The sequence below is a fragment of the Haliotis rufescens genome, unplaced genomic scaffold, assembly GCF_023055435.1.
Source record: "Haliotis rufescens isolate VD_foot unplaced genomic scaffold, xgHalRufe1.0.p SCAF_10, whole genome shotgun sequence".
NCBI lineage: Eukaryota > Metazoa > Mollusca > Gastropoda > Lepetellida > Haliotidae > Haliotis > Haliotis rufescens.
Window position 1 is genome coordinate 3,829,264 of NW_025963780.1, and position 261,406 is coordinate 4,090,669.

The 261,406-nt window shown below is 40.5% G+C and overlaps 4 protein-coding genes and 50 non-coding genes across 67 annotated transcripts in view; 1 reads left to right on the forward strand and 53 right to left on the reverse strand.

Annotated features, from left to right (window-relative positions):
• LOC125371586 overlaps positions 1-159 on the reverse strand; it is a 7,863-nt gene extending 7,704 nt beyond the window's left edge. Inside the window, exon 1 of the mRNA XM_048386575.1 lies at positions 47-159. Within this exon, the coding sequence (XP_048242532.1) occupies positions 47-79 (33 nt within the window). The 5' untranslated portion in view covers positions 80-159. The remainder of the gene's footprint in view (positions 1-46) is intronic.
• A 7,064-nt stretch (positions 160-7,223) lies between these two features.
• Positions 7,224-136,440, reverse strand: LOC124121198. Of its 11 annotated transcripts, XM_046484197.2 has the most exons (23): positions 136,331-136,440; positions 115,912-116,135; positions 51,468-51,590; positions 40,841-40,868; positions 36,920-37,106; positions 35,085-35,139; positions 32,740-34,474; positions 30,099-30,266; positions 28,306-28,440; positions 27,755-27,884; positions 26,686-26,746; positions 25,723-25,836; positions 24,928-25,014; positions 23,614-23,832; positions 20,846-21,017; positions 19,371-19,531; positions 18,706-18,831; positions 17,502-17,610; positions 16,545-16,708; positions 15,930-16,055; positions 15,015-15,120; positions 11,389-13,130; positions 10,972-11,245 (listed from the first exon to the last, which is right to left on the reverse strand). In XM_046484197.2, the coding sequence occupies exons 2-23, from the start codon at positions 115,924-115,926 to the stop codon at positions 11,225-11,227; spliced, it is 5,784 nt and encodes a 1,927-aa protein (XP_046340153.1). In that variant the 5' UTR covers positions 115,927-116,135; positions 136,331-136,440; the 3' UTR covers positions 10,972-11,224. The 11 variants fall into 11 exon arrangements, with proteins under 11 accessions (XP_046340145.1, XP_046340144.1, XP_046340146.1 ...); XM_046484189.2 differs by having other exon boundaries at positions 7,224-13,130; positions 30,099-30,248; XM_046484188.2 differs by having other exon boundaries at positions 7,224-13,130; positions 23,629-23,832.
• Positions 136,441-137,837: 1,397 nt separating this feature from the next.
• Trnap-cgg lies at positions 137,838-137,909 on the reverse strand. Its single transcript has one exon. It is a non-coding gene; the product is annotated as a tRNA-Pro (tRNA).
• Positions 137,910-138,756: 847 nt separating this feature from the next.
• On the reverse strand, positions 138,757-138,828 carry Trnap-cgg. Its single transcript has one exon. It is a non-coding gene; the product is annotated as a tRNA-Pro (tRNA).
• A 582-nt stretch (positions 138,829-139,410) lies between these two features.
• Positions 139,411-139,482, reverse strand: Trnap-cgg. The gene has a single exon. It is a non-coding gene; the product is annotated as a tRNA-Pro (tRNA).
• Positions 139,483-143,059: 3,577 nt separating this feature from the next.
• Positions 143,060-143,131, reverse strand: Trnap-cgg. Its single transcript has one exon. It is a non-coding gene; the product is annotated as a tRNA-Pro (tRNA).
• Positions 143,132-143,975: 844 nt separating this feature from the next.
• On the reverse strand, positions 143,976-144,047 carry Trnap-cgg. The gene has a single exon. It is a non-coding gene; the product is annotated as a tRNA-Pro (tRNA).
• A 583-nt stretch (positions 144,048-144,630) lies between these two features.
• Trnap-cgg lies at positions 144,631-144,702 on the reverse strand. The gene has a single exon. It is a non-coding gene; the product is annotated as a tRNA-Pro (tRNA).
• Positions 144,703-146,037: 1,335 nt separating this feature from the next.
• Trnap-cgg lies at positions 146,038-146,110 on the reverse strand. The gene has a single exon. It is a non-coding gene; the product is annotated as a tRNA-Pro (tRNA).
• Positions 146,111-146,959: 849 nt separating this feature from the next.
• Positions 146,960-147,031, reverse strand: Trnap-cgg. The gene has a single exon. It is a non-coding gene; the product is annotated as a tRNA-Pro (tRNA).
• Positions 147,032-147,661: 630 nt separating this feature from the next.
• Trnap-cgg lies at positions 147,662-147,734 on the reverse strand. The gene has a single exon. It is a non-coding gene; the product is annotated as a tRNA-Pro (tRNA).
• An 849-nt stretch (positions 147,735-148,583) lies between these two features.
• On the reverse strand, positions 148,584-148,655 carry Trnap-cgg. The gene has a single exon. It is a non-coding gene; the product is annotated as a tRNA-Pro (tRNA).
• A 630-nt stretch (positions 148,656-149,285) lies between these two features.
• Trnap-cgg lies at positions 149,286-149,358 on the reverse strand. Its single transcript has one exon. It is a non-coding gene; the product is annotated as a tRNA-Pro (tRNA).
• Positions 149,359-150,207: 849 nt separating this feature from the next.
• Positions 150,208-150,279, reverse strand: Trnap-cgg. Its single transcript has one exon. It is a non-coding gene; the product is annotated as a tRNA-Pro (tRNA).
• Positions 150,280-150,909: 630 nt separating this feature from the next.
• Positions 150,910-150,982, reverse strand: Trnap-cgg. The gene has a single exon. It is a non-coding gene; the product is annotated as a tRNA-Pro (tRNA).
• An 848-nt stretch (positions 150,983-151,830) lies between these two features.
• On the reverse strand, positions 151,831-151,902 carry Trnap-cgg. The gene has a single exon. It is a non-coding gene; the product is annotated as a tRNA-Pro (tRNA).
• Positions 151,903-153,224: 1,322 nt separating this feature from the next.
• On the reverse strand, positions 153,225-153,296 carry Trnap-cgg. Its single transcript has one exon. It is a non-coding gene; the product is annotated as a tRNA-Pro (tRNA).
• Positions 153,297-153,879: 583 nt separating this feature from the next.
• Positions 153,880-153,951, reverse strand: Trnap-cgg. The gene has a single exon. It is a non-coding gene; the product is annotated as a tRNA-Pro (tRNA).
• A 630-nt stretch (positions 153,952-154,581) lies between these two features.
• Trnap-cgg lies at positions 154,582-154,653 on the reverse strand. Its single transcript has one exon. It is a non-coding gene; the product is annotated as a tRNA-Pro (tRNA).
• Positions 154,654-156,631: 1,978 nt separating this feature from the next.
• Trnap-cgg lies at positions 156,632-156,703 on the reverse strand. Its single transcript has one exon. It is a non-coding gene; the product is annotated as a tRNA-Pro (tRNA).
• Positions 156,704-158,026: 1,323 nt separating this feature from the next.
• On the reverse strand, positions 158,027-158,098 carry Trnap-cgg. Its single transcript has one exon. It is a non-coding gene; the product is annotated as a tRNA-Pro (tRNA).
• A 631-nt stretch (positions 158,099-158,729) lies between these two features.
• On the reverse strand, positions 158,730-158,801 carry Trnap-cgg. The gene has a single exon. It is a non-coding gene; the product is annotated as a tRNA-Pro (tRNA).
• Positions 158,802-159,432: 631 nt separating this feature from the next.
• Trnap-cgg lies at positions 159,433-159,504 on the reverse strand. The gene has a single exon. It is a non-coding gene; the product is annotated as a tRNA-Pro (tRNA).
• Positions 159,505-160,135: 631 nt separating this feature from the next.
• Positions 160,136-160,207, reverse strand: Trnap-cgg. The gene has a single exon. It is a non-coding gene; the product is annotated as a tRNA-Pro (tRNA).
• Positions 160,208-160,781: 574 nt separating this feature from the next.
• Positions 160,782-160,853, reverse strand: Trnap-cgg. The gene has a single exon. It is a non-coding gene; the product is annotated as a tRNA-Pro (tRNA).
• An 848-nt stretch (positions 160,854-161,701) lies between these two features.
• On the reverse strand, positions 161,702-161,773 carry Trnar-ccu. Its single transcript has one exon. It is a non-coding gene; the product is annotated as a tRNA-Pro (tRNA).
• A 630-nt stretch (positions 161,774-162,403) lies between these two features.
• Positions 162,404-162,475, reverse strand: Trnap-cgg. The gene has a single exon. It is a non-coding gene; the product is annotated as a tRNA-Pro (tRNA).
• A 630-nt stretch (positions 162,476-163,105) lies between these two features.
• On the reverse strand, positions 163,106-163,177 carry Trnap-cgg. The gene has a single exon. It is a non-coding gene; the product is annotated as a tRNA-Pro (tRNA).
• A 637-nt stretch (positions 163,178-163,814) lies between these two features.
• On the reverse strand, positions 163,815-163,886 carry Trnap-cgg. Its single transcript has one exon. It is a non-coding gene; the product is annotated as a tRNA-Pro (tRNA).
• A 629-nt stretch (positions 163,887-164,515) lies between these two features.
• On the reverse strand, positions 164,516-164,587 carry Trnap-cgg. Its single transcript has one exon. It is a non-coding gene; the product is annotated as a tRNA-Pro (tRNA).
• A 630-nt stretch (positions 164,588-165,217) lies between these two features.
• Positions 165,218-165,289, reverse strand: Trnap-cgg. The gene has a single exon. It is a non-coding gene; the product is annotated as a tRNA-Pro (tRNA).
• A 637-nt stretch (positions 165,290-165,926) lies between these two features.
• Trnap-cgg lies at positions 165,927-165,998 on the reverse strand. The gene has a single exon. It is a non-coding gene; the product is annotated as a tRNA-Pro (tRNA).
• Positions 165,999-166,633: 635 nt separating this feature from the next.
• On the reverse strand, positions 166,634-166,705 carry Trnap-cgg. The gene has a single exon. It is a non-coding gene; the product is annotated as a tRNA-Pro (tRNA).
• Positions 166,706-167,334: 629 nt separating this feature from the next.
• On the reverse strand, positions 167,335-167,406 carry Trnap-cgg. Its single transcript has one exon. It is a non-coding gene; the product is annotated as a tRNA-Pro (tRNA).
• Positions 167,407-168,035: 629 nt separating this feature from the next.
• Trnap-cgg lies at positions 168,036-168,107 on the reverse strand. Its single transcript has one exon. It is a non-coding gene; the product is annotated as a tRNA-Pro (tRNA).
• Positions 168,108-168,744: 637 nt separating this feature from the next.
• Positions 168,745-168,816, reverse strand: Trnap-cgg. The gene has a single exon. It is a non-coding gene; the product is annotated as a tRNA-Pro (tRNA).
• Positions 168,817-169,451: 635 nt separating this feature from the next.
• Trnap-cgg lies at positions 169,452-169,523 on the reverse strand. The gene has a single exon. It is a non-coding gene; the product is annotated as a tRNA-Pro (tRNA).
• A 629-nt stretch (positions 169,524-170,152) lies between these two features.
• On the reverse strand, positions 170,153-170,224 carry Trnap-cgg. Its single transcript has one exon. It is a non-coding gene; the product is annotated as a tRNA-Pro (tRNA).
• A 5,613-nt stretch (positions 170,225-175,837) lies between these two features.
• Trnap-cgg lies at positions 175,838-175,909 on the reverse strand. Its single transcript has one exon. It is a non-coding gene; the product is annotated as a tRNA-Pro (tRNA).
• A 637-nt stretch (positions 175,910-176,546) lies between these two features.
• On the reverse strand, positions 176,547-176,618 carry Trnap-cgg. Its single transcript has one exon. It is a non-coding gene; the product is annotated as a tRNA-Pro (tRNA).
• Positions 176,619-177,253: 635 nt separating this feature from the next.
• On the reverse strand, positions 177,254-177,325 carry Trnap-cgg. The gene has a single exon. It is a non-coding gene; the product is annotated as a tRNA-Pro (tRNA).
• Positions 177,326-177,954: 629 nt separating this feature from the next.
• Positions 177,955-178,026, reverse strand: Trnap-cgg. The gene has a single exon. It is a non-coding gene; the product is annotated as a tRNA-Pro (tRNA).
• Positions 178,027-178,655: 629 nt separating this feature from the next.
• On the reverse strand, positions 178,656-178,727 carry Trnap-cgg. The gene has a single exon. It is a non-coding gene; the product is annotated as a tRNA-Pro (tRNA).
• A 637-nt stretch (positions 178,728-179,364) lies between these two features.
• Positions 179,365-179,436, reverse strand: Trnap-cgg. The gene has a single exon. It is a non-coding gene; the product is annotated as a tRNA-Pro (tRNA).
• A 635-nt stretch (positions 179,437-180,071) lies between these two features.
• On the reverse strand, positions 180,072-180,143 carry Trnap-cgg. Its single transcript has one exon. It is a non-coding gene; the product is annotated as a tRNA-Pro (tRNA).
• Positions 180,144-180,772: 629 nt separating this feature from the next.
• On the reverse strand, positions 180,773-180,844 carry Trnap-cgg. The gene has a single exon. It is a non-coding gene; the product is annotated as a tRNA-Pro (tRNA).
• Positions 180,845-181,481: 637 nt separating this feature from the next.
• Trnap-cgg lies at positions 181,482-181,553 on the reverse strand. Its single transcript has one exon. It is a non-coding gene; the product is annotated as a tRNA-Pro (tRNA).
• A 635-nt stretch (positions 181,554-182,188) lies between these two features.
• Trnap-cgg lies at positions 182,189-182,260 on the reverse strand. Its single transcript has one exon. It is a non-coding gene; the product is annotated as a tRNA-Pro (tRNA).
• Positions 182,261-182,889: 629 nt separating this feature from the next.
• Positions 182,890-182,961, reverse strand: Trnap-cgg. Its single transcript has one exon. It is a non-coding gene; the product is annotated as a tRNA-Pro (tRNA).
• A 637-nt stretch (positions 182,962-183,598) lies between these two features.
• On the reverse strand, positions 183,599-183,670 carry Trnap-cgg. The gene has a single exon. It is a non-coding gene; the product is annotated as a tRNA-Pro (tRNA).
• A 629-nt stretch (positions 183,671-184,299) lies between these two features.
• On the reverse strand, positions 184,300-184,387 carry Trnap-cgg. Its single transcript is given in 2 exon segments — positions 184,300-184,335; positions 184,352-184,387. It is a non-coding gene; the product is annotated as a tRNA-Pro (tRNA).
• Positions 184,388-185,022: 635 nt separating this feature from the next.
• Positions 185,023-185,094, reverse strand: Trnap-cgg. Its single transcript has one exon. It is a non-coding gene; the product is annotated as a tRNA-Pro (tRNA).
• Positions 185,095-189,315: 4,221 nt separating this feature from the next.
• LOC124121197 lies at positions 189,316-222,583 on the forward strand. Of its 4 annotated transcripts, none has more exons than XM_046484184.2 (2): positions 189,316-189,596; positions 218,068-222,583. In XM_046484184.2, the coding sequence occupies exon 2, from the start codon at positions 218,095-218,097 to the stop codon at positions 219,454-219,456; it is 1,362 nt and encodes a 453-aa protein (XP_046340140.1). In that variant the 5' UTR covers positions 189,316-189,596; positions 218,068-218,094; the 3' UTR covers positions 219,457-222,583. The 4 variants fall into 4 exon arrangements, with proteins under 4 accessions (XP_046340140.1, XP_046340142.1, XP_048242561.1 ...); XM_046484186.2 differs by lacking the exon at positions 189,316-189,596 and adding an exon at positions 199,259-199,382; XM_048386604.1 differs by lacking the exon at positions 189,316-189,596 and adding an exon at positions 205,071-205,144.
• A 1,583-nt stretch (positions 222,584-224,166) lies between these two features.
• LOC124121203 (hemagglutinin/amebocyte aggregation factor-like) lies at positions 224,167-228,992 on the reverse strand. Its single transcript, XM_046484201.2, has 5 exons — positions 228,880-228,992; positions 227,925-228,126; positions 225,697-225,828; positions 225,252-225,375; positions 224,167-224,279 (listed from the first exon to the last, which is right to left on the reverse strand). Exons 1-5 carry the CDS (start codon positions 228,895-228,897, stop codon positions 224,201-224,203), a joined length of 555 nt encoding a protein of 184 aa, XP_046340157.1. The 5' UTR covers positions 228,898-228,992; the 3' UTR covers positions 224,167-224,200.
• Between the last annotated feature and the right edge of the window lie 32,414 nt (positions 228,993-261,406).

Sequence of the window (261,406 nt, forward strand, 5' to 3'; positions counted from 1 at the left end):
TTATGAATCTGTGTGATGTATGCCTCAATACGGGGGAAATACTCACCAACACAACACAGAGAGCCACAACCGTCTTCATGTTTACAGTGCTGGGTAGTGACAAACAGGTGATTCTTCACACCACACCTGACAGGTGTGACTTCTGATTGTGATAGTGCCTGTAACCTGGTTTTGGACATAGTTGTGATTATTTGCACGGTATTCTACTTCGGGACTAACGATCAATGGAAAGTTTAAAAACATTCTCTCGTTGGTTGGGTTTTGCCAAGCAATATCACATGCAAACATAATATGAGTGAGTGAGTGAGTGAGTGAGTGAGTGAGTGAGTGAGTGAGTGAGTGAGTGAGTGAGTGAGTGAGTGAGTGAGTGAGTGAGTGAGTGAGTGGGTGGGTGGGTGGGTGGGATGGTGGATGGGAGAGTGGATGGGAGGGTGGATGGGATGGTGAGTGAGTGAGTGAGTGAGTGAGTGAGTGAGTGAGTGAGTGAGTGAGTGGGTGGGTGGGTGGGAGAGTGGATGGGAGGGTGGATGGGATGGTGAGTGAGTGAGTGAGTGAGTGAGTGAGTGAGTGAGTGAGTGCGTGAGTGAAACACATACTTATGATAAAGTTTGAATCGTAAAGTCCACTATTTTTTATGGATATGGAAATGTTTTTTGGTAGTAGTAGTAGTAGTAGTAGTAGTAGTAGTAATAGTAGTAGTAGTAGTAGTAGTAGTAGTAGCAGTGGCGGTGGTGGAGGTGGTGGTGGTGGTGGTGGTGGTGGTGACATTATCTTATATCTTATATTCGAACCCCCGATTCTAGATTTCTGGCAGGTTATAGAGCATGTGTACTAGAACGTAAAGTATACAGAGTTTTATCCCATGCTAACACATGCATCTGGACAATATGTTTGTTCTTTCGAAACACATTTGTTTTGTTCACAACGTTACGTACCCATATTGAAAGACATGAACCTTAATCGATTATGTACTCGTAATGACACATTGTGTAACTATTCCATGTCAGTGACTGCCATCATGCCTTCATATCATATGACCAAGTCTGTGCGTCCCTTGTGGATAGTCTAAAGTACCTACTTAACTGGTAAGTGTCACGGTATATTACCGTCTAATCCCATGACGGTTTTCCTGTGGGATTAACGAACCGAAAATCAATATAACAAAATCGCTTAAGAATTGAACATCAGTTTGGATGGGTTCTTTGAAGTATGAACGATTTAAAAGCGCTGGTTAAACTGTGTGAACCTCCGAGCTTTATTTCTAAGACATTTGAAATGTTACAAGACCAGACAAAAATGCTTAATTAACTATATTGCTGAAGAATGCAGGGATTAAAAAGATAGTAGAAAAAGCTACTTGATTGTAAACACCGATCGAGAATTCGGGGAAACCCCGGAAAGTAGTTCACACGAACAATTTCACACAAAAATTGTTCACATCGTGTGAACTTTTTCTGTCCGTTCACAGGTGTGTGAACTCCAAATATCAGATCACGTGACTACCCATTCAGCCAATCAGCATGAAAGAAACAGTGTAAACTTCAAAGTATGAAATTATTTTCAGGTATTCATGTCTTACAAATTAGCCCCAATTGATGAAAATGTGGTTTTCTTATATGACCTGAATCGGATTACTTCTAGGTTCAAAGGATCCGTTGGAATTGGTGTTCAGCAACCCACGCTTGTCGTTAGAGACGACAAATGGGATAATGAGTGAGTTGGGTTTAACGCCGCTTTTAACATTATTCCAGTTATAACACGGCGTGTCAGCTTAATGTGGGAGGAAAGCCTGAAGTGATGCAGGTCTCAGACGTTTACCACTTCGGTGAAACCCACGAGCACGGGTATGGTGCTGACAAACCTAGAAACATAATCGGGGCGAACCGGGATTCGAAACCACAATCATAGGTTTCTGGCGTGCCCAAGGGACGCAACTCTGCACAGCGAATCGCGGCGTCTTAGACGAAGGGGCCACCCGTGCCCCCACTAATGGGATAGGGTGGTCAGGCTGGTTCATTTGGTCGAAGCATGTCATCGTGTGCCAATTATGTCAATTAGTGGAACGTCTGGTCCAGACCGCAATATTTACAGACCGCAATCATATAGCTGGAATATTGCTGAGTGCGCCGTTAAACATACAAACAATATTGTACACAATTGGATATGACCAATGGTGTCAACCCCTGGGATTACCAAACTCGTGGACCGCCTCCGTGGTCTAGTGGTAGAGCATCCGCCCAATGAGGTTTGCCCACTGTTGCACGCAACTAGTAATTATGTATATTATGTCTTTCTGTTGAGATTTCACTGCAGCTCCCTAATCGTCGCAAAATATTCGAATTATGAAGTGAGAACCAAAATAAAATATACCTCTCAGCTGATTATAACGTATGGTTGATTTTCAATTGAAAATATTTTAAGTTAATATTATGTCCAAAATATGAACTATAATGGCGCTTAGACAACACTCAAAGAATACTTTTACATTTAAAAATATATTTTGATATAAAACTTTTCAAAATTACAACAAAAATTCGCATGATCCACAAATTTTGATGACATCTTATCTTTGAAAATCTATTAAAACATATTTTTTTCGACACATGTTTACCACATTTCAAACAGGGTAGGGGTCATGTAGTCTCAAATCATTTTTTACCCCAGTCTCCAATGAACCAATTTACTTTTACACAAAATTACCCAGTCACAGATTAGTTTTTACGAAATGATGCAGCAATGACATAATCAATTTAAAACAGTTCTTTCAATGTTAAGTTCCATAAAGAAAAACTCGGTATACGTTTTTTGCCCCTTATTTTATTTTGACATCTACGTATGGACTATTGCTCACAGAATTTGCTTGTGAATATCAGAATTGATGGATGCCAATGCTTCATCAAAATACCAATTGTCAATCTGAACCAGGGCGATGGGATAGCTTGGTGGTTAAATCGTTCGCTCGTCACGCCGAAGATCTGGGTTCGATTCCGCACATAGGTACAATATGTGAAGCCCATTTCTGGTGTCCCCCGCCGTGATATTGCTGGAATATTGCTAAAAGGGGCGTAAATCCATACTGACTCATTCACTCAATCTGAACCATGTGTTTGTTTGTCATGTTTGAATCCTTACGTCAACATGAACGCTGAAGTTACTTGGCGTGATGAAAATGTTTATAACATCACGCTTCGCGTTAAGCCATTAAATGAGGCGGCCAGACCGTAGAATTCAATGTGAATTATCCATGTCACCAAAACAAATGGTCTCGTTGATTCAAAGGAAATACGTAGGTTGAGAATCGAATTCATTGTCTGTCTTGCTACTTTGGTGTAACCTAACGACTTAAATATTTTATATTGTTTTGCTTTACCTTATTGATTAAACTGTCAAAGCGACAGCACGTTGTTTTCCACTATTTTTTTTACGAAAGTGGTTTTAGCATATTTTTCCTGATAATAGACCCGGATATTATGGCACGGCGTTAATTGGATAGATGTTAATGTTTGTTTGTCTGTTTAACACCGAATTACTCGTGGCATATGACGGAGGCTTGTAAGTAATCAAGTCTGGACCAGTGGTTGATATTATGAGCAACGATCCACGTCGTCGGGTACGATGACACGCTATGAACCAAGTCACCGATCCTGACGACCCGATACTTTAAAGTCCTCTCAGGGGTTGTTGGGAACATGTTCTCATTGTAATCCGCATATAAAGTGCCTAGCCGCCCAGCTACATACAACTGTTCCGTGGCGTTATCGGAAATATAGATGACATGTCAATAAGCTTGCGTAAAAGGAAAGGTGACCCGTGAAAATCCCGGGTAGAATGGGTCTTCAGCAACCCATGCTTGCAGTAAAAGGCGACTATGCTAGGCGACTAACGGGATCGGCTGGTCAGGCTTGCTGACTTGGTTGATGCATGTCATCGTATCCCAATTGCGTGGATCGATGCTCATGATGTCAATCGCTGGATTGTCTGGTCCAGACTCGATTATTTACAGACCGCCGTCATATAGCTGGAATATTGCGGCGTGCGGCCTTAAACTACAAACAAACAAAAAGAAAGGTTTTAGATTGACGTCGGAAGAATCAAGAGTGTCTACTTGTGTCAGTTCCAGTACATGTAGTATAGAGTTCCAGAGCTTTCGACTGGCAACAGAGAAAGAGCGTTCAGTCGACTTTGTTTTGGTGTCTGGTACGACGAGTCGGTATTCTCGTGCTGAAATTAATGCTCTGGATGGTTGATATACTTGATATACGAGCAGTCAGCATTTAAAGCTGAATCTTGAATCTTGAAGCTGAATCCTCGCGGGGTTTTTGAACTGATGACATCTACTTGAGGACGTAGTCAATGTATTCGTTTTATAGTTTCTTAATGGAGACAAGTATGTTCGTGGTGTAAAGAAAGTATACATGTACTTCCATATATTCGTTAACATCACTTCTCTACACGGATTGAGGGTGGCCCAGTCGTCTAAGGCGCCGCTATTCGCTGTGCAGAGTTGCTTCCCTTGGGCACGCCAGAAACCTATGATTGTGGGTTCGAATCCCGGTTCGCAACGATTATGTTTCTAGGTTTGTCAGCACCATATCCGTGCTCGTGGCTTTCACCGAAGTGGTAAACGTCTGAGACCTGCATCACTTCTGGCTTTCCTCCCACATTAAGCTGACACGCCGTGATATAACTGGAATACTGTTAAAGGCGGCTTTAAACCCAACTCACTCACTCACTCATTAAAACTGCGGTACATAACAAGGTGACCCTTTAATAATTTACTTATACCGTCCTGAAACAATATTAAACAATGAGCTCAACAGTGCACTGTCGGTAAAAATGGGTGCTGGAGTAGATGAGGAATACCACAAGCACAAATCAGGAGTGCATAAAGTTTCAAAATGTTTTATGGTAGACATGAGAAGGGCATTTCCAAATTTGACGCATCAGTGACAACAATTATGTCCGATGCAATTTCCTTTTGTGACTTTACCATATGCTCCCGTGTGTTTTTCAGGTGAACAATTGACTTACCTTTGCTTGTGTTTGTGACCGGTACCACTGGTAGGGCAGGATACGCTCACCTTTTCGCTAACGCCTGGTAGCATCGATCGCTAGTTGATAGTGATTAATAAACCTTCTTTTCTTTTTTTTCTCTTTTTTTATTCTTTTTTTTTTTATTAATAAACCTATGTTCATGATAAAGTCGGAATCGTAGGCGATCCTCCTTATATGGAAAGGGTTTTGTCGCTTTTATTTGCAACCCTCGTATCCGAGGCGCTGATAAATCACAAAGCTTTTAAGAATCTGGTTTTCAAATTCATGAACGCTAGCAAGAGAAAGCTTACGCCCGTTCCTATGGTTATGTTTGAAACATAAAATGGTTGATAGATTTTGTTTCAGATTTATTTTTTCGATTTATAAGTATAGAATAACACACCACCCCTCAGAGGATTTTATAAGATTTAAACCCTCACCCCCGGGAGAAAACATCGAGGGTGACACCCTCGTTCTCACCCCCGGATTCGGATTTTAAATCTCTTATCCTACACATAAAGACAGTCACATCAGATCTGACACATATTTTACCTTTGTACAATATTTGTCTCACCGTAAAGACCAAGCAATTAAAACGCCCTTCCTTAATAATTTTGAGACATATGGACCAATTTACTTTGTAATGTAGACTGAATCGGAGAAATATAATCCCTGTGCATTTGGAATACATGATGATGCATGATTTAGCCACTTTGAACTGTAACTGACTATCCTTCTGATCCACTGGAGTTTTTGCGATGCATGAACATATTAGACTATATTAACTTATACCTCCATACTTAGGCGGAGATGATATTTCCTTTCATCTTATCGGGTTTTCCAGTCCAAACAAATATAAATCATTTCTGAAATGCCTGTATTATTTCGACTGGTGGGCTTGGTAGGATGAGAAAGGATTATTTAACTTTGGCAAAGAAGTGATTTGAGTATTTCATTGTGTCCTATTGGTGTCACAGTTCTTGTGGACCATACATTCATGTCCTTCTTTATCTTTTCAAGTTTTTTAGGTTCAACTATTTCGTCCAAATTTACATAAAATCTATGCCTGATAATTTAAGTCATTTCTGTGACCAATCGAAATTTCATTCAGTGTCCTCTTCTTTTACCCATTCAATACCAGTTTCGTTTTCTCCAAATCCAAAACAACTTCCAAGGCTGCAGTTCATTTGCATCTGATATGAACCAGTTTATACCCACATCGACTGTTACTTGTCGTGTGTATGGGCTAAACCACTAAATCTTGCACTTATTGTTTTCAAAGGTCGCTGTCCATTTGTGTGTGTGTGTGTGTGTGTGTGTGTGTGTGTGCGTGCGTGCGCGCGCTTGTACTAGTCCGGACTGATGCCGATTTACAGTGCTACCCACCACGTCGCAGTTTTAACATGAATACCCGACTCAGAAACAGTAACTGAGTCCGAGCCGCCCAGTCCTTGTTTTAGCCCCTTAATGCCGAGCGCCAGACAGTGTAACAACAAGTACCATCTTTTGACGTCTTTTGGTATGACATGGCCAGGGATAGAATTCCGGACCTGACAGTCATTTATACACTATGTTCCTTTATTACAGTGGAGTATTGACGATGTACCTTGGCATATTCATCAAATACGTATCACTCCTGGAGTCCCCTGGCAGGTACTGCCTGCCTCAAGCTTTGTAAAACATCCACACTCCTTCTCATTGAGCCCTCTGAACACAAACAACTCATGGGTGTCATCAAAGTACCGTATTCGATATAATAAAAATTAAAAATTGGGGGCCCTTATTAGAATATTATTTTGGTGAAAAACAACAGAGTTGAAAGATCTTAATTTTCGTGGTTTATGTTGACAGCCTTAAATGTTTATATACGACAGATATACTTTTCCTGAATTTAATTTCCCATGATTAAGGATGCATATAACACACATATTATGTCTGAATAAATAAGTCTTTTGCACATTGATCAATTGGAAGGGTGCTAATTGGGATTGTTCACGAGCCAATATATTAGTGCTTATTAGAGCGGGGCGCTTATTACGTCGAATACGGTAACATCAAAGACTTGCACCAGTTGGCACTTTGCTCCTGCATCCATCTGACACACCATGATGCAACTGCAATACTGTTTAAAGCAGTGTTACAACAAACTGACTCTCTGTTCTTGACACTCTACAAACAACACCACAAACTGATATTTACATGTAATTTATTACAGGCGTTTTATGAGCGTTCCGCAGTTGTTAACAAGATTAAAGCATCATTATACAGTAGGTTTACTTCATCAACACATCCACTGTTATTATATTTACATGTATGTTGCAAAAATATACACATAGAATGGAACAGGTTCAATGTAGATTGTATGCCCCAGTCTTTGTAATGTTCAGTCAAATCAATAGGGATAAGATGTCACCCTTGGTATAACCCTTGTTCCTTGTTTCTGAATGACAAAGGACATGTAAACTAACCCTTATAACCCTCCTGAATAACATACCATGAAGATACGGGGTAGAATAGGTCTTCAGCAACCCACGTTTGCCATAAAAGGCAACTAAGCTTGTCATAGAAGGCAACTAAGGGGATCGGGTGATCGACTCGCTGACTTGGTTGAAGCATGTCATCGGTCCGAATTGCATGGATCGATGCTCATGATCTCAATCACTGGATTGTCTGGTCCAGACTTGATTATTTACAGACCGCCGTCATATAGCTGGAATATTGCTGAGTGCGGCGTAAAACAACAAACAAACCAACTCAAGAATATAGCCCTTATGTGTCACTCCTTGCACTGATTAATGTGTTTCTATATTGTCAAAATGAACTGCCAAAATTAAAAACAAAATGATCCCAATAGATAATTAACATCATTTGGTCAACAATATACTTTTGGATGTACCCCCACCCTGTGTCTTTGGCATGGAGGACCAATACTGTTTGGCAGTGAAACCTGATGAAATTGTAAACATTACATTCTTTCTTTTATAATAATATACCCTAGATATGCAAAAAAAACCATTCAAATTGGCAGCTATTTTTTCAGTAATGTAATTGTTATTTAGTTAAAACTTATCAAACATATTACCTCTTTATAACTGGACATTCTGGTAACACAAGGGACAAATATTTTGCTGTGATTTGTTTTGTTAGAGACAGATAATTCTGTCACACCCCTACCCAAACCCCAAATAATATGGTTGGTTCTTAACTCTTGGGGTGAAATGTTTATTTGCATTGTTTTAACATCTATCACACAGAGAGTCCCTAGAATGGAAATCAGAATCAGCAGGAGGTCAACAGGAACTCACAGTTTACCACTTTGGATTGATTCAAGTTGGCAGCCAAAAGGAACAACAATTTTAAATGAAAACAGTGATTGTTAGTTTGGTTATGAAAAACACAAAAACAGAAATAACTTTAAAACAATGTATTTTTGCATGTAAAGATAGGCTCTTATGGAGACTAGTGTTATTACACCCCCCATATACATACCTCATATATTTTCATAAATATGAGAAAAAGTACATGTGTCCGCTGAAATGACTGAAAACGATAAAGACTGAGGCATGAAAGCTGCTAAATCACCTTGAATGTACTTCCGTCTGTTAAACCAGAATACTGCATAGTGTTACAATGTAGATCTTAAAGTTACTATTTCACAATGAGCAGAAATCTACACATCAGCAAAAAGAAAAACAAAATGAAAAAACTTACACAAAAAATAAATAATACTGAACAAGAGAGTAGAAGAATCGAATGTTTTCAGGGAACAAGTGATAAAAAAATAGGAAGACGCACTTTATAAAAGGCAAGAAGATACATATTCATTTAAGAATTATCAAAATGTCATCTTCACTCAATATGAAAATCATATTTCTGTTTAATAAGTATCAGTCTTATTATTAAGTCTTACTGTCAAACTGTTAACATTAACACTAAGAATACTTAATATCTGCATTTTATGCAGTATTCTGGGAGGTATTAAATTATTTAATGCTATTTATTGAGAAGAAAAACCACATGTATCCTTGAAACAGAACAAAGGTCTTAAAATGATGTAGTGTAAAACCAAAACTAGTTTATCTGCTATCAGTAGTTAATATCACAAAAATGAATCTGTTTGTCTTTGATTTTGGCATATGGTTCCCTCACACAAACATGCTTGTTGAGACTTAAATTCCTAAGTATATAGATCATTAAATCTTTAACAGCTCCTGATGATAATCAGTGGCTGCAAGTCTTAAGCTTCATTTGTATCTGTGGAATTTGATGATCATCAGTGTTAATACGTATGAAGACTCATTAATGAAAACCTGCCTTAAGCATGATACATTTTCGCACACCTCCAACATGAACAAACCAACGAAGGCCAGGTCAATTATATTTCTTGTTTTGTGGATTTTTTGGGTAAATGTGCCTCAATTCTCAAGGAACAATAAAAAAATCACAGGTTATATTAAGTAAAGTTTCTAAAATAAACTCATAAAGTGCAATTCTTAACAATGGGTACATATTTAACATAAAGAAAAATTGAGTGCATACTTTTATTTTTAAAAATTATATTTGCCAAAAGCAGTCTTATCCTCAAAACAAGAAACATTTTGTCCTGTTAATCTTCAAAGGGACCTAGACATGGTTCTAATTATTATCAAAACAGCCAATTTCTATTGTGAAGCTCTTAAGAATACCGGTAATATGATCAAGTCACCAAATCTCAATATCATCACAAATGTGGCAATGCAATACAAACTTTCCAAGTAGTTTTACTTATCAGTATCAACTTGTTATAACATATGAATCTCAACATAATATTTTCAAGATACTTGTCACCTATTTCTTAATCTAATAAGTATTACATTCTTAACAATTTAATCAGGAATATATATCTATTTCTACTTAACCTTCTTACAAAAATTCAATTCACACATTACAAATAACAGTCCACTATCTGAATGGAAAAGGGCAGCACTATATTATTTTTTTACTTTACAAATGTCCTATTTTCAATTTCACTTCATGTCATAAATAATAGGTAAATTGTCAAAAAAGTTTGCAAAAATAAAAAAGGTTTAAAAGTTAACGGAGACCAGCTCATAAAATCAATGTTTCACTAAAATTCTATACAAGTCCAAACATTCATGCATGAAAAAAACAGTCCATCGTCGATATTGCAAAATACCAATTTTGTCAACCTAGAACCTAATATTGCATCAAAAGTTCAGTTTCATGTTGGGTGAATTAAATGAAAACAAATATAGATACATAAAATAATACAAAGTTTTCAGAAAAAAACATACTTATATGGACAATAAAATATCACTTTCAAAGGATTTTCAAGATTAAGGATATCTCATTATTTAAGACATTTATTAGCACTTATAAATTGTAATACAGTAAGCAAATTAAGGGATATTTCCAAGTAAATATCAACCTTCACATATTTAGTAAGTTTATGAATATTAATAAGGCATATGAATATTCAAACTTGTCTGATAGATATGTATGGTTGGTAGTGTTAATTGTAAGACAGATTTAAGGAGTTGCTTTCATTAATTAAATTTTCTTATACTTTAATGCTAAAAATGTAACAAATGATTCAGCCTTTGAATTGAATTAAAAATCATGGGATCACATTCTAGTATCATTTTGTAAATTCAAAATATTAACCTCAACAACTCGACCACCACAACAATATTCATGGTAAACCTTGCAAATGGTAGAGAAGCATTCACCACAGATGAAAATGTACACAAATGGCAGTTTCCAATCAAATTCAATAAGCACTCCACGTTTGTACAGTCTGTAAACAAAAACAGAACCCATCAACATTGCAGTCCCAGTTTTAACTACTTCAGTTCTCTTACTAAATGCACAAACAAAATTGCAACTTGCACACTGGTTCGGTAACAACATTCTCACATTCTGCAACCATGGTAACATCTAATGTTTGGACTCCGATGTTAAATCTGGTGTACTTCCACGAAGTCTTTCGGACTGTATCCATGACAACAAGGACCTGTTCTCTGGTACTGCCGTTTCCTTGACAACTGGCTGCAACTGTTCCCAAGCAGACACTTTAGGTTCAGTTTCCGCCTCTTTTCCGCTTGTGACGGAAATCAAAGCCTTGAAATGCTCCAAGTCGTTTGTGCCTCCAACAGTGTGACGTCGCTTTGACCGTTTTGTGCGCTTCTTGTCACCGACTGGGGACTCGGATCTGCAAGCAGGTTTAGAAAACACAGCTGACTTTACAGCGTCTCTGCCACTGAAATATTTCTCTTCCCGGCTCAACTTGGCCAGTGTGGAATTAACTTCAGTCTTTTCTGACTTAGAGATAGGTCTAAAATCAGATTTACTCACAGGTTTCGTTTCCAGTTTCTTTGGTTGGGTCAACGTCGGCGGCGATGTCACCATCACTGTAGCACCCGTTTCATTCACAGGTTTTCCTGTGAACTTAAATGGAAAGGCTTTTAGTTCCTGAGTAGACTTTCGATTCTGCAACGACTGTGGACTCCCGGTAACAGGAAGAACTGTTGCAGTGGACTGAGGCTGCGTGACTTGACTCCCTCGCTCAAAGCGAGATGCAATACCGATTTTAGTTTCAGATTTCGAGGACCGGTGGAGACTTGGGTCCCGGAAAGGTCTGTCCCGAGAAAAATCCCCTATTCCAGGCACCCCATGTTGAGGGAGGACCACTGGAGTGTTCTTGTGGGGGACGACCTCCACAGTCTTCTCCACATCATTGTCCTTGTCCTCTACAGCGTCCTCCACATTACTAGCACTACTCACGTCCTCTGCCCTGTGTCCTCCTCTCCTGCTACCACTCAGTTTATACTTAGGATTCAAAAGAATTTGTAACTTCTGATCAAAGGTCGTAGTCAGACTTGTAAGCAGATCTGACCCATCTTCTGAATCAGACGATGCCCACGAACCACGATTGTCCTGTTTATCATACAAATCAATCAATGAGTCGAGTGACCCGTGTCGAACAGACCCCCCTCGACTCAGATTCCCATGAGGTCTCTTTTTCTCACCTTCATGCCTAGAATCTCTCCGCCCGTCCCTCTGACGATAGCTCGGCCCACGCACGTGAGACTGCGGTGGGTGGATGTGGCCGTGACTGTCTAATATATTCTCCAAGGAACCAGCTCGGGAGAAGCGAGGAGCCAGGGAGTCGAGGCTTCCCTGGGTTACCCGACCACCACTTCTTTCCCTGGACCTTCCCCGAGTGTTCCCGATACTGACAAAATACTTCCCCCCATGACCCCTGTCCTGCTGTGATTCCGGTCTCCGTAACTGGACCTTCCCATCTGAGGGACCTCCAGACTGGGAGGAGTCTGTGGAAGGATAATGTCTGTGACCTGCCCCAACAGATCCACGGCTGTCACTCCCGGAATACTCGGACACGGGCACATCCTGGAGTCGGTGTGAGTAGTCTGGTCTCCAGTTCAACAAATCTTCTACACTATGCGTCTCTTCCATCTCCATCTCTTTCTTCGTCTTCTGATACTCCTGCTCAATCCGCTGTTGCTCACGACGACATTTTTCCATGTCCCTCTGACGCTGTTCTTCTCGTTCACGAAGAGCGCGTGCCTCATACTCGATCCGTTTCAACCGATCAAGGGTATCTCGGCTCAAACTCCATGTACTGCTCATACCGTGCGACATCTCTAATTCATCGTTCCTATCAAGCAAAGACTCATCAGAGTAATGCCGGGAAAATGTACTCACATTGAAAGACTTTGATTGTGGTTTAAACTCAGACTTGCTATCCGTGCAGTCAAAGTCCAGCGAATCTGTCTCGTCAACAGTTGATTGTGGAAGTGACTTCATAGTCGAGGAGGATAGTTTACGATCAAGGAATTCCTCAGAAATACTGCGAGACGATGGAACGGAGCTGATCGTGGATTGTGACTTGCTCATCTTGGTGGCACTGCTTCCCTTCCGACTAATTTCAAGGTCGATATCACGCTCATTGAAGGACTCGTCAAAGTCGAGTGAGTCCATGCTCTTCTGGTTTTGTTTGCTGTGGAGTTTCTTGTGGGCAGCACTGATGATAGAGGAGACGATCTCGCGGGTGTTGATCACCGAATCAAGGTCCTCTGCAAACAATAACATAGCATCAATAACCTCATGGTCGATACCTCAATATTGAGCTTACCAGTTTCCTGATATTGAAATGAAAATATACATCCATTACAACATAGATATTTCTGTCATAAGATTAATCAATAGCTTATTATATTTTTAGATAGGTCACAGTCATATTTCAAGTTATCTTATAAACAGATCACAATCATATTTCAAGTATTCTTATAAACATATTTCCCCAAGCTTTATCTTAATCACAACACATAATTATGTCTTCACATGACACAAGGACATTCACAAGACGTCATCCTTCACAAGGACACAAGACGTCATACTTCACAAGGACACAACACGTCATCCTTCACAAGGTCACAACACGTCATACTTCACAAGGACACAAGACGTCATCCTTCACAAGGACACAACATGTCATCCTTCACAAGGGCACAACACGTCATCCTTCACAAGGACACAACACGTCATCCTTCACAAGGTCACAACACGTCATCCTTCACAAGGTCACAACACGTCATACTTCACAAGGTCACAACACGTCATCCTTCACAAGGACACAACATGTCATCCTTCACAAGGGCACAACACATCATCCTTCACAAGGACACAACACGTCATCCTTCACAAGGACACAACACGTCATCCTTCACAAGAACACAACATGTCATCCTTCACAAGATCACAACACGTCATCCTTCACAAGGACACAACACGTCATCCTTCACGAGGACACAACACGTCATATATATCCATTACAACATAGATATTTCTGTCATAAGATTAATCAATAGCTTGTTATATAATACCACAACACGTCAGCCTTCACAAGGACACAACATGTCATCCTTCATAAGGACACAACACGTCATCCTTCACAAGGACACAACACGTCATCCTTCACAAGGTCACAACACGTCATCCTTCACAAGGACACAACACGTCATCCTTCACAAGGACACAACGCATCATCCTTCACAAGGACAACAAGTCATCCTTCACAAGGACACAACACGTCATCCTTCACAAGGACACAACACGTCATCCTTCACAAGGACACAACACGTCATCCTTTACAAGGACACAACACGTCATCCTTCACAAGGACACAACATGTCATCCTTCACAAGATCACAACACGTCATCCTTCACAAGGACACAACACGTCATATATATCCATTACAACATAGATATTTCTGTCATAAGATTAATCAATAGCTTGTTATATAATACCACAACACGTCAGCCTTCACAAGGACACAACACGTCATCCTTCATAAGGACACAACACGTCATCCTTCACAAGGACACAACACGTCATCCTTCACAAGGTCACAACACGTCATCCTTCACAAGGTCACAACACGTCATCCTTCACAAGGACACAACACGTCATCCTTCACAAGGACACAACGCATCATCCTTCACAAGGACAACAAGTCATCCTTCACAAGGACACAACACGTCATCCTTCACAAGGACACAACACGTCATCCTTCACAAGGACACAACACGTCATCCTTCACAAGGACACAACACGTCATCCTTCACAAGGACACAACACGTCATCCTTTACAAGGACACAACACGTCATCCTTCACAAGGACACAACACGTCATCCTTTACAAGGACAGAACACGTCATCCTTCACAAGGACACAACACGTCATCCTTCACAAGGACACAACACGTCATCCTTCACAAGGACACAACACGTCATCCTTTACAAGGACAGAACACGTCATCCTTCACAAGGACACAACACGTCATCCTTCACAAGGACACAACACGTCATCCTTCACAAGGACACAACACTTCATCCTTCACAAGGACACAACACGTCATCCTTCACAAGGACACAAGACTTCATCCACATAAACTCACCGTCATCATCTCGCATGACTCGGACGTCGGAGGTGACCGGGGTTTCGCAGACCTCCTCGGAGGGGACAGTGTGGTCGTCCTCCCAAGAACTGAAGAACCAGTCAAACTGCCAGAAGAAAGGGGTATCAGAATATAACGCTGACATCTTGTCACAGACCAACACTCAAATCATGCTAAGAGAGCCTTACCAATTGCTTTGTAGGAAATGAATTTTTGAAAACTTTTTAACTTGTGAGAATATTCCCAAATCCATTCCCAATCTCTCTGAGCTTACTTTATCAGTAGCATATAAGAATAGCGTTGTAACATATCCAAAATATGAGGGGGAATGGATGGCACAGTTGTCATTGGCAACACTACTCAGTATGCAGAGTTGCATCCCTTGGGAATGCCAAAAACCTATGATCGTGGGTTCGAATCCTGGTTTGAATCCTGGTTCGCCCTGACTCCGTTTCTAGGTTTGTCAGCACCATCAAAACCCATGCTCATAGGTTTCACCAAAGTGGTCAACGTCTAACCTGCATCACTTCATGCTTTCCTCCCACATTAAGCTGACATGCTGTGATATAACTGGAATACTGTTCAAATCAGTGTAAAAACCCAACTCAGGGACTGAAAAAGTGAATACGTTTCCCCCCAAAATGGAAAATAATGATTTGTCCTCACATGAAATACTTGACCAAATTGTTTTTTTATCGGCACCTCCCTTCATAAAATGGGATACAATCACAATGTTTGGAAAATGTCTGTCCCCCAGAATATTGATCGGTGGGTCCCTCATGATGTTCGATATTGTTTGGTGAATAACACCACACAGCGTTGTCTAACTACTTTACAACATTCAGAAGTAAGTATCACAATCTTAAAAGGAAATTCCTCCCTTTGCCTTCAGGGGAGGTAACTCTTGGTACTCACATGAATGATGATGCTCTCAACGATGTGACACTGATCCGACATATCTGTAACCATGGAGATTGTGTCATCCTCGGATTTACGAATCAAGGTGGGACCAAACATTGTGGCAAGGTTTTTGGCATTCATCTGAAATAATAGTAATAATAACAATCATGAGCATCATCTACGTAATTGGGATATGATGACATGCATGAACCAAGTCAGTTGGTCTGACTACACGATCCTGTTAGTCCCTTCTTACAAGCACGGGTGGCATGGGGCAATCATCATCATCATCATCATCATCATCACCACCATCATCATCATCATCATCATCATCATCATCGTCATCATCATCGTCGTCATCATCATCACCACCATCATCATCGTCATCATCATCACCACCATCATCATCATCATCATCATAATCATCATCATCATCATCATCATCATCACCGTTGTTACCATCATCATCATCATAATCATCATCATCATGAGTGAGAAGGGTGTAATGCTGCTTTTAGCAATATTCCATGAAAAATTGTTTGTGATCAAAGCAAGAGGAATATATTCAATATACACTGTTGATTCTGTGGAACCCCCAGAGTGAGACATGTGACAACTACCAATCCCCACCTTGTTAATGTGTCCGTAGGCTGCCACCCGGTTCAGGTGCTCCGCCATCCTCTTAAATGTCTCGAAATGATGCTCTGGAAGAGTATGTAGCCGCCTCTTCAGCTTCAGCATCCGCTTCTCCGGGTCCGAAATACGATTAGCTTCGATGAAACTCCCATAACATTCTGTAAACAGCACAGAGACATTTAACACATAGGTACATCAAGAACTAGCACACAAGGGTTCAACAAATATGTCGGTTCACTCCGGTTGACTCTAAGAACCATTTTGTGTTCAACAGTCTTGGTTCATTACGTTTGTTCCAATAGTAAAATCAGTCAATCAAACTGAGTTATGCTAGCTTAAGTAGTGACCTGCAGTTATTGCAAAATTATGAATAATTCCACTTTGTCAAATTTCAAATAGAATCAAACTGTGAATCGTGGTCCTTGTCATAACTCCATTGTTAAAAGTTCATGAGTTAGGGAATCCCATTAGGGGAAGACACCATTGGTCATATCCAACTAGTCCACAGCTAAGTGGTTATGTAGAATATTGTTTGTTTGTTTGTTTGTTTGTAGTTCAACGCCACACTCAGCAATATTCCAGCTATATGACGGCAGTCTGTAAATTATCAAGTCTGGACTAGACAATCCAGTGACTGACATCATGAGCATCGATCAATGCAATTGGGATGCGATGACATGCATCAACCAAATCCAAGGCTGACCACCCACTCCTGATAGTTGCCTCTTAACAATAACTAGAATTAGGGATAAAACATCTGTCTTAATTTTTACTTGTCTTGGACTAACGGACTACTGTAGTAGCCGATCTCTATCCCTGCCCTAGATTCAAAAGACTGCAAAATTATCCTTGCGTACTTAACATTTTTTGGCTGCCTGTTGGCTTAAAGTGCTTAGGTTCCTGCACAAACAAAACACTGGAAGTAGCTTAACATGTTACATGGCAACTTACTGTTTGTGACGAGGGGTTCAGGTAACTTCCTGAAGAAGGCTTTCAGGAGTGAGCTGATCACGTTCACATCCAACCACTTCTCATTGTCGATGTTAACATTCTCAATTCCCTGCAATCCAAAATACAGTCATAAACGTAAGATTCTGTCCTCTGTTATAAATAGGAGCAGGATTATTGCACTTATATTGCAATGTGCATGCTGTGTGTGGCTACTTGTACTAGTCCGGACCTGTCGGTGTTTTATGCCGACCCACTGAGCTACGAACTCAGATAAAGCATATTGAATCCGAGCTGACCAATCCTTGCTTTAGCCCCTTAATGCTGTGTGCCAGGCAGAGTCCCAACAATTACCATCTTTTAACGTCTGTTGGTATGACGCGGGGAGTGAATCACCGACCTTCGCTCTCCGGGCAGATGCTCACTCCACCGTATCTCTAGGGATGAGCCTGGAGCCTTGATCATTTACCACCAACAAGACACTATCTACTACACCACGAACATGGTAGCAACTTTAAAAAGAATTAACTGTCACATGCTCAAATTGCAAATAAAAGATCTGCTCTTAACCTGTATTGTTAAAAGTATTGCTGCTGATAGTGAGTGAGGGAGTATTGTTTTACTCTGCTGGGAGATGGGAGACAAGTACGGATGCTAGAGATGAGAAGGGGATGAGTGTAGAATGTCGTGATTGTAAGAATAATTTATTACCCATAGAGTTAGAAATAACCATATTCATATAAATCGTATGTGCTCAAGTGCAAATATCACTTCTCGTGCACCAGTGCATTGTTTCCATCATCCTGACGGCATTGTTGACGTCATTCAGATCTTATTGTAAAGTAAGGTCAAAATGACATTACACTAGAAATGTCGTCAAAGCTGAAAATTGTTGACACCATTCGACAAATTGTGTTTTAATGGTGGTGATCACTGCATTTTCTGAAGGGGAGCTGAAAAGGATTAAGAAATAATGGCTACAAAAGAAATTATAAAACTCACAAGTGTGCCCTGATTTTACGAAATTTGGTAAGAATTCATGTATTGCCCTCGCGCGATCGGGAAATAAACGAATTCTGACACTCGTTTCGTAAAATCGTAATGACACATTCTCGTACAATAATCTCAATATTTGCTCTGGGATCTGTAAGAGAGACAGCATTCATGGTCTGAATCTGACAAGAAGGGCTGGTGTTTTCCACGCTACCTTGTTGAGCTCTTCCTGCATGTTCTGCACTGCCACTGAGTTGCCAGGTACGCGGTACACCCCAATGACCTCCAGACCTCGCGCCTCCACAATACGGGTACATAGCTCCACGATCAGGGGAACATACTGGAACAGGACGCATATCAGACAGTGAGTGAATGCTAGCAGTGAAATACAAGTCAGCTCTATAAAGCACTAACATTAATTGAATATTACAAGTTGGGAAATTCTTATTACCACTTGGGATTGTTCACTGACATTTCTTGCAATATCAGCCTCCGAACAGGTCTAACAAATCACTGAAGTCACAGAGAAAAAACTTTACAAACACATGTGAGGTTTTCACGCCTTATACATGCGAAAGAGCACTAGGCACTGGAATACTATTGTCCATACAACTGATTATGGAGAGTTGACCGTTTTGAGGACTTCTATTAAAAATCTGAAGATTTTTGTAGTGTGAAGACAGGTTTATGGCGATGGCGTAATAGAGGTCAGATATTCGCTGGAATTACATCTATACATAGGAATGAAAATGTTAACATGATTCTGTGCATAGAGGTCAACAGCATGGATAATAAGTAGAGGTTTTTTTTGCTACAACCATGGGCAGTTCTTCAATCTTAAGAGTCTCTTCATGTCATTACGCCTCTAAAAATACTAACCTCGTTGTGTGGTGACGGCATACACAGGTCAAGGGACACTCCGAAGGCTGCCGTCTTCATACATTCTTCATCCATTTCAGACAGGGCGGTGGAGCTATTGTTCTCATGGTGTTTCTTGAAGCTTGGCATAATGCGTTCCTTCCAACCCCGCGACTTGGAGTCTGAAATTCATATTGGATAATTTAGATATTGGCGCTCTCTGGGGGAGCACACACACAGAACCTCAGACACTGTATAATGCTACAAAGAAATTATGTGCCAAGTTTATTTCGGTATCATAAATATTATTCATAATAAAATAGACAGATAAACCGATCTGATAAACTTTGTGTCATGATCTGATAATTTAGACATTGGCACTCTCTGGGGGTGCATACACACAGAACCTCCCCTCGACAATCTCAGACACTGTATAATGCTACAAAGAAATTATGTGCCAAGTTTATTTCGGTATCATAAATATTATTCAAAATAAAATAGACATATAAACCGATCTAATAAACTTAGTGTCATGATCTGATAATGAGGTCGCCTGGCAGGAACTACTTTCAAGCTCCATACATCAATACAATGTCTGTTTGATCAATAAATTATTGTCTGACGTTATGAGTAAGTTTACATAGGGGTTTCCTCATATGTTGTGTTCCTGTAGACAAACATGACTGTAAAGCACTTGGCACTATATGATTGATAGGGCGGTTTACTCAAACACTGTATTCATACGCAGTACTTCATTGAGTAAAAAAAGCCAACATCTTAACCATGGATTATTTTAAGAAAGAAATCATAAAAAGAAATTATTACCCTCGTGTGTTTCTGCATCATAAATGTCAGTGGTTAGAAATATAAAATGTGTAGATTCGATAATACAATTCTTATTTCTAACATGTGATATCTAAAATCTGGAAAGACACTCAGCCAATTACAGTCAAGTCCTGTTAATCCGACATGGTTGGTTGCATATGATTATGTCAGATTAACGAGTATGCCGGATAAACGAAATTAAGTAGGTAGTACCAACGTTCGTCGGTCATAGTTCGCGAAAGGTTCTTCTGACGTGACCTGTAATGTGATGTCCTCGGCGATGGCGAGAACTTGTATCTGATTTTAATGAGATTGAGGTAATCTAAGCATGTGATTAATCCTGTTTTCTTTATTTAAAGCATTAATTGTTTATCTCTGCAGCTTTGTAATATGTAGCTACCAGCCGACTCATCTCGCATCAAAACACGGGCTGTGTACCCGCGGGCAGATGTCCACGGAGTACACTGATCACTGTCAGATTAACGAGACTTATTAATTAGTGATTTCGGTAATTCGTTACAAATTAGGAGTGTCGGAGTGCGAGATTGTCGGATTGACGGGTCTAAATAGCACTGATTAAATCAGTTCCCATCATTAGTGTCGGATAAAGTCAACTGTCGGATTAACGAGACTTGACTGTATCTCTATATTACGAATTACTCAGCACGCACCTTTCTCACTTCCTGTCTTCTTACGTTTGACACTGGGAGAAGCAGCCTTCTTGAGGGAGAGGGCACTGTGTTTCTTGCTAGGCTTGTGGGTTGCAGTGGGTGACGTCTTGACCGTCAGTTCTGCCTGGGAGGACTTGCGACGGATCAGGTCGGCGTTACCAATTCCTTCATCCTGGAGACAAAGTCAACATAATCCATAAAATCCCTGAATACTAACAAGTCAGTCTGGTTGCTAGGACACAGCAGCAGATCTGCTTTTCATGATCCTTTTCACTGTGCGACTCAACAAGGAACCTCTGTCAGGCAAAACAGTTCTCCTAGCAAGCTTGTCTCATGCCAGTCAAACACCACATTGTCAACTGCTACCATATTGAAATATTTTTAAAACCCAAGAAGAAAGTCAGGCAGGTGACCCATAAGTGTTGCCTGTTCATCTTCAAAGTCACCTGCCTGCATTCAGGCATCGTAAATATTGAAAAATCACGAAAACAAATTACTTCTTGATTCACTTGAAATACTACAAACTTTAGAATCTACAAGGAGTTATGATAAAATTGAATAGTAAGTAGTCTGTAATTATCTGCCAGACAGTCGGACAGGACGAAGACAATTTCATGCAGCCCGACAGAACAGTTACAGCCATGGGCAGGTAGTTATTTCGGACATTGGCTGCAACCTAGAATCTCATGCTATATTTGGTTGGTTGGTTGGTTGGTTTGATGTTTAACGCCGCACTCAGCAATATTCCAGCTATATGACGGCGGTCTGTAAATAATCGAGTCTGGACCAGACAATCCAGAGATTAATATCATGAGCATCGATCCACGCAATTGGGATTGATGACATGCATCAACCAAGTCAGCGAGCATTACCACCCGATCCCGTTAGTCGCCTTTTACGACAAGCATAGTCACCTTTTACGGGAAGCATGGGTTGCTGAAGACCTATTCTACCCCGGAATCTTCACGGGTTCATGCTATAGAACAAGCATGCAGTTACTGATGACGCTAAAAAGCCATGGGACAACAGATCCGTCTTCACTCATTACTGTGAGCGAATGAATGGAACTGAACGCTGCCTTGAATACTGTTTAAGTTATATCATTGCAAGTCAGCTTAAAAGTGGGATGGTTACCACTTTTTGTTTATTTGTGTGTGTGTTTGTTGTTTAATGCCGCACTCAGCAATATTCCAGCTATATGACGGCGGTCTGTAAATAATTGAGTTCTGCCCAGATCTTAACGGGTCTTACCACTTTTGGAAACAAATGAGTGAGTGAGTTGGGTTTAACACCGCTTTAACAGTATTCCTGTTATATCACTGCATGTCAGCCTAATGTGGGAGGAAAGCCCTAAGTGATGCAGGTATCAGACGTTTACCACTTCGGTGAAACCCACGAGCATGGGTATGGTGCTGACAAACCTAGAAACTTAATCAGGGCGAACCAGGATTTGAACCCACAATCATAGGTTTCTGGCCCAAGGGACACAACTCTGCACAGCGAATCATGGCGCTTAAGACGACTGGGCCACCCGTGCCCCCTTGAAACATATGAACACAGGTATGGTGCTGTCAAACCTAGAAACGTAATCAGGGCGATTCTGCAATTCAAACCCGTGATAATAGGTTCCCGGCATGCCAAAGGGATGCAACTCTGTATAGCGACTTGCAGCCCCCTAGACGTCTCCATTCTGGGTTTTTTTCAAGAAAACTCTCATCCCCATGCAGGGAACATACCTTTTCAAACTAATACTAAAACACGCTGCCTTTCTTCTCTAAGTGTTCCAGAGCCACTGTCTAAGAGGCAACAGTTTACATATTTCAGACTCAATGTTAACATACTTCCTGCACAATGAATCCCAACACTTTGTATGCTAATGGCCATGAAAGGCAAAAGACTTGTATTGATAGCTTTCAGAGAGAGTTCAAATTTTACATTGCATCGGCAATATTGCAACCATATCGTGATGAGAACAAGTTAATTATTATCAAACACATAATGATATCAAAAACTTTAACTTAAGTATCAGTTAAGGTAAATAAAAAACCAGATGAACATTAAAACAAATAAATTTTCAGTAGATTAGTATTAAATTAAACCCAAAATATAGACCACAAGCTTGATAGCTTTCAAACAATAAGCAATTTTTTAGTGCAACACTTGGTATCCTAATGGTATGGAAGGCAAAATGCAATATTAAAACCGTAAGCCAAATTTAAGAGCAACATGAAATTATTGATGCATAATTAGCTGGATTCAATATTGTGAGATGAAATTGGGTTTAACATCACGTCCAAGATTATTGCACTTATATAGCGATGTGCATGCAAGTGTGTGTGTGGCTGCTTGTACTAGTTCGAACTGATGCCGATTTATAGTACTAGCTCACTAGTTTAACATGAATACCCCACTCAGACACAGTATACTGACTCCGAGCCGACCAGTCCTTGTTTTAGCCCCTTAATGCTGAGCAACAGACAGGGTAACAACAAGTACCATCTTTTGACGTCTATTGGTATGACGCGACTGGGGTTTGAACCCTGGACCTTCCGCAATCCGGGCAGACGCTCTACCACTAGACCATGGAGGCGGTCGATTCAATATGGTAAAACCTCAATGCACAAAACAACGCAAATAAACCAAATGATTTCATTACGAGTAAAATAGCCAAAAGTCTCAAGCAGGCATGATTTGCAAAGCGGCATTATGCTTTATCAAGCATACAAGCAAGTTGAAGCAACACATCTACAACTTGATCAGTTTCTTACACGTCTCTTTCTTACATCACAATCTGGGTTGTTGTTGGTTTTGATTGCTTGTATCCAGAGCAACATGGTACCCTTATCATCGGCCTGGAATAGGTACTCGGATCCGTTGTACGTGACGAGCTGAAACACATGCTTCTTCCGCTTGGCGTACTCGTGTTTGATGTCGACAAGGCTGGACTTGATGGAAATCGGCTTCTCGTCATCAAAACTGAAGGTACTCTGTGGGTGAAACAAGTGTTGATAATACCGACAAGTCAACCCCTTAAGTGAGGCATTTAATACTGGGATAACTGGCATCGAAAAGAAAAAATTTAAATATCTACACCGTATTCGATGTAATTATATTCTGGAAAAACATATCTGTCGTACATAAACGTTTCAGGCTGTCAGCATAAACCACAAAATTTATCTTTCAACAAATAATATTCTAATAAGAGCCCCCTATTTCTTATTTTGAGAGCGTCCTGGGCGCTTATTACATCGAATACAGTATTATAAGTTGTTGCAGGATCACTCGGGGTACATGGGAGTTTATGCATCCCACGTTAAGTTTTAGAGCAAGAGTCAGAGGCGAGTGGTATAAGACCTAACGAGGGATGCATAAAACCCAATGTACCCCTCGTGATCCTGCAAGGAATTTATCTTACCGACATGATTTAAAATAACATTGTAAAAGATTTCAAACAAATTCAAAATTGATAGAAAACAGCTGTTCGATTGAGGCGAGGTTAGCTTGTGCTATGTCACGTGACTTTCATTGACTCGGAAAAAGGGTGCAGCTTTTTGTTTCGAAGCTTCGTAAAACAGATTTATTCTTCCTCTCAGAAAGCCACATGTAGCCTGTCTTGCTCGTGGGAGGGTATAAGCGATTAATTCACCTGCTGAGAAATTTATTTCCCTCCAAGGCCGGATACATAGTATTTTATCAAGATCACATGGACCAATCAGATCTCATTCTGTCATGATGGTACAATAATAATAAATATTATAAGCATGACTAATAAAGGTACTTTGGAAATTTCAGTATCGATATATAGACTAAAAAATATCATGATACATCGATATATTGATAAATAATATAATTAATTATTCTTAATGTGTAAGGATATAATTGCCAATAGACCAGTAATTTAATGATAAATATCAACAAGTCTGATCCATAAATAAACAAGAAACAAACAAACTTTTTGACTGGATTTATGTCAGAACGTTTATGTTTATATGGAAGGGCTGACATAACGAGCAACTTCCTATTTTTCACCTCTGTCACTGATTTACATATTTAACTCAGGTTACCATGGATACTGAACTCACTTGGCTCTCCCTCCTCTCCTTGAACAGGAACAAACAGTGACCTCGCAGTACGACCCAGGCCTCCTTCCACGATCGGTCACTTGATTTCTGAAAGTTGGAATAACACTAATTTAATAAAATATGTTGTAGGTGAGGTGAAATGGGGTTTAATGTAGCATCAAACCACCGACCTTGCACTCTCCAGGCAGACACTCCATCAACTGGACCTCAGAGACGGTTTCTTACAGAAACAACAACATTCCTTGACTAATGCTTCTCTCAAAAGCTATTATGAGCTGGGTTTAAAGCCGTTTTGAACAGTATTTCAGTGATATCCCAAAGTGTCATCCTGATGTGGGAGGAAAGCTCCAACTGATGAAAGACTTTTACCACTTCAGTGAAACCCATGAGGCCAGGTATGGTGCTGACAAACCAAGAAACATAATCAGGGTGAACTGGCATTCGAACCCAGGACCATAGGTTTCTAGCACACCTATGATACGCAAGTCTGTACAACGAATAGGATCCCCTTCGATAACCACCCCCAACTGCTACCAAAGCCCTCGAAGTAGCGACCATTTTGGTGGCCAAATGCGACTTAAATCTATGATTGGTGACCTAAATTTATCCCCTGCTCGACCTAGAGGTCAACATAACTTGCGACAAGATCTGTTTAAAATATCTGTTGGCTCCCAAAAACTTGGGTTTGGCTCCTAAGATATCCATGTTAGGAGCCGTTTGGCTCCCTAACAAAAAACAAACTTTGAGGGCTGTGCTAATCACTCTCAAAGTAAGGAATCGGCTCAATGAACCTACCTTTCCATCTGTGATGGTGGTTTTACATGTCAGCCATCCCTCCTTGACGATTTCCGGGAGCGGGGACTCTGGCATCTCAAGCTTTGGCTCCATTGCCTCGATGATACAGGGGGTCTGCAACATGGGAGGCATGACATCAGGGAGTGAGTGAGTGAGTGAGTTAGTGAGTGGGAGAGTGAGTGAGTGTGAGAGTGAGTGAGTGAGTGTGAGAGTGAGTGAGTGAGTGAGTGAGTGAGTGAGTGAGTGAGTGAGTGAGTGAGTGGGAGAGTGAGTGAGTGAGTGTGAGTGAGTGAGTGAGTGAGTGTGAGAGTGAGTGAGTGACTCAGTGTGAGAGTGAGTGAGTGGGTGGGGGGGTGGTTCGGTGAGTGAGTGAGTGAGTGAGGGAGGGAGAGTGAGTGAGTGAGTGTGTGAGAGTGAGTGAGTGTGAGAGTGAGTGAGTGAGTGGATGGGTGGGTGAGTGGTTCGGTGAGTGAGTGAGTGAGTGATGGGCTCTATCTTCTTCAGTTCTGTCACAATTTGTCTCAACTTTTTCATATTTGTAACCAAAGGAACACTTAATAATAGAGTTAACAGTGACAAATAGCGAAGCATGCTAGAAATATTATTCATTTGAGGTTAGTCATTGTAATGAAACCCAAAGAAATACCCTCATTTACATATTTTCTCAATAAACCCACCAATATTGATCATATCATAACACATATTGTTGAAATTTTGTACCATGGTTCACTGGTTATACCGTGCAGACCACAAAGACATAAAAGCCAAATATGTACATGATTACCATCTTGAAATGCAAAAGTGGAACCTTGCAGAAAAACACTTTCATGAGAATTCTGTGAAGTTTTATTTATATCCTGAGTCTCCCCTGTCAATATGATGTTATTGCTTTGTCTGTCATGACATTCAGGTGAAACTATCATCATTATCCCAGTGCTGACAAGCAAAGAATAAAATACCTACCTTTTCACCAAAGAAGTGCTTGATCTTGTTCAAGCTGGGTTTGTGTGGCGGAGTGACCAACCTGTGGAAACATTGAGAAGAGTTACTTCCCTTCCATCATACACAGCCTTTCATTAGGCTTAAGAAAATAAAAGAATTGGTTCTCAGGCAATGACTTTTGAAAATATAGTGCGGGCGTGTGTTTTTTTGTTGTTGCTTTTTCTGCATGTCCAAACTCGTATGTAACAAAATAAACAGTTGTGTACCATCAACCTGGGAAAGGGCCTTTCTACATAAACAAGCATACAAATGCCTATTGCTGCCATGACCATAACACGAGTTCCACAGCAAAGCAGTGCGCATGTAAAGGGAAGTAACTTTATGCTATATTGGATTGCATTGTTATTAGGATTTTTAATTATTATTTTTTTAAATGGAAATAAAAACAAAACGTGTGGCAGATTTAAAGACGATGCGGGCGGTGCCTGAGAACCAAAACTTATTTTTTATAGCCTTTTGAAGTGAGCACCACAGCAGGTAACTGTTTTCATTTGAAATATGACAAAATTAGACTTCTGGAGACAGTATATTGTAATCCAAAACTTAATCAAGACTTATATCAACTTCAGTTAAAAACTATGAACATTTCCAAATACTGCATTTCCATTGAGCCTTTAATAATTAAACAACAGGTATCAGTAACATATGTTATAACCATATTATAACAGTTAGAAATGCCACATCTACATCGAGGTAACTTCATGTATGTGGACCCAAGTGAAGACAGTGCCAGGATTTTGTTGCCATGGATACTCCACCTCAACATGAGGTTCTCGAGGCTTGAACCCAGAAGCCAGCTGGAGAGACACATGAATCTGCGACTTACTGTCCCTCGGGAATAGAAGCTGGTGGAGAGACACATGAATCTGCGACTTACTGTCCCTCGGGAATAGAAGCTGGTGGAGAGACACATGAATCTGCGACTTACTGTCCCTCGGGAATAGAAGCTGGTGGAGAGACACATGAATCTGCGACTTACTGTCCCTCGGGAATAGAAGCTGGTGGAGAGACACATGAATCTGCGACTTACTGTCCCTCGGGAATAGAAGCTGGTGGTGAGAAGGACTGCTCGTACGGCTGCTGGTTGGAGCGGTCTCTCGCAGTTGCCATCAGGTACGAAGTCCGCCTGTGGAGCTTTACCGCCTCCTCCTCAGGAGATACTGGAACAACATAGATTTTTGAAATGATGATTGATGATGATGTTGATGATGATGATGATGATGATATACGCCATAAGGGCAATGATATCAGTGAAATTATTTTCCGTAATTCTCATTAAAGTGCTAAGCATTAACACTTCTGTTCATGCTGTAGGCTAGTTTCATTTTTTGTGAAGCCCCCCTCTCACCCCCCACCCACCCAACAAAAAAAAGTACTTATATTCATGAGAGAAAGTCTTCAGATTCATTTTCTTTTGAATTGATAAACAGCTGCAGATTTCAATTATCCATAAAATATCAAATTTCATTTTCAACCACATTAGGTGATGCAAGGACATTTGTAAATCATTCAAGACACGACATAAAAAATATCTCTACAAGTTTTGTCAGGTGTCAAGAGGATGCTTTCCATACAGCCTACCTATGGTCTTGGACCTCATCTGTACTCCTGGCTCCGAGATGTTTGTATCCATGGAGCTTCCGAGGAACGTGGAGCCTGACGTGGAGCCAGCATCTATCCGGGACAGCAGCACCCCGCCGTCACTGGAGGACATGACTAAGGAGGGAGGACGGAAGGAGTGAGTGAGTGAGTGACTATCGTTTAATGCCTCATCAGCAAAAAAGTCGTGCAGCTATTTGCTCTAACCCGGATCTTCATGGGGGACTGGTCAGCGAGGACAACATGACATGTACTTCAAAGGGGGGCTGTGTTCCCTGACTGGACTCCTGTCTACTTTAACAATTAACCAGACAGTGGCCAATTTCTCATGGGGTGCGATTGAATGACACTAGGCATAACTTCTTTGATAGGCAATTTAGAAGAGTACTAAGTAAGGATAAGAATTTATGGATGAACAACTTCTTTATTACAATTACGAGCGATGTTTCGGTGTAGGTTCTAACACCGTTATCAAGCAAGTCATCAAAGAAGTTGTTCATCCATAAACTCTTATCCATACTTGACACAACAAAACTTAGATATGTTTATCCATTTGTGACCATATTAACCTAGTATGGCCCGATGACAACGTTCTGCATTATTGTAATTCAATCACATCAAAACTCCAGATGAGACTCAGTCTCATTGAAATCATATCTGCTACGCTGCTGATACCAGATACCAGCTTTCTAGAAGATTCAGCTTTATTTCTTTACCAACTTGATTTTACAAAAGAAAACCCACACAGAACCCAAATATTCCTTCACTGCTACTCCTTTTGGCCATAGATGCCATTGAGCTCAGAAACGACACGGCGTGAAACACATCCACAACAACATAATGTCACAGACTTAATTATCTCCATTTGGAACTGGTTCATCAACTTCATTTTTAAGATCTATACAAGTATCACATATGCTGGTCTGAATGCTTCTTGCACAGAATCTAGACGCCTCGTTGGGTACGGAGGTGTCCTCCGATCTCCACATGGCTCGGTATCTCATCAGCCTGAAGACTGATTTTAATGAGTCCACAGCAACACAAGGTGTGCAACACACAAACACATATATAGACACAAATAAATATAAATAAGTACAAGGAAAGCATGCTAATAAACACCAACCCAAATTAGACAATATATTAGTGGGGTTAACATTTAAGAAAAATGACATTCATAATATAGGCCAAAATAATGCAAACTTTGGAGAACAATATAGATGAATGATGACATGCAAATTTGAAAAAAAGAAATCATAGATTAATAAATTGACATTTGAATATGAATATTCATTGGCATTTAAGAACCACATGACCCTACCATGGAAGACTGGATAGTTCTCTGACTTTTTTCCAAAAATGTTGAACCCCGCAATATTTGGTAGAGTTGTCACGATATACTGTTAGCGATACTTCAGTCATGATATAAAATACATCGCAATTTTTTTATTATTTCATATCGTTTAAGTGTGAAATTTTGACTTGTTCCCCGTGTCCTGGCTGACAATAGGTCACCTCCTGCTTTCAACCAGTGTTCAGGACTTGATATTTTGGGCCTGTTCCAACAGTTTTACGGGTACTCCATCAGATTCAGCATCATGTTTTATAATCAAGGTGATGTTGGTCGTAGTAGTCATAGTCCTGGTTTTGCGAAATTTTGAAATACTTTTTTTTTAAGTCGATACAGAATTCAGGGTGGGCATATCGGGTAGCGTATCGTCGTGACAACCCTAATGTTTAGTGAGCGAGAGGAGGAGCGAGGCTCGTGGCAGACCAACCTGAAGGGACATTGCTATACGAGGAGAATAAACTGATGCTGCCAGCACTGGAACCTAGGCTAGTGGTCGAACCCAGGGGCTCGGGGAGACTCGACGGACTTTCCAGATTGTCCAGCGTGTCGTCGCCATCAACATCATCTTCGTCATCATCTGATGCATCATGGGAATCTGATGAAGGGGCGATGCATTTTGAATTTCAAAACAGCATTGGTCTTTCCCCCCGTGTTATATCCATGATGCATCTTGTGTTGATGCATTTGATTGGATGGATGGATGGATGGATGGATGGATGGATGGATGGATGGTTTGGTGAGGGGATGGTTTTGTGGGTGGGTGGTTTGGTGAGTGGATGGTTTGGTGAAAGGGTGGTTTGGTGAGTGGGTGGATGGATTGGAAAGTTGATGGGTGGACTGGTAAGAGAATGGATGGTTGGTGGATGGGTGGATGCATGGACGGAAGGATTAGTAATCAAGTGGTTGGTTTGGTGAGGGGGTGGTTCGGTGGGTGGATTGTTTGGTTGGTGGATGGTTTGGTGGGTGGATAGTTTGGTGAGGGGATGGTTTGGTGGGTGGATAGTTTGGTGAGGGGATGGTTTGGTGGGTGAATAGTTTGGTGAGGGGATGGTTTGGTGGGTGGATAGTTTGGTGAGGGGATGGTTTTGTGGGTGGGTGGTTTGGTGGGTGGGTGGTTTGATGAGTGGATGGTTTGATGAGTGGATTGATGGTTTGGTGGGTTGATGGTTTGGTGAGGGGATGGTTTTGTGGGTGAATAGTTTGGTGAGGGGATGGTTTGGTGGGTGGATGGTTTGGTGAGGGGATGGTTTTGAGGGTGGGTGGTTTGGTGAGGGGATGGTTTGTAGGGTGGGTGGTTTGGTGAGGGGATGGTTTGATGAGTGGGTGGTTTGGTGAGTGGTCGGATGATGGATGGGAGGCTGGATTGACAGATGAGCGAATTATCCCATTAGAAAAATGTGATCAAATTTGAAAACTTAATTTTGATATTACCGAAGGGCTTCAGAACTTGATTATCAACTTTTAAAATATGTCATCAAAGTTAAACAAAACCTAAGAGATGATTGAACTAGTGTTGGAATCTCAATGAGTGAGTGGAAATTCTATTACTACATAAAATGTGTCAAAAACAGAATGTTCGTGAACAGCAAAAAATTTAAAAGAAAACAAAACATTTTGGGGTGACATTGTACATTGCAATTCTGAAATCTATACAAATTCAATGAAATGATTAAACTTGAGGAGATTCTAAAAAAGTGAAGCATGCAAAATTATTATCACAGTCTATGAGGAAAATATACACCTTTACAAGTGAATTAATCTAGATATATATATAGAGAGAGACATTGATACAAATACAACTGAGTACATTCATCTATATTAAACCATCACCATTGACTATTTCTAAAGAAATGTATATGAGAGGAGAAGGGGGTGAAGGGGACATTTATAGGATAAACAGACAGAAAGTTCAGTGTTTCTTGCACTCATAGGATTGTATTAATGTTGCAAGTGATTTACCATCACACAATCAATAGACAGTAAAAGAGACATTGTCGATTTGTCCATTCAGATTGCTGATACAGTAGATCACCGTTTATAATGTTTGTTTTTTAAGGCCGCACTCAGCAATATTCCAGCTATATGACAGCGGGCTGTAAATAATCAAGTCTGGACCAGACAATCCAGTGATTGATATCATGAGCATCAATCCATGCAATTGGGATCGATGCCATGCATCAACTAAGTCAGCAAGCCTGACCACCCGATCCCATTAGTCGCCTTTTACGGCAAGCATGGGTTGCTGAAGACCTATTCTAACCTGGATCTTCACAGACCCCGTTTAAAATGCAATTAGTTTGTTCTGTCAATGCATGGGAAGAAAGCATTGGTCATATCCACAGCTTGTACAAGACTAGACGTTTATGTAAATAACTAGATGTGGGGAGAAAACTACTTGTCCCTCCTGATTTTGACTTCTCTCCGACTAGTGGTCGAGTCTAAACGTGGGTACGTCAGGGGTCATACTATGACCTTGGTAAAAGATCTTTTGTTTTTTTACCAACGCTAGATTCTACTGACAATGTCAACCGGTGTTTGAAAACCAGCCCGACATTTGACAGGCGTATTATAAACAGTGATATACAGCATCACAATCCACTACACAAGGTTTCTCTGGTAGCAATTTTATTAAAAAGTATAAACTTTTGAGAAGATTCGTCTTTAAGATGGCTTACACCTGGAATAAGTGACCACCTAGACCTTGACCTCATTGTATGGTCTTGACTTATTGTGTGGCCTTGACCTTATTGTGTTGCCTTGACCTTATGTGTGGCCTTGACCTATAGACTCAGACCTGGACCCAATTTTAGACCTGTCCAAATGGAATTGTAGAGGCAATTACAATCTGCTAGACAGAATGTGATCAAAATCAATATGGTTGCTTTGTCTAACTTCCCTTAAAAAGGCTATAGCTCTTAAGTACAGATTGCAGAAGCATTGATTAAATTACCTGATTCAAAACAATGCCAAATGTTTCACAGACCTTCTCCCCCAAAAAGGGCTACTCACAGAATAAACACAATATTAAGAAACACAGAGGAGCAATTAAAAAACATTTTAAAACTTACACCGACTGCGAGGGGCGTTCACAGCCGAGAGATACGACGTCTTCCGCACGGGACGACTTCCATGGATGTTCTCCTGCACGATGCGGGCCTGAGGGAAGGGCTCTTCCACTACTTCTTCCTCATGGTTGAAAGACTGTCTGGGCTTGGGGTCGTGGGTCAAGCTTGTGGTCATCTTGGGTGCCGGTTGATTCTCCTGGAAGACAGGCACAATCTCCACAATGGGAGACACTGGAGCACTAGAACTACCAGGAGAAACATATATCCGTATTGGCGCCGGCGCTTCCTGATAGCTCGCCAAAGTGGCGGGACGGTCGGGTTTATCGTTAGACATTTTGGGCGGGATATAACGTTCGGTTGAAATTTTCCGGACTTTAATGGCAGGCTGAACCTGAACAGAATTGCTAGGAACCTCAGGTTCTGGGGAATCTTGCTTTTGTTCAAAGACTGCGGCACGATTTGCAACACTTTCAAACTTCTTGAAAGTCGTCATTTTTTCAAGTTCAGTTTTACACCTATCAAACTTAATTCCTGGACTGTGGTTTTCATTTTTACCTAACTCAAACAGTTGTTTCCTATGCGAGACAATCTGTCTGGGAGTCTTCTTAATTTCTATCTGCGTTGTGACAGGGGATCGTGTCAAGGCAAATGTCGTCCCCGATCCCTTCCCCCCTCCATCAGTTCCATCACTCCCCATCGATCGGTCCCCAACTGGAATCCGGACCACAAACGTTCTCATTGGGCTTTCAGGATTGGCTTGATCATGGAATCGGTTGCTGTCCGTATGCCATGAGCGCTGCGTCTGGAACCGACTTAACCTTGAATCGATGTTATCAACACTGGAAGATTTGGTACCTTTCTCAAGCGGATTTGCCGACACAACAGGAACATAATGCCGAACTCCGCGAACATCTGTTTTATATTCAACGTCACTTCCACGTCTACCGGAAATCTGGCTGCGGTACGGCGACTGCGATGTTATGTTGGATGCTGGTGATGATAACGATGACGTTGTGTGGGAGCGTGATATGATAATGGACGTGGAATCTCCCGATTTTAAAACTTTCGAACCACTTGGTGAATATGGCGGTGGTTTCGAATCTATTCCTAATCTATCTTGTGAACGTAAAAGAGACTCCTTGGACTGCGAATTGTCTGATGTGTTATCAAACGACGGCTGTCTGTGTTCGTATCCTAATCTACGTGGACGTAACTCTGAACCCGAATCTCGGATATTTTCCTTAGAATATCGATTACTCCCCTTGTTTAAACCATCCATGCTGTTTGACTTGTTATCTCCCTGTTGGGGAGGAAAGTACAGTCCAAAGGAATATTTCTTCTGTGGAATTGAACACGACACACTGGAGCTCATGCTGACTCCGTCAAAACCATGGGGATTCCGATAATCAAAATCAGAATCCCGGAAAAACGCTTCTCTGTTGTAGCTGCTATCACTCCTCAAGGGTTCCTTGTAAGAAGACAACGCTGAACCGAAGGACGCAGAGGTTTTCAAGGGGTAAGGACCGAACTCTCTTGATCGATCTGTATAGTAGTCCTTGTTTCGGTGGTCCTTGACTGTGAAGGACAGTCGGGATTCCTGGCGGGGTTCGGGTGATAACACATTTTCGTTTGAAGCGTAAGCAGAGTGGACTCTTCGGATAGGGGCAGTAGCTTGGCGGTCGGAGTCTAGGGAACCATTACTTCCGCTTATGGAATCCTGAGCTTGTGGGTGGTAGGCCTGAAAACACAAATGCACTGAGTAAGTCCTGGTGTCAGGTGAAATGGGTCGCATTCAAGATTATTGCACTTATATCGAGACATGCAAGTTAGTGTCATGGAATAAATGGCAATCAAAGAGGACAAGCAGGAATTACTCAAATTTGGAGTGAGAGAGAGAGTAAGTTGGGTTAAAAATCACTTTTAAGGTATCATGGTGTCATCTTGATGTGGAAGGAAAACCTGAAATCTTGCAGGTGTTTATAACATTTTGAAGGATTTCAGACTGCTTTTCATAACATTATGACATTGTAATATGACAGGCTTTGATAAAGGGCATTTCTCTGTAGAAGGTAAGGCTTGGATAAAGGGCAATTACTCTGTAGAAGGTAAGGCTTGGATAAAGGGCAATTACTCTGTAGAAGGTAAGGCTTGGATAAAGGGCAATTACTCAAGAGGGTAAGGCTTGCTACCAAAGTATAGTGTTACTCTTAATACAGGATTTTCACCATCCCAAATCACACATGCTTGATAACCTCTATCTATCATAAATAAAGTATGCCAATGTTCATATTGTTCAAACCAGCTTCCATTCCATCACACTTCAGACAAACAGATGGAAGGACACTAACCAACTGTAGAATGTCTTCATCTTTGGGCACAACAAGAAGTTTCAAAGCTGCATCACTGAAAACAGAATATATCCAGTTGAATACTTTGCAACAAGGGGTGATGGGGAATAAAGTGTTTGCCTGTCCTGCTGCAGGCCAGACTTGGACTCCCTATATGGGTATATGGGTGAAGCCTATTTCTGAGGATTTCAGCAACCCATGCTTGCTGTAAAAGGCGACTATGCTTGTCATAAGAGGTGACTAACGGGATCTGGTGGTCAGGCTCGCTGACTTGGTTGTTGCATGTCATCAATCCCAATTGCGTGGATCGATGCTCATGTTATTAATCACTGGATTGTCTGGTCCAGGCTCAATTATTTACAGACCACCGTCATATAACTGGAATATTGCTGAGTGCGGTGTAAAACAACATACCCAAACCAAAACCTACTTCTGAGGTTTCTGACGATATTGCTAGAATACTGATCAAAGCGTTAAAAAACTCACTCTTTAGAATGAGAAAGAATGCCACAGCACAGACTTCATTTAGGCCTGCTTAGAGGCCGATATTCAGCCTCAAGTCATCCATTCCAAATTGGAATTAAACAATTCCCAATTTATGCTGTTATAGCTTTGTTGTAGTCTTGTATTTTACTGATAACAGGACCAATATAGAGGAAGATTAATGCCTAGTTTAATATTATGGAATGCAATGTTACAATTTAATGTTAAAATACCTGTCAATTTAGGAAAATAAAAATCCTAATTTGAAACAAACTAACGTCCAAGTTTTCCCAATTAGCTTGCCGAGAGCAGTTATAATCCTTGCACAGTCAGCAATATTTCAGCTGTATAGAAAGTGAAGGTTAAGTTTTGTTTGTTTGTTTGTTGTCTTTAACTCTGCACTCAGCAATAGTCCAGCTATATGACGGCTATCAAATGGACTCAGTTGGAGCAGAGGGGTATCTGCCCTGCTGAGTGAATGTTGCTTCAGGCCCCAGTCAGCAGTACTCAAACAATATCATGACAGGCTGCAAACAATCAAGACAGCTCCTTCCACACAAGTGGTTTATAACTGTTGACAATGTTTTTCATAATTGTTCTTTCTCAAATTTCTGATTTAATCTGATTTCTTTCCTGTTTGGGTGGACACAATATTTTCTCACTTGACAGCATTGGTTTCATTTTCATTCCTCAAAACACTCAATACACTCCCTGCAAACAATTGTACTGAGTGAGTATAGGATATTTAAATTTAACACTGTCGTCAGTTATATTACAGCCATACACAGCATATATACATAATCAAATCTGAGCGGGGCAAACCAGAGGTCGACGGCAAGAGCAACAACTCATCCTGTCAGAGCACAGTGACATACTATGGGACATACAGGACCTATTGTAACCCCTGTAATATTCAGAGGACCTATTGTAACCCCTGAAATCCTCACAGGACCTATTTGTAAACCCTGTAATGCTCACAGGACCTATTGTAACCCCTGAAATCCTCACAGGACCTATGGTAACCCCTGTAATCCTCACAGGACCTATTGTAACCCCTGAAATCCTCACAGGACCTATGGTAACCCCTGAAATCCCCACAGGACCTATTATAACCCCTGTAATCCTTACAGGACCTATTGTAACCCCTGTAATCCTCACAGGACCTATTGTAACCCCTGTAATCCTCACAGGACCTATTGTAACCCCTGAAATCCCCCCAGAGGACCTATTGTAGCCCCTGAAATCCTCAAGGGGCCTCATGCAAACGATAAGCATAGGTTACTCAGGACCAACTGTGCCCTGGACTTTCCCCAGGGCTTCTAATCACCTGCTGAGGATGGGATCAAGCCTACCTGGACTGTATAAGAGAGATGACTTGGGAGTAGGACTTCCCGGTAACAGATTCTCCGTTGACGGACACGATGCGGTCTCCTGTCTTGAGGCCAGCGACATGTGCGGGGCTTTCCTCCTTCACATTCTTCACAAAGATGGTGTCCATCGGCTCCAAGCTGGCCAGCTTGGTCCGCTTACTTCTCTTTTCTGAAACATGTTGAGCAAGTGAGTGAGGAGGGTTCTACACTGCTTTTAGCAACATTCAATGTTTCCCTTTACCAGTAAGTAAACCTTTTGAAAAATATAATATTAGACGCTGTTGTTTGCTTGTACTGGCATAAATATCGTTGAAATAAGTACCACCACAACATTGAGTAAGTGAGTTTTATCATGGCAGGTCAGCTTGATGTGAGGAAAGCACAAAGTAATGCAGGCCTTAGATATTTACATATTAAACACAGTGCTTGACATGGACCAAAATTTGTCAGTGGTCCAAAGGACCAGCACTAAAATAAATCTACTGGTCCTGTTGGATCTCTGCTTGACAGAGTGGTGCCTTATCACCGATTTCAAAATTAGAACAAACTTAAATTACTTTGTTCGTTCCTAAAAAAACACTCGAACACCGAACCATATTCTATCTCATTTTACTGGTCCTTTAGTAAATATGCTAGACTCGGACCAGCAGACCAGTGTTCATGTTGAGCACAGATATGGAGCGGACGAACCTTGAAACATAATCAGGTAGTATTTTGGATTCAAACCCACAATCAGAGGCATCTGACATGACTAAGGGATGTTACTCTGCTAGCGAATGTCCCCCCCCCCCCCCCTGCCCCCACCTGTAAAGTAACCCTAAAACAAGCAGTGGTTAATTCCACCTCTACTGACTTAGCTAAACTTGTCAGATTGACTTGACCTCGTGCTGTGTGTATTGGAGATACTGCGGTCAATAATACAGCCCTCTTAGTGGCGACCATTTTTGTGACCAAATGTGACTTAAATCTATGATTGGCAACCTTAATTGATTTACTTCATTAATCATCATTATAATTCTTGGTACATATTTTCTTTTACTACTTCAAATTAAGGAAGGTCCTGGGGTCCAATGGGGTTTGCCCCTCTGGTATTTGAATCCAGGGACCCCATAAATCTTCAGCTTTCGACATTAAGGCCATGACAAGGACCTTGTGACTTTCAGCCTCCATTTTAAACACTGTATTGGGATGTCATGACATTTAATAGAAAATTTTTGAAATTCGAATAAAAACCTTGAAACAACATGTAAAAGTGCGAATGTTTTTACGAGAGTCAGAAATATTACAGTGTCATCAAGATCGATAAATATGAGTCCACACCTGTCAAACCAATGGTTGACAGCATGAGCAATGACAGAAGCCTTTGAAATACAACCAAGAATGTCACACATCAAAACCATCCAATTCCAACCTTTGTAGACTAGTTGAGTCATAAAAGCAAAAGTATGAAATATCCTTCCATCATACACACATGTTGTCTATTCAACTAAATCTAAACAGGCACATACATGATTCTTTCAACATTATGAAGCATAAAACCAATATGCAGAAACCTTAACAATTACAACCAGGAAAACCACACACAAAAATCAACAAAAGTTCGTCAAATTCCTCAAATTCTCTCCACCATGTTTCAACATCTGTCCAGACATTGAGTCCAATAATGCAAACTCCTTGCACCACATGAACCATGAGGCACAGCAGTGATAGGCCATGCAACTGCCGTGTAAGGAGCTCCTGCCGGCAGGTGGAGTGGCTGTTTGGAGACGGTTGCGTGTGCACACACCAGAGCACGGGGAATGTCGGGCAAAACAAACACGCTCCCACTGCCAGGAATGTAGTGGCATCATGACAACATGTGTTCTTCAAGAACACTTTTTTGGGGTAAATGTAACATATGTCCTTGCTTCATCATGTACTTGATTACAGACAGTTAATGACTTACAGAATAACGTTATCGCAACTCGGGTTACAGATGATAAATAAACCAGGAAATAAGTCCAGCATCTTCATCTTCATATATTCCGAACATTAATGTATCTAATCTTCACATGATATTGACCTCATTTCGATAAATGTCTCAGCTGCAACAAATAAGTTGGCCTAAGAACTAGGCCACATATTTTTCAACGACCTACATTGAATTTTAAGCCAATATTTTGCAAACCAACCAATAAAAACCCAAAACCCAAATACCTCATATCAAGTTTTACTGCAAGTACTAATGCAAAAACAACTGTACACACTGGTTTCTGGATGTCAGAGTTTCCAAGAATGGCTATAAGCATACATAAGTCTCAAATCAATTATAACTTTTATTATTTCAAACCAAAACAATCAAAATTTTAAAAAATCAACTCCAAGAACAATCACACTGATTGACATACTCTTCCTTTCAAAACAATTATCTGTCTTTCCTGCTTCCGATAAAAATCAACTATTAGGAATCAAAATATCTCTAAATTTAAAATGTCATTCTGAGGGAAAATTCAATGACATTTACTGCACATTCAACACCATCTATCCAATTACGCACAATGAAAGTACGTCTTTCGATCCGTGAGTTACGTTTAATGACATTAGAAATAATGTTTAAACAGTGAACGATTGAGATATTTACATAACACAATGGTAACTCAATATCCTGGCAAAGCACGGACCAGGTCGCTCTGACATTGTTCTACGTTCAAGTATCTCATAGACCTGCATTCGGCTCTGACAACACAAATATGTTCCTCTCCGTTCCACAGCTGCAGGTAATGTTCTTGGGAACAGAGTGACTTTCATGGTTTCGTTTCATGCATGCACATATTGGCTGCCAAACGGTCTATGGCTGTACGTGTATTTCGGCTAACATTTCATATTTGATGTTAATTTATCATTTATACTCTGATGATAAGGCAGAAAGGGATTTATGAGGAGCATCATGTTTCCTCAACAGCCATCAGCAACATGATAATATTTGAGGATTGGATGACATATATATTAATTTGAATCAATGTTGGTTGAGCCTCGTAAAGATTTGGGGTAGAATAGGTCTTCAGCAACCCATGCTGGCCGTAAAAGGTGATTATGCTTGTCGTAAAAGGCGACTAACGGGATCGGGTGGTCAGGCTCGCTGACTTGGTTGATGCATGTCATCGTATCCCAATTTCGTGGATCGATGCTCATGACGTCAATCACATCATTGTCTGGTCCAGACTCGATTATTTACAGACCGCCGTCTGGAAATATTGCCGAGTGTGGCGTTGAACAACATACCCATCAACCTGTGTCGGTTGAATTAATATTTAATTAGATTCAAATTTCATCATACATACAATGTCTTTTTCAAAAATTGGTAAATGCTGGCAATGATTTCTGGGTGCTTAGGTATGGCTGTTTTTTCAAATCAGCAAACTGTCTGATAAAGTATTTACATAGAGGTGTCAGAGAAAGGTGTCACACAGGTGTCAAAGGTGTAGTAAAAGAATTGCCATATGTGTCATACAATTTGTTTGTTGCTTAACGCCGCACTCAGCAATATTCCAGCTATATGACAGCGGTCTGGAAATAATTGAGTATGAACCAGACAATCCAGTGATTGATATCATGAGAATCGACCGACGCAATTGGGATATGATGACATGCATCAACCAAGTCACCGAGGCTGACCCCCCGATCCCGTTAGTCGCATCTTACGACAAGCATAGTCCCCTCTTACGGCAAGCATGGGTTGCTGAAGACCTATTCTACCCCGGATCTTCATGGGTCAGGTGTAAGCTAAGTGGTTATCAAGTGTCACACAGCGACGACACAGGTGTCATAAAAAGGTGGCATGGGTGTCACATGTGACAAAGGTGTAGAGATGTGTCAGTTACAAAGAAAGATGTCATAGAGGTGTCACACGTGTGTCATACTCACCACTGCCATTGTGTTCCAAGTCCTCTCCCTGAAAATAAAATTCAAACATGAATGATCTGCATAACATTTCATTTCCCATAAAAACTGATAGTCATCAAATCTGATGCTGCGACTAAACACAATTCTACAAAGTCCTCCTTAACTTGTTTTGGTCAAATATGTTCCCCTTTCAGGAGATACTCAGGGCCCAAGTTGTCCAAATAATTCACTGTGGAGAGTTCTGGCACTTGATTTGCCAGTATCCACCAGTCCAGGTTTGAATCCTAAATTCAACTCTCTTATGATTCTTGGTCTGTAAGCACCATGTCTGTTGCCATCAGTTTCACTCCAGTGATAAGATCTATGACATGTGCCACCATGGGTTTTGACCAACTCTCAATTACCCATGCAAAAATCTCTCTATAACAAAACCCCAAGTGTGGCCATTACCTATGAAAAAGATGCGCAGGTTTCAAAAATTATAATACTGAGAATAAAGCATCTGCTCTCAGTAGGAGGGTCAAATACTTTTACTTGGATGTCCAATGCCCCCGACAACCTCGAGCTCTGTGTAACACTTCTATCACGAAGATCCAGGACTGATTTTCATCAGAGCAACATAAGTTTATCATACAATGTCAGAATGACAAAAAGAGGCCATCCCATTCAGATAAAACTTTTGACAACACAGCGCAAAGGATGTGTAGGTCCATTCATCATCAATAGAGGAAGTGACACAGCAATGACGGACACCGTGTGCCGTCTCCCCCCCCCCCCCCCCCCCACACGCACACACACCGACCTCCATCTCCAAACCCACACACTTATATATATATACGAACTAACATCATTCACGCTCTAGTTCAGTATATAATTCATGCTCTAATTCAGTCCATAAGTCATCACAATTCACTGATCTCACACTCTGACTCAACCGATGAACACATTAGCAGAACACTACTGAAGCACCTGTAGCAATAATGATCAAATGAAAGGTTTTTTCTCATAAAAAAGGCACAGAGTTGTGGGTGTAAGTCAGGAAAGATGGTTTAGATGACTACAACACACTGCTGGTAAACAGTTCACGGCAAGATGCAGGAATCTGAGGAGGCAGGGCTGTTGGAGGTGGGTTAGAGTAGGAGGGGGTTTAGAGTAGGAGGAGGGGGTTTAAAGTAGGAAGGGGTTATATTGGGTGTTGATGGTCATCCCAGCATGAAATTGGCTCCATTTTCAGCCACTATTTCTCTGATATGAACTCTGCAAGGTTTTTTCATCTTTTTTTTATATTTGCTGTTGTCTGAAGGACTTTACAGATGCATCAGGTATAGAGTTGGAGTATCCTGTGGAAGTATAGAGACGTTGGGTTTATTGGTGACCTAAAATTAAAACTTTTACATTTTAGGTTTTTAGTTTAAATATCTACTAATATTTTCACAAGTTGAGGAATGTTTGAGTCCATGAGTCCGTGAGTCCGTGAGTCCGTGAGCCTTTGAGTGAGTTAGATATAGATTCATCCAGGAAGGTTATACAATATGCACGAGCTTGTGATCATAATAATGCGGTGAGGTGAAATGGGGTTTAACGCTGCGTCTAAGATTACTGCACTTATATATATAGCGACGTGCATGCATGGCACTGTGTGTGTGGCTGCTAAATCAGTAAATGTACTAATCTGGACTAATGCTGATTTTACAGTGCTAGCCCACTGAGATACCATCATAGTTTAACATGAATACCCCATTCAGGCACAGGATACTGACTCCGAGCTGACCAATCCTTGCTTAAGGCCCTAGATGCCGGGTGCCAGGCAGGATAACAACAAGTACCATCTTTTGTCGTCTTTTTGTATGAAGAGACCAGGGATCGAACCAACGACCTTCCGCTCTCCGGACAAACGCTCTACCACTTGACACTCTACAGATCTTAGATATGTGCCACTTTGGTGAAACCACAGACATGATGCTGACAGCACAAGGATCATAATGGAGGCCAACTTTGGGATTGGAAACCGATGATGTCTGATCACAGGATCTTTGCACACCTAAGGGACGCAACTCTGCACAGCTAATTCCAACCCCTTCAACCCTCTAAACACACTTAAAAATGAATGGAGTTTACATAAACATTCTGGGAGGACAATTCGGAGAATTTTTTACATATATTCCAGCTATATGATGGGGGTCTGTAAATATCGAGTCTAGACAAGACAATCCAGTGATTTACATCATGAACATCGATCCACGCAATTGGGATCGATGACATGCATCAACTAAGTCAGCGAGCCTGACCACCCGATCCTGTTAGTTGCCTTTTAAGGTAAGCATGGGTCTCTCATTTCTAAAAGGTTGGATGAAAAAAAAATAACAAATAGAAAAAATTAATTTGCAAATAATAATCAATTCCACTTATCAACACTGTCTGATGTGAGAATACAGGTACGTGGGAACAGGCCTTAAACACTGTAGTAAACAGTCAACAACTCAAGTTGTGTAGGTTGGTAGTTTTTTCCTCCTCCAGTTCAGACTCATAAATCACCTGAGCAGTTGCCTGTCCCAGCTTATCTGTAAGAGTACTCCCACTTCTCTATCCGGGAGGCATACAGGCCTAAATACTGTCATAGCGATGAGGTGGGTGAAATGGGGTGAAATATCGACTTCAAGATTATTGTGTGTCATCTCCAATTTTAACACAAAACCACTCTCTCCTCTTCACAAAACCATACAACGGCCTCTCAAAGAGCAAGTCATCTGTCTGTGATGTCGGTTCCAAGGAACTTTTTTAAGAATTCCATAAAAATCATAAGCAATCCACCTCACATTCTCGGAACTATGTCATGGGTGCACAAAACTATCACGGACACTGTCTGATAAAAAAAACATCAAAACAGCATTTCCATCATCACCTCAAATTAACACCCGGCTGTTGAAAGCAGTAAACTTACTCCACACTGCATTCGGGTAACAATAAAAATGGCAAAAAAATAAACCTCACATTCTCGGAAATATTTAGAGGGTGCAATGAAAAGATCAACAACATTAGCCAACAGAACAGCATTGCATTTTCATCATCAAATCTAAACAACACACACCTGTTGAAAGCAGTAAACTTTTCAAACTTACTTTATGCCGTATCCACGTAAAGATTTGGCGAATCATGGTATAGACGCCAGGCGAAAGCGAAAGATAGGTCCTAAAGCAAAGGTACAGACTTACTAACTGACACACAAAGCAGTTCTCACGCTGCAGCAAAGGTGAGCCATGAGCCTCTTGCGCAAGTACAGACTCCTGGAATGCAGAATGGCGGACAAAACAAGGATATTCTGCCAAAATATTTTTCTATGGTGCTTCCTACAGTGATGTCGGTGGCATCGTATTCAGTCGTCTCAGAGGTGCATTGCTCTTCCCAGAGTGTTGATGGGAAAGTCATGTTTGATGAGTGTGTTTTCATGCCTTTCTTTGTACACTGTACAGTATTCAGTGACGGCAGCTTAAACTCACTGAACTTCTGTCTTTTGTAACAACAGAGCAATAACATTTCTTGTTTTCCACGTTTCCTTGACCAAGACATATAAAGATTCCATGTTGTTATGAATTAGTCAGTGTTTGACAGAAATTGTGATTTATTTACATCTTAAAATTAATTATAGGTTATTTTCCTATTATTATTTGAATTATCTTTTTTCCAGAAAAATGGCATTCTTCAAGGTCAGTTTTCGAGAAAAATGAATAAACAAATATTTTTTGTATTGAATTAGTACTTGCTTGAATAATGAAAAAATAAACCTTTTTAAAGTGGGAAATGTCAGTGAGTGAGTGAGGGACGGAGGGAGGAAGGTTTTACGCCGCTTTGAGCAATATTCCAGCAATATCACGGCGGGGGACACAACAAATGGGCTTCACACATTGAACCCATGTCAGGAATCGAACCGAGTCTTCAGCATGACGAGCGAACACTTTAACCACTAGGCTACCCGACCGCCCTGGAAATGTGAAGGAAATTGGACCATTAAACTTTTGACAGTACAATGTACTGTAGCCTGTCTCATGACCATACCATCAAAATACCTCTCAAACAGCAAAAAAACCCTGATGTCTGATTACCACCATTTCTTGGACTAAAGGTTCATTGATGGTTGAAATAATTATGAACAAAATACTCTGTCTTTGGACTGATGTTATGTTATGGGAGCTATGACCAACTTACTGATCAGATGATTTCGGGGAATAGACTCTAGAATTGGTAATTTGGTAAGAGAACTAACCTTACTTTTAGTCTCTGAAATGAATATATAATATCTAATTCGTTACACTGTCTTCTAATGAATAATAGAATTTTAGGAGCTCAGAAAATTTCTTCATGTTCAGAAACTGAAGAAAACTTGACTTGTATTTTAGACTTTCTTGGGTTGTTTTTTTAGAAATTATTTCATGATATCTATTATGGACCAAATGAGAACATACACCTCCAAACTACATTTCTATTCAACTGGCAAGACAAGAATACAATATACAACTTATATTAGTTGTAGGCTTGTCAGAAATATCAATAACATTGTCTCTATTTTTCAAACATCATGCCGAAAAACATAAGGCACATCATTGTTCATGTCAAGAGTCTTAAGAAAATTCTTCAATAAGCATAATCAACATTATTGTAAAGAAATATCACAATTCCTTCATTGTAAATAAAATGTACACTGACATGCACTAGTACGTGCATTCCTCTGCAATTAGGCCTGTAATAGTTACCTACAGGCACTGACGTCTGAGGAATGTGCTTGGGTGAAATATGTGCTGCAGTAGAATACTCATAACGTGTCCATCACAGGACATAGTTCTGTCTGACATTCTCCCCACATTCTCACAACGACATTCTTCTGACTGAACACCACATAATGTTAGCAGTGCAAATATACCAAGATCATGTATGATGACTTTAGCTTACTTGTGTTAAATTATTTGGGATTGCATTAACTAAGAGACAATTCATTTAATACCACAAGGACTATCGTTATTTCCAGAGCTTCAGATGAGCTGTGGATCGACATAAAATATGAAAAATAAATCACCATTACCCCATTAACATTGACTTGCTTGAATACAAATACACATGAAAAATATAAAAAGGACAATATTATAATAACACTGATCATAATTACCCTATGTTGCCTTTCACTTTGCAAAAAGACAAATTAAGAAAAAAAAAAAAAATTCAATTAAAACAACATTTTTGTATAAAAATAACATTCAAAATTTATGTTCATCCTTAAAACTTGGCAGCCATTGAGGTCATTCTATCCACATTCTGCCATGAGTTTGGAAAACATTTGATTTGAGTGGTCATCAGAGGTTTCAAATCACAATAACCTCCTTTGATTGAAACAGATGGTTTGAAGACCACATCACCACAGAAAATAAGGAAATGCATGTGCACTGTCTGAGAAAAGTAGATTCTGCGCAGTATCTAGTTCCCATGTGCGTCTCATATGTTAATTATCAAGCCTCTAACAGCAACAAACTTGACGTTTTTAATGTCTATAGTCTTGTCTGTATGACCGTGAGTACGAGTTTGATTACTCTGGGACTTAATAACAAGATTGTGTATCATTCATAAAGTCATATTACCCTTCTGAAGTGTGGCACCATCTGAACATATCTCCCACATTCTGCGAACACATATTAAATCTGGACGCTATTTGTGACTGACATCCAATGAATGTAGATTGCGCAACATGAGTTGTATGTATCACGCAATTGATAACTCTGACATTTGTCAATCACCTGTCAAAACATGCACAGTTGTCTGCTGGTCGGCAGGTCAAAGTGCATTTTGTCACCTTTACACATATTCTGATTCTCTTTCGTTGCCAAGTGTGTCTTTGAAACCGGTTGTTGTTGTTTTTGGTTTTTTTCATATTATTATTTACCAGATTTTATTAAAAGGATTTAAATCATGCTATCGTCAGAGGTTTAAACATATATTCAATAATGATGATGATGATGATGATGATGATGATGATGAACAGTGGCATATTTCGAACGAAATCACTTGCCAAAGGAGACCCCGAATCATCATCATCATCATCATCATCATCATCATCATCATCAAACAACACTTCTTTAGCATGTTAAGTATGCAAAGCATTTGCTAAACAAAACCTTATCCATGTTGTACATATCACCCCTAGGTCCCGGTACATTTCACTCGTACATTACGCTGGTGTTACATACAGTTTATCAAGTGTACATTGCATTCTCAGCAGGAATTCACAGACCCATAGGGCTCGGGGTCAACCACAACAGACTTCATCACTTCAAAGTACATGTATGAATGTTTTCTCCATTGTCAGCAATACTGTATCTTGTAGTGAGTGAGTGAGTGAAAAGATTTCTTGAACTGGTCAGTCAACAAATTTAGAACTTTAACCCATATTCTTTAATAGGTTCCTGGGGGTGCGGGTGGCCCAGTCGTCTAAGGCGCAGCGATTCGCTTTGCAGAGTTGCGTCCCTTGGGCACGCCAGAAACCTATGATTGTGGGTTTGAATCCAGGATCACCCCGATTATGTTTCTAGGTTTGTCAGCACCATACCCGTGCTCATGGGTTTCAGCGAAGTGGTAAACGTCTGATACCTGCACCACTTCGGGCTTTCCTCCCACATTAAGCTGACACACCGCGATATAACTGGAATAATGTTAAAAGCGGCGTTAAACCCGTCTCACTCACTCCCTCAATAGGTTCCTAAGTACTCCATGCGCATTTGTTTGTTACGAACTGCCACTCTCAGCAACATTCCAGCAATATGACTGAGGCAAGTAAATAATCAAATCTGGACCAGACAATCCAGTGACTGATATTATGAATGCCTTGAAGAGAACTTCAGCTTTATCCCAGCGTGTCCGAGCCTAACGTCGGAGAAAGACAGATGCAATTTACATTTACCACTTTGGTGAAATCCATGAACATGGATATTGTGTATATAGTATACATACAAACTCAGAAATGTAATAAGCGCCCAGGGCGCTCTCAAAATAAGAAAGAGGGGGCTCTTATTAGAATATTATTTTAGTGAAAAAGAGTTAAAAGATAAATTTTGTGGTCAATGCTGACAGCCTGAAATGTTTGTGTACGACAGATATATTTTTCCAGAATATAATTGCCCATAATTACGTGTGCATATAACACACGAGTGCATATTATACACGAATTAGTAAGTCTTGTGTACATTGATCAATCGGAAGGGGTGCTAATTAGGATTGTTCACTGGCCAATATATTAGCAAATATCACTGTGGGCACTTATTAGAGCGGGGTGCTTATTACGTCGAATACGGTAAGTACAAATCTGGGATTCGAACCCATGATCAAAAGTTTCAAGCCTAAGTAAAAAAACCTGCACATCGAAAGGAAGGCCACACACTCTCTGCAACAAAATTTACATCAATATGAAAATGACAGAAAATTGAACCAAATAGCTTGAAGAGATCTATACCTAAAAATAACCACTACAAAAACAAATCTTACTTAAACTAAACAAGTTAAATTAACACACAGCTTGTTAAAGCCTTTGCACAAAGATCCACAAGGGGTGTCAATCTAGTGTCGGCTAGTACAAGCAGACTCAGGTGGAACATAGCCAGTGCTTGTACAATTAACATTCACTTTTAATTGAAACCTGATATGGGAAGAAAGTAGTGTTTTCCAAATTTGAGGAACTCATGAAGATGTCTTCTGTTAGAAGCTTGGATTAAAATTAAATATTGATAATCAGTAACTAAATGAGGGCCTTGAGAGGAGCTGTGAATGTTTAACGTTTATGATTTAATTATCCAAATGAGCTCAGAACTTGTAAAACCAGTCTAAAATGGTTAAATATCTTTTCTTTTTTTTTGTCTTTCTTATTGACCTTTGATCATTTAGAAACTGTCTAACATATTCAGGCTCATCTATATCTATATCATCATCATCATCATCATCATCATCATCATCGTCACTTTCATAATCATCACACGCAGACACGTACCCACGCATGCACGCACAAATGATGACCATAACAATTCAAAAACCCATCACCATCTTCATCATCATCATGGTATTACTGGATGTCTAATAATGTAAACAATTTTCAAACTTTTTCAAGACGACATACCCAGGTTTACCCTTTAAATAATATTCCAAATACAAACACTCAAATTAGCAGCTGTACAAAAATACTGCAACATTTTCAACAAAATAAAAAGAATCAACACACATTCATGTCCTTAAAGTGCCAGAAATATGGACAGCCGAGCCAAAATAAGATTCCTCCTTCATATCCACCCCCACGATGCCCCCCAGGCATCCAACCATCACCTCCAGAAAATGTGCAAGCCTCCTATTAATAGCCATAATAAGATATTCTTGAAAGTCCCTCTCCCCCTTCAAAACCACCACCACCACCACCACACACAAACACATTTTTTTTCCCGTTTCTCATCCCACGCAAGTGAGACCCCAAACAAACAAGCACATTAAACAAGGGGCGCATGACAGCACGGGTCTTCTTCATGTTAGGTAAGACACTGGTTTAACCCTTTTGAACTTAACAGGAATTGAAGCTGCCCATGCCGAGAACAAACAGTGTCTGGTTGAACAGTGAACAAACTTCCAGGAATTTGAGTTGGTGAGGTTTGCGGACTTTACGACATCTTTGGGTTCCCACAAGAATGAGGGCTAGAATTTACCGCAGTTCCTTGACTAAAAGTAGTTCTCCATGACCTAATTATCTGAAGTAACATTGTGTGTGCAGTGTTCATTTCAAAACTCCCCATGGGGAATTTGACATACAAAATTCCTTGATGTCGCAAAGATAAATAGCAATGCACCCAAAGGGATTAACATAATGTTGTTTGTTTGTTTGTTTGCTGTTTAACGAAGTTTAAAGAAGTTGACATCCATAAACTATCTTCCTTAATACTATCTGATTAGGTAAAGCATAAATTATTAAGCATACAGTCACATTTCCAGAATATTAAAACCCAGCAGTCTGAAGTAGCAACTGTTGCGACTCCCTTGCTTTCATCCAGTCCAGGTTTCGTTATTCCAGGTGCACCTAATTACACCATCCCAGCCAGCACACAGACAGTGATGACAGGTAACACCACACCTCTTGATTAACATGCTCTGCCTGTGAGTCATGGGACATCCACCTATTACACAACCACCACGACAACTCCATCTGTTTCCTGCTCCCAGATGAGGACATGACAGTGTTGCGATGCTGCAGCGCTTATCTATCTACAGCGTTATTAGGGCAGATGGGGAGTCAGGTTGTTTGTTTGTTTGTCGTTTAACGCCACACTCAACAATATTCCAGCTATATGACGGCCGTCTGTAATAATCGAGTCTGGACAAGACAATCCAGTGATTGACATCATGAGCATCGATCCACACAATTGGGATACGATGACATGCATCAACTAAGTCAGCGAGCCTGACCACCCGATCCCGTTAGTCGCCTCTTACGACAAGCATAGTCGACTTTTACGGCAAGCATGGGTTGCTGAAGACCTATTCTACCCCGGAATCTTCACGGATGGGGGAGTCGAGCTGAGCGCACAGAGTCAAATCTTTGATGTACCGTTGATGACTGGGCCACCCGTGCCCCCTAAATACTAAAGTGCGAGGAAAACCCAGACAGGCCATAGATGTTCACCACTTGTGAAACTGCAGAGATGGGATTGACAACCCAATTTCTGATTGCTTCTTCAACCTGTGATAGAAACCCATAGCAACCTATTAGCTACGGACATCATTGGACGACCTGTGTCACACATGAACATCAAACGTTTCTGTCCCTGGCTGACCAGCACTGACCATGCATGAAGCGAACGCTTCCATTCAGTCTAGCTGCAATGAGGTCAAGCTTAAATATCAATTTCTCAAAGTCACGGTCTGGCTGTGAATGACCAAGACTTCAATGAAAGCAAAACCCCAAGTCATATATATCTGTCTTCAAAGACAAAATAAAAGATTACCATGAAACCCAAATCACAATCTAATTAAAATCAGACCTTAGTTCTCGCTACCGCTAAACAAAGATCTTAAAGACTTCCCATTAGGGGTCACGGCAGACCGACCTTTCATCCAACCAATCAGTGCGTCGCTTACCAGATTATGAAAGTGACAGTCGGAATGTGACTTCTAATCATACAACCTCGAAAACTTTAACATGGGGTATACCGAACGATAGTTACAGGTTAAACGACTGATTCCTTACAATCTAGACCATCTATTAGCCATTCCAGAATGTTTTTTGTTCAGGTTTCAAATTTTTAATCGGAATTTTTTAAAATATGTTTCAAAGCGAAGTCGCCAATTTGAAATTAGTGCCGTAAAGGACGAGAAAGCTGCCTTCTGATTGGTCATTCAATTGGTCGGTCAAAGTTCGCGCAAGGTCGGTCAGACGTGACCCGTAATGGGATGTCCTCAGAACTTTGTTCAGCGGAAGCGAGAACTAAGATCTGATTTTATTGAGATTGCCCAAATCAATGAATGAATCTGAGGTTGTTTCAATTCTAAATAAGTCAGCTCTACTTTACACTTTTAACATAAATAATGAACCAATACAAAACATCTGCACAAATATCCAGCAATGACTTGTTTGACATACCTGTGAACTGTCATCCGTTAGTTCCGGTGGGTATACAATAAAATGCCTCAGAGTAAATCCAAATCCTTGATCTGTTCTTGGTACCAGGACAGTTCTGGGGCCGGCCCAATCCAAGGCATCAAACTGCAAAACAATAAAACAGGTAACTAAAAATGACAAAATCGTGTCCACATTCATAAAAAATATCTGCTAAAAGCAGAGTCGATTTGTACAATTCCGACTATATCATGAGCAAGTGCCTAAATCACAATCAGACAATGATAATACCAGGTGTTCGTGAAAAGGTACAAGTACCATCTTTTAAAAAAAATTGGTATGGTGCGACTGAGGATCGAACCCCAGGCCTTCTGCTCTCCAGGCAGACGCTCAATCTACCACTGGACGACGGAGGCTGTCTCGATCATCAGGGACAATACAACCACCATTTTCTGATGCATTCTGCCAAAGTAAATGGTATGCTTTAAGCAAGTAGGAAATACTTGGGTTTTTTAATACTTTTCCTGTATTTGGGAAGGTCATATGTGGTGTTATTATTGAGAAAATTTAACTTGTGTCCATGTTTACAATTGAACCATCCCTTTTTCTGACGTTCACATTTGTTTCTACCAGCTACATGATGAACACCTGTTAATAATCAAATTCAGTTAGTGATATTACATATCCTCTGCCAAACCCAACCAGCATTAACGCTCCAAGGCTGTTTGTCTTATTCTCACAAACACCACCTGATCAACCACGTTAGTGACTATGGCGAGACACCATCAAAACAAGTGTCAGTTTCACAATGACTCACAATATAATAATGTGCCAGTGTCAACATGCACAAAGCGATCTCAGCGCTAAGACTGGTCGCGTCTTTGTAAAAGTACTACAATAGTCTTAGCGCTAAGACTGGTCGCGACTATGTAAAAGTACTGCAATAGTCTTAGCGCTAAGAATGGTCGTGTCTATATCAAAGTGCTGCAATAGTCTTAGCGCTAAGACTGGTCGGGTCTATGTAAAAGTACTGCAATAGTCTTAGTGCTCAGATGACTTTGTGCATGTGCACCAAGGTTACAGCTGACATGTTGAAAGTGAGTGAGTGATTTGAACAGTATTCCAGTTATTCATGGTGAGTCAAGTTGATGTGAAAGGACAGCCCGAAGTGATGCAGGTCCTTGACATTCACCACTGTAGTGAAACCCACCAGCACATAATCAGTGTGATTGTGGTATTCTAACCCAGGATGAAAGGTTTCACCTAAGTGACTCAACATTCGACATTGTCAATTGTAGAGCCAAATGTGACTGGGACACGTGTCTGTAGAAATCTCAATCTGACCTGTTGACATGAAGCATTGGACAGCCATATATGTTGATACCAATAACATGACACAGAAAATTGTCACATATTTGATCTCTGCCATCAAAATACTGTACTCCTCCACAACCTGCTGGAACAGTACGTCTCAGAGCCTTCGGGGATCGAACAGAATATCTGACAATATGATCCACTAGACTACTTAGGATCCTAATGACGACGTAGGTAAATGTCTAGTTTCATTCCTCAGTGATCCAAAAGAATATCACTTGTAGGGCTGGCTAAAAAGATCGATCATATGGAAAGCAGCTGATTTTATTGTACCTTAAATGTCCACAAAGTTTTCCATCCATAAATGTGTCACCACTCACCAGTGACGTGAAATATGTTTTGTTTCTGAGCTTTTTGCATATTTGATGAAAGTTACTTCTCCGATATTTATCGATGATTGATCGATTTTTAGTTAACGAATTTCAATCTCTAATATCTATATCAATAGCCAGCACAAATCATTTGAAAATATGTTCCACAAGACTACATACCAATGACTCAAATGACTTAATGCATCAACTTAATGCAGAAAAACGTCAGTGATTCAAAAGTGAGTGAGTGGGCGAGTATGGTTTCACGCCGCTTTTAGCAATATTCCAGCAATATCATGGCAGGGGACACCAGAAATGGGCTTCACACATTGTACCCATGTCGGGAATTGAACCCGGGTCTTCGGCGTGACGAGCGAACGCTTTAACCACTAGGCTACCCGACCGCCCGTGATTCAAAAGAATATCTTCTTTGAAAATGTTCTTTAAAGTTTCAACAGCTGCAGTCGTAGACTACAAACATAATCATAAATGTGATATTATTGTGCCATACGTAACAATATACCAGCAGAAATCATATACAACATACCACAGCAATAACAGCAAAGTACATCCCAGAGCCTTCAGGTATCCAAAAGTATATCTGACAATACGTTCCACGGGACTACTTACGACCTAAATGACTTAATGCATCAACATCATAAGTTAATAAATGTCCAGGTGGCTGTCAATATCGACTGATCAAGTGGTACATCAATGAGCTGTCACTCCAAGGTTCACAACATACCTTCAGAAAGCAATCAATCAAACCAGCCCCAGTTATTACAACCTTAACACATGTCTTCAGGAATGTAGCATCTATTTCATAATCACCCCTAAAATGAATTTTATCCACACAAGCCCAATACCCCAAGACTGCTCAAACAAATCTTCTCTTGCCATTAACTTGACAAGACGACAAGAAATTTGTCTCATTTCCCACAAAACACTCAGTTGACCACCAACGGCCTTTGAGTAGGCACAGCAACATTTGCATAGCTCTTGAATCAAACTAAACCTATTTGCTGGAGTTAGCATGATAGGAGTCACTGGGTACGTGACTACATCAGTTGTCGTAGACCGGAGAGGTAACGGTAGATGCAAAAAAATATATCAGCATAATAATAACAATGATAATCTCAAATATTATTGTCGCCTCCATGGTCTAGTGGTAGAACATCTGCCTGGAGAGTGGAAGGTCCTGTGTTCCGATCCCCAGCAGCGTTATATCAAAAGACGTTAAAAAATGGTACATATTGTTACCCTGCCTGGCGCTTGGCATTAAGGGGATTGATGATGATGTAGATGAGGATGATGCTTACTTATGATGACAATGATGCTGATGCTGCTACGATGATGATGGTAACAATGGTGATGACGGTAATGATGATGATGATGATGATGATGATGATGATGATGATGATAACAACATGATTTAGTCCAACATGACAGACTACAGAGTCTCTTGCAGGACGACAAGGACAACAAATTCTGCAACCCTACTAGTCAAAACTTAATCCATCTTTAAAACAGGAAATTAAGCCATGAAAGATTTCCTTAAAACACAGCTACAGGAAAAGGAAAATCAAGAGTTCATTTGTTTATGAAATACATTTTAATGAACTGGCTATATTTATCTTGAGACCACATCACAGGGATGATGATGCCCCAAATATTACAGAAGAAAAAGGTCAAGATGGTTTCTTTCATCAAAAGAGCTTTTTTAAGGAAATATAAAACGTAGCCTTAAAATAAACAGGCATTTCAAAAATAATGTCCCGTTATTATTACATAAAAAAAATAATTTATTTGATTTCTCAAGGTAGAATCATCTGGAGAATTTCACCAACACAAGTGAGTGAGTGAGTTGGGTTTAACGCCGCTTTTAACAGTATTCCAGTAATATCGCGGCGTGTCAGCTTAATGTGGGAGGAAAGCCCAAAGTGATGCAGGTCTCAGACATTTACCACTTCGGTGAAACCCAAGAGCATGGGTATGGTGCTGACAAACCTAGAAACATAAATGGGTCTTTCTGTACTGGGTGCTCCATCGTGATGCACTGAACGAGGCTTCAAGCACCCACACCCTTTCCTTGTTTATTTCACTAGGGCGGGTGTTAATTTCAACTAACATACACAAAAACACAAAAAAAACTTTCCACATTACTGAACCAATATGCCTAAACATGCACATCTGACGTTTTGTAACAACTTTCAGAATCAAGGCATGATTGACCTTGACCTTTTGAGACACGGTAGCCATTTATCAGTGACAGTTTTCATGTGGGAGAGGGGCCATAGATATCTTGTTTTAGTTTAAGAGCTAAATCCGTCCCTTCATGACAAGTGGCATGTCTTTATCATGTCCTTATCAGGATGAATCAAACTAGAAAAACAGAAACATTATCCCTTGAAGAACAGACGGATGACCACACAACATGCAGAGATGTACACAAGACATTAGGTCCACTCCCAACTTTCTAAACATGGTTCAAAGCTGTTGAAAAACTGTTGTAAAACTAGTTCTCATTACCTAACTTTTTAAAACATTTCTACCAAATCTGCCCAAATTATAAATTTTACTTTCAAGTTTGAAATGACATGTACTTCCACATGTAGCCATGTACTGTCCTGTTGGGGTGTTTTGTACAATAAAGTCCTTGATTCTTGATTCTAATAAATAATAAAATTTCAAATTTCCATTTCGGTTATTAAAATAAGTATCTACACCAACCATGCGAACGGTTCCTATCAATGGGTGAGGTCACATTTAAATTTTATTAATGTAAACATTTCAGCGCTAACAGAACTGAGACTCTTAAAAAAGTCACGTTTGTTTGAGACAAAAAACATAAAAAATATTTTGGCTACACTGAATAAACAGATTCCAAAGAAAATTCTGGTTTCTCCAGTCAGCCAGTGCTGATGGCCTTCATAGAAGGCTATTTATAGGGGCTGCCCAGTGGTCCAGTCAACCGATGCCCCTGTCTGTCATAGAGAGATACTGTATGTATACTGAGAGCCCAGTAGTCATGGTAGTCTGGCTGTGTGTCACTTCAGCGCTAAGCCGTATACAGTATAATACTTCACATGCAGTCATGAAGCTGTTCTCCTGTTGATATTCTTCTCAATTGTTCCGTCTCAAATAACGGATTTTATCTCATTTCCTTCTAGGTTTTATGTCCCTGCTGGCCAGGTTTTGTAGTTGTGCATCATCACTGCGGTATATGTACATTAAATTTAATCAAATGAATGATAAAAAATGTAAGGCTAGCAAGATTTCACCTGAAATCAGAAGTGTTTGAAATTTCAGGCATGGAAGTCTTGTGGTCCTTATTTACTATGTTATAACTTTTTATAGATGATCTGTTTGTCTACAGGTTTTGAATTTTTTAAATATCCCTGATTTTGTACAAATGCCATGCCATGACAGATTAACTATAGTAATATGAAAGGATTTGGCAGCCCTTAACTTCTTTTGAATAGTATATGATTCTTGCAATTTTTTAATTTAAACATGATATACTTACGAGGCTAATAACACTTATATCCGCACCCCTACCTTATCACCTTGAATATCACCTCCCAATTATCATATTTACACAGGTAGGGAAGCTCCAATTAGTCCATACCTATAACGAGCGATCCACACATGGTTTGACCTCATCACCTCACATAAATAACTCTGCAAAGAATAGCGAGGCTGCTATGTTCCTCGGCTGAGGTAATAATAACTCCACATGACAAACATTAACTTCCACTGACCTCTTCACATCATCAGGACGAAGAAGAAAACGGAACATTAATAAAATTGTAAATTATAAAGGTCAAAATAGTGATAGCCTTATCAGGAGGAAAAGAGACATGTAATATTGATGCCGATAAAAAAGCAACAATAAATCTGAGAACCAATGTAACATAACACAGCTATATTTTTTTGGTTTTTTAACGCTGCACTCAGCAATATTCCAGCCATAATGATGGCGGTCTGTAAATAATCAAGTCTGGACCAGACAAGCCAGTGATGGATATCATTAGCATCAATCTATGCAACTGGGATACAATGACATGCATCAACCTAGTCAGCGAGTCTGGCCACCCGATCCCCTTTGTCACCTCTTACAACAAGCATAGTTGCCTTTTACGGCAAGCATGGGTTGCTGAAGACCTATTCTACCCCGGATCTTCACGGGTCTATAGATGTTCAGCACAAAATGACACCACAAAATGACACCAATAAAAGACACCACAAAAAGACACCACAAAAAGACACCACATAATGACACCAATGTGATGTGAACTGTGATATTAAGAAAACAACATATGTCAAAAAAGGTCACATTCACAAAGACACTGAATGCTTATCGTTTGGATTAGCAAACAAGTTTTGCTTCACTTAAGCTCAAAATTGGAAATGTCAGTGAGATGAGATCTCTTGGCATGCAAAACTGTAAAAAGAAACTACTCACATCCCAGTAACCTTTCAGTGCTTGCCGCTTTCTGCACATTCTCATTACAGAGTGTGAAGGTAAACGTGAATATTTTAAGTGACACTGTATATTTCATGTGTGTCTCCAACCTGAACCCTCACCTCTGTGACTGTGTCACCCAGAAACAGTTTAAGGGGGGTATACAGTAATGTTCCACGGTCTGTTGCCCACTGTCAGATAAAGTCTTGATGGTGTAATTAGTGCCATGTGTAAATGGGACATCGTTTCACTCCTCAGTCCTTATTTCCTTTGCCATTTAATCAGATGTTTTCCTTCAAACCTTTGGAGGTCATCATGTCAGAGGAACCGGTGCCCAGTCATGTCATACCAGTGAGTGAGTGAGTGAGTTGGATTTAACGCCGCTTTTAACAGTTTTTCAGCAAATCACTGCGTGTCGGCTTAATGTGGGAGGAAAGCCCGAAGTGATGCAGGTCTCAGACGTTTACCACTTCGGTGAAACCCACGAGCACGGATATGGTGCTGACAAACCTAGAAACATAATCGGGGCGAACCGGGATTCGAACCCACAATCATAGGTTTCTGGCTTCTGGTTTCTGGTTTCCCAAGGGACGCAACTTTGCACAGCGAATTGCGGCGCCTTAGACGACTGGCCACTCGTGCCCCCCCATGTCATACCAAAAGAAGTTAAAAGAAGATACTTGTTGTTACCCTGCCTTGCCCTCAGCAGGATAAAACAAGGACTTTTCTTCTGGGAGTCAGTATACTGTGTCTGAGTGGGGAATCCACGTTATACAGGAGCATGATATCTCACGGGGCTAGCACAACAGTGCAATAATCTTGAACATGATGTTCTATTCCATTTCATGTCACGTCTAATTAGGTTAATTGTTAGGGACGTGTATACCCCATTTAGACACAGTATACTGACTCCTAGCAGACCAGTCCTTGTTTTAGCCCCGTAATGCCAAGCGCCAGACAGGGTTACATCAAGTACCATCTTTAAACGTCTTTTTGGTATGACACAGCCCAGGATCGAACCCCGGACCTTCCTCTCTCTAGGTGGTCACTCTACCACCAGACCACGGAGGCCGTCATTGAAACATGTTAAACTAGTTACTCATCCTACGGAAAACATTTCAGATCTGATTGACTCTTTTCAGGATATCAAAATATTCAGAACATCTACAGTTCAAGGTACAACAGTCCAAATAGAACAATTCAGGCCACAATCCTTCCTGAATGACCTTCATTGGAATATATCCTGTTTCACACAGATTTAATATGATTGTTAAACGAAACCCATTACTAATATCGTACATGAAGAAAAGGTCTTCAGCAACCCATCCTTGCCGTAAGAGGCGACTAACGGGATCGGGTGGACAGGCTCGTTGACTTGGTTGATGCATGTCATCATATCCCAATTGCATGGATCGATGCCCATGATGTCAATCACTGGATTGTCTGGTCCAAACTTGATTTTAACAGACCGCCGTCAAATAACTAGAGTGAGTGAGTGAATGAGTGAGTTGGGTTTAACGCTGCTTTTAACATTATTCCAGTTGTATCATGATGTGTCAGCTTTATGTTGGAGGAAAACTTTGTGAATGTGTGTCAAACGAAATTAACTTGGTGTATGTGTCAAACGAAATTAACTTGGTGTATGTGTCAAACGAAATTAACTTGGTGTATGTGTCAAACGAAATTAACTTGGTGTATGTGTCAAACGAAATTAACTTGGTGTATGTGTGTCACACGAAATTAACTTGGTGTGTCAAAGGAAATTAACTTGGAGTATGTGTGTCAAACGAAATTAACTTGGTGTATGTGTGTCAAACGGAATTAACTTGGTGTATGTGTGTCCAACGAAATTAACTTGGTGAATGTGTCAAACGGAATTAACTTGGTGTATGTGTGTCAAACGAAATTAACTTGGTGTATGTGTCAAACGAAAACGATGCCCGTGCCCCTGCACACAAGTGGCAATATAAACATGTCTCACTTTTCAGGTGGGTATGAATTCCAAGATTACTAAACAAGTCTTCCATACGTCTGACCTCGACATATACACAACAGAATAGCCACTAAAGTATGTCATCTACATGAAACACAAATCAAATACACAGCAAAGAAACTGACAACTTGTTGAAACATACCAGTCCTTCTAGGAGGCAAGCTCTTAAATACCAACAACCAGTGGAAAACAAATTAAACCTTTAATATTCAAACTACTTCGAAACTTAGAATCAAAAGAATTTCTTAACATAAATTTCATGCACAGAGTGAAATTGACAACTTTGTACATTGCTGTTTTTTATAAGTATAAACACCTCAAAGGGTATGACGCAGCGTTAGAAATTGGCACTAGTCCTGTAGTCCTTACCAAACTGCCCAATAGTAAAGGTATCCTAAGGACTAGTAGAAATTGGCCCATTTTAAGGCTTTTGCTATATGTTATCTTTATAAGGACTAGTGGGCAAAAACTGTTAGTTTCTAACCCTGATATTATTGACGTGGGCATTAAAAGAATGTCGTAACATAAATTTCTATCACAGAATTAAACAGTTCAAAAAGGGGCATATATACTGAACCCAAAAAGATAAGGGTCATGTGTATTTTGAGGGATATTTTTTGGCAGCGAAGACTCAATTTCATATAAAATATCCCCCTAAGTAGTCATGATTCCTAACATTTTCTGTTCAGTATTTTACTTTATGTGTCAAGTGAAGTCAACAAAGAACATACATGCATTTCAAAAGAGCATCTCAACAGAACAAAAAAGTGGCACAAAACTCACGTGTTGCGTGAACTAGACATATTTGTACGTATATGCCCCTGTCAATGTAAACTCTCCCCTTACTCTGTTGGGCACACACTCCCAGCTTAGTGGCTCACCCCATACACTGCTGTACAAACCTGGGCTAAATAGGCATTCATGGTTCCCACTGACCCGTGGCTAAGCTAACATTGTTTGCTGGCTCAGGGAGACACGTTGATCACCTGAAGGTGATATTCGTTGCACTTGTACCTGGCAAGTACTCTGCTCAAGATTGATTTTAACATGGAAGAAGTATTCTCAAGTTAACAGCAGTAGTAGTTGGTTGGTTGGTTGGTTGGTTGGTTGGTTGGTTAACGCCGCACTCAGCAATATTCCAGCTATATGACGGCGGTCTGTAAATTATCGAGTCTGGACCAGACAATCCAGTGATTAATATCATGAGCATCGATCCATGCATTTGGGATCGATGACATGCATCAACCAAGTCAGCGAGCCTGACCACCCAATCCTGTTAGTCGCCTTGTACGACAAGCATAGTCACCTTTTACGGCAAGCATGGATTGTTGAAGACCTATTCTACCCCGGAATCTTCACGTAGTAGTAGTTGTTGTTTTTGTTTGAATAGTATTTCAGTTATGTCACGACATCTTATCCTATAGTGGGAGGAATGTCCAAGGTCGTGAATGTTTATCATTGATTCAAACCTACAATCAGCTGATCCTGGCATGGTAAAGGTATGTAACTGCAAAGCAAATTATGGTGCTTTACGCCACAAGACCACTCACAACCCAACATCGTACAAAATCCTGCAACATGACCGTGGACTTTTTTCTTTTCCTCATCAACACACAAAGCAAGTCTAGCTCAAACTGAACCAAGTCTAGATTTGTTGATTCCACATATGAAAACAGCAGAGGAGGAAAGATTCTTTAGAAAAAAATACATTACAATTACTTCAAAGAAATGTTTTCATAGACAAAGTGTTCGTCTAGGCCAACAGCTCAATAACATCAGCAAGACATTAGGATAAGTCATGACATCTAATGCTACTAAATCTGTTGAAGCCTGTCCATAGATATATCTGACATTCCAGACATCTTGTTGTTCTGAAGCCAGTGAACCTCAAAGCTGCTCCAAACTGTCATTTTCTACAAGTCCGAGATATTGTTATCTGAAAAGAACTTTCAAAGCGTCAACTCTGCTCATAAGTCAGGTGGTTTTTTCTCTATGTCAACGTTTCTTATCTCAGAAAACAGCCAGGGGGGATTTTTCTCTGCTTCAGCTTCAGGAGGAACCCTCCACAAACTTGGCTGATCTCATCACCTCAATCCACATTTAATGTCCTGAAAAGACCATCTCCCAGTTCCAGTCCAATCCTTTACCGAGAGACACCCGATAACATGGCAGTATCTTGTTGTACACGTTCATGCTGCTATCTAAACACTTGCCTGACTTCAGCCACACAGGAGGACATCCATCCCCATGTTCTTGCCAAAACATTAACTTCCACAGTCTATCCATTGTCGACTGCCTTCCACCTTCACACTGCTTGATAACACAACCGTATCACTGTCATCACAAAATACATGCTGTACTATCATGACTGTCATTTCATATGCTACTTTCAAACCTTTCTTGTATATATCAATCAACATAGAACAATATTCTCCAGGCTCAGTTAAAACAAGAAATGCAGTTAGATCCTCTATCTGCCATAGATCTCCTGAAGCGAAGAAATGCAACAGCGAAGGCCAAGCTCTATTTCTGAAAGACAGTAGGCAGCTCGAACATATCTAACAACAATTTAGAAATCCTACCAATTTCCCAGAAAATGTTATAAATATGAAAACAGAAATCTGATCAATACTAAAATGCAAATAGACATATGCACCTACTCACACGACCCCTGAAGATCCGGGGTAGAATAGGTCTTCAGCAACCCATGCTTGTCGTAAAAGGCGACTAACCGGATTGGGTGGTCACACAAAAGACCCAAATGGGGACATGTCAGCTGAAATTGCTACAGCTGAAGGCGGCACCTCTTAAACACAGACAAGTGAAAACAGCAGAACTGAAATTAGCACTAGTCCTTGCCAAAATGCCCAATAGTTAAAGTAACATAAGGACTCAATCTCATTAAAATCAGATCTTAGTTCTCGCTACCACTAAACAAAGATCTGAAGACATCCCATTATGGGTCACGTCAGAACGACCTTTCATCCAACCAATCAGAGCGTCACTTACCAGATCATGAAAGTGACAGTCGGAATGTGATTTCTAATCATACAACCTCGAAAACATTAACATGGGATTTTCGGAACAATAGTTACGGGTTTAACGACTGAATCCATACAATCTAGACCATCTATTAACCATTCCAGAATGTTCTTTTGTTCAGGTTACAAATTTGTAATTGACAATTTGTCAAAATATGTTTCGAAGCATAGTCGTTAAATTGAAATTAGTGCCGTAAAGCACGAGAAAGCTGCCTTCTGATTGGTCATTCCATTGGTTGCGCAAGGTCGGTCCATGTTTCATGGCTTATTGGACATAAACTTCTAAACATAACTTCAACCCTTCCTGGTATATATCAACCCACAAGAGTGGTCTTCAGCAACCCATGAAATCATAAGAGGCGACTAACGGGATCAGTTGGTCAGGCTAGCTAACTTGGTTGATGCATGTCATCGTAACCCAATTAAGTAGATCGATGTTCATGATGTCAATCACTGAATTGTCTGGTCCAGAATCAATTGTATACATTTCCTATCCTAGTCTCAATCATTAACAGTGCAGTAACAGCTGGACTATTGCTGACTACACATAAAACAACTCAATGACAACTCACTTCTCCTTTTCCGACGTGCCAATCCTCAAGATTCAAACAAAGCCTTCCTCCGCTTCTTCCTTGAACAGGAACAACCTCGGGTTATCAGGTCTAACAGGCTAGACCAGTATTATCATCCCTGACATTTGATGTGATATACCATCTATCTACTATGATCGCCAGGTGCAGTGTTGCTATCAACGTGACGATCTGTCATCAGTTTGATATGTACGCAGGTAGCATGTCGACCAGTGACATCCAGTACACGCTGACCCACACAGCCTCGTACTCATAACACCGTTACAGATCTTGTCCATGCTGTCATATGTATGTCAAATATGATAAAAACTTTCTGGAATGAATAAATATTGTCCAATTCCAAACTTTTGTAATATGACGTAAATTCCACATTCTCATCAATTTATTCTTTTTCACAAGATCTTGTTGCAATTGATGTCATTCCAATCCGTATCGTACGGGTTATTTTCAAATTTTCAAAAAACTATTTCATCCTGAGTTTATATTACTTGACCGTAACACTGCTACAAGTGAACTTATCCCATCCTGAGTCTTCTGTTGCCTCCATGGTGTAGTGGATAGAGCCTTTGCCCGGAGAGCCGAAGTTTGTTAGTTCAATCCCTTACCACGTCACATCAAAATACGTAAAAGATGGTACTTGTTACTACCCTACCCGCTATGAGGACACAACAAGGACTGGTCAGCTTGGAGTCGGTATACTTTATCTGTGTGGGGTATTCATGTTAAACTGCGGCATGGTATTTCAGCAGGTCAGCACAAAAAAAACTGACATCTGTCTGGAGAAGCACAAGCACGAACAAGCACGCACAAGAACACACACGAATCACAATATAAATGCAATAATCTTAAATATGACTTTTGAACCCATTTCACCTTACGAGTCTCCTTGACACAACAAACTTGCCACAAATCCTCACTTTAAGTGCATTTCACTGTCTAATTACAGAAAATAACTGCATGCCAGTATAAGTAGCTGAGTGTTAGTCATCGTCATCTGAAGTGCAGGTCGCGGTGACATGCACATAGTTCCCTCAAGGTGTACAGTACACGGTAGGTGACATGCTCGAATCGTCTACACCATCAGCCCTCTATGTAATTACAACTCCATCACTCCGAGGCGATACCTTTACAAATCAGCCCAGGCTAGAACAGCTGGCAATTATTAGTCCTGCACCATCTTTAAGGTATACCTGCGTTTAATTTAATCAAAGTCACTTTAGACGATACACATAGGCTAGTCATGTCTACCAACATTATTATTTTTTAAATTAAGAAATTTATTAATGAGAGCGAGTGTGTTGGGTTTGACGTCACTTTTAATAGTTTTACAGTTACATCACGGCGTGTCAACTTAATGTGGGAGGTAAGCCTGAAGTGATGCAGGTCTCAGACATTTACCACTTCAGTGAAACCAACCGGCTTGTATTATTATGGTGCTGACAAACCTAGAAACATAATCGGGGTGAACCGGGATTTGAACCCACAATCATAGGTTTTGTGTGCCCAAGGGATGCAACTCTGCACAGCAAATCATGGCGTTTTAGACGACTGGGCCACCTGTGCCCCCAAATTTATTGATAAAAGGTTTCAAAGACTCCATTGCTTACACCAATACTAAGATAGGTTATTGAATGTGTCACGATTTCCAACTAATGAAACCATGATCAACACAAAAATAATTTGCATAGTTATTAGTGGTCTTTTGCTCATAAACTCAAGATATTATGCAAACTTATTTCTATGGAAATGAAACACTAATTACAAATGATGAAATAAATTATAATTATTTATATGTCTTTTGAGAGTCAGTTTCGTTTTCTAAAGTCACACTCATCCATATTCAAGTCATATGATCATGGTCCAAACATAATCAAGCCTGGTCCAGACAAACCTGTGGTTGATACACAATTATGACACACATCAACCAAATCACTGTTCTTTCAGTCTGTAAATAATCGGGTGGTCTAGAAATCCGGTCATTGACATCATGACCATCAATCTACGCAATTGGGATACAATGACATGCATCAACCAAGTCAGCAAGACTGACCACCCGATCCCGTTAGTTGCCTCTCACAACAAGCATAGTTGCTTCTTTTGGCCATTAAGCATTGGTTTCTGAAGACCTATCCTTACCAGTGCCCAGTTGCACAAAACGATCTTAGCGCTGGGACTATCATAAGTCTATCTTAAAGTATGGGAGTTAAGATCATCGTAGCGCTAAGATCACTTTGTGCAAGTGGGCCCAGATCTTCACGGGTCCCACGGTGCTTGACCATACAATCCTTAAAGTCACTACCAGGGGTAGAAACTAACATTTTTAGTCCACTAGTCCTTATAATGATAACATAAAGCCAAACCCTTATAAAATGCCAATTTCTACTAGTCCTTATGATACCTTAACTTTTGGGCAGTTTGGCAAGGACTACAGGACCCCGTTCCACAAAGTGATCTTAGCGCGACGATGATCGTAAGCCTATGTTTAAGTATGGTAGTTACGATCACCTTAGCGCTAAGTTCGCTTTGTGGAACGGGGCCCAGGACTACAGGCATAGTGCCAATTTCTAACGTTGACTACAAGCATATCATATATTGCGTTAGGTTTGGGTTGAATATTTCTGAAGTATTCTAAAAACACACACAGATGGCACTACCTTATAGTAACAAGAAAGGAATCTATGACACACACAAGAGCTCTGGTATCTACGTACAATCTAACAACAGCAATGTACAGGCTATTGGGGAGACCTGTACAAGGTACATGCGAGCCATGAGTCCCTCCACATGCTATACATCACACAGATAACGCCATATATCACGCTGAAATTCTTTGTTGTGATATTATAGGTCTATACATAGACGGTCGCAACATGTGATATACCCAGTCGTATTGGACCTCATGTGTAGAGTTATTTATTATACATCATAAAGATCTTCCTCCAAACACTATGATGTCATAACAATTGCCTTGTGTATAGACGTATTGCATAGGCGTATTGCATTTGGTCTTAGATGTAGGATTAGTGAACTGTTAACTTGTTTTCTTCTAACAGATTCATGTAACATCAACATTATCAACATGAACATCATCCTTATCAAAAGGAACGACTGCAAAAGACATTACTTTAACTTTGCTAAAAAATGTCATTAAAAAAACAAAAAAAGGTCGTTATCCATAAACAGTTTCACACCTTCACATTCTTCTAAATGCATATCATTACTTTTACATTTTATACATCTCATCTGAATTTTTCTTAAAACATGCTCCTTCACCAACCAAACTGTGACAACAGATGCAGATAAACCACACTATTTTCCATTTGGCCAAAAGCCAAATGCCTGAACCCACCTCTTGTATTTGCAGATCATATTCATAAGTACAATTTTTATAATGCTGTTAGGATCCATAATCATATCAGGTTCATTAAACTGTAATAAGGTGTGAATTCTCCTATATAGTAAACTGACTGTCAACATCGATAACTATATACCTCATGGGACAGCTGTTGGTGTATTGACAGATCCATAATATTGGACATACATCTATAGACAGACTACAAATAATAATGTAACGATGATGATGATCATGTGAGGTGAGGTGAGGTGAGGTGAGGTGAGGTGAAATTGGGCTTAACGTCACGTCCATTTTGTGTGTGCGTGTGCGCGTGCGTGTGTTTTCTTGTACGAGTCCGGACTAATGCCGATATATTTATAGGGCTAGCTCACTAAGATACATGCCGCAATTTAACATGGATACCCCACTCAGACACAGTATACTGACTCAGAGCCGACCAGTCCTTGTTTTAGCCCCTTAATGACGAGCGCCAGATAGGTTTTAGTATGACGCGGCTGGGGATCGAACCCAGGACCTTCCGTTCTCCGGGGGGACGCTCTACCAATAGACCATAGAGACGATGATGAATGATGATAATGACGATGATGGTGATGACGACGATGATGATGGTGATGATGCTAATGCTAATGCTAATAGGGCTGATAATGATCATGAAGATGGTCATACAAATAACACATCGTATTCATCAGAAGAAGATGAGAGAACAACATTGTTATTTTAGTTTCAACAAAATGTTAAAGTTCATTCCGTCAAGTTTACTTTTCAAATCTAGCCTACATATCTTCTGTGCAAGAAACCCTGGTTGGGCTGCAGAAAATCAATAAATGCATGGACTTTAAATGTCAACATGAAACGTAGTACTGTGCTATCTCAGGTTCTGCAGAGGGAATATACACGATAAACATATTTACCATATCCTCATATTAACAGTTCAACATTATACAGAGGAACGCCCCGAACACCCAATTTAGGACGTACAGCCACTAGATACTGGTAACAAATTAAACAACATTTTTTAATGTCCCTTCCTGTAAACTCATTAATCCAGACATAGTATATTGAAAGTAAACTGTTCAAATTCAAGGGGGTCTGCTAAAAGCATTTAGTGTGTGTGAGCAGTTTTTAACAGTTTTTCAGCAAATCACTGCGTGTCAGCTTGATGTAGGAGGAAAGCCCGAAGTGATGCAGGTCTTAGATGTTTACCACTTCGGTGAAACCCAGGAGCAGGGGTATGGTGCTGACAAACCAAGGATCTTAATACCAGCAAATCTGGGATTCGAACCCACTGTCACTGGATACAGGAAGCAGAGGGCAGCAACTCTGCATGGAAACTTTTTGCTGCCTAAGACTGAGCCAATGTTTTCAATATGAACTAATATTTGCCAAAATGTGATATGGATTAATGAAGGATTGTCAAAGCAATTCTATGTTTTTCTTGCCAAGAATCAAAGCTAAGGACTCAGTTGATGTTCATTTGACTAAAACATATGCACGTAAAAAAACATAATTATTCCTGTTTAGTGGGTTTCTATGTTCTGTTCACCTGACCAGTGTCCATATATTAGTGGTGGGATGATACATGGATGCATCGGTGGATCGCGATTTTTTACTGCTCGATACAAGTATCAATCACAGTGGCACACTAAGTAAAAAATATTCATACATACCATATTTTCTTGAGTATAGTGCGCACCCATGTATAATGCGCACCCCCCTCTCGCGGGTTCAATATTTTGGAAAAAAAGAAATTTGAATATTATGCGCAGAAAAAAATTACACCGTACCCCTTCAGCGAAGTCCGGCAAACGTCAGTACAAATTCGTAATTGGAGATAAAAAATCACCAGACATGTTGATTTACCGTTTAAATTGTATTATTTGTTCAGCTAGGCATTGTTTTATATCCAGGGATTAAGATTACCTTGTGTATTTTCTCGTAAACTAAGCCGGACACAGCAATCAGCTGTACACACGTTTACACACAAAAAAGTGCGCACTATGCTCAAGAAAATACGGTACCTTAATTGTTTTCTGTTATAACTGTTACACCAAACACTAATGAGTAGTAAAAATAATAGTGAAAAACGTAAATATGTTCATCCATTGCACCATACTTGACACTGCCAACTGTAAATTGCCTAATACTGCATCACGAATTACATATATAGAAATATATATTGCTGTCTAAAATGAAACAAATTACTTCTCTTGAAATGATAAAATTGATGATATCAATATACTGAATTCATGCGCGGATGTTTAATATGGTTGCTACCTAAAACATGGCTATTTTTTTTAGTTGCCTAACAACTCTATGAGACCTGCAATTCTGTTTACAGCGATGATGTTTATGGGAATGTTTACTGTTCAGTCAGTCAGCGTAAATTACATGAAATGCGTTGCAATAGCTATTTCAATACAGGCAGGCTGAGGCAACAGTGCAGCCACAGAGGGGGATGGATACCTCCACAAGTGATGTTCTATTCTTACTGCGTTGATGTACCAATATTTATCAACCTTTGCCTCAGTAAATCGGTCTACAGCAGTTTGACTCAGTGCCAACTTGCAACATCTGTTACAACAAATACTCCACCGCCGTACACAAACCCATTCAATTTCTAGTGGGCCAACATTTTTCAAGATGCTCAAGACGAAAATGGCATTCTAAAAAATGTTTATTTGGATGCAAGGCTATTATGAGTTTATACCATCCCTTCGGGAATTTCAAATTAAAAATTGGGTTGGGTTCAATTGAATTCCTGGTTTGAAACGCTTCTTAGATTCTAAACATAATATTGTCATTTCCTCCACAAGAAAGGTAACATAAATGGATGAAAATTATATGAAATCGTGACACCCAAATTTTACAGTCATAACATTTTGTAATTTTTTAATGTTTCACAAAAACTTGATATGATTATGCGGCTGTTATTATGACAACAGGGTGATGATACAACATAGGAAACAGCAAGATGGGGACTGTAAAATTCACATATCAACTCTTCCATTACTGCTACATTACCTCCCTAGCTCCCATATTAAAACGTATGCAATTTTTCTTCAGGCTACCACTGTGTCAATTTATAACAGTGAACACGTTCAAGTGACAGGTCAACACACAATATGACACACGGTCCAACACCTACCTCCTAAGCGTGGGAAACGCTGTGTCCTATTCACTATTCCTTTCCACAAAAACAATCTCCGCTACCGTCTCCCAACTGAACTTGAATACATATGATCATAAAAAAGCTCAAGGAAAAATAAATTACAGCCTGCTACATATTCAGTACCCCTGCTACTTACCACCACTGTAGCAGTCTAACAGCACATCTGTTTCATCAACAGCAGACGACACAAAACTGTATGCATCAAATTCACTGGCTATTCCATATCAAAATCTATAGTAAATCCACACAAGCCATCAATGGACACGTCTGTCGACAAAATCCACCACAGGGGCAGACGTAAACTTGCCGTCTGCTCGTTTCACGTCTGCTCTAGAGTTCACGTCTGCTCGAATGTAAATCCTCCACATGGGTAAAGACACACCAGCTTTCCTTCCGTCACACACGTCACAAGAGGCGATAGCAGGGTTGTGTCATCCCTTTCCTATCAGAGCGTCACAGGCTGCTTCACCGAGCTTGTGCATACATAATACTTGATGACCATGGCCACAGAATGTCTTGACCTCCTCCCCAGTTCACGTGGGTGGCAAACCGGGGCAGCTCAGATCCATTATCTAGTAGAAGTGATAAGCCAGGCTAGGAAATGCTTGTGGGCCATGGCGGTTGCCTAACAGTTTAATATACTTCCTTCATGTGTTCTAACATTTTTGTTGTGGTCTCAGCCCGGGTTGTAAAAGATAACCTAGCCACTTGATCTCATAGCAACAGGGGACATGAATTTGTGTTCATCTCAGTTGCTGGGATTCTGCATCAGGCAAATATATTCATACACAGACAACTACTGAACGTCCTGGTTAGAGGTGTCATGCCCTGTTAAAACGTGTGAAACCAGGGTATCAATTGCAGCCTGAAGCATCTTGCTGTGAAGGAATTATTCAAGCATTTTTTTATTGTTACTTGCTATCATTGCCTATGTAAGTTTTGCAAAGTAAACTTGAATATCTATTGCACATGTGTTAACATTTGGTTAACAAGTGTACATGTGTACATAAGATATATCGTTATCTTTCAATCATCAAAAATAAATAAAATCTTAGAGCATAAATTTATTAAATCAGATTTTGCATGTTATAACATCACTTTTCTGCAATCTTGCCAAACTACACCAAATCTCAGGGTACAAATTGTTTAAGCAGATTTTGCATGTAAAAATGTGGTTGCTTTTTCGCACTAACACCCGCCCCCAAACCTCTCCCCAAGAAAATATTCACCAAATTTCATTTTATTTATTTTAAATTTTTGTTAATATTATATAAATGGTGTACAATAAATTAGAATATTTCATCGCACGTCTAATTTCTGCATGCATATAACTCCATCAACATCGGGCACAAAAATCTCCAGAACAAAGTCAGGTATGCTGTCTGTATTACCTTCCTATCAATCATGCACGCAGCACGCAGCACGCAGCACGCAGCACGCGGTGTACATTTCAGTACCGTGTGTCTTATCTAATACATTTCAATCAATCAGTCAGTCCATATTTGTCTTGAAAATATTTGTGACAGTTTCATCTTTCCCTTCATCATTAGCAATGCACCTTCCAATTCAGTGAAAACAGTCCTATGTTTGCTGTTTTGAGATTTATTTACATGTTTCTCAAACCATTTGCCTCATTCTTTGGTCCAAGCTTGGCACATGTGAATAACTTGTTCAAAGTTTGCCTATTTTCTGAGAGAACGTTGTGACAACATCAACAGACAGCAGTTTATATGAGGTGAAGCAGCAGGTGAGGACAGATGTTCACATTCATTCCCTCCACCGGCTCCTACAAGTTAGCAGATACAACAGACTGTAGATCACATCCCTGAAAACTGGCAAAATACATAACATCGTAATTCATCATGTGAGTGAGGGGAAACAGGGCTTAACATTAGCACTCCACATTATTGCACTTAGATAGCTAGCTGTGTGCATGTGTGCGTGTGTGCGTGTGTGTGTGTGTGTGTGCCTTTGATTTTGTGAGTGTCTGTGTGTATGAGTTCCTGTGAGTGTGCCTTTGATTTTGTGAGTGTCTCTGTGTGAGTGTCTGTGTGTTTGTCTGAGTGTGTCTGTGATTTTGTGTGTGTTGTGAGTGTTGTGTGTGTTGTGAGTGTTGTGTGTGTCTGTGTGTCTGAGTGTGTGTCTGTGATTTTGTGAGTGTCTGAGTGTGTTGTTGTGTGTGTGTGTGTGCCTTTGATTTTGTGAGTGTCTGTGTGTATGAGTGTCTGTGAGTGTGTCTTTGATTTTGTGAGTGTCTCTCTGTGTGTCTGTGAGTGTTGTGAGTGTTGTGAGTGTTGTGTGTGTCTGTGTGTCTCAGTGTGTGTCTGTGATATTGTGAGTGTCTGAGTGTGTTGTTGTCTCTGTGTGTGTGTGTGTGTGTGTGAGCCTTTGATTTTGTGAGTGTCTATGTGTATGAGTGTCTGTGAGTGTGTCTTTGATTTTGAGAGTGTCTCTGTGTGTGTCTGTGTGTGTCTGTGAGTGTTGTGAGTGTTGTGTGTCTGTGCGTCTCAGTGTGTGTCTGTGATATTGTGAGTCTGAGTGTGTTGTTGTCTGTGTGTGTGTGTGTGTGTGTGTGCCTTTGATTTTGTGAGTGTCTGTGTGTATGAGTGTCTGTGAGTGTGTCTTTGATTTTGTGAGTGTCTCTGTGTGTGTGTCTGAGTGTCTGCAATTTTGTGAGTGTGTTGTTGTGTGTGTGTGTGTGTGTGTGTGTGTGTGTGTGTGTGTGTGTGTGTGTGTGTGTGTGTGTGTGTGTGTGTGTGTGTGCCTTTGATTTTGTGAGTGTCTGTGTGTATGAGTGTCTGTGAGTGTGTCTTTGATTTTGTGAGTGTCTCTGTGTGTGTGTCTGAGTGTCTGCAATTTTGTGAGTGTGTTGTTGTGTGTGTGTGTGTGTGTGTGTGTGTGTGTGTGTGTGTGTGTGTGTGTGTGTGTGTGTGTGTGTGTGTGTGTTGCTTTTACTAGTCCAGACTATACTATCAGAGTGCTAGTTAGCCCACTGAGATACCGTGCCTCAGTTTAACATGAATACCCATTTAGACACAATCTACAGAATCTGACCCAATCAGTCCTTGTTTTATCCCCTTAACACCCAGCACTAGGCAGGGAAGCAACAAGTACCATATTTAACATCTTTTGGTATGACCACGGACCTTCAGCTATCCAGGCCGACGCTCTATCCACTAGACCATGGAGATGGCCTGATTCATTGTGTAGACTAGGCAGCTATTATTAAATGCCGACAGTTACCATTCGTCTTTAGTCATTTTCTACTTCAAGATCTTATCATCCAAAACGAAATAACTTCTATCGTGAACATCATCACTCCTTAATCACTTGGGCAATTTGGAAGAAAGTTTTTTCTGCTTCATTTGACACAGTAATGATCTCAGATTAAAATGACTTTTGTGAAGGATGCGGGAAAGGAATCGTGACTATTTCATTTATAGTTTGCTGATGGGCCCATGAACTGATCAAATTTTACAAATGGTGAGAAGATGCTGGCAAGATCAAGTCAAAATGAGTGAGTGAGTGAGTGAGTGAGTGAGTGAGTGAGTGAGTGAGTGAGTGAGTGAGAACAAACTTCCCACACTGTACTCATGTGGGGAATCAAACTTCAGGCCGACAACCAGCTTTTCAACCTCTTCAACCACTAAAATTCAAGAAAATCTCAATTCAAATGTCTCAATTATGAAGAACAGGTCTCCTCTAACACAATTAAAGCTTCACCATTTCAGCAGAATCAGACCAGGTAACTCCTGCAGACCCTGTGGAGCTAGACGCCTGATAATCAGGCTTTTAGCAGGTTAGAACGGCCTCCAAACAACAAGCCTATCGCTTACACTCCAGATAAGAAGGCTCTGTGGGTTGTCATCCTGTTGGCACAGAGCTTCATCCACAGTTTGAAGCTTCTTCAACAGAATTCTCTGATTTTTCTAGCACCAATTCCTGACTTCATGCCAGCCTCCTCCATATCAGAGCTGTTGTAAACAGTGTCAGCTCCCTGGCAGGACCTGGAGGTCAGCATCCCACCTGCTGATAGATCAAGTCAGATGCACCAATCTGACATTTTGGTGGATTTGGCGAACCATATTTTGACAACCTTTGTGTTCAGGACCAATGATCTGTGGTATAGATGTTGCTCACAATATCATCACTGGATTGTCTGGCCAATCACTTCTTTACAGGCAGTCATCTTATTGCTAGAATACTGCTGAGTCCAGCACAACCCTTCAATCCAAACCCTACCAGGTTTCCCTGCTATTTCCACTCAAACCTAAACCTCCACCCCAACAAATGCCCCAAGGTTACTCTCAAATCACACACCTCCAATTAGCACCTGGCTTAAGGCTGGCAAATCAAAGTGGAAGGTAGGCAGCCACAAATTTGCCACTTAATCAGTGCCTCTTATCTGATTACCACTGAACCAGTTAACAATTATCACTCATCCAGAAACACAGGCACATACCTTGACTCTTAATTGAATAACCTTGAACTAATAAATTACAGCAACAAGTTCCACACAATAGCATTCTCGGCTCACCCATTTCCTTTACAGTTTGTCAGTCATTCCATCAAGCTGATAGTGCTCGACTGTTGCACGGCGCGAGATAAGACACGTCACAGAACACAGGATATGATTCCATTCTGTTTTACCTCCTGCACCAGGTGCAACCAAGTAAATTAATCAGGTTGCACCACCAAAATATTGGCTGCACTGGTTCATCTTAAATTGAAACACTGTATTTTCAGTTCTTTTGAATTTGAAATAAATTCAAAGAGAATATAAACTTGAGAATGTGCTCCAGTATTTTATGTTTGGTAAATCTGTATATGGCTTTTCATATCCAGTAAACAACCTTAAAAAGAAGTTTTAAAGTGTCTGACGTGATTGAGTGACTGTTCTACAGGTAATTAGGAGGAATTAGTTCTGCAAGTTCACTGCATTCAGACAACTTGTGTATTTCACTAATTTCATGACCTTTGGATTCCTGGAATCGAAAAGATTTGGCGCCAGTTCTACAAGAATTCATTTTTCCATTTTTATCATATATAACTGCTGCCGTGCACTTGCGGTGGAAATTTTACCTGCACTGGGTGCATCCTGGCCTTAAAAGTTACCTGCACTTGCAATGTTTTACCTGCACTGGTGCAGCTTGGATATAGCGAAACGGATCCCTGGAATATATTATTGCATCAGCACATTTTGAAATACATGTTTGGATAAAACTGCATGTTTTTTTAATTTTTGTTGTATGCTGAATAAGCAATATTCCAGTTAATGTATCAAACTAAACCTTTGCGACAGCCAGAAAAACAGTGGATGATATCATGAGCAACATCCAACATTATCAGGGTACAATGACTTGCAACCAGCCATGTCACTAAGTCTGACCACCTGACCAGATAGTCTCCTCTTATGACAAGCGTAATAGAGCACTGGTGATTTTTTCTTACCCAGATTATACCCCCCAAAAGGCAAGTAAATCTACAATACTTGAGTAAGTCTAGATTTCATCAGATTCTGAAAATGAAGAGCTCCCTTCAACTATGTGTATTATATATTAAAATACAACTTAACCAAACAAATTAAAAAAAAAATTAAATTCAGAGATTTTACAGCTTTTTTTCTTCAAAGCAATCTATATAAATGGAAAGAATATGCTGAAATATAGTAATTTTGATGTTGATGTAGATATTCTCAATCTCTGTTAGAGGTTTTGATATGCACATATATATGCATCACTTATCAGCAATAGATTACACAGTTCAAGTAAAGGGGACCTCAGGGGTCCTTGAGACTGGCTTCTCGAGTGTCTGAATCTAGGGACACCTTCCATAAGGCTATGACAGGACCCCCTGACTTTCCAGCCTAATTCAATTTAATTTCAACACAGGATTGGCTTCAAATGTTGCAAGAACTTGTGAATACATGACAGTCCAAGCTGCATGATGAAGACAATATCATTATAACCCAGACGCCTGTGAAGATCCGGGTTACAATTGGTCTTCAGCAACCCATACTTGCTGTAAGAGGCGACCAATGGGCTGGGTGCTCAAGCTTGCTGACTTGGTTGATTCATGTCATTTTATCCCATTGCGTAGATTGACGCTTGCAAAATCAATCACAGGACTGTCTGGATGAGACTTGATTATTTACAGACTGACGTCATATTGCTAGAATATTCCCGAGTGCAATGTTAAACAACAAACAAACAAACAAACAAACAAACAAATCATACCCCGAGTCATCCTTAACTCCTGTATTAGCCCTGAGAGAATATACACTGGTATATGGACAGACAATCAAACACTAAGACCCTTATTACCTTCGATATTTCAATTTTCCTGAGATATATGAACTGACTGTCTGGAAGTATTCATTCATTACAATGTTCATCCACATCTGACCACCAAATAACAAACTGTGGCACCTAACAAACAGGCATAGTTTGTAACAATCTGACACTTTTCTCACCACCCATTCACAATAGGTACATGGTCCCTCAAGGCTTTTCAGCAGGAGATGTGACAAGGGTGTAGTCTTCCCCTGTTGTTATTGTCACTCACCGCAGAAATAACAACAAGGTCCCTCTCCTTCAAGCAGAAAATGACCACAGTGTCAAATTACCCTAACATCCCATCAAAGGGTTGCTTTGTAAGGGACATAGCCCGGCAATATCTCTTCTATTATTGTCTGTATGTTATATATCGTATATCACATGGCTGACAAATCCAGCTCAGGGGTTAGCTGTCTATTCTTTTCAGGAAAATATATATTGCATGTTTTTTTCCCCATTGATATCATTTGAGCTTTACTTGAAATATGAACCTGTGACGAAGATAAAATGGTTTGCAGTTAAATCATTGCTTAACTTCGTAAACAAGCGCATAAATATTCAACATGATACAATTTTAACTTGAAAAAAATATATAAACATCCATGGAATAATGATATTGTGTGTTGTGCAAATCAGTTGCGTAATTAATCACAATTAATGATATGTTTGTTGGTTTTTTGGTTTTTTGGTTTAACGCCGCACCCAGCAATATTCCAGCTATATGACGGCGGTCTGTATATATCGAGTCTGGACCAGACAATATAGTGATTGACATCATGAGCATTGATCCACGAAATTGGGATACAATTACATGCATCAATCATGTCAACGAGTCAGACCACCCGATTAGTCGCCCATTACAGCAAGCATGGGATGCTGAAGACCTATTCTACCCCGGATCTTCACAGGTCACACAATTATGAAGAAGGTCTCCACAATATATTGCCAAATATTTTGACCAATGTAACACTTTAAATACCAGTGACAGGAGCTGACTGGGATATTATTATCAGCCATTGGTGAACATTTGGTTTGTTCTCAATGATCAGTCATCAAGTACAATCGGTTGTTAAATTACTCCATTTTTACAAGATTCTGAACTTTTAAAAAAAGTTTTTTCCTGAATTAAAACTTTATAGAATCTAATTCCAGAATTGAAAATACTTTATTGGATACGTTAATGTGCAGTTATTTACAGATTAAAGAACTGTTTGAACATTTTGAGTGAGTATATTTTGTGTCCCTTTTAGCAAGATTCCAGTAATATCAAAACAAAGGAAACTAAAAATGGATTTCAAACATTGTACACATGTGGGAAATTAAACCTAGCCCTTCAATGTGACAAGCCAAAACTAAATGAGTGAGTGAGTTGGGTTTAACGCCGCTTTTAACATTATTCCAGTTAAATCACGGCATGGCAGCTTAATGTGGGAGGAAAGCCCGAAGTGATGTAAGTCTCAGACGTTTACCACTTCGGTGAAACCCACGAGCACGGGTATGGTGCTGGCAAACCTAGAAACATAATCGGGGTGAACCGAGATTTGAACCCACAATCATAGGTTTCTGGCGTGCCCAAGGGACGCAACTCTGTACAGCGAAACGCGGCTTAGCCGACTGGGCCACCCGTGCCCCCCAAAACTAAATGAAACACAAGGCTATCCTACCGCCCCTTCTGTGAATGAGTATGGTTTTACGCCACTTGTAGCAAAATTCCAGCAATATTACAGTGGGGAACACCGGTAAAGGGCTTTACACATTGCACCCATGTGGGGAATTGAACCCAGGCTTTCGGCGTGACGACAAACACTCTAACCACTAGGCTACCCCACCGTTCCTCACACCTCAAAAAATGAAATTGCATTCATAAACTATGGAAATAATACCTCATCCTCAAGACAACACACCCATTACATGATTAAACCATCAGCTGGTACTGTCAAAACATGATCAAAGCCCTGAGATGCACTGATGTTTTTACCCAACACCAACTTTCCATCTGTTGAAAGTATACAAATATGTATACTGAATCCTTAATGCATGAATTCATGAATGCTGCATGAGGGAGTAGATGGGCGTTCAATGACTCAAGCAGTGCATCGTCTGTTTCCCACGCTTGAACACAATGTGGGTTACAACCAGGTGGACTCGGGTAGACGAGGAACAGGGTGTCGGCTTAAATCACAGGTTTTCCACGAGGAAGGACAATACTGTACACAAAACTTTCAACTTGGAGCATGTGCTTCACAGCTCTGTCGGCCAAGGTGGACTTGCAAGATCAATATCCTCAAGAAACTGCTGATAGTCGCATACAGCATGCTTTGCCCTTGGGATCATGAAGCATGCCTGTAGACTACCTTGTTTCTTGAATAAAAATTAATGTTAATGATTAAGTGAGTGAGTTGGGTTTAACACCGCTTTTAACAGTATTCCAGTTATATCACGCCGTGTCAGCTGTGGGAGAAAGCCCGAAGTGATGCATGTCTCAGACGTTCTACCACTTCGGTGAAACCCACGAGCACAGGTATGGTGCTGACAAACCTAAAACATAATCGGGGCGAAATTGGATTCGAACCACAATCATAGGTTTCTGGCATGCCCAAGGGACACAACTCTGCACAGCAAATCGTGGCACCTTAGACGACTGGGCCATCCGTGCCCCCGATAATGATTAAGAATCAGAAGAAATATCTTTCAATTGAGAAACAATATTTATGAGCATTTTAACCATCTTGATTCATATTGTGAGGAAGATAGTGACTGTTTTTATCAGCGTGTTGCAAGTCAGAGGTTGTGTTTTGGACTGACTTGCTATACAAACCAGAGCAGCCTTGTCCCCCTCTGTGGTAACACTGACAACCTTTGATATTGATCTGTTACACACGTAAAGACAGGAAAACTTTCTCCAAAACTGCATCCTCCTGTGATCACAAGACTGAGATTGGAGAGGTCTAAAACCATGTCCTAATTACACAGCTTATAAACTTGGGGCACGTAATTCGGTCAATTACAAAGCATATGTTTGATAGGTCTTTTTAAATGACACAAACCCTATTATTGGTCATATCTTCTAAGATTACAAATTGGGAGAATGTCAACATCTAACATGTAAAAATAGGTCTGTGTTTAGTACATGACTGTCATCTTCATCACTGCATTATCAGCATAAATGTTTCAGCACTGCCTCAGCTCCGACTTCATATCAATGTCTGGGTGGGTCACAGATGTCTCATTGGTTCCTGCATCTACAAACCGCTTTGAACACTATTTCAATCATAAGATGGCGTGTTGGCTTGACGAGCGAAGAGGGCCCAAAGTAAAGCACATATTTACCACTTTGTAGACTAACATCTAGTCTCTGAAATGAACATATCGTACAGAAAAAAACAGTTGTTCAGTTATCCTAATAAAAATATAATAAAAAGGAGCCCAATGACTCTCTTCATTTTCTGATACTGCAGTAATCTAGACTTGCCAAACATTATAGACTTGCATGGGCTGTATTTGATATATATGTTTCAGGGTCTGTAAGACAGACTAACCACTTTGGTAAAACCCATGATAGTCTTCTCAGTCCCTGAACATATCATATTCCTTCTGCCCTACCCTTTCTGTAATGCAAAACCTCTACATGAAGCAAGTCTAGATTTTCCTCACGGTTCTGAATCTCCCTGCTCACTGGGGCTCCTTTTGAATCGAGATGGATTTACTTGTTTCTATCAAAATCATAAATTTTCAGAGACTACCGTAAGCCGTTTATCTATACACATAACCAGCGGTAGAAACTAACAGTTTGTGTCCACTATAATGATAACAAAACCTCTAAAAATGGCAACTTTCTACTCATCCTTATAATACCTTTACTAATGGGCAGTTTGGCAAGGACTACAGGACCAGTGCCGATTTCTAACGCTGATAACCACAAGCTGAATAATCGAGGAACATAATCAAGGCAAATCTGGGATGAGAAACCACCATCGTAGGCGACGGCAATTTGCGGCGCCTTTGATGGCAGGGCTACCTGATCCACATTGTTATCATGCAGTATGACAATGGAAAATTTACAGAACGAGGACTTGATCAGTATTTGCCCCGTTTCGCAAACTCGATCTTAGAGCCATGACTAACGAAACTCCTGTCCTTCAACATGGACTTACAACAGTCATCGCACTACAATTGCTTTGTGAAACAGGCCCAGGTGTTCCTGCACATAGTGTATGTATGCATGTAACTAGGTCACACTATTAACATACAAATTCATCAGAGATAACTCCTACTGTCATTACATCTGCATATTTAGCCTTGTTTCATACGTGACGGATCAACACAAGTCGTACCCATCACAAACCCACAACAGTTATCCCATCACACTGCTTATGGAATGTGGAAAATGTTTGGAACCCCACTGTTACAGCACTAATTTTTAAACAGTAACAGCAGGCATAATGACTGCACTCCTGGCTTAACATATGATATTCAGATGATGTTTGTTTATTCTGGATCTGGATCCTGTCATAGTTTATACAGCATGTGCTTGTTTGTTGTTTAATGCTGCACTCAGCAATATTCAAGCTACGTAACAGCAGTCTGGAAATAATCAAGACCAGACAATCTAGTGATTGATATCATGAGCATCGATCTACGCAATTGGGATACGATGACATGAATCAACCAGGTCAGAGAGCCTGACCATCTGATCCAGTTTGTCACCTCTTACAACAAAAATAGTCGCCTTTTACAGCAAGGATGGGTTGCTGAAATCTAAAAATTACCAGTCCCCACTAATTTTTGTCAGTCCCAACTTTCAACAAATAAAAAAACGTATGAAAATTACCTCAACACCATGTTCAAAGCAATGATGTCATCTTTGCAGTAACTTAGTTAGATCTAGATGTCATGCACTCACACAAAGTCCAGTCACAAGTTTCTCCTTTTTAGAAATATTTTTACACTAATTCGCTCAAAATACATATTTAACCTCGTAGCAAGGCAAAATGTTCTTGCATTGAAACTGATAAGTGGAAACCCTGATGGTGACAGACAAGCTGACTTCGTTCAAAAAATATACTAATATGAATATCACAGATGTTTTGTTCAACAACAAAGATTTATAAGGTACTTTATTTGCCGGCCCACAGGGACTGGCAGTCACATGAATTACATCCAAGCCTAACATTACCAGTAAAAACTGGTAATTACCGGTAAACAGGAACACTGATCACACTGCCCTGTCTTATACCATAGCATGCAAGGGCAAGGGCACTTTTTCAATTTACAATATATTTTCCACAAGCAGTCAATGACGGTTCGATTGCACAGATGAGGTGAAACGTCACTACCCTTTAGTTGTGGATACAAGCTTCAGAAAGTGTTGCTCATGTCGCTCCACATCAAATACAGCATGATAATCCAAAATGATCAATGTAATTGTCCCCGTAATTATGTAATAACCTTGCCATGTAACTACGCCTGGGGGTAACACAACCTGGCTCAGCACAATCAGTAATTTGTTGTATGTGCAATTACTGTTATTGGGCGGGCTAGCAATCAACTAGCAGGTAGAGTAATGGCTTCACTGGGTTATGGCTAGCCTTGCTCCAAGTCTGTACTGAATGATGTATAGTAGGTCTATAAGCCTTATACATGTTATACATCTGATAGGCAAGTTTAGATAATCAGACAAAGAACATCGGTCTTATATAGGGAAAACTTGTTCTGATTATTTCTATAATCTATGAATGATTCAAACTAAACACCATTGCCTGAGAGACTGGTGCAAGTCTACGTTATGATGACTTTCTGTTGCCAACAAGTCATGAGACATGAATGTGTTTGACTCATGGACAGCCCTATCATGATTCTACCTAGACATCTGTACCTGTATCTATTAAGCTTATTAAGTTGTTTACCAATTAGAATGACTAATCTTAATTCATACCTTAATCGTGCGAAAGGAAAAAAATCATTTTCTCAACACTCAAGACTTTTTATAGGCATTTTGTTACTGTCATGGCTGGATGACTGTTGCAAATATTTGAACATGTAAGTTTTTGACAACTGTATCAGTTACAATCTTTCGTTATCAGTACCAAAATCCAATTACACTACTTGTTCCAGGTCAATATATCTTCAGTTTTATGAAAATGAAAGGCTTCTCAGGGCTCCTGTCTATTATATAAATATAATTAACGATAAGTGAACAACAATATATCAAAATATGTTAACTTCAGATAATAAATGTTACTCTACCCAAATACCTAGAATAGATATTGTCTCCATCAATGATTGATATAAATGATTTTACAATTGTTAAAACCTTTTTCAGGGTAGGACCACTTGCCTGTCAATACTGGCACCACAATGTATGTATGTATGTACATTAAGTATGGCTTAAAATGTTGAAAAGCTCGTATATCCCACCTGGACGTGTGATTCTGACATTTAGATGCACCTGCTTATCTGCACTTGCAGTCTTATCACAGTTTAACAGATCTGTGAAGGTGTGTGGAAACACTATCCCCGGAAAGACGTTTTTGTGCCATTGGCCACGTAAAATTTCACATGTTAAACCGACGAAAAAATATCTTGCAATTATTGAACGGAAACACTTCCCCTTCCTTACAAACAGCCGACAAATAATTTCATACATCATAAGGATTATCTCACCTACGGCAATACTTTTTCATTAAATGTGGGCAGAATTCTTTCTATGCATTACCTACAGGCTTGTATTTACTTCATTTGCTTGTAGAGTGCAGCGTTAAACAACAAACAAACAGCAACTGGCAAGATCCCAGCGGTCTGTAAATAATTGAGTCTGGGCCAGACGAACTAGTGACTGATATTATGAGCCACTGGGGTTCAATGATGAGCAATCAACCAAGTCCCCAAGTCCGACCATCTCAGCCATTTGGTCACCTCTTACAACATTGGATGCAGGGGACCTATTCTAACCTGCAATCCCCATTGGGTGTTCCATTTGAAGCTTGGATTACAAGCATGAAACAACAATGCAACAATATACTTTAAGTGACCTGGATTTGATACAACTTTGAACAGTACTTTCATTTTGCCATCACCAGGCATGTCAGCTTAACATGGGATGAAAGCCCAAACTGATGGGAGTGTATACCCTATATCACAATCTACAAAGCGACCCTGCCTGTATGGCGACCCCCTGTAAACATGGCAAAAGCGTTCAAAATCGATGCTTAAAATTAGATACCCTGTCTATACTACCATCTGTAATGAAGCACCTCACCAGCGCATAAATAATCCCTACATTTGGACAAAAATTTGTTTGTCTGCTGTTTCAAAATTAAAGTATTATGCCTAGAAAAAATAACATTGCCAGCATTAGAAATTGGCACTAGTCCTGTTGTCCGTCCTGAAGTCCTTACCGAACTGCCCAATAGTAAAGGTATCCTAAGGACTAGTAGAAATTGGCCCATTTTAAGGGTTTTGCTATGTTATCATTATAAGGACTAGTGGGCAAAAACTGTTAGTTTCTACCCCTGATTGCATACCTTCAGTGAATTCAGGTATATTTGAAATTTGAGGTAAAATATCACAAGACATGATGAGTTAAATTGTATTTCCTGTTCTGCGAGGCATTATTTTATGTCAGATTGAGATTACCCTGTGTAGTAACCCAGAAACAGCAGTCAGCTGTAGGCATATTTTCTCCCAATCTACCAGAGATTCGGTTAAAAATTACCCAATAATATAACTTTAAAGAATTTGGATGCAGTGACCGGAAGAGTTGTTTCTGAAACTATTTTATCAGGAATAACATATTCCAATATCGTGTTATTTTAGTTGCAGCTTTACTGTAGATATATTTACAAAAATAATAATAACCATAAGCGTAGCACTTTGTTACAGATGATCGCTATTGCCAGATATTATATTCTTATGGGAACAATTTGACCAGTCACCGTCAAGGCTCCCACACTCGCAATCGTGAAAACTTTATGTTGACACATACCCGGTAATAGTCAAACTGCAACAATTATGACTCTTAACGGGTCAAAGTACGGCATTTATGATATATGGATCCATTCTGTTAACTAAGGTGCGTTTCAAGGCTTCAATAGCGGTAATCTGACCGTGGTTGCTGTAAATAACAACAAGTTGTGCGATCTACCGATCACTCCACACACGATTTCACGAAATTAAGGTAAACAATATTGATAGAAATTTTGAATAAAATTAATCAAAACATGTTACAGTTCAGATATACAATGTACAGTTTTTATAACCAGACGGTGTAATTACATGAATAATTTTAGTACTTCAGTATGGCTTTGTTGACATGGTATTTCCGGTGTTACGTGCTCATGGTTGGTTGGTTGGTTGGTTGTTTAACGCACATGCTCATGGTAATGTCTTTGTGTTGGGGTAGGGAGGGAAACATCAAAACTCTTCTACCCTGTGTTTACGCGACCCGGGGCACTTGAAACCACACTAATAATAGGTACGAAAAACTTATCTTATACACGGCAATATACTTAGCTTAGCTTAATGAATCCCATCAGCACTGTCAAATGAAGAATCATAATTTAGACAAATTTCGGTTTCAAGCCCAAGAAGTAGGTAAATTGGCAACAAAGGGACACAACTCTACAAAGTGATTTGTGATCCATGTGACGAGGCCACCTCTGACCGCTTCTGCAGAAATATTCATTTCTATAGTTTTATTACAGCTGGTGACTAAGATGGTAAAAAAGCCTTCAGATTCCTAGGTTACAAAAATACTTTTTAGCCTTCACAAAGTTTTGGCAGTAGTATCAAGAATGTTTGTCTTAATGTTCCATCAATTCCCTCCATGTGTGTAATCTATCACTCCGTGTGTTTTGACGGGCATATCAGGAATTCATAGACTCATTTCAATCAAGCTACTATATTAATCTCCCATATAGCAACTTTGTATCAAGCTGAACCACATTTTCTGGGAAAATATTGATAAGCAGGATATTTACACAGCTAAACGTAAAGGCAAGCATCACATGCATCATTCATACAATGAAATATATCAGAATTATTTCAAATGAAAACTAGCTCCGAGATGAAGATGTGAAACTTTTTATGGATAACAGTTTGTCTCAATATACTGAGCTTCTCTCTTACAGCATGCTAAGAGACCAGGGACCCATTCCACAAAGACCACAAAGGTCCGTAGGCACAGTCAAATACTGCAAGAGCACACCTAGACCCAAAGAACTCTTTCAGGGACTATATGTCGACTATGTCAACCAACTGTTAAATGTCAAGCAAGGGCTTCTTGGTACAAGATGGTGCAAACAGTCCCACACACACACATCAACCTCCTATCCCCTACACCTCACCTAGATACAATCAATTACTATAGGAGCATAGCTAGGCTCTAAGACCCCCTTAAATTGGAACAATGTAATTTCCGGGATTAAAATCTTAAGTCTACCAACTCCTAATATCAAGCAAGGGCTTCTTGGTATAAACGGGTGCAAAACAGTGCCCCAACAAACACACTTCAACCTCCAAACCCCTCTCCCCTCCAAGATTCCATTCCCTGGTATCAAGCTATGTAGTTGACACCCTCCTCTGAGCACACTTGATTAGAGAGGACAAGGAGAGATATCAGCTGCTGATTGATGGTGTTGACAGGTCTGTCTATTGCAATCGGTCTAGACACACAGCCTCTCCGTAACATGTAGTCACTGAAATGTCACTTCAGAATCCTTGCAACACATGCCGGGGTATTTGTCAGTCATTTCCTTATCCAGAGAGTGAGTGAAATGAGATAGCACCTCTTTGAATAGTATGTCAGTAATCCATTGCATGTCACTGTAATCATAGCAGGAGGATAGCCGAAGTGATGAAAGCTGAAAACCCCTTGAGTGAGTGAGTGAGTGAGTGAGTGAGTGAGTGAGTGAGTGAGACGGGTTTAACGCCAGTTTTAACATTATTCCAGTTATATCGCAGCGTGTCAGCTTAATGTGGGAGGAAATCCAGAAGTGATGCAGGTCTCAGACGTTTACCACTTCCGTGAAACCCACGAGCATGGGTATGGTGCTGACAAACCTAGAAACATAATCGGGGCGAACCGGGATTCGAACCCAATGATAGGTTTCTGGCGTGCACAAGGGACGCAACTCTGCACAGCGAATCGCGGCGCCTTAGACCACTGGGCCACCCGTGCCCCCTGAAAATCCCATGAGAGGTGACCACATAGCTCAGGTGGCGAGGCGTGGAGACATGGTTGATTCTATATCATTGAACCCCAATGGCTCATAATATCAGTTGACCCATGAAGATTCGGGGTAGAATAGGTCTTCAGCAACCCATGCTTTCTGTAAAAGGCAACTAAGCTTGTCGTAAGCGGCGACCAATGGGATCGGGTGGTCAGGCTTGCTGACTTGGTTGATGCATGTCATCGATCCCTGGATTGATGCTCATGTGTCAATCACTGCATTGTCCGGTCCAGACTCGATTATTTACAGACCGCCGTCATATAGATGGAATATTGCTGAGTGGGGCGTTAAACAACAAACAAACAAACATAATATCAGTCACTAGTTCATCTGGTCCAAACCAGACCAGACTCGATTATTTACAGGCCGCTTGAATTTTGCTGTTTGTGTTTGTTGTTTGTTGTATTTTAGCAATATTCAAGCTACATGACAGCGGCCTGTAAATCATCAAGTTTGGACAAGACAAACCACCTTTCGATTAAGTAATCTTTACATTCAACATAGGTTGCTGGGACCTATTCTAATCAGAATCCCCCAAAGCATGGGTAAGTGCTGACAGACCAAGGATTATGATCAGTGTCAATGAGGGATTTGAAAATATGAACATCGGATCCTTGCAGAGCTAAGGTACATAACTCTTCACAGCAAACTGCTGGGCCTTTGAGGACCAGGACACTTATGCTCCGATTTAGTTAACCCAAGGAAGAATTTGGGAGTATTTACCATATTTACAGATTCAAATTGTAATGAAAGTTAAATCATCTTGTTTTTATCCTTACAGTTGCTTAGAAAACGCATTCAAAATGATTCTATTGCACACATGCTGTCATAATAATGGTCCCAGACATTGGGAAATGTGTCAGTTCATAAGAAACCTCACACACCATGGTGTCAGTATCTCTCTTCCCAGATAATTACACCAGATATGAAATGATGTTTATTTCATTTAAAAAATCAGCTTTAATCTTGAAAGAATTCAGTTACTTCATTCCGAGTATCAAAATAGACACACATTATCAGCAGCAGCACCTTTAGCATCTACAAGAAAAACAGGGACATTCAAAACACATATAATAACGAAGCAAAACCAAAAACACCTTGTCCATATCAGCTGAAAATGAAATGCGCAACTCTCCTCCCACTGAAATGTATGTCACATTTGACACTGGAATATCTATAAGATGTGTGATTAAACCATAAGAATGATCAAGTGTTGAAGTATATGTCAGTCACGTGTCATCTCGACCTGTCAAGAATTTCAACAATTCACCGAAAAACAATCTTTGATTAGCACAGGAAGCTTGCAAACCAAAACCATCAACATTTTTTCCAAGACAACAATTCCCAAGAAGACCAGTAGGGAACCTCCAGCCATTTCATGAGACCGTGTTTACTTGTGATTCCCCCTGTTCTGTGAAACCCGCCCTCACAAGGAGGCTCCCCAGCCTTGCTCCAAGTCTACTGAATGATAAGTCCATGGAACATAGTAGTTTCCTTCATGATAACAGGCAAGTCTTGATAACAGGCCTCAAAGTTGCAACTAAAACGGTCGCCAATGTGACCTAAATTTCAATTTCTCTACAGTCGAAAATTCAGAGGTAGCCAATTGACTACCTTGAAAATTATCTTGCGGCGACTAAATTCTATTGCTACACATATTTAGACTAAAAAATAAACATGTCAGCTACTAATTGTACTCGCAAGAAATTCCTTGTAAAGTCAAAAATGAACCGAAATACCTAAATATTAATGTAATTAGTATGTTATTTCAGTTGATAGTTTATTGGATAAGCAAGGATATACCTATATCATCTACTAACATAAATTGCATCATTGTTCTAGTCACAAATAACAAGACATAAGTACAGTTTCCACAAATATACAAAAATAGTTACTTGATCAAAGACAATTTCAAATACTTTTGGCTACCTACACTATTGGCTTGACTTCTTAATTTTACCACTGGCTACCTGGAAAAAAATACTTGTAGCCATATGGCTAATTGGTACAAATTTAAACTTTGAGGCCTGAATATGCAGACAGTTGTAAGTACGCCAGTCTCTCATAAGGACAACTTGAAATTATCATTTAAATTAATAATTTTGGCCTTAGAGACTTGTGCAAGCCTAAGGATGCTACTGTCTTATAGTAGAACGTTCCTGACAGACCAGCACTGGGTACCAGGCAACAACAAACTGCTGCTTGAAACCAGAGCTATGGGATCGGCTCCACAGCACAAAGGCTCTACTGTCTCGACTGTAAACAAGCTTGGTATCTGGTATACATGGGAGACATACAGCAGGTTATTGTCACAAGTCTCCGATTCCCAGACAAGTAACAGATGTTAGAACTGTTGGCTAAATGAAAGAAAAATGCTTTATTATGTCTTTGAGGCAAAGGCCATAACATAAAACTTGAGCTTCATGTAACTTTAGGCTTTGCAATTATTTAAGTGTAATTATAAGGTTGTCTGAATTTTAAATAAATGATTATTAATAAATGAAAAAAACCAAGCAGGGCATTACGTTGTTGTTGTCAGTTGGTTGTTGACAGCATGATACATGCTTCAGCTGTTTGTACACACTCACAAAAATATTTGAAGCTACAATCGAGGAAAACATCAACCAGTACGTTGATGGGGTTCAGTTGCCAACTGTAAACTCGTTTCATCAAACATTGGTTTGTAAACGGTAGTCGTTTCATCCTCCAAACAGCCATAAATTATATTGCTTGCACATTCCTTGGTCGACACCTATTTGTGAATAGGGGCAGGCCCATTCCCCTTATTAAATATGACGATTTGTTTTATTATTTTCAAATTCCATTTTTAATACAAAATGTACAAGGCTTTAACAACCCAAGGACTTCCCAGGAAAGAAGATAATTCTCCAGCAACCAATATGCTTATCGTGGAGGCAAGTAAATGGTCCAGTGGTCAGGCCAACATGGTTGATTGCATGTCATTGTATCCTAATTGTGTTGGTCAGTGCTCATGACATCAATCATTGGATTGCATGTCCCACACTCTATTTACAGACCGATATCATATAGCTGAAATACAGTTGAGCAAACAAACAAACGAACAAACAAACAAACAAACAAACAGTGCGGTCAACCAAGTCACCAAGTATTAGACCACCAGATCCATCAGTCGCCTCTTACAAGCATAGGACATAGTCTCACACAGAAAACCCCTGAGTTTCCAACTGAATTGACAATAGAGTTCAAGCAGCATTAAACCTAGACTAACATCTAGTCTCTGAAATGAACATATCGTACAGAAAAAAACAGTTGTTCAGTATCTTAATAAAAATATAATAAAAGGGAGCGCAGTGACTCTCTTCGTACTGCAGTAATCTAGACTTGCCAAACATTATAGACTTGCATGGGCTGTATTTGATATATATTTGTATCAGGGTCTGTAAGACAGACTAAAGCATAGGTTACATGGACATAGTCTCACCCAGAAAACCGCTGGGTTTCCAACTGAATCGACATTAATGATTCAAACATTCATACTCCTTGTGAATCCCATGGGATGCACGCAGCAAATTATATGCCTCCAATCCCAAAGTGTATGCACATATGTTGTGTCTTGTACAGATCTGAAGTCATATCCCCATTCAGTGCCATGCCCTTATCAAATGCGATCTGTTGCCACCAAACACACTTTTATTCTAAAGAATTATTGTAGGCTTGGTTATTTAACACTTGCTTATCAGTGAGACACATGTAGGCAAGGTGATTCTGAGGTCAAGCAAGACATTTTTTCAGTCATCGAAATCATTTTTAAACAGCTTGTCAAAAGCAGACATTTTACAGGCTAAGTGTGTGATGTCTACAGACTCCACTTGTGTCTGAACAACATATTGCAATTTGCAGTCATAAACATATATATCAACCTTTATGCAGCTTCAATAATACTAATAATAATACTAATACTAATACTAATATTAAATATAAATATATAAAATAATAATAATAATAATAATCTATAGGAATAATGTACATTATATGTATATTTACCCGTTATGTTTGTTATGATATTTACTCCAAAATGTTGCTTGTTTGTACCCTGCAATGTGGAATAAAACTCTTGATTCTTGAACATATTCCTATTACTTATATCCCTCTGTAAAAATTCAAAACATATTTACCATAAAACAAACAACCAACCAACAAATAGAAGCCACCAGTATACATTGAGTGGAATATCAAACCAGGATTCATGATTGTTCATGATTATATATTTTTTTAAGCTAAGGCTAAATATTATATATTTTTTTAATAAAACTATGAGCCTGAATTTGTTATTAAAGAAAACAACTTGCAACAATGTAATTTTTGTGGCAGGCAAAATTTCTTTTTCAACTGTCTGAAGCATAATTATTTTTTACAATAGTTATTGGGGACAATTTATTTTTGTCGATCCTGTTAGTCTCCTCTTACAACAGGGACGGTCGGGTAGCCTAGTGGTTAAAGTGTTTGCTCGTCACGCCGAAGACCCGGGTTGGAATCCTGACATGGGTACAATGTGTGAAGCCCATTTGTGGTGTCCCCCGCCATGATATTGCTGGAATATTGCTAAAAGCGGCGTAAAAACAAACTCCCTCACTCTTCTTACAACAAGCAACAGCAAACATGGGTTGCTGAAGATCTATTTTAACTTGGACCTTCACGAGTCATGTAAGAGTAATAATAATCAGAGTGGCATTAAACCTCATTACACTCCCCTATTTCACTCTTTTGATGCATTAGCTGACCATGCATTTCTTCGAGGATTTACGGTATGCGAAGTATTGCTACACTAGGAAACCAAAGGCATAAAAATCCTTTCCATTTGACTTCACAATCTGAAAAGGAGCCATCAGTGGGCAACAACATCCAAATTCGGTGACTAACAGCAGCAAGAATGTCCCTTTTGAGATCCCCACAATACTGGCAGTGTAGGAGGTACTTCACCGAGTCGGCCCACTTCACCAATAGGAAGTACAGTGGCAGCTGCTGGTGGACACTCATACAGCCTGAGAATGACATATTTGTACATGAGAGAGAGAGAGAGAGTGAGAGAGAGTGAGAGAGAGAGTGAGAGAGGGTGAGAGAGAAAGAGAGAGCGAGAGAGAGAGAGAGAGAAAGAGAAAGAGAAAAAGAGATCGAGGGATATAGGGAGAAAGAGAAACATCGAGAGACATCAAGAGAGAGAGAGAGACATCAAGAGAGAGAGAGAGACATCGAGAGACATCAAGAGAGAGAGACATCAAGAGAGAGAGAGAGAGACATCAAGAGAGAGAGAGAGACATCGAGAGACATCAAGAGAGAGAGAGACATCAAGAGAGAGAGAGAGACATCAAGAGAGAGAGAGAGACATCGAGAGACATCAAGAGAGAGAGAGACATCAAGAGAGAGAGAGAGACATCAAGAGAGAGAGAGAGACATCGAGAGACATCAAGAGAGAGAGAGACATCAAGAGAGAGAGAGAGACATCAAGAGAGAGAGAGACATCGAGAGACATCAAGAGAAAGAGAGACATCAAGAGAGAGAGAGAGACATCAAGAGAGAGAGAGAGACATCGAGAGACATCAAGAGAAAGAGAGACATCAAGAGAGAGAGAGAGACATCGAGAGAAAGAGAAAGAGAGACATCAAGAGAAGGAGAGAGAGATAGACATCGAGAGAGAGAGAGAGAGAAACAGGGAGAGAGATGAAATTAAATGAAATGAATTATAACTTTGATAAAATATTTTATTAATGAAGGCAAGGACAACTTATTTTGTTGGTTATGTCACACATGCAGAGTATGGTAGACTACAACAGGTTTCAAATGTCACAGTTTCAATATTTGATACACTGAATACCTCCTGTGTACGTCAAGGTTCATGTCAATCTTGCCCAAGAAATTCATGAATGCCATAGCAGTTCATTTCAACTCAATCACTCCCCAGACCTCAAAGTTTAAATTTTTACTTCTCGGAACAAGAATTGATCACAGTTGCACACTGAGTAAAAAATATTGATCTATACCTTAAATGTTTGCTTCAATAACAGTTACACAAAACACTAATTAGTAGTGAAAATTAGTAGTGAAAATTAGTTGTGAAAACGTAAATATTTTCATAAATTATGCCATACTTGACACTGACAACTGTAAATCATCAGTGTGCCAGGTATTTGGCCGTTCTGTCTATAAAAAAAATACGCACCACAGACAAGCACACATGCAAGTATCGTGATACGTTTCGAATCGTGAGCAAGGTCACATGATATGTATCAGATCGTCAGTTGGTACATCGTCCCAGCCATGGTCAGAGATCAGTAAACAACTCTGTAGCAGACCATTTTGCTGACTTGTTAAAAAACAAGTTAATTTCACCCCTGAAATATGCCGAGAAATCAACCACTTTGTGAAACAAAGACGACACATCTCTTCAAGCATCACACACGTCTGAGAACCTGACTTTACAAACACTGAAATCAAGCTCAGATATATTTGTTCTCTTAAACCCAAAAGCAAATACCAAACCAAGATTATATTTGTTCTATTTTAAGGACATTTTGCAGGAAAAATTCAACTTCAAAGTCAAGGTTGAGCTTCATATTTTTAATCCTCAGTGACCTTGAAACATCACAGGCAGTAAAAACAACCTTATTTACTTCCCCGTGTTCGACCCTTATCAAAACAGCAGTTTTCCTCATCTCTGCCAGGAGAATCCTTATTAGCCAAATTCTCCCTCCCACCTCTCTTCACTTGACCCTCAAGCCTCCCAATAAGACTGAAACACAACCCTTCGTGCACTTCTAATGACCATCCATGTACATGTCAGCGATATGTCAAAGATCAATCTGCCAATATGCTTGTTTAAGGCAGAGGAGCCTGTCAATCAAAAAGTGCATTTCAGCTTGAGGGTATGAAAATATCATAGAGGGTTCGGTTGCTTTCAGTTGCATTCTGCTTATCTGTCCCTTAATCCTTGCCCTAATCCTAATCTCCTGTAATCCTCTAATGTCCATTGTCTACCTTGTAAGCATGTTTCTGTCACTGGACATACATCAACGGTTCATGCCATCAGAAAATATATTACTTGACACTGTTCCAATTACTCAGACTTAGATAAAGAAACAGACATTTTTCCACATTTTCTAAAAAAAATCATTAGGTAAGAGCAATAATACCTACCCACAACTCAGAATTCCGGATCATCTGTCGTTCATGAATTAATGGGTTTTTTGGTTGTTTTTGTTTTTTCATTTTTATTGTTTCATGAATTAATGTTGATGCGCGGAAATAAGAGTTTAATTTCACCGGGGACAGATGATCTCAAGGTCAACAATACATTACAGCTACATCAAAGCAGTCTGAGTGATTCAGAAAGGACCATCAAGTGGTCACTGGTGTGAACTCCAACCCTTAAAAATAACAATAAAGTGAAAATCATTGTTTGTTTGTTTGCTGTTTAATGCCACACTCAGCAATATTCCAGCTATATGACGGCGGTCTGGAAATAATCGAGTCTGGACCAGACAATCCAGTGATTGACATCATGAGCATAGATCCACACAAATGGGACATAATGACATGCATCAACCAAGTCAGCAAACCTGAGCACCCAATCCCGTTAGGCGCCTCTTACAACCAATTCTAACCCCGATCTTCCGGGTGAACTAATATGTTGTTGCAACAACAGTAGGCCCAGCCCCACAAACAACAGTGTTGTTATAACGACAGTAGGCCCAGCCCAACAAACAGTGTTGTTATAACAACAGTAGGCCCAGCCCCACAATCAACAGTGTTGTGATAACGACAGTAGGCCCAGCCCCACAAACAACAGAGTGGTTATAACAACAGTAGGCCCAGCCCCACAAACAACAGAGTGGTTATAACAACAGTAGGCCCAGCCCCACAAACAACAGAGTGGTTATAACAACAGTAGGCCCAGCCCCACAAACAACAGAGTGGTTATAACAACAGTAGGCCCAGCCCCACAAACAACAGAGTGGTTATAACAACAGTAGGCCCAGCCCCACAAACAACAGAGTGGTTATAACAACAGTAGGCCAAGCCCCACAAACAACAGTGTTGTGACAACAGTAGGCCCAGCCCCACAAACAACAGTGTTGTGACAACAGTAGGCCCAGCCCCACAAACAACAGTGTTGTTATAACGACAGTAGGCCCAGCCCCACAAACAACAGTGTTGTTATAACGACAGTAGGCCAAGCCCCACAAACAACAGTGTTGCGACAACAGTAGGCCCAGCCCCACAAACAACAGTGTTGTTATAACGACAGTAGGCCCAGCCCCACAAACAACAGTGTTGTTGTAACGACAGTAGGCCCAGCCCAACAAACAAGTGTTGTTATAACGACAGTAGGCCCAGCCATACAAACAACAGTGTTGTTTTAACGACAGTAGGCCCAGCCCCACAAACAACAGTGTTGTTATAACGACAGTAAGCCCAGCCCCACAAACACAGATTTGATGCACAACTGTGCGAGTTTATAGAAACACGGGTCTGTTTGCTTCAGAAATATCTTCTAGAATTACACACAAACATCAACAAATGACAAAATATATAAACATCAAAACAATGAGGCAGCAAACAATGCATTTGTCTGCACAAAACGATCGACTAGAATGGTTTAAATTTCAAGTCCAAAAATAGCTACACTGTTGAATAATTTACTCTTTTCCAGGAACTAACCCTTATTTCCTATAAATGAACTATCAAAATTATCCAATCTGGGATAATTAAGTCTGACATATTTAAGTTATTTCAAATTTGAACACATTATACAAGAGTCATAAATGCATTAAAATCAAATTCATGTTCCATATGCATAAAATAAACAAAATTATGGGCAAAATTTCCAAGATGGATTCCATGACATTTCCGAGTCCATTTTCTAAAAATAAACAATCAGACTCTCACGAGAAAAAAGCCATCCAGGAATACACTTGTCTTCCAAACTGATTCCATATTGGAAGGTTCTACAGACTAGCACAATCACAAGACAATTAGAAATAGGAGCACCTACCTAGAATTTCCAGTGACCATGCTCCTTCACTAAAATCCATGCAAGTTAGCATTAGGCTAAAATACCGATCTTCAAGTGTCTTATTTAACTGGCAGTGTAGAAGAATGCCTAGTCATAATCACCCAAGCATTAACGCTGCAGTCGTCGTCAGCTCAGGGGCGGGTAATTCCGCTAGACCCGGTCGATACACGATGCCTTTCCCTCGTGTCAAATCTGCTCCTCTCATTTGCATGTCAAGCTACAGCAAGGACCATGAATCACTGAATCATTGAATCATAGGAACACAAAGCACAAAGACTGTCCCCAAATCCTTAGTAAACTTGCAGTTCAATTTAGCTCATCGTGCTGTGATTATGACAATGATTTGAATATTTTATGTATTTGTCAAAATGATTCTGAATTATTTAGATATGGATGCATGTGGAGGGTCACTGGAATGTGCTTCAAAATTTTGAAGAAATTAAAGAAATATCAAAGTGACATTTAATTAAGCTGCTACATCAACAATATGAACATGATAATCATTCTCTGCAAGATAAATCACAGCTTACATAAGTCAACAAACATGCTATTATAAGTTCTTTCACATATTATAATTTGTGTTAAAATTTCTTTTTCTTACCAATATATATAACCCTCACAGTAAGCTAAAAGATTATTTCAATAAAATAATTTACATACATAAAGTAAAATTGAATACCCAATATATTTCACACCAAACGAAAACTGACATTATCATGATTATACTACAAAATCTCCAAACTTTCAGCACACTGTATAGTTGTGCACGTCAAAAAATGTTAATTACTGTCATCAACGAGACATGCGGCAATTACTCCCATTCTGCAGCCCAAACAGCTGCCAGCCATTATGATAACAATACACAGATCAATTCTGCCATCAATTAAGTCTATGACCCCACTCAAGGTCAGGCAGGTTACAACTGGTGTTTACATCAGTTTCGTCACAAGTTACATGCTCGCCAGCACCAGATGTACTATTAGCGTGACAACTTCTACAGGCCATCGTTGAATATTAGACTGAGATCCACAACATTGTCTTGACAAGATTTTCTGAAAAGATCCTGATTTTATTTTCGTGAAATCATTTCATTACAGCTGAGAGTCCGGAAAAATATTTTAGCTAACTGGCTGGACTAACTATTTAGTCTACAATTTTATTTTTTTTAAACCGTCCTTTAGCACTGGTATATATAATAGCCAGGAGCCCAAGTCTCTCAGAAATCAAGACACATCAAATGACTTGTGACTTGCATCTTTTACACAGGATATTCTAAAAAGTTTTGTTTCAGGGTCAATATGAGGGAGTAGCGGTTGGGTAGCCTAGTGGTTTAAGCGTTCGCTCATCACGCCGAAGACCTGGGTTCAATTCCCGACATGGGTACAATGTGTGAAGCCCATTTCTGGTGTCCCCAGCTGTGATATTGATGGAATATTGCTAAAAGCAGCATAAAACCATACTTACAGATTCACTCACTCAATATGAAGGAACCACACTAACAGTCAATGGTCTGAAGTCCATGTCAAGTAAAATTTTGTTCAGTCTAGTAGGCTCAGCTAATAAAAGTCTATAATAACACAAAAAAGTATTACAAATGATGCTTAGGGCCAGGTTCAGGATAGTTGACTCTGAAGTATTTGGCACAGATTGTACTGGTCCAAATTTGTCCATCAGCCTATTTTTAGTAAATTTCAATTTGAATATATTAACCTTTACCAGCTAAGCTTTCAAAGACTAAAATAAATTTGAATAGCTGATTGGAATTAGTAGCTTGAAGTTATAACAGGTAAAGGTTTGGAAGCAACTTGTCCTTATCGGTGAGTGAGTGAGTTAATGCTTGTCACATTGGCAATATTTCAGCCATATTGTGACGAGTCTTGTCCTTGTTTATCTGGCACACCCCTGAATAAAAATAACATACCAGCATTCTAACTATAAATTTTTTCATCATTCAAAGGATTCCTTAAAAATGGACCAGATTGCTTCTGACGAGAATGGAACTTGTTTTCAAAGTTTGCCATCAGTCACTGTCTAATGAAGGAATGAGTGAGCTGCACACCGTATTCGCTGTATTTAGCATCCTGCTACACTAAGAGCCCTGAACTTCAAGGCCAATCTGTAAGTCATCTTTATCAGCTCCCCCAACAAAACTGAAAATAGACAGTCTATATTTCCTTGTGTATAGTAAGCAAAGGGGTACATAATTGCAATGTAGTGAGTGAGTGTCGTAAGAGGCGACTAACGGGATCAGGTGGTCAGGCTCGCAGACTTGGTTGATGTATGTCATCGATACCAATTGCCTGGATCGATGCTCATGATATCAATCACTGGACAGTCTGGTCAAGTTTCGATTATTTACAGACCACAGTCATATAACTGGAATATTGCTGAGTGCGGCGTAAAACAACCAATCAACCAACCAACCAGCTGATCAATGTTAAATGTGTAACCAATTCTCAACTCATCAGCACAATAGTGAGTGAGTGAGTGAGTGAGTATGGTTTTACGCCGCTTTTAGCAATATTCCAGCAATATCACGGCGGGGGACACCAGAAATGGGCTTCACACATTGTACCCATGTCGGGAATCGAACCCGGGTCTTCGGCGTGACGAGCGAACGCTTTAACCACTAGGCTACCCGACCGCCCCCATCAGCACAATAGCCCATATCACTTCTGTATGGCTAACAGCACTAAATGAAAGAGCAGTTGTATGGCCAACAGCATTAAAAGTAAATGTAATCAATTCTACCAAGGGCAACAGCTGGTCATTTATAAGATTGACTGCACTGGCATGTTTTTGTTTTTATGCTGCCCACACAGTCTAACGGCTGCCATTGTTCACTTAATTACTCTGGCCAGCGACCTTGTGATGCGACTGACCTCATATAACTGCCAGCATCCATACTTTTATCATATGGTAAACCCTAGCCTTGCTCCAAGGCTGTACCAAATGATAAGTCCATCGTGTTTAGTAATTCTATCCTTATAATAGGCAAGTCCAGATAAGTGGACGCCAGTCTCTTATAGGGACATCTTGTTCATATTATTTATATAATCTCAAAATTATGATTGAAACTAAAATGTTTGCATTCGAGACTTGTGAGAGTCTAGGTAAACCCCAAAAGTCGGACTCCAATAATAAACTTTAATTTGAAAGTACATAATTACTATGTGTACATCAATTATCTCGCTAATACATCCCCAAGGCCAAAACAGCGGTAGAAACTAACAGTTTTTATCTACTAGTCCTTATAATGATAACACATAGCGAAAGGGCAAATTTCAACTGGTCCTTATGATACCTTAACCATTGGGCAGTTTGGCAAGGACTATAGGACTTTTTCTAACGCTGCTAAACCTATGATCTTTGATTGGAATCTTCGTATGTTACAACAAAACCTGTACTCGATGTTTCATCAAATTTTGACCAACACAAGCCTCTGAAATGAAAATATTTTGTGTTGTAAAACTATTTTTTATTGTACAGCAGAAATGTATCTAGAGAACAGGATCGAGTGGTCGGGTGCGCGGACTTGGTTGACACGTCATTGTATCCCACTTGCGTAGGTCAATGCTCATGATGTCAATCACTGGATTGTCTGGTCCAGACTCGATTATTCACAGACCTCCGTCATATAGCTTATACATTGCTGAGTGCGGCATTAAACAACAAACAAAGTGTATCATAGGCTAGCCAAAGTTGTAAACTTCCATGACATGCATCACTTTAAATATCTGCTCATCAAGCTAACCGGGCTCCCCATGATAAAACGGTAGTGCTCTTCCCAGTGGTGTTCAACCCTGTCCAATCACCCACCAATCCCCGCTCACTCCACTCACTCCCCCCCTTTCCCTACCCTACCCTTATCAACCCCGCCCCACCCCCCACTTGATCACTTGATCACTTGCTCATTCACTCCCCACCCCCCTCCCTACCCTACCCTTATCAACCCCGCCCCACCCCCACTTGATCACTTGCTCATTCACTCCCCACCCCCCTCCCTACCCTACCCTTATCAACCCCGCCCCACCCCCACTTGATCACTTGCTCATTCACTCCCTAAACCCCCCTCACTCACTTGATCATAATTCACAGCCAAATGGAAACTGCACCAACAGCCCAATGACACACCCAATAAACCATACTTCATAGCTCCTTGATGTTATCAGCTACAGAGAATGTCTGAAGCAGATAATCCCGCATTTCATGCTGTATTGTGTAACACTCTACTGAAACCACTTCCTTTATACATGTCCCTATTTTTTCCTGGTATGTTATAGATATTATTCAGACATGCTAAATTACATCCTTTTTCAAATCTTATCTGACACAGAATCAAGATCCATGTTACTTCTCTAGTGTGATAAAAGTAACCAAACTCTTCTACACCTCCATTCGGTTCCTCTTTCAAAAGAAACGGTGCTGTTAGCAATGAAATGGACCTGTGGTATTGATCCCGAGGTGAAGACTGGGTAGAAGTGGAACCAGATTTGAAAACTTAGCCTTGGTTTCAAACTTTGCTCAGCTTATCAACATGATGCGTAATACCCAAGGAAACCGTTGTGGTAGACTTACATCTAGTCTCTGAAATGAATATATTGTACAGAAAAAAACAGTTGTTCAATTATCTTAATAAAAATATAATAAAAGTGAGCCCAGAGACTCTCTTCATTTTCAGATACTGCAGTAATCTAGACTTGCCAAACATTATAGACTTGCATGGGCTGTATTTGATATATATTTGTATCAGGGTCTGTAAGACAGACTAGCGTTGAGGCTGTACCACACACATCTGATGAGGAGTGGGATGATGCCCTGATGCCGCCTCCCAACATGGCACACAGTTCGCAACATAGCAACAAATATTTTTATAGTGATTTCCTTTTTCCAAAGCTTTTCCCGGATGGTTTGATTCGTTTCATTTGTTCTGCATACATTCTTACAATCTACGCTTAGGGCTTGGAAACTGGCACTGGTCTTACATCCCTAGGCAAGAGACTCAATATCCATGGAACTGGCAGAAATGGTTAGTTTGTTGGTTGCGTATCATAAAAAGGTTCTGTGTAAAAGTACCAATAATCTACCCAGGAATGTCTTACTTTCATTATTTACAACAGCCAATAATATTTTATGTTTGTTTGTTTGTTGTTTACCACCACACTCAACAATATCCCCACAATATGACGTCAGCGTGTAAATAATCAAGTCTGCACCAGACAATCCAGTGACTGACCTTGCGTGCAATGATGACACTCAGTCAACCAAGTCACCGAGTTGCTGGAGACTGATTCTAACCCAGAAACCCCATGGTGAAGCAACATGTTTGAGGTGGTCAGGCTCAGTGACTTGGTTGATTGCATGCCATAGTAAAGAGGCGTCAGAATATATCAATTATCTACCAAGGGTCATCTAACGTTCATATCTAATGTATCTCACAGAAGCTTTTGTTGAATGTGAGCAAAATATTTTGTCCACCTCTTCTAATCAACACTATATTAAACTTACATCGTGAGTGTCCCAAAAAATAAATACCGTATTCAACGTAATAAGCGCCCAGGGCACTCTCAAAATTAGAAATAGGGGGCTCTTATTAGAATATAATTTTGGTGAAAGAGTTGAAAGAGCGTAAATTTTGTGGTTTATGCCGACAGCCTGAAATGATACAAAAGAAAAGTCGGTGCGTATTATTCACAACACATATTTTTCCAGAATTTAAATGCCCATAATTAAGGGTGCATATAACACACGAGTGCGTATTATACACACATAAATAAGTCTTGTGTACATTGATCAATCGGAAGAGTGCTAATTTGGATTGTTCACTAGCCAGTATATTAGCAAATATCGCCATGGGTGCTTATTAGAGCGGGGTGCTTATTGCGTGGAAAACGGTATATAAATTCTGAAAAAATTTTTATCCCTGAATATATTAAAGTATCAACATATTACCATTAAGAATCATGTAAAGATCTCAGTACAAAACAACACTCTCAGGTAAGAGAAGATTCTCACTTACAGCATTCCAGATCTCGGCAACAACATTCCTTCACAATCCTCATCTTAACTTTCATTTCCCACTCATCGTGCTGATCAAGTCTTACAAATTCCTTTGAATAAAATTCTGAACTCAATAATGACCGAAAGGGAATATTTTTCAAGCCATTCCTACAAAATGTAAAGCTTCATTGTCTTTCAAGATCATTTAGATATAGAATTTCTGAATTTCCGCACCAATCATCACAGGAAGTAGTTATCTGTGTAAATACACAAAATTGTCTTTCCTGTTGTTAATTTGAGAAAATTGATAGCATTCTCAAACTGTCTCCTATAATTGCATATTATTGAAAACTGATCCTGAAATTAAGTCATTAGCAAACTCACCACAGTGAATGTATTAGAACTGACATGAAATACTAGGTGTTCTATAAACTTCATTTGATATTTTTCTCACTACTGAAAAACTTAAACACCTCTAAAAGATCATCAAATTACAGTCCTTTTATAGATATATTCCTGATTCTATCAACTTTTGAATGAACCTTGGTCACTACCTAATTGGGAAATATTTGAAAATCAGTCAATGTCCTTGAAAATTATCTGATATGACACAATGACATAACTCAATGCATTAACACAGAAAAATGCCTTGTGAATGTGTTCATAATTGCTGCGAATAACAGTGTTTCTTATCTATAAACATTTACAAGATACAGATCCCGGCATTCTTATCGTCATGGGATTGGTTGCACAAATTTTTCAAAGAAATTAACACCTTCACATGCAAACTTATGAATGAGACAATCCATATGTCTGATTCAACTGACATATTACAGTTTTCCCAGACTATTCCACAGATTCAGATTTTTGTGAAAAAACCTTAATTGAAAATCCAGACCATGGGAGTTGTTTTGCTTTGAGAATGTCAATAGTATCAAATAAATCTCACATCATTTCTTTCGTTTCAGATTGTTAAAACAGTTATCAGTGGATGGGGTGAAGAATAGGCTTTGTGAGGGCGATAATATGTGGTAAAGAAGATAGTATATGTACATCTGAGGCATCTAATTGAATGAGCAGGGACGTGATTCAACCGTGAAACCCGACTACCACCATCTTGAAAAGGGATGCTGGAGAATGGCTAATTTTTTTTAGATGGAGTTGCTGGAATTCCTCAGACATGTAGGCTTTCATGTCTTTGGGAAAGATACTCTTAAATAGATGTTTCGAGCTGGGAACAAGGAAATGTATGGAATAGACACCACCAGGAGGTGACATGAGGGTGCCGCAGAAAAAAACAGAACAGGGAGAAGAAACAAGATAATGAAAAACATGCAAGCAACATGAGGTCTTGCTAATTTTACAAATATCTGGCACCATCATGTGAGTTTTATGAAACAAGCTGTTTGAATGACATTTTTTTTTTTTCAGGACGATCAATAATGTTTGGGTTTTTCCTGTTTGAAGATCTGGTTTTGATATCAGTTGGTGATGTTGATGTCTGGATTTCGACAGAAGAGTTATCTTCCCTTGTCCGGATTTCGACAGTAGAGTTATCTTCCCATATCCGGCTTTTAAGTGAAGAGTTATCCCTTTTCTATTTTCTGAAATAGACCTAATGACCCAGACAATCCAAAAATAACCAAGTACTGATCCTGAGTCTTGTATTTCAAGGTGTACTGTTAGTGCTGTTTCCTTATTCATCCATATTTGACGGCTTTCACTTTCCAAACAAAGCGATCATGAAATCCAAGATTGATTTTCAAAACATAATTGTCGTGAATTTCGGGTAAAAAATAGGGTTGAGGTTTCGTCAAAGCTCAAGGGCTTACTGCAAAGAAAACGAGTTTTGGTTGTATGGATGCTGTCAGTTTTAACACGTTCAGCTGGTAAAAGCTTAAAATTAATTTCATGGTGCCAGCATAAAAGTGGCCTATAATATGCTCCCTGTCCCTGCATGCTCATCTATGGCCAAAGAATACCCATATAATAAAGAGGATGGTCTTGAGTGTTTACCATTTATCCATTTTATAACTTTGGTTGGTTGGTTGGTTGGTTGGTTGGTTGGTTGGTTGTTTAACGCCGCACTCAGCAATATTCCACCTATATGACGGCGATGGTAAATAATCAAGTCTTGACCAGACAATCCAGTGATTGACATCATGAGCATCGATCCATGTAATTGGGATATGATGACATGCATCAACCAAGTCAGCGAGCTTGACCACCCGATCCCGTTAGTCGCCTTTTACGACAAGCATAGTCACCTTTTACGGCAAGCATGGGTTGCTGAAGACCTATTTTACCCCGGAATCTTCACGGGTCCATTTTATAACTTTACGTTAATGAAAACATATGCAATGGTCATCTGAAGAAGGGCTAGCTTCAGTAGCCTGGCGCCTGTATCCTGTGTAGCTATGACATCATAGTGAGTGAGTTGGTTTACCTCGAAGAGTTCTAAGTTTGATTCCAGTGTCTCAGCTTGATGTTGGAAGGAAGCGCAAAGTGACGCAAGTGTTTGGACATTCACCACTTTGGTGAAACCCACAACCATGGGTATAGTACTGAGTAACTTAGAAACATGACTGGGGTGAAATGAGATCTGAGCCCATGATCATAGGATTCTGGTACCTATAAGGGAGGCAACTGCACAGCAACCTGGGACGTGTTAGACAAGGTTACCCATGTCCCTTCTAAGCATCATCATTGATTCACAGTGAATTGGCCCGAGTTTGGTCTCCTTCCAAGTTCTTACTCAAGATAAGAATTTGCAAACAGGTTGAAACATCAAATCTTTCCTAAAAATCATGAATAATATATTTTTTTTTAAATGCCAGAAAATTGCATATAACTTATATAAATGTCAGCCACATATTGTAAAACACCAAGGAAGCGTACAACTTCATGAATATTTAACCAACAATTTAAATAATTTACAAATAAATTACATAAAACAATCCAATATATGTCTTAAAGACCCACAACTGAATACAAATTTTCTCACTTGCGGCCTTTGATATACAAATGGCTTCTGGGCAAGAACAATGGACCATTAACGAACATGTTTTTTCACACTAAAGCTGTGTTGCTTGCCCTTTGACCTTGTCTGCTGAGCGGGCACTTATCAACTTTCCACACGACCAAACAAGATACGCTCCACAGTAAACATTTACTCATACCTTGGGAGGCTGTGTGGGGGGAGGTGGTCACCTTATGTCAACTGCCTAATTGCTTCATGTCTGGGCTGAAGTTGGTAAATTTGGCTGATTAAACCTGCATGATGAACTGTGTCCTTTTTCGCAAAAATGTCCAACATTTGCCTGTGAGATTTCTTGCATTACCCGTCATGTTTTAACTGGGACATTGTGTGCCTCATGTGTCAAGTTGTTGTGAGGGAATTCTTGCTCATTTAACATGTTTTTCTGGAGGAATTCTTACATCACGTAACAAGTTTTACTGAGGGAATTCTTGTATCATTTAACATGTTTTTCTGGAGGAATTCTTGCTCATTTAACAAGTTTTACTGAGGGAATTCTTGTATCATTTAACATGTTTTTCTGGAGGAAGTCTTGCATCATTTAACATGTTTTACTGAGGGAATTCTTGTATCATTTAACATGTTTTACTGAGGGAATTCTTGCATCATTTAACATGTTTTACTGAGGGAAGTCTTGCATCATTTAACATGTTTTACTGAGGGAATTCTTGTATTGGGCAGGCTGTCTTCCACTACAGCACTTTCATCACATTTAATGTTTTAAGGGAGGAATTCTTGCATCATTTGACATGTTTTACTGGGGGAAGTCTTGCATCATTGACATGTTTTATTGGAGGAAGTCTTGAATCATGTGACATGTTTTTCTGGAGGAAGTCTTGCCTCATTTGACATGTTTTACTGAGGATATAATTTAATGTGACATGTTATGTGACATGTTTGGTGGCAATTCATGGATCAATTTACATATATGGCCTTAGTTGGATCAAGTTACTTTCTTTGTAGAAGAAATACTTTCATCATAAAATGTATACACCATCACTAAAGCTTTCCCCAAATTCACTGAGGAATAAGTGGCATCACTAAACATTCATTTAAACCTTTCCATCCGGGAAGTGCCAAACACAAAAACAAAAGGTCTGACACAGAAATGCAACATGGCAAGGCAAACCAGGACTCCAGCCTATAACCCACACCTGTCCTCCATCAGAGGATTCGGCCTATCAGTGGTAACATTTTGAAATCATCAGGCCAGGAAAGAGAATCTGTTATAATGACTTCCTGGCCCCAGAAGGTCAGCAGCGGTCAAGGAAAACCTGGCCAGGTGCTATCTATCTATGTATATACATAGCCTACAGCCGGAGATGATGGACACAGATACCGGTCAGGTGGGCCACGCTGGTCTGTTCCACAAACAAAACTATCAAAAACATTCCATGCAGGTCTATAATAATTCTTCGGATCCAAACGATTCCATGTTTTTCTGTAATTATTTGACTAATTTAGATTTCTTTTCAGGCCCTGAAAACAAACAATTCCTTGCAAGTCTATAATAATTGGACAAGTCAAGACTTTGGTTCAGGTTCATATTTAGCCCTGTGGTCATACCATCTCTTGCTCTCAAGACAAGGGCTGGGACAATTGTTCTATTGAGTATCCACCACTTTTCGTGATCACAAGTTTGAGCCAAAAGGACATGTTCTATCGAGTATCCACCACTTTTCATGATCACAAGTTTGAGCCAAAAGGACATGTTCTATCGAGTATCCACCACTTTTCGTGATCACAAGTTTGAGCCAAAAGGACATGTTCTATCCAGTATCCACCACTCCTCGTGATCAGAAGATTTAGCCAAAAGGACATGTTCTATCCAGAAGCAACCACTCTTTGTCATCACAAGATTGAGCTGAAAAAACATTTTCCCCAAGAATCCCACAACACTTCGTCATCACAAGATAGAGCAAAAATGATAATTTGCTACCAAGAATCACACCCAGCTCAACATCAGCTTTCTGCCACACCAACAGTCCGACTTAGCAGCATGCATAACAAGAACGTACAGAGCACCAGTGCAAATTCATGCTACATTGCTACATGCTACGACTGACGATGGAGACTGGACAATAATAATATATTCCTGGGCTCGATCGTAGCGCCACCAGTGGTTATTACAAGTTATGTCCCTTCTATGCCTCTCCTATGGACCAATCAGATTCCACCTCTCGTATCACTAGCATTTGCTTCAAACAAAATGGCGGCGCCCGGTCAAGACAATCTGATCGATAATCAAGATCTACATTGTGATAAATCGGGTCTTACATCGCCAAGTGCATCAAATCACGTGAGCACCTTGATAAAAAACATGAAAAGATTTAGAAAATATCTGTTGACGAGTTGGCAGTGCAGATACTTTGCAAATCCTGCAATCGACGGAAATCTAATTGATAGTTTACACACCGGATTTCGATTTTGTTGCGCAATTGTGATTGGACTATGCATTGACTTGTTAGTCTAGCCAAAATGTAACTCCATAATACCAGCCAAGTTTGGCAGGGGTGGAAACTGGACTTTTATAGTCAGTTAACTCACTTGCCTCAGGAAGATGAAGGTCCTGTGAACAGGGCACAAGCCATACATGAAAACTGCTTGCCCTAGGCACTGGAAGTCCTGCACGGAGCTAGGAGTGGTCACATACACTAGCTTCATAGGAGGAAATCACTCCACTAGAGTATGTCCTTAGAAACATATGTTCTTACCCCAGCCTGATAATGTCATGTTTTATCCCACACAACAAACAAGACTGAGCTTGTCACTTGTACTTGTGTGATGTAATTATCCTCATTCTTCAAAGATTCTTCAATGATGATGACTGATCACCCACTGCCTTCCAACTCAATACAGATCTAACAAGGCTAACCTTACCTTTGTCTCTGCTTCCAAAGACAGCAACACAGACTTGATGGATCTAAAACTTTCTCTAACACTTTAAACCTTTAATACACAGTCTGGGACTATCTTAGCCCCGTACCAAGTGTCAGAGTGAGTCACTGCTTCGACTGCTATCTACCCTTCCCCCTCCCTTCCCCCCTCCCCTCACCACTACCCCCCTTACACCCCTACTCAAGCAATATCTATCTCCCTTCTCATATCCTACAGCATTGATATGTAAAGTCTTGAGGGGTCATCTCAAAACACCTCACTTGCATATTGTGAATAAAATTTCAAAAAGGTCTAAACAATTCAGAATTTTTAAAAGCATAATTTTATTATTTCAGAGTGAGTGTGTTGGGTTAAATGATGCTTTAAACAGTATTCCAGATATATCACTGTGTGTCAGCTCAGTGTTGAAGGAAAGCCCGAAGTGATGCAGGTCAATTCATAGACATTTAGCACTTCCGTGAAACCCACGAGCATGGTTATGATGCTGAAAAAACTAGCAATATAATCGGAGGAACCATTTATGGATATGGTTTGAAAATTGAATACAAATACACACTACATTGATCACATCAGATTGTCAATAATGGTTGTTGGTTGGTTTGTTGGTTAATGCCGCACTCAGCTATATGACGGCGGTCTGTAAATAATCAAGTCTGGACCAGACAATTCAGTGATTGATATCATGAGCATCGATCCACGCAATTGAGATCGATGACATGCATCAACCTCTAGCGCCTCTTGGGTTGCTGAAGACCTATTCAACCACGGATCTTCACGGGTCCAATAATGGTAATATCTTCCAGTACTGTTGAAAACCTTTACAAATGTATATACTCTCTGGGATTATTAATACAAAAATAAATGTTGAAATCACCTTTGGAAGGAAAACTCTTCAATTTATTAATAAGCTAAAAGAGTTCTCTAAAGAAAAAGCAGCAAGATTTTAATATACATATTTAAAATATAAGAAACAAAGATTGAATTATAAGAAACAAAATGAAATATTATTTATGAGATGCCCCCTGTTCAACTCCTGTAAGACTTTGTGCACACATCAGCACATAAACCCATCACCTCAATTTAACACCAGAGATAGATAAATTTTATCTACACTTCAGCTTAATAGTACCAGATATTAACAGGAGGGGACGAGGGCTAATAATACACTTGGGCCACTTCAGTGGAGGTGTACGAAGTACGCAGTCAAGAACCTATTTAGGTTATACTTGCTTACTAATTGTCAGTGACTAGATGACCTGCTTCTGAAAACTTGTTTCAAAACCTTCAACCGTTTCAATCCAGAGCAAGCCTTCATCAAGGGAGAAGGTTCCAAGGTAAGATGATGAGCTTATTTGAATTCATTATGTCAATTACGTAGAAAGGTTCTAAAATACGTCTCGAATATCTCCTTGAGTTCAATGAGTAAATTGGGTTAAACAACATTTTGAAAGTATTTCATGACCTTCAGCATGACAGTTGAAGATACAGCACCACACATATAATGAACTTGCCCTAAAATTTGGACACTGAGACCAAATAATTTCAAAAGCTGAAACACAAAATGTTTTGTTTTGTTTGTTGGTTTGTTGTTTAAAGCCGCACTCAGCAGTATTCCAGCGATATGACAGCGTTCTGTAAATAATCGAGTCTGGATCAGACAATCCAGTGATTGACATCATGCGCATCGATCCAATTGGGATACAATGACATACATCAACCAAGTCAGCGAGCCTGATCACCCGATCCCGTTAGTCGCCTCCTACAACAAGCATAGTCGCCTTTTACGGCAAGCATGAGTTGCTGAAGACCTGTTCTATCCCATCCTTACAATGTCATCGTATGTGTGAATTTGTAAAATTACGCTCAACATCCTTCAAATTAGCGATATATTTCTTAAACATTCAAGGAATTCAAAGCAGCAGAACAAGCACCTGCCATGATGTATGTACACATATTTAGACCTCAAGTTTTTCTGTGCCTGTGTTGAATTCTGCATGTCTACAAGATGGTCTGATAGATGTAGGTCACGGCTGAGCCTCATCTTGTGAATTTCACAGCAAGGACATATTCTTTAATTGTTGGCTTGTGGATATTTTTGGGTAAATTCTTGGTCAGTATGTAAAACAAAACCATTTAAGTCTTTTTGGGGGGTTCTGAATATATTGTCATGAGTACAGTATTCATCGTCTTGTCCATGCTGAAGTTTAACATATTGTATGCACAATTTGGTTTAAAATATGCAACTTTGCAGTCAGTGGTATAAAAGAAAATTTGCTCTTATTTATTTTCCACTTTGCATTTTTGTAGGGGCGGTAGATCAGAAAAAGAAAAATACCCTAACCTCAGTAATTGGGGTCATGCTTATCGAGATTACTCAAGATCCGAACAGCTGTGACCCAACATCAAGGAATAATTATACCATCCACTAAAATCACCTGTCAGGATGCAGAGGATGTAGGCTTCGTTACAGACAAAAACTAAGAATTTCTTTAAATCTGAAGCCCCGGGTTCATCTTGCCTTGCATCTTAAACTGCTTCCTAATACATATTAGAGTTTTGATGAACCCTTCAATTTCACAGCTGACTGCCTTTGAGCACCTACTGGTATTAGATTAAGATGTTTAGAATGAACTCAATAGAAATGTTAAGCTTCTGATAAAATCTTCCTAAAAATCATTCAACATTTTGAATGATTACAATCCTAACATACTGAAAGAGGGGCCCCTACACAGAAGGCCAGTTGTCTGAAGTGCGATTCACTGTGCAGAGTTGTGTCCCTCGGGCACGCCAGGAACCTATGATTGTGGGTTCGAATCCCAGTTCATCCCAATTATGTCTCTAAGTTTGTTAACACCTTAACCATGCTTGTTGGTTTCACCGTAGTGGTAAACGTCTAAGACCTGCACCACTTCAGGCTTTCCTCCCAAATTAAGCTAACATGCTGTGATATAACTGGACTTTTCAAAGCAGTGTTAAACAGCAAGCACTCACTAAAATACTTTAAACATAAACCTTGTTTTTATTAAGAGCTGAAATTTCTAACATTTTATGACCTCTTCCAAGCCAACTCAAAATTATATCAAAAATAGATATCCAAAAGAAGACAGTATTTTTATTAATAATTAATATTTTGCAGTTTGGTAACAAAATGTACAAACTTGTCTGATCATGTAATTTTATTCAGAAGTTCACTCAAACTAGCGAACATTTGAACCACTTTATCAGCATATGTGTCAATCAATTTCACATGCAACAAATGCCTATTGAATAACTAAATCACCAAGAGTTATCTCCCTTGAACAAAATACAGCACGCTGAACATATTTTAGCTTCACTTTTAACTTTTTCATGTTCAAATCAGAAACAATCGAAACCGACTTAAACTTGAAAATGTCAAGAACACTTGACTATCTTCAAACAATTATCAAATTATTCCAATCAAAACAGCCCAACTGATTATGATTGCGAAGTCATCACTTGATATGAGTCATATCCAACTGATTTCCTTGTATGACAATTACCACAAATATTGTTCAAACAAATTATTTCTGAAAACTGTCAATAACCCTCTTGAGGCCGCACTGGTGAAATACAACCTACACCAGGAAGCTAAGTGTTACTGTCAAACTGATAAAAGGCGAACCACTAGAAACTGATTTTTCAGTATTCTGAATTCAATTGACAAGGAAACATTCAAATGTCAACAAAAATATTTTAAATGTCAAAACTAGTACTGCCCAATCATGCAAACTATGAGAATATGTTTGATGTTGGACTGAAAACATACCACATCCTTGTCATGACCAGTGCAATGTGATTAACACACAGAGAGCAGCAGGATATCTGGGGTGTTCGATGGAGCGACCTGTGTCATCTTTATACACCCATCATGCACGACCTGTTCTCTTGAGTTCACTTTTCATTTTCTGAACAAAACGCAGACCTTTTTAATTTTAGTGTAGATTACAGAAATGAATCGATCTACTTGGATTCAGAGCCTGTTTGTGTTGAAAAAACAAACCTGATACTTCTCTGGCCACTTCTCGTTATATATTGTCATACTTCTCTAGCCACTTTTCCATTATATAATGTCATACCTCTCTAGCCTCTTCTCGTTATACATTGTCATACCTCTCTAGCCACTTCTCCATTATATATTGTCATACTTCTCTAGCCACGTCTGTTATATATTGTCATACTTCTCTAGCCACTTCTACATTATATATTGTCATACTTCTCTAGCCACGTCTGTTATATATTGTCATACTTCTCTAGCCTCTTCTACATTATATATTGTCATACTTCTCTAGCCACGTCTGTTATATATTGTCATACTTCTCTAGCCACTTCTACATTATATATTGTCATACTTCTCTAGCCACGTCTGTTATATATTGTCATACTTCACAAGCCACTTCTCCTTTATATATTGTCATACTTCTCTAGCCACGTCTGTTATATATTGTCATACTTCTCTAGCCACTTCTACATTATATATTGTCATACTTCTCTAGCCACGTCTGTTATATATTGTCATACATCTCTAGCCTCTTCTACATTATATATTGTCATACTTCTCTAGCCACGCCTGTTATATATTGTCATACTTCTCAAGCCACTTCTCCGTTATATATTGTCATACTTCGTTAGCCACTTTGCCGTTACATATTTTTAGTATCACTATCCTGTGTTACTATGATTACACTGTTACCTTGGAGATTAATATTGGAGTTAATCTGTATTAAAACCAAAATCAATATTTCAATTATCATAACTGTTGCCTCCGGTAAATCAGACACCTAACTCCCTAAAAAAAAATTTCTTTTCCAACGTGAATACCTCTACATACGTGTACAAACCAGTATATGCATCGCCATGAATGGAGCAAAACTGTACTCATTTGAACCGCCCTTATTTACAAAGTATCAAAGAAAAAACCAACACATGGTTAAGGCTACGCATTAGTAATTCACAATACAAGAAATGCAATGTGTGCCTCCATTACAATACCTATACAGGGTCGCTCAGCCGAACACATTTTCCAACCGCTACAACTTTTCCTCTAACTGCTGCAAACTGCAACAGGCAATAACCAGGAGGCCTCTTTTCAATTTGATTTTTGTAATTTTGTTGAATATTTAAACGTTATCAGCAATGAGATTCTCTTACGTTATGATACTGATATTTGAGATGACTGTATACAGAGAAAATATATGTGAATAACTTTGATATAAGGGACCTCATGGGTGAAAAACTACATTTTGACTTTTCATTATATTTTAAATTACAGTATCTTCAGAATACAAAAATACAATTCACAAGCTTCAATTCATATTTATTACAGAGATACTTGACACACAATCTTCACTAATGTCACGTCCAAGATTATTGCACTTATATAGCGACGTGCATGCACATGTGTGTGTGGCTGCTTGTACTAGTCCGGACTGATGCCGATTTATAGTGCTAGCCCACTGAGATACCATGTCGCAGTTTAACATGAATACCCCACTCAAACACAGTATACTGACTCCGAGCCGACCAGTCCTTGTTTTAGACCCTTAATGTCGAGCGCCAGACAGGGTAACAACAAGTACCATCTTTTAATGTCTTTTGGTATGATGCGGACAGGGATCCAACCCCGGACCTTCCGCTCTCCGGGCAGACGCTCTACCACTAGACCACGGAGGCGGTCTCTCTTCACTGAAGAAAGTTGACGTCACATCACAAATGTATCCTCGCACCGTCAGGCCCCTTTTGTCCTCGTGGGTCACATATGTTGAGAAGGACATCGAGAAGATGATTAAATCATCACAGAGAGTATAATATGCACTCGTGTGTTATATGCACCCTTAATTATGGGCAATTAGATTCTGGGAAAAATATATCCGTTGTACATAAACATTTCAGGCTGTCAGCATAAACCACGAAATTTATCTTTCAGCTCTGTTTTTTTCACCAAAATAATATTCCAATAAGAACCCCCTATTTCTAATTTTGAGACCGCCCGAAGCTTATTACGTTGAATACGGTATATCACTATTATCAATGACAGCTTAAAGTGGGACACCTGTGAAGACCTGGGTAAGAATTGGTCTTCAGCAACCCATGCTTGACATACAAGGCGTCTAACAGGATCGGCTGGTTAGGCTAGCTGATTTTTTGATGCATGTCATCGTATACCAATCGCGCAGATCAGTGCTCATGATGTCAATCACTGTATTATCTGGTCCAGACTCAATTTTTTACAGACCGCTGTCATGTTGTTGGGGTATTTCAAAATTACCCCTCACAGAATGATCAGGGGGACTAACATAGCTATGATCATGTATGAGAATCGTGTTCGTGATCTGAGTTAAAGCTATATAGAAAGTGAAAACTGCCTTAGAGTCGTGACTCGATCAGTGAAATCAACACCTTCTTTGAGTTATAAACAAGACAAAATATTGATTATTCACTGGCCACTGAAACAAATATACCGTTATGAGTCTATAATAGTTGGCAAGTCGAGATTAATGCAGTTTCTGAATATGAAGAGTCTCTTATCTGCTTTAAGATAATTAAACAACTTTTTTTTCTGTCAAATATTTTCTTTTCAGAGAACAGCTGTTAGTCAGTGGCCAGAGGTTGAAGTATAGTAGGTGTGCATCATTAAAGAAATTTTTATTTAAATTTTTAAATATATTGTTTATTTGTGATACAGGATATTTATCATCCAAAAAAACCTCTCGCAAGATAACCTCAAACAACCATTAAAAATGTGGGGTTTTCCACATCTCAAATCAAGCTATTGCTCTAATAACCACAAATTGTCTGTGATGTCATGAATGGATGACGTCAGTTTCAAATATATTCAATTCAATTCGGTTTATTTCGTAAGTGGCATCGCTTGATAGATATAGATAGCTAGACGTTTGATTAATTTACAATCAGTTGTAGACAAATATATGTGACAAAGCGTTGATGACGTCACATTGATACAGACTGCTCCGCAAACAGAGAAAATAGAATACTTGGCAACAACTAGCCAATCGGCACGAAGCATGTATGCTAATGCACAGTAAGTGAGTGAGTGAGTGAGTTGGGTTTAACGCCGCTTTTAACAGTATTCCAGTTATATCACGGCGTGTCAGCTTAATGTGGGAGGAAAGCCCGAAGTGATGCAGGTCTCAGACGTTTACCACTTCGGTGAAACCCACGAGCACGGGTATGGTGCTGACAAACCTAGAAACATAATCGGGGCGAACCGGGATTGGAACCCACAATCATAGGTTTCTGGCGTGCCCAAGGGACGCAACTCTGCACAGCGAATCGCGGCGCCTTAGACGACTGGGCCACCCGTGCCCCTAATGCACAGTAAGAATTGCTGAGGATAAATTCACCTGCATTGTATCACAAACATATCCATATCAAAACGTATCTGAAGTGTCATTAGTAGCTGTTAAAGCTTCCATCAACCTTCGCCTAAAAACAGAATACTGATTAAGTTGAAGGAATGTTTTTGGAGTAACAAAAACGTCTTCCAACATGATCATAACAGTGATTTGTTTGTTTGTTTAACGCCACACTCAGCTATATTCCAGCTAAATGATGGCAGTCTGTAAATAACTGAGTCTGGACCCGACAATCCAGTGATTGATATCATGAGCATAGATCCATGCAATTAGGATACAATGACATGAATCAACCAAGTCAGCGAGTCTGACCACCCGATCCCGTTAGTTGCCTCTTACGACAAGCATGGGTTGCTGAAGACCTCTTCTAACCCGAGTTCATTATAACAATGATATCAGCCATAACACAATACAATATGAGTAAATAAACAATACCTCTGAAATAAAAAGACTTGACAAAAACATTTTTCAGAAAATGCCATTGAGTAGGATCATTTCGACATCAGGTGTTCACCACATCAAATGCCATACAATTCTAACTGGCGAAATATTTACATTTCATAAACGTAGAAACTGAAGGTTCGTTTTCCTGAACATATAGGTTGTCTGGAATGATTTTGAATAATCAGGTGTGTGAATGCGTCAAAGGGAACAGACAGTCATCAAGCCTTGTTTGACCTTTTCCCAGAGATGAATTTCTGAAATGGGAATTTGTTGTTATTTGTAGTCTTGTAGGTCTGTGTTTGTCATGAAGTGACTAAGGATAGTGTTGTGACGTCTGTAGTTGTAGTTGTATGGGTGATATTGTAGTGATGGTATTAAAGTGATGTTGCAGCGATGGTATTTTAGTGATGTTGTGGTGATGTTGTGATTTTACTTAAGTCCCGTGGTATAGTGAAATGTTGTTGTGATGGTGTTGTAATGGTGATGTGATGTTATTTAAGAGAAGTCGAATGATATTGATGTTGTGATGAAGATGGTTGGGGAAGAACAGAAACTACCTGTCACTTGTCAAAACCTCCAGGTGTTCGGAAGTCTCACATCGACCTATGTCAGCAAGTAACATTTTCACATTCGCACCAACAGGCCGTCACCATGGCAACGAGATCAATAAACACCCCAACAGGCATGAGAGGAACAATGAGAGAATCCTTCCCTCCATTCAAGAAACATCTACCTTTAACGAAGGTGTCACGCCTCAACGATTCCACACTTAATGACTCACCTGCGAAGCCTCCATCAGTGCTGTCGTGGGTCGTTACTGTTGTAGCCGATCTGGTATCACATTATGACACTGACATCACATCTCAGTGCTGACTTGGACCAGGGCATGACGATGTATTTTTAGCTGATCGTGGGAAGTGATTCCTCATCCGTACCAGCTATTCACGGTGGCATCTATGTAGAGAGTAGTCCATCAGCCGACACCATTGTGTGCAGTCACTCAACCTGCAAGTACCACAAAGTACGGATGTAATGACTGCCAGCTTCCGTTATCAATAAAGCTGAACTCTTGATGGTCACACGTGTGACAGTCACACGAACTGTGAATCACATGTGACTAACAAGGAAAGGAAACACCTCTGTGGCAGCCAGCATGTTCTGGTCAACACAAATTTTAAACAACAAAATTTTCAATACCTTTTCTATACTTGAAATAAGCCTGAAAGTCAAGAGGTGCTTTCATTAACTCTTTTTGAAGACTAGTCCAGGGCAGAAGTTTTTAGCTAGTCCAGCTTGAATGAGACCAAAATTTTCTGTCAAGTTTTATACAGTTCTAGTTTGTAGCAGAATTCAAACATTAAGAACTGGTTCAGAATATTATTCCTGAAATGCTACTAGTCAATGAGGACGACCATGACTGGATTTTTACTATTCCTCAGTAGAATGTAGTAGCCCCCCTCCCCACCACTTTCTCAGTAAAGTACAGATTCTCGTACTTTTTGGGGTTGAGTCCCTTCCGGGATTCGAACCCGCACTTGCCAGAGTGAGGCACCTAATCGCCAGCACACAAAGTCAGCGATCTAACCCCCTAGGTGCCTCACTCTGGCAAGTGCGGGTTCGAATCCCGGAAGGGACTCAACCCAAAAAAGTACGAGAATCTATACTTTACTGAGAAAGTGCTATCCCAAATATACCATTTGTTACATTTGATCACTTTCTAAATGGCATTGTGTATTCATAACAAAATCAAGGTTGACGTTACTGATGAAATACTGTTAACATGATTATCATGATGAGACACTATCTTGGTGTCACAGAGACACCTCCATAAAGAAAAAGGAAATATACCCACCCTAATCAGGAGCCCCCAACACACAACCTTTTTCTGTTTTTTCTCAAGTTGCACTATAGTTTCATCCCCATCCCTGTTATATACCCCCAATAAAACCAGCTACTATTTAGAGCACCTGGCATCTCTGACACTCCTAAATTCATCCCCGTGATCATAAACACTCAAGGTGCACTAGCAACTTCCTTTGCATAAATACTTCCCCAAGTGTATAAAACAGTAATTATTTCCCCATGTGATTTGATTGAGTAAACTTTATTCACAGCTTGTGATTTTCCACTCAACCCTAAATACATAGTGCATCTGCACACATATGTTCAAATTTCTACACTAAACATCAGTCTGCTAAATCAATACATCAACACCTGCTACAATGTATCTGAAATAGGATATCATGAAAACAGATGTTTGAAACATCATAACCTGCTAATTTTTCCAACTTATCACAAAATAATATGTTAACATGTATATTTCATTGGAAGCCAAATATGCATCATTGGGGTTTGAACACGACTGTCCAATAACACACACACTGTTATGCACTGGATCATCCCCAAATGCAATTTTAACATTTAAAATGTAATAAATGATCAATAGTGTTTTCAGGGGGGGGAGGGGTTGTCATTTTAATATATCTATCGATAGAACCAACAGTGTACATGGTGAAGCACAGCATTGACCTTAGCTTGATTTACCTTAAGTGATAATGTACTGCCATCAACCCATGAGTGAGTGAGTGAGTTTGATTTTACGCCCCTTTTAGCAATATTCCAGCAATATCACGGCGGGGAACACCAGAAATGGGCTTCACCATCATCATCAACCCATGAACAATCCTCGATGATACAACATATAATATCTCTATTTAATTATCCGTTATATACCCTGGTCCCATTCCACACCAAATCTTACTTCCGGAAGAGGCATTACTATCTAATCCCCCTTAAGATCCGGGGCAGAATAGGTCTTCAGCAACCCATGCTTGCCGTAAATGGCGACTTTGCTTGTCATAAGAGGCGACTAACGGGATCGGATGGTCAGGCTCGCTGACTTAGTTGATGCATGTCATCGATCCAAATTGCGTAGATCGATGCTCATGTTGTCAATCACTGGATTGTCTGGTCCAGACTCGATTATTTACAGACTGCCGTCATATAGCTGGAATATTGCTGAGTGTGGCGTTAAACATCAAACAAACATGGTGAAGCACAGCATTGAGATTAGCTTGATTCATGATTTAACTTACGTGATAACGTACGGCCCCCGACCAAGGACAATCCTGGATGATACAACATATCATATGTCTATTTAATTATCCGTTATATACCCTGGTCCCATTCCACACCAAATCTTACTTCCGGAAGAGGCATTACTATCTAATCACTCCTGACCTATCAAAAAGTCTCTTCTGAACACAAGTTTGGAATAGATCCACATTCAAAATCACGGACTTGTACAAAAGGGACCTCGAAATATTTAATCAGTTGAATCAGATGACTGTCTTACAGAAACATCTAGCTGGAAATGATGTTTCCTGAGCATAACGCGATCTAAGCTTACCAAGTTGATTTGGCGTCATTTCCTTATCAACTCTATTTTGAAATTCAAACTCTAACAAAAGAAAACACCCACAAAAATAAAATATTCCTTCAGTGGTTTTCTACCACAGAGTGCAATAAACAACAACATAATGGGGCGGCTTTTATTGTTTACATTCGGATCAGGCCAAATAAGTCTGTTTTCAAGATACTGAAATCTGATATGCTGGTCTGAATGAGTGAGTGAGTGAGTATGGTTTTACGCCGCTTTTAGCAATATTCCAGCAATATCACGGCGGGGGACACCACAAATGGGCTTCACACATTGTACCCATGACGGGATTCGAACCCGGGTCTTCGGCGTGACGAGCGAACGCTTTAACCACTAGGCTACCCGACCGCCCCTTGGTCTGAATGAAGCCTCTACACTGATGGGCTGATTAGCAGGTTCCCATGATGCGACCTTGTATGGAGATCTGTTAGGAATTAATTTTTATTGACACTATTCCAAAACGTGTCATCTCCCTAATGTTAAAGGTGATAGTCCAGAGGATATATCACTTCTCATGTCTGAATTTTACAAGTCTCGGACAGGCAGATTTTTGTAAGGATATTAAAGGCTTCAATTCACACTAACACAACCAGCAGGCTATGTGCCCAATTTTCAAGTAATAGACTATTGCGTATTTACTGATCAGTCATGGTGACCATTTGTTAAGGTGGATTTTCGAAGGGGTCAATTTCCTGTTGGAATTTAATCACAGAACCAAGATTTTTTTAACAAATTTATGTGCCTTTTGTTATCAAAGAGGTGCAAAACTCACCTTAAAGAAGATTTAAAAAGTTGAACATATTCATGGTAAATTTATTTACCGTATTTGACATAATAAGAGACATTGTGTACATTTATCAATCGGAAGGGGTGCTAAGTGGGATTGTTCACTAGCCAATATATTAGCAAATATCGGCGTGGGTGCTTTTTATGTCTAATATGGTATTTCATTTTGGAAAAAATAACAGTTATCTTGACTCTGACAGAAAAAATGTTCAAAAATCTTACATAAAGTGCTCTTTACTATTACTTCTGAACATTCTTGTCACCTCTCCACCTCTCAAGGCCCTGACCTTCCAAAACATCACAGCTTTGTTCACGAAGACTGTTTTTTAACCAATAACGCCACATATCGTATTACTGTCCTCTAAGATTGAGCAGTAGATCCGTATCATGAGAAGCACTGACACCTTGAACCATGAACATGTGAAAACTCCCTAGAGCTGGGGGAATGTCTCCTGCACACATAGTGCTGGTCTTAAAGTTCAACATCTATGCCCTCACATGAACAACACTTAAATACCTGAAATATGAATCACAAATTGTTGATCTATTATGGTGCTTATGTAAATGTTGACACAGCAAGGGTGAACCACACATACTGAGGGTGCTCACAGTGGGCATCAGTAGTTTACTGTGTTTATGGATGTCACGTTTGTCCCCGGGGACTTTTGGCTCCAGATAAGCAAAATAAATCACCATAAAAACAATCATGATAATTATAGGTGAAGTGAGGGTTTAGCAAGTGAGTGAGTTTGGTTTTACGCCGCTTTTAGCAATATTCCAGCAATATCACGGCGGGGGACACTAGAAATGGGCTTCACACATTGTACCCATGTCGGGATTCGAACCCAGGTCTTCGGCGTGACGAGCGAACTCTTTAACCACTAGGCTACCCGACCACCCCGAAGTGAGGGTTTAACATCGCGTTCAAGACTGTAGCACTTATATAACGACGTGTATGTCTGCGTGCCTGCCTGTGTGCATGCGTTTACTAGTCAAGACTAATGCTGACTGAGAAACCCTGTATGTCTATAAGCAGAGTTGTTTCCCTTAGCCATACAAGGATCTGCTGGTGGTTAGAACCCACGGTTCCCCCTGCTTATGATCCTAAAACTGTCTGCACTATATACATGCGCTTCAGTTTCATTAAATGAGTGAGTTTATGTTTTGAACTGTACCAGTATTTCAGTAAAACCACAGAGTGTTGAATGTGGGATGAAAGCCCAAGGTGATGCAGCTCTTCAATGTTTCCCCCTTCAAGGACTTCATCTGGACAATCACCTGTGAAGATCCGGTCTTCAGCAACCCATACTTGTCATAAGAGGCGACTAACGGGATCGGGTGGTCAGTCTCGCAGACTTGGTCCATGCATGTCATCATTTCCAAATTGCGTGGATGCTTATTATGTCTATCACTGGATTGTCTGGTTCAGACTCGATTATTACAGACTGCCATCATTTAGCTGGAATATTGCTTCAAACAACAAACAAACATCGGGACAAATCTGGTTCCTCTAAACTAGTAAACGTCTATGACCTGTGAACTTCAGATTGTCCTCCTGCCTCAAGTTGACGTGCTGTGACTAATACAGTTAAAACCCACTCACTCATTCACTCTACTCAATATGAAATTAAACTTTTATGAAATGTCAAAATGGGAGCTTATGCAGGGATAGATCAGCTAATAAGCCACCACACAGATCAATATTCACCTTCAATTTCACTCTTGTTGCAACTCGTGTCACAGCCGGCCAACGCTGCAACAATATTATCACGCACATCCAGGGCTAATTCTAGGGGGCCCTTGTGTTTGCAGCCCCTAAATCAAAGAAAGGCCCACATTTTCAAAGACAATGGGTCATTTTAACATTGTGCTGTATGGGCAATTGTCGTGTGCCTCTGGAATATTTGACATTTTCAAATAAGGACCATGTCAGAAAATTCCTAGAGTGAACCCTGCACATAATAGTTCAGCCCCACAGTATCAACAAACCCCCTCATCAAATTTATCTATCCCTTAACCATCACTGCAATAACTTATCTATTGTTCAAAATGTTCATATTTATCTGTTACACATCTAAAAAACAGCTATATTAGGAAGCGACACCTGGGATCCCCCTCGTCACCCTCCTCAATGAAATGAACATGACATTCCCCAATAAAGGAGCCATTCTACCTAATGACATCACACCTGTCAATCAATGCATGGTTGCCATAGAAACCTCAGAAGCAGAATGACTGACATTATTTGAACATTAGGTCATCCAGTGTACAATTTACTACACGATGCATGCCACAAATGCATCACAATACTCACAGCATACAATGAGGTGTTTATACGAATTCAACAGAGAATACATACGACTGTTTAAGCCGCATAGTTTAACTGACAATAGCTGCAACATCTTCAATGTTGACCATCCATGTCACAAACCAAATATCAAAGTATCTTTAAAAGTGTTTGTTTGTTTGTTGTTTAACGCCGCACTCAGCAATATTCCAGCTATATGACGGCGGTCTGTAAACAACCGAGTCTGAACCAGACAATCCAGTGATTGAGATCACAAGCATCGATCCATGCAATTGGGATACGATGACATGCATCAACCAAGTCTGCGAGCCTGATCACCCAATCCCGGTAGTCGCCTCTTACGACAAGCATGGGTTGCGAAAGACGTATTCTACCCCGGATCTTCACAGGTCTTAAAGAGTGAAACAAATCTTGTTTTCATAACTTTTCACATTAAGCAGCTGTTAACATTTAACACAAAAGCTTTTGCTTTTGAAGCTTAATATGCCAAAGATTTCTTAAAAAGTGATAAACAACATGTTTCAAAAAATCTTGTCGTCATCACTTTTTGCATCAACAATTAACAAAAAAACTTCACACAAAAGTTTTCATGTCTGACGTCTCTAAATCATCTCTCTTTGGTAAAATAAGGAATGCATAATAATGTATTCATCACAATTATATATTGCATGCATAATGCTGCCTTAAAGCGAGCAGAATCATTTGCATGTGACTCAGAATCTCACTGCCTATCCATCTTAGCCACAATAAATTAATCATTAGATTTTCATCTTCATTTTTCACAAATGTTAGGCTGGAGGCAATATATTTCTGCATGCTGTTTATAATAAACAAACCCATAAAGGCATCTGTGCACAATAACTGTTGATCAATGTGAGCTAAATGAAGAAAATATGCTTGGTAGCATTTCACATGAGGTGGTGGGGGGGGGGGTTCAGTTGATATTATTTTATATGTTCCCATTTGGCCATTACGTTCTTATTTGTTGACTCATGAACCCATCGACATCCATTTTCCTCAAAACTGAAAAAATATCCAAATTTACACACTGTTTTTGCCAACCCATCAACCATGCAAGTGTATTTTGATATTACTCAGTGTTTCAACAAATATCATCTATGAGATTTATGATTCTAAATTTGACATTAATATTTTGCCAAATCGTTCAGTCAACGAATCGTAGCGAAATTCCTTGCATAATAGATCCAGAGGTATGTCTCGTGTCCTGATACACGAACACAGAAATCAACTCCCTTTGTCTTCCAACTTCCAACTATAAGTTGTAGCAGTATCACGTACGTCTACCAGCAGATAATGGGGTTAAAGACGGTGAATTTATCATTTGACCTTTTAGCATCAGTATATTTTTACTTATTTTTTCCTCTCCTGCAGGTAATATTTAAAAAAAACATTCTGTGATCAATCTTTTAAAAAGCTGATGTCAGCATTTGTTATATTTTTACTTCCCTTCTCCGACTTTCTGATTTTGACACCAAAAACTGAAATATACAAATATACACACTATGGCCTTATCATGGGACAGAAAATTTTGTTTTGGTTTATAACATTTGTCTTCATCCACAAGTTCCAGGCAAACAACCGCTTAAATCATGTTGCCATGACAGTGTCTCCAGCAGTCAATGTGCCTCTGATAGATACAGGATAAAAACAACCAACTGGTAGATATGACTTGATACATAGTCAATAGCAAGACATGTAACTATGGAAACATAGCATGGAGCAGATTAAAAGATTTCATCAATGATTGGACTGGAATGTTTTAGTTTCCAACAGGTGAGGTGAGGTGAGGTGAGGTGAGGTGAGGTGAGGTGAGGATTAATTTGCACCCACCCTCCCATTATTGTATTACCGTATTCGACATAATAAGCGCCCCGGGCGCTCTCAAAATTAGAATATTATTTTGGTGAGTTGAAAGATCGTAAATTTCGTGCTTTATGCTGACAGCTTGACATGTTTATATACGACAGATATATTTTTCAAGAATTTAATTCAAATAAGTCTTGTGTACATTGATCAATTGGAAGGGGTGCTAATAGGAATTGTTCACTAGCCAATGTATTAGCAAATATCCCTGTGGGCGCTTATTAGAGCGGGGCGCTTATTACGTCGAATACGGTATGTATTTTCCTTTATTCTGTCTGCAAGGGAGTCCCAGGTACACTTGCTCATGATGTGTTTCAGTAGCTGGTATATAACTATAAGTTGTAGCAGTATCACTCAACATCCTCAAGGTATGAAACCTACCGGAAGATGCATATAGCCACATAAACCTCTAATGATACTGCTACAACAAAGTTATCTTGTCAACCTGTTTCAAGCTGACATTGTAACAGAAATAAAACAAGTTGAAAATTGATTGAAAACAGCAATTCAACTGAGCTGAGGAAAACTGTGTCAAGTGACTTTCATTGACAACAACGTGCAGCTTCTTGCTTTATAGCAGGGTGCATGAGATGTATTTCCCTGCTCAGAAATCAATGTGCAGCCTGTCTTCTTCATGGCGGGGTACAAGGGATTTATTCTCCCACTCAAATGGTTATTCCCCTCCCAAGGGGGATTCGTAGTATTGTATGAAGTCCATGTGGACCAGTCATACCAATAAGCGCCCAAGGCACTCTCAAAATTAGAAATAGGGGGCCCTTATTAGAATATTATTTTGGTGAAAAAACAGTGTTGAAAGATAAATTATGTGGTTTATGCTGACAGCCTGAAATGTTTATATACGACAGATTTATTTTTCCAGGATTTCATTGCCCATAATCAAGGGTGTATATAACATACAAGTGCGTATTATATGCGAATAAATAAGTCTTGTGTACATTGATCAACGCGAATGGGTGCTAATAGGGATTGTTCACTAGCCAATGTATTAGCAAATATCCCCGTGGCGCTTAACAGAGCGGGGCGCTTATTACGTCAAATACGGTATATGAGTTCTTGTACCTTGTGTCATTTGACTAGTCACATACTTTGGGCGGGGCAGACTTGTATTTGATAGATACTTCTATCCTGTATACAATACATGTACATATACAATAGACATGTAATGAAACCCTACCAAAATAGCATAAATAAACAGTAAACAGGGAAATCAATTGGGGTACCATTTCATGGGGATTCTGGGTTAGAATGGGTCCCCATGATGGATCGGGGGGCCAGACCCGGCGACTTGTCAGCGAACCCCGACAATGTACTCATAATATCAATCACTGGATTGTCTGGTCAAGAATGGATTGTCTACAGGCTACCGTAATATAAGTGAATTATGGCTGAGTGTGGTGTTTAATGTTTGTGGTGTTCTTTCTCTCTCTGTCTCTTTTTCTCTCTGTCTCTCACACACACACACACACACACTCACACACACACACACACACACACACACACACACACACACACACACACACACACACACACACACACACACACACACACACACCAATTCAACAGTAGATATTTTGCCCACACTGCCAAATGAATGCCTGAAAATAGCATTCTACTTGTTGTAATAAGAGCCTCGAACCCATTTCACATGTTTCTGATACAATTAACTTTTCCCTCTGCTTAAACATGTTAAATAACAATACCGTAGAGAAGGAAACAATATAAATAACAATGTCCTTGAAAAAGAAAGAAAAACACAAATAAAAATTTAAATACATCTCTTTGTAATTATAAAATACTATGACAAAAAGATGGTACGGTGATCCTAAAGCAGGAGATGCCAACATCTGTCTGAATCAACAAACTTATCCAGAAACTGACAAAAAGCAATACAACATATTTACCATACCTTACAATGATGTTTCCAGGATTAGAAACCCTCCTTATTTCACGAGGACAACGCTTCACCAATATCCAAGGGAATTTTCAATAAACCTTCAACGGCAGTACATTTCTACAAGAGATCTCTGAAGACACAGCGCTCTCCGTGCACTAAACACACAGAAACAGGTTAGCATAACGGAAAGTTGAATTTTCAAACACAATCAATTCCATGTGGTGACGATGCCTGTTGAATTGCTGACATATTTAGAGCTGACTGAGGCAACATCTGGGGCAAGAAGCCCATGTCGTAACTAAAGCTGTTCTATATATAGCCCTCCAACACAGGTGAGGAAACTACAGGTAGAGTGTAGACTTGCTTCAAGTCTCTTCTGAACAAAATACCTACGTCAATCTTGGTGGGCCGTTAGACGTTATTAGGCACACAGTAAGTTCATGTTTTTGTGTAAACTTAACTGCCATTTGTTTTGACTTAACTGTAAAAATATCAAATAAAAATTTTCATTGGTTGAAATTAACATTTTTAGTCCACTAGTCCTTATAATGATAAAATATAGCAAAACACTTAAAAATACCTAGCTATTGGGCAGTTTGGGAAGGACGACAGGACCAGTGTCAATTTCTAACGCTGATTTCCTTGTAGATTTAAGTAAGGATAGATGTCTGAGTCTTTCATAGAAACAAAAAAGATTTATGTTTCATTGGAAATTTAACTTACATTTTTTAAATAAGTGTAAATTTGGAAATTCTAATTTCCTTATGGATTTTAGCAAGTCTAGATATCGTATTTTCTTGAGTATAGTGCGCACCTAAGTAAAAAGCGCACCCACCTCTTGCGGATTCAGTATTTTGGAGAAGAAAAAAATTTGAATTTTATGTGCAGAAAAACATTACACAGTACCCCTTCAGCGAATTCCGGTAAACGAACAGGTGATGAGAAACTTGGTCAATACAAATTTGAAATTTATGATAAAAGATCACCAGACATGTTGATTTACCGTTTAAATTGTAGTTTTTGTTCTGCTAGGCATTGTTCTACATCCAGGGATTAAGATTACCTTGTGTATTTTCTAGTAAACTAAGCCAGAAACAGCAATCAGCTGTACACACGTTTTCTTGAATCTACCGGTGATTCGGTCAAGACACACCCAATGATATAACTTGAAAGGATTTTAATGCAAGGATCGGCAAAAACAGTATCCGAAACTATTTTTTTTATCAGGAATAATATATTCCTATATATCTTGTCAATTTAGTTGCAGCTTTTACTAAATATATTTAAAACAATAATAATCCTAAGCGTAGCAGCTGATCGCTATTGCCAGTTATTTTTTATCACATGAAACAATTTGACCAGTCACCATGGAGGCTCCTGCGCATGTGATGTTGACATAGAATCGTCAAATTATAACAAATATTACATTTAACGATTCAAAGTATGGCATTTATGATATATGCATCCATTCTCTGTCAACTAAAGTTCGCTTCAAGGCGTGAGTTGCGATCTGACCGTGGTTGCTGTTAATAACGGTGAGTTGTGCGATCGCTTCTCACACGATTTTGCCAAAATTAATTAAAACAATATTAAAAGGAATTTTGAAGAAAATTAATGAAATAAGTTACAAACATAAGTCCAGATATACAAAGAACACTTAACCAGACAGTGTAATTACGTGATTAATTTGCGTACTTCAGTATGGATTTGCTGACATGGTATTTCCGGTGTTATGTGTTCACGGTAATGTCTTTCCGTTGGGGAAAAAAACATCAAAATTCATTATGGCGTGTATAATGCGCACCCCTTCTACACAGCTGTGTTCTTTTTAAAAAAAGTGTTCACTTCCATTAAGAAAATACTGTTAGGGCTGTTACGATTCACTCGCGCATATGGTGAATCGAACCGTAACCATTCATGAATTGAATTTGTTATTCATGGCCACTAGAATCAAATAATTATGAATATGCTATCATGTATATTTACATACCCTGTACCTAAAAATATCCGTAACAACATATTATATGCATAGATTTCTTTCAATAACACTCTAATATTTAATTTGACAGTATAATTGTCACTGGTCATTGTCACATTTGAGCAGATACTAGTACCTGGATAAGTGCAGTAAATAAATGTATAATCACTGATAATATATTAATAATTAACAAACCATGTCAAATAATTTATGTTATTGTTTCACTGAATATGATAAATAATAAATAAACTGCTGACTTGTTATTGTAATTGTGAATTAATAGGGTATTCGTTACCCTATATTTGTGATATGAATCGTATTCGCCCTCACAGTGTATTCGTTGCAGCCCTAATAAGCAAGTCTAGATAGTCTGAGTCTCCAAACAAAATGAGTTCAGAAGTTGTTTTGTTCATCTAACTGTATTTGATAATAAAATAATAATTTCCTTGGAGATTCAAGCAAGTCTAGCAGTATATATTGCTGGACTGACATTACTAAGCCACTAAGATTATCTTAACAGTAACACATATTTCAATGGTTGACATACTTCTAGTTCTACAGTGTGTATGTCACTGAATGAGCTTATGACATTTGTATGGAAGGTGTATGTTTGAGGTTCAACACCACACGGCAATATTCCAGCTGTGTGACTGAAGCCTGGAAATAATCAAGTCTGGACCAGACAATCCAGTGATCAATATTGTGAGCAACGATCCACTCCATCAGTAAATATCATTTGTAAACAAATCATGTAACTTTAAAATCAAAACATACAAAACATACTCAGGTACCTTGAATTGTACATCAGTAAAACATATATTTTTCATCATAAAAGCATAGTGACACATTATATTTATCACTAAAAACATGGACAAGGCCTTAACAAAAATATTATGTTAATTTCCTGTTCCAAAAACAATGATTTTTCAGTATGTTTAGTTCCAGAACTAAGACTGGTTGTACTTCAAATTTCAGTCCACTCACATTATTGTTTGAGTCCACTCTCAATTGTAATGTATAGAATATTACAGCGTTTTCGGCCTGGGGGGCTTTTCCTTAGCTCAAGGTTCTACATTTTCAATCAAATCCGTTGCGGCTTGTTCTATTCAATTTATGAACTGTCCAAATGCAAGAAATACCAGAAAAAATCAACATACCTGATAGTGAAACAATACAGTGTGTCGCGGTATTAAGGAATTTGATTAAAGTATGCGAGAGCAAAAAGCATGGGCAACATGGACCAGCTGGAGTCATGAAATGTAAAATTGAACAACTCTCTTTTTAAAATACTTCCTGCACAGCATACTGGGACACACGTGATGTTGGAGACAAATGGAATTTTTAGGACATTTACATGATTTTATCAACTTTTGATAAGACATTCATCTACATCATTACAAAATTTTAAAAGGACATATATTTTGGAAGGACAATCAGTCGGGGAAGAGAATTTATGGATGTCAACTTCTATATTATGAGGATCACAACATTTCGGATTATATGCTTACTCCTTCATCAGGTGAATGAGTAGGGGTAAGCATAGGAGTAAGCATATACTCCGAAACGTTGTGATGAAGGAGTAAGCATATACTCCGAAACGTTGTGATGAAGGAGTAAGCATATACTCCGAAACTTTGTGATGAAGGAGTAAGCATATACTCCGAAACTTTGTGATGAAGGAGTAAGCATATACTCCGAAACGTTGTGATGAAGGAGTAAGCATATACTCCGAAACGTTGTGTTCCTCATAATGAACAAGTTGACATCCATGAATTCTCCTCTTTATGTGTATCACTTCTAATTGCCTTTCAAAGACTTGACATCAGTCAATATAAAAAAAAGAACCGATCTGAAACCCTTGAACACCTAGAAAGAGCAACCCACATTGTCCCAGAGAATTGAAAGCATTTTCAGCCTTAAACTAGGAGTGAAACTGATCAGTTACACTAGGCAAACAGTGTCATATGAGGATTATTACACCCAATACAAGGACATATTTTACAAGGGCTGTTTCAGAATTCAAATCCAATCATCCATGACAGTTTCTATTTCCTCCAAACTACACAATACCAACCCAATCATGCGTATATATGAACGGAATAATATAGTCGCCTTTAGAGCTCCAGATAAGTAGCATATTTGCATAAAATATGCATAATGAATTATCACTACCTAAATAAACTTGAGTTGCTTATGTCCAATTATGCATGAAAAATATAAAAAAACATGGCATAAGAACATTGGGTGTAGTAATCCAGCTTGCATATGTATATTTTTTTATGCATCATACGAGAACTCAATACAGCAGGGGAAAAAATGCACAAAAGGGCTTTTTTGTAACTGAGACTGTAGTGAGGGTAACATTCAACACACCTGGGGGGGGGGGGGGGGGGGGGGGGGGGGGTCGCACATCAACAAATGGAAACTAGAAATGACCTGAAACAAAATTAAAAGGGAATTATACTTCTCAACATATGCAAAGGACCAAAATAGTCATGTTTAGTCAAAGATGTCCTTAGCAAATGTTGAATGGTATATTTCAACTGTATAGAAATACCCTAAAGATTATGACAGATAAAAGTAAATACATAAAGAATGCCCAAAGAGGATATGCGCAGGTAAATACTCAACGGCTCCAGAAGTTCTTGGAAGCACTGGATTACATCCTAACCATAATAATAATAACAGCTAGCTATTTATACTGTGCACCACACCACACTACACCACACAGGGCTAAACTATTTTTACACCAGTCCGTGTGCACTTGATTTCATTCTCAGCTCCCTTGGGAGTATCCACATCCAACACTGATCACTGCAGGAATTCCACTGCAGGAATGTCACTGTTAGGATTACCAATAGCACTATTGACCCAAATAGAATTGACCATTCACTGACCCTCCAGACAGAATACTATTGAATTGTAATTTCATGGTTGAAAGAGGAATACAAAACATGCTCGCTGCAACAATGGCAACTGTCCCTTCAATAGCAGATTTGTCACGGATGAATGACTGGAGGGAATGGGCAGGTCGGAGGTCAGTGCAGGAGTATAATTTTCAATATCAAGCAGTTCAAGGTCACATCATGTTTCACTGGAGTAGCTGTTGTGGTTGCTCTCCTGCACACAAGCAATTGATACTTGTGGTAATGACACTGAGTCAGAGCTCCATATAAACTGAGCATTTGCATAAGATATGCAAAATGTATCCCCTTTGCTCAATTCATTTTGAATTGCTTGCTCACAAATATGCATGAAAACTTTTAAAAATCCGAAAGTAAAACAACAATCCACATATTAACCCAACTTATCCTTATCAAATTGCAGAGATTCATCTATTCCTGCTTGGAGGGTGATATTCAGCCCCAAGTCAGCAGCAAATCACAGTCAACATTTTCAATTTGAATTAAAAATGTCTCAATTCATCAGAATTTATTAAATTAAGAACATTCAAAAAATCCAATTTTGACCATTATCTTGATTTTTTCCCAAATTTGTCTGCCAATCCTAGATATATCCCTGCCATATTTCTTGACAGATCTTATTTACTGATCGAATGCTGGTACAAAATGCATGAACTCTGCTGCTGTGAAAAATGCATAAAAAAATCCAGTTCTCGCTAATTGCTAATGAGACATGTATGTTGCTGTTGTGAACTCTGGGCAGCACATACATACAACTTAGAGGTCACCAGATACAGCACTCTAAGCAGAATGCGGTTGTTTTTTAAATATTGGTGTAGAAATAGCCAAAAGACTGGACCCAAAGCAGTAGCAATATATTGAATACCCAAAGATAACTATCACTACCCAATGGGAACGATAACTAGTAAGCAAAGACTCAATGGCTTAAAACATTATCGGAGTCCTTTTGAGTTCATGAATATTAATTTGTGTTCATAATGATCATTCAAAATGGGACGAGGTGGGGACCATTCGCGCAAATCACTTGTCAAAATAATAGAAGAATTTATTTTCATTGTTGCAGCAATGTTAAAGTACCAATCAATCTTATTGTGTTTTTCCATTCATCTGAAACAATAATAAATAACAATGGGTTACACCTAGCAACAAAACCAAGAAAAAAACAATTTCAATGAAAAAGAAAGGGCAAAGAAACCAGCCCAGTCTCACCACTATAAGGACTTAAAACTGAAAAATACAAGAAATACAAAACAAGATTCATCATAAATTCTGTTTCTGCGAAAACCAAATTACCAGAATGATAAACAAAATATATGAAGCTGCGTCAAATATTTATTAAGTAAATGTCAACAGGAACATTAAAGACAAGGCCCATTCTCTGACCAGTCCTTGTGAGGACCCACTTTTTGAAACTGCACAATTCAAATAATCCGTTATTCAAACAGTCACTCACCCTGTTTGGGCCTGGTGATCATATCATGCTTCCGTCTTCAAACAACCTTGTGTGTTTATAACACAAAGAAGGAAAAAGTTCAGAACAATTCAGTGTTACACGTGTAAACACACATCAACATGGCTGTACTCTTAACAGTTGAAAAAGTCGGATATTCTTTCCCCTGTTCTCCTAAATTTTATTTTGGTGTGTTTGTTCTTTGTCAAGGGTGAAAAAGAAGTATTGAAAGGCTCCTAGTTAAAAGGATTTTCAATTCTCTACTTCCACTGTTACCGAAAATACATTTTCACAAATACAGAACATGTTGCTCCAAGGAAAATAATTAACTCCTTCATAAAGAATCCATAGCTTATATCCTGAACATGCTAAATAGATGAGGGAATATTTATTTGCATCAACAAATATTTCCAAGTTGAAACTTAACCTACATGAAGCCGATACCAGTGACAGTGTGGACTTATGACTAACAAATTCTGAGGAAGTTACAGTCCCGGTAGACACCATGTCCTCATCTTAAACATGTCAAAGTCAACAATCAGTCTTTCGAAATTCACACTGGTCTGCGTGCCCAAGACTACTAAACTGTGTTGAGGACAAGTAAAAATCTAATGCTGGCAGTCTCCACTGACCAGAAGCATTTAAGAGCCATTATTTTGAAAAAGTTCTCAATGTTTCAATATTGCTACAAATTGGAGCTGAATTAAAACAGACAGACAATATAATGGTGTGAGGTGAAATGGGGTTTAATGTCGCGTCCAAGATTATTGCACTTATATAGCGACGTGCAAGTACGTGTGTGTTTTTGTGGCTGCTTGTACTAGTCCGGACTGATGCCGACTTATAGTGCTAGCACACTGAGATACCATGCCGCAGTTTAACATGAATACCCCACTCAGACACAGTATACTGACTCCGAGCCGACCAGTCCTTGTTTTAGCCCCTTGATGCTGAGCACCAGACAGGGTAACAACAAGTACCATCTTTTAAGGTCTTTTGGTATGACGCGGTCGGGGATCGAACCCCAGACCTTCCACTCTCCGGGCGGACGCTCTTCCACTAGACCACGGAGGCGGTCGACAGACAATGTAAACAAAGTAAACTAGGGACCTGTGAGGTAAGTCCTTAGACCAGCCTTAAAAACAGATTTCTAAGGCTGACATTTCATTGCAGACTAATTGTTTATGAAACAATGCTACATTTTGATAGAAAACTATATGAAATACACCATTTCGGGAAGACAAACCAGATATTATGAGCAAACAGGGTCTAATGATACGCAATGAACCAAGTCGTCAAGTCTAACCACACAATCCACTTGTGTGCACACCTTGCATAAATCTGCTTCATGCAGTCCCAGATTAATTCTGCAATCCCGGAAAGATTTGCAGAAAATGTGACTTACTGCAGAATTGCAGAAAAATTGTGAATCTTACCGGTTTCTTATCTACCAATCCAGTATTTTTCATTATTTTCAAGCTTTTCTATTGAATTTTATATTTGAATGATGTTCAAACACACAAAATATGAATCCTACAATAAAATGAAATTTGAAATAAATAATTCTCACTTTTAAATGTTCTTGTGGTATTATAACTACATAAAGTTTATATGTTAAACCAAACCTGTAATGTGTAAAAGATTTGTAAAGAAAAAATGAGTTTGTATTAATTTTACCACAGAATTTTTAATATTTTACCGTAGAATTTGTCTTGGACTGTACATGGATCTACACAGATGCACACAGTTTTTTTACATATATTTATATATGCCTCCATAAACACAAAACTTATTGAAGTTAATTCTTAAGGGACACGGTGTTTGACATGAACCTGGGCGCTGGAGCTTGTAAGGTTATCTTCTAAGTTAGTTCAACAATGGGACTTACAACTAACACCAAATTCAATAGATTTGCACAAAATTTGATGTAAGGTGAGCTACAAATTCACCTGAGTTCTACAATCAGCTTATGAGCATGATCAACAACAACACTGTGACTACGTGAACAAACATCATTTCAGAACAGCCTGTTATTTTTGTTTCAACACTTAGAGTCAGAGGTTACAACTTGTTTTTGTTGAACAAATATCAACAGGACGCAAAAACACAATCCCTCATAACCGAAAATATAACATGTAAGGCTAACTGTACAACCGTCATGTATTGTTTCATTTTGGGGAGAAGTCATATTTCAAATATTTGAGCATATTTTGACTGTTTCTGTATGTTCGGTATGACAGTTTAGAGATCTGAAGTAAAAATAGTATGCTACATGGGTTTCCTTCCTCAAAAATATTTTTAAACAAGCCGTTGTTTTTAGTGGGTTTGTGGAATTTTGTAATTGTGAAATGGACCATCCCTAACCCGACGAAAAATCAATGTGCATTTTTTCCAAAAGCTGCCCTCACCTGAAGCCCATGTCTCCAAATATTTGTCAGGGGCCAACAAAAATCATTTTTCAGTTCGACAACATGACAAATGCAGCAAAGAACCACTGATTGTACAAAAAAAAACTTTCGCAATAAAAAATGTTTTACTGATAATATATTCAGGGAATAAGCCTAGAACTGTCAGGTCCATACCCGAATATTCATACCCGCTGGAATATTGCTGACTATTTTATGAGTTCGATCTAGCATGTCATGTTACTGTTTCATGACAAATGCTTTGATATAGCATGGATCAGAGTTTAAATAATTCTTCAACTTTGAGAAGATGACAGTGAGTGAGTGAGTGAGTGAGTGAGTGAGTGAGTATGGTTTTACGCTGCTTTAAGCAATATGCAGCAATATCACGGCGGGGGACACCAGAAATGGGCTTCACACATTGTACCCATGTCAGGAATCGAACCCGGGTCTTCGGCCTGATGCGCGAACGCTTAAACCACTAGGCTACCCGACCGCCCCTGAGAAGATGACAGACAAAACAGATGGTCCTGGTTTCAGGGCACAATGGGATGCAACACGGGACTGTCACTCAAGTGACCTATGAGTCATAATATCATATCAAATACCCCGGTATATAATTATTAGATCTGAGTATCGCCTGGTAATCTTGTGATATGATTCTTATCACGATATGGATTGACTATGCTACTGGTATCAGAATACACAAAAAATAATAAGAAATGATGAAATCACTGAAATACAGCTCTAAAAGGGTTTTTTCCATACATTTATTTTGTCTTATCTCAAAAACTTTAACAAAGAAAATCACAAGAAGAAAACAGTTTTAAATGAAGGGATGCTTATTAAATGTAACAGTTAGTCAGCGCGTGCTCAGATACCGCGCCTTGTGTTCTGCCATGCTTACAGGTGTCGCGATGCTACTTCTGCCATTATGGGGAGGAACTCCGTTATTTGTAGAGTATCTTGATTCCACAAACTGACGATTCAAGTATTGTGTGTACCTAAGTATCGATGATATTGTAGGTATCGGTGAATCACTACCAGCCCTAATAATAAATGAAATGATTCTTTATAAGGCTATCAGGACACAATATGCAATCAGCCAAGTCACAGAGACTGATCCATTTCGCCCACCTCCTATCGCCAGCAACAGGGTGCTAGTGACATCCATGGTGTTCTAACTATTCAGACCTTGGTCACCAAAGAACAAACACAATTAACACAGGATGATCATGGTAACTGTTTTTGATCATGCAGGTATCATGTATGGGGTACGCACCATCAATCTTTTAACATGTGAGCCTGGGGATAGCCTGTGGTTTCTTAATAACAATCAGTATGACTGTCGCAACAGGGTTGATTTTATCAAACGTAATATAATTCATTATTGAAATACAGCAATACCATCCATGTAAAATCAAAAATATATCTTCATCATGTTCATCAGAAAGTATTCCTACTTTAACATCAAATGTTGAACAAATACAAAAGTGACTGTGACTGAATTATTTGAAAGTGTGACAAGATTTTGAAAGGACAAGAAAAATAATAACATAAACATCAAAGCATTAGGCTAATTGTTTTGCACTAAATGACCTATAACAACGCTACTGAGACCTCTGGTCTCTTGTTAAACATGTTAAGGGTTCTTAAATGCAATTTGGACTGACGTTTTCAAATGTTGTACAAATTTATTTGCTTATGTTTAACTGTTATTCGATATGTAAAGCGAGGTCAACGCATGTCTTCCGAGAAAAAATTGTCAGCATCCTAAGACTGACCAGATGGTATATAATCGGATACAAACCAACATGACCTTAACAATTCCACTGATAATGTAATAGAAAGTCCAAAACTGGATTTATTTCACAGACAAAACGCATGATACTGTAAGTTCCGAATTCAAAACTGCTTTAGACTCACGTGATCCCGAGGTAGTACAGCTTATCGGACAGGTGAAATCGATCACACTGGCTAAGAAAAACCCGACGATTCCCACTGGATAACCTGACCGACAACCTGATCCGTACACACAACACACACCGCGGCCTTGAAGGATCATAATTCACTCCTTTAAAACATCAGAGCACTGTTTTTCATTCACTTACGTCAAGTTTGCAGATATCCCCTTTCCGTTGTGAGAAACTAGACTTTCACTCACGAAATCGCCATCAAAGCTTAACTTCCTGTCGGGAGCTACATGTTTCTAAACAAGTACAGATTTGTAAAACGATATTTGATTGGCCAATTCTCCTTCAGCCATTTTGCCATTTTTGGGATACTTTCGTTATTCTGTAAATCCAAGGTTTTTAATTTAGTAACTTATGGAAATAGGGAAATAAAATCACTGCTGTTTCATATCGTTAACACAAAGTCTTAAAGTATACAAAAATAAGACAGAATAAAATAACGACAAAGTCGAACTCAATTAGCCAATGGCAGCATTTCTAACAAAGTTAGAACGCGCACTTGTCCAAGGGAACTAACTCTTGTTAAGTTCTTCGTTGTTGACTCAAAAACTCTTAAGGTTTGTTTACTAGGTTTACTAGGTTCAAATCTCCGGGTACATTCGGATTTTTTTTCGCTACAAAAATGTGAAACAATTCGTTACCTTTCAGCGATTTTGGAACAATTAACTTTAAAACTTTGAGAAAGGGAAAACAATCGTCACTTTTATTAAATATAAGGTTTAGTTTGTTGTTTAACGCTGCACTCAGCAATATTTCAGCTCTCTGTAAATAATCGGGTCTGGACCAGACAATCCAGTGATTGATATCATGAACATCAATCCACGCAATTATAATACGATGACATGGGTGGGGTGGGTAGTGAAACTTTGTGTGAGTGAGTGAGTGGGTGGAAGGGGGGGGGGGGGGGGGGGGGGGGGTCAGGCTAGTGAGTGATTGAATGGAGAATCAAACTTTGGTCTTCAGTCGACAACACTTCACTTCGACCACTAGCCTATGCACCTGCAAATGCAGGAAAAGTTTCTAGTTCTTTCTCTAACTCAATTTTACCATCATCTGTACATGTTTTTCCTACAGACCTTGTTGAGCGAGACGCCTGATGATCTTCCATTTCGCAGGTTAGAACGGCCTCAGAACAACAAGCCTATCGCTTACACTCGAGATAAGAAGGCTCTATGGGTGGTCATGCTTATTAATTAATTTCCCCTTATGTAATGAACATGCATCGTGCATTTACTTCAATGCAATACAGCCTGTCATAAAAGGACAAACTCGAGAAGCATTTAGGCACATCTTAAGGCTTGCGAGCCTGACAAAACGCAAAGAATTGACTTGGTTATGAAGTAACTTAATCAAATCCGTTTTTAACATTCGCCTTCAACTCATTTACTCACTTTTCTGCTACAAAAAAAAAACCACGTCCCCAAGGCCTACAAATCAATTGCTAAATTGCTTTCATGAACGCAAGGTTTACTTCTCAGTGATAAAAAGATGCAAAAGACATAGTGTACATTTCAAAGTAATCGGTTGACAAAAGATGCTTAAGTACAAAGAATCATCGCCGAGAGATTCCAAGCTGATGCTTCTTCCATCTCTTGGGACTGACAGGAGAAGCATTTCAGCTACAAAATGCTTTTGCCAAAAGTTTGGGCTCGTCCGGGAGTCGAACCCGGGACCTCTCGCACCCGAAGCGAGAATCATACCACTAGACCAACGAGCCGCTCGCCAACACCAAGTTCTTCGACGTTCCTGTCGCAGTCACTACATATCATCTGACCTCATTTCTTCTTCATTTAATCAATTGAAACACTTTACCTTCATTCACATGCTTGGAATAACCATCATCTAAACACTTTGGCAATGCTCAAAATAAATCTCTCTATACAATATATTATTAATTAATTTCCCCTTATGTAATGAACATGCATCGTGCATTTACTTCAATGCAATACAGTATTTCATGAAAGGACAAACTCAAGAAACATTTAGGCACATCTTAAGGCTTGCGAGCCTGATAAAACGCAAAGAATGGACTTCGTTATGAAGTAACTTAATCAAATCCGTTTTTAACATTCGCCTTCAACTCATTTATTCACTTTTCTGCTACAAAAAATAAACCACGTCCCAAGACCTTCCTATTAATTGCTAGGCTCTTTCCATGAACGCAAGGTTTACTTCTTGAGGACGAACTCAAGAAACATTTAGGCACATCTTAAGGCTTGCGAGCCTGATAAAACGCAAAGAATGGACTTGGTTATGAAGCAACTTAATCAAATCCGTTTTTAACATTCGCCTTCAACTCATTTATTCACTTTTCTGCTACAAAAAAACAAACCACGTCCCCAAGACCTACAAACCAATTGCTAAATTGCTTTCATGAACGCAAGGTTTACTTCTCAGTGATAAAAAGATGCATTAGACATGGTGTACATTTCAAAGTAATCAGTTGACAAAATATGCTTAAGTACAAAGAATCATCGTCGAGAGATTCCAAGCTGATGCTTCTTCAATCTCTTGGGACTGACAGGAGAAGCATTTCAGCTACAAAATGCTTTTGCCAAAAGTTTGGGCTCGTCCTGGAGTCGAACCCGGGACCTCTCGCACCCGAAGCGAGAATCATACCACTAGACCAACGAGCCACTCTCCAACACCAAGTTCTTGGACGTTCCTGTCGCACTCTCTACATATCATCTGACCTCATTTCTTCTTCATTTAATCAATTGAAACACTTTACCTTCATTCACATGCTTGGAATAACCATCATCTAAACATTTGGCAATGCTCAAAATAAATCTCTCTATACAATATATTATTAATTAATTTCCCCTTATGTAATGAACATGCATCGTGCATTTACTTCAATGCAATACAGTATTTCATGAAAGGATAAACTCAAGAAACATTTAGGCACATCTTAAGGCTTGCGAGCCTGATAAAACGCAAAGAATGGACCTGGTTATGAAGTAACTTAATAAAATCCATTTTTAACATTCGCCGTCAACTCATTTATTCACTTTTCTGCTACAAAAAATAAACCACGTCCCAAGACCTTCCAATTAATTGCTAGGCTCTTTCCATTAACGCAATGTTTACTTCTCAGTGATAAAAAGATGCAAAGTACAAAAAATCATCGCCGAGAGATTCCAAGCTGATGCTTCCCCCATCTCTTGGGACTGACAGGAGAAGCATTTCAGCTACAAAAATGCTTTTGTCAAAATTTTGGGCTCGTCCGGGAGTCGAACCCGGGACCTCTCGCACCCGAAGCGAGAATCATACCACTAGACCAACGAGCCGCTCTACACCAACAAGTTCTTGGACGTTCCTGTCGCAGTCACTACATATCATCTGACCTCATTTCTTCTTCATTTAATCAATTGAAACACTTTACCTTCATTCACATGCTTGGAATAACCATCATCTAAACACTTTGGCAATGCTCAAAATAAATCTCTCTATACAATATATTATTAATTAATTTCCCCTTATGTAATGAACATGCATCGTGCATTTACTTCAATGCAATACAGTATTTCATGAAAGGATCAACTTAAGAAACATTTAGGCACATCTTAAGGCTTGCGAGCCTGATAAAACGCAAAGAATGGACTTGGTTATGAAGTAACTTAATCAAATCCGTTTTTAACATTCGCCGTCAACTCATTTATTCACTTTTCTGCTACAAAAAAACAAACCACGTCCCAAGACCTACAAACCAATTGCTAAATTGCTTCTATGAACGCAAGGTTTACTTCTCAGTGATAAAAAGATGCATTAGACATGGTGTACATTTCCAAAGTAATCAGTTGACAAAATATGCTTAAGTACAAAGAATCATCGCCGAGAGATTCCAATCTGATGCTTCTTCCATCTCTTGGGACTGACAGGAGAAGCATTTCAGCTACAAAAATGCTTTTGTCAAAAGTTTGGGCTCGTCCGGGAGTCGAACCCGGGACCTCTCGCACCCGAAGCGAGAATTATTTTTTTTTCTTCTTTAATAAATTTTATTACAGGAAATATGTTACAGGAAGCATTTATATTTTACAGATAAATGTTTAAAAGGTATCACAGATGTTGATATTATGTCACGTTCTATTTATACATTTCATTGATAAAAAGGTGGCTTAAATATCAGCTTATTTCCATCTAATTTCAGGAAGTTAACTGGCATAATATAACGCCGTATAAAAATATCAGCACGCTTTTTAAACTGGTAATGTGCCCACAAATGATTGAAGTGGCGTTTTACATAAGAATTAAACAGTTTTTCCAGATTGAGGTTGCATTGCTGTAAAGATAGGATTGCTCTTTTCTTAAAAACAGAAATTATATATACAGACAGCAATATGTTTATACTATCTTGAAAAGAGACTGATTTTTCGGGTTGAAAACCAAAGAGAAGCCAGGAAACTAGCTGATTAAATGAAAATCCAGTGTCTAGGAACAGGTCTGTGAACAGAGATTTGAAAACAGAAATTGTGTCATATAATTCATCACAGAATACAAACATGTGAAACAAATCTTCTACTTCATTTTTACAAACCGGACAAAGGTTTGTGTCTGTTTGGCCATATTTGAACAATTTTTCATAAGTGAAGATAATATTGTGGCTTAATCTGAAATCCAAATCTATTTGCTCAGATGATTTGTCATTGAAGAATACATTTTTCCATACTTTATTCCAATTGATATTAACAGCAAATTTATCCCAGAAGGAAATGGCTGTTGGTTCACAAAATAATTCTTTTACAAATAAGGAATAACTAAATTTCACTGTAAGTTCTTCAGAAGCAATATTTCCATCATCTGTGCAAATAAAAGCATCTGTATAGTGTCCATTGTTATGATTTATCGTTTTATTGTACAAAATGGGCAACCATTCATTTGGTAGAGATTGAATAATATATAATATGCAGTTTGTATCGTTGACACAGAGATATCATGTCGGTTGTCGTTTACTATCTCTATTATTGCCGAAAGTGGTAGGAAGCCAGGGATAAAATCATAACAAATATCTGCAACAGTAACAAGACCTGAATCAATCAAAAATGTAAACAGTAGCGTTTTTCCTTGATAGCAAATATGTGGATTATGAAACAATGGTTGAGACATGATATCCCCGTGTTCCGTGACAAGTAGTCGCCTGCTGCACGTGATTTCGTCCCATGCTTTCAGAACCTCAGCATAGAACGGGTTGATACGGCTCAAACCAGGACGACTGTAAACAATGCTAAAAATATTTTTAGTCAAACCCATATTCATGTATTGGGATATAAATATGGAACACGTTTGTTTCCATACTGCATGAAAATTGCCATCCATGAATTTTCTAATCAACTTTAATCTGAATGCATATATTTTGTATTTAAAACTTGGAATTGATAATCCTCCTTGTTCAAAATGACCCAAACATGTTGAATGTTTGATAAGAGGAGTTTTACCACACCAGATAAAATGTGAAATGATTGAATCAATCTCTTTCCTTGCCCACTCCGGGACAGGCACTACATGCACAGTATACCACAACCTTGACATGATAAATGTATTTATAACAATAGACTTCCCTTGCAGGGTTAACTTTCTTTGTGACCAAAATCCCAACAGGGATTTAAGTTTCGATATTTTGATTTTCCAGTTTTTGCTTTCACAGAGAGCTTTATCTGGACCTAGGAAAATTCCCAATAATTTGACACAGTCATTTTTAACAATAATTGGTAAGTTAAAATTCACACTGTTTGTGCGGGCTGTACCTAAACAAAAAACTTGAGATTTTGTTAAATTGACTTTTGCCCCTGTAGCATCACAATACTCACTGACAGTGTTAAAGGTATTATATACAGACTGTGCATCAGACACTGTAACTGTAGTGTCGTCTGCATGCTGATATATTAAAGACGAGCAATGACAATTGATTTTTACCCCATGAATAGATGAATCAGCCTTAATTAACAAATTTAAAGGTTGACTAACAATAACAAATATTAAACTGCTGAGCGGGTCACCTTGTCTGACAGATTGGCCAATTGGAAAATATGGTGTGAGGTGACCATTAATTTTGACACTGCTTTTTAAATCAGTGTATAAAGTTTTAATCCATGAAATGAAAGCTTTACCGAAGTTTAGTTTTTCCAAAATCTTGAAGATGAATGAATGCGAAACACGATCGAATGCTTTTTCTTGATCTATGGTGATTAAATATGCATTTTCATTTGCGTTTTCTACGAGGTTAATTACATCTCTCACAGACAGGATGTTGTCCGAAATAGAATCATACCACTAGACCAACGAGCCACTCTCCAACACCAAGTTCTTCGACGTTCCTGTCGCACTCTCTACATATCATCTGACCTCATTTCTTCTTCATTTAATCAATTGAAACACTTTACCTTCATTCACATGCTTGGAATAACCATCATCTAAACACTTTGGCAATGCTCAAAATAAATCTCTCTATACAATATATTATTAATTAATTTCCCCTTATGTAATGAACATGCATCGTGCATTTACTTCAATGCAATACAGTATTTCATGAAAGGACAAACTCAAGAAACATTTAGGCACATCTTAAGGCTTGCGAGCCTGATAAAACGCAAAGAATGGACTTCGTTATGAAGTAACTTAATCAAATCCATTTTTAACATTCGCCGTCAACTCATTTATTCACTTTTCTGCTACAAAAAATAAACCACGTCCCAAGACCTTCCAATTAATTGCTAGGCTCTTTCCATAACGCAATGTTTACTTCTCAGTGATAAAAAGATGCAAAGTACAAAAAATCATCGCCGAGAGATTCCAAGCTGATGCTTCTTCCATCTCTTGGGACTGACAGGAGAAGCATTTAAGCTACAAAAATGCTTTTGTCAAAAGTTTGGGCTCGTCCGGGAGTCGAACCCGGGACTTCTCGCACCCGAAGCGAGAATCATACCACTAGACCAACGAGCCGCTCTCCAACACCAAGTTCTTGGACGTTCCTGTCGCAGTCACTACTCATCTGACCTCATTTCTTCTTCATTTAATCAATTGAAACACTTTACCTTCATTCACATGCTTGGAATAACCATCATCTAAACACTTTGGCAATGCTCAAAATAAATCTCTCTATACAATATATTATTAATTAATTTCCCCTTATGTAATGAACATGCATCGTGCATTTACTTCAATGCAATACAGTATTTCATGAAAGGACAAACTCAAGAAACATTTAGGCACATCTTAAGGCTTGCGAGCCTGATAAAACGCAAAGAATGGACTTCGTTATGAAGTAACTTAATCAAATCCGTTTTTAACATTCGCCTTTAACTCATTTATTCACTTTTCTGCTACAAAAAATGAACCACGTCCCAAGACCTTCCAATTAATTGCTAGGCTCTTTCCATGAACGCAAGGTTTACTTCTTGAGGACGAACTCAAGAAACATTTAGGCACATCTTAAGGCTTGCGAGCCTGATAAAACGCAAAGAATGGACCTGGTTATGAAGCAACTTAATCAAATCCGTTTTTAACATTCGCCTTCAACTCATTTATTCACTTTTCTGCTACAAAAAAACAAACCATGTCCCCAAGACCTACAAACCAATTGCTAAATTGCTTTCATGAACGCAAGGTTTACTTCTCAGTGATAAAAAGATGCATTAGACATGGTGTACATTTCAAAGTAATCAGTTGACAAAAGATGCTTAAGTACAAAGAATCATCGTCGAGAGATTCCAAGCTGATGCTTCTTCCATCTCTTGGGACTGACAGGAGAAGCATTTCAGCTACAAAATGCTTTTGCCAAAAGTTTGGGCTCGTCCGGGAGTCGAACCCGGGACCTCTCGCACCCGAAGCGAGAATCATACCACTAGACCAACGAGCCACTCGCCAACACCAAGTTCTTCGACGTTCCTGTCGCACTCTCTACATATCATCTGACCTCATTTCTTCTTCATTTAATCAATTGAAACACTTTACCTTCATTCACATGCTTGGAATAACCATCATCTAAACACTTTGGCAATGATCAAAATAAATCTCTCTATACAATATATTATTAATTAATTTCCCCTCATGTAATGAACATGCATCGTGCATTTACTTCAATGCAATACAGTATTTCATGAAAGGATAAACTTAAGAAACATTTAGGCACATCTTAAGGCTTGCGAGCCTGATAAAACGCAAAAAATGGACTTGGTTATGAAGTAACTTAATCAAATCCATTTTTAACATTCGCCGTCAACTCATTTATTCACTTTTCTGCTACAAAAAATAAACCACGTCCCAAGACCTTCCAATTAATTGCTAGGCTCTTTCCATTAACGCAATGTTTACTTCTCAGTGATAAAAAGATGCAAAGTACAAAAAATCATCGCCGAGAGATTCCAAGCTGATGCTTCTTCCATCTCTTGGGACTGACAGGAGAAGCATTTCAGCTACAAAAATGCTTTTGTCAAAAGTTTGGGCTCGTCCGGGAGTCGAACCCGGGACCTCTCGCACCCGAAGCGAGAATCATACCACTAGACCAACGAGCCGCTCTACACCAACAAGTTCTTGGACGTTCCTGTCGCAGTCACTACATATCATCTGACCTCATTTCTTCTTCATTTAATCAATTGAAACACTTTACCTTCATTCACATGCTTGGAATAACCATCATCTAAACACTTTGGCAATGCTCAAAATAAATCTCTCTATACAATATATTATTAATTAATTTCCCCTTATGTAATGAACATGCATCGTGCATTTACTTCAATGCAATAGAGTATTTCATGAAAGGATAAACTTAAGAAACATTTAGGCACATCTTAAGGCTTGCGAGCCTGATAAAACGCAAAGAATGGACCTGGTTATGAAGTAACTTAATCAAATCCGTTTTTAACATTCGCCGTCAACTCATTTACTCACTTTTCTGCTACAAAGAATCAAACCATGTCCGCAAGACCTACAAACCAATTGCTAAATTGCTTCCATGAACGCAAGGTTTACTTCTCAGTGATAAAAAGATGCATTAGACATGGTGTACATTTCCAAAGTAATCAGTTGACAAAATATGCTTAAGTACAAAGAATCATCGCCGAGAGATTCCAAGCTGATGCTTCTTCCATCTCTTGGGACTGACAGGAGAAGCATTTCAGCTACAAAAATGCTTTTGTCAAAAGTTTGGGCCCTTCCGGGAGTCGAACCCGGGACCTCTCGCACCCGAAGCGAGAATCATACCACTAGACCAACGTGCCGCACATCTTTGACAAGCTTATCGACGTTCCTGTCGCAGTCACAGCATATCATCTGACCTCATTTCTTCTTCATTTAATCAATTGAAACACTTTACCTTCATTCACATGCTTGGAATAACCATCATCTAAACACTTTGGCAATGCTCAAAATAAATCTCTCTATTCAATATATTATTAATTAATTTCCCCTTATGTAATGAACATGCATCGTGCATTTACTTCAATGCAATACAGTATTTCATGAAAGGACAAACTCAAGAAACATTTAGGCACATCTTAAGGCTTGCGAGCATGATAAAACGCAAAGAATGGACTTCGTTATGAAGTAACTTAATCAAATCCGTTTTTAACATTCGCCTTCAACTCATTTATTCACTTTTCGGCTACAAAAAATAAACCACGTCCCAAGACCTTCCAATTAACTGCTAAGCTCTTTCCATGAACGCAAGGTTTACTTCTCAGTGATAAAAAGATGCATTAGACATGGTGTACATTTCCAAAGTAATCAGTTGACAAAATATGCTTAAGTACAAAGAATCATCGCCGAGATATTCCAAGCTGATGCTTCTTCCATCTCTTGGGACTGACAGGAGAAGCATTTCAGCTACAAAAATGCTTTTGTCCAAAGTTTGGGCCCTTCCGGGAGTCGAACCCGGGACCTCTCGCACCCGAAGCGAGAATCATACCACTAGACCAACGAGTCGCACATCTTTGACAAGCTTATCGACGTTCCTGTCGCAGTCACAGCATATCATCTGACCTCATTTCTTCTTCATTTAATCAATTGAAACACTTTACCTTCATTCACATGCTTGGAATAACCATCATCTAAACACTTTGGCAATGCTCAAAATAAATCTCTCTATTCAATATATTATTAATTAATTTCCCCTTATGTAATGAACATGCATCGTGCATTTACTTCAATGCAATACAGTATTTCATGAAAGGACAAACTCAAGAAACATTTAGGCACATCTTAAGGCTTGCGAGCCTGATAAAACGCAAAGAATGGACTTGGTTATGAAGTAACTTAATCAAATCCGTTTTTAACATTCGCCTTCAACTCATTTATTCACTTTTCGGCTACAAAAAATAAACCACGTCCCAAGACCTTCCAATTAACTGCTAAGCTCTTTCCATGAACGCAAGGTTTACTTCTTGAGGACGAACTCAAGAAACATTTAGGCACATCTTAAGGCTTGCGAGCCTGATAAAACGCAAAGAATGGACCTGGTTATGAAGTAACTTAATCAAATCCGTTTTTAACATTCGCCGTCAACTCATTTACTCACTTTTCTGCTACAAAGAATCAAACCATGTCCGCAAGACCTACAAACCAATTGCTAAATTGCTTCCATGAACGCAAGGTTTACTTCTCAGTGATAAAAAGATGCATTAGACATGGTGTACATTTCCAAAGTAATCAGTTGACAAAATATGCTTAAGTACAAAGAATCATCGCCGAGAGATTCCAAGCTGATGCTTCTTCCATCTCTTGGGACTGACAGGAGAAGCATTTCAGCTACAAAAATGCTTTTGTCAAAAGTTTGGGCCCTTCCGGGAGTCGAACCCGGGACCTCTCGCACCCGAAGCGAGAATCATACCACTAGACCAACGAGCCGCACATCTTTGACAAGCTTATCGACGTTCCTGTCGCAGTCACAGCATATCATCTGACCTCATTTCTTCTTCATTTAATCAATTGAAACACTTTACCTTCATTCACATGCTTGGAATAACCATCATCTAAACACTTTGGCAATGCTCAAAATAAATCTCTCTATTCAATATATTATTAATTAATTTCCCCTTATGTAATGAACATGCATCGTGCATTTACTTCAATGCAATACAGTATTTCATGAAAGGACAAACTCAAGAAACATTTAGGCACATCTTAAGGCTTGCGAGCATGATAAAACGCAAAGAATGGACTTGGTTATGAAGTAACTTAATCAAATCCGTTTTTAACATTCGCCTTCAACTCATTTATTCACTTTTCGGCTACAAAAAATAAACCACGTCCCAAGACCTTCCAATTAACTGCTAAGCTCTTTCCATGAACGCAAGGTTTACTTCTCAGTGATAAAAAGATGCATTAGACATGGTGTACATTTCCAAAGTAATCAGTTGACAAAATATGCTTAAGTACAAAGAATCATCGCCGAGATATTCCAAGCTGATGCTTCTTCCATCTCTTGGGACTGACAGGAGAAGCATTTCAGCTACAAAAATGCTTTTGTCCAAAGTTTGGGCCCTTCCGGGAGTCGAACCCGGGACCTCTCGCACCCGAAGCGAGAATCATACCACTAGACCAACGAGTCGCACATCTTTGACAAGCTTATCGACGTTCCTGTCGCAGTCACAGCATATCATCAGACCTCATTTCTTCTTCATTTAATCAATTGAAACACTTTACCTTCATTCACATGCTTGGAATAACTATCATCTAAACACTTTGGCAATGCTCAAAATAAATCTCTCTATTCAATATATTATTAATTAATTTCCCCTTATGTAATGAACATGCATCGTGCATTTACTTCAATGCAATACAGTATTTCATGAAAGGACAAACTCAAGAAACATTTAGGCACATCTTAAGGCTTGCGAGCCTGATAAAACGCAAAGAATGGACTTGGTTATGAAGTAACTTAATCAAATCCGTTTTTAACATTCGCCTTCAACTCATTTATTCACTTTTCGGCTACAAAAAATAAACCACGTCCCAAGACCTTCCAATTAACTGCTAAGCTCTTTCCATGAACGCAAGGTTTACTTCTTGAGGACGAACTCAAGAAACATTTAGGCACATCTTAAGGCTTGCGAGCCTGATAAAACGCAAAGAATGGACCTGGTTATGAAGTAACTTAATCAAATCCGTTTTTAACATTCGCCGTCAACTCATTTACTCACTTTTCTGCTACAAAGAATCAAACCATGTCCGCAAGACCTACAAACCAATTGCTAAATTGCTTCCATGAACGCAAGGTTTACTTCTCAGTGATAAAAAGATGCATTAGACATGGTGTACATTTCCAAAGTAATCAGTTGACAAAATATGCTTAAGTACAAAGAATCATCGCCGAGAGATTCCAAGCTGATGCTTCTTCCATCTCTTGGGACTGACAGGAGAAGCATTTCAGCTACAAAAATGCTTTTGTCAAAAGTTTGGGCCCTTCCGGGAGTCGAACCCGGGACCTCTCGCACCCGAAGCGAGAATCATACCACTAGACCAACGAGCCGCACATCTTTGACAAGCTTATCGACGTTCCTGTCGCAGTCACAGCATATCATCTGACCTCATTTCTTCTTCATTTAATCAATTGAAACACTTTACCTTCATTCACATGCTTGGAATAACCATCATCTAAACACTTTGGCAATGCTCAAAATAAATCTCTCTATTCAATATATTATTAATTAATTTCCCCTTATGTAATGAACATGCATCGTGCATTTACTTCAATGCAATACAGTATTTCATGAAAGGACAAACTCAAGAAACATTTAGGCACATCTTAAGGCTTGCGAGCATGATAAAACGCAAAGAATGGACTTGGTTATGAAGTAACTTAATCAAATCCGTTTTTAACATTCGCCTTCAACTCATTTATTCACTTTTCGGCTACAAAAAATAAACCACGTCCCAAGACCTTCCAATTAACTGCTAAGCTCTTTCCATGAACGCAAGGTTTACTTCTCAGTGATAAAAAGATGCATTAGACATGGTGTACATTTCCAAAGTAATCAGTTGACAAAATATGCTTAAGTACAAAGAATCATCGCCGAGATATTCCAAGCTGATGCTTCTTCCATCTCTTGGGACTGACAGGAGAAGCATTTCAGCTACAAAAATGCTTTTGTCCAAAGTTTGGGCCCTTCCGGGAGTCGAACCCGGGACCTCTCGCACCCGAAGCGAGAATCATACCACTAGACCAACGAGTCGCACATCTTTGACAAGCTTATCGACGTTCCTGTCGCAGTCACAGCATATCATCTGACCTCATTTCTTCTTCATTTAATCAATTGAAACACTTTACCTTCATTCACATGCTTGGAATAACTATCATCTAAACACTTTGGCAATGCTCAAAATAAATCTCTCTATTCAATATATTATTAATTAATTTCCCCTTATGTAATGAACATGCATCGTGCATTTACTTCAATGCAATACAGTATTTCATGAAAGGACAAACTCAAGAAACATTTAGGCACATCTTAAGGCTTGCGAGCCTGATAAAACGCAAAGAATGGACTTGGTTATGAAGTAACTTAATCAAATCCGTTTTTAACATTCGCCTTCAACTCATTTATTCACTTTTCGGCTACAAAAAATAAACCACGTCCCAAGACCTTCCAATTAACTGCTAAGCTCTTTCCATGAACGCAAGGTTTACTTCTTGAGGACGAACTCAAGAAACATTTAGGCACATCTTAAGGCTTGCGAGCCTGATAAAACGCAAAGAATGGACCTGGTTATGAAGTAACTTAATCAAATCCGTTTTTAACATTCGCCGTCAACTCATTTACTCACTTTTCTGCTACAAAGAATCAAACCATGTCCGCAAGACCTACAAACCAATTGCTAAATTGCTTCCATGAACGCAAGGTTTACTTCTCAGTGATAAAAAGATGCATTAGACATGGTGTACATTTCCAAAGTAATCAGTTGACAAAATATGCTTAAGTACAAAGAATCATCGCCGAGAGATTCCAAACTGATGCTTCTTCCATCTCTTGGGACTGACAGGAGAAGCATTTCAGCTACAAAAATGCTTTTGTCAAAAGTTTGGGCCCTTCCGGGAGTCGAACCCGGGACCTCTCGCACCCGAAGCGAGAATCATACCACTAGACCAACGAGCCGCACATCTTTGACAAGCTTATCGACGTTCCTGTCGCAGTCACAGCATATCATCTGACCTCATTTCTTCTTCATTTAATCAATTGAAACACTTTACCTTCATTCACATGCTTGGAATAACCATCATCTAAACACTTTGGCAATGCTCAAAATAAATCTCTCTATTCAATATATTATTAATTAATTTCCCCTTATGTAATGAACATGCATCGTGCATTTACTTCAATGCAATACAGTATTTCATGAAAGGACAAACTCAAGAAACATTTAGGCACATCTTAAGGCTTGCGAGCATGATAAAACGCAAAGAATGGACTTGGTTATGAAGTAACTTAATCAAATCCGTTTTTAACATTCGCCTTCAACTCATTTATTCACTTTTCGGCTACAAAAAATAAACCACATCCCAAGACCTTCCAATTAACTGCTAAGCTCTTTCCATGAACGCAAGGTTTACTTCTCAGTGATAAAAAGATGCATTAGACATGGTGTACATTTCCAAAGTAATCAGTTGACAAAATATGCTTAAGTACAAAGAATCATCGCCGAGATATTCCAAGCTGATGCTTCTTCCATCTCTTGGGACTGACAGGAGAAGCATTTCAGCTACAAAAATGCTTTTGTCCAAAGTTTGGGCCCTTCCGGGAGTCGAACCCGGGACCTCTCGCACCCGAAGCGAGAATCATACCACTAGACCAACGAGTCGCACATCTTTGACAAGCTTATCGACGTTCCTGTCGCAGTCACAGCATATCATCTGACCTCATTTCTTCTTCATTTAATCAATTGAAACACTTTACCTTCATTCACATGCTTGGAATAACTATCATCTAAACACTTTGGCAATGCTCAAAATAAATCTCTCTATTCAATATATTATTAATTAATTTCCCCTTATGTAATGAACATGCATCGTGCATTTACTTCAATGCAATACAGTATTTCATGAAAGGACAAACTCAAGAAACATTTAGGCACATCTTAAGGCTTGCGAGCATGATAAAACGCAAAGAATGGACTTGGTTATGAAGTAACTTAATCAAATCCGTTTTTAACATTCGCCTTCAACTCATTTATTCACTTTTCGGCTACAAAAAATAAACCACGTCCCAAGACCTTCCAATTAACTGCTAAGCTCTTTCCATGAACGCAAGGTTTACTTCTTGAGGACGAACTCAAGAAACATTTAGGCACATCTTAAGGCTTGCGAGCCTGATAAAACGCAAAGAATGGACTTGGTTATGAAGTAACTTAATCAAATCCGTTTTTAACATTCGCCGTCAACTCATTTACTCACTTTTCTGCTACAAAGAATCAAACCATGTCCGCAAGACCTACAAACCAATTGCTAAATTGCTTCTATGAACGCAAGGTTTACTTCTCAGTGATAAAAAGATGCATTAGACATGGTGTACATTTCCAAAGTAATCAGTTGACAAAATATGCTTAAGTACAAAGAATCATCGCCGAGAGATTCCAAGCTGATGCTTCTTCCATCTCTTGGGACTGACAGGAGAAGCATTTCAGCTACAAAATGCTTTTGCCAAAAGTTTGGGCTCGTCCGGGAGTCGAACCCGGGACCTCTCGCACCCGAAGCGAAAATCATACCACTAGACCAACGAGCCGCTCTCCAATACCAAGCTCTTCGGCGTTCTATCTCAGTCACAAAATATCATCTGACCTCATTTCTTCTTCATTTAATCAATTGAAACACTTTACCTTCATTCATATGCTTGGAATAACCATCATCTAAACACTTTGGCAATGCTCAAAATAAATCTCTCTATACAATATATTATTAATTAATTTCCCCTCATGTAATGAACATGCATCGTGCATTTACTTCAATGCAATACAGTAGTTCCTAGAAGGACAAACTCAAGAAACATTTAGGCACATCTTAAGGCTTGCGAGCCTGACAAAACGTAAAGAATGGACTTCGTTATGAAGTAACTTAATCAAATCCGTTTTTAACATTCGCCGTCAACTCATTTACTCACTTTTCTGCTGCAAAAAATAAACCACGTCCCAAGACCTTCCAATTAATTGCTAAGCTCTTTCCATGAACGCAAGGTTTACTTCTCAGTGATAAAAAGATGCAAAAGACATAGTGTACATTTCCAAAGTAATCAGTTGACAAAATATGCTTAAGTACAAAGAATCATCGCCGAGAGATTCCAAGCTGATGCTCCTTCCATCTCTTGGGACTGACAGGAGAAGCATTTCTGCTACAAAATGCTTTTGCCAAAAGTTTGGGCTCGTCCGGGAGTCGACCCCGGGACCTCTCGCACCCGAAGCAACACTAGACCAACGAGCCGCTCTCCAATACCAAGCTCTTCGGCGTTCTATCTCAGTCACAAAATATCATCTGACCTCATTTCTTCTTCATTTAATCAATTGAAACACTTTACTTTTCATTCACATGCTTGGAATAACCATCATCTAAACACTTTGGCAATGCTCAAAATAAATCTCTCTATACAATATATTATTAATTAATTTCCCCTTATGTAATGAACATGCATCGTGCATTTACTTCAATGCAATACAGTAGTTCATAGAAGGACAAACTCAAGAAACATTTAGGCACATCTTAAGGCTTGCGAGCCTGACAAAACGTAAAGAATGGACTTCGTTATGAAGTAACTTAATCAAATCCGTTTTTAACATTCGCCGTCAACTCATTTACTCACTTTTCTGCTGCAAAAAATAAACCACGTCCCAAGACCTTCCAATTAATTGCTAAGCTCTTTCCATGAACGCAAGGTTTACTTCTCAGTGATAAAAAGATGCAAAAGACATAGTGTACATTTCCAAAGTAATCAGTTGACAAAATATGCTTAAGTACAAAGAATCATCGCCGAGAGATTCAAAGCTGATGCTCCTTCCATCTCTTGGGACTGACAGGAGAAGCATTTCAGCTACAAAATGCTTTTGCCAAAAGTTTGGGCTCGTCCGGGAGTCGAACCCGGGACCTCTCGCACCCGAAGCGAGAATCATACCACTAGACCAACGAGCCGCTCTCCAATACCAAGCTCTTCGGCGTTCTATCTCAGTCACAAAATATCATCTGACCTCATTTCTTCTTCATTTAATCAATTGAAACACTTTACTTTTCATTCACATGCTTGGAATAACCATCATCTAAACACTTTGTGATGCTCAAAATAAATCTCTCTATACAATATATTATTAATTAATTTCCCCTTATGTAATGAACATGCATCGTGCATTTACTTCAATGCAATACAGTAGTTCATAGAAGGACAAACTCAAGAAACATTTAGGCACATCTTAAGGCTTGCGAGCCTGACAAAACGTAAAGAATGGACTTCGTTATGAAGTAACTTAATCAAATCCGTTTTTTATCATTCGCCGTCAACTCATTTACTCACTTTTCTGCTACAAAAAATAAACCACGTCCCAAGACCTTCCAATTAATTGCTAAGCTCTTTCCATGAACGCAAGGTTTACTTCTCAGTGATAAAAAGATGCAAAGTACAAAAAATCATCGCCGAGAGATTCCAAGCTGATGCTTCTTCCATCTCTTGGGACTGACAGGAGAAGCATTTCAGCTACAAAAATGCTTTTGCCAAAAGTTTGGGCTTGTCCGGGAGTCGAACCCGGGACCTCTCGCACCCGAATCGAGAATCATACCACTAGACCAACGAGCCGCTCTACACCACCAAGTTCTTGGACGTTCCTGTCGCAGTCACTACTCATCTGACCTCATTTCTTCTTCATTTAATCAATTGAAACACTTTACCTTCATTCACATGCTTGGAATAACCATCATCTAAACACTTTGGCAATGCTCAAAATAAATCTCTCTATACAATATATTATTAATTAATTTCCCCTCATGTAATGAACATGCATCGTGCATTTACTTCAATGCAATAGAGTATTTCATGAAAGGATAAACTTAAGAAACATTTAGGCACATCTTAAGGCTTGCGAGCCTGATAAAACGCAAAGAATGGACTTGGTTATGAAGTAACTTAATCAAATCCGTTTTTAACATTCGCCGTCAACTCATTTACTCACTTTTCTGCTACAAAGAATCAAACCATGTCCGCAAGACCTACAAACCAATTGCTAAATTGCTTCCATGAACGCAAGGTTTACTTCTCAGTGATAAAAAGATGCATTAGACATGGTGTACATTTCCAAAGTAATCAGTTGACAAAATATGCTTAAGTACAAAGAATCATCGCCGAGAGATTCCAAGCTGATGCTTCTTCCATCTCTTGGGACTGACAGGAGAAGCATTTCAGCTACAAAAATGCTTTTGTCAAAAGTTTGGGCTCGTCCGGGAGTCGAACCCGGGACCTCTCGCACCCGAAGCGAGAATCATACCACTAGACCAACGAGCCGCACATCTTTGACAAGCTTATCGACGTTCCTGTCGCAGTCACAGCATATCATCTGACCTCATTTCTTCTTCATTTAATCAATTGAAACACTTTACCTTCATTCACATGCTTGGAATAACCATCATCTAAACACTTTGGCAATGCTCAAAATAAATCTCTCTATACAATATATTATTAATTAATTTCCCCTCATGTAATGAACATGCATCGTGCATTTACTTCAATGCAATACAGTAGTTCATAGAAGGACAAACTCAAGAAACATTTAGGCACATCTTAAGGCTTGCGAGCCTGACAAAACGTAAAGAATGGACTTCGTTATGAAGTAACTTAATCAAATCCGTTTTTAACATTCGCCGTCAACTCATTTACTCACTTTTCTGCTGCAAAAAATAAACCACGTCCCAAGACCTTCCAATTAATTGCTAAGCTCTTTCCATGAACGCAAGGTTTACTTCTCAGTGATAAAAAGATGCAAAAGACATAGTGTACATTTCCAAAGTAATCAGTTGACAAAATATGCTTAAGTACAAAGAATCATCGCCGAGAGATTCAAAGCTGATGCTCCTTCCATCTCTTGGGACTGACAGGAGAAGCATTTCTGCTACAAAATGCTTTTGCCAAAAGTTTGGGCTCGTCCGGGAGTCGAACCCGGGACCTCTCGCACCCGAAGCAACACTAGACCAACGAGCCGCTCTCCAATACCAAGCTCTTCGGCGTTCTATCTCAGTCACAAAATATCATCTGACCTCATTTCTTCTTCATTTAATCAATTGAAACACTTTACTTTTCATTCACATGCTTGGAATAACCATCATCTAAACACTTTGGGATGCTCAAAATAAATCTCTCTATACAATATATTATTAATTAATTTCCCCTTATGTAATGAACATGCATCGTGCATTTACTTCAATGCAATACAGTAGTTCATAGAAGGACAAACTCAAGAAACATTTAGGCACATCTTAAGGCTTGCGAGCCTGACAAAACGTAAAGAATGGACTTCGTTATGAAGTAACTTAATCAAATCCGTTTTTTATCATTCGCCGTCAACTCATTTACTCACTTTTCTGCTACAAAAAATAAACCACGTCCCAAGACCTTCCAATTAATTGCTAAGCTCTTTCCATGAACGCAAGGTTTACTTCTCAGTGATAAAAAGATGCAAAGTACAAAAAATCATCGCCGAGAGATTCCAAGCTGATGCTTCTTCCATCTCTTGGGACTGACAGGAGAAGCATTTCAGCTACAAAAATGCTTTTGCCAAAAGTTTGGGCTTGTCCGGGAGTCGAACACGGGACCTCTCGCACCCGAATCGAGAATCATACCACTAGACCAACGAGCCGCTCTACACCACCAAGTTCTTGGACGTTCCTGTCGCAGTCACTACTCATCTGACCTCATTTCTTCTTCATTTAATCAATTGAAACACTTTACCTTCATTCACATGCTTGGAATAACCATCATCTAAACACTTTGGCAATGCTCAAAATAAATCTCTCTATACAATATATTATTAATTAATTTCCCCTCATGTAATGAACATGCATCGTGCATTTACTTCAATGCAATAGAGTATTTCATGAAAGGATAAACTTAAGAAACATTTAGGCACATCTTAAGGCTTGCGAGCCTGATAAAACGCAAAGAATGGACTTGGTTATGAAGTAACTTAATCAAATCCGTTTTTAACATTCGCCGTCAACTCATTTACTCACTTTTCTGCTACAAAGAATCAAACCATGTCCGCAAGACCTACAAACCAATTGCTAAATTGCTTCCATGAACGCAAGGTTTACTTCTCAGTGATAAAAAGATGCATTAGACATGGTGTACATTTCCAAAGTAATCAGTTGACAAAATATGCTTAAGTACAAAGAATCATCGCCGAGAGATTCCAAGCTGATGCTTCTTCCATCTCTTGGGACTGACAGGAGAAGCATTTCAGCTACAAAAATGCTTTTGTCAAAAGTTTGGGCTCGTCCGGGAGTCGAACCCGGGACCTCTCGCACCCGAAGCGAGAATCATACCACTAGACCAACGAGCCGCACATCTTTGACAAGCTTATCGACGTTCCTGTCGCAGTCACAGCATATCATCTGACCTCATTTCTTCTTCATTTAATCAATTGAAACACTTTACCTTCATTCACATGCTTGGAATAACCATCATCTAAACACTTTGGCAATGCTCAAAATAAATCTCTCTATACAATATATTATTAATTAATTTCCCCTCATGTAATGAACATGCATCGTGCATTTACTTCAATGCAATACAGTAGTTCATAGAAGGACAAACTCAAGAAACATTTAGGCACATCTTAAGGCTTGCGAGCCTGACAAAACGTAAAGAATGGACTTCGTTATGAAGTAACTTAATCAAATCCGTTTTTAACATTCGCCGTCAACTCATTTACTCACTTTTCTGCTGCAAAAAATAAACCACGTCCCAAGACCTTCCAATTAATTGCTAAGCTCTTTCCATGAACGCAAGGTTTACTTCTCAGTGATAAAAAGATGCAAAAGACATAGTGTACATTTCCAAAGTAATCAGTTGACAAAATATGCTTAAGTACAAAGAATCATCGCCGAGAGATTCAAAGCTGATGCTCCTTCCATCTCTTGGGACTGACAGGAGAAGCATTTCTGCTACAAAATGCTTTTGCCAAAAGTTTGGGCTCGTCCGGGAGTCGAACCCGGGACCTCTCGCACCCGAAGCAACACTAGACCAACGAGCCGCTCTCCAATACCAAGCTCTTCGGCGTTCTATCTCAGTCACAAAATATCATCTGACCTCATTTCTTCTTCATTTAATCAATTGAAACACTTTACTTTTCATTCACATGCTTGGAATAACCATCATCTAAACACTTTGGCAATGCTCAAAATAAATCTCTCTATACAATATATTATTAATTAATTTCCCCTCATGTAATGAACATGCATCGTGCATTTACTTCAATGCAATACAGTAGTTCATAGAAGGACAAACTCAAGAAACATTTAGACACATCTTAAGGCTTGCGAGCCTGACAAAACGTAAAGAATGGACTTCGTTATGAAGTAACTTAATCAAATCTGTTTTTAACATTCGCCGTCAACTCATTTACTCACTTTTCTGCTGCAAAAAATAAACCACGTCCCAAGACCTTCCAATTAATTGCTAAGCTCTTTCCATGAACGCAAGGTTTACTTCTCAGTGATAAAAAGATGCAAAAGACATAGTGTACATTTCCAAAGTAATCAGTTGACAAAATATGCTTAAGTACAAAGAATCATCGCCGAGAGATTCAAAGCTGATGCTCCTTCCATCTCTTGGGACTGACAGGAGAAGCATTTCAGCTACAAAATGCTTTTGCCAAAAGTTTGGGCTCGTCCGGGAGTCGAACCCGGGACCTCTCGCACCCGAAGCGAGAATCATACCACTAGACCAACGAGCCGCTCTCCAATACCAAGCTCTTCGGCGTTCTATCTCAGTCACAAAATATCATCTGACCTCATTTCTTCTTCATTTAATCAATTGAAACACTTTACTTTTCATTCACATGCTTGGAATAACCATCATCTAAACACTTTGGGATGCTCAAAATAAATCTCTCTATACAATATATTATTAATTAATTTCCCCTTATGTAATGAACATGCATCGTGCATTTACTTCAATGCAATACAGTAGTTCATAGAAGGACAAACTCAAGAAACATTTAGGCACATCTTAAGGCTTGCGAGCCTGACAAAACGTAAAGAATGGACTTGGTTATGAATTAACTTAATCAAATCCGTTTTTAACATTCGCCGTCAACTCATTTACTCACTTTTCTGCTACAAAGAATCAAACCATGTCCGCAAGACCTACAAACCAATTGCTAAATTGCTTCCATGAACGCAAGGTTTACTTCTCAGTGATAAAAAGATGCATTAGACATGGTGTACATTTTCAAAGTAATCAGTTGACAAAATATGCTTAAGTACAAAGAATCATCGCCGAGAGATTCCAAGCTGATGCTTCTTCCATCTCTTGGGACTGACAGGAGAAGCATTTCAGCTACAAAATGCTTTTGCCAAAAGTGTGGGCTCGTCCGGGAGTCGAACCCGGGACCTCTCGCACCCGAAGCGAGAATCATACCACTAGACCAACGAGCCGCTCTCCAACACCAAGTTCTTGGACGTTCCTGTCGCAGTCACTACAAATCATCTGACCTCATTTCTTCTTCATTTAATCAATTGAAACACTTTACCTTCATTCACATGCTTGGAATAACCATCATCTAAACACTTTGGCAATGCTCAAAATAAATCTCTCTATACAATATATTATTAATTAATTTCCCCTTATGTAATGAACATGCATCGTGCATTTACTTCAATGCAATACAGTAGTTCATGGAAGGCCAAACTCAAGAAACATTTAGGCACATCTTAAGGCTTGCGAGCCTGATAAAACGTAAAGAATGGACCTGGTTATAAAGTAACTTAATCAAATCCGTTTTTAACATTCGCCGTCAACTCATTTATTCACTTTTCTGTTTCAAAAAAACAAACCACGTCCCAAGACCTACAAACCAATTGCTAAATTGCTTCCATGAACGCAAGGTTTACTTCTCAGTGATAAAAAGATGCAAAAGACATAGTGTACATTTCCAAAGTAATCAGTTGACAAAATATGCTTAAGTACAAAGAATCATCGCCGAGAGATTCCAAGCTGATGCTTCTTTCATCTCTTGGGACTGACAGGAGAAGCATTTCAGCTACAAAATGCTTTTGCCAAAAGTTTGGGCTCGTCCGGGAGTCGAACCCGGGACCTCTCGCACCCGAAGCGAAAATCATACCACTAGAGCAACGAGGCGCTCTCCAATACCAAGCTCTTCGACGTTCTATCGCAGTCACAAAATATCATCTGACCCCATTTCTTCTTCATTTAATCAATTGAAACACTTTACTTTTCATTCATATGCTTGGAATAACCATCATCTAAACACTTTGGCAATGCTCAAAATAAATCTCTCTATACAATATATTATTAATTAATTTCCCCTCATGTAATGAACATGCATCGTGCATTTACTTCAATGCAATACAGTAGTTCATAGAAGGACAAACTCAAGAAACATTTAGGCACATCTTAAGGCTTGCGAGCCTGACAAAACGTAAAGAATGGACTTCGTTATGAAGTAACTTAATCAAATCCGTTTTTAACATTCGCCGTCAACTCATTTACTCACTTTTCTGCTGCAAAAAATAAACCACGTCCCAAGACCTTCCAATTAATTGCTAAGCTCTTTCCATGAACGCAAGGTTTACTTCTCAGTGATAAAAAGATGCAAAAGACATAGTGTACATTTCCAAAGTAATCAGTTGACAAAATATGCTTAAGAACAAAGAATCATCGCCGAGAGATTCAAAGCTGATGCTCCTTCCATCTCTTGGGACTGACAGGAGAAGCATTTCAGCTACAAAATGCTTTTGCCAAAAGTTTTGGGCTCGTCCGGGAGTCGAACCCGGGACCTCTCGCACCCGAAGCGAGAATCATACCACTAGACCAACGAGCCGCTCTCCAATACCAAGCTCTTCGGCTCGTCACAAAATATCATCTGACCTCATTTCTTCTTCATTTAATCAATTGAAACACTTTACTTTTCATTCACATGCTTGGAATAACCATCATCTAAACACTTTGGGATGCTCAAAATAAATCTCTCTATACAATATATTATTAATTAATTTCCCCTTATGTAATGAACATGCATCGTGCATTTACTTCAATGCAATACAGTAGTTCATAGAAGGACAAACTCAAGAAACATTTAGGCACATCTTAAGGCTTGCGAGCCTGACAAAACGTAAAGAATGGACTTCGTTATGAAGTAACTTAATCAAATCCGTTTTTTATCATTCGCCTTCAACTCATTTACTCACTTTTCTGCTACAAAAAATAAACCACGTCCCAAGACCTTCCAATTAATTGCTAAGCTCTTTCCATGAACGCAAGGTTTACTTCTCAGTGATAAAAAGATGCAAAGTACAAAAAATCATCGCCGAGAGATTCCAAGCTGATGCTTCTTCCATCTCTTGGGACTGACAGGAGAAGCATTTCAGCTACAAAAATGTTTTTGTCAAAAGTTTGGGCTCGTCCGGGAGTCGAACCCGGGACCTCTCGCACCCGAAGCGAGAATCATACCACTAGACCAACGAGCCGCACATCTTTGACAAGCTTATCGACGTTCCTGTCGCAGTCACAGCATATCAACTGACCTCATTTCTTCTTCATTTAATCAATTGAAACACTTTACCTTCATTCACATGCTTGGAATAACCATCATCTAAACACTTTGGCAATGCTCAAAATAAATCTCTCTATTCAATATATTATTAATTAATTTCCCCTTATGTAATGAACATGCATCGTGCATTTACTTCAATGCAATACAGTATTTCATGAAAGGACAAACTCAAGAAACACTTAGGCACATCTTAAGGCTTGCGAGCCTGATAAAACGCAAAGAATGGACTTGGTTATGAAGTAACTTAATCAAATCCGTTTTTAACATTCGCCTTCAACTCATTTACTCACTTTTCTGCTACAAAAAATAAACCACGTCCCAAGACCTTCCAATTAACTGCTAAGCTCTTTCCATGAACGCAAGGTTTACTTCTTGAGGACGAACTCAAGAAACATTTAGGCACATCTTAAGGCTTGCGAGCCTGATAAAACGCAAAGAATGGACTTGGTTATGAATTAACTTAATCAAATCCGTTTTTAACATTCGCCGTCAACTCATTTACTCACTTTTCTGCTACAAAGAATCAAACCATGTCCGCAAGACCTACAAACCAATTGCTAAATTGCTTCCATGAACGCAAGGTTTACTTCTCAGTGATAAAAAGATGCATTAGACATGGTGTACATTTTCAAAGTAATCAGTTGACAAAATATGCTTAAGTACAAAGAATCATCGCCGAGAGATTCCAAGCTGATGCTTCTTCCATCTCTTGGGACTGACAGGAGAAGCATTTCAGCTACAAAATGCTTTTGCCAAAAGTTTGGGCTCGTCCGGGAGTCGAACCCGGGACCTCTCGCACCCGAAGCGAGAATCATACCACTAGACCAACGAGCCGCTCTCCAACACCAAGTTCTTGGACGTTCTATCGCAGTCACTACAAATCATCTGACCTCATTTCTTCTTCATTTAATCAATTGAAACACTTTACCTTCATTCACATGCTTGGAATAACCATCATCTAAACACTTTGGCAATGCTCAAAATAAATCTCTCTATACAATATATTATTAATTAATTTCCCCTTATGTAATGAACATGCATCGTGCATTTACTTCAATGCAATACAGTAGTTCATGGAAGGCCAAACTCAAGAAACATTTAGGCACATCTTAAGGCTTGCGAGCCTGATAAAACGTAAAGAATGGACCTGGTTATAAAGTAACTTAATCAAATCCGTTTTTAACATTCGCCGTCAACTCATTTATTCACTTTTCTGTTTCAAAAAAACAAACCACGTCCCAAGACCTACAAACCAATTGCTAAATTGCTTCCATGAACGCAAGGTTTACTTCTCAGTGATAAAAAGATGCAAAAGACATAGTGTACATTTCCAAAGTAATCAGTTGACAAAATATGCTTAAGTACAAAGAATCATCGCCGAGAGATTCCAAGCTGATGCTTCTTTCATCTCTTGGGACTGACAGGAGAAGCATTTCAGCTACAAAATGCTTTTGCCAAAAGTTTGGGCTCGTCCGGGAGTCGAACCCGGGACCTCTCGCACCCGAAGCGAAAATCATACCACTAGACCAACGAGCCACTCTCCAATACCAAGCTCTTCGACGTTCTATCGCAGTCACAAAATATCATCTGACCCCATTTCTTCTTCATTTAATCAATTGAAACACTTTACTTTTCATTCATATGCTTGGAATAACCATCATCTAAACACTTTGGCAATGCTCAAAATAAATCTCTCTATACAATATATTATTAATTAATTTCCCCTCATGTAATGAACATGCATCGTGCATTTACTTCAATGCAATACAGTAGTTCATAGAAGGACAAACTCAAGAAACATTTAGGCACATCTTAAGGCTTGCGAGCCTGACAAAACGTAAAGAATGGACTTCGTTATGAAGTAACTTAATCAAATCCGTTTTTAACATTCGCCGTCAACTCATTTACTCACTTTTCTGCTGCAAAAAATAAACCACGTCCCAAGACCTTCCAATTAATTGCTAAGCTCTTTCCATGAACGCAAGGTTTACTTCTCAGTGATAAAAAGATGCAAAAGACATGGTGTACATTTTCAAAGTAATCAGTTGACAAAATATGCTTAAGTACAAAGAATCATCGCCGAGAGATTCCAAGCTGATGCTTCTTCCATCTCTTGGGACTGACAGGAGAAGCATTTCAGCTACAAAATGCTTTTGCCAAAAGTTTGGGCTCGTCCGGGAGTCGAACCCGGGACCTCTCGCACCCGAAGCGAGAATCATACCACTAGACCAACGAGCCGCTCTCCAAAAGCTCTTCGACGTTCTATCGCAGTCTCAGCATATCATCTGACCTCATTTCTTCTTCATTTAATCAATTGAAACACTTTACCTTCATCCGCATACTTGGGATACCCATCATCTAAACACTTTGGTAGTGCTACAAATCACTCTCTCTGTACATTTCATTATTAATCAATCGCTCTCTTATGTAAGCAAAGCTACACTATGCATCTTACCACAATACATTATTTCACAGAGGAAAACATCAAGCAACATTTAGGCACACCTTAAGGCTTGGGAGCCTCACTTCATTGCACAAGAGAACTGGAAAAACGCAAAGAATGGGCTTGGGTTATGATGTAACTTATTCAAATCCGTTTTTAACATTCGCCTTCAACCCCCATTTCTGTTTCAAAAAACAAACCACGTCCCAAGACCTTCAAATCAATTGCTAAGTTGTTTTCATGAACGCAAGGTTTACTTCTCAGTGATAAAAAGATGCAAAAGACATAGTGTACATTTCCAAAGTAATCAGTTGACAAAAGATGCTTAAGTACAAAGAATCATCGCCGAGAGATTCCTAGCTGAAGCTTCTTCCATCTCTTGGGACTGACAGGAGAAGCATTTCAGCTACAAAATGCTTTTGCCAAAAGTTTGGGCTCGTCCGGGAGTCGAACCCGGGACCTCTCGCACCCGAAGCGAGAATCATACTACTAGACCAACGAGCCGCTCTCCAACACCAAGCTCTTCGACGTTCTATCGCAGTCTCTACATATCATCTGACCTCATTTCTTCTTCATTTAATCAATTGAAACACTTTACCTTCATCCACATGCTTGGAATAACCATCATCTAAACACTTTGGCAATGCTCAAAATAAATCTCTCTATACAATTTATTATTAATTAATTTCCCCTTATGTAATGAACATGCATCGTGCATTTACTTCAATGCAATACAGTAGTTCATAGAAGGCCAAACTCAAGAAACATTTAGGCACATCTTAAGGCTTGCGAGCCTGACAAAACGTAAAGAATGGACTTCGTTATGAAGTAACTTAATCAAATCCGTTTTTAACATTCGCCGTCAACTCATTTACTCACTTTTCTGCTGCAAAAAATAAACCACGTCCCAAGACCTTCCAATTAATTGCTAAGCTCTTTCCATGAACGCAAGGTTTACTTCTCAGTGATAAAAAGATGCAAAAGACATAGTGTACATTTCCAAAGTAATCAGTTGACAAAATATGCTTAAGTACAAAGAATCATCGCAGAAAGATTCAAAGCTGATGCTCCTTCCATCTCTTGGGACTGACAGGAGAAGCATTTCAGCTACAAAATGCTTTTGCCAAAAGGTTGGGCTCGTCCGGGAGTCGAACCCGGGACCTCTCGCACCCGAAGCGAGAATCATACCACTAGACCAACGAGCCGCTCTCCAATACCAAGCTCTTCGGCGTTCTATCTCAGTCACAAAATATCATCTGACCTCATTTCTTCTTCATTAAATCAATTGAAACACTTTACTTTTCATTCACATGCTTGGAATAACCATCATCTAAACACTTTGGCAATGCTCAAAATAAATCTCTCTATACAATATATTATTAATTAATTTCCCCTTATGTAATGAACATGCATCGTGCATTTACTTCAATGCAATACAGTAGTTCATAGAAGGCCAAACTCAAGAAACATTTAGGCACATCTTAAGGCTTGCGAGCCTGACAAAACGTAAAGAATGGACTTCGTTATGAAGTAACTTAATCAAATCCGTTTTTAACATTCGCTGTCAACTCATTTACTCACTTTACTGCTGAAAAAATTAAACCACGTCCCAAGACCTTCCAATTAATTGCTAAGCTCTTTCCATGAACGCAAGGTTTACTTCTCAGTGATAAAAAGATGCAAAAGACATAGTGTACATTTCCAAAGTAATCAGTTGACAAAATATGCTTAAGTACAAAGAATCATCGCCGAGAGATTCCAAGCTGATGCTTCTTCCATCTCTTGGGACTGACAGGAGAAGCATTTCAGCTACAAAATGCATTTGCAAAAAGTTTGGGCTCGTCCGGGAGTCGAACCCGGGACCTCTCGCACCCGAAGCGAGAATCATACCACTAGACCAACGAGCCGCTCTCCAAAAGCTCTTCGACGTTCTATCGCAGTCTCAGCATATCATCTGACCTCATTTCTTCTTCATTTAATCAATTGAAACACTTTACCTTCATCCGCATACTTGGGATACCCATCATCTAAACACTTTGGTAGTGCTACAAATCACTCTCTCTGTACATTTCATTATTAATCAATCGCTCTCTTATGTAAGCAAAGCTACACTATGCATCTTACCACAATACATTATTTCACAGAGGAAAACATCAAGCAACATTTAGGCACACCTTAAGGCTTGGGAGCCTCACTTCATTGCACAAGAGAACTGGCAAAACGCAAAGAATGGGCTTGGGTTATGATGTAACTTATTCAAATCCGTTTTTAACATTCGCCTTCAACCCCCATTTCTGTTTCAAAAAACAAACCACGTCCCAAGACCTTCAAATCAATTGCTAAGTTGTTTTCATGAACGCAAGGTTTACTTCTCAGTGATAAAAAGATGCAAAAGACATAGTGTACATTTCCAAAGTAATCAGTTGACAAAAGATGCTTAAGTACAAAGAATCATCGCCGAGAGATTCCTAGCTGAAGCTTCTTCCATCTCTTGGGACTGACAGGAGAAGCATTTCAGCTACAAAATGCTTTTGCCAAAAGGTTGGGCTCGTCCGGGAGTCGAACCCGGGACCTCTCGCACCCGAAGCGAGAATCATACCACTAGACCAACGAGCCGCTCTCCAACACCAAGCTCTTCGACGTTCTATCGCAGTCTCTACATATCATCTGACCTCATTTCTTCTTCATTTAATCAATTGAAACACTTTACCTTCATCCACATGCTTGGAATAACCATCATCTAAACACTTTGGCAATGCTCAAAATAAATCTCTCTATACAATTTATTATTAATTAATTTCCCCTTATGTAATGAACATGCATCGTGCATTTACTTCAATGCAATACAGTAGTTCATAGAAGGCCAAACTCAAGAAACATTTAGGCACATCTTAAGGCTTGCGAGCCTATCAAAACGCAAAGAATGGACTTGGTTATGAAGTAACTTAATCAAATCCGTTTTTAACATTCGCCGTCGACTCATTTACTCACTTTTCTCCTACGAAAAACAAACCACGTCCCCATGACCTACAAATCAATTGCAAAATTGTTTCCATGAACGCAAGGTTTACTTCTCAGTGTTAAACAAATATAAAAGACATTTATAAAGTGTACATTTCTACTGTAATCAGTTGGCAAAGGATGCTTTAAGACAAACAAGCATCGTCGAGAGATTCCAAGCTGATGCTTCTTCCATCTCTTGGGACTGACAGGAGAAGCATTTCAACTGCAAATGTTTTTGCCAAAATATTGGGCTCGTCCGGGAGTCGAACCCGGGACCTCTCGCACCCGAAGCGAGAATCATACTACTAGACCAACGAGCCGCTCTCCAACACCAAGCTCTTCGACGTTCTATCGCAGTCTCTACATATCATCTGACCTCATTTCTTCTTCATTTAATCAATTGAAACACTTTACCTTCATCCACATGCTTGGAATAACCATCATCTAAACACTTTGGCAATGCTCAAAATAAATCTCTCTATACAATTTATTATTAATTAATTTCCCCTTATGTAATGAACATGCATCGTGCATTTACTTCAATGCAATACAGTAGTTCATAGAAGGCCAAACTCAAGAAACATTTAGGCACATCTTAAGGCTTGCGAGCCTGACAAAACGTAAAGAATGGACTTCGTTATGAAGTAACTTAATCAAATCCGTTTTTAACATTCGCCGTCAACTCATTTACTCACTTTTCTGCTGCAAAAAATAAACCACGTCCCAAGACCTTCCAATCAATTGCTAAGCTCTTTCCATGAACGCAAGGTTTACTTCTCAGTGATAAAAAGATGCAAAAGACATAGCGTACATTTCCAAAGTAATCAGTTGACAAAATATGCTTAAGTACAAAGAATCATCGCAGAAAGATTCAAAGCTGATGCTCCTTCCATCTCTTGGGACTGACAGGAGAAGCATTTCAGCTACAAAATGCTTTTGCCAAAAGGTTGGGCTCGTCCGGGAGTCGAACCCGGGACCTCTCGCACCCGAAGCGAGAATCATACCACTAGACCAACGAGCCGCTCTCCAATACCAAGCTCTTCGGCGTTCTATCTCAGTCACAAAATATCATCTGACCTCATTTCTTCTTCATTAAATCAATTGAAACACTTTACTTTTCATTCACATGCTTGGAATAACCATCATCTAAACACTTTGGGATGCTCAAAATAAATCTCTCTATACAATATATTATTAATTAATTTCCCCTTATGTAATGAACATGCATCGTGCATTTACTTCAATGCAATACAGTAGTTCATAGAAGGCCAAACTCAAGAAACATTTAGGCACATCTTAAGGCTTGCGAGCCTGACAAAACGTAAAGAATGGACTTCGTTATGAAGTAACTTAATCAAATCCGTTTTTAACATTCGCTGTCAACTCATTTACTCACTTTACTGCTGAAAAAATTAAACCACGTCCCAAGACCTTCCAATTAATTGCTAAGCTCTTTCCATGAACGCAAGGTTTACTTCTCAGTGATAAAAAGATGCAAAAGACATAGTGTACATTTCCAAAGTAATCAGTTGACAAAATATGCTTAAGTACAAAGAATCATCGCCGAGAGATTCCAAGCTGATGCTTCTTCCATCTCTTGGGACTGACAGGAGAAGCATTTCAGCTACAAAATGCTTTTGCCAAAAGTTTGGGCTCGTCCGGGAGTCGAACCCGGGACCTCTCGCACCCGAAGCGAGAATCATACCACTAGACCAACGAGCCGCTCTCCAAAAGCTCTTCGACGTTCTATCGCAGTCTCAGCATATCATCTGACCTCATTTCTTCTTCATTTAATCAATTGAAACACTTTACCTTCATCCGCATACTTGGGATACCCATCATCTAAACACTTTGGTAGTGCTACAAATCACTCTCTCTGTACATTTCATTATTAATCAATCGCTCTCTTATGTAAGCAAAGCTACACTATGCATCTTACCACAATACATTATTTCACAGAGGAAAACATCAAGCAACATTTAGGCACACCTTAAGGCTTGGGAGCCTCACTTCATTGCACAAGAGAACTGGAAAAACGCAAAGAATGGGCTTGGGTTATGATGTAACTTATTCAAATCCGTTTTTAACATTCGCCTTCAACCCCCATTTCTGTTTCAAAAAACAAACCACGTCCCAAGACCTTCAAATCAATTGCTAAGTTGTTTTCATGAACGCAAGGTTTACTTCTCAGTGATAAAAAGATGCAAAAGACATAGTGTACATTTCCAAAGTAATCAGTTGACAAAAGATGCTTAAGTACAAAGAATCATCGCCGAGAGATTCCTAGCTGAAGCTTCTTCCATCTCTTGGGACTGACAGGAGAAGCATTTCAGCTACAAAATGCTTTTGCCAAAAGGTTGGGCTCGTCCGGGAGTCGAACCCGGGACCTCTCGCACCCGAAGCGAGAATCATACCACTAGACCAACGAGCCGCTCTCCAACACCAAGCTCTTCGACGTTCTATCGCAGTCTCTACATATCATCTGACCTCATTTCTTCTTCATTTAATCAATTGAAACACTTTACCTTCATCCACATGCTTGGAATAACCATCATCTAAACACTTTGGCAATGCTCAAAATAAATCTCTCTATACAATTTATTATTAATTAATTTCCCCTTATGTAATGAACATGCATCGTGCATTTACTTCAATGCAATACAGTAGTTCATGGAAGGCCAAACTCAAGAAACATTTAGGCACATCTTAAGGCTTGCGAGCCTATCAAAACGCAAAGAATGGACTTGGTTATGAAGTAACTTAATCAAATCCGTTTTTAACATTCGCCGTCAACTCATTTACTCACTTTTCTCCTACGAAAAACAAACCACGTCCCCATGACCTACAAATCAATTGCAAAATTGTTTCCATGAACGCAAGGTTTACTTCTCAGTGTTAAACAAATATAAAAGACATTTATAAAGTGTACATTTCTACTGTAATCAGTTGGCAAAGGATGCTTTAAGACAAACAAGCATCGTCGAGAGATTCCAAGCTGATGCTTCTTCCATCTCTTGGGACTGACAGGAGAAGCATTTCAACTGCGAATGTTTTTGCCAAAATATTGGGCTCGTCCGGGAGTCGAACCCGGGACCTCTCGCACCCGAAGCAAGAATCATACTACTAGACCAACGAGCCGCTCTCCAACACCAAGCTCTTCGACGTTCTATCGCAGTCTCTACATATCATCTGACCTCATTTCTTCTTCATTTAATCAATTGAAACACTTTACCTTCATCCACATGCTTGGAATAACCATCATCTAAACACTTTGGCAATGCTCAAAATAAATCTCTCTATACAATTTATTATTAATTAATTTCCCCTTATGTAATGAACATGCATCGTGCATTTACTTCAATGCAATACAGTAGTTCATAGAAGGCCAAACTCAAGAAACATTTAGGCACATCTTAAGGCTTGCGAGCCTGACAAAACGTAAAGAATGGACTTCGTTATGAAGTAACTTAATCAAATCCGTTTTTAACATTCGCCGTCAACTCATTTACTCACTTTTCTGCTGCAAAAAATAAACCACGTCCCAAGACCTTCCAATCAATTGCTAAGCTCTTTCCATGAACGCAAGGTTTACTTCTCAGTGATAAAAAGATGCAAAAGACATAGCGTACATTTCCAAAGTAATCAGTTGACAAAATATGCTTAAGTACAAAGAATCATCGCAGAAAGATTCAAAGCTGATGCTCCTTCCATCTCTTGGGACTGACAGGAGAAGCATTTCAGCTACAAAATGCTTTTGCCAAAAGGTTGGGCTCGTCCGGGAGTCGAACCCGGGACCTCTCGCACCCGAAGCGAGAATCATACCACTAGACCAACGAGCCGCTCTCCAATACCAAGCTCTTCGGCGTTCTATCTCAGTCACAAAATATCATCTGACCTCATTTCTTCTTCATTAAATCAATTGAAACACTTTACTTTTCATTCACATGCTTGGAATAACCATCATCTAAACACTTTGGGATGCTCAAAATAAATCTCTCTATACAATATATTATTAATTATATTTCAACCAATCACGACGTAGATCGTGATCACGTGAGATAGCGAGAGCGAACCAGGCGTCAGTGCGTTAACGAACCTTGCAGGAAGAAGACAAGGGTGATTATGCTCTGACAATTCAGTGACTTAATCTATGCCCTTTAGCTCAAAGTGTGTACAATTACCGTTTGAGCTGGAATATCTACTCTCAGCGTGTACAATTACCGTTTGAGTGGTCATCAACATCCATCTGTTCTTTACCAAGAACAGAACAGGTGATCAACAACAGCCCCACGGGGGTACCAGCCAAGATGGCGGACGCTATGCTGCAATCAGCGGAGCACTCTCCCAGAGCTAATGATGTACTCGGCAAAATCTTGGATGACATGAATGCTTCATCATCTAAAGGTGGAGAAGGATGTCAAAAGCCACGTCCTAAAAGCGCTAAAAAGCGCTCCCTGGCATCTAAGGAACAACCCAAATCCAGTTCCAAACAAGCCAAAGAGGTTAGTAACTCGGCAGATAACCAGGCCTCCAACGGCAAGTCCCCGACTACACCCTCTAATGAGAGTCAAGACTGGCTTCTAGCCCAAGTCATGCAACAGAATATGAACACTCAGCAGCTGATATCCAGTATGACATCATCTATTTCCAAACTTGGAGACACTATGGCTTCATTTGTGAATCAGACACCACCCCTCAGCCTTGCTAGTGCAACTGTGACCCGTCCTCCATATGATGAAAGAGGGGAGGGGGGGAGCGCCATGGGCCATGAGTCCAGCGACGAGCTGTCTGACTGTGGCGGGAACGGCGCCATGGAAGACCTCTTTGATGATGCCGACTCTAGCGCGGTGGCAGCTGAAGAGGCTGCAGGTGCTCTGGGAACAGCGGATGACTCCACGCAAATGGATGAAAGTAGTGATATCTTAGACTCCCTGCTTCAGGATTATACCAACGAAGATCTCTTAGGCCCACCTATACAACCAAAGTTGGCAGAGGCAATGAACAATATGATGTTCAAGAAAATGCCTGACGAAAAGTTGAAAGAGAAACTTTCAGTTTACAAGTCTCCCCACAACTGTGAGTTGGTGAAAACGAGCAAAGTCAACCCAGAAATCTGGACTAAGCTCAAATCACAAGAACGGTCAAATGACATAAAGATGCAGAAACTCCAAGCTCCTGTCCTTAGGGCAGCTGTGCCATTGCTACACCTGGCCAGCGACCTGCTAAAAGTTAAGAACAAGGAAATGTCAGTGCAGCAATTAGACATCAAACAACTGGCGAAACAGGCCACTGATGCCATTAGTCTGCTCGCTCACGTGAACACAGAGCTAAACTACCGCCGACGGGAAATGATCAGACCACATCTCAATAAGCAATTCCAGCAGTTGTGTTCACCTCAGACGCCTATGTCTACCCTGCTGTTTGGAGACAACTTGGCGGAAACGATCAAGTCAATGAGTATGACCAACAGATTGGCTCAACAACTCACCTACAGTCAGCAGCGCCCGGCGCCCTACCACAAGCCGTTTACTGCATACAAGACTCCCTCTTATGCAACCAGCCGTAACCATGGCAACCCGGTGAGAGGAAGGGGTTTTTTAGACAGGAGTCGCCCCTTCCACAAGAAGAAATTCGAAGGGGGGAGGCACTAACTGGTACCCCAAGAGAGGTGAGCACTTTCAATATACCAAACAATGTATTTGTTGCGGGTAGACTACGATTTCACGTTCAGAGCTGGCAAGAACTATCTTCAGACCCGTTTATCTTGCAGACTGTAACTGGTTCTTACATAGACTTTACTTCGTTGCCCGTCCAGTCGCATATTCCCAAAGAAATTAGCTTCTCACCCCAAGAACATTTCATCATAGGTGGAGAAATCGCTAAACTTTTAGCTAAGGGAGTTATCGTTCCATCACGTCGTGAACATGGTGAATACATATCCACAATCTTCATTAGACTTAAGAAAAACGGGACATACAGACTTATCCTGAATCTGAAGCAACTAAATGGAAGTGTAGACTATGTCCATTTCAAGATGGACAGCCTTACAGCTGCTATCTCATTAGTGCGTAAGGACTGTTACATGGCATCGATAGATTTGAAAGATGCCTACTACACTGTGCCTGTTCATCCAAATCATCAGAAATACCTTAAATTCTTCTGGCAAGGTCAGCTATACCAGTTTACTGTTCTGCCAAACGGACTTAGTTGTGCTCCTAGATACTTCACAAAATTACTTAGAGTGCCGTTTTCATTTCTGAGAACACGGGGACATACTAATGTCGGATACATTGATGATTCGTTCATCGTTGGTGATGATAAGAAAGAATGTTCAACGTTTGTTTCGGAAACTGCTGTCTTGTTCACCAAACTAGGCTTTGTTTTACACCCTGAAAAATCGGTACTGTCACCTACACAGGAAATCACTTTTCTTGGTTTTGTCATCAACTCGTCATCAATGACCGTTTCTCCAGTTCCATCTAAAGCTCAGTTCGTGAAACAAGCCTGTGAAGCATTACTCAAGAAACAGTTGTGTTCGATCCGGGAACTAGCCGAGGTGATTGGTTACATGGTAGCGTGCTTTCCCGGAGTTCGATTAGGCCCCCTTAACTTCCGTCGCCTTGACAACGGCAAGTCACACGCTCTTCGAAACGCGAAAGGCAATTTTGACAAGGTATTAGAAGTCACCACAGATCAAACGGCTGATCTACAATGGTGGGTAGATAATGTGTGTACAAGTAGCAAGCCGATAAGTGTCGCACCTCCGGTAATTACCCTGACCTCAGACGCGTCAGACACCGGGTGGGGTGGGGCCCGCGGGAAACAGTCCACCGGCGGCCGGTGGTCACGTGATGAAACCGTTAAACATATAAACTACCTTGAGTTACTTGCGGCCTTCTTGACACTGCGGACATTCTGTTCCCTAGAATCCAGCTGTCATGTGAAACTAATGATTGACAATACCACGGCCGTCAGTTATATCAACAACATGGGTGGTAAGAAACCACCACTTGACAGCCTCGCAAGAGACACTTGGCTATGGGGTCTGCAGCGAGACTTGTGGTTAAGTGCGTGCCATGTTCCGGGTAAAGACAATGTGATTGCGGATCGAGAATCTAGAATAATGAAAGACAATACTGAGTGGTACATCGTTGATGAAGTGTTCAGTGAAATATGTAGGGTATTTGGGAAACCTGACATAGATTTGTTTGCCTCAAGACTTAATACTAGACTTGAAAAATATGCTTCTTGGAAGCCAGACCCAGATGCATGTGCCATTGACTCTTTTACGTTTGCATGGAATACTCACTTCTACGCTTTCCCGCCTTTCAGCATCCTGAATGCAGTGATAAAGAAAGTGGAAGAAGACCAAGCCAGAGGACTACTAGTGGCCCCAGTGTGGCCCACACAACCATGGTTCTCCAGACTCCTCAGACTCCTCATCCATCCACCAGTCATACTACCACCAGTCTCTCAGATCCTACGCCTTCCACACAACAAGGAGGCGAGACACTCTCTCGACAGAATGAAACTTGCAGTGTTTCCCTTATCAGGCTATCTCTTACACGGAGAGGAGTTTCGGACAGAGCTGCCAGTGTTATCCTCCAATCCTGGCGCAAATCCACTAGAGACCAGTACTCCACATACATCAAGAGATGGGTTGCGTTTTGTAATCAAAGGGAAATTGATACGCTGTGTCCATCTGTGACCGAGGTGTTAGATTTTCTGACGGAACTCTATGAGTTACACAACCTTGGTTACAGTGCACTTAACACAGCCAGATCCGCTCTGTCCTGTGTTATATCAGCAGATAACGTCACCATTGGATCTCATCCTCTCATTAACCGCTTCATGAAGGGAGTTTTTCAGACTCGCCCCTCACTTCCCAGAAACTCAGTGACGTGGGATACCAGTGTTGTTCTAGGTTATCTTAAAACATTGATGCCTTTGAAGGAACTGTCGTTGAAAGATTTGACACTTAAAACTGTGACTTTGATTGCGCTATTGTCAGGGCAGAGACTGCAAACTGTTCAACTATTAGATGTTAGAGATATTAGCTTGTTCAGTAGTTGTTGTAAGTTCAGAGTTGGTAGCCTGATCAAACAGTCGAGACCTGGGTCGCATCAGGCGGAGATCACTCTGCCGGCATACACGCCGAACAGTAGTCTGTGTATCGTTAGGGTATTACAGGAATACCTTGTCAGAACAGCTCCCATGCGGAACGGTGAGAATCAGCTATTCATTAGCTACACACAGCCGCATAAGGCTGTAAGTAAAGATACCGTGTCACGCTGGATCAAGCAGGTGCTTCAGTTGAGTGGCATAGACATGAATACGTTCACGCCACACAGTACAAGAATGGCGTCGACTAGTGCCGCGTTACGACATTCTGTGCCGCTTCAGACTATACTGAAAACGGCAGGGTGGAGTAGTTCTGCGACTTTCTCCAAGTTCTACAACAAACCAGTGACTGACAATACGTTCGCATTGGCCATCCTCGACAACAGCTGAACTATTAAACATATAATCATGGAGACTCGTCACATTCCAAGGACTTGGAAGTAGAAGTACATAGACTGGCAAGTGGTTGTTTGAGATTGCCAATTTGGACGTTTCATTTGTTCATATTTGCATATTATAATTAAACTAGCTGTCAGCTTATATTCAGCATTTGTTCTTTGTTTGAAACACCTGTGCTTTAAACATCTCACGTGATCACGATCTACGTCGTGATTGGTTGAAATATAATCGTAGATTAAACGAGACTTACCTGTAAGTTGAAGGTTGATATAGATTATATGAAATAATCACAAGTAGGAGGGATCACGTGCCCTCCCGAACTTATACAGTTACCCACCCTGCTATTTACAGGGTTTCAAACGCTTTAAAGTCTGACGCCTGGTTCGCTCTCGCTATCTCACGTGATCCCTCCTACTTGTGATTATTTCATATAATCTATATCAACCTTCAACTTACAGGTAAGTCTCGTTTAATCTACGATTAATTTCCCCTTATGTAATGAACATGCATCGTGCATTTACTTCAATGCAATACAGTAGTTCATAGAAGGCCAAACTCAAGAAACATTTAGGCACATCTTAAGGCTTGCGAGCCTGACAAAACGTAAAGAATGGACTTCGTTATGAAGTAACTTAATCAAATCCGTTTTTAACATTCGCTGTCAACTCATTTACTCACTTTACTGCTGAAAAAAATAAACCACGTCCCAAGACCTTCCAATTAATTGCTAAGCTCTTTCCATGAACGCAAGGTTTACTTCTCAGTGATAAAAAGATGCAAAAGACATAGTGTACATTTCCAAAGTAATCAGTTGACAAAATATGCTTAAGTACAAAGAATCATCGCCGAGAGATTCCAAGCTGATGCTTCTTCCATCTCTTGGGACTGACAGGAGAAGCATTTCAGCTACAAAATGCTTTTGCCAAAAGTTTGGGCTCGTCCGGGAGTCGAACCCGGGACCTCTCGCACCCGAAGCGAGAATCATACCACTAGACCAACGAGCCGCTCTCCAAAAGCTCTTCGACGTTCTATCGCAGTCTCAGCATATCATCTGACCTCATTTCTTCTTCATTTAATCAATTGAAACACTTTACCTTCATCCGCATACTTGGGATACCCATCATCTAAACACTTTGGTAGTGCTACAAATCACTCTCTCTGTACATTTCATTATTAATCAATCGCTCTCTTATGTAAGCAAAGCTACACTATGCATCTTACCACAATACATTATTTCACAGAGGAAAACATCAAACAACATTTAGGCACACCTTAAGGCTTGGGAGCCTCACTTCATTGCACAAGAGAACTGGCAAAACGCAAAGAATGGGCTTGGGTTATGATGTAACTTATTCAAATCCGTTTTTAACATTCGCCTTCAACCCCCATTTCTCTTTCAAAAAACAAACCACGTCCCAAGACCTTCAAATCAATTGCTAAGTTGTTTTCATGAACGCAAGGTTTACTTCTCAGTGATAAAAAGATGCAAAAGACATAGTGTACATTTCCAAAGTAATCAGTTGACAAAAGATGCTTAAGTACAAAGAATCATCGCCGAGAGATTCCTAGCTGAAGCTTCTTCCATCTCTTGGGACTGACAGGAGAAGCATTTCAGCTACAAAATGCTTTTGCCAAAAGGTTGGGCTCGTCCGGGAGTCGAACCCGGGACCTCTCGCACCCGAAGCGAGAATCATACCACTAGACCAACGAGCCGCTCTCCAACACCAAGCTCTTCGACGTTCTATCGCAGTCTCTACATATCATCTGACCTCATTTCTTCTTCATTTAATCAATTGAAACACTTTACCTTCATTCACATGCTTGGAATAACCATCATCTAAACACTTTGGCAATGCTCAAAATAAATCTCTCTATACAATTTATTATTAATTAATTTCCCCTTATGTAATGAACATGCATCGTGCATTTACTTCAATGCAATACAGTAGTTCATGGAAGGCCAAACTCAAGAAACATTTAGGCACATCTTAAGGCTTGCGAGCCTATCAAAACGCAAAGAATGGACTTGGTTATGAAGTAACTTAATCAAATCCGTTTTTAACATTCGCCGTCAACTCATTTACTCACTTTTCTCCTACGAAAAACAAACCACGTCCCCATGACCTACAAATCAATTGCAAAATTGTTTCCATGAACGCAAGGTTTACTTCTCAGTGTTAAACAAATATAAAAGACATTTATAAAGTGTACATTTCTACTGTAATCAGTTGGCAAAGGATGCTTTAAGACAAACAAGCATCGTCGAGAGATTCCAAGCTGATGCTTCTTCCATCTCTTGGGACTGACAGGAGAAGCATTTCAACTGCGAATGTTTTTGCCAAAATATTGGGCTCGTCCGGGAGTCGAACCCGGGACCTCTCGCACCCGAAGCAAGAATCATACTACTAGACCAACGAGCCGCTCTCCAACACCAAGCTCTTCGACGTTCTATCGCAGTCTCTACATATCATCTGACCTCATTTCTTCTTCATTTAATCAATTGAAACACTTTACCTTCATCCACATGCTTGGAATAACCATCATCTAAACACTTTGGCAATGCTCAAAATAAATCTCTCTATACAATTTATTATTAATTAATTTCCCCTTATGTAATGAACATGCATCGTGCATTTACTTCAATGCAATACAGTAGTTCATAGAAGGACAAACTCAAGAAACATTTAGGCACATCTTAAGGCTTGCGAGCCTGACAAAACGTAAAGAATGGACTTCGTTATGAAGTAACTTAATCAAATCCGTTTTTAACATTCGCCGTCAACTCATTTACTCACTTTTCTGCTGCAAAAAATAAACCACGTCCCAAGACCTTCCAATTAATTGCTAAGCTCTTTCCATGAACGCAAGGTTTACTTCTCAGTGATAAAAAGATGCAAAAGACATAGTGTACATTTCCAAAGTAATCAGTTGACAAAATATGCTTAAGTACAAAGAATCATCGCAGAAAGATTCAAAGCTGATGCTCCTTCCATCTCTTGGGACTGACAGGAGAAGCATTTCAGCTACAAAATGCTTTTGCCAAAAGGTTGGGCTCGTCCGGGAGTCGAACCCGGGACCTCTCGCACCCGAAGCGAGAATCATACCACTAGACCAACGAGCCGCTCTCCAATACCAAGCTCTTCGGCGTTCTATCTCAGTCACAAAATATCATCTGACCTCATTTCTTCTTCATTAAATCAATTGAAACACTTTACTTTTCATTCACATGCTTGGAATAACCATCATCTAAACACTTTGGGATGCTCAAAATAAATCTCTCTATACAATATATTATTAATTAATTTCCCCTTATGTAATGAACATGCATCGTGCATTTACTTCAATGCAATACAGTAGTTCATAGAAGGCCAAACTCAAGAAACATTTAGGCACATCTTAAGGCTTGCGAGCCTGACAAAACGTAAAGAATGGACTTCGTTATGAAGTAACTTAATCAAATCCGTTTTTAACATTCGCCGTCAACTCATTTACTCACTTTACTGCTGCAAAAAATAAACAACGTCCCAAGACCTTCCAATTAATTGCTAAGCTCTTTCCATGAACGCAAGGTTTACTTCTCAGTGATAAAAAGATGCAAAAGACATAGTGTACATTTCCAAAGTAATCAGTTGACAAAATATGCTTAAGTACAAAGAATCATCGCCGAGAGATTCCAAGCTGATGCTTCTTCCATCTCTTGGGACTGACAGGAGAAGCATTTCAGCTACAAAATGCTTTTGCCAAAAGTTTGGGCTCGTCCGGGAGTCGAACCCGGGACCTCTCGCACCCGAAGCGAGAATCATACCACTAGACCAACGAGCCGCTCTCCAAAAGCTCTTCGACGTTCTATCGCAGTCTCAGCATATCATCTGACCTCATTTCTTCTTCATTTAATCAATTGAAACACTTTACCTTCATCCGCATACTTGGGATACCCATCATCTAAACACTTTGGTAGTGCTACAAATCACTCTCTCTGTACATTTCATTATTAATCAATCGCTCTCTTATGTAAGCAAAGCTACACTATGCATCTTACCACAATACATTATTTCACAGAGGAAAACATCAAGCAACATTTAGGCACACCTTAAGGCTTGGGAGCCTCACTTCATTGCACGAGAGAACTGGCAAAACGCAAAGAATGGGCTTGGGTTATGATGTAACTTATTCAAATCCGTTTTTAACATTCGCCGTCAACCCCCATTTCTGTTTCAAAAAACAAACCACGTCCCAAGACCTTCAAATCAATTGCTAAGTTGTTTTCATGAACGCAAGGTTTACTTCTCAGTGATAAAAAGATGCAAAAGACATAGTGTACATTTCCAAAGTAATCAGTTGACAAAAGATGCTTAAGTACAAAGAATCATCGCCGAGAGATTCCTAGCTGAAGCTTCTTCCATCTCTTGGGACTGACAGGAGAAGCATTTCAGCTACAAAATGCTTTTGCCAAAAGGTTGGGCTCGTCCGGGAGTCGAACCCGGGACCTCTCGCACCCGAAGCGAGAATCATACCACTAGACCAACGAGCCGCTCTCCAACACCAAGCTCTTCGACGTTCTATCGCAGTCTCTACATATCATCTGACCTCATTTCTTCTTCATTTAATCAATTGAAACACTTTACCTTCATCCACATGCTTGGAATAACCATCATCTAAACACTTTGGCAGTGCTCAAAATAAATCTCTCTATACAATTTATTATTAATTAATTTCCCCTTATGTAATGAACATGCATCGTGCATTTACTTCAATGCAATACAGTAGTTCATGGAAGGCCAAACTCAAGAAACATTTAGGCACATCTTAAGGCTTGCGAGCCTATCAAAACGCAAAGAATGGACTTGGTTATGAAGTAACTTAATCAAATCCGTTTTTAACATTCGCCGTCAACTCATTTACTCACTTTTCTCCTACGAAAAACAAACCACGTCCCCATGACCTACAAATCAATTGCAAAATTGTTTCAATGAACGCAAGGTTTACTTCTCAGTGTTAAACAAATATAAAAGACATTTATAAAGTGTACATTTCTACTGTAATCAGTTGGCAAAGGATGCTTTAAGACAAACAAGCATCGTCGAGAGATTCCAAGCTGATGCTTCTTCCATCTCTTGGGACTGACAGGAGAAGCATTTCAACTGCAAATGTTTTTGCCAAAATATTGGGCTCGTCCGGGAGTCGAACCCGGGACCTCTCGCACCCGAAGCGAGAATCATACTACTAGACCAACGAGCCGCTCTCCAACACCAAGCTCTTCGACGTTCTATCGCAGTCTCTACATATCATCTGACCTCATTTCTTCTTCATTTAATCAATTGAAACACTTTACCTTCATCCACATGCTTGGAATAACCATCATCTAAACACTTTGGCAATGCTCAAAATAAATCTCTCTATACAATTTATTATTAATTAATTTCCCCTTATGTAATGAACATGCATCGTGCATTTACTTCAATGCAATACAGTAGTTCATAGAAGGCCAAACTCAAGAAACATTTAGGCACATCTTAAGGCTTGCGAGCCTGACAAAACGTAAAGAATGGACTTCGTTATGAAGTAACTTAATCAAATCCGTTTTTAACATTCGCCGTCAACTCATTTACTCACTTTTCTGCTGCAAAAAATAAACCACGTCCCAAGACCTTCCAATTAATTGCTAAGCTCTTTCCATGAACGCAAGGTTTACTTCTCAGTGATAAAAAGATGCAAAAGACATAGTGTACATTTCCAAAGTAATCAGTTGACAAAATATGCTTAAGTACAAAGAATCATCGCCGAGAGATTCCAAGCTGATGCTTCTTCCATCTCTTGGGACTGACAGGAGAAGCATTTCAGCTACAAAATGCTTTTGCCAAAAGTTTGGGCTCGTCCGGGAGTCGAACCCGGGACCTCTCGCACCCGAAGCGAGAATCATACCACTAGACCAACGAGCCGCTCTCCAAAAGCTCTTCGACGTTCTATCGCAGTCTCAGCATATCATCTGACCTCATTTCTTCTTCATTTAATCAATTGAAACACTTTACCTTCATCCGCATACTTGGAATACCCATCATCTAAACACTTTGGTAGTGCTACAAATCACTCTCTCTGTACATTTCATTATTAATCAATCGCTCTCTTATGTAAGCAAAGCTACACTATGCATCTTACTACAATACATTATTTCACAGAGGAAAACATCAAGCAACATTTAGGCACACCTTAAGGCTTGGGAGCCTCACTTCATTGCACAAGAGAACTGGCAAAACGCAAAGAATGGGCTTGGGTTATGATGTAACTTATTCAAATCCGTTTTTAACATTCGCCTTCAACCCCCATTTCTGTTTCAAAAAGCAAACCACGTCCCAAGACCTTCAAATCAATTGCTAAGTTGTTTTCATGAACGCAAGGTTTACTTCTCAGTGATAAAAAGATGCAAAAGACATAGTGTACATTTCCAAAGTAATCAGTTGACAAAATATGCTTAAGTACAAAGAATCATCGCCGACAGATTCCTAGCTGAAGCATCTTCCATCTCTTGGGACTGACAGGAGAAGCATTTCAGCTACAAAATGCTTTTGCCAAAAGTTTGGGCTCGTCCGGGAGTCGAACCCGGGACCTCTCGCACCCGAAGCGAGAATCATACCACTAGACCAACGAGCCGCTCTCCAACACCAAGCTCTCCGACGTTCTATCGCAGTCTCTACATATCATCTGACCTCATTTCTTCTTCATTTAATCAATTGAAACACTTTACCTTCATCCACATGCTTGGAATAACCATCATCTAAACACTTTGGCAATGCTCAAAATAAATCTCTCTATACAATTTATTATTAATTAATTTCCCCTTATGTAATGAACATGCATCGTGCATTTACTTCAATGCAATACAGTAGTTCATAGGTGGACAAACTCAAGAAACATTTAGGCACATCTTAAGGCTTGCGAGCCTATCAAAACGCAAAGAATGGACTTGGTTATGAAGTAACTTAATCAAATCCGTTTTTAACATTCGCCGTCAACTCATTTACTCACTTTTCTCCTACGAAAAACAAACCACGTCCCCATGACCTACAAATCAATTGCAAAATTGTTTCCATGAACGCAAGGTTTACTTCTCAGTGTTAAACAAATATAAAAGACATTTATAAAGGGTACATTTCTACTGTAATCAGTTGGCAAAGGATGCTTTAAGACAAACAAGCATCGTCGAGAGATTCCAAGCTGATGCTTCTTCCATCTCTTGGGACTGACAGGAGAAGCATTTCAACTGCAAATGTTTTTGCCAAAAAATTGGGCTCGTCCGGGAGTCGAACCCGGGACCTCTCGCACCCGAAGCGAGAATCATACCACTAGACCAACGAGCCACTCTCCAACACCAAGCTCTTCGACGTTCTATCGCAGTCTCTACATATCATCTGACCTCATTTCTTCTTCATTTAATCAATTGAAACACTTTACCTTCATCCACATGCTTGGAATAACCATCATCTAAACACTTTGGCAATGCTCAAAATAAATCTCTCTATACAATTTATTATTAATTAATTTCCCCTTATGTAATGAACATGCATCGTGCATTTACTTCAATGCAATACAGTAGTTCATAGAAGGCCAAACTCAAGAAACATTTAGGCACATCTTAAGGCTTGCGAGCCTGACAAAACGTAAAGAATGGACTTCGTTATGAAGTAACTTAATCAAATCCGTTTTTAACATTCGCCGTCAACTCATTTACTCACTTTTCTGCTGCAAAAAATAAACCACGTCCCAAGACCTTCCAATTAATTGCTAAGCTCTTTCCATGAACGCAAGGTTTACTTCTCAGTGATAAAAAGATGCAAAAGACATAGTGTACATTTCCAAAGTAATCAGTTGACAAAATATGCTTAAGTACAAAGAATCATCGCCGAGAGATTCCAAGCTGATGCTTCTTCCATCTCTTGGGACTGACAGGAGAAGCATTTCAGCTACAAAATGCTTTTGCCAAAAGTTTGGGCTCGTCCGGGAGTCGAACCCGGGACCTCTCGCACCCGAAGCGAGAATCATACCACTAGACCAACGAGCCGCTCTCCAAAAGCTCTTCGACGTTCTATCGCAGTCTCAGCATATCATCTGACCTCATTTCTTCTTCATTTAATCAATTGAAACACTTTACCTTCATCCGCATACTTGGAATACCCATCATCTAAACACTTTGGTAGTGCTACAAATCACTCTCTCTGTACATTTCATTATTAATCAATCGCTCTCTTATGTAAGCAAAGCTACACTATGCATCTTACTACAATACATTATTTCACAGAGGAAAACATCAAGCAACATTTAGGCACACCTTAAGGCTTGGGAGCCTCACTTCATTGCACAAGAGAACTGGCAAAACGCAAAGAATGGGCTTGGGTTATGATGTAACTTATTCAAATCCGTTTTTAACATTCGCCTTCAACCCCCATTTCTGTTTCAAAAAGCAAACCACGTCCCAAGACCTTCAAATCAATTGCTAAGTTGTTTTCATGAACGCAAGGTTTACTTCTCAGTGATAAAAAGATGCAAAAGACATAGTGTACATTTCCAAAGTAATCAGTTGACAAAATATGCTTAAGTACAAAGAATCATCGCCGAGAGATTCCTAGCTGAAGCTTCTTCCATCTCTTGGGACTGACAGGAGAAGCATTTCAGCTACAAAATGCTTTTGCCAAAAGGTTGGGCTCGTCCGGGAGTCGAACCCGGGACCTCTCGCACCCGAAGCGAGAATCATACCACTAGACCAACGAGCCGCTCTCCAACACCAAGCTCTTCGACGTTCTATTTCAGTCTCTACATATCATCTGACCTCATTTCTTCTTCATTTAATCAATTGAAACACTTTACCTTCATCCACATGCTTGGAATAACCATCATCTAAACACTTTGGCAATGCTCAAAATAAATCTCTCGATACAATTTATTATTAATTAATTTCCCCTTATGTAATGAACATGCATCGTGCATTTACTTCAATGCAATACAGTAGTTCATGGAAGGCCAAACTCAAGAAACATTTAGGCACATCTTAAGGCTTGCGAGCCTGACAAAACTTTAAGAATGGACTTCGTTATGAAGTAACTTAATCAAATCCGTTTTTAACATTCGCAGTCAACTCATTTACTCACTTTTCTGCTGCAAAAAATAAACCACGTCCCAAGACCTTCCAATTAATTGCTAAGCTCTTTCCATGAACGCAAGGTTTACTTCTCAGTGATAAAAAGATGCAAAAGACATAGTGTACATTTCCAAAGTAATCAGTTGACAAAATATGCTTAAGTACAAAGAATCATCGCCGAGAGATTCCAAGCTGATGCTTCTTCCATCTCTTGGGACTGACAGGAGAAGCATTTCAGCTACAAAATGCTTTTGCCAAAAGTTTGGGCTCGTCCGGGAGTCGAACCCGGGACCTCTCGCACCCGGGACCTCTCGCACCCGAAGCGAGAATCATACCACTAGACCAACGAGCCGCTCTCCAACACCAAGCTCTCCGACGATCTATCGCAGTCTCTACATATCATCTGACCTCATTTCTTCTTCATTTAATCAATTGAAACACTTTACCTTCATCCACATGCTTGGAATAACCATCATCTAAACACTTTGGCAATGCTCAAAATAAATCTCTCTATACAATTTATTATTAATTAATTTCCCCTTATGTAATGAACATGCATCGTGCATTTACTTCAATGCAATACAGTAGTTCATAGGTGGACAAACTCAAGAAACATTTAGGCACATCTTAAGGCTTGCGAGCCTGACAAAACGCAAAGAATGGACTTGGTTATGAAGTAACTTAATCAAATCCGTTTTTAACATTCGCCGTCAACTCATTTACTCACTTTTCTCCTACGAAAAACAAACCACGTCCCCATGACCTACAAATCAATTGCAAAATTGTTTCCATGAACGCAAGGTTTACTTCTCAGTGTTAAACAAATATAAAAGACATTTATAAAGTGTACATTTCTACTGTAATCAGTTGGCAAAGGATGCTTTAAGACAAACAAGCATCGCCGAGAGATTCCAAGCTGATGCTTCTTCCATCTCTTGGGACTGACAGGAGAAGCATTTCAACTGCAAATGTTTTTGCCAAAAAATTGGGCTCGTCCGGGAGTCGAACCCGGGACCTCTCGCACCCGAAGCGAGAATCATACCACTAGACCAACGAGCCAGATAATAGATACGTAATTCAAATTCAAATCTGAATCCTTTCGAAATAACGCTGATTAAACACAAAGCAATTTCATGGGGACAAACCACAGCAACCGAAACGAGCATCTTTGCGCTTGAACTAAAAACACGGTCTTCTGGCTTTTGTTTTATTAAAGAGGGTCGTTTTGTTTTTTTGGGGAGTTAATTCAATTACCCTTTCCTGATGAAGTTTGATTAAAATAAACAAAAAAAAACAACTTCTGTGTAGTCATTTGGCAGCTGATCAGCATATCTCACTGTATTAAGCCATACCTGACTTTCTGAGGTCTTTGATATAAAAAAGGACAGCTTGCATGTACATACCTATCGTCAGTTAAATTAAACAAGCCGTGATATATACAATCATAGTTACCTCCCTTTAGTCTGATGTGGCATGCCCGCATATTTGTCAACTTCTATTAATAAACATTTTTGGGCGTGTTCTCAGCTGGGATTGCGATTTCCCTCGGTGTGACGTCACAGGGCAAATGAATCACCGCTTGACAAAGGCTCGGACGGGTTACTGGTCTTCAGACAGGCCTACTTTGTCGTTATAAACGACCGGCAGTAAACATGTTGAGGTCACATCATAGCATTCATACGAATGCTATGCGTACGAACTCGTGTTTATAAATTTATTAATGTGTCCTTTTATGGTACTACGTTTTTTCTTAACTATTGTTAAAGGAAACCGCACTAGACATAGTGTTCCACTTGGCCACAGTTAAGTGAGTGAGTGAGTTGGGTTTAACGGCGCTTTGAATTTTGTTCCGGTTATATCACAGCGTGTCAGTTTAATGTGGGAGCAAAGCCTGAAGTGATGCAGGTCTCAGACATTTACCACTTTGGTGAAACCCACGAGTATGGGCATGGTGCTGGCAAACGTAGAAACCTAATCGGGGCGAACCGGGATTCGAACCCACAATTATAGGATCCTGGCGTGCCTAAGGGACGTAACTCTCTACAGCGAATGGGTAACCCTTTCCCCTACAGTTATGTATTAGGTATTTTAATTCGATATATTTTTAGATTTTCAGTTTTCGTTTAGAAAATATTCACCGGTCTTTTGCTTTTTGTGAGCAATGTAATCTGTTTCGGCGAATAATCTATACTCTGGCGTTGATATTTTCCATTCACAAAAAATGTGAAGCGGGAGACACTTTATTTTTTTGTTCCAAACCAACGATTTAACTGTGATTCACATGAAGCAGGTACGTTTAGTCGGACTATGTATGTGTAAAGAGAATCTCACCCTAGTGTCAAATATATCAGATATATTACGACGATTTGATAAAACTTACAACTATCCAAGACTTGCCGGGGATATTTTTACTTTTATCAACAAGTCGTGATATATTTGAGATGTGACGTCATGATAACCGATGACGTCACAGTGGTCTGAAAAGCATTGCGATGAAAGTTCATTGTAGCACTATCTCCAAGTGATATCACAAGTAGAAGCCAGTTTTTGACAGTAAACAGAGATAACTACACGAGTGTGTGTCAGATTTTTCTTACCACGAGTTGTTTGATAACGTATCTAACGATCGATAATATGTTTCTTACACACCCTAAAATCGCAATGACCGCCTACGTGGCCTAAGGGTAGAGCGTCCACCCGGAGAGCGGAAGGTCCGCGGTTCGATCCCCGACCGCGTCATACCAAAAGACGTAAAAGGTGGTACTTCTTGTTACCCTGTCTGGCGCTCGGCATTAAGGGGCTAAAACAAGGACTGGTCGGCTCGGAGTCAGTATCTGTGTCTGAGTGGGGTATTCATGTTAAACTGCGGCATGGTATCTCAGTGAGCTAGCACTATAAATCGGCATCAGTCCGGACTAGTACAAGCAGCCACACAAACACACACACGTACATGCACGTCGCTATATAAGTTCAATAATCTTGGACGCGACGTTAAACCCCATTTCACCTCACCTAAAATCGCAACTTTTTTAGGATCGAATGGACGTTTTTTGTCTTTTCTCTTGATCGCGGTGGCGCATTAATACATAACATAACGGTCATTATTGACGTCACCCGACGCTCACGCTCATAATACCATATATATACACAAACATCATCAAGTTAGAAACATCTGCATGCAACGGTACATCGAGCTTTAAACCCAGGTCATTGTGTTTGAGGGGAGCCGGCGGCACGACCGACTCATCGGGTCAAAAACTCACGGACTTGACATAAATATTCAAGTAAAGTGTCACACTCCGTCGCAGTGGTGACTCAGCATAACACCACTGCCACAGGCTAATTTGCATATCACGTGACCGGACTTTTCTCTTGTTTGTAAACAAACGCGCTTTTTCAGAAATCAGTATAGAACGGACTAATGCAAGTATTGGGGGGCGCTTTACATATTGTTTTGCATAACTATATAGATATGCTACTACAACTGCGACAGTGAGTTGCATGACAATATATATTTATGCATCAAAGTGACCGTGTCGCTAGCTCTCCGTTGCGCTTCGATGACAGCACGTGGAGCCGTACAACCAATGTAAACATAGGATAACTACGCAAAAACAAGTAGATTTTTACGTATTTGCATACTTTCTCAATGAAAGTTAACCATTCTATGACATTTGCTTATGAAAATGTGTAGACTTGTCAAACATGAAACGGATGAAAAGCATATGCAATATCTTGAATGGACTGTGAAAGATGTGACGAATCGTCACATGGCGCTGGCCTGTGGCAGAGGTACTATGCTAGCTGGCTGCCGGCCGCATGGAACTCTGGGTAGGAGAGTGGTAAAGTGTCAGACAATGCAGTGCCTATCGGGACAGGACTGCAGTAAACGTTGCACAGGACAGTCTAGACTTGCAAAAGTCTCCAAGGCAAAAAGTATTAGTTTAAATCATATTTTCTAGATTTTATCAACAATAAGAACAAGTTGTCCCTTTGTTTGTTTGCCACCATTTGTTTGTTTAACGCGGCACTCCGAGATATTCCAGCTGTATGACGGCGGTCGGTAAATAATTGAGTCTGAACCAGACAACCCAGTGATTGACATCATGAGTATCGATCTGTGCAGTTGGTTTAGACGACGGATTAGTAGGTTATTGTTTGCAGATTTAGTAAAAAAGAAGGCCGGGGTAGCCTTGTGGTTTAAAAGGTTCATTTGCCACCATGCTATGGATAGAATATTGTTAAAAACATACTCACTCACAAATGATAATGAAGACATTTCAAAACTTCACATGAACAAGAAACATATTATTCATATACTTCGAAATGCACCCTAATTCCCCAGACTCCTACAATATGCAAACTATAGATTTTGCTATGCGATTAGTATTAGCCTGTTGAAGGGGCAGATAGTAGCCTAGACTAACATCTCGTCTCTGAAATGAACAAATTTTACAGAAAAAAAACCCAGTTGTTAAAATATCTTAATAAAAATGTAATTAAAAAAGGAGCCCAGAGACTTTCTTCATTATTTAGTAATCTAGACTTACACACTATTATAGACTTGCATATCTAAAAATATTTCGAATTAATATATCTATTACATAACTGTGGGGGCAAGGGTTGCCCAGTCGCTGTGCAGAGTTCCGTCCCTTAGGCACGCCAGGAACCTATGATTGTGGGTTCGAATCTCGGTTCGCCCCGATTAGGTTTCTACGTTTGCCAGCACCATGCCCATACTCGTGGGTTTCACCAAAGTAGTAAATGTCTGAGACCTGCATCACTTCGGGCTTTCCTCCCACATTAAGCTGACACGATGTGATATAGCCAGAACACTGTTCAAAGCGCCGTTAAACCCAACTCACTCACTCACTTAACTGTTGCCTAGTGGAACACTATGTCTAGTGCGGTTGTGTGGTTTCAAGATAGTTGAGAAAAAACGGATACAATTGTGTTTTATTTGGCCAAACACGATTTAATGAAGGTGTCACTATCTTCTTTCGATCGTCTCTATTAAAACCTGAGGATGATTCCTTGAACACTACCGAGTCGACGAGTTCCATTGTGGCCCTCTTATACACCGTGCTCATTGGGTCCGGCAGACCTGAAAATCACACGCTATTTAAAATATTCCATTGAGTAAGTATTCAATGGATAATATACTGTTTCTTCACCGGTTCAATGAAGCACTCTCGTTCACGACGTGAAATCATACCTGGCCCTTCAGCAGTTACCTCCCCTTACTAGACTAAATTCATGGCGTTCCATAACTGATGTTATACAAACAGGTGTGGCGAGAAGTAGCGTTTGTTCTCGGTTAGGGCTGGTGACACAGAAAGAGTAGCCCCGACCGAAACACCTGTTTCATATTGGACGGGGTATCCCCGGCGATGAGCGTGGGCGATCCGGCGGAGACACCACGGCAGAAGTTTACAGTTCACTCGCATTGCCGTCTGCTCGCGGTGAGGGTGACTGGCTATCAAGTGACACCGACTTTCAAACGGAACGAGCACAATTCGGCCCAAGTGGTGGATTTTACTGGGATATATATATCAAGCCTGGTAAGTGTATCAACTGTCTTTAGTTTAGTAGCAATTTGTTAAACGGACAAGCTACAAGCAGACGATATTTTGAAATTGGTATGAAATTGATTTTCGTTGACACGAGTTTTAGTTGTGAATTTACAACGTATAAGAAGATTGTTACTGTGTATTATATCGTTGGAGTGATTTCTAATTGGACGAAGATTTTGTGGAATAAATTAACATGTTCAATGAATAAATAATTTGCATGTAAACGTGTGCTTGTGGGGGCAGAAGTGTGGATCAAGTAAAAACTCAATACTTAGTGTGTTTTTAAATAATAACGACTTCGAAACGCAAATAGCATCGGGATTAAGATTTGAATTCATCTAGCATGTTGTGTGGTAGTGCTTCTGATACCACTCGCCATTCTTTCTCCCCTTTTCCCCCAAACTTTATATGTATACTTGATGAATTTAGGTCCAGTTGTGTATTACATTTGCTTATGCAGTGTTCATTGTAAACAACATGGGATTGTTCAGGGTGCAGTTTATATGACTACACATTTGTTATAGGAGCACCCGTAGATCTGTGCATTGTGTCTGTATTTCCGTATATCTACCCGTGACGCATTGTGGTTGGTTTTGGGACCGTATATCGTTATACGCTACGACAGTGAATTCACGTGTGGGTTCATCATCTAAGAGAGCGTACAAAGGAAGATTTTTAAAACCCGGCACATTACCTGTCATATTTGCTGGGTCGTTTTTACTCTTGTATTGTATTCGTGAAGTCATCGGGTTGACAAATCCCTAATGGGTACAATGCGGGACGTCTTTCTGGTGTTCCCTGCCGTGATGTTTCTTGAATATTGTTAAAAGCGGCGGAAAACCTCACTTACTCACTGTATTTGTTTCATACCAGAAATATCAAGTTGTTTTCCTGGAAAATAGTGTATTTACACTTTAAATATCACTTGTAATGACTATGCAGTTTTGGTCAATGTCCTTACTGGCTGGCTGTCAATGACACGTGTGTGTGTGTGTGTGTGTGTGTGTGTGTGTGTGTGTGTGTGTGTGTGTGTGTGTGTGTGTGTGTGTGTGTGTGTGTGTGTGTGTGTGTGTGTGTGTGTGTGTGTGTGTGTGTGTGTGTGTGTGTGTGTGGCTGCTTGCTCTAGTCCAGATCAATGCCGATTTTATAGTGTTAGCCCACTGAGATACCATGCCTCAGTTTAACATGTATACACCACTCAAACACAGTATGCTGACTCCAAGCCGAACAGTCCTTGTTTTAGCCCCTTCATGCCGAACGCCAGACAGGGTAACAAGAAGTACCATCCCTTAACGTCTTATGGTTAGACCGTTTGATAGGGTAAGGCATTGGTATTATGTGGACACCAATTAAATGGTACAGGCAAAAGTCCTTTTCTGTTCACCTTGATGGAATCACGGTTTGGGAGAGTAGTTCTGAATTCGTTTTGAAATGACGTTCTCGTTGAATACATGGGTAACGCATGATTTGTCAACGTCCACAATTACTGGCTTACGAGGCGAGCAGGCAGTGGCAGGCACCTATTCACTGTGTTGTTCTGTCGGTGGCTAGTGTAGATAGGCTTCCATAAACTAATCTGGAGATGCCGTTTTGATAGAGTTAAGCCAGGGTACTTTATCATCATCGTGCCGGAACACACGTGATCGACTTACTTCAGCGTGAATTGAATATGTTGTTATCAATGTATTCGATTTTAGTGGGTACTTGTCTGCCACCAATGTCCTAGTTGATATTTTCGCCAACTATCCTACTAGATATTCTAGCTTTATTGCATTAGAGTGAGTGAGTGAGTTGAAATGTAACGTTGAATCGGCATCATTTTAGCCATAATGTATCAGTTTGGCATTATAACCAGGATGGCTTTATAACCTGTTTGACATAACAAGGATGGCTTTATAACTAGTTTGACATCATAACAAGCTGGGGTGGCTTTTTAACCAGTTTGGTATTGTAATCAGGATGGCTTTATAACCTGTTTGACATAACAAGGATGGCTTTATAACTAGTTTGACATTATAACAAGCTGGGGTGGCTTTTAAACCAGTTTGGTATTGTAATCAGGATGGCTTTATAACCGCTTTGGTTTATAACTAGCTTCGTGAAACAGGCATTGGTAAGGAATTGAAATGACTGAAAACATCATCCCTGATCTGAACAAGCCCTTGTGAGATTTAGGATAACAGCTTTTAACGCCGCTTTGAACAGTATATCAGTTTATCACGGCTTGTCAGCTTGAAGGAAGTCCGAAGTGATGCAGATCTTAGACGTTAATCACTTCGGAGAACTCTCCAAGGTGTTAAATCTGCGAATTGCCCTGCCCTAGACTACTGGGCCATTCGTGCCCCGTCAGCGTGATATAGGTGTATATCTACATGTATAAATGTAACACCGAATCTGTGCAACTGCCCAATGCCTGCAATGGGCAAACAATGGTCTGCTCATTGCATGCAATGGTCAATAGTTGTGAATGAGAAATAATTCTCCAAATATTTCACAAAATGGGCAGCCAGCTGGCTCATTTCACGCAATGGGGAGTTGCACAGATTGGGTGAAACATATATAACTCGTTGCCGACTGCAAAACTGATGAGCCGACGAACAACATGTGGTGTATCATAATATCACCCAGGCCCACCCACCCCAGGAATCTGGACCGGGCATCCAAGTCATCGATATGACGATATCGAGATCCGATGACACGTAGTCAACCAAGTCATCGAGATTGACCCCGAACTAACCTTCATTCTAATTCATTTGTGATTTTATATACATGCATATGCACGTAACATTTGGGCAGAGGTTCCGTCGTGGTGAAAACTTGTGAAACGAGTCTTGTTCGTGAAAGTTATACCAAGTCGCTTTTTGTGTGTTTGTCGTATAATGGAAATACTAATATATAAACATGGAATGTCGCTGAAACATAGGTTACAATATAATGCCTAAATCGTGTCCGCCACAGCGGAAAACTGTCAAGTGTTTGTCAATTGTTCGGGTAATAATGACGATGATGTAGGGTAAAAATATTTCCGTCTGACATAGCTTTTGTTTGACTATAATATCACATTATTTCAGGGTTATACTTCGGGTGTTTGACAATGAAATAATGCCCTTCCCGCGCTTCCTACCACTGTACTGAGGTCACTTGGCGCAGTCAGCATCGACTTACAACGTATTCAGGTCACTGTATGCAGGGTTGCCTGTTTCACATTTATTGTTGGGATTTCGGTTCAGAAACATTTCCTTTTACCACATACAACACGTAAGAGCCGAGTAACGAAAATCGGGTGATTACAATGTGTAACCTGGCCGATTGTGTGTCATCGTACTCAAATGGCTTTGGGAGCAAAGTAGTTAAAGCGTTCGCTCGTCACGCGGAAAGCTTGGGTTCGATTCCTAACATGGGATTGAAGCTCATTTCTGGTGTCCCTCGCCGTGATTTTGCTGGAATACTGATAGAAGTCACACACTCACTGAAATAGCGTGTTCAATCATGCTACCAACCCTAGTTAGTCTGTCTAGATTTTAACACGTGCCGTGATCGGATGTAATTGTTTTAGGCGTAAAACAGCATTCACACACTTACTGGCAAAAACTGGGCATATTTGTAACCCCTACCAGTGGTAATTATTGACCTATATTATATAAGTCTAATACGAAATAATTACTTGAAGTTCTAAAATCGAGGGCCCCTTTCCACAAAGCGATCTTAGCGCTAAGACGACCGTAACACTCATACTTTAACACTGGATTATGATAATCGTAGCATTAAGATCGCTTTTTGAAAATGGGCCCGTTCAACAAAGTGATCTCAGTCTCGAAACTGTTGTAGAATAGGACTAATGGTCGCGAAGCAATAAGGTGGCTTAGAGGACCATGTCCACAAAACAATCTTAGCACAGTGGGTGGGTCCCAAGGATTACAGTTCAATCTTCAAAACGCAGTATTTTTAAACATAGACTTACCACAACCCTATTGCTAAAATCGCTTCGTAGAACAAATCCCAGATTTGGTTATGTATCAGCTCAAATTTTACATTCATTTCTCTGCATAATTCATATTCTACTGCGTTGACTTTAAAATCTTTATAGATCCTTACAAGTGAAGCTTAGTGACCGACGACGGGCTCATATACATTCCTTGAAAGGCTTGTCGGTTCCGATTCCGACTGAGGTTAGAGGGCATTTCCCTGTTGGAGAGTACTTCGCTGCTGTGTCAACTACTACCTACTTGATCTGCGGAAGCGGCTGTCGTATGAATAGACATGCGTGAAACGTTTAAACAAACAGGACGCTGCCCCCTTTTGCTTTCAAATGTCACTAGGTCACGTTGGGTCACCGCGACTGAACGATTCAGAGGTCTTACTAGTGATCAACCTTTCACACGCATGCTATGAAGTGATTTAACCACATGAGACATAATGTATTGCACGTTGGGAGCACGCGCTGAACATGGGTTAATAAACAAGGAATACAGTAGTCAGGAATTGGTAGACTTAGAGATAGTCATCGAGAGCTCATCCAAAGCGCTGCTTAATTCAAAAACGAGGTTTAAATTATAGTGTTACTTTTGGCTTGAGATTTCTACACATAAATCTGGTAATGTAACACTGGTATCCTGTTCTGCGCAAAACGGAAATTAGGTCACGTGTTTCTTTAGGTCTTCCAGCCTTTGGCTGTCGCTCCATGGCTTGCTTTAAGAGAGTTATCGGATGTATGCATCTACTCCACATTTGATGAAATCATGAACGTCAAGATCTTACGGGCATTCATACCCGGACCATTCACGTGGACATTCCCATCTCAGCAATATGCCAGCTATGTGACGGCGGTATGTAAATGATCGAGTCTGGACCAGACAATCAAGTGACTGATATCATGCACACTGATCCATGCAATTGGGATACGATGCCATGCATCAACAGAGTCAGCGAGCCTGACCACCCGACCCCTAGTCTCCTCTTACGACAAGCATAGTCGCCTTCTACAGCAAGCATGGGTTGCTGAAAACCTGTTCTGGCCCGGATCTTGACGGGCTTCTCACACAGAGTACCTGCGAACACAGGTCTTCGGCGTGACGAGCAAACGCTTTAATCACTAGGCTTTTCCCCCAACGGTGCGTGAACCGTTCATATATACTCAAATGCAAATTGAACTGTCAGCAGGTAAATTTATTGATCATTTTAATCATTTATAGTTTGGCAGTTTCACTTCTCTTCATACTGCGTACACAACAAACCGCTTGCCAATAAAGGACGGGGTCTCGTCCCACTAAGTATCGGACTTTAGATAGCACATATGTACTATTTATTATATATATATGTATTATATTGCACAGCTAATATCGTTCTGTGGAACGAAGTACATGGTAGAGTTCAATACATATCAGAGTCAAAACTTGTGTGAAGGAGACAAAATGCGCAACGCACAATTTAAATTCTATTTTTTAAAATCTTAAACAAATTAAAATATTTCTTTCGACTCATTAAAGGAAAAGGAGAGGTGATTTGAGTTTTGTGCCTCGAAAACAATATGATGAATAAAGAATGTGACCACAGTTGCTTGACCCTACGTTTAAAATTGCTTTTTCAAACCGCCACCTTGGTGTTGTGGATAGTGAGTGAGTGAGTGGGTGTGGTTTTACGCCGCTTTTAGCAATATTCCAGCAATATCACGGCGGTGGACACCAGAAATGGGCTTCACACATTGTACCCATGTCGGGAACGAACCCGGGTCTTCGACGTGACGAGCTAACGCTTTAACCACTAGGCTACCCGACCGCCCCTGATGTGGATAGAGCGACAGCCCGGAGATGGGAAGAACGGTGGTTCGATGTCCTGTCCTCGCCATATCAAAAGACGCTGAAAGATGGTTCTTGTTGTTACCCTGCCTCGGTATTAATGGGTTAAAACATGGACTGGTCTGTTCGGAATCGGTGCATACTGTGTCTGAGAAGCGTATCCAAGTTAAACTGCGGCATAGTATCTCAGTGGGCTAACACTATAAAACCGGCATACCCACGCTCACATGAATGCATGTCGCTATATAAGAGCAATAATCTATCACGCGACAATAAACCCCTTTTCATTTCACCTCACCACGATTTTCAAAGACGCCCAACACATCCTGGAGACAAATAGTCCCACATTTCACACCTGCACTGTACCATGCCGTGATATGTTGCAATGGCCTTTGTCACTAGCACGAGCTGCACGAGAAAACAGGGCTTGCGGGCCCGGTTCGATGTATACATGCCTTGTGTTTGAACACACTTTCTATGAAGTTATTTCACTGACTAATCCTTTATCCTAAACATGTCCAAACCACAAGCTTTCAATAACACGTCAGAATGTCTTGGGTCATTGCAAAGAACTGAATCGTATGTTTTACGTAAGCTTGGTATAGGCTCCATACTCCAAAGGGTATTTGTGTGAGCTTCAATATTTGTCAAATGAGACATTCAGACACGATCTATTTCATATTCATTTGTAAGTGTTATATCAAGATTGTGTTATCGGTTGTTTGCAAACAGTTGTAACATTCCATACGGACTGACAAATCTGGTGACGATAGAGGGGAAGTTCTGATTGAATAATGAAATGTTATGTAAGAGAGAGAGAGAGAGAGAGAGAGAGAGAGAGAGAGAGGGAGGGGAGAAAGAGGCTACATATAAAGCCTTAAACAAACAATGAGCCCCTAACATTTTGAACTACTGATGTGTCTCAGCCCATGTAGTCACGGACATGACCACTGTTTGACTCTTGGGTCCATGCAGTTTCCGGATACATTCCGATAATCATCCTGGTTTCTGTTTGCGCCAGATAATTGGGAGAACCTCATTGAGACAAAATATCCATTTCATCCTCCGTAGTCTTTATACCCAACGTTTAGAGACTGCGTTACCCTTCGCCATCCAACAGATGAAGTAGCCCCTTAACGTTGTGTGTAGACAATACCCCGTGTCTCTATGAACTTCCATCATCTAAATGCCCATCACAGACCTAGATTAGGATAACCTGTCATAAACCTTTAAAGGGAGTCAAGCTTCGGGTTAATTGGCAGTCCTAACCAATTTAAATGAAGTCATTTAAAGCCAATTTTGTTCATTCAAATTGTATTATGTATATCTATCAAGATGTTAATTAGTACCGTATCATAATTTAGTTTGACACAAGCCGCAAATTATAACGTCTACACTTTGTACGAAAATGGACTCCAGATCGTGAAGCATAGCCCCCTTTAAAAAAATATTGAATAAATAGAATCCATGTGGTTTTAATATCTCGAAAGACGACGACAACGCGAAACAAACATCTGAAAACATCTGGGAAGGGTGGGGGTGGGTCCGCACACTCACTTACCCCCTAAAAGCCCTCGGCTGTATCTGGGGCTTGGCGTTCCCGCACATGACCACGTCTAAAAGGCAGATCAACTTTGTAGACACTTACTCATTCCTAAGGCATGTTCGGTGGCTGCTAACTGCCGATCTAGGTTAATAGAAATCACTAGATCGGTTCTCACTGCCTGTGTATTATAGTGAATTAGTCGACAGTATGGTGACCACCCGTGAAGCTAAAGCTATTCCTAATCGGGATAAATGTAGCGATGTCTGACTAAACCAGTCCGATGATTCGTGTGTAGGTTCTGTAAAACTGCATGTTTTGTCTGAATCTTGTTCATGCTTATTTTCAAACTAGACTATTACATTGGTTGGTTGGTTGTTAACGCCGCACTCAGCAATATTCCAGCTATATGACGGCCGTCTGTAAATAATCGAGTCTGGACGAGACAATCCAGTGATTGATATCATGACCATCGATCCTCGCAATCTGGGAGACGATTACATTGAACTACGTTAACACTGATATGTACACGGGCCCACATTCACGAGCACACGCTGGTACTCCGTGGCTGAATAGGTCCCCATAACCCCAGGCCTGTACTGAAAATGAGTGAGTGAGTGAGTATGGTTTTATTCCGCTTTTAGGAATATTCCAGCAATATCACGGCGTGGGACACCGGAAAATGGGCTTCACACATTGTACTCATGTCGGGAATCGAACCCGGGTGTCTGGCACGAGGAGCCGACGCTGGGCTACCCTACCGCCTCTGTACTGAAAATGAAAATCGGATGGTGTCAGTGCGTGACCTGGCTTACTGTGTGTCATTAGCGTTGACTTCACGGATCGTTGCTCATGCTGTCAACCACTGGTTTACCGGACCCAGATTCGATGTATTTGTTGGTATCCGTAATGCAGCTTGGATGTTACTACCTGCGGCGCAAAACAACATCGGTCACACAATTTCCCCACCCCTTTCAGTGAAACCTGATCCCGGAAATTCATTGTTGTATATCATTGTTTAACAGCATGTCTGTTGATATGAAATATTTCCGTTTTCGTTACATAGTTTTGTTTGTTGTTTAACGCCGCACTCAGCAATATTCCAGCTGTATGATGGCTGACTGTAAATAATCGAGTCTGGACCAGACAATCCAGTGATTTATCATGACCTTCGATCCACGCAATTGGGATACGATGCCATGCATCAACGAAGTCAGCGAGCCAAGTCAGCGACCACTCGATCCCGTTAGTCGTCTCTAACGACACGCACAGTCGCCTCTTACGACAACTATATTCGCTTCTTTCGGTAAGCATGGGTTGCTGAAGACCCATTCTACCCCGGTTCTTCACGGGTCTCGTTACATAGATTAAGCTACATTTCGAAAATGGTCAGGGCTTTCCTCACTCTCCCGTCAACAGCTTTTGATTTGTAACGGATTGATGTATGTGTTTGTTAAATACATGTTTTCAAATGGAATATTAACGTAGCGCCCATGCAGTTTAATATGCGCAAATAGCGATCGTGAATCAACCCGTTGATAAGGCACGGCGCTGAAACAGAAACCATTTATTGCCCACGTGAACCAAAAGAGGAAACTTATGTAGTCGGTCAGTGTCGACACGTTTATTGGTGTTTAAATCACACTATCGTCAGGACAGTAGGAAGTCCTCTCAGGACAAACATGCGCTGGATAGGACTGAGTTTATGTCTCCTTAACGATGAAAGTCGTTCATATATGTGGCAGCTCTCGAAACGTGCAAACAACGAATTAAGCTATCTCTGGAGTGTATATCGAAAGTACACAAAAGCATGGGTGTATGGAAGTGTAAGTCAACTGGTATCATTGCATGCGTTTCAGTACCTGCGAAACACAGTGTACAAGAAGGCAACATTAGTCCTGTACAGTCAAACCTCGTTATACTGGACGGTACCATTTCTCTTTAAAATGAATAATGTTTTACGCCACTTTTATAAATAGTCCAACAATATCATGGCGACTCTTTAAAATCAACTGGATTAACGTAACATGGATGCCGCCCATTTCGGTATGTATGGACGACCGTTACAGTAATCGTCAGCAGGCAGGTTTCCAGATTAATGGGGTTACACTGTTGTCCGGGCGTCAGACTCTCAGTATGTGTCTAAAGCGTCCGCCCATTCTAGTGTCTCCGTCGCTATGTGGTGGGAGTAATACTAAAAATGGCACCAGACCAACCAAACACACTATAACACCACATTATCGTGGTCCACACGTGCAGCAAGTCTAGATGGTACAACGGTACAACGCTTACCGGAGACGGTCATAAAGTCAATGACGTCGTTTGAGGGCAACTTGTGTCCCGCGGTGTCCGGGTTCAGCTGAACGACACCTCCTCTAAGTGACAGGCCTCTCTTATCGACAGGATACACTGACGCCTCTCAGGACAATACACAAGGTGGGACACTTCAGTTGGATGTTTTATTCAGGAGTACCGTTGATATAGTGATCTGTGGTGGGACTTAGTCCTGTGTGCAGTGCATGGTCATGGGCGGATACGGGGGGGGGGGGGGGGGGGGGGTTTGGGGGTGCGCACCCCCTTTTTATTTCGAAAAAAAATCTTAATTGTGCACCCCTCCTTTTCAAAAAAGCTGTTTCCGCCCATGCATGGGGCACATATCAGGCAACGCCATAGAGTAGTTGGATGGGTGACAGCGCTCGGCGGCTTGATAGTTTCTTGGGCTTCGGTCCTGCCCCGCACTGCAGCACATGTAGCTTGTAGTGTTTCCAAAGTGACTTTGTTCCAAATATGCCTCTGTTCACTCAGCAGTGAATGGGTACCCGGTAGGATGAGATTTAGGCAGCTTTGATTGTATTCTCCCCGGGGATTTTCGAATGAAAATCGAGTTCATTCTGATCCATTGACCGAGTAATAATCCAGCGATTTTGAACACGCTTTATAGAGTGTGGATAAATATATATGCATATCATATTATTATTATTATTATTATTATTATTATTATTATTATTATTATCATATTTATTATTATTATAACGAATGCACTGCCGCCCGAAACGCTTTCAATCAAAAGAACACTTTCAAGACATATACTTTGAGGTATCTTTGCAGATAACTTTGTCTCATGTTTAATCTTAGAACAATGTCCCTTTTTAATAACTTGGGGTATGTTACTATTTCAGCTGCACTTAAGGTAACCATTTTCGGGTTATTAATTTTTATTGTCCTGGAAATATGTAACGTCAACCCCAGGGTATAACCACTCTGCATATGAAACATGTTCCACCAGGCGTAAAATGCAAGCGATATTAGAGAGGGTTAGACCTGGAATCAGAGACTGAAATATCCACTTGAAAGTCGAGGGCATTATGTTATGTGTAGTTTCAATTGAAGTATCATATTTCCTCTTGTATATTTCCCGCATGTATCCTTTTCTGACATTATGACGAACCGGTCCTTATTTCATCACCGCTACAAACCGCAGCCATGTGACGTCTTACAAGTCTATTGAAAACTCGGCATGTAGTTTTCAAATTGGTATAGTTTCGTGATCTTTCAGAGAAAATTTCTGTATACAGAGTTCTAATCCAATCAGTTCTGCGTAAGCAATCTAAGAGCAAAATAGGTTTTCTGTTGTTTGTATCAAGATCGATGAAACAAGAGGCAAATCTACTTCCTGGTAGCTGTTTTTGTTTGTTGTCACCAAGATTGCAACGTGTCTGAGTTTTTCTTGTTATATCGCTTATCTCCTTCCACTCTCAGGGAGCGAATGTCAACGAGGTAGCAAATGAGTTTTCGAGTGTTATCGGTGTGGTTACAGACTTAACAATCGATGTTTTTAAAGAGTTGGAACTAACTTGAGGGATGGAAACTCAATGTGGTGTGTGTATTTACAATAAAAATGATATAATTATCAAAATAATTTTATTCCATTTGCCACTCTCAATCGAAAAATAATTAGGTTTAATGATGAATATAAAACAGAAAATATAGAGTTGCCGGAATGATGAAGTTTCTTCTAAATGCGTGCGTTTGTCTGATAGCACCTAATAAGGTGGAGGGAAATGTTTGCGTTTCCAACGCACAGCATGACAGACGCGTGTGTCTTCAACCAGGATATGGAATGACACGGCCCGAGCGGGCGCGAGGACGTGGGGCAATGTGGATGTCAAGGTCGGTGACAACACGGAGCCATGACATATGCTGTTAATAACATTACCGACGCCCGTGTCCTCTGATTTTGGGCAAAAGGCAAACCAGATTTCTGTAAGACGGAGTACGTTTGAGGCAGTCTTCATAAATCTGCCGTACCGGTTTCTTGCGTGATGTTCCATTTCAAATTTTGTTTGTTTGTTGAATAACGCCGCACTCAGCAATATTCCAGCTATATGACGGCGGTCTATCAATATTCGTGTCTGGTCCAGAAAACCAGAGACTGCCATCATGAGTATTGATCTACGCAATTGGAATACTATGACATGCATCAACCAAGTCATCACGCCGGACCACCCGATCCCGTTAATTGGTTCCTTTAACAAGGATGGATTGCTGAAGACCAATTCTTCAAGGGTGTTGATGCGTGAACATATAGTGTAACAAAGCGGGATCATCCTCGATAATCAAGGGTATTATATACCCATTCTACCCATTAAATACCCTCGATTCATTCACCACCATAACTTCGTAACCTTATCGATGATGAAGCTGCGTATGTCTGCTCATTTTCGTATCGTTTTCTATACTGTATTGATAACGTTATTGATGATATGGATGAACACGAACATAGAGTGAGTGAGTGAGTTGCATTCTGCGCCGCTTAAGCAGCATTCCAGCCAAATCACGCCAGGCCTAGAGACACCAAAATGGGCTTCACACATGCAAGGATCTTGACGTAACAAGCTAATACAAGTGATCGCTTGACTACCCACCGCGCTTTAAAATCCTGAAAAAAACACAACAAAATTGTTTTGGTTAGCTCTTACAACTGACACCGGAAATTGGCTTCACACATTCTACCCAAGGGGGAATCGAACCCAAGTCTTTGGCGTGACTAGCGAACACTTTAACCACTAGGCTACCCCATCGCCCCTCAGCTAAAATGATGATTAGGTGGTTATAAGGTGTGATCTGGCTGAGTGTCATCATATACCCGACAGTGTGGTCATTGCTCATGCTATCAGCCACTTGTTTGTCGACCCGTGAAGATCCGGGTAGAGGATAGGTCTTCAGAAACTCTTGTCGTTAGAGGCGACTGTGCGTGTCGTCAGAGGCGACCGACGGGATGGGGTGGTCAGGCTCGCTGACTTAGTTGATGATGTCATCGTATCCCAGTTGTGTAGATCGATGCTCATGATGTCAATCACTGGATTGTCTGGTCCCGACTCCATGATCTACAGACCGCCGTCATATAGCTGGAATACTGCTGAGTGCGGCGTTGAACAGCAAACAAAATAAAAACTTGTCTTTTTAGACTCGAGTGTATGGGTTTTATTGACCCAGATGTGGAACTAACCTATTTTTGTAAGGCCGACTCATAACCCCATCTAAACGGGTTAAAACAAATACCTGTTTTCACGAGGTTGTTGCCGTGATACGCGTTTTGGCTTCAGCAATCGTAATAAAATAAAGTGCTGTTTAACATCCTCCCGAGATAAAAAGCGAATCGTGTTTGTGTAGTTGACAAGAACGACAAGATCAACCTGTCTGGTGAACCTCCATTAAGTTTATTTTGGGACTGTCACCCCTCGCTGTTCTGCTGCGGGACAAAACCTGGCTATGCGACAAGTAGCTCTCCACGTGCTTCTCCGCATGGAGGTGCAGGAGAGTAAATACTTACCCAGAGACAAGTACATTTACATATCAAGCCTTCCTCAGGACGCGGGGGCACGGGTGGCCCAGTCGTCTAAGGCACCGCGATTCGCTGTGCAGAGTTGCGTCCCTTGGGCACGCCAGACGCCTATGATTGTGGGTTCGAATCCCGGTTCGCCCAGATTATGTTTCTAGGTTTGTCAGCACCATATCCGTGGGTTTCACCGAAGTGGTAAACGTCTTAGACCTGCATCACTTCGGGCTTTCCTCCAACATTAAGCTGACACGCCGTGATATAACTGTATTACTGTTAAAAGCGGCGTTAAACCCAACTCACTCACTCCTCATGACGCTGAGTGAGTGAGTGAGTGAGTATGGTTTTACGCCGCTTTTAGCAATATTCCAGCAATATCACGGCGGGGGACACCAGAAATGGGCTTCACACATTGTACCCATGTCGGGAATCGAACCCGGGTCTTCGGCGTGACGAGCGAACGCTTTTAACCACTAGGCTACCCGACCGCCCCTTCATGACGCTGAAGTTCCATGTTCCATGTTCTTCATTGTTTCACATCTAACGTGGAGACATTTTTAGATGAACTCGAGTCCTACGTCAAAGATACGAGTGCTCGACTCGATTCACTTTCTAACGGGTGATGCTGACACGGAATAGCAACGGGACAGTGTCTGGACGCAGTTTGACTTAGATGGCTGTCTGTCATATTGTTTTGAAATCGAGTACTCGAGTCTGGACAAATCCCCTTTTTAATACTGCTACCCCACTGAGATGCCATGCCGCAGTTTTCACATGAATACCCCACTCAGACACAGAATACTGACTCCGAGCCGACCAGATTTTGTTTTATCCCCGTAAAGCCGAGCGGCTGGCAGGGAAACAACAAGTACCATCCTTTAACGTATTTTGGTTTGACACGGTCGGGGATCGAACCTCCGACCTTCCGCTCTTTTGACTGACGCTTTGTCCACTAGACCTCGAAGGCGGTCCAATGGGGGTTGGTGTGGAATGGACGTAGGTTGGCCACGTGATTAAAGCGTTCGCCCATCACGTAAAACCGTTTTCACTTACTTTTAATTGGGAGGTAGTTCGATAATTTGGAAGTATAAAATTTGTATCCAAAAGTATCATACAATTTTACCCTTTGTCTCGAAGTTTTAAAATAATCAATTAATCTGCTGTCAGTATTTTCGGGTAAGCTTATCAACAAAACGCCTGGACGGATTCCTTAGACTCGAGGTCCGTTCGACAAGGCTTGTTGCCGGGGCGAAACTCAATGACGTTTAAAAATATCCATGAGACTTTAATTTATCCGTACTAGTTAGACAACCTTGAGGTGTACTTTTTATCCCCCCGTCTTCCCCGAAGTTATAGTCGCAAACGCAAAACCATTTAATTAAATAAAATGAGAGAGATAACCCAGTCACCCAGCACCTCAAGCGCCGGTTTGTTTGTTGTTGAACGCCGCACTCAGCAATTTTTCAGCTTTATGACGGCGGTCTGTAAATAATCGAGTCTGGACCAGACAATCCAGTGATTGACATCATGAGCATCGATCCACGCAATTGAGATACGATGACATGGATCAACCAAGTCAGCTAGCCTGACCACCCGATCCCGTTAGTCGCCTCTTACGACAAGCAAAGTCGCCTTTTGCGGCAAGCATGGGTTGCTGAAGACCTCTTCTACCCAGGATCTTATCACGGGTATCCCAAGCGCCGGTACGCTGACACTGCTAAAATGTCACTAACGGATGACATTTAAAATGGCTTTAAGAGGGAGCGCCACTACTTGGATCAAATAGGAATACAATGGAATCCAATCGTTCCAGTTGAATCCGTCTCGTAGAAGCCTACTCCTTACAGCGCTCCGTTCCAAAGCACTACTAAAGTCGTAAGTCTATGTTAAAGTTACTCTGATACCACCCCTTAAGGTATGCAAAGACGACATTAACAGTAATCGTCTGTAGGCAGGGGTCCGGATTAAAGACGTTTCACAGTGGTCCGGGTCCTCAAAACGTCCCTTAGGAGCCAGCGACGGTCCCGTTCCACAAAGTGCTTTTAGCATTACGATTGTCGAAAGTCCATGTTAAAGTATTGGAATTACGATCGTCTTTGCTCTACGATCGCTTTAAATGTTTAATCATCAGGCTGACATGTCAAAGATCTGTAGTTCGTCCTCATTGCGGTCATATCAACGCTGACTCAAGGACAAAGCAGACTGCCCAAGGCAACGATGTCAATATTTGGGACTGGTCATTAATTATATGACAGTCATTGGGCAGCAGCGTTCCACATCAAATACATACCTTTACGCACTCCACTCTGAAATGACCTCCGCCCAGTCAACACTCCTCTTCACGGGTCTTAGTGTCGAGGTAATTATTTCTGCTTTGAATTAGAATTGTTCCTATAGTTTGTGATGGGTCAACATGGCTGTGTAAAACGGGTAATGTGATATAAATGACAGAGAAGTGTTCGTTAGTTTGTAGGCTTACCTTCGAACATGCGTCCAAGTTTGCCTACGGTACGGGGTTCGTTTACAACTCGAGAGCACAAAGACGTGTTTTGAGAGGAACTGCGCTCGGGCACATTTGCGAATGTTTGGAGTTTGGTTCAAGTCTTCACAGATTTCAGAACTCGTGAAACGAAGATTTCATTCGTTTGACCTTTTAACAAGTATGGCCTTTGAACCAATTTGGTATCATAACCAGTGTTGCTTTACAATCAGTTTGGCATTGCAACAAGCCTGGCATTATAACCAGTTCAGCATTATAATCAGCCTGACATTATAACCAATTTAGTTTTTTAATCAATCTGGCATTATAACTAGTTCAGTTTTATTAACAGTGTGTCGTTATAACCAGTTTGGCAATTAAACTAGTTTTGCATTATAACCAGTTCAGCATTATGACCATTTGGGCCAACTGTTAATTCCACGGCAAAGTCGTTTGGGCAGCTAAAAGGTTGATGTGATCGCTTGCCATGCCAGTATCGTGAGTAGACATGAGTTCCAGCTCCTAAATAGTATTCCTGTTTAAACATGGCGTGTCAGTTTAATGTGGAAGGGACCTGTGAAGATCTGGGGTAGAATAGGTCTTCAGCAACCCGTGCTTGCCATAAAAGGCGACTATGTTTCTCGTAAGAGGCGAAAAACGGGATCGGGTGGTCAGGCTCGCTGACTTGGTTGATCCATGTCATCGATCCCAATTTCGTGGATCGATACTCATGATGTCAATCACTGGCTTGTCTGGTCCAGACTCGATTATTTACAGACCGCCGTCATATAGCTGGAATATTGCTGAGTGTGGCGTTAAACAACAAACAAACAAATAATGAGGAAGGAAAGCCCAAAGAGATACAGATTGTATGTTGTAGTCGTTTACCGCTTTGGTTAAACCCACGAACTTGGGAGTGGTGCGGACACTCTGTGATTGTTATCAAGGCAAATCTGACACATTCGAACACGTGCTAAGCACATAAATCTAAGCACATATAAGGGACGTAACTCTGGACGGCGATATTCGACGCCCCATACCACAACTCAACCTCTGCTCCAGTCATGACAACCTACACATTGTTCAATTCATTTTTTTGACAATCTTCCCAGATTTCAATAAAAGGAAATATTTCCTGAAATAAGAGGGTTATTTTCCGGTTGCGTCGTTTCCCTGATACGGTTTACACTTGCGTAGCTTTGATTTATTTATAGATTAGTTTTAGCAAAAACAGGCAATATCGTGTATCTATCAATCCAGTGATTGACATCATGAGCATTGATCAACGCAGTTGGGATACGGTGACATGCATCAACCAAGTCAGCGAGCCTGACCACCCGATCCCTTAAGTCGCCTCTAACGACAAGGGGCGTTCGGGTAGCCTAGTGGTTAAAGCGTTCGCTCGTCACGCCGAAGACCCGGGTTCGATTCCCGACATGGGTAGAAAGTGTGAAGCTTTTTCTGGTGTCCCCCGCCGTGATATTGCTGGAATATTGCTAAAAGCGGCGTAAAACCATACTCACTCACTATAACGACAAGCATAGTCGCCTTTTACAGCAAGCATGGTTTGCCGAAGAACAATTCTAACCCGGATCTTCACGGGTTGATGATGTAATGAGCAGAGTGAAGCGGGTATTGTCATGATCAGTTTGAGTTGGTTCACAGATACACATTCAGCCTAGTTTTGATAACGTTTGTAGTTATTTGGTCAAATCCAATTTTCAAGTGTACACTTTCACATATGCCCTGCAGTTTACTTTAGCCTTGATTCCGACACTCAAACGTCATCTCGAGTTTCAACAAAATCATGCCATATGGGACATTTGTCGTCAGTTTCCTAAATGCCAGGGTTGTAGTGTTTGTAAAGCACGCTGTGTGTAAATATACCGGACATCTCAACACACTATCACAGACCACGTCCGATAATTGGAGAAGTTGTGCCCGTGTTACAAGTCAACCGACATCACTTGAAAACTGAAGGATGTGACAGTGACTGATCGGCACAACGCGTGGGGTTGTACATTTCATTACGTAACACACAGGTACGTGTATTTGCCTCCGTGACTTGTCTTCACAAACCGGTGAAGTGGGTCCGTGTTTGCTTTTGTATTGTGTACTCTGATAACTAAGTAGAGCAATATAATCTGTAAGGTATTGCATGTGACCGTTGCCAGACATTACCTTTATAATAATTCCCAGTTCAATATGTAACGAATATGCCAAGTAACGTGAATGGGTCGTTTTCGACGCAGAAAAAGTCCATCTATGTCACAGTGGCCTGTAAATAACCGAGTCTCAGCCAGACAAACCAGGGTCCCGTTCCTCAAAGCGATCTTAGCACTACGATGATCCTAAGCCTATGTTAAAGTATGGGACTTACAATCACCTTAGTGCTAAGATCGCTTTGAGGAACAGGGCCCAGGAGTTGACAGTAACAGGGGGGATCGACGCCGTCGGTGAACGAAGACATTTGATCAATAATGTCACATATTGTGACCACCCGATCCCCTTCATTCTGCGTTGAACTATTCTATCCGGCAAACCAACGGGTCCTTACGACCGTATGTAGGTGGAGCGAAGTATTCCATTTGAATGATCATGTTATTCAGTATTATAGAGCACTATTTCCAAAATTTGAGCGCACGGGTGGCCCAGTCGTCCATGGCGCTATTCAGTACGCTGTGCAGAGTTGCGTCCCTTGGGCACGCCAGAATTTGTTCTCGGTGTCAGCACCATACCCGGGCTCGTGGGATTCACCAAAGTGGTAAACGCCTAAGACCTGATCACATATGGCTTTCCTCCCACGTCAAGCTGACACATCGTGATATAACTGGAATACTGTTAAGCGGCATTAAACCCAATTCACTCACTCACTCGCCGTCAAACGCGGTGCAGAGCTGCATTCCTTACGCATATCAGAGACCCTTGTCGTGGGTTCGTATCCAAGATGCCCCTGACTGGTTCTAAGTCTGTCAGGACCGTATCGTCCTCGTACGTTTCACCAGAGTGGTAAGCGTCTAAGACCTGCTTCATTTCGGGATTTACGCCCACATCAAGCTGACACGCAAGGATATAACAGAAACTCTTCAAATCGTTGTTAAACCAACTCACATATATACATGTGATAAGGGTCATATGATTTCCTTGTCCAACAATTGATTGCCAACAGACAGGAACTTGAAATTTTTACCAGCAGTTAATTCACATGCTCTGTCCAATTCGGTAGAAGGTTGTATTAATAATTTTACAATAATGGCAAACTGTTATTAATAATTGTACAATAATGGCACACTGTTATTAATAATTTAAAATAATGGCACACTTTTTAATAATTTTACAATAATGGCACACTGTTATTCATAATTTTACAATAATGGCACACTGTTATTAATAATTTTACAATAATGGCACACTTATTAATAATTTTACAATAATGGCACACTGATATTAATAATTTTACAATAATGGCACACTTATTAATAATTTTACAATAATGGCACACTGTTATTCATAATTTTACAATAATGGCACACTGTTATTAATAATTTTACAAAAATGGCACACTTATTAATAATTTTACAATAATGGCACACTGTTATTAATAATTTTACAATAATGGCACACTGTTATTAATAATTTTACAATAATGGCACACTTATTAATAATTTTACAATAATGGCACACTTATTAATAATTTTACAATAATGGCACACTGTAATTAATAATTTTACAATAATGGCACACTTATTAATAATTTTACAATAATGGCACACTGTTATTAATAGTTTTACAATAATGGCACACTTATTGATAATTTTACAATAATGGCACACTGTTATTAATAATTTTACAATAATGGCACACTTATTAATAATTTTACAATAATGGCACACTATATTCCGTAAGCCAAACTTCTTTTCTTTGACAAGCTTCTTCTATAAAGCATCTGGCGCATGCCTTGTCGTTTTGAAATGTGATCATACAAAACTGCCTGGCAAAAGAAAGTATAAAGTTCAAAATCGGATTAGACCAAACTAATACAGACGTTATGAGAACTTGACTATGTTGAAAACAGTCGCAGAGACACTGCAAACATCAGGTTCAAAACACAAGTATGATTCTCGCATCAAATACATCACAATCGAGTAAACATATGTTTTGTTTATGTCATTTTAGCCACCATCAAACATGCGTGTATACTTTCTGTCGCCCGGCGGTTTGCATGCATATTTATTTATTAATAAATGACACAACAATCGGTCAAACAAATATTTAGCTCGTGATGTGTTCGGTGGGACGTATCGGAATGTGGCCATACTTGTCTTCTAATTTCCATTCAAGTTGTATTTTTGCCTCATTTTGTATCACTGAGGTCATTCAGTTCTGTGACAACATTTCCATACTAAATAAATGCATATTCAGTTTAAAATATGACAAAAGTTCACAAGAAAAAGTTAAGGGATTTATTAAGTCTGGGCGTTGTGACAGATTTATGTCTGTCGTTATATAAATTTCAGGACAAACTTCCGTTTTAGTTTTAGTTTTAAAAGAAACGTTGACACGGACTAGATTAAAGATGAATTTGCTTTGTCAGTTATATCGTGAGTCGGGCAGACACGTGTTGAGGATTGGTTTTATCTGAAGACCTTTAAGATCCCTTCCTTCCTCCATGAGATGGCAGCACTGAGTATAGCATATATGGCATAACTCTTATTGTGCTGACCATGATGATAAATATCATGTCATTCTTCATCATGCGATGTCATGTCAATGTCTGGAACAGGGAAATTAAACAGTGGGTGGGGGAGGTGAGTATGGTAAACGCGGATGTCCGTTTCATGACGAGGTGTCTGCATGTCAGCAGCTCTATGTGAGATAAGAGCCCAAAGTGACGCAGCTTGTCGACGTTTATCGCTTTGATGAAACCCGCGAGCCCGGGTAAGGTGCTGATAAACCATGTGGCATAATTGAAATCCTGGCACTAGTAAGGGACGCAACTCTGCAAGTTATCCATGGCGCTTTAGGGGATTTGGTCGTCTTTGCCATTTGCTCAGTGTAGAATGATACAAAGGTGTTCATGAGAGAACCCGTGAAGATCCGGGTTAGAGTTGGTCTTCAGCAACCAATTCTTGTAGTTATAGGCGATTACGCTTGTCGCAAGAGACGACTAACAGTTTCGGGTGGTCAGGCTCGCTCATTTGGTTGATGCATGTCATCGTATCCCAATTGCGTGGATAGATGTTCATGATCTCAATCACAGGATTGTCTGGTCCAGAGTCGATCATTTACAGACCGTGGAATATTCACTCAACACTATTCCAGCTATTTCACGACGGCTAGTTCAAATTCGAGTCTGAACCACATCAACCACGGGGAGTGAGTGAGTATGGTTTTACACCGCTTTTAGCAATACTCCAGCAATATCACGGCGGGGGACACCAGAAATGGGCTTCACACATTGTACCCATGTCGGGAAATCGAACCCGGATCTTCGGCGTGACGGGCGAACGCTTTAACCACTAGGCTACCCGACCGTCCCCACAAACCACGGATTGATAGTACGAGTAACTTGACATGCAATCAACTAAGTCACCGACCCTGATCATTCGATCCATCTAGTCGCCTCTGCGACCAGCATATGTTGCTTGGGACCTATTCTAAATATTCTGCCCTTTCCTGGTGTCCACAGAAAAACTCACTCACTCACTCACATACTCACGCACTCACTCACTCTGAATAACCTGTACAATACTCGGTACCCGGTAGTACAGATCAGTTATATTGCACAAGTTCCCCGTGCCACGTTGTTATTACAATATTCGTGATGATATAAATGTAATATGCTTGTTTCATCCAGTGCATATATTAGCATATATGCCGGAAATATATTCATGTACACATTTTACGTGTATATTCCTACAGATAATTGGATAGCCATTTCCACTGCATGGTGGTCTAATGCAGTGTTTAATTCGTGATCAGGCTTCAATTAAATCAATTTGTCGTTGCTTCTTCTAGCCCTGGCGAATCCAGATAAGGGGGCGGGGAGCACCACACACCTACATCTTATATGCGCCCCCGGCCAAATCGCTTGTATTTTGGGTGACCCGTGAAGATCCGGGGTAGAATAGGTCTTCAGCAACCCATGCTTGCTGTAACAGGCGAATATACTTGTCATAAGAGGCGACCAACGGGATCGGGTGGTGAGGCTCGCTGATTTGGTTGATGCATGTCATCGATCCCAATTGAGTGGATTGATGGTCATGTTGTCAATCACTGGGTTGTCTTGTCCAGACTCGATTATTTACAAACCTGCATATAGCTGGAATATTGATGAGTGCGGCGTTAAACAACAAACAAACAAACGTAACTTGGGTGTAATGTGCGAACCTCTTTTTCCAAATTTTGGATGACTTAGATCAAATGAAAGTCAAATAGGTTTGCGAAATGCTATCATGCTTGTTTTAGCAGATACGTATAAGGAAACATTCATTCGGGTTCATCATAAGGTCATACTTCACATTTATAATCAGTTGGTCCCATGTCCAGATATCCTGTTTCGTAATAGGGTGAACACGATTTCTTCAAATGTCTCGTGTTCCATAACAGAGTGGGCAACAGCACGATATCTGGAGAAACAGGATGAAGCGCGTGCTGTTGTAGTGAGATATCAAGAATTCAAAAACATCCATAGCGCAACAGCGCTGGTCGTATATGTCCATCCATAGAGTCGTACATATATTTATATATTTTTTTTACAATTGTAGTTTATAATTTTATTTTCAAATACAGACATTGAATAGCAGGAGTATTACTAAATAACACATATGAAACATGGAGAATGTTATCTGGTATCTAGGAATAATAACATAAATAATGCTCGAGTTGCTGGTCGACTATTATGCGTATATATCTGGTATCTAGGAATAGTAACATAAATAATGCAAGAGTTGCTGGTCGACTATTATGCGTATATATCTGGTATCTAGGAATAGTAACATAAATAATGCTCGAGTTGCTGGTCGACTATTATGCGTATGTATGTGGTATCTATGGAGTTAAATGTATGCATTGTTGACGCAAATCATGCAAAGGTTGACGTAAGTTGTAGTACAAGATTAAGTTAGTGCTAGTAGTTTATCTATTCCTCTCCGCCACTATCGGCTCTATTCTTGGCGAGGCAAACCGATGACTGAAAGCATGAGCATGCAGGGTACAATCGGGCCAATCACTCAACTCACCTTACCTCGCCAACTCATCCATTTAATAATTATTCGCCTCTTACGACCAGAAATAGAGCGCCTCGGTTATAGTGGTAGTGGTAGTTTTAGTAGTAGTAGTAGTAGTAGTAGTAGTAGTAGTAGTAGCAGTAGTAGGTGTTGTTGTAGTAGTAGCAGAATTATAGTTATAGTAGTAGCAACAGCAGCAGTAGTAGCAACAGCAGTTGTAGTAGTAGTAGTAGTAGTAGTAGTAGTAGTGTGGTGGTAGTAGTAATTGTAGTGGTAATAGCAGCTGCAGTAGAAGTAGCAGCAGTAGTAGTTACATGAGATGTAGTACATCGACATCAGTGCATATATAGTGCAGCAGAGTAACAGTAGCAGTAGATACCACACGTCCATGCAGTTGTAGTGGTAGTAGTCGTTGCAATGACGACGAAGTAGGATGTACCAACGTAGGTAGAAGGAGAAGCAACCTTAACGCACTCCTCGTGAAACGCCAACCTCATAACTAGTTCCATTTTATACTGCTTTATACACTGACACACAATGAACGTAGTTCTTTTCCTTGCCTATTTTCTCTTCTATTGTGTGTACCGAAAGAACAAGGTATTACTGTTAGTTTGTCAAAAGCATCCTCATTCCAGGTAAATGACGTGAAAGCCTGACATGTCTGTGTAGCCGGAATACACCATTAAATACCATCATGCTCACGGCTGAAGCATGCGGCTTTCATTATGCCAATAATCTCCTTCCACTGTTCGTAAAGGGCCTGTCTGTCACGCTTCAGTATACTATATCTCGGAGACACAATTAAATGTAATTATAGATGATAACATCTGTCAGAATTGAACAAGGTACGTATGGTCGGACTTCGTGGTTTATGGGTGCGGAACATTGCGGTCTATTGCATTACTAAAAAGGTGACAGCTTGGCTTCTGTGGTAGTGATTTATGAGTATGAGTTATGGCTTGGTTGCGCTGAATTTGGGGGTTAATGTGTTAATATTGATTGTTACAATATGGTGAGAAATAACATGGGGTGATCAATAGGTGTGATGGTGTCTCCATGAGTTAGTGAGTGAGTGAGTGAATATAGTCTTACGCCGCTTTTAGCAATATTCCAGCAATATCACGGCGGGGGACACCAATAATGGGTTTCACACATTTTACCCATAGGGGGGAATCGAACAGTGGCTTTCATCGTGACGAGCGAACGCTTTAACCACTAGGCTACCCCATAGGTCTGATGGGCTATCAGTAATGGTTTTAAGGTTAGAGAACACATCCGCGATTATCAAGTGTATTATAACTCCGTTCCATTACGAGTGAGTATGTTTTTACGCCGTGTTTAGTAATATACCAACAATACCAACGGTGGGGACACCAGAAATGAGGTTTACACATTGTATCCATGTGGGGAATCGAACCCGGATCTTCCTGGTTAACTACTAGGCTGCCCCACCTCCCCTCTATTACGATAAATACCTATCGTAATAGAATGGAGATATATTACACTGGATAATCGAGGGTGGTGAGAACAGTCAGAGGGGAATGTGACTGCAATAATTTAAATTTAAAAGACCGCTAGGCTCGTTGCAATGGGAGTTCTAGCAAGATTCATTAAAGTTTATGGTTTATATCAATCTGTAGCTAGCAAATACAGTCAGACATCGTTGTGTCAAAGTCAAAAGTCAAATATCTTTATTGTATCAAAGGCCATCGGCCCACATACAAGTTCAGATAAATACAGTGGGTGAGAATTTACAGATTGGGAGATACAACAAAAATTATATAAATATAACATTCATTTAACAATCGGTGATAATCATGAGGACTTTCTAGGGTGAGGTAATTAAAATTATGAATTTCCACTCAACATGTTATTTCGTAGTTCCATCCCATGTTTTACAAATAAAGATAGTTTAAACTTGTGTCGAAGTTGAAGGAACATACGTAAATTCTTCGAGTCATCCGAAGTTCGAATTCCACACAACCGAAAATTATTAATAGAACTTTAACTTAGAGACAAGCGTAAGTTCGACACATTTAAGTTCGACACAATGGTGTTTAACTGTAATATTACCTCTAATTTCAGCTATTTTTCATATATGGCTGTACTTCAAGCATCTAACGCTACACTTGTAATGAGTAACAGACCCGAGTGAAAAATTCCTCTTTGACGTGAAATTCGATTCACTTGTGAATATAATCATTTGAAATGACAGCACAAAGCCCTATTCATGCTGATCGAGGTAATTGAAGGGTGTACCTCGTTACCTTGTTTTCCTGTAAACATTTGGACAGCTCCTGTGCAGATGGCAAAAGTACATGGTATATTGCCTGACTGTAGTGTGTATGTAGCGCATAAAACATCTCTCACACTCTCTGTATCAACGTAAATACGTTATAAAATGTGCAAGCTTAAGACCAAAGTCCTCATAACACCATCGCTACCGCCCAACATTACTGGCCTCAATTATTGTTGAAGGCTTTGACCCAAGCCCAAAGAAGAAATAATTTTCTTCTTATCCATTGATAATACTTTCTCCTCGACTATTTCTCAGTTGTAACCAGTGGTGACAAGTGAAAAACTATTGTCCTCACAACATATATAAGCCCTGCTGGATAGACCTGAAAAGGATATTCTGAATTGTATAATATGCTTCAGTTCAGTGGCCCATTGACAGGGACCATGGCTTGACTATGAACTTTCTTCAGTACGATATTTTAAACGGACTTGCCTTGAAGTTTAAAGTAGAAGTACTTCGCATCAGGTGTGGATGTTTCAAAGGCTCTGCGTTCAAAATACTAGGATATCTAAAATTCATTCATTGAACAGGGGGAGGCGTCTGATAATACAACTGAAATGTACGTATCTATTATTGATTAGCTCAAGGGCGTATAGTGTCATTCTGAATACAAATATGGTAATAAAACCTGTTCTCAACAAAGTATTTTGCTTAGCTCACACCGAAAAGAGAAGGACAGCGCTATTTATTTTCGTTACACAACTAATGTCCGACTTTGTACGCGGTACACCGAAAACTGATAACGATCAAAATTATTTCTTCGTTTGTTGTGTTCCTCAGCAACATCAGTACCAGTAAATAATCAAGTCTGGGTCATACAGTGGCTGACATTATGAGGAACGGTCCACGCTCCAGGTTTACGAGGACATGCAATCAACCAAGCCACTGAGCTTGACCAGCCGATCCATTAGTCACCTCTTAGGAAAAGCATAGGTAACTTGGGTATATATCATTTCTGCCCCCACAACGGTGCTTATCAATAGGGCATGAAAAAGCAAGCACCATAAGGGGCATAAACAAGGTTATAAACAGTTTTCATTTATGATTTTGAATTTGTTTCAATATATTTCTTTAGCTTAGCTCAGTTAAACAGCAATTAACTAAACTCCTCAAAAATATATATATGAGTTTTGAATTATGTACTTAAAGAATCACAATATGATGAAATAAGGACATACTGACGGTTAAGTATACAGTGCTTGAGATCACTCCGTGTACGTAAAAAAATCTTGTTGGTGAACTAACTTTATTTTGGGGACCAATATGCCAGTCCATATGTTAACTGCAACTGACATCATTCTCGTAGGAAATAGTACTCTTGTGTTAGTGACCCATATCTCCATAGCCAGTAGGTATACCGAGGTTTCCGCTGACACAGCTATTTCGGGCAGAACTGCTGAATTCCATTTTAATCATGCCCGAATTAGTGAGTGGGAGGATAGATTTTTACACCACCTGAAAAGGGTTTCACACATTGAACCCATGATCGGAATCGAACCCTCTTCTTCAGCGTGACCTGCCAACGCCTAATGTGTGGAATGAGTGGCCAAAGTCCATGCAGTTCTTGACGCGTACCCGGCCTCCCCGCCCCCGACACAAATATGTGATTCACTGCGCCAATGCTGTACACAACCTTTGTACCCGATACACACGCCCGTGACCTGCTCCGTACACAAATATTAAAGCATGGAATGGCTGTGGAGGCCGACGAGTAGACACAAGCTGAGTCTGTCCCGTGTTGAGTACACGAGATAAGCTTAAGTATATACAAGCCGCTGGCGAGTACCTGACCGAAATTTCAAACACCCTACACAGAGAATTAACCACCTACTCCTTCATTCTGGCACGGATGTCGGATTTGGGTGAAGTTCAGCCCTTTCAGCGCTCACATTTGGGCGTGGTTCGACCCGTGTACTCTCGGAATTATACCAGTGTCTGATTTTACCTCTGTTTGCCTCGAGTGTGGAACAGTTAGATGTTAGTGAGATAGGTTAGCTATATGTTTTTCTGTTTGTAGTTTAACTCCGCACTCGGCAATATCCCATCTATACAACAGAGTTCTGTATATAATCCACTCTGGACCAGACAATCCAGTGATTGGTGTGAGCAGCTTTCTCCGCCGTCGGGGTACGATGACATGCTATCAACCAAGTCACCGAACTTTATCCAAGCCCCATGAATACTTGAATTTGAAGTAGAAGTACAGTAGATATTGCAGTAGATGTTACAGTAGATGATGTTGTAGATGCAGTAGGTGTTATTGTAGATATAGAAGTACGCTATCGTTTGTGTGTCGGTTTGTTGTTTAACGCCACACTCAGCAATATTCCAGCTATATGACGGCGGTCTGTAAATAATCGAGTCTGGACCAGACAATCCAGTGACATCATGAGCATCGATCCACGAAATTGGGATACGTTGACATGCATCAACCAAGTCAGCGAGCCCGACCACCAGATCACGTTAGTCGCCCCTTACGACAAGCATAGTCGCCTTTTACGACAAGCATTGGTTGTTGAACACCTATTTTACCCCAGATCTTCACGGGTCAAAATGCTATCATAATATTTCTGATTTCCATGGAGCCCGGGTAGATGACACCTGAAAATACAACTGACTTTGTGTCGATACGTATCCCAACGTTTCCCAAGGGAATTGGTCAGAATGGTTCACTTGACCCATACATATTCCCATCAATCTGAAGCTCTATTATCTGAAAATAACTAAGTGACAATTAGTTTACTACATGCGCACCAATTGTGCAGCCGTTCGGCGTGTGGTAATGATCGCCATAATATTCCTGTCATTGAGTAGTGAAGAATTCCAACCCTGCACATACACTCATTTCTGGTGATACACGTTTGTGATCTGACGTGTGTCGTATCCACCTTTTTGAGTAAGTGTTTTGCTCTGAACGGTAATGCGAATATATCACGGCGTGTCAGCTTGTAAAGACAGAAGTGATGCTGGTCTCAGGCTTTTAGCAGTTTATTTACAACCACGACGGATGTGGTGCTGACAAACCTAGCAATATAACCAGTAAGCTCTTGATTCGAACCCACAATCCTAAGTGACGCAACTTTGCATAGCGAATTGCAGCTGCTCTGGGGAACTGGTCACCCAGTCCGTCCCATGAGTTTGTCATTCAGACCAGATTAAAAACAACATCCTTAAGCTAGAATGTCTAACACTGTCTCTTAATCCATCAACATCTATTAAACATCGTGTTATAAAGCCCTTGTCATTGTCTTTAACAAATTACATTTGTTTTCCAGATCTCAAGCGGCTTGTGACGTCACAAGATGGACGGGAAGGATGAGAACAACCATTTGGAGGCCATCAGCCGGGCGATGTACAAGTTCCGGGATTACGTTATCCACGTCATGTCATTCCTCATGTACAGATTCACGCGCTCAATCATTGTCACGTTCCAGAAATTCACGTGGGCTGTCACGGGCGTGGAGCGAATCCGTCGTGACGCCAAACGGGGATTGCAATTCAAACAAAGTGCGCATGTGCAGGAGATATTCTGGAAGCGGAAGTTCCTGCCTACCACCATTGCGGACCCTAATAACTTTATCGCCCTGCATAAAGGATTCAAACACCCAAACTATGTTCTCAAGCCTTTCGTATCGCTATACTGCATGACGAAAGATGAAGCAGTGTTTGTTGAAACTCCCGAAGGTGTTAACATATACCGTGACAAAAAGTCAAGACCTTTATACGAGGCTCAATTTGAGCATGCGACAAAGATGATAACGATGCCCTTAGCTTCCTTCCACAAAATTGCTTCTGATGTTGGGGACCCCCGAACGAGGGTGGTCTGGTTGTCCAGCACAGATCACTGCGGGTCATCCCTCTTGGCCCAGGTATTCTCTAGGGTGCCTGGGATGATGGTCATTTTGGAACCAGACGCCATAACGAAACTTGGGTTCCTGTGGAAATACCACATTTTGAAGAAGGGGGAATATGAACAGCTGCTAGCTAGCGCAGTTCGTCTGCTCTGCAAACCAGACGACAGGGCGGGGATGATCTGCGTGAAAACCCGGTCATGCGCAACACGCCAGGTCGAAGACATTGTGATGCTGTTCCCCAAGATAAGACAACTCTTCATGTATAGAAACAGCCTCAAGACCCTTGTGTCATCCCTTAACATGTTACAAATAGACCCGGCGGCTAAGGCGATGCGATTCGTAATGGATAATGACATTCTATCCACAATATTTCCATGTTTTAGGTCAATGATGTACAATTACTACGTTAGACTCAACGAGAAGCAGATAGACACTCTCAGACCATCCAAGATGTCCACCGTAGGCATCTTCACCGCGGCGTGGGCAGCGGCCGTAGCCAGAGTCGTGGAGAATAGGGAGAAGGGCTTCCACATCATGCCCGTTCTTTATGAAGACATCATGAAGGATCCCAGAAGGAGTTGCGCCATTCTGTTTGACCGTCTTGACATTCGCAAGGAAGCGTTGGCGTTAGCTCTGGAGGCGTTCAAAGTGGATTCGCAGAGGAGTGCGGTGTATGGTTTAATGAACACGGATACCCGTCGCGCTATCCCACAGGAAAGTAGGATAGAGGCGGATACTATTCTCAAGAAGTATGGACTTCTCAAACTAGGGGAGAGGTTTGAGATTCCTGGTTTGATCAAGCTGGATTAATAACATTAAATTATAAAAGGCGGTTCTATTCTACAGACAATGATTGAAAACGCTCAGGGCACGTTTTTGTGCCTAACAGCTGACAGCGTTTTATGCGTGTACCAGCATGTATTTGCAGCTGAATAACATCTTGAACGCCGCGGACGCTCATCCTACCTTAAGATCCAAGTTTAAAAATCAAAAGCATCGTCATGAAAATATTGGAATCAAACCATCTTGAACAATGCAACTCCACATCACTACCTTTGAACTTCCGCTTGATTATGAATCATGAAGACATTTGAAAAGCATAATCATAAATTATGTTAGAAATTGAACCATGCATCTTGAAAAGTTTAGCATCATAACAGTAATGTTTGGTAAAGGTCTCAGGACCACCTTTACCTGAGACATCCATCTTTAACAAGGCGCCTGAACTTGCCGTTCAGTCCAATAGTACCTCGGACTGCATTAGGAGGAATCCATTGCCACTCGAGGTATATCTCGTCAGCGGAATAAGCCGAGTGATCCCGAGTGCCTACCAAAGAAGCAGGCATCTTCTCCGGGAGGATGGAAATCAGGAATGACAGTGCTAATGCATTGAGAACAGGACGTTAGTAATATAACATATAAGCGGCACTAGGCTCCCTCAGATTCTTGCCCATACCCACAACATGCCATATGTTATACTGAGACATTGCCCCCGTGGAATCAGACATAATTCATCAACTACCATTTGTCCAAAAAAATTGAATCAGGTTTGCTTAGTCTGCTAAATGGAGTCGAGTTGCCCTTTAAGCCACGTGTACATATCGCTTGTTGCTGGCCGTAGGATAGTAATGTAATATAGGCTAGTTGTCCTGCTGGATTTGTGGAATAGGTACATAGACGTGTAGAAAATATGTTGGAATGTGAGGATGTGTGAGAAGAGTCTAGTCCCTCCATTGAACGTTATTCCCATGAGGCACGGGTTAGAATTGGTCCCCGGTAATCTATGCTTGTCGTAAAGGCGAATAAAATGTACTGTAGGTCTGGCTCGGTGATTTGGGTGCGTGTCATCGCACCCAGACAACGCCAGATGGTGGTTGTAATATCCATCACTTGGTTGCTTGGTCTAGTTTCGATATTTGACAGATCGTCGTCATAAAGCTGGAATATTGCTTTCAATGTCAGCGAGCACTTCTCCGTTGCAAGTGCGATTGGGACGCCTTGTGGTTAAAGCGTTTGCTCACAACGCCGAGGACCCAGTTTCGATTTCTTGAGCCTAAAACCATAGATTAACCATCGTTAGAAGGACGTAATGAGTGAGTCAGTATGGTACGCTGCTTTTAGCAATATTGATGATATCTCAAAGCGAATGTCACAAAGAAATAGCCTTCAGACATTGTACAAGTAGGGATATAAACTTGCATCTGAACTCTTGATCCACTAAGCTTCCCAATCGCCCGAACGTGAATGCGAGATGACATTCTGTCGTTGTATTAAATCAGAAGGGTTGCGTTGTCGTTCCTTTGGTATTTAAGCTAATGTTGAAGCTCGATCACATGATAGATGAGTTTAAATGCTTATAACTACTTAAATACATGTTATTCATTATTGGAATGCATTGGCAACATTTCATAACTACTTAATAAACCCCTCGTTGTTCGTGTTTTAGTTTGCTTTCGGAAGTCAAATGGAATCTTTTGATCCAAAATGCTTAAAAACTGAAAAGTCACTGAAAAGAAAAGTTTAGGTTGTAAAACGATACAGGTCGTGTATCCGCGTCGCTTTCGCTCACCACATTAACGTCCTTCACGAGAGGACAAAACATCGAAGAGGTTAGGAAAGATATTTCTGAGTCATTGAGCTTGGTCGACGTCTTTCTTTGTGCCATTGGAGGGTGTGTGTGTTGTATATGATAGCACGTAAAGCGTTTGCTCGTCACGCCGAAGCCCGGCTTCGATTCCCCACAATGTGATGCTCATTTCTGGTGTCCCCAGCCGTGATTTTGCTAGAATATTGTTATAAACGGCGTAAAACCTTACTCCCTACTAATGCCTGGTCATTGTTGTGGCAGTCCTTGGTCGTCTCATGGGAGAACTCGAAGTACAGCTCAGCCATGTACAGTACGGCCGACAAATAACCAACACGTGTCTGCCTTTATTTACACTCCCTGATTGTTCACTGAAGCCCGCGGTTAGTCTTGCGTTTCAGTTGCAAGATTTCTAGAATTTCACAAAACTGAAATGTCTCGTACAAAGTCCACCTTCGTTTAGATAGTTTAGGTGGCCGTCATTTCATGTACCGACCACACGTTGAGTACGTGACGATATGTACTGCAACCATGATCGCGTCACTCTCTCCGGAAAGTCATCCCTGTTTCACATTCAGTTACAACATAATAGTTCTTAATTCCTTCTTTAGTTTCTATCATAAATCAGCTCTCTTAGGTAAATATTTGAGCTTACTAGTCTAGTTCCATTCCATCCCTTTCTTGTGTAACAGCATTCTATGACAAAATTTAGGTACTGTATATTAATGTTGGTGCCAATTTTATGCACGGGGGCACGGCTGGCCCAGTCGTCTAAGGCGTCGCAATTCGCTGTGCAGAGTTGCCTCCCTTGGACACGTAAGAAACATGTGATTATGTTTCTAGGTTTGTCAGCACCATTTCCGTGCTCGTGGATTTCACCGAAGTGGTAAACGTCTAAGACCTGCATCACTTCTGGCATTCCTCCCACATTAAGCTGACACGCGGCGATAAAACTGGAATACTGTTCAAAGCGGCCTTAAACCCAACTCAAACGATTTTCTGCCACACCCTTACACCCTCACCGACAAATTCTCGGTCTTCTTTGAATATTAAAGCATGAATATGTGACGCATGAAGAATGTGTGTTTCGTTGCCTTATATCACAATTGTATATTTAATACGTATATATAATCATAATTGGCGACATTCTGAATCATGTTATCATACGATTACTAATTGCCAATTTGTACCATATAATTGTGTCTAATTGTGTTACATGTGTCATCAGATGTATTTCATCTCACATGTTTATGATTGTTGGTGATTGTGGCATTTTGTGTGTGCTTTCACAATGAAAACGATTCGAAATGTTATTTTGTAACATGCGTTTGATATAAAACTGACGTTATTAAAGTTGTTCCAGTTAGTTTTTCTTTCACGAATTCGTCAATGAGTTGACATGTATTAAAAAAATATGCTGAATTTAGTTTGGACAGATTATTGTTTGCGACCGAGACACCAAAACGCTCAACTCAAAATATTGTATGGCCTCTGCCATCTACAGAAACTGTAAGAATTGACAGAAATAGAAGTAAAACCGTTTCCGGCAAATATATTATTGTGAAACGTGGGACTGCCTGCAGCAATCTGATTGGTTGACAAACGTGATTTGGTAGGATTCGAAGCCCGGTAATCTAGACTGTTCACTGCGCATGAATATTTTTCTAAATACGTTTTTTTTCTTCTCAGTCCCCAATTTGAAAAATGTGCCATTCGGCTTTGCCACGTTAATTAAATATGTAGTAAGTAAATATTATCACGTAGAGAGAAGGTGCTTCAGAAAATGGCTGGTAACTATTGTATTTTTCAATGTCGATAAACAATAAGTGTTCTCAGATTTGCGGATGTTATGGGTCATTATAAGCAATCGTTGAACGAGTACAGATAATATCACCATTTTATTTGAAGCAAATGCAAGTGATATGAGAGGTGGCATCTGATTGTCAATAGGAGGGACATAGAAGGGACACAACTCATAATAGCCACTGGTGACTCTACGATTGAGCCCAGAAATTCCAGCCAAGTTCAGCAAGGGTGGAAACTGGACTTTCACAGTCAGTTAACTCCCTTGCCTCGGGAAGATGGAACTTGATATGACACTTACAGATGAATATGAAATAGATCGTGTCTGAATGTCTCATCCGACAAATGTTGAAGCTCACACAAATACCCACTGTAGTGTGGAGGCTATAGCAGGCTTACGTAAAACATACGATTCGGTTCTTTGCAATGACCCAAAACATTCTGTTCATACACTCTCGAATATAACATGATATTGAATGCTTGTTGTTTGGACATGTTTCGGATAAAGGATAAGTCAGTGAAATAACTTCATAGAAAGTGTGTTCAAACACAAGGCATGAATACATTGAACCGGGCCAACCCGCCCTGTTTTCTCGTGCAGCTCGTGTAGCTCGTGCTAGTGACAAAGGCCATTGCAACATATCACGGCATGGGAAAGTGCAGGTGTGAAATAAACTACTATGACATACCAATATGCCAGGACTGAATGAGTGAGTGAGTTGGGTTTAACGGCGCTTTTAACAGTATTACAGTTATATCGCGGCGTGTCAGCTTAATGTGGGAAGAAAGCCCGGAGTGATGCAGGTCTCGGACGTTTAACACTTCGGTGAAACCCACGAGCACGGGTATGGTGCTGACAAGCCTAGAAACATAATCGGGGCAAACCGGGATTCGAACCCACAATCATAGGTTTCTGGCGTGCCCAAGGGACGCAACTCTGCACAGCGAATCGCTTCGCCTTAGACAACTGGGCCACTCGTGCCACCTGCCAGGACTGATCAACTACAGTAATATGAAAGAATCATGTGGTACTTAACTTCAAATTATGATTATGTCCACACAATTATCACGAGGTTTCTCGTAACTTTGAAATTAGATGTTTCCATTAGACCAAAATTCTAAGTAACATGGCCTTCATATTCAAGTTTTATTGATGTGAAGATTCATCTACACCCAGCTTAGTTCTCCTTCAATCGGCGTGTCGTGTTCATCAAGGTCACAGATCTCGAACTTGAAACGACGGTCCCTTAAAATGAGATAATTGCATAAAAGTCAGTAATATAAGCATACCAAGTTTCATAAGTTTAAACACCCGTGAAGATCCGGGGTAGAATAGGTCTTCAGCAACCCATGCTTGTCGTAAGAGGCGACTAACGGGATCGGGTGGTCAGGCTCGCTGACTTGGTTGATGCATGTCATTGATCCCAAGTGCGTGGATCGATGCTCATGATATTAATCACTGGATTGTCTTGTCCAGACTCGATAATTTACAGACCGCCGTCAAATAGCTGGAATATTGCTGAGTGCGGCTTTAAACAACAAATAAGTTTAAACTGCCCATTTGAGAAATATACACGTTACGGAATAAAAGAACAGCAACCTGTAAATCCATGTATACTAAAAGAATAAAACGCAATGTATTCCAGCTTGATAACGGTTGTCGACCTGTGATGATCTGGGTTAGAATAGGTCTTCAGCAACCCATGCTAATGTAAAAGGCGACAATATGCTTGTGTGCGAAGCGACTAACGGGATCAGGTGCTCTGGCTCGCTGACATGCAAGTCATCGTATCCCAATTGCGTTGATCGATGCTCATGTTGTCAATCACTGGATTTCTTGTCCAAAATCGATTATTTACAGACCGCCGTCATATAGCTGTAATATTGCTGAGTGCAGTGTTAAACAACAAACAAACAAACACATATACAAACAAACAAACATGATAACGGTGTCAGAATCTCCATCGAAATGTCGCTATATGCAATAAACCAGAAGTTGTTATCCATAAGGTTGTACGGAACCTCTTTTTAAAGAAAGTATTGTAGCAAAACAGATAAAAATACACGTGTTTAGCATTAAATATCCATATTGCGTTAAAGTGACATACGCGACCGACATGGATATCTTCCAACAAACAATACGTATATGATTACATGTGATGTGTGTTTATGCGCGTACAGACATTTTAAACTGAAATATATATCGAAGACAACTCACTCTTCCTTGTTCTCGTGGTAGCTGTCGATGCCGCGCATGACTTTCCCGGAAGGCACAACGTAGTCCATGTGCTCGTCGAACTTGTTGACGTAAGCCGTGAAGTAGCAGGACCCAGTTATAAAGCCTGCGTTGAAGCATTTGATAATAATAGTAATAATAAACATCATCATCATCATCATCAACATCATCCAAGCAGCAGTAGCAGTAGTGGTAGTTATAATAATGGCAAGAAGGATGACGACGCTGACGGCGCGGCCGACGAAGATGATGATGATGATGATGATGATGATGATGATGATGATGATGATGAAACTGCGTGCATGAGCCGAGCCAAAAAGTAGTGATCGTGGATTCGTATCCAATGTTTCGAGGAGAGTTGGAGTGACTTGAATACAACTTGCTATAATCGCTAACAGGTCTCACCGCGTTAAACATCCACAATTACCTGATATTTCGCAGCAGTAGAACTTGAAACGACGATCTTCATAATGGTTGTCATGGATACTGCTAATTCCCGCAATGATGCCATCACTTGCACATTGGAAGGTTAACGGTTGATCAAAGTCATTTTCGTAATCTATGAAATAGATAGCATGTGACACTGATAGAATAGATAATAGTAGTGCAAAATATACGTTCTGTCGCTCTGCCGTGTGACGATTACTGTTTCATTGCAGACGTATGTTCAAAAGGCATTCTATCAATTAATATTTCACTCAAAGTAACATATTCACTACAATATTGTTTTTTTTATATATAATTTCTTTATTTTTCTAAAGCATTTACATGGTTTTGCAAAACAATACATTCAAAGAAATAAAGCATGGCAGCTTGACCAAAGTTTACTGAAGTAAACTCTATGACAATTAAAGACCGAAGCATAATTTATTAGCTTATAAAAATCAGTGAGATCCTGCAGAAACTGGAATGTTGGTGGATAGTTATTATTTCTTAAGATGAAAATGATTCGTTTTGACAAAATAATGATATAAGGTTTAACGGATTGTTATTTCTCGATAAATAACCAAAAAAATAATGCACTGCAAAACGTTGGTGGACGATGCGTGCTTTCCCTGGGTAGCGGTAAGCAGTACCCCGTTGACGTTGTGCTTTGCCATTAGCGTTGCATACTACAAATCTCGGACCACATCGTTACGCTGCCACCTACAGATGGTAATCTCCCTGCCAGAACAACGAGTTGCACATTCTTCCCGTTGAGTGAGTATGGTTTTACGTCGCTTTTAGCAATATTCCAGCAATATCACGGCGGGAGACACCAGAAACTGGCTTCACACATTGTACCCATGTCGGGAATCGAACCTGGGTCTTCGGCGTGACGAGCGAACGCTTTAACCACTGGGCTACCCGACCGCCCCGATGGTGTGTTTAAGTTCCTCTACTCTGAAAAGGAGCTGGCTAAGATAGTAATTTTTTATCGCTGGTTTAAGGCCAAACTGTGCACACATGTACACGTAATAGCTGTTGGATGCTCAGTTAATTCTGTTTTTTAATATAGCGTTACTATATAAGTCTATGAGAAAACGTTTCTGACGGAACAAGCTTCCGTGTGGCCCGTCCTGTCGACATAAATGGCATATTACTGTTGGTCTCTGGTCTCTTCAAGCATTGATGAATATTGTGAACTGTTTGTACACCCATATCCGTCTTGTGATGTCTGCTCGTGTTTTTCAAACGTCAGCGAATAAAGTCATTTGACTTGAAGTTCCGTGAACTAAAGCGAGAATTCCAGTTGCATTTCTGCGATTGGTTTGGGAACATCATTTTTTTCATTTTGGCATAGTTTCTTTTGATCGTCAGTGTAGCTTACCTGTCTATAGTGACTTATCTGTATGTAGTGCCTTACCTGTCTATAGTGGCTTACCTGTTATAGTGACTTACCTATCTATTATGGATTACCCGTCTATAGTGACTGACCTGTCTATTTTTGGCTTACTTGTCTACATTAGCTAACTTGTCTATAGTGGCTTATCTGTCTATCGTGACTAAGCTGTCTACAGTGGCTTACCTGTCTATAGTGACTGACCTTTCTATATTGGCTTACTTATCTGCAGTGGCTTACCTGCCCATCGAGGCTATCTGTTTATAGTGGCTTACCCGTCTATCGTGGCTTACCTGTTTATAGTGACTGATCAGTCTATATTGGCTTACTTATCTATAGTGGCTTACCTGCCCATCGAGGCTTACCTGTTTATAGTGGCTTACATGTCTACAGTGGCTTACTTATCTGCAGTGGCTTACCTGCCCATCGAGGCTTATCTGTTTATAGTGGCTTATCTGTCTATCGTGGCTCACCTGTTTATAGTGACTGACCTGTCTATATTGGCTTACTTATCTATAGTGGCTTACCTGCCCATCGAGGCTTACCTGTTTATAGTGGCTTACATGTCTACAGTGGCTTACCTGTCTATAGTGACTGACCTGTCTATATTGGCTTACCCGTCTATCGTGGCTTACCTGTCTATCGTGGCTTACTTGTGTATTGTGGCTTACCCGTCTATCGTGTCTTACCTGTCTATAGTGACTGACCTGTCTATATTGGCTTACTTATCTACAGTGGCTTACCCGTCTATCGTGGCTTACCTGTCTATCGTGGCTTACTTGTGTACTGTGGCTTACCCGTCTATCGTGTCTTACCTGTCTATCGTGGCTTACCTGTCCATTCACAGTTGCTCATATTGGTACTGGTGTATGGCGGGGCTCTACACGAGAAATCCCACACTCGGTCCTCAAAGTGGTTGTCATGGCTACTGACCACATGCGACAATGAGGTTTCAGGGGGACATGTGAAGTTGAACGCCTGATCGAATTGGTTAACCCAGGCCGTCACGTGACAGACCAGAGCCCAGAGGATGATCTTGAGTGAAGAATACAACATAGTTACTTCATCGTTGTTGTTTTAGGGACCGACTATTCAATATTCTCGAGGTGAGGTCGGGGGTAGGTTTTGTATCGAGTTTAAATATTTTAGCTACAACTAAAAAAACAGATTTTTTGGCATTTAAAAACATGAACTTGATATTTTTAAAGAGAAACACATTGCAATAAAACCCATGAAGATTCCGGGGTAGCCGAATAGGTCTTCAGCAACCCAAACTTGCCGTAAAAGGCGACTATGTTTGTCGTAAAAGGCGACTAACGGGATCGGGTGGTCAGGCTCGCTGACGTGGTTGATACATGTCATCGATCCTAATTGCGTGGATCGATGCTCATGGTGTCAATCACTGGATTGTCTGGTCCAGACTCGATTATTTACAGACCGCCGTCATATAGCTAGAATATTGCTGAGTGCGGCGTTAAACAACAAACCAACCAACCAACATTGCAATAAATGTCATTTTTGTCCACCACCCACCACAACCTCAGAATGCCAAATGGTCGGTCCATTAGTATGTTTCAATTCTTTCGAACAAGAATATCTCCGGGCGCAAACCATGGAGGCGGTCAACGTTTCCGAGGGTTTTACTTTAATTTAACTGGTAAAACTGGTAAAACTTGACAAATGTGTCAAGCGCGCGTCCTCTCGTTCAGTGGCACCGGGTCCTGTGGATATCACAGATGCTTTGGGCTGATGACCAGTGATATTTATGAGAAAAATCTATTTACCTACCTTTCTCAACGATTCCATTACGCCTAATATCAAGTCTGTGAATACAGAACAAGTTGTCTTGCTGATAGGAGTTTATGCAATACTTCGACGTGCATATGTTACAGGTACAACATATGTTGACTTCAAATCTTATCAGTAAAAGTACTTGGTCGGATTTTTAATTTCGTACATTTTTTGAAGGGATTGCAGTGCTAGTTTGCTTTGGATTATATTTCAGTTATATCATGACCTGTCTGTATATTGTGGGAGTACAGCCCAGATGAAGGTCCTACACGTTTACAACCTTGGTGTATATTTCAGTTATATCATGACCTTTCTGTATATTGTTGGAGGACAACACAGATGCAGGTCCTATATGTTTACAACCTTGGTGTATATTTCAGTTATATCATGACCTGTCAGTATATTGTTGGAGGACAGCCCAGATGCAGGTCCTACATGTTTACAACCTTGGTGTATATTTCAGTTATATCATGACCTGTGAGTATATTGTTGGAGGACAGCCAAGATGCAGGTCATACATGTTTACAACCTTGGTGTATATTTCAGTTATATCATGACCTGTCAGTATATTGTTGGAGGACAGCCCAGATGCAGGTCCTACATGTTTACAACCTTGGTGTATATTTCAGTTATATCACGACCTGTCTGTATATTGTTGGAGGACAGCCCAGATGCAGGTCCTACATGTTTACAACCTTGGTGTATATTTCAGTTATATCATGACCTGTCAGTATATTGTTGGAGGACAGCCCAGATGCAGTTCCTACATGTTTACAACCTTGGTGTATATTTCAGTTATATCATTACCTGTCAGTATATTGTTGGAGGACAGCCCAGATGCAGGTCCTACATGTTTACAACCTTGGTGTATATTTCAGTTATATCATGACCTGTCAGTATATTGTTGGAGGACAGCCCAGATGCAGGTCCTACATGTTTACAACCTTGGTGTATATTTCAGTTATATCATGACCTGTGAGTATATTGTTGGAGGACAGCCCAGATGCAGGTCCTACATGTTTACAACCTTGGTGTATATTTCAGTTATATCATGACCTGTCTGTATATTGTTGGAGGACAACACAGAAACAGGTCCTACATGTTTACAACCTTGGTGTATATTTCAGTTATATCATGACCTGTCAGTATATTGTTGGAGGACAGCCCAGATGCAGGTCTTACTATACACGTTTACAACCTTGGTGTACATTTTAGAGAGAGAGAGAGAGAGAGAGAGAGAGAGAGAGAGAGAGAGAGAGAGAGAGAGAGAGAGAGCATGAGAATTTTAAAATGATTCAATGTAACAAAATCCACAAATTTCCTTTATTATGACATCAAAATATGCATTACATATGCTTCCACTGTCTGCCAACTGTCAGATATAGAACAGGTGCATGACATAAAGTATGCACAGATGAGGGGATACGTAGATGACGAAACAACACTCCGAGGTTTTGGTTCACATCGTTTAACCTGAAGCAAGCAGTGACCGAGCTTGTAAAACAGAAGGTGTCAGCACGAAGTTTTACTAGCCAGTTCACTGCCGCCCGAAGGTTTGACCATGTCAACAAAAAACGAGGAGTTTTTTATCCGACATATTAACCGTCGAAAAAACATGTATTAATATGTGTTACATATTATGCATAAAAGTGCGATACGACAGTCTAAAGAAACACTCGTAAAATATATCTGGATAAAAATATACGCTGAATATAGTACCTTCTGACAAAGCGCATCTTCAGCCAGTCCTGTAGACAGGAGATTGTGAGTTCGATTCCCGTCAACCATAATGAAAACATTTCGTATCTTGTCCTTGAGTTTAGAACATTAGACGTTGAAAACACAAAGTCCAACCTTCTTCTGCATCTCATCAGCTCTTACGACGATAAAGGAAAACTTCATACAGTAAACTACGGTTATAACGAACTCATGGGGACTACTAATTTTAGTTCGTTATAACCGTAGTTTGCCATAAGCATATATACATAATAACCACAGCAAATTGTCGGTAAAAAATAAGTAAGTTCGTTATATCCGTCAGTTCGTTATAAGCGTGCTCGCTATAACCGTAGTTTACTGTATGTGTGTGTGTGTCTGTGTGTGTGTGTGTAAACATTTACATTACCGTTACAAATACAAAAAGCAGCACGACATGACAAAATGCTCTCAATAGTGAATTAGTGAATTGTTAAATTGTTGAATAGTGAGTGAGTATAGTATAGTATTTCAGTCACATCAGGGACATGGTTTCACATGTAGTAATAACATAGGGATTCGAAACCGGGTCTTCTGCATGAATAGCGAACGCTTTACCACTAGACTACCCGCAGCCCCGGTTGGCTATGGGTATTAACTATTTCATTCCTTTCAGCAGGAACTTGTTTCACACTTTTCCTCTTTTCGGACAATCTCGGTGTGGCAAACTCTTCTCTTCCGGTCCATGAAACACTCCAGGATTCTCTGAACATCCGCCATGACGATCACCCCAAACACAAGCCCTAAGATGGTTGCCCCGGAAGCGCCCATGTAACGCGAGGATGGTCTGACGTCATACGCGCTGGTCAAGCGCCGTCGGACAGCGGACAAGTTGGATTTGATGAGAGTGAGGCTGTGGCGGTATCTCGCGATCTTCTGCTCGACGCTCAGGTTGATCTTGCCGTTGATAGGCCAGTCGCACGGGCACCAGAAGGTGCCAGGATTGTCTGTCGGGGTCGTTTCCGGGATGGTCACGTGACTTGATGACGTGAAGCCTGTTTCCGTTGGCGAAGGTAAGATTTCTAGACTGGGCGTTTGACTGGTTCGGTCGCTCTGTTGCATTGACATTTGGATACTACTGGAGGTCTCTGTGTCTTAAAAAAACAAAAAACATTTTAAAAATATTTTCATCATATTACAATACGATTCTGGTTTTATCATATAATAGGTAGGTTTCTCGGCATGATAAATCCAACGGGTAAAAACGATATCCGTTGGGGTCATATGCGGATAGAGATGCAAATATCAAAGGTCAAGTGGGGACAACTTTCAGTGTTTACAAACAAACATGGCGTCGCCCTTGTTATTCGGCGATAGAGTCAGCATTAATTGGGCCGAAATATGTTACTTTGTTTCGTTTTGTCGCTGTGTGTACATCTGACTGCACTTCTTAACGTTATGACAGGACAGGCCGACAGTCAACAACGTCTGAACATGACTGTCACTCATTTTAGACTTTGTCTCTGGGTAACGAGTTAGTGAGTGAATGTTATTTTACTCTGCAATATTCCAGCTATACCACGACGGCCTGTAGACGAGTTGCACCAAGCATGCCAGTGTTGACAGCAGGAAGAGTGATACATGCCTTTGAGTTTCGATGAGGTTGATATCGTGATATGTGTCGCGAGATATATGGCTTTATCATATACTAGTAATGGGAATGTTTCTCGACAGGGAAAAGCCAAAGGATAAAATGGTATTCGTTGGGGTCATATATATTAAAGATGCAAATATGAAAGGTCGGGTAGGTACTACTTTCAGTGTTTACAAACAAACATGGCGTCGCCCTTGTCAATCGGCGATCGAAGCAGATTTCACCATCGGGAATCTAGAGAAACTAGTGGGATAATTGTTATTATCATCAAAACAATTGTCAAACATAGTGAAATCAGTGTCTAACCGGGACGTAGCTGAGGCATGCTACAAATTGGGCAAATTTGGAGATATAAATTGAGAAATAATTTAGCGAGGACATAGGCCTATACCGGGCTCAGTTTCCATATCCGTGCGTGTGGACCTGTGTGGCCTGTGGCAATTTCCCCAGTTTAAAAAGTTGGATTTGGCCTAAATATGGCCGAATTGATATACCTTCTTAAATTTTGTCTATGTGTGTCCATCTGACGGCACCTCGTAACGTTATGACAGGAGAAGCAGACGTCTCTCAGACTAGTGTTAGAGTAGAGTAGCCCCCCTTAGATAAAGGGCAGTTACTCTAGCGGGCGGACCGACGGATAGCCGCGAAAGCAAGTTTGTCTAGGTAATTTTTAGTTATGTAGTTACGGCACTGTCTGAGGGAGTGAGTGAGTGAGTATAGTTTTACGCCGCTTTTAGCAATATTCCAGCAATATCACGGCGGGGGACACCAGAAATGGGCTTCACACAATGTACCCATGTCGGGAATCGAACCCGGATCTTCGGCGTGACGAGCGAACGCTTTAACCACTAGGCTACCCGACCGCCCTACTGTCTGAGAAAAAGGTTTCTGTTGGAACTATATATTGACTGTTGTCACTGTCCGACTGACAAAGCATTGACCTTCTGATGTTTTATACATTAATGCTCAAATTCCAATTTAGGTATTGTTTACAACTGAGAAATTAGAACAGGTTTTTCGACGACAGAATTTAGGAATGAAATTATATTATAAAGAGGTTATCACGCTTGTGTGTGTTGGGCTCGCTAAACATGCTAAATACAAAGTTTATTTATATTACAGTATATCTACCATCCCAAAACACAGTAGCGTATGGCAAGCCGTTTTCACATTTATTACGGAATTACAGATATCTTAAATTGTTTTAAAGATATCGGTATTTTATTTAAAGATATCAATAATGTTTTTAAGATATCAAAAAATAAATAGAGGTTATCACGCGAGTGTGTTTGGGGATGGTAAATATCCTGCATTAGGAATAAACATTGTATTTAGCGAGCCTTGGCGAGCTAAATACATAGTGTTTATTCCTAATACAGGATATTTACCATCCCCAAACACACAAGCGTGATAACCTCTTTATCATATAATGTCATTATTTAATTCTTTGCTTGAAAATCGCTTTCCCTCTCTCACAAACATTACCGAAACATTTCCTAGAATGCGCGCATTAATATTTATTACGTCACAGGGTAGGTGATGTGTCAGTCGGACAGTGACAGTAGCCAATATAGTTCCAACTGAAATCTGTTTCTTATACAGTGGCGAAGCAACATATACGCAAAACAACAATTGTTTTTAATTGCCTTTCGCGGCAATCCGTTGGTCTGTCCGCTAGAGTAACTGCCCTTCGTCAAAGGGAAGCTACTCTAACCCTAGTCTATGAGACGTCGCGGCCACGGTCAGACGTTGTTGACAGTCGGTCTGTCCTGTCATTACGTTAAGAAGTGCAGTCAGATGTACACACAGCGAAAAAACGAAACAAGGTAACAATTCAAACATATTTCGGCCAAATCCAACTATTTTAATTTGTGGAGAAGGTTTCAAGCCGCAGAGGTCTACAAGCACAGATATGGCTACTGATCCCGCTTGGCTAGGCCTCGTGCCCTCGCAAAATTGTTTCGAAATTTATATATCCAACGTTGCCAAAACTTATAAAATGCCTTAGCTACGTCACAGTTAGACACTGATTTTCAGTATATTAGACTGTTCTTTTGATAATGATAGCAATTATCCCTGTAGTTTATCCAGATTCCCGATGGTTAATTCTGATTCGATCGCCGAATGACGAGGGCGACGCCATGTTTGTTTATAAACAGTGAAAGTAGTCCCTACTTGACCTTTGAAATTTGCATCTCTATCCGCATATGACCCCAACGGATATCGTTTTTATCCGTTGGCTTTATCCTGCCGAGAAACCTACCCATTATATGATAATTAAAGATATCTAAATTCATTTCTAATATCCATAATACAATTACTGATATCTTAAAATGTTACGGTGATATCAACAATTACAATCCTACAGTACATAAATATATATGAAATAAATTCAAGATATCTTAAATTCAATTCAAGATATCATGAAATAAGTTATACATAGCCACAAATGCATTAAAGATATCTTTAATTCAATTAGAGTTATCTTTAATTCAATTCAAGATATCATTAATTCTGACCGTTACTGATACCAAAAATCCAATTCAAGATATCATTAATAATTTTGATGATATCTTTATATCAATTATTGATATCAGTTATCTAATTTAAGTAACATTATTAATGTAACATCTTAAATAATGGCAACAATTGAAGATATCAATAATTAATTATTGATATCTGTATTTAGTTTCAAGATATCAGGAATTGAATTAATGACATCATAACAAAACATTACATTTTGATATCTTTAAATCATATTTTGATATCAATAATCGAATTTAAGATATCAGCAATTCTTTTCAAGATATCAGTAATACGCTTCATAATATCCTTAATTCATTTCGTGATATCTTCAATTTTATTGCAGATATCTACAATTATCTGCATTTAAGATATCTTCAATTCCATTCAAGATATCTTCAACTCCATTCAAGATATCTTCAATTCATTTCAAGATATCTTTAAAACAATTGAAGATATCTGTAAATCCGTAATAAATGTGAAAACGGCTTGCCATAGTAGCGTGATAACCCCCGTATACCGCTATTAAAAATCGAATGATAACAATCAAATTACCAAAGACAACCAAGGAGGAAGTCTCCATCGACGTCATCAAACTTGCTTCCGATGACGTCATCAAACTTGCTTCCGATGACGTCAGCAAACTTTCTTCCGATGACATCATCATACTTTCTTCCGATGACGTCATCATACTTTCTTCCGAAGACGTCATTGATGTCATAACGTCAGAGGAGGAAGACTCATATGTCCCCCATATGTTACAGGTTGTCACGACAGCACACCTCAAGCCCGAAGCGTGTGAGGCATGCGCACTGCTGTACACAGGTTTTGATGATGTAGGATAGTACACAGGTTTTGATGATGTAGGATTGTATACAGGTTTTGATGATGTAGGATAGTACACAGGTGTTGATGATGTAGGATTGTACACAGGTCTTGATGATGTAGGATAGTACACAAGTTTTGATGATGTAGGATAGTAGACAGGTTTTGATGATGTAGGATAGTACACAGGTTTTGATGTTGTAGGATACACTGGGAGGTTATACGTCACATTATTTGTTGTACATTGGTCGTATCCGTCCACGTTGTAGTCACTGTCGCCGAGAGGCTTGTGGTCGAAATCTGAAACGACAAGAAGCAATGTGCGAAATTTAAAAGTGGTTATAATTTCGAAGCTTCAGGTAGGCACGGGTGGCTCAGTCGTCAAAGGCACCGCATGCCTCTGTGAGGAATGTGAGCCTTAGCCTTGCCAGACTCTGCTTTCCTGGGTTCGAGTCCCAGATTCTTCAGTTTCCCAAAATGTTCAAGGCCTGCAACCTGCATCACTTTGGACTTATACCTCCGACACAAAGCGGACATGCCGTGACATAAGCGAAATACTGTTCAAAACGGCGCTTAACAAAACTATTTCAATCACTGTAAAACAAGAAAAAAAAGAGTCAGGTCTTATTGCACTCTAAAATGTTTTAAGTGTCGCAAACTACAACAGCACTTACTGAAAACCCACACTCCCAGGTGGTCGTATCCGGTCGTTATGGCTACCTTGGTCACAGGCCCGAGGTCAGTCTCAACCTGAATGAAGGGGTTGACGCCGACCTCGAAGCCGTAGCCAGCACTGAGCGGGTTGTTCCAGCTGACCCAGAAGGTGTTGAACTTGCAACAGCTGAGGGGACTGTTCACCACTTCCTTGATATACTCCTCATCCCGACCTCGTCTCACCCTGGACCAAGTGTTGCCCCATCCACCAATCACCAGCTCGTACTTGTAGGAATAAATTCCGGAACTTACGTCATAGAATCCAAAATGGACGTCACTGCATGCAACAATTTGGAAGGTCAAGGCGGACGTCTTGTCGACGTCTAGCCCAATAGCATTCAGGGACTGGTACTTCTTTAACCGTGACGTCAGAACTCGTAGACACGTGCCATCTGGAATAATAAAGTGTTTTCAATTAATTAATGTTATATCGGACTGAATCTTTGGAACATCGCGTGTCATGGCACCCATATTCAATAACATAGTTGGTAAAGCTTGTGCTATGATTGGCCCAAACATATAAGGGGCCCCAAGACGAACCTTGTTTACCCATCCAAACTCCAATGACCTTTGCTACAAAAAAAAAAGGGGACGTGCGGATTATTACTTCTTGAAGCTTCAAAGGGACCCTAGGGAGACCAGTCGTCATTTCTCTGTGAACCCTTTCGGCTTTCAACCATGCCAGACTGGGCTTGTCGTGGGTTATAGTCTCATATTCTTGAGAGTTTTACCCAAAGTGGTTAACACAAAAGACCTGCACCACTTTGGAATTTCCTCCCACAATGAGCTGACTTGGTGTGATACAACGCAACGTTCAAAAAAGGCCAAGACCCAGAAAGACCGGCATAGAGAATTCGCCGTGAACCATTTGACAGTCATACAAAGCTTGATTCAAATCCCACAACCAACGACCGCCTCCTTGGTCTAGTGGTAGAGCGTCTGCCCGGAGGGCGGAGGTCCGGGATTCGATCCCCGGCCACGTCATTCCAATGACATTAAAAGATGGTACGTGTTGTGACCCTGCCTGGCGCTTGGCCTTAGGGGCTAAAACAAGGACTGGTCGACTCAGAGTCAGTATACTGAGTGGGGTATACATGTTAAAATGCGGCATGGTATCTCAGTGGGCTAGAACTTAAAAATCGGCATTCGTCCGGACTAGTTCAAGCAGCCACACACACGTGCATGCTCGTCGCAATATAAGTGCAATAATCTTGGACGCGACGTTAAATCCCATTTAACCTCACCTCGAATCCCTCAACCAATTTATAATTCAAATATAACAGTAAATCATTAACCCACTTTAACAGTGCAGAGGTCGAAATTTCACACTCTAAAACTTAAAACTAGGCAGGAAAATAAGGGCCTTCTTGCACAAAGCGGTCTTAGCGCTAAGATGATCGTAACTCCCATACTTTACATAGGCTTACAATAGTCGTTGCGCAAAGGTCGCTTTGCGCAAGTGGGCCCAGGTGAATAATAATGCATTGAATTATACATGCCCTAGAAGCAATACATTGAATTAAGCATGCTCTGGACTCAATGTAGTGAAATAGACATGCTCTAGAGGCAATGCATTGAAAGAAACATGCCCTAAAAACAATGCAGTGAAATAAATATGCTCTAGAAACAACGAACTGAAATATACATTATCTAGAAACAATTCGTTGCAAATACAGGCTCTCGAAACAATGCCTTGAATTAGACAAGATCCAGAAAGAACGCATTCAAATACACGTCTTCTACAACGCATGCATTGAAATATGCATGCTCATGAAAGAATACATTGAAAGTACATTCTTTAGTAAGAATGCATTGAAATAGACAAGCTCTTGTTACAATGCATTGAATTATACCGCGAACGGCGATAGTGTATTATAGAAACACGTGGAATATTATTTGTTGTAGAAATTTCCAGCAGCTTGGTAGGCTGTAAAAAAGGAGACAGGAGCATGCCTCTCGCATCTCTCACACTTTTCATGACTTCACGACCAGCTTTCGTGTGTGGATCACTCATCACCCCTGAATCCCTGCCTAGCTGGACCACTTCTGCTGCTGGGTGAATATATTATTATCACTGACTGACCAAAGTATTTTTAATTTGATACTGACCACTGCAATCATAATATGTATTGCCATTGAATATTTGGGACATGTAACTATTGAAATATACATGTTCCAAAACAATGAAGTGAAATAGACATGCTCCAAAAACAATGCAGTGAAATAGACATGTTCTAGAACGAATGCATTCAAATAGACATGCTGTAAATTCAATGCATTGAAATGTAATGCTCCAGGAACAATCCTCATCTTTGTTGTTTTGTTGTTGCCATTGTTGTTATTCTGTAACAACTATCTTACATGTTTATGTTTTGCGTATGCATTAAATATCATTCATGCGCGTTAGTAATATATTCGTCTTCAGTTTGGTGGGTTTTTTAACAAAACAAAGTTGCCTCCAAAAAGGTTGCTTGATAAAATATATTTTCCCCATCTTTTAACAAATAAAATAAATAGTTCATTGGACATGCTAGGTGTTCTGAAGTATATTGCGCTGTGGGTCCAAGCAAAATTTAGATGGTCGGCACTGAACTTGAAACTCTCTAGAACTATCTCTATCACCATTAAATATCCTCCTATTTTGTATTTCTTTAAAATGATTTGTTCTTTTCGTTCGTTTCACAGAAAAACTGTTATGAACATATGAACGAAAAATAGTCTGTCTCTCTATCAAACGTCTCAGCCCCCAGCCCATGCCGAATAGTTAATGTAAGCTTCCTAAGGAGATGTCGAAATTGTATATTGCTGCCGCTCATTGAATTGTTTTGTAACTACTTTTATCTGTATAAAAGCTCTAGTCATACTCTCTACTTCTGTATGTCAGCTCCAGTCATTCTCCCTACTTCTGTATGTCAGCTCAAGTCATACTCCCTACTTCTGTATATCAACTCTAGTCATACACTCTACTTCTGTATATCTGCTCTAGTCATATTCTCTACTCCTGTATATCAATTCTAGTCATACTCTCTACCTCTGTATATCAGCTCAAGACACTCCCTACTTCTGTGTGTCAGCTCCAGTCATACTCCCTACTTCTGTATGTCAGCTCCAGTCATACTCCCTACTTCAGTATGTCAGCTCCAGTCATACTCCCTACTTCTGTATATCAACTCTAGTCATACACTCTACTTCTGTATATCTGCTCTAGTCATATTCTCTACTCCTGTATATCAATTCTAGTCATACTCTCTACCTCTGTATATCAGCTCAAGACACTCCCTACTTCTGTGTGTCAGCTCCAGTCATACTCCCTACTTCTGTATGTCAGCTCCAGTCATACTCCCTACTTCAGTATGTCAGCTCCAGTCATACTCCCTACTTCTGTATATCAACTCTAGTCATACACTCTACTTCTGTATATCTGCTCTAGTCATATTCTCTACTCCTGTATATCTGCTCTAGTCATACACTCTACTTCTGTATATCTGCTCTAGTCATACTCCCTACTTCTGTGTGTCAGCTCCAGTCATACTCCCTACTTCTGTGTGTCAGCTCCAGTCATACTCCCTACTTCTGTATGTCAGCTCCATTCATACTCCCTACTTCTGTATGTCAGCTCAAGTCATACTCCCTACTTCTGTATGTCAGCTCCAGTCATATTCCCTACTTCTGTACGTCGGCTAGAGTCATACTCCCTACTTCTGTATGTCAGCTCCACTCATATTCCCTACTTCTGTATATCAACTCCAGTCATTCTCCCTACTTCTGTATGTCAACTCCAGTCATACTCCCTTCTTCTGTACGTTAGCTAGAGTCATACTCCCTGCTTCTGTATGTCAGCTCCAGTCATACTCCCTACTTCTGTATGTCAGCTCCAGACATAATCCCTACTTCTGTATGTCAGCTCCAGTCATATTCCCTACTTCTGTATATCAACTCCAGTCATTCTCCCTACTTCTGTATGTCAACTCCAGTCATATTCCCTACTTCTGTACGTTAGCTAGAGTCGTACTCCCTACTTCTGTATGTCAATTCCAGTAATACTCCCTACGTCTGTATGTCAACTCCAGTCATATTCCCTACTTCTGTATGTCAGCTCCAGTCATACTCTCTACTTCTGTATGTCAGCTCTAGCCATACTCCCTATTTCTGTATATAAGCTCTAGTCATACTCTCTACTTCTGTATGTCAGCTCCAGTCATACTCCCTCCTTCTTTATATAAGCTGTAGTCATACTCCATCCTTCTGTATGTCAGCTCCAGTCATATTCCCTACTTCTGTTTGTCAGCTCCAGTCATACACTCTACTTCTGTATGTCAACTCTAATCATACTCCCTACTTCTGTATGTCAGCTCCAGTCATACTCTCTACCTCTGTTTGTCAGCTCCAGTCATACTCTCTACCTCTGTATGTCAGCTCCGGTCATGCTCTCTACTTCTGTATGTCAGCTCAAGTCATACTCTCTACTTCTGTATGTCAACTCAAGTCATACTCTCTACTTCTGTATGTCAGCTCCAGTCATATTCTCTACTTCTGTATGTCAGCTCGAGTCATAATCTCTACCTCTGTATGTCAGCTCGAGTCATGTTCTCTATTTCTGTATGTCAGCTCCAGTCATACTCTCTACCTCTGTTTGTCAACTCCAGTCATACTCCGTATCTCTGTATGTCAGCTCTGGTCATACTCCTTACTTCTGTCTGTCAGGTCCACTCATACTCCTTACTTCTGTTTGTCAACTCCAGTCATACTCCCTACTTCTGTAGTGTTTCTAACTACCGTAGTGTCTCTACATACCCACTTAACTACCGTAGTGGTTCTATCCACCCGCTTTACAACCGTAGTGTCTCTATAAACCCCTTAGCTACCGTTATGTCTCTACATACCCGCTTAATTACCGTAATGTTTCTACATACCCGCTTAACAACAGTAGTGTCTCTACATACCCGCTTAACTACCGTAGTGTCTCTATCCACCCGCTTCACTACCGTAGTGTCTCTACATACCCGCTTAACTACCGTAGTGTCTCTACATACCCGCTTAACTACCGTAGTGTCTCTATCCAGCCGCTTAACTACCGTAGTGTCTCTTCATACCCGCTTCACTACCGTAGTGTCTCTGTAAACCCGCTCAACTACTGTAATGTCTCTACATACCCGCTTAACTACCATAGTGTCTCTATCCACCTGCTTAACTACCGTAGTGTCTCTACATACCCGCTTAACTACCATAGTGTCTCTATCCACCCGCTTCACTACCGTAGTGTCTCTACATACCCGCTTCACTACCGTAGTGTCTCTACATACCCGCTTAACTACCGTAGTGTCTCTACATACCCGCTTAACTACCATAGTGTCTCTACATACCCGCTTAACTATCGTAGTGTCTCTACATACCCGCTTAACTACCGTAGTGTCTCTACATACCCGCTTAACTACCATAGTGTCTCTACATACCCGCTTAACTACCGTAGTGTCTCTACATACCCACTTATATATTGTAGTGTCTCTACATACCCGCTTAACTACCGTAGTGTCTCTACATACCCGCTTAACTACCGTAGTGTCTCTATCCATCCGCTTCACTACCGTAGTGTCTCTACATACTCGCTTCTCTACCTTAGTGTCTCTACATACCCGCTTAACTACCGTAGTGTCTCAACATACCCGCTTAACTACCGTAGTGTCTCTACATACCCGCTTATCTACCGTAGTGTCCCTACATACCCGCTGAACTACCGTAGTGTCTCTACATACCCGCTTATCTACCGTAATATCTCTACATACCCGCTTATCTACCGTAATATCTCTACATACCCGCTTAACTACCATAGTGTCTCTACCCACCCGCTTCACTACCGTAGTGTCTCTACATACCCGCTTAACTACCATAGTGTCTCTACATACCCGCTTAACTACCGTAGTGTCTCTACATACCCACTTATATATTGTAGTGTCTCTACATACCCGCTTAACTACCGTAGTGTCTCTACATACCCGCTTAACTACCGTAGTGTCTCTATCCATCCGCTTCACTACCGTAGTGTCTCTACATACTCGCTTCTCTACCTTAGTGTCTCTACATACCCGCTTAACTACCGTAGTGTCTCAACATACCCGCTTAACTACCGTAGTGTCTCTACATACCCGCTTATCTACCGTAGTGTCCCTACATACCCGCTTAACTACCGTAGTGTCTCTACATACCCGCTTATCTACCGTAATATCTCTACATACCCGCTTATCTACCGTAATATCTCTACATACCCGCTTAACTACCATAGTGTCTCTACCCACCCGCTTCACTACCGTAGTGTCTCTACATACCCGCTTCACTACCGTAGTGTCTCTACATACCCGCTTAACTACCGTAGTGTCTCTACATACCCGCTTAACTACCGTAGTGTCTCTGTAAACCCGCTTAACTACTGTAATGTCTCTACATACCCGCTTAACTACCGTAGTGTCTCTATCCACCCGCTTAACTACCGTAGTGTCTCTACATACCCGCTTAACTACCGTAGTGTCTCTATCCACCCGCTTCACTACCGTAGTGTCTCTATCCACCCGCTTCACTACCGTAGTGTCTCTACATACCCGCTTAACTACCATAGTGTCTCTACATACCCGCTTAACTATCGTAGTGTCTCTACATACCCACTTAATTACCGTAGTGTCTCTACATACCCGCTTAACTACCATAGTGTCTCTACATACCCGCTTAACTACCGTAGTGTCTCTACATACCGGCTTATATATTGTAGTGTCTCTACATACCCGCTTAACTACCGTAGTGTCTCTACATACCCGCTTAACTACCGTAGTGTCTCTATCCATCCGCTTCACTACTGTAGTGTCTCTACATACTCGCTTCTCTACCTTAGTGTCTCTACATACCCGCTTAACTACCGTAGTGTCTCAACATACCCGCTTAACTACCGTAGTGTCTCTACATACCCGCTTATCTACCGCAGTGTCTCTACATACCCGCTTAACTACCGTAGTGTCTCTACATACCCGCTTATCTGCCGTAATATCTCTACATACCCGCTTAACTACCATAGTGTCTCTACCCACCCGCTTCACTACCGTAGTGTCTCTACATACCCACTTCACTACCGTAGTGTCTCTACATACCCGCTTAACTACCGTAGTGTCTCTACATACCTGCTTAACTACCATAGTGTCTCTACATACCCGCTTAACTATCGTAGTGTCTCTACATACCCGCTTAACTACCGTAGTGTCTCTATCCACCCGTTTCACTACCGTAGTGTCTCTGTAAACCCGCTTAACTACTGTAATGTCTCTACATACCCGCTTAACTACCGTAGTGTCTCTAAATACCCGCTTATCTACGGTAATGTCTCTACATACCCTCTTAACTACCGTAGTGTCTCTACATACCCGCTTAACTACCGTAGTGTCTCTAAATACCCGCTTATCTATGGTAATGTCTCTACATACCCGCTTAACTACCGTAGTGTCTCTACATACCCGCTTAACTACCGTAGTGTATCTACATACCCGCTTATCTACGGTAATGTCTCTACATACCCGCTTAACTACCGTAGTGTCTCTACATACCCGCTTAACTACCGTAGTGTCTCTACATACCCGCTTAACTACCGTAGTGTCTCTACATACCCGCTTAACTACCATAGTGTCTCTACATACCCGCTTATATATTGTAGTGTCTCTACATACCCGCTTAAGTACCGTAGTGTCTCTACATACCCGCTTAACTACCGTAGTGTCTCTATCCATCCGCTTCACTACCGTAGTGTCTCTACATACCCGCTTCACTACCTTAGTGTCTCTACATACCCGCTTAACTACCGTAGTGTCTCAACATACCCGCTTAACTACCGTAGTGTCTCTACATACCCGCTTATCTACCGTAGTGTCTCTACATACCCGCTTAACTACCGTAGTGTATCTACATACCCGCTCAACTACCCTAGTGTCTCTACATACCCACTTATCTACTGTAGTGTCTCTTCATACCCGCTTAACTACCGTAGTGTCTCTACATACCCGCTTAACTACCGTAGTGTCTCTACATACCCGCTCAACTACCCTAGTGTCTCTACATACCCACTTATCTACCCTAGTGTCTCTACATACCCGCTTAACTACCGTAGTGTCTCTACATACCCGCTTTACTACCGTAGTGTCTCTATCCAACCTCTTCACTACCGTAGTGTCTCTACATACCCGCTTAACTACCGTAGTGTATCTACATACCCGCTCAACTACCCTAGTGTCTCTACATACCCACTTATCTACTGTAGTGTCTCTTCATACCCGCTTAACTACCGTAGTGTCTCTACATACCCGCTTAACTACCGTAGTGTCTCTATCCAACCTCTTCCCTACCGTAGTGTCTCTACATACCCGCCTAACTACCGTAGTGTATCTACATACCCGCTCAACTACCCTAGTGTCTCTACATACCCGCTTATCTACCATAGTGTCTCTACATACCCGCTTAACTACCGTAGTGTCTCTTAATACCCGCTTATATATTGTAGTGTCTCTACATACCCGCTTAACTACCGTAGTGTCTCTACATACCCGCTTAACTACCGTAATGCCTCTATATACCCCTGAACTAACTTGATCTCTCTGTATATCCGCATACTTCCGTGATGTATGTATAATTCCCGCTTAATCCACTATGGAAGAACATCACTGTGTGATCACTATTACAGACGTTGTATTAAGTACTGGTGTCGACTACTTAGATTACATAAAACAAGATATCCGTATGCCTGTTACCATATGTTAAAAGCATTTGACGAAAATGGTCAAACTAACTGGGTTTCTTATATGAGACAATTTTTGTTTCAAACTGGGTTTTCATATGTGTGGATATCTCAGGATTGCGGCAATTTGAAAACTAATGCTTCGTGGTTATATTCAAACAACTATGTAAAGATATTGAATTGGCGTTACAAAATCCCAAATTCTTCTTTCCTTGATGTTTATTCATCTTATAAATGACTATTCGAACCAGACAAATACCTGTCTACTTTCGCATGTGAAAGAGATCTATGAGTTTATGTACGAAATGTAACCGCTATGAAAAAGAAAATGGATGTCATTTTTTGGTAATTTGTCCTTTTTATAAAAGTAGTAGAGAAAATTTAATTCCAAAATGTTACCATGTGCAACCATCTGTCCCAAAATTTATCAGTTTTCTATCTACCAGAAATGATTGTATTATTAAAATCCTGGCCATATATTTAAAAAGACATTTACCTATGTAAATACAAATGTCAATAAAGATGAACGTTTGTTGTAAGAAAATATGTGCATGTGCATAGTATATATTATTCCTGTAAATGAACTCTGGGCCATGTGGCTTTCATTCGTGAATAAACTTCTTCTTCTTCTTATCCACTATGCCCTCGTTAATATCCCTTCAACCATTTCGTTGGGTTCGAATCTGAAATTCATTGTTCATAAGACAATCTGCTGTAGTGAGTCATAATCACCAATGTTCTCTTCGTTGATACATAAAACACTCTCAATAAACCAAACAAAAAGGAGAATACTTACATGTAACGAAAAGCAAAACCATATAGAATGAGACACTTCCAGCCATAGTCAACGCCTCGACTTGTGGTCTTCCCAACTGCACACGAATCAGCTCTTCTGGTTTGTTCGTGAAGGTCCTTCCATCGACTGCTCAGAATCAGTGCATCTGGTTTGTCCGTGAATCCTCCATCGACTACTCAGGGTAATGTTGTATACAGCCTCGCCATTGATTCTGGGCAGCGTATCAGAGGTACATGCTCGCACAAAGGCCCCGCGTGGCAGAGCATGACAGAGCATGACAGAGCATGACAGCTACGTCATGGCAAGAACATGGCGTTTTTGTGTGTATGGCTTCATTTGCGATGTTAAACAGCAGGGTTCCTAATGCTTGTTCTGTTTTGTTCATTTTTCAGTTTTTAGCATGTCAGTCATGTCGATTGTCTTGGGTAATTACTGAGGGTGTAAATGATTTTGTAAAACATGTGCTTGTTAATCTGCGTGTGTGTTTGTACTAGTTCGGATTAATGTCAGTTTTATAGTGCTCGCCTGGCATGCCATTCATCAGTTTAACATGTATACTGACTCCGAGTCGACCAGTCCTTGTTTTATCCCCTAAATGCTGATCGCCAGGCAGGGTGACAACATGTACCATCTTTAGGTATGACACGGTTGAGGATCGAACCACAGACCTTTCGCTCTCTGGACAGACGCTCTATCCACTAGACCACGGATGGACTATGTGTCTAATCGGGACGACTGGGACATCCAAGCCTAAATTGACCCGGTCATCTAAGGCGCCGCAATTAGCTGTGCGGAGTTGCGTCCCTTACGCGTCCTGTCTTTGTAGGTTCGAAGGCAATATTCGCCCTTATAATTTGTTTTGGTTTGTCTGAGACAAAGACCTGCATCACTTTGGGGTTTTCCTTCCAAATGAAGCTGACAGGCCCTGATATAACTGAACTAATATTCCAAGGGGCGTAAACCAAAACCCACTCACTCAATATACAGTAAATAAACAATATATACAAGATGCTTGTATGAATCGCGGAGGTTTAGGTCGGACGATGCAGGGGCACGGGTTACCAAGTGGTCCTAGTGCGCCACTATTCGCTGTGCAGAGTTACGTCCCTTGAGGGCCCCCAGAAACCTATGATTATGTGTTCGAATCCCGGTTCGCCCTAATCATGTTTCTGTTTGTCAGCACTATACCCGTGCTCGTGGGCTTCACCAAAGTGGTAAATGTCTGACATCTGCATCACTTCGGGTTTCCCTCCCACATTGACGCACCGTGATATGACTGGAATAATGTCAAAAGCAATGTTAAACCCAATTCACTCACTCAAAAGACGTTGCCATACTTATAAACAGCAGTGTTTTACACTACGACTCACGTAACTATTCACGCTATGAAATGGCCCCTTTTACGTGCCATACAATGGACTTCGCCATACCCTTAACCGTAAACAGCATCGTTTCGCGCCGAGCCATCACTTACTGAAAGTTACACCTGTGTATATGCCAACGACAAAGGATTCACACCTGAAGGTACAATAACTATGTCTTAAAGTGTTCAACTATATATATCAATGTTGATGTACCCTCAACGCCCATCATTGATTCGCATCAACACCATTGATGCTGCACGAAGTCAAGACGTAATTGGTCATATTTATCGACTGGTACGCGCTGCAGTGTACTTGGTGCATGTACAACACCATTGAGGGTTCGGAAAATAGAAATCGATAAAATTACATCAACCGTGCACACAGCTGATTTGATTTTTAAGTACTTGTTGACACACAAGTGCTAAATGAATGCTAGTAATGTGCGAATTCGCCCTTGGAAAATGTGTTATGTATTCTGTTGGGCAAAAGAAAGACAGCCATGGTGGCTAAAATGAAGCAAACAAGAAATAGTTATTCGATGGGCTGTTTGTTTGTTTGTTTGTTTGTGTTTTTGTTTGTTGAACGCCGCACTCTGCAGTAGTCCAGCTATATGACGGCGGTCTGTAAAAAATCGAGTCTTGACCAGACAATTCGGTGATTGACATCATGAGCATCGATCTACGCAATTGGTATACGTTGTTATGCATTAACCAAGTCAGCGAGCCAGACCAACCGATCCCGTTAGTTGCCTCTTACGACAAGCATTTTCACCTCTTACGGCAAGCATGGTTGCTGAAGCCCTATTCCAACCATGGTGATGTATTTCATACGGGCCTTAAGACTGCAGAGCTTCGGCGACTGTTGTAGTCCGGTAAAGTTTTGATAAGGTTTGTAATGCTTTGTTCATTACGGAATTTCAAACTATGTTGCAAAATGCAAAACTTAGATGTTCATTTGTTGGCTCTGACTTACTTGAATTAGTATTGTTACTTTACTCTGATGACATTTGTATTTTTGATAATAGTGGTTTAAAGCGGCGCTGACTCCAACTCACTCACTCACTGATGACAGTGTTATTGCTTCACAAAGAAAGATTGACATCCTCCATCAGTTTTGTATATTTTGAGGGTTAGAAGTTAATATGAATAAAAGGGAGATTTTACTTTTTTTTGAAATAGTGGTATTTTCCGATCATATATAATAGGGTCATTGACGTTAATCGTCGAAGGCGTCTACGTATTATAATTACCTAGGGTGTTATTTTCAACCAGATTATCTTGGACAAAGTTAACTGTTTCCATTGTTAACAAACTAGTAAGGCGCCACTAGTTATTTAAAACCTATACAGTAAATTGCCAAATTTGCATGTGAATGTGCTATTGGAAATATCTGAGAGCACGATGAAGCTAGTGTTATTATATAGAGCTGAAGTATGACGACCCCATGAAAGAAAGGTTCTAGACAGATTTCACACAAATATCTGTAAATATGTTTTGGGAGTTGGTAAACATGGTTAAACTAATCTATTTTAGCAGAATATGGGAGAACAGGCATGTATATTAATTATTATTTGAAATGTGTAACTTATAAGTGTAATTTATTGAAAATACCGGAGGTCGTTATCCAAAATATTTTTATTGACTTATGAAAAACTTAGACGTGACAGGAAGACATACCAGGGCGCCATTTTTAAAAACATTGTTCTGTTCATATGGTTTTGGTTTGTCTGGTATAATCAAGCCGTGAGCAGTGTTAAACACTTTAGTCTACTTTCAAGCAAAGGCTAGTGCATTGTGATAAACAACAGGTGTTTTGGAAGATTATAGATGCTCCACATTTCGTACATTATAAACAGATTCGCTGTTAGGTGTTGAATATTGTGTGGCTAACATTCACGTAAAAGAGGTCAGAAGATATATGTGTCTACCGACACGACATGCTTACAGCGACAATTTAACAACTGTTCTTTCTGTAAAATGTGTTCATTTCAGTGACGAGAACGTTCTTTTGTTTAGAGTTTGGAGTTTGGAGTCCAGAATCACGGTCAAAGCTGCACAAAAGTAGAACTATTTCAGACACTGTTTTAGATATTTCTGACGGGGACACTGTTGTGGCCTTGTCACACTACAACGTATAGCAGTAACGTATGGCGACATATGAGTTTTTTGGCAAAACGCCGGCAACGCTTAAACACGCTATGGATAAGTTAGGTGTAACTTGTATACGTTAAAAGCACGCTGGTATACGTTGTAGTACGCCGACGCTTAAAAACATTTTTGTGCATGCACAAAATTTTCGGCGTATGGGAACGTATGCAGGTATGAATTATACGTTAGGCATACGTTAGACGCACGCTCCAAATATACGTTTACATACGTTTTAGGCACCTTTCCCCTGCGCTGAGCACGCTAGTCATACGTTATTCATACGCTGTGCATACGCTGGCCATACGTTGAGTGAGTGAGTTGGGTTTAACGCCGCTTTTAACAGTTATTACAGTTATATCGCGGCGTGTCAGCTTAATGTGGGAGGAAAGCCCGAAGTGATGCAGGTCTCAGACGTTTACCACTTCGGTGAAACCCACGAGCACGGGTATGGTGCTGACAAACCTAGAAACATAATCGGGGTGAATCGGGATACGAACCCACAATCATAGGTTTCTGGCGTGTCCGAAGCGACGCAACTCTGCACACAGTGAATCGCGGCGCCTTAGACGACTGGGCCACCCGTGCCCCCGGCCATACATGCCAGACACATGCTGGCAATACGCTTTTATACGCTGTCATAAGTTATGTATAAGTCAGTGATACGCTAGTAATACGTCAGACATGCGTTACATATACGGTAAAGTCTCGTTACGGATACGCCAACATCATGTTTTTTCGGTGAAAGCTCGGCGTATGACAGCGTACTAACTGTACACGCTAGGTGCAAGTTACTCTAAAACGTTGTAGTGTGACAGGGCCATTAGCAGGATTTCAAGTTTGATAAATTTGATAGATCTGATGTAGACCGAAACGTGAAAGGAGCATCTGATACTCCCCAGACAGGTTGTCCCACGGATACGAGATGCCAAGCTGACATCATCAGGGCCCACTTGCACAAAACGATCTTAGCACTAAGATGATCGTAACTCCCACACTTTAACATGGGCTTACGCCAGTCGTAGCGCTAAGATCGCTTTGTGCAGGTGGGCACTGGGTAGCAGAAGGTTGATCACGCCATGAAAATTCCAACCAGTTTCAGTCAGGATCCAGGAAATTGAGGAAGTACAACCACATGCAGAAAAGGAACTTCGTTCCCTCATTGGCCGAAAATTCTTGAAAAAAATAATTATGTTTCAAACCTATGAAACCAAAAGAAATTGCCTTTCACAAACATAACATTGTTGCTACGTGTGTTTCTTTTATAAAATCAGGCATCGTGCATATTAATCAATAAAACAATCTGGTTTTGCAGCTGAAGCTGGAAAAATATGAAATCAATTATATCGATACAAAATCAAACACTCAATAAGTTTTGATACAACGATAACGGTGTTTATACCAATCAATGACATAACATTTGCTGACATTGGTCAACCAAGGTCACACTCCATCTCGGCTTGGACACTCGGTTATGGGCTGGGAAGGCGAAAATCAATCCCTCAGAGTTAGAAATTACGTTCGCCTTCCCGGTCATCACAAAAATTCTTATTATGGCAGATGATCGCCTTCCCGGTACTTGTTAATTACAAAGAAAACACCAATGAAATGAGGACACTATTTAATCTGGGCAACAAAGTCAATATATAACAAATATAGTATAACATATCATATATCATTCATGTATTTGAAGATGTATATAGACATACACGTCCAACCAAGCTCTCCAGCTCATTACCCACAATGAAAGACATCGCCAAGTCACTGCCGCGGGAGCTTGTCTCCATCCTGGAGCCCCTGCTGGCTTACCGGGTTGGGGACTACTCCCTCAGGACTTCCCATAAGTCCAACTCCTCTACCCTCTCCATCTCCTTTGACACTTGCAGTGACTTGACCTTGGTCAAAGGAAGAGGCCCCTGGGCAAAGCTCCGGTTTAGCCCAAGCCTCAGGTGAAACCCACACCGGCATCTGCCTCTCCTGTCCCCCGCCCGGTGCAAAACCCCGAACCCCTTAGCTTTATTAGATTACACTGTAAAATTTTATATTTTTGGGGGTTGCACTTCTTTATTTATTCATTACGCTTTTTTCCCCCAATAGTATAAGTGCTTCCCCGTGTGCGTCTTGTGACCCCCGCCGTGATATTGCTGGAATATTGCTAAAAGCGGCGTAAAACCATACTCACTCACTCACTCCCCGTGTGCGAGATACGCATTAGTCGGAAAGCGCACGTTAAATCTCCCAGATTGATTGATTGATTGATTGATTGATTGTCAACCAAGGTTAATTTTGGTCTCACCTCTGTCAAAGGGGCGGTCGGGTAGCCTAGTGGTTAAAGCGTTCGCTCGTCACGCCGAAGACCCGGGGTCGATTCCGGACATGGGTACAATGCGTGAAGCCCATTTCTGGTGTCCCCCGCCGTGATATTGCTGGAATATTGCTAAAAGCGGCGTAAGACCATACTCACTCACTCACTCACTTAAAGCCGGAGTTGTCCAGTGTTTTGAAATCGAACACGATCTTTGACGAGCCTTCCACAGAACTGTCGCAACCATTTGTGATGTATCTGAACCAAACAATCAAATTATACGGTTCACACCCCAAACTGTAAATGACTGCCTCCGTGGTCTTGTGGTAGAGCATCCGCCCGCAGAGCGGAAAGCCCGGCGTTCGATCCCCGGCCGCGTCATACCAAAAAACGTTTAAAAATGGTATTTGTTGTTACCTTGTCTGGTGCTCGGCATAAAGGGGCTTAAACAAGGACTGGTCGGCTGGGAGTCAGTATTCTGTGTCTGAGTGGGATATTCATGTTAAACTGCGGCATGGTATCTCAGTGGGCTAGTACTATCAATCGGCATCAGTGCGGGCTAGTACAAGCAGCCACACACACACACACGTACATGCACGTCGCTATATAAGTGCAATAATCATGGACGCGACGTTAAACCAAATTTCACCTCAACTCACCAAACTGTAAATTCAACCTAATTACCGCCTTCACCACCAACACTGTCGCAAATTAGGCCCACACCAGTCCTAGATATTCGGGAAAACCAAGACTTAGGAACATTATAGGACCTAGTGCGAATAGGTCCCAAGTAACTCATGCTATTCGTAACAGTCGACTAAATTGGGGATCGGGTGGTCAGGCGCTGTGACCTGACCGAATGTGTTTCACCGCCAGGTAAATCGTACCAAGGGAGTTAACTCTTGTAACCTTAGGTAAATTGAACCAAGGGAGATTTAACCATAATCGACTCTTGGGGACCCTCTATCCCACTGCCGAATATAGCTACCCGAAAGTCCCAACGATCGCCTCCGTGGTCCCGTTGTAGAGCGTCCGCCCGGAGAGCGGAAGGTTAGGAGTTCGATCCCCGCCCGCGTCATACCAATTGACGTTAAAAGATGATACGTGTTGTTCCCTGCCTGGTGCTCGACATTAAGGGGCTAAAACAAGGACTGGTCGGCTGGGAGTAGGTATTCTGTGTCTGAGAGGGTTATTCATGTTAAAATGCGGCATTGTATCTCAGTGAGCTGGCACTATAAATTAGTCCGGACTAGTACAAGCTACCACACGCAAACCCCCCCCCCCCCCCCCCCCACACACACACACACACATGTGCATGCACGTCGCTATATAAGTGCAATAATCCTTGACGCGACGTTAAACCACATTTCTCCTCACCCCACATTGTTAAACTGGGGCATGGTATCTCAGTGGACAAGTGCTTCCATACCTGACAAGTATACAAGCTGCCACACACATAATTGCGTGCACGTTTGCTATATGAATAAAATATTCTTGAACCCCACTTCTTTTTACGTTAAACTGCGGCTTGGTATTTAGTGGACTAGAACTAGCATAACTGGCTAGTACAAGCAGCCACACACATCAGCATGCACGGCGTTATATAAGCGCGATAATCTTGACAGCGACGTAACCCCATTCACCTCACCTCACCTCACCTCACCTCACCTCACCTCACCTCACCTCACATGTAAAACTGCGGCATGGTTGCTCCGGGGACCAGTACTAGCATAACTGACTAGTACAAGCAACCACACACACGTGCATGTACGTCGTTATATAAGTGCGATAATATTGAAAGCCACGTTATACCCCATCACCGCACACCCTTGAACTGCGGCATGGTATCTCAGGGGACAAGAAGTGGCTGGTACAAAGAGCCACACAAACAAGACCGAGCACGTCGGTATATGAATAAAAGCAGTCTTTAACGCGACGTTAAACCCCATTTCACCTCACCCTATGATGCGATGGATGTGGTGATGCAAATCTTCATCCACACAAGCAAACGTGGACCAGTACAGATCACAATGTATTTCTTCTAATTTCATACATCTTTAACTAAATAATTATTATGAGCAAATAAACCTTATCACATGTTTCCTATCCAACCATATCGAAGGGCCTGTAGTTTGCATGTGTCTTATTTATAACGAAAAGGAGCTTCTATTATGCGTTATTTGTGATCAATTCGTCCAATCCGACAAGCCGACCTAGGGCCCTGTTCCACAAAGCGATCTTAGTGCTAAGACTGCCGTAAGTCTATGGTAAATTATGGGAGTTATGGTCGTCTTAGCGCTACGATCGCTTTGTGGAACGGGGTCCTATAAGTTACGGTTGGTTGGTTGGTTGGTTGTTTAACGCCGCACTCAGCAATAGTCCAGCTATATGACGGCGGTCTGTAAATAATCGAGTCTGGACCAGACAATCCAGTGATTAATTTCATGAGCATCGATCCACGCAATTGGGATCGATGACATGCATCAACCAAGTCAGCGAGCCTGACCACCCGATCCCGTTAGTCGCCTTTTACGACAAGCATAGTCACCTTTTACGGCAAGCATGGGTTGCTGAAGACCTATTCTACCCCGGAATCTTCACGGGTCCGGAAAGATACGAGTGGTGACGAAGGATCAGTGAAAGGGAGGTAACTTTTGCAGCCTTAAGAAAATTCGCATATAAAGTGATTTGTTAACAGCTGAACTATACGGCTTTAAAGGTCTTCGTTGTTATATAATAATTTCTTCACTAATACAATATCCTCTATTAACATCTTTAAGCGCCATTTAACATTACTTACACAATTTCCACGTTTGTAATCTCAGTCAAATTTCATGATTGATGTGGTGCCTTCAAAGTAGCTATAAATTATATGTAGTGAAGTAGTAGATTGACATTAAGACATGCCCCACAATAGAGTGAGTGAGTATGGTTTTTACGCCGCGTTAAGCAATATTTCAGCAGGGGACACCAGAAATGGGCTTCACACATTGTACCCATGTCGGGAATCGAACCGGGTCTTCGGCGTGAAGAGCGAACGCTTAACCACTAGGCTACCCGACCGCCCCCACAATAAAGTATCATGTAAGTGAAAAATTACACAGTTAAGGCAATGATACATAGGAAAACTATAATAATACGAAAATGTAAGGCATAATAGAATATGAATTCGTACAACGTTTGAAAACGATAGAAATCCCTATTCCTTGACTCCACTTCAGACAACAATAATTGTATCCCTAATCTGCTATAACCTGAATGGCTCCTTAAAACTTGACCCGTAAAGATTCCGGGGTAGAATAGGTCTTCAGCAACCCATGCTTGCCGTAAAAGGTGACTATGCTTGTCGTAAAAGGCGACCAACGGGATCGGGTGGTCAGGCTCGCTGACTTGGTTGATGCATGTCATCGATTCCAATTGCGTGGATCGATGCTCACGATATTAATCACTGGATTGTCTGGTCCAGACTCGATTATTTACAGACCGCCGTCATATAGCTGGAATATTGCTGAGTGCGGCGTTAAACAACCAACCAACCAACCAACCAACCAACCTTAAAACTTATACCCAATGAGATTGAACTTATACCTGGTTGGTGCATGAATATTTTATGTATCATCAATCAACTTGTTGAAAGTGAAAGAAGCACTGGTAAAATGTTGACGATGGCCGAGCGACTGGGACGGACCATCATAATGCAGAGGCGGATACAGCTTTTTTGAAAAGGGGGGGTGCACAATTAAGATCTATTTATTGTCTTTGGTGGTAATTTATACAGATATAAAGATTTTTTTCCAAATAAAAATGGGGGGGGGGGGGTGTAGCGCACCCCCGCACCCCACCCCACCCCACCCCTCTGTATCCGCCCATGTAATGTGTTAGATTGTTTTAATGTTTGTTGTTAAGCGCCGCACTCAGCAATATTCCATCTGTATGGCGGCGGTCTGTAAGTAATCGGGTCTTGACCAGACAATCCAGTGATTGACATCATGAGCATCGATCCACGTACTTGGGATACGATGACACGCAATCAACCAAGTCACTGAGCCTGTCAACAGATTCCTCCGATCTCAGGACTAGCATAGTTTGCTGCGGGACAGTTCCAACCAGGGATCTCCACCCGGAGTGTAATGCTTTAGGCCGGTGCACCGTCAGAGAAACACAGAACAACACTCCAATCCACACTAAACTGCAACAATCAAATGACACTAGCAACGGTACTAAACCCCCTAAATGACTTACAGACCTTTAAAGCACCAGGCATATATCTAATCAAAACAGGCCTACTCGGCCGCATCTAACAAAGTACAACAAACAAGCTGCTAATAAACCCTAAAATTCTAAACCTATAAACACAAACTCGATTTAAAATTTGTTCTCCAAATTAAGTAAGCGACTCTAAAAGCAAGTAAAAGTAAGTAAGTAAGTAAGTAAGTAAGCACCGTCAGTACACGTCATGTGCTTGTGTACCCAACGTTACACCGTGTCTGGTCGTCATGTAACAAATTTGAATTTATTTTAATTATTTTAATAACTTTGAAAGTTCTGCCAGCGGACTGATGGTCCCGCTCCCGTAAGAAAGATACGAATTCGTCCATTTGACTTGGGATGTAGACAGGTAGCGCGCGACGTCCTTATAAAATATAAGCTTACTACCAAACTCCCCCTTTCTCTCATTGTCTCCATATATAGCTCAGACCATTGTCTGTGGTCATCACACATGTATACCCATGTTAAACAACCCTGCGACATCGCACACAAGGAGATCTTGCGAGTGGCTATCTTAGTGCAAAGTTACCAAATATTACGACATTACGTCGACTGTGTTGGTATAGGGGTCCTTGGTCTGTGCGGTTATCAGATACCACTCAAGATGATGTAACCACATCGATACGTTTTGCGTGGGAACAGTACACTCTTGAACGATGATGTTCACTGTGGATTAATTTATAAGGGGCAATTATTAATACATACGGTATTAGCTTCCTCTCGATAAATGCCATCCTAGGAAGGTTTCATAGGAAACCATATCGAAGGTCGGGTGTGGTCGGGTGAGGCGGGTGGGTCGGGTGGGTGTAGATTGTATGGAGGCGGGGTGGGGTGGCTGTAGATTGTATGGAGGTGGGGTGGGGTGAATGTAGATTGCATGGAGGCGCGGTGGGGTGGGTGTAGATTGTATGGAGGTGGGGTGGGGTGAATGTAGATTGTATGGAGGTGGGGTGGGGTGGATGTAGATTGTATGGAGGTGGAATGGGGTGAATGGAGATTGTATGGAGGTGGGGTGGGTTGGATGGAGATTGAATGGAGGTGGAATGGGGTGGATGGAGATTATCCGGAGGGAAGGTGCATGGGTGGATGGAGATTATCCGGAGGGAAGGTGCAAGGGTGGATGGAGATTGTACGGAGGGAAGGTGCATGGGTGGATGGAGATTATCCGGAGGGAAGATGCATGGGTGGATGGAGATTGTACGGAGGGAAGGTGCAAGGGTGGATGGAGATTGTACGGAGGGAAGATGCATGGGTGGATGGAGATTGTACGGAGGGAAGGTGCATGGGTGGATGGAGATTATCCGGAGGGAAGGTGCATGGGTGGATGGAGATTGTACGGAGGGAAGGTGCAAGAGTGGATGGAGATTATCCGGAGGGAAGGTGCAAGGGTGGATGGAGATTATCCGGAGGGAAGGTGCAAGGGTGGATGGAGATTATCCGGAGGGAAGGTGCATGGGTGGATGGAGATTGTACGGAGGGAAGGTGCATGGGTGGATGGAGATTATCCGGAGGGAAGGTGCATGGGTGGATGGAGATTGTACGGAGGGAAGATGCATGGATGGATGGAGATTATCCGGAGGGAAGGTGCATGGGTGGATGGAGATTGTATGGAGGTGGGGTGGGTTGGATGGAGGTGGAATGGGGTGGATGGAGATTATCCGGAGGGAAGGTGCGTGTGTGGATGGAGATTATTCACAGGGAAGGTGCAAGGGTTGATGGAGATTGTACGGAGGGAAGGTCCATGGGTGGATGGAGATTATCCGGAGGGAAGGTGCATGGGTGGATGGAGATTGTATGGAGGTGGGGTGGGTTGGATGGAGGTGGAATGGGGTGGATGGAGATTATCCGGAGGGAAGGTGCGTGTGTGGATGGAGATTATTCACAGGGAAGGTGCAAGGGTTGATGGAGATTGTACGGAGGGAAGGTGCATGGGTGGATGGAGATTATCCGGAGGGAAGGTGCATGGGTGGATGGAGATTATCCGGAAGGAAGGTGCATGGGTGGATGGAGATTATCCGGAGGGAAGGTGCATGGGTGGATGGAGATTGTACGGAGGGAAGGTGCATGGATGGATGGAGATTATCCGGAGGGAAGGTGCAAGGGTGGATGGAGATTATCCGGAGGGAAGGTGCAAGGGTGGATGGAGATTGTACGGAGGGAAGGTGCAAGGGTGGATGGAGATTGTACGGAGGGAAGGTGCATGGGTGGATGGAGATTGTATGGAGGGAAGGTGCATGGGTGGATGGAGATTATCCGGAGGGAAGGTGCATGGGTGGATGGAGATTGTATGTAGGGAAGGTGCATGGGTGGATGGAGATTATCCGGAGGGAAGGTGCAAGGGTGGATGGAGATTATCCGGAGGGAAGGTGCATGGGTGGATGGAGATTGTACGGAGGGAAGGTGCATGGGTGGATGGAGATTATCCGGAGGGAAGGTGCAAGGGTGGATGGAGATTGTACGGAGGGAAGGTGCATGGATGGATGGAGATTATCCGGAGGGAAGGTGCATGAGTGGATGGAGATTATCCGGAGGGAAGGTGCAAGGGTGGATGGAGATTGTACGGAGGGAAGGTGCATGGATGGATGGAGATTATCCGGAGGGAAGGTGCAAGGGTGGATGGAGATTATCCGGAGGGAAGGTGCAAGGGTGGATGGAGATTGTACGGGGGGAAGGTGCATGGATGGATGGAGATTATCCGGAGGGAAGTTGTATGTCTGGATGGAGATTGTATGGAGGGAAGGTGCATGGATGGATGGAGATTATCCGGAGGGAAGGTGCATGGGTGGATGGAGATTATCCGGAGGGAAGGTGCAAGGGTGGATGGAGATTGTACGGAGGGAAGGTGCATGGATGGATGGAGATTATCCGGAGGGAAGGTGCATGGATGGATGGAGATTATCCGGAGGGAAATTGTATGTCTGGATGGAAATTGTACGGAGGGAAGGTGCATGGATGGATGGAGATTATCCGGAGGGAAGGTGCATGGGTGGATGGAGATTGTATGGAGGGAAGGTGCATGGATGGATAGAGATTATCCGGAGGGAAGGTGCATGGGTGGATGGAGATTATACGGAGGGAAGGTGCATGGATGGATGGAGATTATCCGGAGGGAAGGTGCATGGGTGGATGGAGATTGTACGGAGGGAAGGTGCATGGATGGATGGAGATTATCCGGAGGGAAGGTGCATGGGTGGATGGAGATTATCCGGAGGGAAGGTGCAAGGGTGGATGGAGATTGTACGGAGGGAAGGTGCAAGGGTGGATGGAGATTGTACGGAGGGAAGGTGCAAGGGTGGATGGAGATTGTACGGAGGGAAGGTGCAAGGGTGGATGGAGATTATCCGGAGGGAAGGTGCAAGGGTGGATGGAGATTGTACGGAGGGAAGGTGCATGGATGGATGGAGATTATCCGGAGGGAAGGTGCAAGGGTGGATGGAGATTATCCGGAGGGAAGGTGCATGGGTGGATGGAGATTATCCGGAGGGAAGGTGCATGGGTGGATGGAGATTATCCGGAGGGAAGGTGCATGGGTGGATGGAGATTATCCGGAGGGAAGGTGCAAGGGTGGATGGAGATTATCCGGAGGGAAGGTGCATGGGTGGATGGAGATTATCCGGAGGGAAGTTGTATGTCTGGATTGAGATTGTATGGAGGGAGAAATGTAACAGGGTCAATTTGACTTTCATAACGGTCTAACGTTGGTTAAGTTGAAAGTCAGTCCTCCAGTACATGTGTGAAGGACATGTGTGTCCACAGACGACGGGGAGTATCAGAGCTACGTATGAAAAAATATATTAACGTGTAGTTTGAAAACTACCATCACCGTAATGACTACACAATTCACTATCAAAACATATGTTCTGGGATCAAAAATATTACTCGGAACAGCTCTTGCTTATTTCGAGAAAACCAGTGCATCTGTATGTGCATGCAGATTTGTTCGGCTATTTCCGTAATTCAGAACAAGAAATTGTCAGTGTCTGGTTGCGAACGTTTCACCACAGCTTTACAAGCTAATGCAATGTGTGCATGTACGTATTTAACCAGCGTGTTGGGCATACCCTTGTAATTTAACGCTGAAAATAAATACATATCATGAACACTATACGTGTGTGTTACGTTTCACACAAATAAATAGTGAGTGAGTGAGTGAGTGAGTGACACAACCAAGCTCCCTCCCTAAATCAATGAATAAAGTAAATAAACAATGTCAACAAACAAACAACATAAAACCTGGAAGTCAACATTCTTTTTGACTTGTTTCTGTATAATGTTTTGGGGCCAGATTATTTCCGGCAACAATATTCCGGTTAAACATATCATATCACACGACCCAACGAACAAAAAGTGGAACTCTCCATTCAACACCTAACCTCCTAAACTGCATGCGTCTTCTTTCCACCTTAACGAGAATTTGCGCCGGGTGGGGTTGGCAATGATGTGATATATATTTCACTTTTCCATGGCTAAAAACTCCGTGTGAACATTATCAAAACGCAAACACGTCACGCCCTCGGCATAATGTCTGTTCGATGCATTGTGCTTCGTAAACATGAGATATTGAAAACAAAATAAGAATCGGTAAACAATACAAAACGTACACAAACACTGTGATTTTTAGTCGCCTATTGTGGATGCAGTATTCGATGGCTAAGGTAAATTAACTTTACAGTCTTAGCTAGACTAATATCTAGTCTCTGAAATGAAAATATTTTACAGAAAAAAAGAAGAAGTTTTTTTCAGCTATCTTAATAAAAATAGTATACACATGAGCCTAAAAACTCTTATTTTTCAGAAAATTGCAGTAATCTAGACTTGCAAAGTATATAGACTTACTTGGGCTCTATTTGATATATTTGTTTCAGGGTCTGTATGACAGACTAAGTCCCATCAAAATGTTCATTATCGTTAAGTGTTGTCATATTTCAACTTTTTTTTGTTTTTTCAATGCGATATATAGGTACAGGTTCTGGTACTGTTATCAAGCATGTGTTATCACTGCGCAGCGGCTTGCTGTGAAGCAAAACAAAAGGTCCCTGTCCCGCCATCAATAAATAAACAGGCTGGGGTCTCTTGGTGATATGCTTGATTAATCTTAAATCAGTTGTTGTCGAAGGATTATCAGAGGATTCCCCAACATCTCATGTTTGTTAGAAATCGCGATTCAAATGAAGATAACCGTTTAATAGCACGTGTCAAGTCCCTGAACCGTGGCAGCCTTTATTTCGGGCCAGTCAATTGTTTCCTGTCTTTGAAGTTTAATTTTGCGGATTAAAAATATATTACAAAGTTCTGGTAAGTTTCAAAGTATTTTCAACTCTTCGGACTATAAAATTGGGTTCGAGACAACCGGGAATTCGATACACCAAGTTCGACACATGCGGGTTAAAATAGTGACAACTATAGTAGACGGTTCCCAGTCTAAATCTACACATTATTATAAGTGTCAGTCTTGTATGAGACCCTGTCTA

Bases quoted from the DNA above. Each gene is read 5' to 3' on its own strand.
- LOC124121198 (XM_046484187.2), bottom strand. The intron at 34,475-35,084 runs GTTAGTGTCCTT...TTGTGTTTTCAG, and splicing joins ATGAAGACATTCTACAGTTG to GCCTACCACCCACAAGCTCA. The intron at 21,018-23,613 runs GTAAGAAACTGA...CTTTGTCTCCAG, and splicing joins GTGATGTAAGAAAGAGACGT to GATGAAGGAATTGGTAACGC.
- LOC124121197 (XM_046484184.2), top strand. From the start codon at position 218,095: ATGGACGGGAAGGATGAGAACAACCATTTGGAGGCCATCAGCCGGGCG.
- LOC124121203 (XM_046484201.2), bottom strand. The intron at 225,376-225,696 runs GTAATTGTGGAT...GCTTCAACGCAG, and splicing joins CTACTGCTGCGAAATATCAG to GCTTTATAACTGGGTCCTGC. The intron at 224,280-225,251 runs GTGAGTTGTCTT...TCTCATTTTAAG, and splicing joins TACCACGAGAACAAGGAAGA to GGACCGTCGTTTCAAGTTCG.